The 288,358-nt window shown below is 47.1% G+C and overlaps 2 protein-coding genes across 6 annotated transcripts in view; one reads left to right on the top strand and one right to left on the bottom strand.

Annotated features, from left to right (window-relative positions):
• The first annotated feature begins 61,153 nt into the window (after positions 1 to 61,153).
• Positions 61,154 to 246,305, top strand: ELFN1 (extracellular leucine rich repeat and fibronectin type III domain containing 1). 4 transcript variants are annotated; one of them, XM_050966312.1, is made up of 4 exons: positions 61,154 to 61,470; positions 171,634 to 171,805; positions 236,160 to 236,249; positions 242,519 to 246,305. In XM_050966312.1, exon 4 carries the CDS (start codon positions 243,002 to 243,004, stop codon positions 245,390 to 245,392), a length of 2,391 nt encoding a protein of 796 aa, XP_050822269.1. In that variant the 5' UTR covers positions 61,154 to 61,470; positions 171,634 to 171,805; positions 236,160 to 236,249; positions 242,519 to 243,001; the 3' UTR covers positions 245,393 to 246,305. The 4 variants fall into 4 exon arrangements, with proteins under 4 accessions (XP_050822269.1, XP_050822266.1, XP_050822267.1 ...); XM_050966309.1 differs by lacking the exon at positions 236,160 to 236,249; XM_050966310.1 differs by lacking the exons at positions 61,154 to 61,470; positions 236,160 to 236,249 and adding an exon at positions 67,731 to 67,812.
• Positions 246,306 to 285,689: 39,384 nt separating this feature from the next.
• The window catches only part of MAD1L1 (mitotic arrest deficient 1 like 1), a 543,068-nt gene continuing 540,399 nt past the window's right edge, over positions 285,690 to 288,358 (bottom strand). For both annotated transcript variants that reach the window (XM_050966318.1, XM_050966316.1), the window contains exon 18: positions 285,690 to 287,108. In XM_050966318.1, coding sequence (XP_050822275.1) covers positions 286,950 to 287,108 — 159 coding nt within the window. In that variant the 3' untranslated portion in view covers positions 285,690 to 286,949. The remainder of the gene's footprint in view (positions 287,109 to 288,358) is intronic.

Genomic DNA, 288,358 nt, shown 5'->3' with positions numbered 1-288,358 from the left:
GGAAAGTTTACTGCAGGGAAAACGGTGGGATTTTAATCTGGCTACCTCTAGTCACTGGAGTCTGGTCTCTTAATAACTCTTATTACAGGGCCCAGCTCGTTTTCTTTTTTCCCCTTTGTCAGATAAGATTCAATATTTTCTGGATGTGACTCTGCTGCCTGAGGTTTCTCAACCTGTGCTGTGGGCTACTATGAAATCTTCCCTCCAAGGCAGAATGGTGAGAGGAAATATATCAGGGAAGCTGTAACTCATGCAGAAATTGCAATTAAAGATCTGGAGCAGAAGCTGCTGTTACAAAAGGCTCAGAGGTGTTTATAGACTCCAGGCAGAAAGGCAAAAGCACAGACCTTTTAGCAACTGAGAAGGCTCGATGGAGTTCTAGACATTAAAGATCTGGAATGTGTGAATGAGGGCCACAGGGCTGAGCTGCTCTCAGGGTTCAGGGGAGGAGATGCAGTGTAGTTTCTGAGCTGGAAATGGCTGAATAGAATGTACAGCGGATTGGAGGCTCATCAGTGGGGAATCTGTTAAACTTCAAAGATCGCTGTATTCTTCTGAACCCATGAGGCTGTGGAATATTTAATGATTTTCTGGAAGGGTTGAATCTGAATGAAGGAAATGAGGAGGGAAATACTCGACTCTCCTACTACTGTGAATGAGCTTAAAGAGGCTGCTAGGTCCCTGTCATCATGAAAAGCTCCTTGTTTTGATGGGGGCCTTAATGGGTTTTTCAAAAGACTCTTTGAATGCCTCCCCCTGCTCTACTGGAAAAGGTTATTTTTGAAACTGGAACTTTGCCTCTCTTTCTGTTCAATACTTTATTCAAAAATAATCTCAATTACATCTTCCCAATGTTCAGAGCAGCTCTGGTTACACTGGAAACAGGAGCCAGCACTGCCCACACAGACATTAGGCGAAGAGTTACTCCTTTTGGAGAGCCTTATGACTGAGGACTGGTCTACACTACGGGGGGAAATTGATCTAAGATATGCAACTTCAGCTACGTGAATAACGTAGCTGAAGTCGAAGTATCTTAGATCGAATTACCTACCGTCCTCACGGCGCGGGATCGATATCCGCGGCTCCCCATGTCGACTCCGCTACCGCCGTTCGGGTTAGTGGAGTTCTGGGATCGATAGGAGCTCGTTCGGGGATCAATATATCGCATCTAGATGAGACGCGATATATCAATCTCCAGAAATCGATTGCTACCCGCCAATACGGGTAGCAGCCCATTTGCACGAGGGGACCATTTCTATCAGATCTGTACCCAATTTCACAGTAGCCAGGGTGTCAATGATTTGATGCTGCAATGATCTACCTAATATTCTGGAAAACTAAAATGAGTGCGAGCTGCAAACTTCGCCTGAAGATCTGGATCTGACCTTCCCAGAGTTTGGAAATGTTCAGGTCCAGAATGTGTGTTTGGCCCTGTAGCAAGGCGGTGGGATACCCCACAACCCCGCGGAGGGACGAGCCTCCCCTAGCACCAACGTTGGCGGAGCCAGCGGGTCCTGCGCCCGCCCCCCAGAGGGCAGGGCACAGTACAGAAAGCAGAAAAGCCCAGCTGCAGAGCTCACTTGAAGGCCAGCCGCCAGAGAGACCAGATGCCTCTGGCCTAGCTCTGGGTTGGGACATGCCGGCATGTCTGGCCAGCTACCCCGAGGAGCAGTCCAGCCTACCCCTCGCCCATTACCCAGAGGAACCAATGGTGCTGGAAACCTCTGAGGACACCGCCCTAACCCAGGTACCCTACGAGGGGGAGTCTGAAAGTAGCCTGGGGGCAGTCGACCCTGGTCTGGCCGCAGCTCAGCCAGAACCCATGTCCGTGTGTTGCGGCCAGGATCCCTCCTGACATCAGCGAGTCTCCTGCCGCTGCTAGGGCCCCGGGCTGGGACGCAGTGGAATGGGTGGGCGGGCCTGCATCCCCTCTGCCGCCCCACTCACAAGTGTCAGTCTCCCTCTCGCACCAGATGCTCAGAAGCCTGAGCCCCAGACTGTCTGTTTGCTGCCCTGCCCAGACCCAGGGCTGGGGCCCATAGCGAACTATTGCTTGGCGGTGGGATCCCCCACAGCCCTGCAGAGGGACGAGCCTCAGCCGAGCCCCTCTACAGGCCCCCATCTCTACTAGGATAAACATCCAGTCTCTTCTGTATACCTTTCCTTGACTGCCTCTCCTGGAATAGCTTGATGGCCTCAGTGCTGAAGATACCACATAGCAAGGTGACAAAGTTTGTAAGCAGTCCTCACTCTTGCCAAGAAGGGGGGATCCTCCAACCAGGCCTGGTCCTGCTCCCATTGAGAGATCTGCACCTACTTCAATGAGTGTAATGTGAGGTCCACCATGTGGCGTAAGCTAAGGCTTGGTGTACACTACCAACTTATGTCAGTATAGCTATGTTGCTCGGGGTGTGGATTTTCCACGCCTCTGTGTGATGTAGTTGCACTGACGTAATCCCTAGAGTAGACAGCACTACATCCATGGGAGGCCTTCTCCCATTGCCGTAGCTCCTGCCTCTAGGAGAGATGGAGTACCTATGCCAGTGGGAGAAGCTCTCCCGTTGGCGTAGGTAGCATCTTCACTAAGCCCTACAGCAGTGCAACTGCACCAGTGCAGCACTGTACATGTAGACAAGCCCAAGAACATTGCTCTTTGCTATCCAAAACAGAGACCAAACATCATAACCCAACAAAACATACAAACCATTGGGTTGATTTTAAAGAATCATCAAAGCTGCAATACAGTGACTAATATAGCTAACAAAGGCAAAAGAGGGTTTCCAGAGCCCTTTCCTCCTTAAGCTAGTGCAATGCACCTCATCCTACAATATCACTTGGCCCACAGTACAAGGAAGATACAAAGTCATGGTCTTATGCCTGAAAAGTCAATGCTGTGGACCATTTTGTTTAACTCCTAAAATTGTCTGACTTCTGCAATTGCTAAACTCTTATCTGTCCCCCTGCCAAATTCTCTCTAAAGAGGTTTATCCAGCTTTTCTGGCATGGCTTAGCATTGTCCAGCCAGAAACGAGCCTTTATTTTGCTAACATAATTAATAGCAATAAGCTGTCCATGGTGCATGGTGATAATGGTATTGATGTTCTAATGCCCTGCAGATAGTCTGGATTTAGTGCAAGTTGCATGCTAAGTATGGTGTTACTTATCTAGTCTGCTCCCTTCCAGAATGATTTCTCTTAGAATCCCACATCCTGTTCTGGAATCACACCTCCTGCTGGTCGTATTAACCCAGGTATTCTACACTTTAAAAACATGTTCTATATTTTTGGCAAGAGAAAGTTCCTTTGTGTAACAGCAGCTGTGACTGTTCTACTATCACCACTGCTGTTTAATGTAGCAGGATTAGTTTCTCTAATGCCAAAGCTGGAGATTGGGCTCTTGTAAATATTCCTCCTCCTAGCAAATTTCTTCATCTTTATCCATGTTTAAGCTGATTGGCATATGAACTACCACATCACCCAGCTGACATATCAAAATAACAGACTCTTTGTTAGCCTTCTCCGGTGATTTGGATCAAATAAACACAAGAGTTAAGGAAACTTAAAATCCATTATTTAAAAAAAAAAAATCCTGTAGCACACATTTGATAATATTAGCATGAATATTTATGGTAGGTAATAATTGTCTGAGTATTTACGGCACTTGGTAATGCCCGGGGTTGAGGAATATGCAGGAATATGTTCTCTACCAGGAGAACAGAGCCACAGGATCTAAGAGCAGGGCCGGCTCCAGGCACCAGCAGAGCACGCTGGTGCTTGGAGCAGCAGATTCCAAGGGGCGGCATTCCGCCCAATCTTCTTTTTTTTTTTTTTTTTTTTTTTGCGCTTCGCCGCTTCCACCGCCCCTGCAGGATTTTTTCTTTTGGTTTGCTGCTCCTGCCGCCCCCAGAGGAGGGGAGCTGCTGGGAGCGGTGCCAGGTCTGCAGCAAGCCCGGCACGGCAGCTCATGTCCCTCCCTGCCTGCCCCCCGGAGCAGCGTGGAGCCCTCCCAGCAGGCGCACAGGAGGGGCCGCATGGCGAGCACCTCGCTTAAGGAAGCTCTGGCCGCCCTCTTCTCTCTCTCCCCCTCTCCCCTGCTAGCTGGAGTGTGCACTCTGCTGCCCGGGGTCTGCAGGGCTGGGAGTCCCCCTGCACCCGCGCTCCCGTCGCCCCGCAGGTATTTTCTTTTCTTTTTGGTTTTTTGTTTTTTCTTTCCTTTGCCGCTCCGGCTGGCTGGGCGGTTTATTTCACACACCCATCCCTTCGTTGCTCCGACCGGCTGGCAGGTTTCCTGGAATTCCTGGCCCCCCCCCCGCCCCTTTGCTGCTCCAGCCGGCAGGTAGGTTGGTTCCCCCCCCACCCCCGGTTTGCTGTTCCCCAACCGCGCAGGTTTGTTTTTTTGTTTTTTTTTTTCGCTTGGGGCAGCAAAAAAGCTTGAGCCAGCCCTGTCTAAGAGAATACAGGATTTATCATGTCTGCACCTGGAGGCATTAAAACATCATGTGCTCCTGACCTCAGATGCTCCATGCTATCTGACAGTTCTATAAATAAGCCCCGGAAGGCTTTTCTCTGGCATTCACAGTTATGGTATCTTAGCACCTCAATGTACAAACTGTCAATGTGGTGGTGCCAGGAATTAAACCCATAGCTCCTGAGAATGGTGCCTTAAACAGAGAGAGATCCATCCTCTCATCTATGTAAGCTGATCTGAAAGAAAGAATGCAAGTACAAAATGGACAACCAGTCACAGCTGATAGCAATGCTGAAAAAGCTGTGGATGTAATTACTTAGAGTATTCAATGCAATGATGTGGGTAAAATGGCAAATGCAGTCATGGGATATACTACTAGCGATATTGCATGTAAGACCCAGGAGATAACTTTCCCCTTTACACAGCATTGGATAGATCATTGCTGAACTGCATACAGTTTGGGGCCCTGTATGACAGACAGAATAGTGCAAAAACAGAGACAATAAAGAGCTACTAGAAGAGATATTCAAGAGAATTTAAATATATGCAGCCTGGGAACATGGAGATGGGGGATGAGAGGGAGTCGGAGGAGAGGGATACAATCCTGATATATATAAAGGAATGCTACAGAGAGGAGATGGAGAAATTGTTCTCCTTAATTAGTAACTGATAAGGCTAGAGATAAGGACCTAAACTGGAAGAGGGAAAAATTCAATTTAAGTAACAGAAAAGCCCTTTATTTAATGGTAAGATCAACCAGGGATTGGAGCCAGCTTTAGAAATAAGCAGTGGAATCAAAATCACTGGAAAAGCGTCACTTCCAGCTTGTTCAGCACGTAGTGGAGATGGTCAAAAGATGATACTGATCAGTGACTGACGGTGCTTCTGCGTTTTCATACAATGCTGCCAAAGCACTTTACAAGCGATGCAGAGGGTTTAACTTCTTCAGCACTGCTCTGCAGTTCTCTCTCTGGTGGAAGTGGCAGCTGTTTAGCAGTGGCCCCAATGCTATACAGCCTTCAGGAAGTAAAATGAAGGTGAATATCTCATCAAAGTGAATTATTAAAAAGACTTGGTAGGAGAGGTGATATCTTTTATTGGACCAACTTCTGCTGATAAAAGAGACAAGCTTTCCAGCTGTAGGCTTGGTCGACACTGAATACTTCAGTAGAACTGCTTCACTAAGGGATGTGAAAAATCCACTAGCAGGAGCGGTGTAGTTATACCAATCTTACCTCCCCCCACCCCCCGCCATGTAGATCACTCTTATGTCAGCAGGACAGCTTCTCCCACCGACATAGCTGCCGCCTCTCTCGGAGGTGGAGTTATTAAACTGATGGGAGAGCTGCGCAGGTATGCAGAGCAGCACAGGTAAATGCAAGGTAGAACAGATTGTTTAGCATAAGTAGTTAACATATTGTACAGGACCATTCAAGGTGAAATGGCCAATTAACACCTCTGCAGTCACAGGAGAAAAAGGGGGAGTCAGTGGGTTACAGACTGTTGTAATAAACCATAAATCCAGCGCCTTTTTATTAGGACTCTGATTTTTAGTGTCTAGTAAAGGTATAAATTTAAGCTTCTGGGCTTGTCTTTGGAAGGGTTCCTTTGAGGTAGAGGACTGAGGGTATGTTTCTGCTGCGATAAAACACCTGTCTGGCCTGAGACAGTGGACTTGGGCTCACAGGGCTCGAGCTGTGGGGCTATAAAATTGCAGTGTAGACACTTTGGTTGGAGCCTGGGCTTTGCGATTCCCACCCCACACCCCAAGAAGTCTCAAAGCCCGGGCTCCAGACCCCCATACGAAAGTCTACACTGAAATATTATAGCCTCGCAGCCCAAGCCCCGCAGGCCCCAATCAGCTGACTGGTGCCAGCTGCCGGTGTTTTATTGCAGCATAGACATGCCCTGAGAGATCAGATATAAAGTGGTCATGAGTGAAAAGTGTTCACTTGCGGGTGAGATGATGTCTTTATCTTTTATCATTTGTGTGTGTGTGTGTGTGTGCGCTCATTCAAGAGCATAGTGATTGTCTGGTTGAGTGTCCAACAGTTGTTGTTGGAGTGTTTAGTGTACTGGATGTGGTACACCATATGTCGTAATAAGCATTGTAGGAACCATTGATTTTGAGAGGTATGTTGCAGGGGAGAGAGTGTATTGATCATCGTAGCAGTGGAGATATGTCTGCAGGTTTTGTATTTGTTGTTATGGCAGAATCTGATACCATTTTAAGTAGGTGGATCCTGATCTGTGGGGAGCTAGCTTTTGATGATGAGCTTGGCAAGGTTGTGGAGGTTATTTGAAAGCCAGAAGAGGGGAGTTGGGAAAGATTTTTTTCAGAATGTGGTCCCCATTGAGTATGGGTTGCTATTGTTTAATGATACACCATATGGGTTCCTGTGTGGGGTGGCAGGTGACAGCTAGGGGTGTCCTGTATTGAAGCAGGTTCTCTCGGGGTATTTGGGTGGCCTGTTCCATTATGTGATCTACTTTAGTGGTGTAGTGTCCTTGTTTGGCTCATTTGTCTAGAAATTCTTCCTTAAGATGGTCATGAAGCGATCAGCCTGTTGTGGCACCATCCTAATACCCATGGCTCCTCCCATGGTTTTGACAAAGTGTTGAATGTAAAATTCTTGTGGATGCGGATGAAGTGAATGTGTGGCCATTGGTTTGGGGTGAATCTCTGAGCGTTGTCCATTGTCTCAAAGATATCTGAGGCAGGCAGGGATGCCATCATCATGAGGGATATTCATATGCAGCGAGGTGGCAAGGATTGTGTTCTGAGAGAGGTTGTTAATATTGTGGAGTTTCTGGAGAAGTTGGTTGTGTCCTGGAGGAAGCTGCCCCTTTGTGCAGTGTGCAGTTTGAGGATGGTTTCTAGGAGTCCTAATATTCGTTCAGTAAGAGTGCCAGGGCCACAGATGATGAGTCTGCTTGGGTTCCCTTGTTTGTGTATCTCTAGAAGCCTATCAGAGGTCTCTGGGGTTTGTGAGGATAAGGTTAGAGTTTCTCTTGGAGTTGTTTGAGGTAGGATTTAATGATATTCTTGGGTTAACTGTGATGTGGGGTCTTCTCTGAGTTCTTTATAATAGGTGGTATCAGAGTTGTTGGTTGGCCTCATTACTGTAATCACCATGGAGAACAATGATGACATCCTTTTTGTCTGCTACATTCTTAATAAAAGAATGTCAGAAAGCAGAATATTTGGAATTTGGCTAGGAAGCTGGGCTTCACATCCCTAATTCTTTGGAAAAAATTACCCTAGGATCTGCAGTGACCACAAATGGTCAAGACCTTAGTCTTATGTCTTACCCAAAAGCTAGCATGGCCAACAGCACAGTGACAATTGACGATTAAGTGCAGGACATTGTTACTCCCTGAATCTTCAATAATGCAATAACATGTCTGGTAGAGTGACTTAAATATGCTCCAAGACACCACGGTATCCTGGAGGGAAATACTCTTCCACTGAAGAGTTGTAATATGGAGCACTAATATACAGAATAACTTGGAGCACACTTCATGCTCTTAAGGGGTCCTTCTGTTTTTGTAATTGCTTGTCAGAGCTAGAGATCAGAACAACAAAAATGATTAGAGGCTTGGAAAGGCTTCTGCACAAAATCAGACTGCAAAAAGTGGGAAATGGAGGCATAGGCAGGACTTGCCTAAAGTCACACAGCCAGTTAAGTTTTGTCTACACTGCAGCTGGGACCGTGCTTCCTAGCAGGGCTAGGCTGACATGTGCTAGCTCTGCTCCAGCTAGCACATTTAAAATAACAGCGTGGCCATGGTAGGAGCTTGGGCTAGCTACCCAAACCTGCCTTGGTTCCTGTGTGGGTGGCTAACCTGAGCCACTGCCCATGCTGCTGTGGCCAGGCATGGTATTCTGAGCATGCTAGCTAGAGCATAGCTAGTGGATGTCTGTCTGCTTATGCTGGGAGGCACCCTCCCAGCTGCAGTATAGACATGCCCTACATGGTTGAGTTGGGGCTAGAACCAAAGATCCTAAATCCTAATTCAGTGCTCTGCCCAGTAGAACACACTGTTTTGGAATACCCCCTCCACCCATCCACCCCCAACACGAAAACTCCATAGGCCACCAAGCCTCGTAGAGAATATTTCCCAAAAAACTTTGCAGTGCAGCAGTCTGTCTTCTGCTCCTTGCCAAAGAAGTGATCTGGCACCGTGGCACCACATTGGCAGAGTCTCCAACCTTCCACTCACCAGTGCCAGTCCAAATGGATGGTTTCAGAGTAGCGGCCGTGTTAGTCTGTATCCGCAAAAAGAACAGGAGTCCTTGTGGCACCTTAGAGACTAACAAATGTATTTGAGCATAAGCCCCACTTCATCGGATGCATAGAATGCCAGATACAAGAAGTCCCCAGTTCAGTGTCTGGGCAAGGGACTGGAAAGGAGAGGGTTCTCCCTTTCGTAGGCCAGTTAATAGACTAGGGTGGAGGTCATCCCAGAAGACTTCCAGCACTTGGATAGACTGAAATCCTGGAGAGAGAGGGTAGAGAACATTACTCTAATGTCCTGCCTCACTTCAGCTTGGGTTTTCCCACACTTCTCCCTTCAAAGTACTATGGCCTTTGAAGGCTCCAAGGTGCTAAAATATTGAAGACCTGCTAAAACACAGCGAGAACAAGCATCATTTAACTCTACAGGGCTTCTTTTGTGGAGACACATCTCTGAGCACTTCATATTAATGTAACAAAAAAAAATTCAACAACAAACCTATTAATCAATCAGCAGAAACACCATGAAACGTATGGTGTAAAAGTCACCATATCAACAAACTCTGATTTTCCCAGGTGAGCTGAAGAAACTAAAGCAGATTCTAGAGCTGATACAATTGCTAACCCGTGGACTTCATCCGCCTGTGTAATGGCAGAATGCACTTTCTCCACGCAATCATAATTGGATCCCTGGCACCTGAAGCAATCCTGTCTCTGAAGAATGAGTGTGAACAAGGGCATCAGGGGGTAATTGGCTCAGTGAAATATGAAGGTGTGTGACTGCTCAAAGCCTTGTGAACTAAAATAGAAACCTTTACAATCAGCCCCATGGGGAATGTAGGCTGACAGCAAGTACACAGATCGACTGATATGGCAGTTGACCTTATTTTTGGACTAAGTGTGTGACAGTGTTTACAGGGTAGTTGTTGATTTAACAGCCAGTTCCCTAAATTGACTGTTCTGACAAGGTCACCCACCCAGTTTAAGTCCTTTACACCCTTCCCGGGGCAGGGGAGGGGCATTTTGATCCTGTACAATTCAGACCACTGGCTCAATTTCATTATCGTCTCAGCCTCACGTACCAACTGCATGAGTCCAGTCGCTGGTCCAGCAGAGAGGAGAGAGAGCTGCTGGTCAGATGCTGTCCCGTAGGGGATAGCTGAGCAGTCCAGAAGCTGATACCTAATGAACTTTATTCTTTAGCACCTGACCTTGAGGGCCTTTGATGATGGTGGTAACTCACAAAGGGGAGAGCAATAGAAAACTCCCTTTTAAAGCTACATTCCACAATTTGCATTGAAATAAGAGCCTCTCAGTCCTTGTGTTCTTGGCTCTCGCTGGTTTTCCTGTCAATCTTGCAAAGCCAGAACTCCCTTGGCCTTCACTGGGAGCCTGAGGTGCACAAGGAAGGCAAGAATCAACTTGATTTCCTGTCCCCTCTTTCATAAACTACAGGATTGATCTTAAGTGCTCCAGCTTACAAGAGTGTCAGGGCAGGATTTGGGAGCATTGCTGTAGAATACTATAGTAACAGAGGATACTGGAGTAGCTTTTCTAAAGACCTCTCTTGCTTTTCCTTCTTCCAGTGTAGTGAAGAAGTATAGTCCGCCTGGAAAGCTTCCTCCTAACCAAGCAGTCTTCACCCCTGGTTGGGGCCAGCTTCTGTCCCAAGCTCCCGAGACAAGCACGAATACCCCCTACTCCAGTTGCATCATTGTATTTGTCACATGTCCGTGACTTGTTTAGGGGTCTCAGTTTTTCCTGTTGCCAGCAAGCCTACATGAACCAAGCCTCATTTGCAACAGGGGCCCTGAGGGAGAGCAGGGACATCCAAGCATGTAAATCCTTCAGTTCCACAGAGAAAGTTCTGCCTGACCCAGCAATTAGTGGCAGGGGAGAGCAGGAGCATCCGCTCATGAGTGTCTCTAATATCCATCGCGTATGTGTGTGTGTGTATGTGGCGGGGGGGGGGGGGAGGGGCCCATATACCTTAAAGGGAACCGACCAACTGCTGATTCATCATTTTATGTTAATTGTTTTTACTGTCACTTCTACTTAGGACATGATGTATCCACTGATTTTTTGGATTTGTCAGATACTAAATAACATGTCTTCAATTTCATCTGATACTGACTGTGCAGCAGGGTAATAAGATGTGCCATGCCATCTGTTGGAAATAACTGATTCCTGATTCCGGTAGTGTTTTCAAAGCAAAGGGCAGATCCTTGTCTCAGTTTCACTGCGATTTACACAGATGTGTGCAGCAGCTGTGTAGCAGATCCGAGTGGTGTAAATGAGATCAGTATCCAGCCCACACTCATTCCAAGTGTCCCTGGAGTGCTGCTAGGGTGTGGGGTGGGTCAACTTCCTCTGCTTTAATGCACCTGATGCCGTGGAAGAAGGGAGCAGCCTGGCTCCGCAAAGGCCGCACAATCTGGCTGGAGCCTGTGGCTGGGGTAGGTAGGCTGTTGAGATGTTAAAGGGCCAGATCATTTCTGCACTGGAGCAGAGTTCTGTGTGAAGTCTCAGGGAGTGTATCCATGCAGGTGGCTTTGCATCTTCTCTGTGCTGAAGCCGCCAGGGCTAGATCAGCCCCAGTGAGGCCTACCCAGACTTGCAGCCTTACAGGCTGTGGCATAGGAACACCTTGGTCGTATCCCACACTATCATCCAGTGGGGGCTGTTGCCATGGGCGTCCCAGAAAGGAATGAAATTCCACTGGAGTCTCTCTATCTACTTCACAGCAGCAGCCCAGGGTAAAGTGACCACTGTGCAATGCTGAACTCAGCCCTGTGCACCCAGCCCTCTACCCAATGCATGCTCAGAGCTCCCACAGCATTCGAAGTGGCCTCAGGAATGGGCCCCCGAGGCTTGCTTCTCACCAGCTTCAGAAACAAAGGCAATTTGTTTCACAGATACGCTGCCACTATTCCAGCAGGGACAGCCTGTTTCCCAGCTACTGGAACAAACCCACCTGCCCAGGACCCTTCTCTCTGTCCTGGTGCTGTAGGCTGGGGCCACCTAGAACTTCCCAGCAGCAGGGATGGATCCCAGATCCTCCAGCCTATCAGCACAGATCCCTACCACCTCCACTGAAGGAGAATCTCCACTAGCATTTAGTAGCATGAGAGCTGTGACACACAGTTCTGCAGCCAGTCCACCAAAGGAAAAGGAGTGTCCATCCTATCCCCAACTCTTTACAAAGCATTTATACCAGCAAAGTGACTACAGCATAAATCATGCCAACTCTCAGGAATCTGTTTATACCATCAGAGCTGGTAGAATCAGTAGGCCAAATTTTGCCCTCCTTTACCCCTGGTGTAACTCCACTAAGAGCAGCATTTGGCTCTTGTGGGGATAGGGAGTTCTCCGGAAGTCCCTTCAGGTGTTACCGACCATAGGAATGGGCAGCCCACTGGAGGGCATCAGAGAGACTTCTCTCCTTTCCCTTTAGCTGTTGCGTTTGCTGCAGGCTGAACAGGGACCTGGTGAAGCATCTCCAGGGCGAGATGAGATTAAAGAACAGGGGCAGGAAAGTGTCTGACTTCCACTTACTGACTAACGTAAAAGGAGTACAGCGGGCTCCTGGGTCTGTAATGTTCAGCGTTTCATGTGGCCCTAGCTCTGCAGGCTAGCAACCAGGTTTCTCTTCCTCCTGACTGTCTTTCCTTCAGTGGTAGTTGCTGACAAGGGAGCACTCAAGGGAGAGGAGAAGCAGAACCTGGTGGGGAATCTGAAAGGCAGAGCTGAAGACACTGCTGGGGTAAAACTGCCTTAATTTTTCCAGAGCCAGCCCACTAACCTTCTCTGCTGTGGGTTGGGTTAGTTCTTTCTCCTTCCTCATTGGCTGGTTGTGAGGCAAGGAAAAAGCTCCTCAGAGCAGGGGAGCAACTAAAATCATCTTGAGCCTTGGTGGGTCCCTATTGCGTCAGCTTTACCCAGTGGTACTTCACTGCCTTTGGCGGTGTTACCCCGTGTTTACCCCAGTGTGAGAGGAGAATCAGCCCTGATGTCTCCAAAGCATCCTCCCTGGGCCTGCAAGCAGCAAATCCCCGGCAGCTGGGATGTGCTTGCTGGTATGTTGTTGGCTCTCTATTGAGAGGTTGGATGTGGCTGGAAGTTCAGATACCCTCCAGGTCTCGGCCTAGCTTGCCCTGCTCTGTCTCAGTATCCGAGAGTTCCCTCCTGTGGTGATAAACATGGCTTCCACGCGTGCCGAAGGTTCTGGGCACAACGGTGAGCGAAGGCTGGAGCAGCAACCTGGCCCATGAGGCTGCTGGTTTCTGTCACTTTATGCCACCAACTTAACTTCAGTGAGTGTGAAGAGTGTGACTCCTGCTTGTGCAGGTGTGTAACAGTGCATGCCCTCGGGGGGCAGAGCCTCAGGGGCTGATCCTGCTCCCATTGAAGTCAATGGGAGTTTGGCTGTTTATTTCACTAGGAGCCTGAGCAGGCCTTAAAGAGAGATTACCTCAAGGATTCAAGATACTGGGAGAGTCCTTGGCTATTGGCACATGATCTGGGCTAATCCTAACCAGCTGATAGATTTAGGGTGACCAGACAGTAAGTTTAAAAAATCGGGACGGGGGTGGGGATTAATAGGTGCCTATATAAAAAAAACCTCCCAAAATCAGGGCTGTCCCTATAAAACCAGGACATATGGTCACCCTAGATGGATTACTTCCTAAATATGAAACAAGGCCAGGACTTTCCCTACAAATGCCTGTACACCAGCAATTAGTCTCACCCACTTTAGCACCAGGAAACAGGAACCCTGCTGTAGATCCCCCTGGGATATTCATAAAGCATTCACCGGAGAAATGAGCTAACTGGATGACATTGTTGCTACAAACAAATACAGCTGAGAGTCTATTTCCAGCATCCAAAAAAATGTAACTTTTCAATGTTCGGCGGGGGAAAGCTTTAACTGTATCTCACAGGGCCATCAGTGGGTTCGTCTTCCCTCAGACCGTTCACCTTCTTTTTTGCAATTTATCTTATGGGGGCAGAGGGAGTTTGTTTTATGGAATGACGTTTTTGCTTCTTTACGAGCTGCCTGCTCTTCCCCGACCCCAGCATCTGCAGCTGAATCCTAGTCCTATCTGGATGGCATCTCAGCTGTTTCTGTGGCCACAAAAAGGGGTGCTGTTACTGTACATATAGAATTGTCGCAGGACCCACCAGAAAGAGGGAGCCTTTCTAACACACACAGTGCTGCTGAAAGAGTAAAGAGCACTAAAGGTGGGAAGGGAAGATTCTTATTGGTCTGCTGTCCACTACAATGAAAGGAATGTTGGGGGGATTTCTTTGCACTCTGATGATTCCTCAGTGTAGACCCCTTTCTCACCATCCTGCTTTGCAGGCCCTGTCCCAAGACTTTCCCAGGTGGTTATGAAGGTTCAGCTTTCTTAGAAAGAAGGCTGCCAAATACCTCCCCAGCCCTGGGGGAATTCATGTTTAGCTCCACAGGTTATGTTTTTCATGATGGGTTGGGACTTCATCTGGGAAGATCTTCCACGATAAACAGAAAGGACAGGGCTGATTGAGTTGTGTGAGACGGAGAAAGGGGTAGATTGGCAGAAACTCATTAACAGTGTAGCATAGGACAGAACGGAACAGGCCAGAGGAAATTCCAGCAGGCACCTTGCTGAGAAGACCATGAATAAACCTGCACTGCTTTCATCTCTTTCATCTTATGTGCTTGGGTGTAAATTACGCTATTTTTGTTCTATCTCTGTCATTATTTTCCATTATTCCAGCACAGCAGGAAAGCAAGGGAGGAAAGGGCTGGGACTGAACTCTTAATGTAAAAAAGAAATAATCACCATCTGGCAGGCCTGGATTTGAGCGAGCTGTGGCTCCCACCTAGAGGCCAGGGGTCTCCCTCTGCACACATTCCAAACCCATGTCATTTTGCAACACTAAAACATAACTGCTTTGGAAAGAGCTTGTTCAGCGCCAGCCTTGTTCTCCAGCCCTTCCAGCCGGAAGCTGTGGGGTGGGGGAGGAATGGGGTAAACATCAGAGAGCAAAATTTCCCAGTGCTGGTAATAACCTTTTGCACATGTCTTTCCCTTCTGCTCATTTCAACCTGGCTAGCAATCTTTGCATTCATATGATACACGTGTTCCACTCAACGGCAATCACTTTAGGCAGGTGATATTGGATAATTCACTCGGTGGCTGCAGAGAGTTGTCATTTAATTAACGAGGAAGCAGCCAAAATTTCTGCATGATAAAAGAGAAGAGCCTAAGGGAGACTGTGATAATAAAAAGATGACTACAACTAAGTTGTTATTCAGGCTTTCGCTATTCACACAAATGGCCAGGCAGACACGGAGCTCACTGGCACAAGCGCTATCAGGTTCGAGGAAAGCAGGGATAGGCAACACAATTCTCCTCTGATTCTGCCCAAACGTTGGGGACTAACTTTAGGGGAACATGGAGGAAACCCCTATACCGTTTGCCTCTCAATATTATTACCTGCATGAGAAATTCTCTGCCTTTTTAACTTTTTCTCCTGCAATTTTATTAGTTTCAATTTATTTATGGCCCAAGTAGAAATGCAACATTTTCTATTATATGTGTAGGGCCAAATTCAGACTTGGTCTAAGTGGCTGCAGCTCTGTTTATTCCAATTAAGTGGTGCCTGCCTACAGCAAGGCAGAATTTGGCCCACCAGGCCTCCTTCTGCAGCTAACCACTTGCCAACGATAATATTTCTTTTCATTTGGAGCAAGTATCTTAAGTGCCTCCTGCTTCCGACTTGGATTTTTTCTACAGCTAAAATGAAATTAACAGGCTCATTACTGCAGCAGGAGAAGTGGGAGGCAGTGAAGCATCTTGGTCCTAGCCATGTTGGGAAATTGACCATGTTTCTAAACTGCTTTTCTGTAACTAGTTCCCCAGTGTAATAATACAAATACCGTCAAACTGAGCATCTTGAAGCACTTCACAAACACAAATGAATGAAGCCTTGAAACTTCCGTGTGAGGTCAATATCATTATCCTAGTTTTACAGATGGGGAAACTGAGGCACATGGAGGGAAATGACTGTGATAGAGGCAGTGCTTAATTTGTAATGAAAAAGGCACTGTGGCTCAAGCAATTTTTTTACATTGATAACTGGTGCAGCAAGCCCAGCGGTGCTGGGGCTATGAACTGCCAAGCTTAGAGGTTGCAGAGCTCAGTCCTGGCAAATCCTGGCAGAAATTAAGCACTGGATGGAGATGGGAGTGGAACCCTAATCTCCAGACCATCCCATAAAGCAATAAACTGTAGTGTAGAAGGGAAGGGAATAGTAAGTATGTAGATCTATGTAAGCTCTATGGCCTGAAGTGCTAGAAGGTAAGAAATGCTCTGCTCCCATCTATTGGTGAACAGGAGGAAGAGTGGTTACAGAGACAGCTTCATTTGCATAAGCTTTCTACCCAGAATTCCTCCATCACTATGGGAACCACTGTAACTGAACACAAACTCAGAAGTGGTTGGATAGTGAGACTAAACTAAAACAGAGGAAAAGGGCTCCTATCTTATGAAAAGAATGTATCTCGAGTGCCAAGGAATCTGCTCAAGAGTGCTACATACCACTGACTGTCCCCCGAGGATCCTGTGCTCATAGGTGTGGACTCTGTGGAGGCTCCATGGGAAAAATTGGTGGGTGCTCTACACATACTGGCAGCTCCCTGCCCCAACACACCTCTGCCTCCTCCCCTGAGCATGCCATCCCGCTTCTCCTCCCAGTGTTTGCTGCTGCAAAACAACTTTTGCGGCATAACAAGCTGTGGGAGGGAGGGGAGAGGAGCGGGAATGCGGTGTGCTCAGGGGAGGAGGTGGGGCCAGTGCAAGGATTTGGGGAAGGAGTCCAATAGGGGCAGGGAGGGGGTGGAGTTGGAGTGGGGACTTTGGGGGCAGGGCAGGAGTGGTGTTGGAGCGGGGCCCAGGGACGCTAGCCCTCACTAGCACCAGGAAAAGTTGACACCTATGCCTGTGCTGTTATGAATGAAATTTAGTGAAGAAGGAAGGGACATGTTAAAGGGTATTCAGCTGTTGGATGTTCTAACTAGTAAGATTGAGGATCAAGTTAATGGACTACTGCCAAAGTTACTTGGGTGTATGTGTTTTATTTATCATTCATATAGACCTATTGTTGCTGTGTTTTCCCAAGTCAATGGTGTGTCCCCTTTTCCTGGTTTCATACAGACATAGTGCTTGCACGAAAACATTAGTGATTAGCTCCAAGAACTCATAGAGGATGGGGGAAGTCCTACAGGACAGGAGAAGGGCAAGCATATACCTATCTTTAAAAAGGGGGGAATTATAGACAAGTCAGCCTAACTTTGACATCTGGAAAGATACCAGAACAAATGATAAAACAATCAATTTGTAATCACCTAGAAGAAGATAGGGCGATAAATAATAGCCAACATGGATTTATCAAGAACAAATCATGGCAAACCAACCGAAATTCCTTCTTTGAGAGAATTACTGGCCTAGTGGTTGGAGGGAAGCAGTAGGTTTGATCTATCTTTATCTTAGTAACACTTTTGACATAGTCCCATATGACATTCTCATAAGCAAACTAGGGAAAAGCAGTTTAAGTGAAATTACTGTAAAGTGAGTACACAGCTAGTTGAAAAACAGTGCTCCAAGAGTAGATGTCAATGCTTTCAAACTGGGAAGACATATCTAGTGGGTTCCCACAGAGGCCTGTCCTAGTTCTAGTACTAGTCAATATTTTCATTAATGACTTGGATAATGAAGTGGAGAGTAAGCTTATAAAATTTGCAGATGACACCATGCTGGGAGGGATTGCAGGAAGGGCTGGTGCAACCACTAGGTGAACTAGGCGGTCACCTAGGGCGCCAAGTGGTTGGGGGCGCCAAAAAGTGGTGCCCTGGCTCGGCAGGGAGGAGCCACTTTTTAGAGGCACCAGAGAGCCAGAGCGTCCTGCTTGCGGCAGCAGCGAGCCTCAGCCATGGAGGAGCCAGCGTGGCACAGGGAAGGCAGCAGCCCTGCAAAGGCAGCAGCACCGCTAGCGGGGAGCAACTACGTCCCCTGCCCCTCCTGCCCAAGCTGCAGCCTGGTGCCCCCCTGGGGGGGGGTCCTGCAGGCTGCAGCAGATGCATGTGGATGGTGGCCCCCGTGCGCCCCCCAGCTCCCCTTTCGCTGCACTCAGGCTCTGCAGCTCCTGGGCATGTGAGCCACCGCCTGGGTGCAGGGTCCTGAGCCTGCTCCGGGAGGGGCAGTGACGGCTCACTCTCCCAAGAGCTGCAGAGGCCGAGCACAGCGAGGGAGGAACTGGGGGCTGCACGGGGCCGGAGGGGCAGGGGGCGCGGCTGCTCCCAGCTAGCAGCACCACCACCTATCCAGGGCTGCTGCCCCCCTGCGCCGCACTGGCTCCACCATGTCTGGGGCTTGCTGCCCCTGCAAGCCGATGCTCTGGCTCTCTGGTGCCTCTGGAAGGCAGCTCCTCGCTGCTGAGCTGCTGCAGCAGCCCAAGCCCGGCAAAGCCAGTGAGTGGACTCGGGCCGGGGGCCACAGGACTGGGGTGAGGAGGGCTCACAGTGGGGCTGTGCACCCTCCAGGGGAGTTCAGGGGGCCAGGAGGGGAGAACGTGGTCTGAGGAGCAGCCCTGGGCACGGCTGGCCACTGGGGTCTATAAAGGCTTGTTGGGATTTGCCCCTCAATGAACCGATGTGCAAGGGGGCGAGGGTATGTGTGGGTGCAACAAGGTGGAAGTTTCACCTAGAGCGCAAAATATCCTTGCACCGGCCCTGATCGCAGGCACTTTGGAGGACAGGATTAAAATTCACAATGACCTTGATAATTGGAGCATTGGCCTGAAATCAAGAAGATGAAATTCAATAAAGACAAGTGCAAAGTACTTCTCTTGGAAGGAAAAATCAAATGCGCAACTACAAAATGGCTAGTAACTGGCTAGGCAGTACTACTGCTGAAAAAGATCTTTGGAGGGAGGGGTTATTGTGGATCACAAAGTGAAGATGAGCCAACAGTGTAATGCAGTTTCAAAAAAGGCTAATATTTTGGGGGTGTAATAACTGGAGAGTCACATGTAAGACATGGGAGGTAATTGTCCTGCTCTACTCAGCCTTGGTGAGGCCTTAGCTGCAGTACTGTGTTCAGTTTTGGACACCACACTGATAAAAGATGTGATCATGATCAAACTGGAGAGAGTCCAAAGGAGAGCAACAAAAGGACCTTTAGCTGTTTGAACCCAGTGCTGACAACACCTGAGAGCAGGGTTACATTTACATTGGTATATATAAATCCTAAATGACGTTAATTACAAAATTCCATCTGAACAATGAGAAGGGGATGGGGGACCATGGATAGAAAGGTTAAATGAGCTGTTTGAATTAAAAATACTAGGACCAATCCCTTTTCAGAGCCCGTCCATTGAAGGAAGACAGTGGAGTTACACCAGCCATGAATGTGGCCCTGTAATAACCTTAGTCCCAGATTTGGACCTTAGCGTCCAAAATATGGGGGTTAGCATGAAAACCTCCAAGCTTAGTTACCAGCTTGGACCTGGTACCTGCTGCCACCACCCAAAAAATTCGAGTGTTTTGGGGCACTCTGGTCCCCCTGAAAAACCTTCCCTGGGGACCCCAAGACCCAAATCCCTTGAGTCTCACAACAAAGGGAAATAATCCTTTTTCCCTTCCCCCCTCCAGGTGCTCCTGGAGAGATACACAGACACAAGCTCTGTGAATCCAAACAGAGTGAATCTCCCTCTCTGTTCCCAATCCTGGAAACAAAAAGTACTTTCCTCTTCACCCAGAGGGAATGCAAAATCAGGCTAGCCACTTCAACACACACAGATCTCCCCTGATTTCTTCCTCCCACCAATTCCCTGGTGAGTACAGACTCAATTTCCCTGAAGTAAAGAAAAACTCCAACAGGTCTTAAAAGAAAGCTTTATATAAAAAGAAAGAAAAATAAGTACAAATGTTCTCTCTGTATTAGATGATACAACACAGGGTCAATTGCTTAAAAGAATATTGAATAAACAGCCTTATTCAAAAAGAATACAAATCAAAGCACTCCAGCACTTATATTCATGCAAATACCAAAGAAAAGAAACCATATAACTTACTATCTGATCTCTTTGTCCTTACACTTGGAAACAGAAGACTAGAAAGTAGAACTACTTCTCCAAAGCTCAGAGAAAGCAGGCAGCCAGAAAACAAAGACCTTAGACACTCAATTCCCTCCACCCAAAGTTGAAAAAATCCGGTTTCCTGATTGGTCCTCTGGTCAGGTGCTTCAGGTGAAAGAGACATTAACCCTTAGCTATCTGTTTATGACACGCCCCCCAAATTGCAGACAGTGGGGAAGCTCACTGGCGGCGATTTCCTTCTAGAACTTGAAAATAAACAGATTAATACAACACATACACCTTTACATATACTCCTAAGTATATAACTAACAGACTTCTACATTTTAAGAACACTTTTTAACTACTGAATTCTGGGAAACTCTCACGGGAGAGTGCATCAGCAACTTTATTAGAAGCTCCTGTGATGTGTTGAATTTCAAAATCAAAATCTTGGAGAGCTAAACTCCAACGAAGAAGTTTCTTGTTGTTCCCCTTGGCAGTATGAAGCCACTTTAGTGCAGCATGGTCAGTTTGTAGTTGGAACCGCCGTCCCCAAACATATGGGCGTAGCTTTTCCAGGGCGTACACAATGGCATAGCATTCCTTTTCACTGACTGACCAGTGACTTTCCCTCTCAGACAGTTTCTTGCTGAGAAACACGACAGGATGGAAGTTGTGATCTGTTGCTTCCTGCATGAGCACTGCTCCTATACCACGCTCAGATGCATCTGTGGTTACTAGGAATGGCTTGTCAAAATCCGGGGCCCTGAGCACAGGGTCAGACATGAGCGTTGCCTTAAGTTGGGTAAAGGCCTTTTGACACTCATCAGTCCACTTAACTGCATTTGGCTGGGTCTTTTTGGTCAGGTCGGTCAGTGGGGCAGCGATTTGGCTGTAGTGTGGTACAAATCGCCTGTAGTATCCGGCCAAGCCTAAGAAGGATTGGACCTGCTTCTTGGACCGTGGGACAGGCCACTTTTGGATAGCATCTACCTTGGCCTGTAGGGGGTTTATGGTTCCTCGACCCACCTGGTGCCCCAGGTAAGTCACTCTGTTTTGGCCTATTTGACACTTTTTGGCCTTAACAGTTAGTCCTGCCTGCCTGATGTGCTCAAAGACCTTTTCCAGGTGTAGTAGGTGTTCGGGCCAGGAGTCTGAAAAAATGGCCACATCATCGAGGTAGGCAACTGCAAATTCTCCCAGTCCAGCTAGTAGACCATCTACCAGCCTCTGGAAGGTGGCGGGTGCATTTCGAAGGCCGAAAGGAAGGACATTGAACTCATACACCCCCGCATGGGTGACGAATGCTGACCTCTCCTTGGCAGGTTCATCTAGCGGTACTTGCCAGTACCCCTTGGTTAAGTCTATTGTAGAGATGAACTGGGCACGTCCCAACTTTTCCAATAGCTCATCGGTACGTGGCATTGGATAGTTGTCCGGACGAGTTACAGCATTTAGCTTACGGTAGTCCACGCAAAAGCGTATTTCCCCATCTGGTTTGGGTACCAGAACCACTGGAGATGCCCATGCACTGGTAGATGGGCGGATTATACCCATCTGTAGCATGTTCTGGATCTCCCGTTCTATAGCAGCTTGGGCATGAGGAGACACTCGGTAAGGTGGGGTTCTGATTGGGTGAGCATTACCTGTATCAATGGAGTGGTATGCCCGTTCAGTCCGTCCTGGGGTGGCTGAGAACAATGGGGCGAAGCTAGTGCACAGCTCCTTGATTTGTTGCCGCTGCAGACGTTCCAGGGTGGTTGAGAGGTTCACCTCTTCCACGCCACCGTCTTTTTTCCCGTCGTAGTAGACACCGTCAGGCCACTCAGCATCATCTCCCTGGACTGTAAACTGACAAACCTGTAAGTCTCTGGAATAGAAAGGCTTGAGAGAATTAACATGGTACACTTTAGGCTTTAGTGAGGAATTGGGAAATGCTATGAGGTAGTTTACAGCTCCCAGGCGCTCTTGGACCGTGAAGGGCCCTTCCCATTATGCTTCCATCTTATGGGCCTGTTGCGCCTTCAAGACCATAACCTGGTCTCCTACCTTGAAGGACCGATCTCTGGCATGTCTGTCATACCAGGCCTTTTGCTCTTCTTGAGCATCCTGTAGGTTCTCTTTAGCAAGGGCTAAAGAGTGTCGGAGGGTGTTTTGTAGGTTGCTTACAAAGTCCAGCATGTTAGTTCCTGGAGAAGGCGTAAACCCCTCCCATTGCTGCTTCACCAACTGTAATGGCCCCTTAACCTCGTGACCATACACAAGTTCAAATGGTGAAAACCCTAAACTGGGATGTGGTACAGCCCTGTAGGCAAACAGCAACTGCTGCAACACTAGGTCCCAATTATTGGAGAATTCGTTGATGAATTTTCGTATCATGGCCCCCAAAGTTCCATTGAACCTTTCCACCAGGCCATTGGTTTGATGGTGGTATGGGGTGGCAACCAAGTGATTCACCCCATGAGTTTCCCACAGTTTTTCCATGGTCCCTGCCAGGAAATTAGACCCTGAATCTGTAAGGATGTCGCAGGGCCAACCTACCCTGGCAAAGATGTCTGTTAGGGCCAGGCACACAGTGTTAGCCCTGGTGTTGCCTAGAGCGACTGCTTCTGGCCATCGGGTAGCAAAGTCCACTAAAGTCAGTACGTACTGCTTTCCTCTGGGCGTCTTTTTTGGGAAAGGGCCCAGAATATCCACAGCTACTCGCTGAAATGGGACCTCAATTATGGGGAGTGGCTGGAGAGGGGCCTTGACCTGGTCTTGAGGCTTTCCCACTCTTTGGCATACCTCACAAGACCGGACATACTTGGCAACGTCCTTGCCCATCCCCTCCCAGTGGAAGGACTTCCCCAACCGGTCCTTGGTTCTGTTCACCCCAGCATGGCCACTGGGATGATCATGGGCTAAGCTTAAGAGCTTCCCCCGGTACTTAGTTGGAACCACCAACTGTTTTTGCGGCTGCCATTCTTCCCGGTGTCCACCAGAAAGAATTTCCTTGTACAAAAGTCCTTGGTCTATAACAAACCGGGATCGATTAGAAGAGCTGAGAGGCGGTGGGGTGCTCCGTGCCGCCGCCCAAGCTTTTTGAAGGCTGTCATCCGCTTCCTGCTCAGTCTGGAACTGTTCCCTTGAGGCTGGGGTCACCAGTTCTTCCTCAGACTGTGGACTTGGGCTTGGTCCCTCTGGAAGCGATGTAGGTGATGGGGTTGTTTTCGTTGCTGGTGAACCGCTCTCTGCTGGTGCACCTGAGGGTATTTCAGGCTCTGGCTGAGCCTTTTGGGTATGGCTGTCTGTTGCTTCTGCCAGTTGTGGCTCGCTGGCGCCCACTGGCGTTGAGTTTGAAGAGGGGGTTTTACTTGCTGGTGCTGGTTGCTGTTCCAGTTCCGGGCCTGGGACTGGAGATGCTGTGGCTGTTTCAGTGGTAGGCATGGAATCCGGGTCCACTACCTCTGTCTGGGTCTCTGGTAACACAGACGGGGCCTCTGTGGACGGTTCAGGAACAGGAATGGGTCTGGAAGCTTGCCTGGTTTGGCTACGTGTAACCATTCCCACTCTCTTGGCCCGCCTCACCTGGTTGGCCAAGTCTTCCCCCAGTAGCATGGGGATAGGATAATTGTCATAGACTGCAAAAGTCCACATTCCTGACCAGCCTTTGTACTGGACAGGCAGTTGAGCTGTAGGCAAGTCTACAGCTTGTGACATGAAGGGGTAAATTGTAACTTTGGCCTTTGGCTTGATGAATTTGGGGTCAACGAAGGATTGGTGGATAGCTGACACTTGTGCCCCCGTGTCTCTCCACGCAGTAACCTTCTTTCCGCCCACTCTCAAATTTTCCCTTCGCTCCAAGGGTATTTGAGAGGCATCCGGGCCTGGGGATCTTTGGTGTGATGGTGGTGTAATGAATTGCACTCGCATGGTGTTCTTGGGACAGTTGGCCTTGATATGTCCCAGTTCATTACACTTAAAGCATCTTCCATCTGATGGGTCACTGGGCCGAGGTGAGTTACTGGAGACTGGTGAGGTTGAAGGGTAGGGTATCTGTGGCTTTACTTGGGTGGTATGTGGGGTCTTTGGCTGTCCTCGGTTGTAGGGTTTATGGTCTGTGTGCCCCCTGGGGTAATCGTTCCCCTTGACAGTAGCTTTCTTGCTTTCTGCCAGTTCCATCCATTTGGCTCCAATCTCCCCCGCCTCAGCGATATTCTTGGGGTTTCCATCTTGTATGTACCGTGTGATGTCTTCAGGAACACCATCCAAGAACTGCTCCATTTGTATGAGGAGGTTCAGTTCTTCCAAGGTTTGAATGTTGTTTCCTGTTAGCCAGGCCTCATAGTTTTTTGCAATGTAGTAGGCGTGTTTGGGAAATGACACCTCTGGTTTCCACTTTTGGGTTCTGAAGCGCCGACGGGCATGATCTGGGGTTATCCCCATCCTGTATCTGGCCTTGGTTAGAAAAAGTTTATAGTCATTCATTTGGTGCTTAGGCATTTCAGCTGCCACCTCTGCTAAAGGTCCACTGAGCTGTGACCTCAATTCTACCATGTACTGGTCTTCGGGAATGCTGTACCCAAGACAGGCTCTTTCAAAATTTTCCAAGAAGGCCTCGGTGTCATCACCTGCCTTGTAGGTGGGAAATTTCCTGTGCTGTGGAGCAATATTTGGCGCCGGGTTGTTAGGGTTGGCTGGCACATGCAGCCCAGCTTTTACCAACTCCAGTTCATGTTTTCTCTGTTTTTCCTTCTCTTCATTCTCTTTTTGTTGTTTTTCCATTTCTTTTTGGTGTTTTTCCATTTCTTTTTGGTGTTTTTCCATTTCTCGGTGGTGGGCCAACTCTTCTTCTGCTTGTTTCCTTCGGTAGGCTATCTCTTCTTCTTCTAGTTTTCTTTTGTGTGCTGCCTCTTGGGCTGCCTGTTCTCTTTGGAAGGCTGCCAGTTTCATGCTTTCTTCCTTTTCTTTCATCTCCATCTGTCGCCTGTGTTCAGCTTCTTTGATTTGTTTTTCGGCGTCAATTTTTGCCTTAGAAGTCATGGTTCCTGTTTTCTTGTGTTGGGGTGCCCTCCGGTGCTTATCTTCTGAACTGCAGGTTCTGTTGCCTCCTGAAGTCTGCCTAGCAACAGTGCTTTTTTCCTTTTCTCTCTCTAGCTAATGTTCAATGAAAGGAAACCAGAAAAACCACTTTATTTGCATGCATATAAGTGCCGGTACTTGCCCCCTAATGGGAGGGCTATTGCATGACAAAAGACCCTTAAGTGTACACACAATTCTTTGCTGTAAGATCTTGTTCCAAAAGTGGCACAAAGGGTAAAACTGCCTCCTGCCTCCTTTTGAGACAATAGGCTGTTGCTAAGGGAGATGCACAGTCTCTGTTCCATGCATTTCAGGGGAAAAAAATGACATTAAACAGTAGATTCAGCCCATGGAGAGGAACCAGGATATTCCCCCAGCTTTTAACCAATCAGGAGGCAGTATATCCTAATGGAATGACAGGAGTGAAGCCTTCTATTGTGCCTTTCCAGCATCCCTTCAGCCTGTAGGTCTTTTCCCCTCCCTTTCTGCAGCCAGATGGAAAGTACTCCTTTCCCCAGAAATCCATAGGGAGGTCCCATGGAAAGTAGGAGAGGTGGATCCACTTTCTAAGGAACAGAGGGGTCTGGTCTCCCTCCACCCTCTGTGACTGTGGGTGGTTCTCTCCAGTCTCCTTGTCTCCTTCTAGCCAGAGTAGACAGGTCCACATTAGTTTGGCTTGAGCTAGCACACTAAAAATAGCAGTGTGGACGTTGTGGCTTGGGCAGCCACTCAGGCTTTCAAGCCCATCTGACCCCTAGGGTCTGAGCTTGGGTGCCTAGCCTGAGTTTCCACTAGAGGGCCAATGTGCATGCTGCTATTTTTAGCGTGCTAGCTTGAGCAGCGCTAGCGTGAGTCTGTCTACCCGGGTTGGAAGGCTTGCTTCCTGCTGCAGCATAGACAAGAGGCCAAGAAGCAGAGCTGATTTAATGGTTGAGCTGGAGAGAGGGTGCCCCGTTCCCATGGTCCTTGTAATAATAATACAAAATAGTATCACTGAAGTGTCCCCTTAGCCATTAAATGTTGTTTTGAGGTCCCAGCATCCTGAGAGTCCCAGAGTTTTCTAATTTGGCTGTCTCAGCGAGAAATAAGAACCAAATTTCAGAGCAAAAGCAGATGAAAATCCAGGGGAAATTGCTGGCTTTCCGCCGTGCTGACTCTGAGCTGTTTGATATTCTCTTTTTTTAAAGTTTGCTTGTTTTAAGGCAACATTAATTGGAAAGAAGTTGGAGTGTCAAATAGAAACCACTCCCTGAATAACCTTGCTAATGAGCATGTTATTAAAGCAGGTTTAGGAGCTTCCTAGAGGGCTCTAGCTGGGTAGGATTACATTAAAAAAAAACACAAGAAAACTAGAGGGAAATTCTTTGTTAGTCTGCGGTGATGAATTTAGAAAAGTCCAATGAAAAATGGCTTTGAAAGGTTTAAGCATGCAGCTTTTGAGCTGGAACTGACTCCTTCCATCCCTAAGAACGCTCCCCTGTGGGTAAGAACATTTTAATGAAGTAGAAGGAGGAGGGTCCATTGCTGAGCTGCGGCTTCTAACCTAGCGAACCCGCTCTCTCAAGTTGGGAACCCCTCAGCATTCCTCCTTAATCAGCAGGGAGGTGATGACCATTCCACCACCTTCACCAAAACTGAAGGGCCCTCCAGCAATGCAGCTTATGTGGGACAAAATGACACCAGTGCAGGCCCTTAGAGTGTGTGAGGACACAACAGCGCAGGCCTCTGAGCAACACAGTGTGTGCCTCCCTAAAATCACTTGTGGCTAGTAATTAATAACACAGGGCCAGATCCTGAGATGTTTCTCCACTTTTACAATTGTCTTAACTCGGGAAAAAATTGCATTGGCTTCAGTAAGAATTTTGCTAGAGTAAGGACTGCAGGATTAGGCCCACAGTTAGGGCTTGATCTTTTAAGGGACTGAATACCCTCAGCTCCCACTGATCTCTACTACAGAACCGTTCCCTTCATCGATCAGTGACTAGGCCCATTCAAAATCAAGGTGCAGCAGGGTGGAAGCAAGAAGTGACACGGTTGTGGCTGTGTCCTATAAGGCAAATGTAGCTGGTCCAAGACAGGCAACCTTCCTGCACTCATGACGTGGATGTTAGACAGGAGTGGCTAATGGGAAACAATTTGGACAGGTTATTACAGGGGTTGGTGTCAGATGCCCAGATTGTTTCTGATTTCTGCAGCTTTCGAAGCAGGTCATGCTCTCTTTTTAAGCAGCTGAAGGTAGGTACATGTTAGGTGACTCGGTGAATAATATGATAGTGAAAGTGACTCTCGGTTCTATTCTTCAGGGTAATGACCCCACATGGATTTAGGGAATAAGAGTTGTTCTCATAATATCTGTGCATTTGGACAAAGTATTTTAGCAGAGCTTACGTACATGTAACAGTGGCTTGCAGAGCCACTCAAGGCTTTATGACTTGCCTCTGCTTGTAGTCCATAGAGGCCATAAATTGCTCAGGCAGGATCATTCCAGACACAACAGGAACAGGACAGACTATGGAGGCAGGCAGGGGGACTGGGTTACTAAATCCAGCAGCCAGCAAGAGTGCTTGTTTGCTCGAGGCCACTCATTGCTTGCATCATTTTGGGGCATGTTTTCAGATTGATCTGTGTTGCCTGGGCTGTTTCTGATCGTTTTAGATCATTGGAACTTGCAGACACAAGTTTCTTTTCTGGAACAAATGATTTCATCCTCTTTACAGTAGATGGTCAGGAAAGCAAACTTTGCAAAGCCCTGCCTAACAGATTAATGTAGAACATGCAGGCAGCCAAACTGTGATTTAGTGCTGAACTAAGATGGAGAAAACAACAGTTTTTTTTTTCCTTTCTGGGATATTTTGGCAGGGGGTGGGGTGTTTGAGGCTCAAATTTGGATTCTCCTTGCTCCCCATACTCTGAGCTGCCACTAGCAATCAGGCAGAGTGACAGCTCTGCAAAACTCTCCAAGTTAACAAGTTCAAGCGCTGATGATTAACGAGATTCACAAAGTTGATTGGGAAAAAATAGGGATATAAATAAATATTCCTGGAGATATTCCACCCCCTGTAGTCATGAACTTTGAATAATTGGAGGGAATTATGCTGAGTACTAATCAAAAGTTTTTTTTTAATTTGTGAATTACGGCTGGGTTTCATCAGTGTCAGGCTCTAATCATCTCAAGACATCTTAATTGACCCTTGGGAGTTGTTTATCTGATGCTGAAAGTTTTAGATGGGGGGTCACGTAGTCACACAAAGAAATGCAAAAGAAGAAGCAATGACAGAAGTAACATCTCACATGGCTTGAATGTCACTTTACTTGGGGAAGAGTTCGATTATGGGCCACTTAGGCAAGTGCATTGACCATCTTACTGCTTTGCCTCTCAACAGCAACTCACGGACAATGGGGCTGGTTATTACTGCTCCATTCAGTCCTGCATCTGCTTTGTGGTCTGGATCTTTCTTTTCTTTTCTTACTGCCACCCCTCACTAGTATCTGAGCACCTTCCATGTAAAATCAAGAGTAATAATGACTTATGGCCCTCTGACATTTCTCCCTTTCCAGGGTAAAACTCTGCATGGGGCAGGCTTTGGGGTTTTGGTAGGCTTGGTGGATAGAAGGGGGTGACGGTGTTTGCCATTCTGATGACAGACAGGCTTTTTGAAAGGGGAAGGTTTTGCAGCATTTCTTAAGGCTGGTCAGCCTCTGATCCTTATCTTGAGAGCCCTGATCCATCTAGGGCTGCCTCTGTCCCACCTCTTGAGGGCGGGGCAATCAGCAGGGATGGTGAAGCTCTTGGAACTGAGGGCATATCCCCCAGGTGCCAGCAGTAGGACATGACCAGATGTGGGCATTCATGTCACGGGAGGGTGGGAGGCCACACTTGCCCATTCAGTGCATGATGCACAACGCTCTTCTGTATGCAGGTCTTCCCTCGATGAAAATGGCTGCTTAGAGTGAGATTTGAGGGATCGGGTTCAGAAAAATCCATCCTGTAATTCCATGGGAAGAAACCTCTGCTTGACCAAGTAGCTCAGACGTGTTGGACACAGCACCAAAGGAATGGAGACATGTCACTAACATCGGCCATGCATACGTGCGGCTATACTAGATTCATAGATTTTTAAGGCAGAAGGGGACCACTGTCATCATCTAGTTTGACCTCCCCTGCCCAACACAAGCCAGAGAACTTCCTACATTCAGCCCAAGAGCTTTGTTGGCACTCGAGCATATCTCTTAGAAAGACATCCACTTCACACGGACAGACCTCCGTTGAGGAAGACTCTACCACATCCATTGTTGAGCTCTTCTGGTAGCTCTGCAGGTATTGCCTAGCACTCCGCTGCCACGTGCAGGGCATTTTTCACTAGCTAGTGCAGACAAACCCAAAGCAGCCCATTTAAATAGGCAGAAAAAACCCATGGTCCACAACTGCCCCCAAACCTTAACATGCTTAAACAAAATGCAACGCCCAACATTGCTTGTTTTCAGCTGACTCCACAAGCCGTTGAGCTGATAAACCTTCTTTTGTGAGCCAGCCACTAGAGGGAGACAAAAGTGCCCCTGGTTTCCTGTGTGTTACACAAAGGACTTTGCACATGTTCACTCTCCCTGCCTAGCAACCTTGCCCATGCTGCGTGACATACAGCCCATAGGATGAGATGAGCTTTAGTTTCGATTTGCGGTATGGCCATGTTTGGGTTGCTGTGGAAACACTGCATTTGAACTTCTTCCCTGCTGTCATAACATTGCATTACAAAGAACAAGATAGTGTTGTCTGTTTTGCTTTTTATTCAGCAAAAACAATGTGAAGGGCACAGCTGTATCCCAAATAACTGCGTTTGCTAAATATACACAAACATGCAAGACCTAGCTACACACGTATTGCTGCTCTGACTGGTTTCTCACAGCTTCTAAAACACAGAAGCTGGTGAGCACCACTAGAGGGCTCACAAAGTATTTAAAAGGGGATCTAGGCTCCTGTCCTCACCTGCTTAATTACATGCTTCCTACAGGTAGTTACAGTCTTTTAAGTCCTTCAGTGAAATATAGCACTGGTGGGTATTTTACAGAATAATGCTCTTGTTTGGCCCCAGTTTTACATGCCTCCTGTCTTGGGCTTTCTCGAGCAGCTTGGCTGAGAGTTTATGCCTGAAGCGGGTTGTTTAGCAAGGATCCCTTCAAAATTCTGCAGCAGGTCAGGCTAGATAGTGCAGAGAGAACAGTAAATTAAATACCTGGGAAGCGGAGTCAAGACCTGTGGATGGATGACTCCAGTTAATGTTTGCTGGCTCCATCCTCTGCTTGCAATAACACCTGCACCATTGGGGTATCTGGTGGGAGCCTTAGTGATTCCGTTTTTAGAGGCAACATTTGTCCCTGGTTTACACAGTTTTTGTACAGGTATAACTATGCCAGTTGGAGGGGTGATATTTTACAGAAACAATTAGACCAGTAATGTGCCTGCAATTATACCAGTATAGAGATGCTTTAGACCTGGTATAGTTTATTCCTCTTCCTCTATGAAAATAACTATCATGGTATAAGCCTCTTTGTACAGCTATAACTGCATAACGTCCATATTAGGGAGGTTGTAGTCCAGTACAACTTTTGTATATAGACAAGGGCCTGAGATGTGAGCACGGCTTTTGAAGAAAGGAAAGCCCATTTCTCACTTCTAACAGCTCGTTGGGAATGGTAAGTGTTTCTGGAGATGCGCAGAAGCCCTTAGAGAAAGCCAGTGGCTGCATTTCCAAGGTAGCACAATAAATAACTCCCTAATACATCTTTAAAATTCTTCATGTCGAAGAAATAGAATGTATTGCACGACCGCCTTGTCCGAGCCATGAGATGGCTGCCGCTTACCCCTGCTTAGCTGCAGTTGATCATATTGCAACGTGCTAGTGTGTTGGTGCATTAAAGGGTTAAAAACAACCGTGAATGCAGTTGTCTGAGGATGAAGCCCCTGCAGATGAGCTGCTTAATGGAGTGCTTATTGGGAAGCTGGCAGGTATAAATAGGAAGCACAGAGGTTGTGTGTGTGAAGGGGCGGGGGGGTTGTTGATGAAGGAGCCATGCAAATGATGAGCTATGTGAAAAGAGAGACAAGATTAAGTTCTCTGTGCTGCAGTGTTTTTTATGCAGTGCAGTGGCAGAGAAAATGCAGTCTCATTGGAAACAAATGAGCCCAAATGAAATGCATGGTCTGGTCTCTTTTTGCCTCAGTTGCCATAAAACACAATAGATTGATCTTCCTTCTCCTCATCTCCTGCACCCGTGTAAGTAATTCAGGACAGGGGTCTGTGCAAGGCTGAGCACAGTGGGGCTCTGGGCCTGGCTGGGATCTAGGGTGCTACCACAGTACAAATATAAAGCAATAAATAGCGAGGCTGGTAATGTCTCCAAAGGGAAAGTCTGGCTGTCTTGCACCTTTTAAGAGCGCAGGCCTGGAAGGTAGTTGAACAGAGATATTGGTTGACACCAATCTCCATGTTTTTGCATCAATAGATATCAGGTGACCACGCTCTCCCTCTCACCCACACTCTACTGTGTGGCGCGTGGTCTGGGGCAGGAAATGAACTGACTTGTCCTACGTAGCTGCAAGAGTTCTCACTGATCTCCTCATGGGTCACAGCTGGAGAACTACCCAGAGGCTGCAATCCAGTCACAGTTCAGGATGGGCTTTTGAGGCTCAGCTGCTGCTGTGCCCCCGCCTCCCGCCATTGCCTCCAGAGGGGCACATGTTCTAACAGGCCTGAAAGAACGGCTTGGAGTTGGTCTGTGGGCAGGGAGCATGTGTGATTATTTCTGCAGCCTTATTTCCCAAGCCCTTAGAACTGACACTGGGGAACTGAGAAGCAGAGGGAGTTCTGGGCTGGGGAGAGGCTGCCATTCAAACCCTGGGCATGCTCCTTCTCTCAGCAAGTAGGCTGCCGCTGCCTAACATCAAGGAAACCACAGCTCAATTTGCTTCTCTGCATTGTCCAGCATTTTGTAATACTTGTCAGACGGAATGAAGCTGTGAACTTGTGTGCAGTAATCCCCTTCCCTACTTCCCCTGCCTGGAGCTGAGCCTGCAGAATCCAGCTACATCTATTCCTTTGTTTCTCCTACTCTTTAAGCCTTTTTTATTTATTTGAATTCTCTTTTTGCTCTCTCTGCACAAGGAAACAGCCCTGCCGTCTGCTCGCTGTTTCCCTTTCTGGGCATGTCACCCTGAGACAGTCCAACAAAACGAACTCCCGGTTCCCTAGAAGACAATCTCTTCCTTGGCTCTAATTGCTCTCTCTTTGCATAAACCTGACCGTCAAACTTCTGCAGGAATGTCTATAATTAACAGCTGTCAGTCCCCTTGGAGAACCAGCGGATTGACTCCCTCCTTAGCCCGCCAAGGGAGACTGAGGTCGCTCACACTGCGGAGCAGCCAGGGAGATGGTGCGGGAGGGATCAGTTCCACTGGGGATTCAGAGCACGGGGAAGGGATAATTGAAGCAGGCCTACATCAAAGGCTGGCCTTGCAGCAAAGAGCTCGCTAGGACTCTGACTGAGCTCCTTCTCTCACCTAAGTGAGTCTGCTTGTCTTGCCTGACTCACAGCAGATCAGGGAGGGTGGATTTCGTGGAGGAGGCGGGAGACTAGTGTGAGTAGGAAGACGACAGTTTCCACTCCCTGTGCAGTGAGGCTTTCCATTGAACTCAGATGTGGCTAGGGCAGACAGCCAGTGTAGAGCCTTGCCTCTGTCACTCTTCAGCCATGTTCCTCTCAGCCTTTGGCTCTGTGTACATTGGACTCCGCATCATTCTTCAGTGTTGGACGGAACTTCACACTCTGATGAAACTCGGTCCAGTGAAAACCCTTCCAGACATGGTTTTGGTGGCCAGGGGAGGAAGCCCTGTTTCTACGACCACGTTCAAGTCTAGCAACTAACCTAGGTCTGAACTTCTTGTTTGTAAAGTTTTCAGACTATGCTGGCCAGCCAAACCCTGGAGCACATTCTGCCCTCAGCCACACAGGGAGTCTGGGGCATTGTGCTGTGCATCTGAAGGCAAGATTTCATCCCAGCGTTCAATTCCCTTTTGTGATCACAGTGGTCACACTTCACTTCTTTGCTTCTCAAAAATGGCACAAAGCCTAGTGAGTCCTGCCCGTTTCTCCTTGCGCCTGCTAAAGGAGCTGGCTCCCTCATGTCTGAGGAGACAAATTCTTCTCAGTCTCAGGGCCCAGGCAGTTCTCAGTGACAATGACGGAATGGCCTATTTTGCCATACTTGACTGATCATTTTTCACCTCATCTTCAACATCTCCCATTTTCATTTTGATTCCAGGATAATATGTATCAGTTTATGATATGATATTCAAAAAAACAAAACCAAGCATGAAGCCTGGATGTTATTGACTTGAGGCACATATTTTTATATAGTTATTTGATCATTTTCTTTATTTTAATTTCCATATCCCTGTCTCCTTTTCCCCCTTATTGCATTTCTACCTCTTTTGGGAGGGGGAGGGCAGGGAGGCAGCTTTTAAAATAAGTGTAAACTTTCCTGGTAATGTTTTTTAATAAAAAACATCATTTATGATTATTTTTCTTTGCTACTAAATGTCATCCTACTTGTCTGATTTATTATTAACCTAGTTTAGTGCCTTCTCTGAGCTGGGAGTGGAATATGAGACGGACTGTGCTAACTCCAGCTGAAATTGTGTTTGTGCTTTCTGAGGTGAGGTCCGGACTTACAGACACCCTGCCATGGGGACTGTCGCAAAGTCAAGGGGGGGTTGGTGTGTGTGTAAGGACCCAGCTCCTTGCTCCCATCATGCTCACAGAATATCAGACTAGAGATGGAAAATATATCTTGAGAAAGCTAGTGCATCTGGCCAGAAGTGGATTGTCCCTGACTCTGTATATACTTGTGCTCTTGATAGCTCGATTCTACAGCTATGTCTCACTAACCCATCCTGGCCATTGGTCTTGAGAGACCTTTTCAGGCTACCTTGCACCTTTGGGGATCCCTCCTTCCTGTGTCTACCCAGAGCACCCACACGCCCTCAGCCGTTACCTGTCTGTTACCCTCCTCTCAGGTAACAGTGCCAGCTCCTAACCTCAGAGACCTGTTGGTGAAGCTCTGACATCTCTTTCCTCCCAGTAGACTGGGGAGCCAGGAGGTGGAGTCAAAGTGCAGAGGTCCAAGCAGAGAGAGAGAGATGGAATCCAATCTCCTCCTGCTGCCAACCAGGACTGAGGATGGACAGATTGTGCTTTGGATAGTGGTGGAATCTGTGTGTGTTCATGTGCACACATGCTATAGCAAGGGTCAGCAACCTTGCTGAAGTGGTGTGCTGAGTCTTCATTTATTCACTCTAATTTAAGGTTTCACGTGCTAGTAATATATTTTAATGTTTTTAGAAGGTCTCTTTCTATAAGTCTATAATATATAACTAAACTATTGTTGTATGTAAAGTAAATAAAGTTTTGAAAATGTTTAAGAAGCTTCATTTAAAATTAAATTAAAGTGCAGAGCCCCCCAGACTGGTGGCCAGGGCCTCCCAGACTGGTGGTCAGGACCCGGGCAGTGTGAGTGCCACTGAAAATCAGCTCGCATGCCGTCTTTGGCACGCATGCCATAGGTTGCCTACCCCTGTGCTATAGGGTTGTTGCACAAATGGGCCCCTCTGTGACCACTTACGTTGTACACGCATAAGGCTTCCAGGGCTTCGAAACATCTGGACCAGTCACTCCTCTCTCCCATCCTCAGCAATCACCTTTGTGATAGTGTCACTGAGTGAGCCAACGGGTGATGTCTTCCTGTGCTCTGGGATTTCCTATTATACAATAGCGGAGGGTCTTGTAGGTCAGGATCGAGATGCTTTGGCAGAGTTGCATGAGGACCCCAGGACAGGAACAGCAGGGCTGATGCAGGCTGGGGTGCATTGGCAGTGCAGCATGAGGACTCCAGGACAGGAACAGCAGGGCTGATGCAGGCTGGGGTGCATTGGCAGAGCTGCATGAGGACCCCAGGACAGGAACAGCAGGACTGATGCAGGCTGGGGTGCATTGGCAGCGCTGCATGAGGACTCCAGGACAGGAACAGCAGGGCTGATGCAGGCTGGGGTGCATTGGCAGAGCTGCATGACGACTCCAGGACAGGAACAGCAGGGCTGATGCAGGCTGGGGTGCATTGGCAGAGCTGCATGAGGACCCCAGGACAGGAACAGCAGGACTGATGCAGGCTGGGGTGCATTGGCAGCGCTGCATGAGGACTCCAGGACAGGAACAGCAGGGCTGATGCAGGCTGGGGTGCATTGGCAGAGCTGCATGAGGACTCCAGGACAGGAACAGCAGGGCTGATGCAGGCTGGGGTGCATTGGCAGAGCTGCATGGCAGAAGTTTGCAGTGCACCTGCCCACATTTGACCTGGCTGTGTTAGTCCCTCACCTTTACAAGCATGAACACACATTCTGAGGTGATCAGAAAAGCTACAGATGAGCAACTCGGTACCCACTTAGGGACCTTACACCTTCTAGATTCCACTCATCTGATGGCTCCATCCATCTTCCATTTGAAGAGGTATATAACATCTAAGATAGTGATACCTGACCCTGCATCTCTTACTCCCAAAAGCAGCCACAGTGAAGCCAGTAGGGCTACCTATCTGATGCAGGATCAGGCACTCACCCTTCACCCATGCACTTACGTCATTCGTATTAAAAGTCCAGACAGAAACGTCTAATATGATGCCCTAGCTGCTGTGTGTAGTATCATCATTTTATGGAAAAGCCTTTTCAGCAAAATGCATAAAAATAACTAATGGCATTAATATAAACACCTATCTCCACTGCTGTTTAAAGCTGTCACAGGGTTTAGAAAATAGTGGCACTGCATCCCAAATGCATAGTAATTATGTGGCAAGTCTCTTTATCACAGTGTGTCAATCAAGGGGTGAGGTAGCTGCAAATAAAATCGCTTGGCTACCCAATGAAATTCCTAGCGTGGAGCTCCGAGATCCCGCCTCTGTGCAACATTTCTTAAGGTCCGTGTGAGTTCGCAGTTGATTGGATCACAAAGTAGCCACAGAGAGAAGAATTGCAGGTTTATTTTAAGGATGGAAATAGCTCTGTAAAGTTCTGACAAGTTTTTCTTTTCTTTTCTTTCTCAACATTCAAATAATAGCTCTTTCTCATCCCCTCTGTATATGCAGGACTAGGCTTTGTCAAAAGTAATTTGAAAGGGTGAGTTAAGAGGCAGGGAAAGAGGAATTAATCACTCCTCGTGGCCAAATCCACGTATATCACATCCACGCAAGTCATAATACATCATCAGATTTCAGTCCATGGCTGCCCAGTGTTAGGCACAGAAATACATCCTTGATCTTCCCTGCCCTGACTGTCTGGTGCGTTCAAGCTGGAATTCATGCAGTCTTTTGTTTTCTCACTCTGACCTCCCCATCAAATCTGTTTCCATATTTGCATACAATCTTCTATCTAAGCACTCTACCCCTGCAAGCTGATTTCAATGCGTCGCTGGTGGGTTTATCAGACTGCCTTTGCCTACCCTGTTTTGAGTCAGTTGCAGTGTGAGATCTGCTGCTGTAACTAGATCTGTACAAACTTTTCAGTATATCAGTTTTGTAAACTCACTCTCCAGTGTCTTCAGTCTCCATTGTGTCCCATGTCCCCCTCCCCATGTAACACCCACCCCTCATGGCCCCCATCCCGCAGCACATAAGAAGGTGCATCACTTTACTCATGCAAATAGTCACCACTGACTTCAATAAGATTCTGTGTGTGAGGAAAGTCATACACATGGCTAAGGGGATGGCTTCACTGCCGAGTTTTAGCTCGGGTATTTGGCGCCCAAGTCTGAGCACCCAGGTTAGCCTAGCAATGCAGTAGTTGAGTTGATGTGTCCTCCCTGGTGCTGCCCTCCCCCCAGAGTGTGTCACTAGGATTCTTTGTGCTGCTGTAAGATGAGCAACTCTATGATTCTTTCCTAGTGAATTGTGGGAGAATATGTCCTTCTAGGCACACAGAGGGAATTGTGGGAAGGCAATGGAGGACTCCAAGCCTCAGGTTGTTTAACCGTAGTCCTCGCACAAAGCGGGCAGGTTCCCATCCTGAATGAAAGGAGCACCCGAGCTGTAGCCTCTGCCCCCAGCCAGGCCAGCTAGCCTGGGTTTATTCCATAGGTGCTGAAAAAAATAGCGGGTGCTTAGCACCGACCAGCAGCGAAAATGCCCTTCCTCCCTCCCAGCCCTCCTGCCCACTGCAATCAGCTGTTCTGCAGCATGTAGGAGATGCTGTGGGGAGGGGGAGAGCGGGGACAGAGTGCGCTTGGGGAAGGGGTTGGAACGGGGTGGGTAAGAAGCGGAGCAGGGTGGGGTCTGAGGGAAGGGGTGGAGTGGGGGCGGGGCCTGGGGCAGAGTGGGAGTCAAGCACTCCCCCCCCAAGGTAAAGAGAAACTCGGCACCTATGGTTTATTCCACCAGTAAACTCAGGTGAGAAGGTTTTGTGTGTGGATTGGAGGGGGCTAAGGGTAACGGGAATAAGACCCAGGTCAGAGCCCAAGTTAACTCTGCAGTGAAGACATAGCCTAAACTGTTTGCAGGACAGGGATCCATGTCCCTTGGGTAGGCTCTCGATTGAAATGGAGACATCCTTCTTTCCAGCTGATTTCTATCATGTCCCCCTGGGTGCGTGTAATCTGGGTGCTGCAGGGTGTGGGGATCATTATAACACAAGCAAGCCTTCCAATCTTCAGCTGCCCTGTGCTTTCTGATAGGGCTTCATTCCTTTCTCTAGTGCAGAGGTGGGCAAACTACGGCCCACGGGCCATATCCAGCCCAGGGACCATCCTGCCCAGCTCTTGAGCTCCTGGCCAGGGAGGCTAGCCCTGGCCCCTCCCCTGCTGTCCCTCCTTCCCAGCAACCTCAGCTCGCCACAACACCAGCACTCTGGGCAGCAGGGCTGCAAGCTTCTGCTGAGGAGCGTGGTGGCGTGGCTGGCTCCGGTTGGGCGGCGCTGCTGCCAGACATGCTGCTCTGAGCAGCATGGTAAGGGAGTGGGGGGGTTGGATAAGGGGCAGGGGGTTCTGGGGGTCAGTCAGGAAGCAGGGGGAGGTTGGATAGGCTAGAGGTTCTGGGGGGGCAGTCAGGTGACTGGGAACGGGGGGGTTGGATAGGCATGGGAGTCCCAGGGGGCCTGTCGGGGTTGGGGGTATGGATAGGAGTTGGTGCAGTCAGGGAACAGGGAGCAGGGGAGGTTAGATAGGGAGACGTGTCTCGGGGTGGGGGGTCCCGGGAGGGGGTGGTCAGGGGACAAGGAGCAGGTGAGGTTGGATGGGTCAGGAGTTCTAAGGGGGGCAGTTGGGGGGCAGGAAGTGGGAGGGGTGGATAGGGGACAGGGCACAGCCTTCCCCAACTGGCCCTCCTTACAGTTTTGCAACCCTGATGTGGCCCTCAGGCCAAAAAGTTTGCCTGCCTCTGTTCTAGTGAATATAACTCCCTCCTCCACTCACTCTGTCTCCCTGCCAGTCTCCAAATCCCCTGGCCACTGCGCCATCAATTACTCCATGAGAAGGCTGATCAATCTCGGGTCTAAACGCGATAATGAGACCCTGCTTTTCATCACAGGAAACAAAGAGACCTTTACTCTGATTAATCTTCTCTTTTTGAGCCAGGAGCAGGAGAATGGCTACAAACACCTGAGCCTCACAGACTCAATTTCAGCAAGAATCACAGAAATTTCTGCAGCTGGCTAAGGGGACCTTTCGTTTCATCTTATGCTGCTACAGCTGCTATCTACACTACAGTTTTGGCAGGGGAAAAGATCCCCTGGGAGATACGCATCACATTCATTCTTCAATAGCCTGGCTCCAGCCCTGGCCTACTCAATACACTGACTCTCCTCTTGTGGCAGAGTATAGGCAAGGTGAAATGAGTTTCGGGCCTCTCAGCAACCTTCCTGCCCTTTATTCACCAAATACCTCTTTCCCCCTCCCCCCTCTCTTCCCTTCCTTCCCATCTGTCTCCTCCCTGTTATCTCTTGACTTAGCTTTCCCCACACACTGGGACACTGGCAGGGAAGAAGGGTTTTTGAATGGAGATTATGGAAAACCTCAGAGCTTTGTTCCGTGAGCAACTTTCTGCAAGATTCCAGTTGTGGTGCCAGACTAATGCATTTCCTGGAGCTACAAGTTCAAATCCTACCAGAGTCAACGCATCTTGTCCTCCTTCCAAGGTAGATACACTGAGCTCAGTCTACAGTGTGTGAGTCTTTTAGGTACAACCATAAAAATATTCCCAATGTCATACTTTGTGGGGCCATGTCAGATCCTAGGGTACTTCCTGCAGAAACCTGTTTCTCTCATCAAACTTCCCCTTCCCCCAGGATAACAAAGTGTGGGGTTTGCTGGTTTCTTGCCCCCAACCCCTATCCAGGTGCCCTCAAGGAAGCTGCATTTCAGTGGTTCTGTCCGGAAGTGGTTGTAAGTCATTTTTGGAATCCTTTGGTTTGAAAGATGCTGTATAAACAGATACCTTTAATAAGGGAGTCTAGTGATGTTAACAAAAAGGCTCACCTGCTCTTCCCAAGGACAGGAGAATTTCCTGTGGCAAGCAGAGCTATCTCTCCAGCTCTTCTGTTACAATTTAAAAGTGGTACCTTGGCGATTTAGGTTAATCCCAGATATATTTCACCCCCCCTTCCGTCATGGATATATCCAGGTACTAACACAGGCCCTGTTTCCTGTTTAAGGGTGGCACTGTGGCTGGTTAGGGTCATCTGGGCTGTGTTCAAGTCCAATGTAAAGCATTTTGTGATTTTCTTTGTATTAAAGGGATTGAGTTTTAATGCATTCTCCAGGGATACCTGGGTACATATCACCTTGTCAAGGACTTTTCCCTGCAGACTTGTGGGTGTGGTGGCAGCTTGTCTCATTTCATCTTATCACACTCTTGTAGCGTGACTTTCCTCTGCGGGCATGACATCATTCCCAGGGTGAAATAGGCAGAGGTCTGGATTTACAATTCCTAATTCAGGCCCATAATAAATACTGGGAATGTCATGTCCCCAGCCAAATGTCACACTACTGGATGGACATGGTGAGCTGCTGCCATGCCCAGAGATCAGCAATGAAAGGCCTGTAGTGGAATGAAGCGATCCTGGATATCATCTGTCAGACCAGAGGTATTGCTAAGGTGCCTTTCTTTGTGATAGCTCAGCCTCTGTCCTGTTTCTGCTAGATCAGAGATTCTGCTTCCTATAATGAGGGAGCCTGCATCATGGTAACTTTTGAGCACTTGTCAAGACTGCTGGCTACACCTGTAGCTCAGTGCTCCGTTCTCTCATTCTAGGGATCTTGTAGGTAACAATTAGCTTACAGAATTGCTTCTCGCCCGGCTGAGTCCTGGGTGCCTACCTACACCAGCTCAGTTTAGCTCCTGGGTCAGAGTCCAGGTGTGGCATCTTGTATTTTATGCAATGCCTCCCAAACAGACTCTGTTTTCATAACATCCTCCCTAATAAGCAAATGCCAGCTACAGCCAAAAGGAGGTTGACACTCACCACAGCCCTGCAGATATCAACTAGCAGTGAATCACATATCACAACTTCCTCCTACCTCCTCCACATACCAAGTGGCTCTGAAGGACACTTCAGGGACCAGCCCACCTACCACCTCCAAGCAGGAAGTACTCGTCATGGTAATTGCTGCTGGACAATATAATTCAAACATTTGATAGTAAATACTTTGTGGAAGAAGTTGTCTGAGTCACCAGCGCCTTAATCAGAATGGAAACAGTCCAGCTTTCCCAGTGACTGTGCTGTTTCTTAAACAGCAGTCCCAAGGTCAGGCTCACCAGCTGACATTTTCCTACTGTCTCGTTCCTGTGTTAACTGGACACTGTCCAGGCACTTGCTAGCGCCCTCCAGGCAGGACTCTGGTTTTGGCATTGATGTTGTCATGGGCGACGGCATGAAATCATTCTGCTCATGTGGCAATGTCTGCCTCGCTAAGCCCACGCCGGAGGAGCAGGTCTCCCGACTGGGTAGGAGATGGGAGTTCTGGTTGCGATGGAAGACTTAGTTTGGAGTGTCACTAAAGGGTGAGCTTTCAAAGGTTCCGTCTTTTGGTTTCATGGGCACCTCATGACTCTACAAAATTGGGCTGGGAATCTCATGAGTGGGAAATCTCAGGAGGTTTCAGATAACTGGGTTTTTGAAGTTCCTTGCTGGAAAGACTGAGCAGGTTCCTCGCTGGAAAGATGATGAGAAAGGCTTCCAGCTGGAGGGCTGGAAACTAGAAATGAATGAAACTGGTTCAGCCCCTGAAAGAATGAGGCATGGTTTGAATCAAGGCTCCCACTTAGCACAGCTCTACCTCTGGACCAGTTAGCAAGGAGTCCTGAGAGTAGGAGTTCAATGGAGAGAAGTGCTTTTCTGTTTGAAATCCCACTATCGTTAGCTCCATCTGCCTAATGTTCTCCAGAAAGTGAAAGTAGACGGAGCCTGCTTTCTTACTACCTACATTGGAAAGGTGCCTATGAGGCTTTGACAGGGCTCCTGGCCAGAGGCAGAGTGCCAGTGCTCACCAGTGTCAGTGTGCTAGAGGCTAGTGCCTGTAATGCACACAAGGGCCTCAAATGCATTAAACTCCTCTCTTTTTTTTACTCTTTACTGATTACCTCTAATGACGCAGTGTAACTCAATCCTGACCTGAAGCAGCACCTGTTGCTCTAGTCCAGGGGTCGGCAACCTTTCAGAAGTGGTGTGCCAAGTCTTCATTTATTCACTCTGATTTAAGGTTTCTCGTGCCAGTAATACATTTTAACGTTTTTAGAAGGTCTCTTTCTAGAAGTCTATAATATATAACTAAATTATTGTTGTATTAAAGTAAATAAGGTTTTTAAAATGTTTAAGAAGCTTATTTAAAATTAAATTAAAATGCAGAGCCCCCCTGGACTGGTGGCCAGGACCTGGGCAGTGTGAGTGCCACTGAAAATCAGTTTGCATGCCGCCTTTGGCACGTGTGCCATAGGTTGCCTACCCCTGCTCTAGTCCAAGCAGTTCTGCCAGGGTCTCTCAGTCCTGGCCTGCAACACCCTGTGCTAGTCTGCTGCTGGCCCCGCCCCCTCCATGGCTTTATCAAGGTACTGTAATCCTGTTTACAGCTGCCTTTGCTATTTCAGTACTCTGTGTGTGTGTGTGTGTGTGTGCGCGCGCGTGCGTGCATATAACAGAAATCCCCAGTCATGCAAAACTGGGCCAAATTACCTTCGTGGTTTTTCTGCTGTAACAATTATCTGCTAAGAATGAAGCCAAACTCATCTCACTTGTGTGTGGGGATGGAAGGAAGGGGATAAGCAATATTCTGAATACGAATGGTGGCAGTTAGCAGAGATGAGAGACTGGAGCCTTTAGGGACACACGTAGCACAAGCCTCATTTCTGTAGTGTCTTGGTGCCTAGTCCAGAGAGGGAGCACTAGAAATGCCTACAACAGACAGGCTGTACCTATATCCAAGGCTGTTCTCGGTAGCTGAGGTGCCAGAGCATTAGCCCAGTCTTCTGCCCTTAGCTCTGAGGTAAAGAAGGTGCATTGGTTTAAAAGGCCCATGCAGAGCCCAGAATCTTTCCTTCCCACAGTTCATTTCCTTCGGGTTTGAAAAATGAAAGGGATCTATGTTTCCATTGGAAAATGTGAACCTGCTTCTGCTCCTCTGAAGAGGCAAAGAGAGGCAGATGCCTCCTACCTGTCCATCCTGGAGTGACTCAGTGAGGAGAGGGAAACTTCCAGCTCTGTGGGCCTCATTCTCTGTACACTGACACCAAAGCCACAGCAGTGACTTCAAAGGAGTTACTCCCATGTAAACAGGTTGCGAAAGTGAAATCTGGCCCTGAGTCCGTCATCTGGAGGTGCTCCTTGTAACTCGGTGGGTGTCTCTCCTTTGTCTGGCTTGTATCTTTTCTCTCTCATGCCTTCCCTTTGTGTCTCCTGTCTTCCTCCTCCCTCCATCCTCCCCTTTCCACATAACTGATTAAATTGACCTGAACATTCATACTGTAAACCTCAATTAACATCAGTATTTTGGTAGATGACCCCCTCTCACTGTGATCCCCCATCCTCTGTAGGTCATTAAACTACCTTCTGACGGGGTAATTTCCTCCTTTGCTTTGTGATCCAATGGGATATGCCACCTCTAACATCTGCAGCAGCTCCATGGATGAATACCTAATGAAGACTAGAAGCTGGTCCTGTGCTAGAGAACAAACACTGTGGACAGATGGTCGATCATTACCCATTTTTATTAATTACTGCCACTACAGTCTTTGATTTGGTCCATATGGGAGGCTCTCCTCATCCAAGCAGCAGTTTCAGATATTCAGTGGGGGAGAAATCCTTCTCTTAATTAAGATGAATGTCCTGTTCCTTCTAGTCTGCTTTGAGGCCTAAAGATTGTTTTCTTTAAATTAACTTTTCGGAAGAAAAAGTGGAAAAAAATGTTTTATCCAGCTGTCGTCCAAGTAGACAGCCTTTCTACTCCATCTTTCCATTTAATTGTAACTTCCGGAAGACCTGCCCAAATAAATCTTCAGGATTGATGTTTTAGTTTCTGCTTTAAATGACAGTTGGTTGGGCAGGAAGCTATCCCTTGAGGGGAATGCTAGGCCATCGGGACTTATTGGGACAAATTGGATTTCAATGGAACCGTGACAGTTTGTGCCAGCTAGGGATCTTCCCCCTTGTTTTTCCAAAAACAGGACCAAACCCCGGGTCCAAACGTCTCTGACTCTGAGGCCATGTGGATTCTGAGCTAACCTTTGAGTCCATCTCTATCGCACATGCACGCGCACTTCCGATGCTGAGACCAGGAGAGCGTGGAGAAGCCAGACAGAGGATTTGAGAGCACTCCCTCCTAGCGTGGAACAAATAAAATGTAAGTACTTTGCCACGTTTGTGGTAGAGCTGAACCATTTTCATTCACCATCTCCCAACATTCCAGTTACCGCATGTAGTTCAGTGCAAGTGCAAAAGCAGGGCATGACGGTCTCCCACGTGGTTCAGACCAGTTATGAGTCATTACATTTCCCTTTGATTTTTGTTGGAGGGACACTTTTTCTCCCTCAGCATCATTTCCCTGCTCATCTCCATCTCACACAAGCCAGGAAATGTATTTTCGATGTATTAATTAAAATGTCTTTGCAGCAGAACATCTGCACTGAGAGCGATAGATCACTGAGGTGTGTGTGTGTTGTGGGCTTCCAGATAACTCATTGCTTTCCATAATTTATTCTTGCCAACACAGCAATAATTTTCATAGCCTGTGATCCTCAAGTATGTGATTATAAATCAGAGGTCTGACTCCATGTGACCTAAATGCTGGATTATAGAAAGATAATTCATTTAGCAACGCAGGAAATCTGAATCTCGCTCACCTCTATTCGAGTGGGTTAGGAGGTCTGACATCAGGAGTTTTGTTTTGTTAAATCCCATTTAGTGTGAGCAATGGGTCTTTTCAGGTATCTGTGACTGGCATGCACTTAGTGGATAGATACTTTCTGCCAGTGATCATATTCAATTCTCTTATTGTATGGCTTGTAGCTGGCTAGTTTGAAAAATAAATAGGACATGAAATACAGAATTTCCAGTCAATAAAAGGAAACCTCAGAGGCTTTTTATATCTTGCTTCTGTCATACTTTGTTGGTGTTGTAGCTGCAGACCATTTGACAGCTGATCATAAACCTTTTGTTTCTTCCTCTGAGAGAATTAAATTAAGAACATTTAATTTGATTCCAAAGAGATTTCCCTATGTGATCAGCGAAGTAGATCCTTTATTGGCAGCTACGCCAAAATTGGAGGTCTCTCAGCCTATGGATTAAAATTGATTCTGTTGCCTTTCCCCTTCCTCTTTTCCTCACCATGAGCCAATTACATACTCTCCATTTGGCAGTAGTGACTCATGGGGCCTGATTATGTACATTAATGTACCTCAATTGCCTTCCGTGGAATTACTCCTGACTTGACATTGCTGAGAGTGGAGAATCACGCCCATAGTTCTGTAGGAGAATTGCCATGCTACTGAAGGTTGTTCGACTAGCATCCCTGGAAACTGAGGTCTTCAGTTTATCACCAGAGCAGGTACACAAGCGTTCCCCATAATGCCCTGCTAACTTGTCTCAAACCTTACCCAGAGGGACTACCTCCTCTAAAGGTGAGAGTAACTGCCTCTATGGGGCATTCAGTCATTGGCTTCTCTACTAGATAATAAAATTGGGATCCATAACCTGATAGGATTTCTTTTGTGAGATCTGACACCACTGTGCCCCAAATGGAAATATGCGGTATTCTTTGCTGGGTGTGTTTGAAATGTGTACCACTTCCTCCTTCAGGCAGAGGGGATACTCCCTTAAAGGCATTGGGTCTGAGTGAGATAATGAGATGGAACATGCCCTTCTGGCCATGTGACCTGGTTGCCTTTCTGGCGCCCCTTTGTGGCCCCTCAGGGCATGACTCACCCAGCTGTGGGTCTCTACCAGTAGCTCGCTGTCTCTGTGAGATCTGAGGTAGTAGTGCTTTTGCCTTCCATCCAAGGCACAGTTCGGTCCTACCCCTTCCAGGTAACAGAATCATCAGATGAAGCCTCGGTGGGATCCTGCCTTTCTATCCAGGGCTTGTCTCCAAACAGACCATGAATTCCTCAGGATCTGGTCATTCCTTCTAGCAGGAGTTCATCCTGCCGGCAAGCTAGCTCAGCCTCTGGGCTGCAATCAAGCTTCCCTCCCACCAAGAGAAGCCGAGCTCTCCTCTCCTCCCTGGTCAGGCCTGGGCTAGTTCTCCTCCTTTTAACTCCCCTCTCCATGCCTGACCTTTGCTGCAGGTTAGTGGGGCAGGACCAACTGGGTCCGTGTCCTCTCATTAACCATCTCATTACCAGTGTGGGACCTATCTGCCCACCATAGGCAGTCTCTGGTATGAACCACTTGTCCTTTTCTTCCAGACTGCAAGTGTTCCAGGTATTTCTCTGGTGTCTTGCTCCCTAGTTAGGACACTGGTGTGTCTTCAAGGTGGTTGCTCCTGGTGATTTGATGAAGTAAATAAGTTGTGGCACAGAGAAACGGGTGTGTATTCCCAGGAGGCTAAAAACTATGACAGCAGACCCAGCTTTGTCTAGGTTAGATCTACTGAGAGAGCACAGACTGTGAATTAACAAGAGTCTGTTTTTGGCTTGAAGATCAATTTTACTGGTTTGGCTGGAGGAACCTCATCCACCAATTATCATTCTGGCTCCAGTTGTTTATGGCCACTGAGGTTTAAAAGATAAATTTGGCTGTGTGGGGATCCTTCCTTAACCCACATCTCACAAAGTTTACCAAATGCTCACAGTCCTATAAATACCTTGGACAGATAGATTAGGCAATACAAATCAGTGCTTCTCAAGGTCCCATGGTATTGTCACTTCTGCCTATACTGCACTTGGCCTGCTGATGGAACTCCCAATTATGTCAATAGGAATATCTCATGCAGATCCGGGGTAGAAAACAACCATTTTATAGCATGATAGTTCTATTGCCCTGCCGATGATTCTTGCCCCATTATCCCTCTGGAAGTGGAAGACCATAGGTAAAATGGGTTTAGCCATCTTCATCAACAATCCTGAGTCTTAGTTACCAAGAGTAATGGTTTCTGAGTGATTTCTCTCTTCCCTTTCTTCTCTTCCCATAGCTTTCCCTGCATGCCTGTCCTCATTTGGGCAGGTAAATCAAGTTTTGGACTTGAGGATACAGAATTCCTCCAATTTCCCCATGATCTGAGCAATATTCTGCAAGGGTCTGATTGCAGTTGTAGATGAAGGCTTCTCCAATGCTAATAGTGACTCCACTTCTAATGACTGATTTACCAGTCTAAGCAGAGAAACTGCTGTTTTTGTTTGTTTGCTTTGTTGCTATTGCTGGTTTGCTTTGGTTATATAGTATGAACTCAGCAGATGTAGTCAATTTTCTCTACAACACTGAATTAGTCTGTGGCAACTCTTTTTTTTATTGGAATTAGCTGGATGTGTTTGCTCTTGACAGGGGCACGTTGCACTGCATTGTTCTGCAAAGTTTTGAACGCCGCGGTGTCAATGAAAAGAAAATGACCAAAGCGATGCACTCAGAGGCCTAGTGCTTTGTTTTTGTGTCGGTGTTACTCCCAGGAGTCTTATTTAAAAGCTGCAGTCAGATTGGTTTAAGTACAATTGAAAAGATTAATGTTCCGGAGGTTTCCACTCCAAGGTGCTTGGGGGAAAAAATGGCCTGTCTTGTGGATAAAGGTCAATCCAGATTTCCTACTAACCCTTCTGGGTGTACTAATGATTAGACTGTTTCTCTAGTCAATGTTAAAATAAGAGCTGGGCCTAAACCGAATCCCCTAATGTGAAGTTTGGGGTGCTGGAAGTCTGGACTCCTGTCTGAATTTCTGGCGTGGGCCCATCTCCAGTTATGATCTGTACTCTACTCATGTTGTTTACTGCTGTTGCAGTCTCCTGCTTTGCAGACTCAAAAGGCCTGATTTTTTCCAAACATCAGAGCATCATAAATTGAAGGCTGTGGGCAAAAGTCTGCTTGCAATTGAATGCCCAATTTGTGTGCAGATTTCCAGCAGTGTGTGCACAAATGGACATTCGATGTCCAGTTGGCCATTTGCAAACACAAATATCCAAGTTGCATGCACAATTGTGCTAATCAGTCATGAAAATTGAGTGTGTCATTGCATGTGCATTTTTCCATGTGGATCTTAGCTTTCAGATGCTTTGAAAATCAAATCTAAAGACCCCACTGGGGCTTATCTTCTGGGAGTTGGCATCTTTGGCGTGTTTTATTAGCTGTATAGTTACATGGACTTAGTTGGCATTGTGCTACTTTATTTTGTATGGAGACAAACCCAGAGACAGTTTAATTCACAAACACTCACTCAAAGGTGTCCTTTCATTTACTGCTTTTATAATCAGCAATCTATAAATGCTCAGTGCACCCAAGGGGATTGCTAGGTCTGAAGAGTTTGCATATCTAGTGGAATAACTCTTCCTATTGCCAATGTGCATCAGCTGGCTTGTTTTTTTCCCCTATCTCAAAGAAATACCATTTTAGCTGAGGGGCTTTTCTTTGTCCTTTCACTCTCCCCGCAGCTGTTGACAAGCAGTTCATGTACTTATTGAACTGAGTATAATCATAATTCTTGGGGAGGTGTTGCTTTGAACCCAGAGTTGGGAAGCAGCTCCTTAATTCTAAACCCAGCTCTTACACGATTCCCTCTGCGGCTTTGTGCAAGTCATTTAACCATTCCATGCCTCCATTTTTCCCTTTTGTGAATGGGGCTAATAATGCATACAGGAGTACTGATTTACAGATTGCTGAGGATTCATCAGTTAGTGTTTAGAAAGGTGAAAACTACTATATAGGTGCAAAGTAATTCTGTTCTTATTATACATTGTGTTTATATAGCCCCTTTCTTCCAAGGATCTCTAAGCATTTTACTAACATGAATTCATGCAGGTACATATCATTATTCTAGCATACTATATATGACTAAAGTGAGCCTATGGTCATACAATGAGGGGAACCAAGCATGGAACCCAGGAGTCCTGAGTTAAGAATGTAGCAGTTCTAGTAACTCAGCATCCTTGAAATAGTTACCTGTGGCGGGGTGGGCTAGGTCCAGAGGCCCTCTCCTGGAGGCCTCATGGCCCTGCAACACCCTGTCCCAGAATAGAGCAGTGAGGAGTCCTCCAGACAGCCTAGAGTGGCTGTAGAGGAGCGGCCAATCAGAGGGGCTGCTGGAGCAGCCAATCCGGGGCCAGAAACGCCTTATATAAGACAAGCAGCAGAGAAATGAAGACTGGGTGACTGGAAGAAAGAGCAACAGTACCATGGACCGGTCACTGCAGACAGGATTTAAGCCCAGGGAAGGCTGCTGAAGACCTGGTGCCTGGTGGGCAGGAAGAGCAGCAGAGGGAGCCGATGACCTAGCAGATCTTGTCCAGCTTCTGCATGGTTGTGCCAACAGCATCAGCTCAGGTCTGTGGCAGGTTTGTAGATCTGGGCTGATGGTGTCCATGTAGCTGCTCTGATTTGGGATGGACTCAGTGGGAATGGGTTGAGAGAGAATAGTTCACAGACTTACTGGTAAAGGGTTGGATACTTTTTAGCCAAAAAAAAACCCCAAATGTATTTTAAAAAAATACTAAATCACCTATGTCTGGTATTTATTTTCTTGAAAAGTCTTGACCCTACCTGAAGATAATGAAAGTTCTAGGGACTGAGAAAGGAAGGCTCCTAGGATAGATGCTGATAAGGCTTTTGGTGGGCTTGCTTAGTCAGGTGATAAAGAAGGCAGCTTTATTGCCCATCTTCCAATCTATGTAGCAGCATTAATGTTGCCCTCTTCCACATGGGAAGGGGAAGGGCATAGCAGAAGCAAGATGATGATGTTTCAGAATATAGGAGCCAAATGCCAATCTCATTGCAAACCTCTGCAATCATGGGGTTAAAAGGGACTGCAAAGGTCATCTAGTGTAACCCCTTGCCAAGATGCAGGGTTTGTTGTGTCTAAACCATCCAAGACAGATGGTTATCCAGCCTCTTGTTGAAAACCACCAGTGAGGGGGCTTTCACAACCTCCTTATCATGTATTGCCCAGCAGCCTGCAATGACCTCTGGACTGGCCCACCACTACTGCCATCTGGATCCAACCTAACACAGCCCAGCTCCTGCCTTGGTCCGTTCCAACACCTGCCATAACCCCCACTCCACCCCAGCCTATCACACTGCTATGCCTGCCATCCACAGTTCCTTGCACACAGTTCTCCCCCCAACCTGCAGGGGGCCAGTATCTCTGCTGTTCCTCTCCCTTAGGTGCCCCTGCCAGTGTTTTAAGGCTTTACGATGGTAACAAGTCTCTCGCTGTATGCCTTTGACAGTGTTTGCCAATTGCCAATGTCAAAAGCTCCTCTGCTATACAAGAAACGTTAACACGTTAACCAATTCCATTCTTTCCTTTAATTCAGCTGTTAAAATGCATCTTCAGCACTGGGTGGTATTTCTGAGCTTTATAGAGTCTTCCGTTAGCATGCATAGGGTGAAATGATTCTGTCTAACCTTGCCAACAGGCATTCCATTCCGTAACAGTGATTATACTGACGCTGCCACAGGTTGGAATTCAAGGTTGTGTAGAGCTTCCTAAAGAAGTGCTGGGTAACTGTGAGCCAGGGGAGAGAAAGGAAACCCCTAAACATTTCCGTTAGATGACGCTGGGTACTGCCTCCTACTGGGACCTCCCTTATGTGTTAATGCTCATTTTGTCACACCTCTCAAGCATCCACACTTTTACCCTCATCTCACTCCAGTTTCCCAGGACTACGCAATCCATCCAGCTGCAGGTTTGCGATGGTGATAGGGTCTGCCATGCTGTTTTCTGCATCAGTCAGGAAAGCCAGGAGGAGCGGGAGGAACTGAAACCTGCATATGGGGAAGGTAATTTTCAAACTCAGGTTCCTGAACTAAGGTAACATTTGAATGTCCAGTATGTTCAAATGAGTATCTAGGCATAAGCAAGATGGGTTTTCCACCAAGCTGTCCATTTTAGCATGGGTATGCAGGATTGGGCTGTTCTGTGAAGGCGCCCAAGTTTGAAAGTTGGGCCGACAGTATTATCCCCACCTGCCACGCTTCTATAAATGATTTCTTGAGGATATGTTCAATTTTGGACTGCACACATTAGCTAGAACAATTACCTTCACAGGTAGCACATGCATTCAGGTCATTCAAGTCCAGGGAGGAGATAAAAGTGGTCTTGTCAGAAACTATTGATGCAGATTTGGCGCCAGTTAGCATTGCTTGGGCCTTATGAATAGAACTGCTCAGAAAATGTGGGGAGGGAAGGAGACAGATAATTATTTAGCTTATTCTCTCTCTCACTATGAAGCTTTTAGTAAAATAGATATTCTCCAAACAATCGTCTCTGGAAAACGCCAGCCATCCTGGTACACTGAGCATGCATACTTCCTTGTAGGACTGCCTGAATTCTATTCTACCAACCAGGTTAACATGACAGGCAACAAATACTCAAGAGGTTAGGATCCATCCCTCACTGTCAGACCGACACTTGTCCTCCAGCCGTATCCTTGGAGGTGACATTTAAGGCTGACATTGACTCTTCACAAATAATCTTTCCATTTCACATTAAACTTTTATGAAAATACTCAGAGAAGCGAAGACAAGGTGGTGAAACTGCAGAGAAGAGCTTGAATTTGCATTGCAGAATGTCCCAAAGGAGCCAGTTGCTAGCATCAGATAGTCTCGATCTATCATAGGCACTACAGAATAGACTATCATGTACTGTATGCAAACTGTCTTCCTTGTAACAAGCAGCAGTGAGCGGATATTCTTACCTAGTATATGATAGTATAATTGTGTGGGTGGGAGGAGGGACAGTGCATGTTTCAGGGGTATCTGAGGGATGTGGCAGTGTTGGGTATAGCTCTGCAAGCAGGGATGTGTGGGAGACCATACGGAGGTTGTGTCACTGGAGAAAGGAGTAGTCAATGTTTGTCTCAGTTCGAGGCTGCTTGGGGAACAAGACTTTAGTGGCAGGCAGGTGTTGGTGGGAAATGTGACGCTATGTTGGAGGTCAGCTCCGTGTAGACGTAAGATGGAACAGGGTACCAGGTGTAGGTGTGGGTTTATTTAGAACTGGGTATAGGAAGAAATGAAAGTCTATGTGAGATTGAGCATGCGGAACTAGGGATTGGGAAGTGTGTATGTGGCAGGGGATCAGCACATACCTTAGGCCCTGTCTCCAATTGATTGCATTTATCCTTAAGCTGTGACCATTATCTAAAGGATCCTGAAGCAAGATTGGTTTTTCGCCTGGTTTTGTAGCCATGACTGCCATGGGCAGGCAGCTATTAGGACTAATAAGAAACTTGGTTACAGTGTTCACTCAAGGCCTGAGTTCTAATCCCAGCTGAGCTACTGACTCGTTGTTTGGCCTCGGGCAAGTCATGGGACCTCCTTGTGCTTTAGCCAACTCCACTGAAAAATTGGGTAAAATGCAGGAAATTGACTGCAAACCAGATGCTGCGTCTGAGCCAAACGTTCTGGATAAATGGATGGCAAAGCCAACTTTCCTGGGAAGTTATAAGGTAATTCCTCCTAATTAAAAAACAAATCATTATTACTGTACCATGCCCAAGCCAACTCCATGAAGAGAGCCTTATCTCACAGCATGACTCCAGCTTCCACTGCATAATTTCTGTGCAATCTCTTTCTACACAATATTGCACTGCATTAGTAAGGGGGTGTGTGTGTCTGTGTGTGTAACTGCTCAGTATCTTTCTATGCAATACTTCACTGTCTTACTGGCTATTATTCCAACTGCACAAAGGCCCATTGAAATTCATGGTGTAAGTCACCTATTTGTTTTCTTTGAGCTTTGCAGGATTGTTCTGTGCAGCTTTATGCATATCATTTTTACTATACAAAGTGAGGGTAATGGCTTTACCTGCTTTCTTTTAAAGCCCTGAGAGCCTCGTCAGCTGAGTTTTGATTATTTGTTCCAAGGTTTGGGAAGTGGTGAATCTGAGCTCCTAAGAAATTTATGATTTGATGCTGTGTAAATAAAAAATCACTTGCCACGTGCATTTCCATAAGAAAAAATGTGGTTCTTGTCTGGCAGGCTTCCAGCCAGGTTTCTGCTTGCTACAGTGGGTGACAACTGAGATAGCAAAAGGACTTTATTATGGAAGACAGTCTGGGTTTTATGGTGAAAGCACAGGACAGGGGATTCCATCTGTGACACTGGCTTGTTGCACGACATCTTGGTCTAAATTTTCAAAAGTGTCCACTACATTTGGGAGCCTCAATGTTTGTGTCCCCACTGTGAGACCCCTAGAGTCTAATTTGAACCCCACCTGAAGGCAAGTTATAGGTACTCAGCAGCATGTCCTCAACACCTCAAACAGGTCCGAGGTGTCTCAGACCAGGCACCCAAAATCAGTGGCCACTTTTGAAAATTTAGGCCTTAATTTTGCCATGCCTCAGTTTCTCCAGCTGTCAAATGGGGAGCTGATATTGTTCCTGTTTCCCAGTTGGCTGATTTGCAGTCCATAACAAACCAGCCTGGTAACTTGAGAACATTGCATCCAAATAGACAATTTGAAACTTGTGCCATGATGATTAGCTACAGAACACATTTTGAATTGTATATTTGCTTGTAACATTCATAGTTTGAGAGGTCTTGCGAACCAAAATTATTCACTGAAGGAATTTGTGAATAATTCTGAGCAACAAATACATTCGAGAACTTTTCATTCTCTTCACAGACAACTTTCAAACAGGAAAAAAAGCAAACTTCATTGATTACATTATTCACTGTGAATTGTTCACTCAGCTACTTGTTTGATGGTCCTCAAGTGGAAGGTGCTATACCATCTCTGTAATATTAACATGTTGTTTAGGCCCATAATGTAATGCATTATGTGACTCTTGTGTGCCCTGGACTCAATCTTTTAAAATTCATCATTCTGTAACTCAAACTTTAGAAAAACCCAAAACTTGAAACTTTGGTTCTGGTAGTAAATGATCAGTTCTATGCCATTGTAGAGTGGTAGTGGGTTTATCAGCTAACCAACTCCCATCCTCGGGCATCATAAAATGTCCCCTGAAACCAATGGAAGCCATAGCATTGAAATCAATGGGTATGGGATAAATCACCCCTAGAACCATGCTGACATTGAAGGTGACATAATGGACAATTCTGTTGCCAAAATCTGAAGTAAAGCAACAGTGCCACATTGGCTTGGGCTAGGTAAGAATACGGGTATGGCAGGGAGATGGCAATCAACACCTTCCAAGCTGAACAAACGCAAATCGAGCCTGTGACATTTCATTTCCACACTTCAAAGAGTGCGTTGCAAACAATGGAAGAGAGGGCGATGGACTAGCTCAGGGCACTGGTAAGAGTCTTAAACCTCTAGAGCCTGGGTTGGTAGATACCGACAGTTTTCACCGTCATCTGGTTGCTCAGTGCCCTAGGTGCAAAAAGTTTAGTGGTCTCAATCCAGTTTCTAGTGAAGCCAGTGTCCATACAACTGGAGACTGACTGTAGTGCTTCAGAGTAGACACCACCTCACTCACCAGGAACAGTTCTTCCATCTCTGTAGTATCCCAAGAGGCAGAATTTAGGTCAATGGAAGAATTCTTCTTTCAACCTAGCACTGATTAGATTGGAGGGTAAGTCAGCATAGATCCGTCTCTGGGTTGTGGCTTTTTCACACCTCTGAGAGATGTAGCTATGCCAGTGTAAGCTTCCCGTGTAGACCAGCCCTAAACCACTACTCCAATTGGTGCCAACTGCCACTCTTGCTGGCAGTCTCAGGATGTGTCTACACCACACAGCACAGCTGTAGCACTGCAGCTGCACCACTGTAGCATAGACACATTACAGTGACAAAAGGGGTTCTTCTGTGATGAACTGAATCCACCTCTCTGAGATGTGGTAACTATATTGAAAGAAGAAGTCTTCCGGTGACCTAGTGCTGTTCACACTGGGTCTTAGGTTGGCTTAACTATGTTTCTCAGGGGGGTGGATTTTTTTGCACCCCTTAGTGACACAGCTAGGTCGACGTAAGCTTGAGGTGTAGACCAGGCCTCTGCTATCAGACCAAGAGAATGGGCCTAGGGCTGGTCTACACTGAAAATTTATATCAGCAGAGCTACATCTCTCATGGGATGTGAAAAAGCCACACCTGCTGAGAGACACAGCAATGCCAGCCTAACCCCTGGTATAGACAGTGCAAGGTTGATGGATGAATTCTTCCATTGACCTAACTACTGCCTCTCAGGAAGGTGGATGAACTACAGGGTGGGAAACCCACTCCAATGGCTGTAATGAGTGTCTACAATGCTGCAGCTGTTCCACTGTACAGTTTTAAGTGTAGCTATCTCCGTAGAGACTGAATCATCCTCTAACCAGCCTTCCAGGTCATGGTTGGGCACAATGGCAGGGCAGTGTGCTAAAGCATGCCCTGTCTTTGCGCATGGTGTGCTTAAACAGAGATGCGCAGTTGCCACACCTGGCCTCTTTCACTGGCTCCAAACTGACTTTTAAAAAAGTTTTTGAAGACACAATGGACAATAAAATCAAAACCAATTAAAATCTATACAAACGCATCCAGGCTGTCAAGTTTCCAGCAGATGTGATTTGCCCCGGGTGCAATATTAGCATGCTGAAAAATTGGAGTAATGATGTGTGGAAATATTTATCCTCACAAAGACTGAGCATCTTAAAATAGTTTTCTGAAATATAGTTTTTTTGTGAAGACATGGTAACTCTTTCCCCCAACAGAAAGAGCTTGGCTCTGTAAGGCTCTAGTCCACTCAGAAGATTAAAAGCCTGTAAAATGTCATCTTTTGTTTTCCAATTAAGCTGATGATTTTAAGATAGAGCCTAAAACACTCTCTCTCTCTCACACACAGCATCTAACATTGGAAAAAACTCATCTTTCTGATGTTGCATAGCTCTCCTCCTCCTCCTTGAAGATTGCACTTTGACCCTTTCATTCTGTAACAGCACCTCCTGCTGGCAGAGCAGAATTGGCTTCAGAACATGGGCTCCTTCACTCTTTCCACTGACAGAAAAGTGTTTCTATTCCCAGTTTTTCTTAGAAGAAAGTGACTGGTGGAGATTCGAGATGCAAGGCTAGATCTTCAGCTGGTGTAAATAGACACTGCTCCATCAACATCCATCATTGGAGTGCTGTCAATTTACAAGAGCTGAGGATCCAGCCCACTGCATTTTTATTTGCTCTAGAGCTGGTGTCTACTATTATGTCACAAGCAGTGTTTTCCATTTTTTAGTTAAAGCACATTGTCATTTTTTTTTATTATTTGTACACACACACAATCAGTAGTTTTGTGCATTAGCCTCTTGAAACTAAAATCTGCGGCAAGGCCAATTTGACTTTCCTCTGCTGGGACCATATAATGGTTTGCTATTGTAATGCGACTCACCAGTGCTGCCTTTTGACATTTATTATTTTAAATTACTTGAAGCATTTGCTTCTGAGGGGAAACTCTTCTGTAATGGAGTGTGAGGTTCACCCAATTTGAAGGTACACAGCTATTCTGCTGATTTACAGTGGTAGCCAGACTGGGTTAGTTCCAGTTTGAGAGCATAAGAGTGAACGCTGCAGACAAAAGTATAAGGAATACAAATATCCCCTTTTTAGTTTTGTCTGGGTCAACTTTTAACCATTTTAATTTTTCTTTGAGCACAGAGGTTTTTATTATTATGGTAGCACCTTGATCCCAACCAATCTGGATCGGGGGCTGGGAAGGGCCGGTGCTAGGTGCAGCATAAACACAGGGTAATAGACAGTCTCTGCTCTGAAGAGCTTACTGTCTAAACAGACAAGACAAGCAAAGGATGGGAAAAGAAACAGAAGCACAGAGAGGTGCCTGAGGTCACACTACAGATCAATGTCATTATTCTACCCAATTTATTATCCAAAACCCACTTTGCACAGTTAAATGGGCCACTGACTAGCCACTGGTCCATCATGTACATTCTTTGCCAATTACTTTATCCAGTCTCACGTGGACCAGTTGATGTGCAGAGGCCTGCATGAGAGCTGTGACAAATAGCTCTCTCATTGCTACTCCACCTCCACATAATCAGGTGAAACAGCAAATGTTTTATTAATCACCTTCTATTGGTTATTGCTTGCTAAATTGGGTTAGGACTTTTTAGAACCTGCTGTGTCAACAGTGTGTCTATTCTGCTGTTAAGGGGAAACTGTCAATCTAGTTTTTTCTGATCCCTGATATCTTCATTGTAACATCATTCCTCCCCTCCGCGAGTGTAACTAGATCAGTCATCTGAACCAGACTATATCTTATTTTACTTCTTCCTGTCTTTAATAATATTATCAATGTCTGATTTAGATCTTACTAAATATAGGGCTAAAGGCTGTACAGTAGTCAGTTCCTGTTGGATGAATGCATTTGGAGCAGCTTATTTAGAAGTGTCTATTTCTTTTTCTTTCTTCAGTTATCTTGATTTGTAACAACGTTCTACCAACAGGCCCTGTTCTGTGCACCTGCCAGCCTAGCAATGCTTACAGATGATGTCCCTGTAAAATGTTTTCATTTATCTAGGGGAACAGCGGGTGGGTTTTTCAAAAATGCCCATAGGGGATGAAGCATTGAAAGCCCATGGGAGCTAAGTACAAACCTGACCTTTTGAAAATTCCACCCCTAACAAACTGATCATGTCCAGGGATAAATAAGGTGAGTGATAAACACTGACTTTGCTGAAACTCCCCAGCCCACCTACCTCTTCAAATGGCTGGGAGAAAAGATGGGCCTTTTGCAGCCTGTTGAGCTCCAGCATGGCACTAGAGTAATACCTCTGCTTTATGGTCACCTCCTAGTGGCAGCGTCCCATGGGGTTTCACAGATCTCCCATTTTGAGGGCCTGATCCTGCCTGCCCTTACTCACCTGAGTAGTCCCATAAGCAGCACTGGTGTATTATTCCACCCACTAATGCTGCTGGAAGGGAAGCTGCTGTACCAAACTAGGCTTTGATTAGCTGGCACTATATCATATTGTGGTGAGGGGGGACAAAAGAGGAAGATGCCAAAGAAAAAGTGCTCAGCGGGGGAGGGTGCATGGTACAATGAAAACATTACTACATCATTCACATTATACCATATCCACAGGTGGGATCTGCATAAAAGGAGGCCTGGATCCACAGACCTCTCTGTTTAAGAGCAGGTAAAGCTAGAGAGGCACAGGAAAGTGCACTGAGCAGCAGACTGGCCAGCTAAAACCGCACAGGTATCTGTGCACCTCCTTAGAACATAGAGCTCAGAATGCAGAGATCCATCTACCCTTTTCTGTTCCCCCTTCCCCATGCAGCCTAAAACCAGCCTTCTGCCCCCCCCCCGTGCACACGCACAAACCTGGAACGCCTCGAAGACTGAGTCGTGAACGTGACTCAGAAAGGTGGTTTGGTGAACAGGGGCTTGTGCAGCCGTCTTTTGATGGCCAGGCCAGGTGGAATCCCAATGGCAGCCATTCTTAAGGGGTTTCACTCTACTTCATTTAACTTCCCCCCTGTCCCTGACCAAGGCATTTATCAAATGCCTCAGAGATCTGTGCATCCAAGCAACAGGCCAAAATTAGCTCAGCTGCTTATGTTGCCTGGAAGAAAGGTTATGGGCAAGTTACTTAGGGGCTGGATCTGTTGCCCATTGGGTTGATTGGGGGTTTTCTATTGACTTAATTGGGAAAAAGGAAGAACAATGAACTCCTTTGGGCCTTGGTTTCTTCCCTCTGTAAAATGAGGCTAACAGATTAAAGGTGGGGCCCACCCCATCTGTAAAGTACTTTCAGGCCTCCGGCTGAACAGCATGATCCCATGGGTATGAGCTAAGGTCTACTCTTGCCTCTACCATTGACAGGCCATGAGACCATAGGCAAATCATTTAATCTCTGTCTCCCTCCCCCATTCTGGCAAAAAGGGGATAATTATAGCTGCCCAGCTCTGTGAAATGCTTGGTGCTGAAAAGGGGCATATCAAGGCAGGTCTGTACAATGCTCAGTCCAAAAGGCCCCTGACCCTGCAGGTGCTGCTGCAGTACAAACTGCAATGATTAATTCTATTCCTCTAGTAGTTTCAGTAATGAGAATTAGAGAGAAGAAACACCGAAGCCCAAAGATCTCAAATAGCAATACAAGGAGCAGGCTTCCAATAGGGCCAGAAGGTCAAGCCGGGGCCCTGGAGCAGAGAAGCCCTTTCAAGTAGAATAGGACAGGGTGCATCTTCCTGGGCCAGTGGTTCTCAACCTGTGGGCCACTTGTGGCCCAATCAGCACAGAACTGCAGCCCATGTGACATCTTCAGGGTCAGACAGGTAGTATTGGATGCAGCCCACATAACACATTGTGAGCCAGGTAGGTGACCCATAGTGGTAAATAGGTTGAGAACCGCTGGCTGGACAGACTCAGCCTTGCCCTAGTCCATCACCCCCCTCCGGTTTCCATACAATTTCCTTCCCTTTGTTTGGATGCTGCCTTCAGAAGCCTGTGTTTTGAACTTGACTAAGTAGCAAGCCAGGTTGTCAGCTGGAGACCCCCCACCGTCTCACTTGTTCCCAGGCTGTCTCCCAGCTTTATTACATTTTTGCCTCATTTCTTGGCTGTATTTTTATTATTATTATTGAGCCGAAAGAAATGACGAGCCCAGCTCTCCACTATCTTGCCTATCTTTTTGCACCCCCCCTCCCTTTCCAGAGCTAATGCTGCAACATGCCTGACTCAAAGGCTTGTGTGGCAAATGCGTTGCGCGTGTTTTGATGTGTGTGGAGGCCTCTCTGCGCTAGATACAAGTTCTCCAGCTCATTAATTTCCGGAAATGAAAGGAGTAATGGAGAGGAAAGCTGCTCTTTCGCTCCTAGGCAAGCCACGAGCCCCTTTCCCTGAGGGATGCATTTTCTCTCAGCTAAAGGTGTATCTATTGATTTGGTTCTCGCTACTAGTAAGTCTCAATGCACGTGTCTGATCCGCGGCGGTGGGGTGAATTGTTCTTGGGATCTTGGCTGATCCCGGTTTGATTTCGGCCATTGGCTATGAAAGAGGCGCTTGGGCACTTCACCACACCGAGAAGGGGCCCGCTCGCTTTGCAGCGGAGGGGGGGGGGGACAGAAAGAAGGGCGGGCTGGGAGAGGCCAATAGCTTCATCAGCAGAGATCTGCCCCCAGCCGGAAAAGCTGCTCTCCGCCCCCAATACCTGTTGAAGCGCGTGGGACAGAAGCAGGCAGCATTTCCAGCAGGCAGTGAAGTGGGGGGGAGGGGAGATTCCTCCCAGGGGAGGGAGGGGAGTTGCTCCAGCAGGTGCTGCAGCCAGAGCTGCTGGGGATTTCCCCTCCTGGGGTGAGACGGGCCTGGTGGGACTTTGGGTTTAACAAGAAACTCCCTCCTCACCTGGGGGCGGGGGAATATGTGTTCCCCCCGTCCCACCTCAGGAGTTATTAGAGACACGGGGGCTGGGGATCAATCACCCTGTTACTGCTCCACCTCTTGGCCCGTCCCCGGGCCTCCCAGCTGTTCCCTTTCCCAGGTGGACCATCGCGAGTCCACCCAGCGCGGGGACAAGTCACCCTCCACCCCCGGGCTCGCTGTGGGCTGCGCGGATCCCGCCGGGCTTTGCAGCGGGCTGGGCAACATCCCTGCAGTGTCATTTGCTCCTCCGCGTGCGGCGAAACTTCCGCCCCCGCGCTGGTGACTGGCGACACCCGCCCGCCCGGACTGGATTGTGCAGGCAGCTCGCTTCCCAGGAGAGCTCTGCGGGATGGCGCTGGGGCTCCGGAAAGGGCTGGAGGGGCCGAGACACTACTACAGCCCAAGGCTCTGGCTCTGCGCCCGAAGACTCCCCTAGCCAAGGTTGCCCCTTCCTAACACCCAGCCCACCCTTTGCCGGGCCAGATCCGCCCCCGGCGACTCCCCTGCTGCGTTAGGCTGGTGATCCCTTCCCTCTCGCCCCGGCTAATCCCCTTCTCTCCAGGACAATTAACGAGCAGCTGCTTCAGCTTGGCATCTCTTCCAGACTGCGCCTGCCGGAGGAGTGGGGTGGATCGCTAATTACCCCGGAACCGGCCGGCTCCCGGGTCCCAGCCAGGCTCGGAACGGAAAGGAAACAGCAGCCCGAAAAAGTTACCGTGAAAGTTTGCAGGGAGCCCAGAGCCTGTGCTGCGGCTTGAGCACCGCGTCTGTGCCTCTCCCAAGCCCGGCCCGGCCCCAGGTTAATCTCCCTCCCTCCTAAAGTGGGGTTTTTACTACGGCCAGCTGCAAGGTAAGGCCTCGTAAGGAACCCAAGCCCAGTCTGCGAGCCAGCAGAGGCGGAGAAGTTTGGTGCAGGGGTGGGAGCCTCCGGCTACGGACTGGGGGAGGAGGCTTTCCCCGTGGGGAGCTCTCCCCCCCCCTTCTCATTTACAGACCGCCTCGGCCAAACAATCTGATTAGAAGCTTTGATGCTTCAACTTCACCTAACGCTCCATTGGATCAGCCCGAGCCTTGTGCTGAAGTTACACACCCCCTGCCCCCCCTCCTCCCCCGCCCCGCTCCCAGCCCCTCCCCCCACTCGGACTCCTACATTAAACCTTTGATCACGCTCGGCAAGAATGTGCTACTACCTAAGCGCGGGGCATCGCGGCTGCTGGATGGCCCCTCTCCAGCCCTAGACCGCCTTGGAATAGATTGAAATACCCCCCTCCCCCCATAGCGGAGCCCAGCGCTTTCCACCGAGGCTCGCCTGGCATGAATCCGGTTGCATTTCCTGGATCTTGGAGGTTCCTTGCTTGACGCAGTGAGGAGCTGCAGCCCGCTCTGTTCTCAGGCCGAGTCCAACCCTGGGATTTGTCTGTTTGAAATTTGCCGTCTGGAGGGGGAGCTGAAGGCGCAGGGGGTGTGGATCGGCCGGAGAACGTGTCCCCCGGGGCAGAGATCAAGGACCATCCGGTCCGGCCGAGGGACCCCTCCCCGCATGTCACAAGCAGGTAGGTGAGCCGGGCGGGGTGGGATTGCGAGGGAGAGGAGCACGGCCAGCAGCCGACGCCGAGTCCCTGGCTTCCCTTCCCGTCCCTCCCCTGCCGCAGTACCGGGGCAGCGGGCGCGAGCTCGCTCCCCTTCCCCCGGCGGCTCCGGGGTGGGCTGGCTAAAAGGGCCGCTCCGTACGGTGCGCCGGGACACGCCAGCCCCGGTACCCGCCTACCCAACTCCGCGCTCCCTTTGCAGCTCGACCCCTTCGCCGGCCAGCGCCGCCTCCTTCCCCCTTCCCCGTCCCATCCCGCGGCAGATGTTGCCGGAGATAAGCCCTGTCTCCCAGGGCTCTCCCAGGCGAGCACTACGCCTGCCGAGCCGCCCCTGCGCCCTGGGAGAGGCGCCCAGCCGCCGGACAGGTCCCCTCCCGAGCTCGCCCCCTTTGCCGGCAGGGACGCTGCGAACGCCCGGTGCAGCCCGCGGGTGGGCGCACCGGCCCGCCCAACTTTCCGAAGCCCGGCCCGGCTGGCGGGGCGAGCTGCGCGCTGAACTCGACTCGCCCTCCGCTCGCTCCCCGCCTGGAGCCCCCGGGGCTCTGCGGCGTCCCTGGCGGCTACCTGGGTCCTGGCTCCGGAGCGAGCGGGTAGGTTTCAGCACTGGCGGCCGGCGGACAGCTCCCAGCGCCCCTACCCCCGCGCGTCTCCCCCGCGGAACCCCGGCGCCCTGGCAAAAGCCAGGAGCCCAAGCCGGGGCAGAGGGGATCCCCCCACCCAGCAGCGACAGGGCTCCCCAGTTCCGGAGGCTGTGGAGTATAAAGAACTGGGACGCCGCTGCCTGCAGCCCTCCTCTTCCTCCCCCACCCCTAGCTCAGAGGCTGGCCCCGCTCCGCTTCGCTCCTAGCCGGAGTTAGGTTTCTCCCTAGCCTCAGTGAAGCAAATGGTTCCGCCTGCCTCTCCCTGCACTTTAGTCAGCCTTGAAGTAGCTCCCTGAGGCCTCGCCCCTGGGAAGGTTAATGCAACTGTTGCCTTCAGCGAGGTCTGGTGATCCGGCGCTAAGTGGGATCCGGCGCTAAGTGGGATCCGGCGCCCAGTGCTGGGTGGGGAGGCGGAAGCTCGCAAGGCTTCGCGGGGCTCACTGTCCGCCGGCAGAGGAGGGAAGAGTTTTGCAACCCCCACTAAAGTGTGCATGTGTGTGTACGCGCGTGAGTGTGTGCGCCTGTGTGGGGTGGGTGGATAATAGCGATATGCCCAAATGTTTCTTAACAGCCGATTGAAATCTTCCTGACAGGTTAACTTGTGCTCAGAGAAAGCTGTATACTGATCGCTTTGGAACTTGTCGAAAATGACTAATGGCCTGACGGTTACTATTCCTGAGAGACTGCAACTCAGCGATTGTTAGTCCTGCAAATCAGGGGGGGCTTTGCTTGGGTTTTAAAATTCGGCTTTCTCGGCGTGTGTGTGTGTGTATCAATAGATTTCTTGAAATCACACGTTGCTAATTTGCTTCTGAGTTGGCGGCTCTCCGCTCCAACTCCCCACGTCCTCTTTAACATGAATTCTATTTTTGCAGCCAAAAACGTGCCACACATATAGTTTTAATTAAATGAACAAGCAGGAGGTGGGGGGGAACCTCTCTCGCAAATGTGGGCTTGGATTTTAATCTCCTCTTATCCCCGGTCCAACAATATGTGACTCTAATTGAAATGAGGACTGCAGAGAGTTAGAACCTTGTTAAATGAAAAACGGTACTATTGAACCTAAATCCTCCTCTCTCCTTGGCATCTCGTCCTCTCCCCCCGAAGAGTCCCCTGGAATGGCTAAGTTTTAAAATAATAATAAAAGCCAGGCTGGACAGATGGACAGTCAATCTCTTTGATTGGTCTCCAGTGGGGTTTTCTCCTCTATTAGACTTTTCAGGTTGTACAGGAGATTTCGTTGCTATCCGATGAATGCATTGCAGTTTTAATTATAATGACAGATGTTGCTGCAAAGTCCCATCTCCGTAACAGAATTAATGATAAACACAGAGGGCCGAGTAGCTTGCCAATCAGAGAGCCCATTGTTAAGCCGCAACCAGAGTTGCCAAGTAATGTTCATGATGCATTTTAACGAAGCCAGGCCAGTCCCCCCTTAGCCCAGTGCCCAGAACCCACCTCAGCTTGAACCGGATCTTTAAACCAGGCCTGGACACACACACAAACACCCCGCTTAGGCTGGGCTCGGGGAAACTATTGGCCAGGCGCTGCACACGGATGGACCCTTGAAATCTCTTCCAGTCCATTTAAAATCTCTGTCGCTGTACAGCTCGATAGCCCCAGAGTTGCTGTACTTGATGCACTAAACGAGTCATGCCGGTCCTGCTCTTTATTTATTATTTAAAGCTTGGGTTTCCCTGGTGTGCGGCGAAGGCCGCTTGTCCCTGGTCGGCCTGGCTGTGCTTGGGGGGGAGGAAGAGAGCGCTGTGCTGTTACTGTTACTCTCCTTCACACTCCGTTTCATTGGAATAACAAACCCCCCATGAGTCCTCACTTCGGAGCTGCCTTCGATTGAATAACGCCCTCCATCCTCGGCAAAAACAGACCCGCTCGGCTCGCGGGTTGCTGTTTTCCTCTCCCCGGAAATGTCAGCTTCCCCGCGAGGAGCAGGGAAGCGACTTCTGTGCAGGGATGCAAACCCAGCCCTTTCACGTAGTAATGCTCTTCCCAGCCCGCATCCAATTCCTTCCAGCCCTGGACGGGCCTGCATCCCCCCGCTGCTCCAGCTCCGGGGGCTGAGCCATTTCGCAGCGGGTGGTGCAGATAACGTTCTGTCTGGCCGCTCCGTGCCCCCCTTCCCCGGAAGGAATCGCTGGGAGAGCAGCATTTGCTGCTGTCCAACGTCCTTGGCTGGCTGCGCGCGTGGCTTACCCCTTCCCTGGCTTCTCAGGGCCTCCCTCGCCTTCTCCTTCCAGCCGGATCATCAGCCGGCCTCGCATTCGCCAAACTTTGCATTGCTCCATTTGCAGGGGCAGCGCTCCGGACGCGTAACTTGCCCGGTTTGACTAAATAACCGGACTGCTCCTGTCTGCAGCGCTCACAGCTGCCCTGGGTCCGGCCAGGGGGTTCATTTGGGCCGAAGGGTTTGTTATGTGCGCCCTGTTGAACTGCTGGGGACAAGTGCCAGGGACTCGGGAGTAGGAATCTTGGGGACTCGGGGTTAATGACAAAGAACGATGAACTTCTCCCGTTCCGAAACGCAGCGCGCTGCGCGCTGAGCCTCTCCGGCTCTGCTCAGTCTCCGAGCTGTCCGGGAAGCTGCTACCACTGACCTTCCAAACTACACCACTGCTCCTTATCGCCTACGGTTAGCCCGGGCTTTCTCCCTCGGCCTACAACACCCCCAAATCCACCCGCGAGAGACTCTTTCTCTTCCTAAATCATTGCTCCGTGGCAGGGCGCTTTGGATTTGTCTTGTCAAAGATGATCCAGTCTGTTCTTTCTCTTGTAATGTGGGGACTTTCAAATTGCCAGAGGTTTCCCTCTATTTCTCAGCGCCTTGGGCCCCCTCTCACAAATCAGCCTGACCCAAAGTTTTTAGCCTGTCAGTCGCCCAGCTTCCTAAAGACCTGAGCCCAAGGTCTGGCACCTGGTGATGTCACAGACCACACAGGCTTTTCTGTTGTGGTGATGTCACTCTGCTCTTGTAGACACTTTCCTAGGAGAGCCAGACAGCATCCAGAGTTGGATCCCCATCTCCTCCCATCGTCCATCTCTCTCCAGCTCAGCTTGGTATTTTGCTCCTGATTAAACTCTGTATCAATTACTCGCCCTCATTCGAGCTCTGAGCTGATCATTGCTGCATTAGCCACGCCGGCTCAATCTAGCTAGCTATCGCTTTTCCTAATGCATAGTTTGGAGTAGGCTGAGAACACCCGGCCCAGCGGTTCAGCCCTGTTACTCTCAGCTGGAGGGCTTTCCGTCTCTTGATTTCCGCTCGTAAAAAGGTGCTTTTTGTCAGGTTTTCAATTTCTGCTAGCAACAGGCTTGCCCAGTGGGGGGACGGTACAAACAGCAACTCAGAGGACAGTGACCTTTCAGCTCACTCTTCATTAGAGTACACTTTACTTGCCCTTTCTGTAATTACGGTCCTCAAGATTGAGCAGCAGACACCTTCCCTCTCTGCACCGGGACCAACCTCCTTCCCTTAGTTTGATGCGTGTCGTCGCCAGTTTGCACCGTATTAAACATTCACAGGTTTGCCGTGGTGAATAAAGAGATCATTAATATAAATTGATTCCGGGGTTGCAAAGGGGGTGCCGCCGTATGTATAAATGACAGCTATTGAGGGAGAGTAGAGTGAGCAGGCGGTGCCTGGCGAGGTGCGTTTCGAATGATTTCAGAATGTTCCCAGATTAATGGGTTGTCGCTCTGAAGTCTCCGCCAGCGCCAAAACACAGACGCTGTGAAGGGGGTGAGGGGGAGGGGGGTAATCAAGACGCCTTGAAGGGATTGCAGGCGGCAGGCTTGTTTTAGAGGTTCCGCAGCTCACCTTACATTTACTGTATAAATAATTAGGCAGCATTTTTCTCTCGCTCCCCCAATCTTAGGAGGAAGCTGCATGGCCAGGACCGAACCGGGGTGGGTAGCGGATGCTGCTGTGCGTGCTGATCCGGGCCTGGCTGGGTCTGCGGGGAAAGCGGAGTTCATCTGCACCCCTCTGCCCTCAGCCACACCCAGAGGCTTTCAGTCCAATGCTCGGGGCGCGGCGCTGGGAGAAAGGCCTGTCTCAGGAAGCGAGGGGAACGAAAATTAGGCGAAGGGGCCTGCCGCGTTGGCTTGTCTTGACATCTTTATAGCCACATCTAGTGGATTTCCAAAGGCAGGGACTGCAGCCAAGCAACGTCTCATAAAGCAGGTGACAAGGCACGGGCCACAAATCCCTGCGTTTCTTGAGCATCCGACAGCACACAAGGCTGTCCAGACTCCGCAGGGAAAGGTCAAAGGCCGGGAATCAGGGAGCCACGTGGAAACGGACAGGGGTACCCGCCAGACAGACACTTCCCAGCTTTGTACTGGCTGCATATCCCTGTCCCCCCCTCCCCCTCCCCCTCCCCCAGCTCTGTTGAACCTGGAAATGATCTTACTTGGACCCTTTACGCTCTGACCGGCCGCTCAAAGCTCTGCACGAAACTCTGGTGGCGGTCACTGAGCGCTGTGTAAGGAGGGGACCAGGGTAAGAGCTGCTCTGCCTTTGCGCCCGGCACCGCTGTGCCTGTGCAGATCTGGGGTAGGATGCCTAGTGATTGTTGCACACACACACACACACCGGTTTCAGTGCATTTCTTCTGGGGGCTCTTCTTCCTCCGGCTCGCCCTCTCTCCCCCATGCATAAGGCTTTATCTCCATTCGCGGTCTCTGGGATTGAGTCAGCTCCTTTGTATGCCGCTTGAATTGGCCAGCTGCTTTGCGGAGAGAGGCTGAGATCGTGCTGGGAGTACAGAGAAAGAGGAAAAAATCAAAGCCTGGGCTGAAAACGGGACAGGAAGCATGAGCTCGGGGAGGAAAACAAAGAGTAAAGAGCGAGGGAAGGGGAGCTCTCTGGGGAGCTGGCTGGCGAGCCCAGATGGCTCCCGGCGCAGGGAGAGGGGCTGCAAAGGAGGGTCTCCCTCCCTAGCCCAGGGGCAGACGGACAGACCCACTGGCCCTGGAAAGGCGAGTGCCGGTGACCCACAGGAGCAGGCCCCTCTCCCTGGCCAGCGCTAGGGGCTCCCGGGGGTGGGGGTCGGGACCAGCTGTATTTACAGCCCCCGAGGTGTGCTCATCAGGCGGGTGGTTGGGAACCGCTGGGGGAAGGCAGAGGCAAGTCCGGGTTAGGGCGACCACGCTGATGGGCGCGGTATGAAGAAAGGAGAGAGATGGACAGTGAAGGATGAGACCAGGACAGGGGCTGATCAGCTGGGGAGAGAATCTGCCCCAGATCTGGTCCTTGTGCTGCAGAGACACCCCCCACCCTTCTCAGGTCTAGCGGGACAGGTCACCGCCAACTAATACCCCCCGCAGGGTAACCTCCATACCCAGCATCCCGGTCTGTGCTTCCCTCCCCTCCCCCATTTCCTCTCTGAGGGGATCGGAGGGGGCCTTGCTCCCTGGCCGGCGTGTCCCCCCCTCTCCGGCGCGGGGCTGTGAGCGCACTCTTCATTCTAATGAGAAAGTCGCTCCGAATGGGCGAGGCCTCATTCGCTCTGCCTCCGGGAGGCAGGGACCGGCGGAGGGCCCGATGGGAACGCGATGAATGAACGAATCTCCATAAAGAGCCCTGAGCGGGAGTTAGAGAGCGGAGGAGGCAGAGCTGGCAGCAAACCTGGGCTGGCGGGGAGCGCAGGTAAGGAGACGGCTCCAGGGCGGGTAACTCCTGCTGCCAGCGCAGGTCCGCTCCGGTTCCACCCCGGGGCAGCTCCTCGCACACACCCAGGGGAAGGGAGGCGAAAGCGCCAGGTGCGCGGGTGTCCCCAGGGCTGGGTGTGGCTTGACAGCTGTTGGTGGATATTGGCCAGACCTTCTAAAGCCCCGAGCTCGCCGCAGGTTTGCATTGCTCCCAACAGGGGCTGCTGGGCTCTGTGCAAAGCCAGGCCCCATAGACGCTTGTGGGGGAGAGGGGTTCCCCCTTCAAAATGTGGAATTGCAAAAACTTTCCAGGAAGTTTCTCCACTGGCTCGCTCCCTTCTCCCTGCCGCCTTCCGTCCCCTCGTGGCCTTTCCGGGGGGCTATGTTTAAGCTAGAAAGACAAAGCCGGAGGGGAGGCGAAGTGGACTAGCAGGGAGGCTCGTGGCTTTAACTCTCCAAGGGCGGAACAATCTCTTTCTACCCGTCCGGCATGGAAGTGGCTTTGCAGGGGGTGAGCTCCAGGGTGCACGGGGTGCGTGTGTGTCTAGAGCCACAGTTATTTGAGTGCTGTGTGCCGGGCACGGACGGAGCCTGTCTCAGCGGCACTCGGGCACTGCCGGCAGGGCAGGAATTCTCCCCTTGCCTGGCAGGGCAAAGCACCGGGGGAGGGAGAGACACCCAGCCAGGGAGCAGGGCTCCCTGTGGGGAAGGAAGCGCAGGGCTGTCCTCACTCACACAGGTAGTTCCCACAGGGGTGCAAGTCCCCGGACATGCTTGGGAGCGGGTGCTGCTTTCGCCAGAGGCGGTCAGATCTGGGGGCTCTCTTCCTTTCTTCCGACACGTGAGCGGGGCCCCACGGTGGATTCTCAGTAACAATCCGGGTGGGGGCTTACGGGGGCCAGGCTTCCCAGCGCTGTATTCGCGCGTTTGCTGATATTTGCACCCTTGGCGACACAAAGCCGAAGGGACAAGTCGCTGGAGCTTTCACACGAAGCCATAAACAGGCAGCTCCTTCCCTTCTGAAGGGGAAACCACTTGTACTGATCTTAAAGGCGAAATCTCATTACCATGCGAGATCGAAGAAAACGGCCCCGAAGGCTCCCCAAAGGCATTGATCTGCGCATGTAACTCGCTGCATCTTCATTACACTCCAGGGCGCAGATTTGTGGGTCCCTGGGCTCGCAGCGCAAAGGCTGGGAGAGCTGGAGGAAAGGCGCTTCTTCCTCGCCTGGCTGCAGGCCGGCGTTTGGGAGCAGGGCCCCGGGCTGTCTCCTCTCCGACGTCGCCAGGGCGCTAATCTGTAGGGCTAGGGGCCTGGGGTCGCTGGGCGGCCCGGAAGCTGTTCGGCCAGACACCTGCTGGGTTCCGGACCCTGCAGGGATTTACCGAGCCGGCCGCTTCCTGCACAGCGCAGATTGGTGGCGTAGGGGAAGGGGGGGGGGCGGGAATCCCACGGCCAGGCCCCAGATGCCAGGCGGAGCTGGCTAGCGGGATGGAAATGGCAGCTCTCCCTAACCCCCGGCGGATGATACCTTCTTGGGGAGGCCTGTGCTCGGCCTTGGGGAGACAGCAGTGCCCCCCTGGCCCGCAGCTCCGGGCCCCGGCTTTGCAAGTTCTCCCCGACGGCTCCTTCCAGCTCGCCCCTGCCACCTGCAGAGTGGGGACGCGGCCCTGTGCAGCCGCGTCCCCCCAAGGTTACGGCAGGACAAGGCGCGTGTAGGGGGACAGCTACGGAGCAGTGTGGTTTTGCCTAGTCTATAGCACCGCGCAGGGACTGGGCAGAGCTGGCCCGGGGCCGGCGTCTGGGGAGCCCCTTGTTGTACCTGGGGAGAAGACATGGAGCCGGGGAAGGTTGTAACACTGCCCGGCCCCGAGAGGCAAACGCGCTGTCTGCAGCCAGTGCAGGACCCGACACTTGCTCCACACGCTGGCCGGCAGCGCTTCCTCAGGGGCCGGCTTTCCCCGCCTCCCCCGGGCCTCTCTGTTTCTCTCTCCTCTGCAGCCAGTGGTGCTCACAGCAGTGTTTGGTTTGCACTTCCTGGCTTCTGTAGCCACAGACACTCTCTGTGCCTCAGACACACAGTACTCACCGACTGTCTCACGCTCAGACACACGGTGACCTGACACACACACACCTGGACTCTTTCTCACACCATGACACTGACACACACACCGTGACACTGACACACACACCTGGACTCTCATACACACACCGTGACACTGAGATGCATACCTGGACTCTCTCTCTCACACACACACTGTGACACTGACATGCACACCTGGACACTCTCACTCACTAACACACACACACACACACAGACTGTGACACGGACACGCACACCTGAACTCTCTCTCTCTCACACACACACACACACACACTGTGACACGGGGACACACACCTGGACACTCTCTCTCTCTCTCACACACACACACACACTGTGACACTGATACACACACCTGGACTCTCTCTCACACATACACCTGGACTCTCTCACACCCACCCACTGTGACACTGATACGCACACCTGGATTCTCTCTCTCTCTCTCACACACACACATTGTGACACTGACACACACACCTGGACTCTCTTTCTCACACCCACCATGACATTGACACACACACCTGGACTCTTTCTCACCCACACACTGTGCCACTGACACAAACTGATTCTCTCACAATCCAACACAATGTGACATTGGTATACACACCCAGACTCTCAAACTCCAGCACACCTTGACACTGACACACCCATACTGTGACACTAACCCCCCCCACTCTCTCACACTCCAAAACAACATGACACTGGCACACACAACCCGACTGTCTCACACTCAAACACCCTGTGACACTGAAATACACACTCCTTCCCCTTTGTGCAACATGGAACCTTTTAAAGTAACATGAACACACACTAAGGGGATATGCGTGAGAAGGGGTCACCTTCCCAATCCCTCCGAGGCCCTGGGGTGAACTCAGTCCTGGGCACTCTGGCTGCTATTTCTCCAGCCAAAGCCCTAGGCTGAGGCTGTGGCAATCAACCTGCACCAGCTCAGTGAGCACAACTGCTTGCTGATGAGAAGCTTCCTGCCCTTCCCTCAATGAGGTGCCCTGAGAAGGGATTGCTAGTGCTCTTCTGATTGGCTTCATTCTCCACTGGAGCAGTCACTGAATTAGGACTTGATTTTTTTCCACCTTCGAGTCCCAGCCAGATTAGATTATGGATTTGGCCGATTTCATGCAACTGTGGGAGGGAGGAGTCCGAGAAAGAGAGAACAGTATCCCCTGGAGAGGAGAGAAATCATATCTAGATAAGAGCTTGTTCTCCATGTCTGCTTAACGCAATCCTGTTTGATCATCAGGCAGCACAAGATCTAAGGCCTCACCAGGAAGGATAAACTAGGAAAGGTCAGATTTCGCGCTCATCTGATGTGTGAGGAGTATTATTCTGAATGTTGGGGATTATTTATTTGTTCCCTAGTCCAAGCAGAAACAAGCAAACAAACAAAAGCCTTTTGGTCACAGCTCCAAAGATTTGTATAATCTAAATCTGGATGTGATGCTGCAGTGTGGGGCGGCTAACAAAGCAGCATCAATAAAGTCTTGTCTGTCCCTGGGCTGCAGGGTTCGGTGGCCAGCAATCCGTGCAGCTGCATCAGTGCAAACTCCTGGGGGGGGGTCTCTTTTAAAAGTCTCTTTTAAAATCTCTCTGTTCCACCAGCACTAGCCTTTGCTGGCCACCTGCTACTGAACTGAGGCTAATCCCAAGGACGGACAAGGCCTGGGATTTTGTGGTTACCTAGCAAAGGCTAGTCAGTGCACAACAGGCTGGAACAAAGAGACTTAAAATATTAAATATAATAGAAATGTCTTAGCAGAGCCTTTTTTGGTAGGTATCCTGGCACTGAAATGAGAGGATAATGGTCTGATGTGTCGGCTCAGGAAAGCTGCTCCATGTGGAGTGAAGGGAAGGAAATCCCATTGATTGGGCCTGTGTGAAAAGCAGACAAATAGGATGACCTGAGTAGCATCCTTGATGGAATATAGGGAATGACTGGACTATGCAGTCAGAGAGAAACTCAGAGAAGTGGGGAGAGACAGGGGTAGGTAGGGCTTTGAGGTCAAGGACAAGGAGGTTGAATTTTCAATGGAGAAGGAGAAGCCAGTGTAGGGATTCAAAGGTGTGTGTATGTCACATGGACTGAGGGGCCAGGTACATCATCCTGGTGACTGCATATTGTATAGACTGGAAAGGGGAAGGAGAGGAAATTCCTGTGATCAAGGCAGGAAATGAGAGTTTTAGCTATCTGAATAGAAAGAAGAGGTTTTGATGGCAGAAGCGGCAGGACTTGGGCACCACGCCATGGGAGGAGTGAACTAGAGTGAGGCATCTGAGCTGGCCTCAGGGTTAAGAACCTGAGTGACAGGGATAGCAGAGGTGTGATCAACAATGACAGAGCACGAAGTGGGGGGTCGGAAGGGGAAAAACTGGGAGTTCAGGGTTTGTCTACATCAAATATGAGCTGATGGTGAAACTCCCAGAAGGAGATGTAAATGGCAGAATGAAAGAGAGAGGTAGGCCTGGGAGTCATCCACTTTGGGATGGTCAATAGATATGTGGGTGAACAGAGAGCTCACCCAGGGAAAGGGTAGTGAAGGGGAAGAGAAACCTAAGAGCGGAGTTTGGCAGGATTGCCACTGAAAGCAGCAGCAGGAGAAGGAGGATGACCCACCAAAAAGACAGTGAAGGGGGATGGAGGAAAGGTAGGAGAGAGACAGAGGAGCAGAGCTATGGGAAACTAAGGCAGGGCAAGAGGTCGAGCATGACCAACAGTGTTAACAACAGCTAGGAATCAAGGAGAATGATGGTGCACTGACCCTGAGACTTAGCCAGGAAGAGAGCATTACACATCTTGGTGGGAGCAATTTCAGAGGAATGGAGGGGGTGGAGTAGAGGGGAAAGATGGGCGCTCATTTGGTGAGTGTGGAAGTGAATGTGTGTACAGCACCTAGCACAATGGGGTCCCGCTCCATGACTGGGGCTCCATGCTACTGTAACACAAATAAATGGGAAGAAAGGAAGTGAATGATAGCTGGAGAGGTAGGTGAGGGACCAAGGGTTGGCTTTTTGAGGTTGGAGAAGCTGGAATACGCATGGTATGGGGTGGGGAAGAAGCCGGAAGGGGGAGGTTAAATGGGGCAAGAAGGTCAGGAGAAAACAGGGGCAGGTGAAGGAGCTGGAGGTAGAGTATCCATGTCAATCTGCATATAAAAAAATCTACCAAATCAGCTGGAGGTTCTCAATCTGCCATTTCAGTGTAGCCTGGCTAAGACAGAACCTTCTGTAATACCCTTCTGGCATGATCCCCACCATGGGAGTTAAATGTAAACATTCTACAGCAGCCTGAAAAAATATTCTGAAACCCGTTTGTGGAAATAAAATCATGGCGAGCTGCATTTGTCAGAATAGCTCCTCGCTTCGACAAGGCTGAATGGTATCTCTAGCTTTGGATAGCCTCAGGGAAGAACTGAAGACAGAGGTGTAAAAGAGATGGACAATCTGCAATACTGGTGACCAAGGGAGGAGAAGTCACCTTGGCACAGACCAGAATGACTCTCTGAAGAATATGTATTTGATAGGCCCAGATCTTGCAGCCTTTACACATGTGAATAGTCCCTGGTGCACATCATGAATAGTTTTACTGAAGGCAATCGGACTAACATCGTGATGAGGGCTGTAGGACTTATAACTAATGCTTCAGAGAACACAATACACACACGTAACATTTTAAATACACTATAGATTTGTCCAGTGTTCATACTAACACTTAATGAGCAAAGCCTCAGCAAGTATAAATCAACGTAGCTCTATTGAATTCAATGCAATTATGCCAATTTACAAATGCTGAGGATCAGGTACTACGACCCAATACATTTGAAAAATAGTTACATAGTTTGCATTAAAATGTAGGAGTTGGACAAGTGTAATCTTTTGTAGCTACGTCATTTTAAAAATCAATGGTAATAAGTATATGGAAACGTATGTGATGTACTGTTTCGGCTTCTATCCGCTTTTAGGTTTATTAGAGTAAATGCATAGATTTCTTGTGCCAGACTCATCCTTCATCCAATTAAATTGAGTTAAACCTCAGGCATATTTGGCACCTTGTTTCTCTCTATACCTTTGAAAATGGGCAGGTGGATATAATAACATTTTACACTTGGTGGCATCGTTCATGGCAAAGGTTCCCAATATCCTTTTACAAACTATGTTCATAAATTGGTATAGTATATGTGTGTACTCGTGTACATTGGATGCATTGGCATTGTCTATGTATTTTGTCATACACTTTGCGTGTGTGTGTGCATATATAAATAATACATTTTGCTTCTGCCACATTACTTTGTAAGTGGAAGAAGTTTTAAACAATTTTAATTGGGACTCTCTTCCTCCAGAGCATGGTGTATTTTAGTTGCCATGAGCCCAACTCCGAAGTACTCGGAGACAGGTGATACGGGTGAAGCCCCTCCTTAAATAGCTTGAAGTAGTTTTTATAGGCCTAAAAATGTCACAGATGCAAAGACTGCTATCTCTGGACCTTCCAAGGGTAGAAGAAACTGTTGTGAGGACCATTGGGTACCTAGGAATCACCCATTACTGTCCTAGAAATAAGAACCTTAAGCCACTGGTGAGTCCCAAGACACTGGTCCTTGAACTGCTCTGTTTCAGACTTGGATATTATCTGTTCCGGGCCCAGCGCCAGAGTTCTGGGGAGTGATTCACATTTTTTGCAGGCAGGGGGTGGAGAATGGAAATACATTCGTGGTAGCATGATTTAATATTTTAAAAATGAAGCATCTGAAGCTGTTCAGACGTCTGGATTCTTAGAATAAGTCTCGTGGAGCTGGGTTCGTTGGCCTAGTGTTGCAAGGCAGTCAAAGGCGCATACTAAATTAATTTATTACACAGCTCGGTAATGTATCACATGGAAGTGATGTCTACATATGGGGCGTGTGTAATTGTGGAGAGAGGATATAGATATAGAGGATAAATAAAAAAAACAGTGGTGAGTGACAAGGACATAAATAATTCCTTGGGATTCTGGTGACTTTAAAATAAATTGTGAGTCATAAACTGTGAAAGAGATGTGATGTCAAAGGAAAACCCTATAATGTATTTATATCCATGGTCAGGATTTGCTGGTTTTTTTTAAAAAATGCATTAATTTAATTACACATTTTAAATTAATGTTTGCTCAAATTAGAGCAACACCATCATCTTACTTTTACTGCCTTTTTATATTTATTTTGCTTGGTTTGTGGATTTTGTTTCCAGTTTTTCTCCTTGCTTAGTGAGACTCGTAATATACAGCTGTGATGTGCAAAACATGAACTGCCATTTCTTTGATAATATCTGAATGATGTGCTGTGAATATTTCTATGCTAGCAGGCTATACAGCATGAAGCAAAGCCCATCATTAGAGAGACAGCCCAGTCTTCCAAGATTCTGAATGTCTCCTGCTTAGTGGCCTTAACTCCTACAGAGCTCAATGAGAGACGAGGGTGCTCTGCAGCTCCCAGGAGCCACTCAGCACCTTGCAGGATTGGGCTCTGAGAGCATGAGGCACAGAGAGATGAACCCCTGTGGGCCAGATTCTCAGCTAGAGGGAGTTTCACGTTCTATTTTTTTCTCTAGTATACCATACCCCTTTGTTATTGATGAAGACTGCTTAAAAGTTATAAGCTTGGGCCAAATTTTTGGCTGCAGCCGCCAGTTCTGTGCTTGCAACAATGCACACTTTACATGTGCAAGACAAGAGGGATATTTGTGACTTACAGGTGCAGATTTGGAGACCAATTGAAAATCAGCCTAGTCGTAGCTCCACTAAAAAGCAAAGCCCTGTGCAACGTCATTAACTCTGGCTCTTCTGACATCGACGTTCACCTACCCGCAAAGGTCTCTCAAAGCAGTTTGCTTCGCTTTCAGTTTATCAAACCCTTTCATTCCTACTTCATCCAGAAATATCTCGCTCACTTGCTCACTCTTTCTCTCCATAACTGTCACCTGAAGCTTTTTGAGTCCTGAAAAAAGAGTGGGAGAAAAGAACAGTGCATTGTGCATGCATAATACACTGTATCTCATTTCTGTTGTGAGTTATCCCTCCTCTCCTCCCAAGTGGAGATAAATATCACAAGTATCTACATCACTCAGGAATTATCCCTTACCCACTTGTTCCTGAAGAAAAAATGTCCTCCAGAGACATGCTATTATATTTTTGCTCTATATAAGCCTCCTCTGAGGAAAAATAGCTTGAGATAGCTATATATCTGGCATACATGCAACGTAGCCATATAAATGTTCACTCTGCACGTACATAATTCAGTTGTAAGAAGATTGCGCCTCTCTTCCTGATCATCTTTTGTATTATCCCCCATCTTCTCCCTTTCACATCCTTCCTCTGGTTTTCTTCCCCTATTATCTTCCTCCAGTTGGGTGTCAGGAAAGAAAAGCCCATCTCTAAAGAACATCACAGCCTGCTGCTGGTAGAAACGAGCAGCAGCAGTGACTCAGTTGACTTTAGTGGTGAGTGAATTTCAAATCATTAAACTCCAGAGACAGTTTTCAAATATGGCAAGATGAAATTCAAATCTATAATAAGTATAGTGAAGAGCAGGAACTGACCAGCACTGAGCTGAGGATCCCTCTTGGGGCCCACACTAGACACAAATGTTGTGGTGACCGTCTCTCGTGAAGATACGTGTCTCTATGTGATGTAGTTCTGGCAACTTTTCTGTATGTGTGAGGAAACAGAGAGGCCTCCAGTGAAGTTAGAAGCCAGGTGTGATTTACCGAGCCCTTGACTAGAATAATGACTTCCAAATTTATAAAGCCTTCTACCTGAAGATCTGAAACCACTTTAACTAATCAACTTATTAATTAATGTAAAGAAAACCTTACAACACCCTTGTGAGGTAGACAATTGTTGTTATCCTCATTTTACAGATGGAAATAACCTCTATGTGTCTAAGCTAAGGCCAACAATTTCAAGCTAAATGCCCAAATTAAGAAGCTTGACTGGGGCTCGATTGTTTCTTTCTTTTTTTCTTAAAGTATGCTGATTTCAGGAGTTGTGGCTACTCAGTGTGTCCAAAAGTCTGCCCAAAGTCTCTCAAGTTGGGCATCCCAACATTTAGGTACCCCAAAATAGCAGAGAACTTTGAAGATTTATATCTAAGGGACTTGACCAAGGTCTTACAGCAAGTCAGTGGCACGGCCAAGTCTAGAACCAAGGTCTCTAGACTCCCAGTCCTGTGCTTTAATCAGCAATCCATTTCCCTGCCAGCTAACATAAACAGTTGAAATTCCATGTCATATAATATTAGTGTCATAGTCTTTATTCACCCATCTTTACCATTAAAAAAAGTTTCCACAACAGAATCTGGCTCCTAGCCCTGTGTTCCTCAAAGCACTAGAAACTTTCTTGATTGTGTACATTTTATGCATGAACTGGCATCTGATTGGCTGACCTCACAGAGCAAGTCTCTCCTGTATGCTAATCAGAATATGGCTTTTCAAGAATGCTACATTGAGCAAATGTCACTCTACAGCACTAAAAATCAATCAAACCGAATGACAGCAGCTGTAATCATCAATCATGTGGGCTCCTCAAAATAAAGTCACTGCAATGGAATATTGTCACAGGATAAACGTCTTGGCTTCACCTCAGCGCTGGTTCCTGTTAAATGCTGCCGGTTAGCCAAGATGTTTAGCAGGCAACTGTAACCCTGTGACCCATGTTGTAGTCCATTAACATTATTATGTATTGTGACAGACCCAGACCAGTGGGGTACAGGAGTCTGACAGAGGGCAAATATACTGGTCACTGGATGAGTAGTTTTCTGTTCCCTGAGTGACCTGAGCAGGGGCTGCGCTAGAGTAATCAGGAACCTGCTAGAACCAATTAAGGCAGACAGGCTGATTAGAACACCTGCACCCAATCAAGGCAGGCTAATCAGGGCACCTGGGTTTAAAAAGGAGCTCACTCCAGTCAGGCGAGGAGGAGCCAGAGGAGAGGAAGTGTGTGTGAGGACCTGGGAGCAAGAGCTACCAGAAGCTGAGAGTGAGAGGCTGTGCTGCTGGAGGACTAAGGAGTACAAGCATTATCAGACACCAGGAGGAAGGTCCTGTGGTGAGGATAAAGAAGGTGTTTGGAGGAGGCCATGGGGAAGTAGCCCAGGGAGTTGTAGCTGTCATGCAGCTGTTACAGGAGGCACTATAGACAGCTGCAATCCACAGGGCCCTGGGCTGGAACCTGGAGTAGAGGGCAGACCCAGGTTCCCCCTAAACCTCCCAACTCCTGATGAGATGCAGAAGTTGACCCAGACTGTGGGGAAGATCACTGAGGTGAGCAAATTTGCCAATAAGCACAGGACCCACCAAGGTAGAGGAGGAACTTTGTCACAGTATCTAGTCTATCTCCCAGTGGGGCAGCCAGTGCAGTCAGTTTATCAACATTCCGACCTTTTCTATTTCTGTGTGTGCCCATGGCCACATCGCTGGGATCTCTTTAGTGTTCACTCACCTGACACCCAGGCAGATGAGTTTGTTGGCTGCTCTGGTGAGGAAAAGCAAGTGTGTCACCAGCATAGTGACCCTCCGAGGCGAACCCTAAATCAGCTCCTAAGCAAATATGGTTACTCTTCCTGGAGCACAAAGGAAGCCATCCCCACAATCTGCTAATATGTCTAACCTGGGTAAGGCTGAGCATCACAAGAAGGACTTTGATACGAAATAGAGCAACTTTGTTGGTACTGCTGGCATTATTGAACAGAAACTCTGGGTTAGAAGAGTGCCTATTACAGCGTCACCTTAAACCCAAATGACACTTAAAAAAAAAAAGGCACTTAATCCATATCCCCTCTGCCTCCAAAGTCCAGGCAAGATGTCCCTTATGGAATCATACCCCGCTGTGGCACGGAAAGCAGGTAGGGTGACTGGATGTCCTGATTTTACAGGGACAGTCCTGATTTTTGGTGTTTTTCCTTATACAGGCACCTATTACCCCCCACCTCCTGTTCCGATTTTTCACACTTGCTATCTGGTCATCCTAACAGCAGGTAGTGCATCCGTCAGAGGTTAAAGGAACAGAGTTGCTCATGTTGCTGTCACTGAACAGATTAACTCCTGCAAAAAGGGAGAGAAAAAGGAACTGAGATAATGCTGCTTTGAGCTTCATCTTCTCTCAGGGAAGCTGTGCGGAACAGCAAATCCCACGTCCAGCACACAGGGGAAGAGGAGAGGAGATGCCTCTCAGCTCCTCGATGGTAGCGCTACAGGTTCTGTTTAAAACCAATAAATAAAATATAACCTCTTGCCTTTTATGCAACTCCAACCCTTGTACTTTTAACGTTGCCTGAATTCATCTGCTAAGGCCATAGAGTTATACAGCTGTCAACGCTCCCCAGCCCTCATCTTGGGGAAGGGTTGCACACTGTGGTAAGGGAACCAACAGAATGAAATACAGACAGGGTCAGCATTAAAGTTCATCTGATACTACAGAAAGCAACCATCTCTGTCCTCAACTCAATCCATCCCTGCTGGTTATGTGTCCGGCATTCATACAGGAGTGCAGGCAAACCAGATCCTTAGCTGGTGTAAATGGGTGCTGCTCCAAGGACTTTAATGGTTGCTTGAGAGTCCGTGCTGGCCAGGATCTGAAAGATGTGGCCTGCTAGTTACAGCTTTGATACTTGCAGCATGTCCAATGGGAATGTGGCTGCATTATACCAACAAACAGTTTAACATCTTCCTGAATGGACACGGGCCGGACCATGGCCTGTAGCCTGTGTATCTAGGAGTTACTTTGGACCGTACCTTGACTCACTTGGAACCCCTCACTGAAACTACCAAGACCTCACTGAAAATAAAGATAAAAAAAACCAGCCTGATCAGCAAACTAGCTGGTTCTACCTGAGCCAACGCACAGGCCCCAAGAAATTCTGAGCTTGTCTTTTGCTGTACTGCTCCCCAGCATGCCTCAGCTCTTTCTACACAGGACGAGTAGAGGCTCGGCTGAATGAAACCATGGATATAATAACAGGTCTGATTGATCAACCTGACCAGGCTGCCAGTTCTGTCCAACATCTCTTCTCCTGATGCCAAGTCCCCATGTACAATGTGCTGCATCTAGCCCTGTTTTAAAGATCTATTGAATCCACCAAGCCACCATCTTAGCTCAAGGCAATTCCTCCAAGGAACCTCGCTATCACCACTAGCCAGTCTCCATCTCGTGACAGATCCAACAGCCCAGCCCCTTGGCTTTGATCTTCTGTCCCATCTTTGGGTAAAGCTCAATCACTTCGGATGTGGAGTGATCCAATGACTATAAGTGGGGCTTTTGTGTCTCCCCACCTTTGCCACTGTGGTCAGTTAGAAGATCCGGGATGGTCTAGACAGTATTTGGTCCTGCCATGAGGGCAGGGGACTGGACTCGATGACCTCTCGAGGTCTCTTCCAGTCCTAGAATCTATAAGACGTAGTCACATATGGCGGACTGCGCCCATCAGTGAGTGCTGCCTGGTTTCCTCATGGACTCCCTCAGCTGTTGGATGGTTCAGACACTAAGCCCAGGTCTACAGCGAATAGCGTAGCTGAAGTTGGGGTATCTTAGGTCGACTTACCTGGCCGTGAGGACAGCGGTGAGTCAATCACTGCTGCTCCCCTGTCGACTCCGCTTCCGCCTCTCGAGAGCTGGAGTTCTGGAGTCCATGGGGAGTGCGATCGGGGATCGATTTTTTTATCGCGTCTAAATCGACCCCCGATAGCTCGATCGCTACCTGCCGATCCGGGGGTAGTGAAGACCTGCCCTTAGACTAACACTTTATTTGACTGCATACATGTAATCACTATATAATATGAAGTGGAGTCGCACCCAGTTATGCCAGATGAATATCGGATCCTGAAACTTGCTGTCCTGGCCCCAGACAGATGATAGAGATGAGGGTTCCAAAGGCTAATACCCTCTGTCACCTGATCATATATTTCACTGGCTACTTTTATACATAGAATCAAAGAATAGCAGGGTTGAAGGAGATCATCTAGTCCAACCCCCTGCTCAAAGCAGGACGAACACCAACTAAATCATCCTAACTAGGGCTTTGTCAAGCCTGACCTTAAAAACCTCTAAGGAATGAGATTCCACCACCTCCCTAAGTAACCCATTCCAGTGCTTCACCACCCTCCTAGTGAAAAAGTTTTTCCTAATATCCAACCTAAACCTCCCCCACTGCAATCACAGCCTAAACCATGATTGCCATGTAATCAGATGCCCATAGAGGGGTTTCTCCCTTCTGTACTCCTTGCCCCTGGATCTGCCGGTTTTCACCCTTCTTCCTGCTGAAGTGGGGTGGAAAATTTAGGGTGCCTGACCTGGTTCCTATTTACTATTCCCTTGTTTTAACATTTTTCATGAGCCACAGAGATTAGTGTTCTGAAGTCTGGAGAGTGGGAAATAAAAAGATACATCAATAAATCATAACATTTCATCAGCTTTCCTAATTCACCAAGTAACCCAAATCAGAACACAGAGTTCGCATAAGTGATTCACATTAAAAGAAATCAGAGTGGGCTGGAATTCTTAAAACTTCTAAGCAAACCAGTCATAAGCAAAACCGATGACACCACAGAGACCAAACACTGGAGGTGTTTTTAACATTACTTGCTATTAGGATCGGTTTGCTAAACCTAAATTTTGCTAATAGTTTTCTGGGGAATGTCACTTCCACTAAACTCTCATCTCTCTGTTTAGTTGCAAAATCATTTGTAACTTGTTTCCTCCCTACTGATTTTAAGAAAAAACGTGGAGATTTTATTTTCCTGTGAAGATTTACTGGTTGTGTCCCATTGTGTTTTGATTTCCCCCCCCAACCATGAACTTAATAACAGGAACAGCTATAAAAATACTAAAATGTTTACATACCCCTTAGCTGCTTTGAGAACACACCCTCTGGTGCACTGTAAATCTAATTTGCTAGGGTGAGCAGAGTAATACACTTTTCATTTTAATTAGTTCAGGATGAGTTGGAACCAAGCACACTCGTGGCCTTGTTCTTCCCTTCCCCACCATTCAATGTTGTGGCTTCTATTTTCTGAAGGGGAAATTCCTGTGTATTGTTGTAAAGCCTGATCATACGCCACAGAATAATATGAAGACAGATATTCAAATACAGCCCAAAGCTGCATGTGGAATAGCCCCTCTTCTGCTGGCCAGCCCACTCATTAAGTAGTGCACAAATGGCCTGCCAGAGGGAAGAGTTTAGAAGTAGCCTTTAAGTTCTGTCGTCCCTTCTCTGAGAGTCTCAGTGGTTCACAATAGTGAATTGAGCCTCACCGCCCCCTGTGATGTAGGTACAGCTGTTCCCGTTTTACGGACAGGAAACTGAGAGGAGCAGTGACTTGGCCAGTGTTACGCAGTGAACCAGTAACAGAGCTGGGGCTAGAACCCAGATCTTGTGACTCCCACTTCTGCACTTTAACCACCAAAGATGCTTCCTTTCTTTGTTTCTGATTCTGCAGAACACTGCATTTGCTTCAATGGGATTTAAGTACGGGCTAAACTGAGGCCAATATGGATATGTCTACACAGCCCACGTGGGGGCAAACCTCCCAGCTCAGGTTGATAGAGTTAGGCTTGCAGAGCTCACCCTAGTGCTAAAAATAGCTGTGTAGACGGTGCTTTGAAGTTGTGGCTCTGGTTCTGAAGCCTAGGGAGGGAGGGAGGCTTCAGTGCCCAAGCACCAGATCAAGCCACACCGTCGGAGCGCTGTCTACCCAGCTATTTTTAGACCACTCCCAGGAGCCTGTCTATGTGGCTTGGTACTGTGAGCCGCGTAGAGAGACTCTATTTGTGCACATACTAACATGGACGCTGTTAGAGTGGCTCTTCAGCTTTATGATTCTGTAGACCAGTGAGCAAGAGATCTTCCCTTCCCCACCCAATACTCCGCTTTCTCCGTCCGCCTTGGTCATCCCTGGATATAACATCAGAACCTCTGCAGTGCTATGCAGAATAACAGAAATTAGAGCTGGATGGATCCTCTTGCTCCTCTGATTAATCCTTTTGCCAATTTATGGTTTTTTCCTACAACACATTCTCCAGTGCTTTGCTCAAGTCACTTCTCGCTGACACAAGTGATCTATACGTGCTCATTGCCTTACTGTACTCCTTTAATCTGATCTGCATTTTGAAGAAGGTTTAGAAAATGAAACCATGAAGTAAGAAGTCCAGTCAAGAATCCCCTAGGTTTTCTAAGGCACAAGGTTAGCAATGGTAAAGAGCTTCCTTTCTGCTGACATAAGGAGAATTATGCTGCATAAACCACAAATTGGCATTATTCAGAAATAGTGGATTTTCTGCATTCAAAACTCTAAGTTGTATACAGCTGGGCGTTGTGCCCATAAATGCATCACTGAAACCATAGCAATAAAAGTACTTACAAGTCAGTAACATTTCTGGGGGATTGTTTGCTATTGTGGGATTCAGCCAGGGCTGCTTAACAGAAAATAATCTCAGATCAGGGTATGTGTAATGAACTCAGTGTAGCCTTCATTGGAACATCTAGGTCTAAGCATCATGGTGAAGATAGGAGGTGGGTAATTCTCTGGCGCCCTTCCCATTAGATACAGGGTGTTGGACCAAATGATCTGGGTGATTCCTTCCAGCCTTGTACTCCATGATTCTAGTATGAGTCCACCTCCTCTCCCCCTTATATCAGTTAATAACATTTAGCAAAGGAAAATGGACACTCATGCAGCACCTCACATCCTAAAGCACTCTACAGACTGGCACTTTCTCCTGCACTTGCTCTTATAACATGTCACTAACCAGTAAAATGCAGCTACTTTCTTGTGGGGTGGAATGTAGGAGCTGTATAACATTGTTCAGTGACAATACCAGTGGATCAGGGCATGTGGTGAAGAATATTTTACTGTTTGAAACTGCGGGGTAATTGTTAGGCGTAGAGTTCCCTACACTGAAATTTGGTCAGGATGCCTTTGCTAAAATTGTCATGGGCTCTTAAATGACTACCCGTGGTATTACACCCCTTCCACGTGATGGCACCTTCAATCACACCGTGCCCCCACACACCATGACTGGGTATTGGTTCAATACTGACACAGAGGCGAGAGCTATTTCATTATTTTGCAGCATCTGGGTTTTCTCCGAGGTCTTCCATCCGCTTACTGACTGGGCCATGCTGCTTAGGCTATGCCATCTCATCAGAGCCCATAGTCGTGAGACTGTAGGATGGAAGAGTAATAAAATAAAAAAGGAAGGAAGATAAAGTAAAATGAAGTCAGATTTATGCGTGACTATGACTCAGTTAAATGAGAATGGATAGTTGTGTATAAACCATTTAAATATTTCATCCTTGGAGAAGCCCAGAATGAAGATCGTAATATGCATGCATATGTGATGAGCAAATGGCAGAGTTCTGTGGATATGGTGCACTAGCAAAAGTAACTTTTTGTTTTAATCCAATCCACTGTATTCATAGTGAAGAACAAAAGCCGGGTGACCCACTGAATGACTGGTTCTTTGGCCAGGACATGTCTATCTCGTCTTCAGATCCCTCCACTGGTTTCTTCTCTTCTTTCACATCATCCGGTTCCAGCGCCTCATCTCTTGTTCAAGGCCCTGCGCTACTCTTTTGCTTATAGGTATGTCTAGACTGCAAACAAAAGTGTGTTCTAACTGGGCTTAGCTAACCCATATTTGCTACCTGGAGTTAAAATAGCAGTGAATACAGAGCAACTGGGCTTTTGATTTGGGTTAGAAGCTTGAGTTTGACCCCAGTTGCCCTATAAGCTTGAATTCCTGCTGCTAACCCGAGTTAAGAACATAGCTTTTTTTCAGTGTAGTCATACTCAGACCCTAGATCTCTGCCTTTGTATCTCCCACCTCCCATTCTTGCCCTGCCCCGTTCCCTCTCTTTGTGTTCTCCTCCCATGCTGCAATTTGTGCCAAGAGCTCCCTCCTATTGCTGGCCTGCAAGGCCCTCTGCATTCAGATTCCTCCTCCTTAAAATTCAGGTCTTCTACCAAGCCCATCAATGCCTGCCCGCCTCAGTAAACAGGCTCTGATGGACCTAATAGACAAAGCAACTGGCCGCGCTCTAAGAGGTCACCCTCCCTCCTGTCATTTTGTGTCTGAAATGATTTGTCTGACTAACTAGCGTACACTCCCCAGCGACACTGACTGAGATGCTGAGTGCCCTCAGCTCCCACAGAGTTCAGTGGGAGATGAGGGTGCTTGGCATCACTCAAAACACGATGCTCAACATCTTGCATCGTTGATTTCAATGGGAGTTGCAGGTTCTCATGAGGAGCTTAGTCCCTTAAACGATGAGGCCCTTTGTGCCCAATCCCGAGAGGTGCTGAGCACTCTGAAGTCAGTGGGGGTTGATGTTGCCCTCCACCTGGTTGGAGGTGTTTCGAACGTCACAGGATTTGGTCCTTCAGTGTGGGCAGGGACTGTGTCATCCGCCATCATCTGTACAGCATTGAGCATTCTGCTGGCATTTAATTACGATGATTCTTTTTATTTGTTTCTGGGGAGCTGTTGGTGATGCAGGCTGATGAGATGCAAATTTTATGGCAGAGAAAGCTTTTATATTAAGCAAACTCCTGGATTCAAAAGTGTACCAACAAAGTACAATCAATGGTCCAAATTCTTTCTGCCACACCAGCGCAACCCCACTGAGATTAATAAGGTCACTCTGGTATAAATGGGGGAGAATTTGGCCTAGTGTGTGTATATCTATATATTTAGATGATAAAATCTACCTTCATAAAACACACTTGTAAGTCTAAAACAAAATGGATATAGAAACTGCACAGATTCCTTCTTGCTCCTAAAATACTTAGTTTTACTGGTTTTCTATAGCCAGGATTAAATAGATGTTTCCCATTTCTGCTGTGGAAAATGCACTCTGATATCACTAAAATGGGATTCTGTAATCTTCAGCAGCTAAAGTGGTTAGTTAGGGTCTAAGGGTATTTTTTTATCCTAATTCTGTCCATTCTTACTGAAGTGTAGGGTTCCTAGCAATGAGTGATTCAGGGCTTATCACCGACTGTACTGCACTTTAGTGGGAAGTGCTGTGAATACCGGACCTATACTTACATGAGAATAGAAATGCATGAATTTTTCCAGATCAATAGGAGCTGAAGATTTTTGTTAAAGGGGTCTCCAGCTGCAAATACTGAGATACAGCTCTTACTAAGAGCTATAAGAAGTCAGAAACCCATGTGCAAAATTTAAATATGGATTTCATGCTTCAGAAACCTGCCTGTATACAATGATACATTCCATGTGCAGTCCTGCCCTTAGATACCCAACAGATGTCTAAGGCTTTCTGGCATACCTACGTGATGGGGATATTTAAATTGTTCTCTTGAGTAAATTAACTTACCCCCAAAATCTACCACAGGGGAAGAAGCTGCATAAGTCAGTATCTGCAGCATAGATAAGCTAGACGTGCTCTGCCAATCATCAGAAAGGAGAAGGGAAGCGAAGATAAAGAAGGAAGTTCACTCAAGGAACACGCTATTCTTGTGTGCTATGATTTCAAATCAAGGGGGGGGAGTTTATGATCCTTAGTAGGTATAAATCAGGGTCAGTGAGTGAAATTGATTTACATAAACTGAAGATTTGGCTTCAAACATTTAGTCTCATAACTGAATGCACAGCTTGACACTAAATTTGGTTTGATTAAATATATGTTTTATCTATAGGTCTAATGACTTTTCCCAGACAGGCAGATATAGCCCTGGTTAAGTCCAGTGTGTGGACAGTCACCAGCCTGCTATATTGGACCCAGCCATTGGATCCCATGTGCTTCCAAGCCAGCCGAGTCTGGGCAGAGTCCAGACTCTGTCTCTAGCCCGGCCTCTGAGGCACGCTCCTGGCATGCAGATTCTCTGTCTGGCCTTCTTGCCTGGGATATGATTCTCTGCAGTCGAACTACCTTAAGCCCCAAGACTAGTGCTGTCCTAAGTCTCCCCAGTAGCTTAGGCATACTCTTCCCCAGGGCTCCACCCTAGTGGGCCTTCTGCTTTATAGTTAAACTCTCTGGGGACATGTGTCAGGTAAAGTATTGAACACGGACTTTGCAAAGGAACTACTTAAACCCACGCACTTAACTCCCCTGCACAGTTTACAAGTTATCTCCTCTCTGAGTCTTCACCACTCCTGAGAGTCCTTGGGTTTGGTCAGTATCTTTAGGGGATGGAGTGCCAAAGCCCCTCCTGCCCCCACTCCTTTGGAATGGCTCTCCTGGCTTACAGCATGTCTCTTTTTAAAGCAGCTCTGGCACTTTGTCAGCTGGAGAAAAATTGCACCAGCTCTTCCAGGCATGTGCTCAGGCATAGAAGGATTCCAAGTCTCCCCCCGACCCCCACCAGCTACTCTCCAAGCAGGTTTATGTGAAAAGCTAGTCTACACAAAGGCCCTACTAGCAGAAACCTCCTTGTTGAAGCAGGTGAGAGCCATTCAAGGCTGAGGAGCCTTTGAGTGCTTTGTCACACCTTTCCAGACTTAGCTCCTCACTGCATGCCGGGTTCCTGCTACCAAACGGATGATCTGATTTAGAATGACTGTTACAAGTATAAATAGTGTTCATAAAACCACATGGAATCCATAACTGCACACACACATCCCCCAGACGGTCACAGCCATATACTATATACATGAGAGGAAAGATGGTCCAGCCTATGGAACTCTGAGACCGTGGTTCCCTGATCTGCCACAGACTTTATGTGACCTTCAGCTTCTCTGTGCCTCTGTTCCTCATCTGTACAATGGGGATCACAACACTTCCCTCCCTCACAAGGGTGTTGTGAGGATAAATGCTTTAAAGATTGTCAGGCAGGAAGATACTATGGCAACAGAGGCGCTATATATATACTTAAAATAAATTGGCTCTATGCCAGGGCAGACCGATAAAGTTAGGGAATACCCTCCAAATTAGTGCTGGTAGTGGGTACACACTGAAGGAAATATAAAGGTACTAAATAAGACTGACCTATTGTTTATTGCCTTTAAGGTTTCTTTGTTATAAGGAGCCAGATAGCTGCATAGCTTGCTTAATAATAACACTTAGCACCTTTATAGCATGTTACAGATACAAACTCATTTAAAGTGTGATTCTGTTCTGATGAGGGACTGTCTAAAAATGGTACCTCCTTATGCACAAAAAGCAGATCCGTTGAGTAGTGTCTAAATTGCTGAGTCTGGTAACAAAATTAAGTTCTTGGTACTTTTTACAGCTGTTAACCTCACACGGTAAATGCCACTTTGGGAGGGAGAATTGAATGCTTCTCGCTCACACACCATCACCAGAAATTTTAGCTATGTTCCAACCGGAGGTCAAGTCCTATCCTTGCTTACACTTGAATGACCCTACGGAAAGCTCTGGGGGACACCCAGCTGGAATCAAGGACAGGGATTTGGCTGGCAGACTAGTCATTGCTCACTCAAAAGAAGCCAGCGTGACTGGCAGAGCCCAGATTCAATTTGCAAGGGTGATGGTTAGGAAGAACCCTCTCTTGACTTATAAACAGAGTATGTTTGAGCTGGAGGTCATTGTCCAGCACTCAACGCACAGTTACACCAGGCCATATTTATTTCAAATTTTAATCTTCTCGGTACCCTTAAGGGAACAGAGAAACTGAGTGGCTTGGCCACGAGCTAGGCTGAGAGCTCAAGGGTTCCTGGTTCTTATTCTGCTCACTAGATCATCACACTGCCTTGCTCTTATTAACCATACACCCACACAGGTACACATATGTATTCATCTCATTCCCGTATACACACCTTCAATACAGTGGGTTGTGGCCAGTGCCCCATTGTTAAATATACACTGGAGCATCAGTGGAATGAGGTCAGGGCACGTAGTCTAAAACTCCAAACTCTGAATGGAGCCAGAGCTGTAATCCAGCAGCACCTGCCTCCCTCATGGCTGGTGGACCAGCATCCACTAGAAGAACATATTGGTTCAATCCTATTCCCTCAGCCTCTCCCTCCCTCACTCATGTGCTAATGGGGGAGAGAGAGTCCAATACAATATGTATGTATGTCATTTTTCACACTATTTGACTATTTGTACACAATGTAGCTCCATACTCCAGTTTGCAGGATCTGGTCCCAGTGCTCTTCACTGTTACTGGTCAATAGTGCCCATACAGACAGCAACGTTCTATCCCTGTTCCTCTGTGCCTCATTTGACTCCTGCTGGGTCCCAACACAACTCTCACCTTACCTCTCAGGTCAAGCAATAACCCCCTGCCTGGTTCTGAGGGCAGCATCAGTCAATTATTGCCATGGGATTAAAACACTTGGGGTGAAATCTTGGCCCCACTGAAGTCAACAGCAAAGCGACCATTGACTTCAGTAGAGTGTTTCACTCTTAGGGTACGTCTACACTACGGGATAATTCCGATTTTACATAAACCGGTTTTATAAAACAGATTGTATAAAGTCGAGTGCACGCGGCCACACTAAGCACATTAATTCGGCGGTGTGCGTCCATGGTCCAAGGCTAGCGTCGATTTCCGGAGTGTTGCACTGTGGGTAGCTATTCTGTAGCTATCCCATCGTTCCCGCAGTCTCCCCCACCCCTTAGAATTCTGGGTTGAGAGCCCAGTGGCTGATGGGGCAAAAATCATTGTTGCGGGTGGTTCTGGGTAAATGTCATCAGTCATTCCTTCCTCCGGGAAAGCAACGGCAGACAATCATTTCATCCCCTTTTTCCCTGGATTGCCCTGGCAACGCCATAGCACGGCAACCATGGAGCCCGTTCAGCTTTTTTTTTTACAGTCACTGTATGTGTACTGGATGCCGCGGACAGAGGCGATACTCCAGCGCTACACAGCAGAATTCATTTGCTTTTGCATGATAGCAGAGATGGTTACCAGTCGTTCTGTACCATCTGCTGCCAGTGTAATTTGGCAATGAGATGACGGTTATCTGTCCTTCTGTGCTGTCTGCTGCTATCATGGGTGCCCCTGGCTGAGATCGGCTGGGAGCGCAAAGGCAAAACTGGGAATGACTCCCTGAGTCAATCCCTCCTTTATGGTTTCTAAAAATAGAGTCAGTCCTGCTTAGAATATGGGGCAAGTGTACTAGAGAACCAACGTATCAGAGAGCACAGCTGCTCTGTGTCAGATCCTGCAGAAATGATGAGCTACATGCCATTCACGGGGGGTGCCCCTGCAACAACCCCACCCATTGCTTCCCTCCTTCCCCAACCTTCCTGGGCTACCGTGGCAGTGTCCCCCCCATTTGTGTCATGAAGTTATAAAGAATGCAGGAATAACAAACAGTGACTTCTTAGTGAGATAAAATGAGGGGGAGGCAGCCTCCCAGTGCTATGACAGTCCAGGCAGGACATTAAGCGGTGCGGAGGAGAGGAGCCCAGCATCCCGCTGCTATGATAGTCCAGGCAGTACAGAATCTTTTCTTTACACAGGAAAGGGAGGGCGGCTGATGGAGCTCAGCCCCCAGTTGCTATGATGAGGACGGTTACTAGCCATTCTGTCCCATCTAGTGGGAATGACCAGGAATCATTCCTATTTTTACCCAGGCGCCCCTGAGGCCAGCCAGGGGTATTCAGCAGTTATCAAGCATGGGCTGATGGTGACGATGGATAGCAGTCATATTGTACCGTCTACCACCAGGGAGGGGAGAAGAGCGGATACTGCTCTTCGCTGCTGCAGTATAGCGTCTACCACCAGCATTCAGTAGACATAGGGTGACATTGAAAAAAGTCAAGAAACGGTTTCTTTCCCTTTTCTTTCACGTGGTGGGGGGAGGGAGTAAACTGACGCGCTATACCCTGAACCACGCTGGACAATGTGTTTAAACCTACAGGCATTGGGAGCTCAGCCAAGAATGCAAATACTTTTCAGAGACTGCTGGGGACTGTGGGATAGCTGGAGTCCTCAGTACCCCCTCCCTCCCTCCCTCCATGAGCGTCCATTTGAGTCTCTGGCTTCCCGTTACGCTTGTCACGCAGCACTGTGTAGCCTGTAGATTTTTTTTTCAAATGCTCTGGCATTTCGTCTTCTGTAACGGAGCTCTGATAGAACAGATTTGTTTCCCCATACAGTGATAAGATCCAGTATCTCCCATACAGTCCATGCTGGAGCTCTTTTTGGATTTGGGACTGCATTGCCACCCATGCTGATCAGAGCTCCATGCTGGGCAAACAGGAAATGAAAATCAAAATTTCGTGGGGCTTTTCCTGTTTACCTGGCCACTGCATCCGAGCTGAGATTGCTGTCCAGAGCGGTCACAGTGGTGCACTGTGGGATACCGCCCAGAGGCCAATACCATCGATTTGCAGCCACACTAACCCTAATCCGATATGGTAATACCGATTTTAGCGCTACTCCTCTCATCGGGGAGGAGTACAGAAACCGATTTAAAGAGCCCTTTATATCGATATAAAGGGCCTCGTAGTGTGGATGGGTACAGCATTATATCGGTTTAACGCTGCTAAAATCGGTTTAAACGCATAGTGTAGACCAGGCCTTAGATCGCATAATCAATCTCACTTAGTTTGTAAGCTCCCTGAGCTATGCATCTTTTCTTCCTACATGCTTGTAAAGCACCATTTATGCCTCTTTTGCTTTATAAATAATGATATGGTTTCCTTCAACCAGTAAACAGCATCACTGCCGAAAGGAGTCTATAACTTACTGGTATTCCCAGCCTAGCGCTGTGTAATATCATACCCTTTGTGCATACTGTGAGCATCCAGGATCACTGGAATGCTCTACCTCATAGTGGGTTCTGTGGCCAGTATTAGCATTACAAAACATGCTTTATTGACTGTACATATCATCCTCAAAATTCTCTACCCCGCATCTCGGAAATTGCCATAGAATTCAGATGCCCTGCATGTAGCTAATGATTAATAGTAAAACAATACTCCACTCCAGCATTACTTAGAGAAACCATCTATTGCACTGTACTATGAATAGCAGCATTGATTGAAGCGATATTTAATCCCAGTGAAGCACATGATACATGGTCTAGGATTTCTAGTCTATTCATCATATAATGTGCACCACTGGGATTAACTATCTCTTCTGTAAAGTTGTCTAGATCAGTGTTTTTTTTGTTTTGCAAATGATCCTGATAAAGATGCTGAATGTGATTATCAATGGTTCTTCAAAAATGACCATTATGCCACCAGTTATGGACCTCCCATGTACACAACTGTACCATAGTTGGAAGACATTGGTGGGTAAGAACATGTGTATCATAATACAGCTGTTCTTGCTACAAAAAAGTGGTTGAAAAGGATGTGACCTACCATCAATTGCATTAACTGAGTACAACAACCGTAGGTCCAATATGACGGACTGAAAAATGCTGGCTGTTTGTCCTGGAGGGAAGAGAAAGGAGGCGGCGTGCAGGATTTGAAAATGTAGAAAAAATGTTTTGAGAGCCCTGGCTATGATAAGAAGACAGTCAAAGGCTCCAATTCAGGTCAGTACATAAGCATGTGAGTCATGTGATAATCACAGGCCTAATTTTAAGCATGTGAGCCAAGTACTTTGCAGAATCCAGCCCTATATGATGTATATTAGACAATATGTGAGTCTCAGTCCTGAGCTGTGCTTAAGCTCACTCTTGCTCTAAATGCATACTTGTGCCATATACCACATTTATATTTCCCCTGATCTTTGGCCTTACTGGAGACCAAAATAAACTTCAGCATAGCTTAGAGCAGCCTAACGACTGCTCCAGGTTGTACTGGTTAGAGCAGTTCTCTAGGAACCTCTCCACTGGCTGAGGATTGTGCAGAGCACTGTGCACTCTGGCCTTGTCCCTCTCACTCATGACCACATCCTCCAGGCGCCTTGTGCTGAGTTATACTCAGCTGGCTGCCCAAGGCAGCGTTAAGTGCCCATTGCACTACAGAATGGCTCAGAATGACTGAACATCTGGCCTGTGATATTTGATACACTCAGGAAGATGTACAATGCAATGGATTAAACCAATTTGCCTTTGAAATGGCCATTGTACAGTGTTTTTGCATTTACAAAATTTTGGTTATACTTAGTGTCTAGGTGAATAATCATTTGGCAAGGAGTTTTCTAAAATTTTAGGGAAAATATGCCATCATAGTACCCGGCCTATAATGACCCATGGGTAACCACTCTCATTTCTTTGGACTTCTGCTGCAATACACCCAGGGAATATAAGGAATGGAGAGGTAGCCAATTAGATTGTAAGATCTTTGGGGCAGGGACCGTCTTTTTTGATCAGTGTTTGTGCAGTACGTAGCCCACTGGAATCCCAGTCCATGACTGGCACTACCACAACACAGGGAAGTAACAGCAATGAAAAGACTTGTTTCCCTGTGATCCCATTGGTGATTCATAGTAAAGTACGGAGACACTGAAAGCCTTCTGAGAGGCAAATCTGTTCTTACCTGTTTACATGCTCAGCAGTCTCTCACCAGGGGAAATATACATCCAGCAGAGAACACAAGCCGGCATGCATGTAAATCAAGAGGGGGCAGGAATGGTCTTCACTTGTCCTCCAGAGTTGCCTTAGCCTCTGTGCTCATATTTTATGGAGCTGTCCAAAGTGGTGAAACGCCAATACTTTCCGTATATGCCATAAAATTATGAAGTACTAAGGGAGACAACATCTCCTGCCTATCTACACCAGAGGAGCCTATTTATTTTCACCCTCTGTTCATTTGTTTTGCCCTACTGCGGCAGGTACATTTTTTTTTACAGTAGCTGCAATTTTTACAAAGAGCATTGTTTTTTGAGAATTTGGCACTTACGATGAAAGGAAGAGGAAAAGATACACCTGGTTTGTGTGTCTGATAATATCCTCTAAAGAGCTAACCCTGTGATTTCCATGGATTCCATTTGCTCTCCTTGGAAATCATTTAAAAAACAAAGATATGTTTAAAAATCAGAAAGGATCCAAAGGGAGTGAGATGCCCAAATACCGCTGAAATTCAGTGGGAGTTGGGAACCCAGCTAACTAGTTATGGTATTAATATGGTCCCATTACTGCAGTATCTGAGTGCCTCCCCGTCTTTAATGTATTTCTCCTCACAGCACCCCTATGAGGTAGGGAAATGCTATAATCTCCATTGTACAGATGGAGAATTGAGGCACAGAGAAATTAAGTGACTTGTCCAAGGACACACAGGGAGTCTGCTGCCAAGCGAAGAATTGGACCTGAGTCCTAGGCTAAACTCCTAACCCCTAGTCATCTTCTTGCTCCTAACACCCTTAAGCTCCTCTGCACAGCCTAGCTTTGTATAGCAGTTGGTTTAAAAACAAGATTCTGGGCTTCAGTTTATTCCAGAGTTAGCAGCTTTCCTGATGTTGAGGCCGGAGACTATGGGGAATGAGGTGGTGCCTGTCACACGAGCTCATCTTAGACTCAGGAGATGACGATAACGTCCCTTAAATTAGCAATGAAGTCTCTGATTGGACTTGCAGTTTAGAAGGCTTGATAATTTCAATGTTCTAAGGAAACCTGTTCCTCGGATTGATACATATCTTCATTGGCGATACCATAAACGGAGTGTTTGCCCTGTGATGTGGCCAGCAGAGGGTGACTGAGATGGATTTCCTGTCCCCTCCCTCAAGTTTTAAAAGAACCTGGGTGGCAGGCAAGTCATTCTATGTGAGAGCTCCAGGACTTTGGGACTTGCTCCCCCACTTGGTCTAAAATAGCCCAGATTCGATGACCTGCGAGGCATGCTGCAAAATCTGTTCCATACGGTTTATGGAGAGGCCTAAGGCGATGCTTCCCGTAATGATGAAGGGATGGAAAAGAAGTTCTGTAGGTGTGAAATGGTTTTTTTAATGCTAGTGATATTTTATTGGATCAATAATGAGGTGTCAGGGTGCCTAGAGCTAAATAAATCCCCTTTCCTCCCTTTTGTGACAGCATTCTCAGGGGAATCGCCACTCCTGGACTCTTGCAATAACATGATAATTTATCATTCCATTATCATTACAAGTTCCCCAGACATTCCCAACTCTACCACTGACCTGCTGAGTGAACCTGGGCAAATTACTTTCCCTGACTTTGTTTCCCCTCCCACTCTGTTAGATAGCAAGTTTTTTGGGACTAAGCCTGTCGCTTGCTGTGTGTGTACAGTGCCTAGCACAGTGGGGGCTGTGATCTCATCAGACTAATTAGCAATAATGATCGCACCTCTGAAAGGTCTGTGAGACCCCAGCAGCAAACTACCTGCGGGGGAAGATACAAAAGTGACAAGTAGTACCCACTGTGCAGTGACTGTCGTTTCTCTCTATCTGTACCATTTGACTGGCATTTGACCACCTCAATGCTTGTGTTCTCATACAGCAGTTTGTGGTGAGAAATGCTTCCTAGTTGCAGTTGATTATGGCGCGTAGTAACCTTGAACCTGTTGCCCAGAGCAGTGGCTATGCAGGCAGAAAAAGGCTGCACTCTACAATAAGCACAGCAGAAATGACTGGAGTGATTTGCTTGGATCGTCCATGCTCTTCTGCTTGCGGATGACTGTTTCAGAGTTAGTTGTTGCCTGGCCTTGGAGGAGCTGAAATACTTTGAGAACAGTTAATCCCAGGAGATTTCCATCTGCAAACAAACAAACAAGGACCAGAAATCTGGGTCTCCTGGAACCAAAAAGCACAGGGGCTGGTTCAGAACTAGGGCTTCAAAATCTCTTTTGCCTTCTCCTCACCAAAAAAAAAAAAAAAAAAATTCAGAAAGCATCAAGGAGACTAGGTTTTGTCCCACTTCTATTTATCCCAATTTATTGTGGCACTAAAGTGATGCAGAGTCAAAGCACAGAATAGGATAACCAACAGCCTTATCAGGAGACGAAGATGCACTTCCTCTTTGTAGAGATGTGAATGAATGAGAGTATTGGCAGGGAACTGAGGTTTTCCTAGCTTTTGTTTTAAATGTGGCCCAACAGAATCTCCATGATCAAAAGTCTTCCCAGAAGGGATCTTTCACTTCTAAGTACTTCTCTAATAGCAGACACTTCACGATAGTCATCTCTACATGTCCACACCTGGGAGAATGATACTGTCTCAGCCCTGTCACACCTGTTGTCTCAGCCCAGAGTAGCAGAAACAAGCACTACTTAGGTTGTCATTGTATTAGCACTTTGTGGCATTGCAGCCATGAGGTCTGTCACCATATATATGGATTTTAGTAAAGCATTTGAGATTGTGTCTCATGAAATCTTGCATGAAAAATCAATTCAGATTGGCTTGTGTAGAAGCACTGCTGTGCGGATTGAAAACTGGCTAAATGACCCTAAACAAAGAGCAATGATGACTAGCAATGTACTGAATTGTGGGGAAGTGTCTGGAGTGGGGGCCAAGACAGGCTCAGTGTTACGTAGCTCTGATTGAACATCTTCAGTAGGGATGAGAGGAAATAAACAGGACATTGAATGGCATTTGCAGATGCTGCAACACTGGGGCGAGTTGCAAATACCCATTTGGACAGAGAAACAATGCAAAGGAATTTTGAGTGATTAGAAACAACAGAAAATAACCAAGTGAGAGACAGCTACAAAAAATGAAGGTAGCGAATCTGTGGGGAAATAATCTGCAACACGTTTACTTAGGCTAAATCTACTCTGCACTGTTAGCCTGAGTGACTGGCGCCTGGGTTAGCTTAGCCTGGGTGTGAGCAGCCACCTTGCAGCACCCTACCTGTGTCACTGTGTCCTTACTGTTCCTGAACTCACTCATGTATGTACTGGGGGCATATTCCATGATTGTTTGTGCTGAGATGCTCTGGGATTCTTTCCTAGTCAGCTGTGTCCTTTGCCGGAGAACTTGTCTGTCATTCAGGGGGAGTTGCAGGAAGGTATTAGAGGCAGGGCTGGCGCTTCCATTAGGTGACCCTAGGCAGTCGCCTAGGGCGCCAGGATTCGGGGGGCGGCATTTTGTGCACTCCCATGGGAGCTTCCGATTCCGCTCCAGTCGTGCCGCCAGAGAAGGACCTTCTGCCGACGTGCCGCGGAAAGCAGCAGCAGGCAATTGAGCAGCTCAATGACTGCCGCTGTCGCCTGCGGCATTTCGGCAGTGGGTCCTTCTTCAGCGGCGCGATGGGAGCAGAACCGGAAGCTCCCGCGCGCCCCATGGGGAGCGCACAAAATGCCACCCCCCGAATTCTGCCTAGGGCACCAGAAACTCTGACTCCACTCCTAATTAGAGGACTATCAGCACTTGAGTGATTTAGCTGCATCCTCACTGCAAAGTGGGTGGGTTCCAGCCTGAGTTAAAATGGAGCCTGGGTTCTAGTACCCACCCACCGACGCACACCTCCCGCAGCCTTGTAAGCTAGCCTGGGTTTATAGCCCCTGCAAACGTAGGTCAGGGGGTTTTCTGTGTGCATGGTAGAGGGGTTGAGGCTAAAACCTGGATAAGAGCCCAAGTTAACTGTGCAGTGCAGACATACCCGTAATGACAGGGAGATACATAGGAAGCAACAGTTCTGGGAAAGGCATCTTGGTGATAGTCGATAGCATATTAGAGCTAGGGAGACCAGATGTCCCGTTTTTATAGGGACAGTCCTGTTTTTTGGGACTTTTTCTTATATAGGCGCCTATTACCCCTCACCCTCTGTCCCATTTTTTCACAGTTGCTAGCTGGTCACCCTAATTCGACTTGAGTTTGCAGGTTGACTTGGAAGCAGAAAAGGCCCAAATAACTTGGGACTGCATAATGAGAGGGCATCGTTTCATGGAGCAGGGAGGTAATAGAGAAAAGCTATCAGATCTGGGGTAAAATCCTGGTCTCATTGCAGTCAATGGGAGTTTTGCCCCGATGCACATAGGATTTCACCCCAATGCCTACCTGGTGGGCCAGATTTGTCCTTGTAAATCCACTGATTTCAGTGGAGTTACTTGACGGATGAATTTGGCGCATTGCATTCAATTCTGGCACCACATAGACAGAGCTGGAGATCAAAGAGCTGGAGAAAGGATCAGGAGGTGGCTGAGTATGATTTACGAGGGAAGACTAAAAATACTAACTGGCTATAGTTTGGCCGATGTAGAGGGATGTGACAACAGTCTAGAAATGTTTGAAGGCTGTAAATGCCAGTGATTGAAAGGACTCACTCAGTGTGATATATGGCGGTGGGGAACAATAACAGAGTGGGATGGGATGGGGTGGGATTCAGAAAGGACACATGAAGGCAGAATAGAATTCCCGATAGTGAGCTTTGTTGTTTGTGTAACAGGAAGAGAGTGGAAGCCCCAGAGCTTCAGTCCTGCACTGGCAACAAGAGGGACTGGTTATTTTCCATGCTGAATAGATATTTTCTATCTATTTCTCCCTTTTTCTGGTTTCTGTTTGAACTCCCAGATCTCAGGATTGCTTTAAAATCACCGCGGTTTGGGATTTGCAAGCCCTGAACACTGTAAATATACAACCATGTCTAGGATCACCGGCAATGCCATGGTGCCAGCTTGCTGCTGACAGCATCCAGACATGCTCATACCATGCAGAGGTGGTGATGGTCAGGCCATTTGCCACCATGACCCTGTGCATGCCCAGGTCTGACCACCATGATATCAGCATTAGGACTGGCGTTGTACAGTGAATTCCTGCCACTCCATGTTACCTACGCATGAGGCGGAGGGGAAGGGGCTGGATGAGGCATACCCCAAAGATTAGCCCTGCAGTGTTTTTTACCGAGAGGAGGTATGTGGGTGTGTTTAGTTAATGGTGACTCTCAGTCTGAGTTTTTTCCCAGATATAATGAAAACCACCATGTTCTAAGAATGCAGAGATACTGACATTTGAAGAGCAGCTGCCAATGGGTTCTATTCCTTTTTTCCCTTTTACTAAACTTAACTGTCAGGGCTTAAGGGTTTAGCCATTTCAAATCTCATTGAGCTGAAACTTAGCATATAATTTCCTTGCCGACCATTGTTCTAAACACACAGTTCTGCTGGGTTCAGAGAGAGCAGCACAATAGGGCATATTTCACCCCGGTTCAGATTTCTCTCGCTGAGCACTGGGCCTAAAGAATTGGCACTCAGATGCCAGGTCAGGTCTTGGGGTGTTTGGGAAGAAAATGTGTGTGCAAGCAAACGCAGTGCTTCCTGCTTTGCAATGACGCTGCATCATTAGGTGGTGTCGGTTTTACTCTGTATTTATGGAGTTTGGTCTATTTTGCATCATTAGTAGAAGTGCTTGAGGATTGAAGTTCTGGAACCGCCTTCCAAGGGGAGCAGTGGAGGCAAAAGACATATCTGGCTTCAAGACTAAGCTTGATAAGTTTATGGAGGGGATGGTATGATGGGATAACCTAATTTTGGCAATTAATTGATCTTTGACTATTAGCGGTAAATATGCCCAATGGCCTGTGATAGGATGTTAGATCGGATAGATCTGAGTTACTACAGAGAATTCTTTCCTGGGTGTCTGGCTGGTGAGTCTTGCCAACATGCTCAGGGTTTAGCTGATTGCCATATTTGGGGCCGGGAAGGAATTTTCCTCCGGGGCAGATTGGTAGAGGCCCTGGGGGTTTTTCGCCTTTCTCTGCAGCGCGGGGCATGGGTCACTTGCTGGAGGATTCTCTGCACCTTGAAGAGGTGCACTTTAAACCATGATTTGAGGACTTCAGTGGCTCAGACACAGGTTTGATACAGGAGTGGGTTGGTGACATTCTGTGGCCTGCGTTGTGCAGGAGGTCAGACTAGACGATCATAATAGTCCCTTCTGACCTTAAAGTCTATGAGTCTATGGTGTTTGGGATGGGATGGATGGGGACTGGGGAGTTCTGAGGTCAGTTCCTGGCACCTGACGCTGACTCCCTGGCTGAGCTCGGACTAGTCACAGATTTTCATCTGCAAAATGGGGATATGAGCTCTTCCTTTGTCTCTCTTGAGTCTACCTAGATTATAAAATGTTCAGGGCAGGAACCCTCTCTCACTTTGGGTATTGGCCAGTGCCTATCACAATAGACCCCCCAATCTCAACTGGTGCTACTGGAATACCTCTGATGCAATGTTGTTGTAGCCATGTTGGCCCCAGCATATTAGATAGACAAGGTGGGGGAGGTAATATCTTTTATTGGATCAACTTCTGTTGATGAGAAAGGCAAGATATTACCTCACCCACCTTCTCTTTCTACTACTCCTAATAAGTGTTGTTGTTTTAATCTTGCAAAATCCCATTCAAGTGAATGGACATGCTCTGTACTAAATTAAATGTGCTTTTGCTGACACTCGGTCATATTGCACTGATGATACCAATGGCCTAAATTTTCAAAAGTGGCTAGTGATTTTGGGAGCCTCAATTGTTAGGGTGTCCATCTTGAAACACTCTAAAAGGGTTGATTTGCAAGGGGCTGGGGCTGAGCAGTTTCTGAAAATCAGGCTCCTTTTAGATGTCTCAGATTGGACATCCAAAACCACTAATCACTGTTGAAAATGTAGGCCATTGCATAAACCCAGTAAGATAGCTGCTGACCAATACACGTGATAAATAATTAAAATGGGACATACATACAGAGCTGGTCCCTTTCTTCGATGAGGCTGAAGACAGAGAAACATTTTTATTACCTCCCTGCCCTGCCTATCTACTGCTATTCGTATATTAAGAAGTTGGAACAGGGGATCTTCTCTAAGAATGGAACATGGCCATGGCCATGAACTGCAGAGTTTGGTTTCAGAATTGAGCACATCCAAAGTTCTGAGGTGCTCATATCTAGGATTTTGTGTCAGGCCTTTTTTTAAAAACACTGCAAGACCAAGGCCTAATGAGCAGCATTAGGGATAGATTATTATTTTCTGTATTAATCATATATTTATTACAATAGTGCCTTAAGACCAACCAAGAATGGGGGCCCCTTATAGACACTGTACAAAACACAGAGTAGTAGACAGTCCCTTCCCTGAGTGGCTTAACCTCAACCTGCCCCTGTCCTCTGAGATCCCATAAATAAAGGGTCACTCCATTCATAACTGTAAATATCTTGGCTTTGAGTGGGGACCATTTTATGGTTTGTTCATTAGTACAAAAAGTACCAAATCTCTCCCACTTAATCTACTTGGTATATGCAGTCTAAATTCTGACCATGGGTACTTGCATGCAACTCATGCTGGGCTGAATGAGAACTGTGCACAGATATCAGAGGGCGAACTCAGAGGCTCTACAAATACTGCCAAACCCTATTGATCAAAGCTATGACTATTGTCTCTATTAATCCCAGAGTAGCAGACTCTCCATATCCTCGATAGCATTTTGTTTAGATTTCTATGAGTCTCTTCTGTGTAAGTGCCTATCACGCGGGCAATGATGCATGAGTTTTGAAATGTGGGGTTATGTTTTGTAATGGACAAAAAAAAATCCATAAAAAAGGGGATATTGGAGTGTCTGAATATATCTTTCAGATCTTGAAAAGAGTGAACCAGATTCTGTTCCCAGCTGCAGTGGTATTCATTTGGAGCAGCTCCATGGACTTCAGTACAATTACTCTGAATTTACACTGGTGTAATTGAGAGCAGAATTTGGCCTGGTAATTTCAGTTATGAAATTCCTAACTGGGTGGATGAAGGCACTCAAAGGTCTCCGAGCCACAGATCAAGGCAAATAGCACGTCATAATATGTTAAACAAACAATGATAATACAAACCGCAGGAAAATAGAGAGAGGAGGAAGGAAAAATACATTCCCTGCCTGGGAAACTGTTGGATATTTAGAACCTGAGAAGACATAGCTTAGAGGGGAGGGGATTTCCTAGGCTCAGCTCCCCATTACCCCTACAAATAAATTGCTGCTTGATGGTCTGCTTGCCATGAGTTTATCGTATTTTGCGTGGTGCTTTCGTGAATGATTTCTAGCTGGTGAAATACTCACTCAGAGGCAGGAAAATGAGAGTTAAAATGGAAATCATAGATGTTAGACATGGGGAAAATACCTTGTCACCGTATTAAGAGAACTGCACAGTAAGAAATATTTGTTGCATTCTCATATTTTAGGATGATTAGAAACATATATATGAGATAGGTAATTTCTTTCCTGTAAGCCTTTCAGTCAATAATAGTTATGAATGAGAGAGTACGTTCCTGATTTATAGGGGTACATTGAATGCAAGAATCAGTTAAAGTCATGTTACTGGAAAGCCACTGACTCTGCTCCGGCTGTTTATTCGCTGTTTGGGTAATAAGTTAAGACAATGAGGAAGCGTGCTGTGCTATTTGGCAGTGAAATGAATCCCTAAGGAGATCAGTACAATATTGTTTACTGGCGGGGAGCCTCATGTGCTGAAGGGTCAGGGTTTTGCAATTCTGTAGAGAATCAGGTAAACAGAAAGTCCTTGTTTTAACACTGGCTTCATTGCAAGAAAATATGACGAGGATCATTAGTGCAAGGGCCATCATTATCCTCCAGTCAGATTAGTTTTCTCTATCTTTTGAGGCAGAAAGTCTGGCGAAAATAATGGCAGGTTCCTGTTAAATCAGATACAGTCAAATAATAGTGATACCAGCAAGACCGAGATTTGCAAGATTTAGTTCTGAAGGGAAGAGAAATTATAGTTCTGAGCCTGCTTGCAGCTACGCCAGCCGTATGGTTAGGTGGCTTGCTATGCAGATAAACAGGCCAGAATAAAAGGGCTGTGCAGGAAGAGATGGCAAGAAAAATAGGAACTAATCAGCAGAGGCAGCCACTGTAATAATGCACTAAACATGGAAAATTGCATTATATTAGCTCCTCTTTCTCAGTGTATATGTGAGACACAAAATCATCAGTCGACAATTCACGGTAGCAATGCAACACTGCAGACTTTCACGGCTTCGTTTTCGCCAGGGAAAGAGTTCACGATGCTAAAGGGAAAAAGGCATCTTCTTGCCCTTTGGAGTGGTCAAAGCAGGACCTGATAAATGAGCATATCCCACTGAGTTCTACAATGTGACGTGAGGAATAGGTCAGTCTGCCTGCCTATCTTGGATGCTTCTACAGCTCCAATCATCCTAGTGCTGAGGTGTTAATGTGTCCTGTGACTTCATTTTAGGGGGGAAGAAAAAATGGGTGCATTGCAGTTTTTTTTTAATAGCATGCAAATTTGTTTGGAAATTGGGTACGGCCCTCTGACTCCCAGCAAACTGCCAGTGCAGCCCGGGTGTTGCAAGATTCAGGAATCCTGCTGACATTTGTATGGGATTAGATTAGTTGCCTCTAATAAAGACAATAATACCAGAAGGGAAAAGAGCCAAATTTATACAAATGTAGAAGAAAATTTAAAAAGAAAGAAAGCAAAATCAGAATAAAAAACATCCAAAAGTCAATATTAAAAATCCTATTTCTCTCCACTGTTTCGATCAGCTCCTCCAACCATGATCAGTACATAAATCTGTCCGCAGCTACAGGATGTTGGAAAGTTACTGAGAGACTGCTGCATACTCACAAGCACTGGGTGTGAAAGGAAGGATGCGGCTTCAGGTACAAACTGTTATGTGTTGTCCAATTCTACGTTCCTCGTCTCCGAGAAACAAAGCCTGTTAGTTGCAACAACAACAAAAAGAGGCTGTTCATAGCAGCATGAACAAACGCTGAAGAGAATCTCTAAAACTGGCTCATACAACATGTAAGCAAACGTGGTCACTCTTCATGGGGATGACAATGGGCCCTTGAAAATACCTAGGAAGCACTTTGACCAGTACTGCTCCAATGAGAACAGAGCTGATCTTTCTTCTGTATATTGATAAATGCAAAGTAATGCATATTGGAAAACATAATCCCAACTATACAATACAATATGATGGGGTCTAAATTAGCTGTTACCACTCAAGAAAGAGATCTTGGAGTGATTGTGGATAGTTCTCTGAAAACATCTGCTCAATGTGCAGCGACAGTCAAAAAAGCAAACAGAATGGTAGGAAAGGGATAGACAAGAAGACAGACAATATCATAATGCCTCTATATAAATCCATGGTACACCCACACCTTGAATACTGTGTGCAGATCTGGACACCCCATCTCAAAAAAGATATATTGGCATTGGAAAAGGTACAGAAAAGGGCAACTAAAATGATTAGGGGTATGGAACAGCATCTGTATGAGGAGAGATTAAAAAGACTGGGTCTTTGCAGCTTGGAAAAGAGAGAACTAAAGGGGGATATGATAGAGGTCTATAAAATCTTGACTGGAGTAGAGAAAATGAATAAGGGAAGTGATATTTATTCCTTCACAGAACACAAGAACTAGGGGTCACCCAATGATATTAACAGGCAGCAGGTTTAAAGCAAACAAATGGAAGTACTTTTTCACACAACGCACAGTCAACCTGTGGAACTCTTGGCCTTCACAACATCTCCTGGAAAAAAAGTAAACAGGGTTCAAAAAAGAACTAGATAAGTTCATGGGGGATAGATCCATCAATGGCTGTTTGCCAGGATTGGCAGGGATGCAACACCATGCTTTGAGTGTCCCTATTCTCTGTTTGCCAGAAGCTGGGAGTGGATGACAGGGGGTGAGTCATTTGATTGCCTGTTCAGTTCATTCCCTCTGAAGCACCTGGCATTGGCCATTGTTGGAAGACAGGATACTGGGCTAGATGGACCATTGGTCTGACCCAATATGGCCATTCTTATGTATCTGTCATTTCTGAATGACAATATAAACTAATGGCAACATTTTCATAAGCGTTCAATATTGGCCTAATCTGCCCCAGTTGAATTTATGGTAGAACTCCCATTGATGACAATAGAGGCAGAATTGCATAGAGTGTAGACCAGGAGGGACCATTGTGCTTGTCTAGGAGGAGCTGAGGTAGAGCAAGGCTGACCATTTCTGAAAATTCCATTCTAGACCAATGCCTGATACTACTTTACCTTTACTCCCTGCCGCATCATTATCATTGCACATTCCCTGCCATTACCACCTTCCTGAGGTCAAATGGAACATCCCATCTAAAATTGCTGCCCCTCTGACCTAGAAACCACTTACAGTTTCTGGTAAAGGTTAAACGGACAGAGCTATGCATGCCGCTCTCACTGAACTACATTTTCAAACACAGGTGCCTAAAGCTGGCATTTTCAAAAGGGACTTAAATGAGTTAGATGCCTTAAAACTCACACGGACTCTCCAGGACCTTTAAAATCACAGCTTAGATTCACATAGAGGCACCTAAATAAAAGCATCCCATTTCTTCGGAAGAGCTGAGCATTCAGCTTGAACTGGGAGCTGCAGTGACCTTTCAGAACCATTTGGCTTTCCTGTAGGTACCCAAATATGGATTTTGGGTCCAGCTTTAAGGTTCTATCTTTGAATGTTTTTGGCCACTAACTCCTGCAAGAAACCCCCACAATGATATTTGGATGATGCCTATGATCTGCCTCATCTCTCGGAGATAGGTAACATAAGGCAAACTGGCACCTCAGCAAATATCACAAGCTGGGAATGGTGTCTCCTCAGCCTTATAATACAGTCATACCGGTTTGCTTAAAACAAACAAACGTATTTCTGTACTGACCAGGACTCTGTCTCGTGAACTCTTTACTTTCCCTTCCCTAATCAGCTAGGTGGGCCCCAGACTGAACTAACAGCTTCAAGCTGCTTTATTCCCTGAAGATGGTCAGAACTGCTAATTGAAATGTCAAAGAGATTCAGGTTTCTCTTAGACAAATTTTACCTGGTTTTGTGTGTGTGTTTGTTTTTTTATCTCTCAGACAAATGGTTTGTAGGTAATGTGTAATGCTTTAGTTTGTTTCCTTTATGCTTCCCTGTCGGTCTGTCTGTGGGAACACTCATACGGTGGAACTCCCATATCTGAAAGTAATTTTCACTGAGCAGTATCACTCTAAACTGGAGATCACTATCACTGACAGGAATTGTGATCTGGTCATTGAAATGCATTGAAACACTCCTGGACTTTCTATAAACAGAGTTCCCTATATCTGCATCTACTCTAAGTGGATTCCACTGGTTGGCCCCATTTTCAAACCTGAGCTGCTTAGTAGGACATGTAAATCCCACATATAGAAACCCAAATTAACACCTAGATAAGTAAAGTGTTCTTCCCTGAGTGCTGAATTTCAGCATCCAGTTGTGGGATTTGAACATCTTATTAAGATATCCTTGTTTGAAAATTGGTGGAGGAGGCTACGAGTGTCCGTAACGTATAATACATGGCTCTGAACCAAATTTATAGATTAATTTGGGGAAACATTGGGGGTTTGAAATCCATCTGTGGATTTTGCTGCTTGAAATCAACTCCAACACAGCCCCATAGATACACACAGGTGCATGAAGAATTCATGATGGTGAGCAGCGAAACAGGCTCTTTGTTTTAGTGAGTGGGGCAGTTGGCAGAACTTGAAAGGAAATGGGTTAAGCTGAAAGGGGGCTAAGCTTTGCCATGACACTCATAGACTTTAAAGCCAGGAGGGACCATTGCGATCTTCTAGTCTGACCTCCTGCACATTGCAGGCCACAGAACCTCTCTGACCCACTCCTGTAATAGACCCCTCACCCTGGCCTACATTACTAAAGTCCTCTAATCGTGATTTAAAGACAGAGAATCCGCCATTTACTCTACTTTAAACCTGCAAGGGACCCCTGCCCAAGGTTGCAGAGGAAGGCAATAAACCCCCAGGGTCTGCCAATCTGACCCAGGGGGAAATTCCTTCCCAATCCCAAATATGGTGAGTAGTTGGACCCTGAGCAGGTGGGCAGGACCCACCAACCAGAAACCTAGAAAAGAATTCTCTGTGGTAACTCAGAGCGCTCCTCATCTAGTGTCCCATCTCTGGCTGTTGGGGATTTTTGCTACTGGCAGCTGCTAATGGGCCACAAATCACAGGCAGTGCCATCATCCCCTCCCCTCCGTACGTTTATCAAGCTCAGCCTTTACGCCAGTTAGGTTTTTTTGCCCCCACTGCTCCTCTTGAAAGGCAGCTCCAGAACTTCACCCCTCTGATGGTTAGAAACCTTCCTGTAATTTCAAGCCCAAACAGTTTATAGCCATTTGTTCTTGTGTCAACATTAGCACTTAGCTTAAATAACTCCTCTCTTTCCCTGGTATTTATCCCTCTAATGTATTTACAGAGAGCAATTATATCTCCCCTCAGCCTTCATTTGGTTAGGCTAAACAAGCCAGGCTCTTTGAGTCTCCTCTCATTAAGCAGGTTTTCCATTCCTCAGATGCACCTCTTCCGGTTCGAATTCATCTTTCTTAAACCTGGGAGACCAGAATTGCACACAGTATTCCAGATGAGGTCTCACCAGTGCCTTGTATAATGGTGCTGGAAATACTTCTCCTGAGGTATTTGTTTAGGTGCTGGGCCTTGCATAAATTAACTTTAATCTCCATCTCATCCTGAATGCTGCTTCTTTCCTTGTTTTCTTTTGATTTATATGACTATAGAGCAGGGGTTCCCAAACTTGGTTCGCTGCTTGTTCAGGGTAAGCCCCTGGCGGACTCTGCTTGGCTTTTGGCAGTTCTTACTATATCCCTCCACTTTCTGATCTCCAAGAGGTAGCTCTCCTTACTGATCCCTCCCCTCTTCCATTCCTTGTAGACTTTCTGCTTTCTCTTAATCACCCGTTTGAGATGCTTGCTCATCCAGCTTGGTCTGCAACCCTTCCCCACACATTTTTTCCCTTGCTTGGGGTGATGGCTTCAGCTAGCTTCTGCAACTTTGACTTATAGTCATTCTAAGCCTCCTCCACATTCAGATCCTTGAGTTCTTCAGACCAGTTCACTTCCCTAGGTAAGTCCGATCATTTTTTAAAGTCTGCCCTTTTGAAATCAAGGACCCTAGGTGCAGACCACTTTTTGTTTACTCCTTACCCTGGCCTGTCGCCTTCCAGTTGCCTCTCGGTTTACATGTGTGGCTCATCCTACCATGTTTCGTTTTAGTGTGATTTGGAAGGAGAGCATGTTGGCTGTGTACAGAGGAGATTTTTTTTTCTTTGGGGAGGGGGCTTTCCCCCAGCGACTACATAAAGTAATCTCCTCACTGGTAATAAAGTTCTGAAATACATTATTTATTAATGTCTTCAATATGCAGGGGGGTGACTGTCTATGTGGATGTTTCTTTACAGTTTATGGATATGTATGTGCATAATTTCTGAGAGCATGAGAAGGGGGAATTAGAGCTGGAATAATGAGCAATACTTTCATTGTTCCCCACAAGAGAGGGGCATGTTTACTGCCTCTGGGTTTGATCTGCTCTTCAGATCTCTCCCACTGTTCCCCTCTGTAATAGCCACAGGACAGTGATGGTCCATCACCAGGTATTTCATCCATGACGTGTTCTCCTCACAGCACTTTTACCCCTTATACTTTAAGGGTACGTCCACACTGCCACAGCGAGTCTCAGAGCCCGGGTCAACTGACTCGGGCTCACACTAGAGGGTAAAAATAGCTGTGTGAACATTCCTGCTTGGGCTGGAGCCCAGGCTGTGAAACCTGGTGAGGTGGGCAGGTCCCAGAGCCTGGGCTCCTGCCTGAGCCTGAACACGTACACTGCTATTTTTAGCCCTATAGCACAAGACCCATGAGCCCAAGTCAGTTGACCCAGGGTCTGAGACTCTCTGTTGCAGGGTGGTTTCTTTCAGCATAGATGGACCTTAGACAGCCAGAGCTGGTTTTAGTTTTCTCCATCCAAACCTCTTATGAGCAGTAGCAGAGCACACACAACCTCTTTAATTAAATGTGGCATGATGAAATGCCAGTGACAAAAAGCAGCAAGACAGTTTGTATGCCACCAGATGTTGTGATGTCAGGGTCTGGCCACCCTTAATCGCCACCGCCACCAGATTTCACCTTCCATTGGTTACCATTCTTGCTGTCTGTGTACACACAGGGGCACATTTTCAGCCCCGGCACACCTGGTTTGGCGCACTTTGCTTCATGTGTGCACCAGCTAGAATACACAAGTGTAGGTGTGCATCAGACACGCACACGGAAACCTCTTGTTTGCATACACAAATTAGATGCAATCAGTTGCCGATCCAAAAGTGGAATTACTAAAATGGAGACCAGGACTGAGCGTTCCAATGCCCTTTAATGTTCCAATTTATAATCCTCTCCTTAATTATCCAGTGAAAAGCTCAATAAAACAAATCATTATAATTTCATACTTATATTCCCTGACTTTTTCAGTTTACTTAAGAATGCAAGAGCCTTTAAAGAGCTCTTTCTCACTCGGGATCACTTTCAAATGGATCATGCTTATAAAATGGATTTATGCTCCTATCTTGTGTTTTTATCACAATTTTCCTTGCCAGTTTTGCTAATTACCCAAGATGTTTTGTTTAAACAAGTGCTGTCTCCCTTGCCCTCCATCTTCTCCTAGATAATCCAGCTGTGAAGTCATAAGGCTGAGTTTGTGACATTCCCATAGCAACTGACTGTGATGTCACAAACAGGGGATTACAACTTTGCCAGAGGATCAAAGCAAAGACAAGGGGGCTGGGAGGATGAAACTCTTTTTTATTCTCAAGCAGATATATTGAAATAAGGAGTGAGAAAGGGAGAGAACTGAGAATTCTGAAAGTTTCTGGGAAAATAAATTGCTCTTTTAATGTTCCTCTTTCACATAAATTAGACCAATAAATGGCTCTATGTGAGGCCCAGGAAAAAGATCTTATATTCCATTCAAACCAGCTGTTAATTTCATCAGGTGGCGGAATCCGTCTAGATCTCTTGTCACCTGAGAGCTACTGGGAGTTTTTCATGAATACAGGTGACAAGGTCTCCTGGATTCCAGTGTATCAGGAATGCAGGATCAAACTCATAGACCCCTTTGTCTGAGCATCTCCAAGCACTTTTTAAAAACAATATAATTACACCTCCTAATACCCCTGGATAAGCAGGCTTGGCAGAATTTTATTTTTTGTTTTTTATAATTTAATATCGATTTATTTTTAAGCATTTTTAATGTTTTTAGTAGTTTTCACTGTTGTGCAAAATCCGGGGGTTTAAGCAGTTTTTATTTTTATCCATTTAAATTGTCACCATTGCAGGAAATCATAGGAGTGGTCAGACAATAGTGAGTGTCCTGCAGTATTCCTTTAATTACAGCAGACCTTGAGATTCAAAAAGTTAAAGCCTTATACCTGTTGAAACACAAATTGTCAACATCACATGTCAAACTACGCCAAGTAAATATCCTTAAATCACACAGTAGTAAGTCCTCAAGCAACATGTTTCTTACTTTGCCTATCTTCAAATTTCAATGATTATTGATGGACATTTTTGTGCGTGTGTGGTGAAATCAGCATTTACGGACATTTGACAATACAAATCTAATCCTTCCAAGGCTCTGGATAAGCAGTGTGGTCTCTGCTTTACAGAGGAGGTAAATTGAGGCACGGGATGGGAAAATGACTTTCCTGAGGTTTATCTATCTTTGGTATTTTCAGGTCTCCAGTCACTGCATTATCCAGGCATGTCACATAGATTTAAGATAAGCATAGCAAAGAATGAACTGGAAGAGTGGCAGTGAATGGGAGTTAAGCCCCCTATTGCTATTGAAAAGCTCCCCTTGCTTCTTACCCGTAGTGATCTCAGGATGGTATGTCTATACTGCCATAAAACACCCACGGCTGGCCCATGTCAGCTGACTGAGGGTCATGGGGATTGGGCTGCGGAGCTATCAAGCAGCAGTGTAGATGCTGGGGCTTGGGGTGGAGCCTGGATAGCTACACTCCAATTTCATAGCCCTGCAGCCTGACTTTGTGAGCCCTAGTCAGCTGACATGGGCCAGGCACGGGTGTTTTACTGCAGTGGTGACGTACTCATAGTGACACGTCAGCCTGCTGTAGAGAAGCAGCATGGTCCTGGGGTAGGGCACTGGACTGGCACTCAGGAGATCTGGGTTCCGCTCTGCCCCTGACCTGCTGTGTGACCCAAGGGAAGTCACCTACCTCCTCTGTTCCTCATCCTTCCTTGTTTAAGTTGCCTATTTAGATTGTAAATTCTTTAGGGCAGGGACTGTCTCTTTCTATGTATTTGTACAGTACCTAGCACAGCGGGCTCCTGATATTGCTTGGGAGTGCTGTAGTATTAATAATAAACATAAGAATCTAGGAGTTACAATCTCCATTCCCCTGATCTAACCACTTATTCACATAGTCCCATCTCCTAATGTGAACAAATATATTCATTCCTTGCTTTCTTTAGTGTTTGTCTTATATTATAGTATTAAAAATAATGTAATGTCATATACACATTCCCAGCTGACATGAAAATAACTTTAGGACAATACCTCATTTCACACTTCAGGACAAATCAGGAGAGAAAGAATGAATCTAGCAACTAAGAAACACAAATTAAGTGAGACATCTAAAATGACAGCCCCCAAACTTACATAAAAATCAGTTATTTGGCTTCCCCGTGTAACTTCTTTAGCAGGCAATAGAGAATCAAGCAGACAGCAGAATCAATCCTTTTATTTTATTTTTTCTAAGTTAGGAATAAAAACAATATTTCAAAGCCAGCAGCGTCTCACTCAAGCAGTAATGGGGAAAAATAGACACCGCAGCAGAACTTATTGTCCTGTCTCACAGCTTCTCAGATCATAACTTCTAAGCTGGATTCAACAGAAATAAATGTTCGTTAGTTCCAATGGTGGCTTTTGGAAACACAGCTAATGGAACAAAACTAAAAAAATTGTTACAACATTTTGACAAGCGCTTAAATATTTAATGCTATGCACAGTGAAACCCAATGGCTGGGAGTTCATAGAACGCTTGCAGGAAGCTGTGCCCTTTGTTAGGAAGAAATAGAGTCCCCTTGTGTACATAGGGTGAAAATTAAGCAAATGATATTTGAGCTACTCGTTAGTAAACAAGCACTCCAGGCATTGTGAGTTAAAAGGACTGAGAACTGAAAGTGCATCCCTTCAGCCCACTGCTGTAGTTAAACAGCAGAGCTAGCGCTTTCTGTTGATTCATGTGTCTCTCGCTGTGTCTGTACGGCCACTGGTTTGAAATAGAGGGAGCAATCACCCACATTCTGTTGCATATTGGATACTGTAGAAGAAAAGAACCTGTGAGAGCATTCCAGTTCTTAGGAGGAGACACTTGGGTGGGTGCCGTACACTAGCTGATGAGAGGGCTGAGGAAAATTCATAACACTGTACACCACAGAGACAGAGGAGATGAAGGGACTACAGTGATTAAATAGGATCTGCTGAAATCCTTCCAAAGCAGGCTTAAGAATTAAGAGCCAACAATGTCATATTGAGGGTCATTCTCCATAGGATTCCTCAGGCCCACTGTCCAGAGTTTTGTGCCAATGCTGCTTGGTCATCCCATTTTAGACCCCTCTGGGGAGGAAGAATTGTGACACCAGCAGAGGCCAGTCTGGCTTTGTGCAATGGATCTTTCACTCTTCCCCTGCTAAGGCAAATCTCAGACCTCAGAAACAGAATCCCAGAAAAGGTCATTGGCCTGAGGGGAGGGGATGAACTGTCGGTGTATGTTTCACATTTGCTTTGAATTCAGGCATTGTTGGAAATGCAATGACAGGGAGAAGGTGGTGAATAAAGGAGTCAATAAATGCAGCTGCTTCCATTTAAGTCCCATTCATACCAGAAGGTGGGTGTTTCTGTAGCCCTGCCAGTAAGAACAGACTATCAGCAACAGTGATGAAGAAGTGTATATCAATAACATCATGTGACTTGGAAGGTGTACAGTGTCTATTCGGAGAGACAAGTCATCCAGATCCTACTATTATCTCTTTGCTTTGCCGGAGCACTTAGAGGCCCCAGCCCCATTGTGCTAGCCATTGTACACTTAGATAACAAAGTGGTGATCCTTTCCCCAGTGATGGAGTGTCCACCCCAAACAAGGCCTGAAGGGATAAATTAGTCCACTTAACCTATAGGCTACACCCAGAGGACAGCCAGTGAGTGTTATGGTCTAATTGGCTGATGAAGTACAGCTGTGGGAGGAGCTGGGCCAGGTTTATAAAGCCAGGAAGCTGGCAACAGAAGGGGGCTGCAGGGAAGTAGTCTGCAGTTATTCCCTGGAAGATGTATATGAGGCTACAGAGTTTATAATCTGTAGTTAGAGGATGGAGTCTGAGCTGGTACAACCAGAGAGTAGGAGGAACCAGAAGGAGTCCAGAAAGGAGCAACAGGGTCTGAGTAAAAACAGCCCTCCGTTGCCAAGTATAATGTGCCTGGACTAGAACCAGGAGAAATGGACGGGCCTGGGTTCCCCTACCAACCGCCGGGGAAGTGGTACCATTAGGGCAGTGCCAGAGAAGACTGCCTGAGACTATTCGTGTGGAAGGACTTTGATACACCCGGAGGAGGAAACCGCATAGTGACCGGGCCAGAGGGCAGAGTCATGAAGAGGAGGCTGCAGTTCCTGGAATGGGGGGCGAGGGGGCATAAAGAGAGGGAAAGATGGAGTGCCACTGCCAGAAGGGGCATCAGCTGAGAGAGGGCTAATCCCCACTCCCCAGAGCCACCAAGAGGCTGCTCTGTCCAGGGGTGAGTACAGCTTTCTGATACAGCCCTGAAAAGCGTACAATATAAGACTAGCTATAACAAGAGATGAGAGGGAACACGGCACTGATAAGACAGTTGTGATCAGCAGGATAAGCAGTGGTTACAGCAAACCAGCCACTTACCATCAGTGGGTTGTTTGGAGGTATCAAGGCAGAGCTGAGGAGAGATTTGAGAGGAGGACAGCATTGTGGCTCTGCAAATATTTGATGGGGAACAACTCCCATGCATACATGTGTTGTAATGATTTTGTTTGTTTCAATATGTGTCTTGTTGTCTCTTTCTCCATGTGAATGAATGGTCTCCAAATCAGTCCTTTACCTGTTTGACTCTTAGTGCTCAGCTCTGACCCAACTCTGCTCCCACTGCTATGCTATTTCATCTCTGCTCCAGCTGTAAACTCCTCTGGGCAAGGACTGTGTCTTCACATAAGTGTGCACAGTGCCTAGTTCAATCCTGAATGTAGCTTATGGGAGCTACTGCAAAAGAATAATATTTATGTATCATGTCTGCATTGCAAACAGCCATGCACACGTATGGTATTGCAGTAACAAATAATTCCTGCATTTGAAAAGAGTGCTGGGAGAGGACATGTCGCAAGCATCAGGAGGGATGTACCTGGAGGATAGACAGATGCCATGTATGAAGTCCGCAACTGTTGCAGACTGTCTGCCATCACTTAGTCCCTTTGATCCTTCCAGTAACCAAGCCAACCAGCTCGAGAAGCAAGCTTGATTCCTTTCATGCCCGCGGCAGAGAGACAAAAGCCAGCAGAAAATGATCTTTTCCCTCATGCCTATTACAGACCAAGGGCTTCGTCTTTCAAGACAGACAAACTCCTGAGCATGTGAGGTCTCATTGCAAATGACGTGCTTCTCTCTCTGATCTGAGTCTCTCTGTGGAATTTTTCTCACTGCAGCCAGGAAGCAGTGGTCACAGCGGGGAGACTTTCACAGATCATTAGAGCTGAGTGTCTGACTTCACAAAGCCATCAACCCCAATCAAAGCAATTTAAAAGGGAAAGTTTCCTTTAATCATCAGCAGGCACTCACATTTGTTAGCGTTGCCAAATCTGTGGAGAATCACACACATAGACCCCTACGCACATAGGGAAAGGAAGCTTAATTAGAGCTTGGTAATGAAATGAAATAGCTCCTTAGCCCTTCCATTATTTATTTGTAGGTCCAGCAGCGGGGTCAGCAGGGTCATCACCGTTAGCTCCGTGCTTCATTACCACTATCATGTCTCAGCCTACAGGGGGATGTGAAGAAGGAGGCCTTTGGTTTACCGTCTCTTCAGGTGAAAGTGAGTGGATGCGGGATCCTACCTTACTGGACAGAGCCCACAGAAGGTTAAGAAGCTCCTCTTTCACAACCCTGAGTCTCAGAGTAGAAGATGATGTATACAAAGTTTATAAACTGACTAATCACTGGAGCTCATCTTTGGCTAATGCCTCTGGAGCACTAAGTGGAAACATTCTTCTGAGCAGAGGCAGCCAATCACTATGACCTGATTACTGGAGAAGGTGTCAGAGAATCCTAGTTACTACATAAGACCTCTACTCCACCAATCCTCCCAGAGCTAGCAAGTCACCTGAAATCTGTGAGATGTGCTTTGCCTTTCCCTCCCTCAGCTAGCTGCCATATGCTCAAACATATGTGAAAACAAGCTCCTGTGTTCACAGTACCTACTCATACATACAATCACCGAGTACTGACTCATTCACACAGAGCCAGGCCCGTGTGCGCATGCACACACAGACTGAGTGTATCCACATCCAACTGCCTCTGAAAACATTAGGTACATGTACAAAATGCACCCGCATCCATAACTGACAATACACACATAGCTACAATACATATAATGCATAGTCACTACCATATATGTACACAGTAATGATATGCATATAAAACATATGAACATGCGATATATTCAAATACAGACATGAAAAACACTCATACGGTTGCCAACATGCACCTGCATGCCAGGCCACGAAACATGTCTTTCTGCACACACAACAGCCAAAATGCACATGTGTGGGCACACACACAAATACATACTTAATATGTATTTGCCATGTACTTGCATACAAGAAACAAGAGCTGGTTAAAAGATGACATTTTTAAAAGCATGTATTAATTTATTCATGCAAGCGAGTGAGTGAGACGCTTCTAAATTTCCCCTTAAATTTTTTGGATTTTCAGTGTGGGCAGAAATGTTTAGTTTTTCAAAATCCACCAACAGAATTTTTTTACCAAAAAAACCTGAAAATGTTTAGAAAAATTCCAGGTTTTGTTTTGTCCCTGAAAAGCCATGTTTTGGTCTTTTCAACAAAAAAATGTTGATCAGCTCTGCTAGAAACCTATACACATGGATGGACACACACACGCACACGCACACACACACGCATGTGTGCCTGTGTATTACATACACACATGCTTGTACATATATATGCAGTTACCAGGGCCAGCTCCAGCTTTTTTGCCGCCCCAAGCAGTGAAGAAAAAAAGAAAAAAAAAACCCAATTGAGCTGCCGCTGAAGTTCTGCCGAGGAAGAAACGGAGTGAAGGACCCGCTGCCCAATTTCTGCCGGAGGCTAAAGTAGAGTGCTTGAGCTGCTACCAAATACCTGAACACGCTTCCCCTTTCTATAGGCCACCCCAGGCACCTGCTTTCTTCGCTGGTGCCTGCAGCCGGCCTGGCAGTTACAAAACCTACACACAACTGTCAAAAAAGCTTACGTTACCAATGACAGGAAAGTTGCAATGAAGTTCTGCTATTAACACGCAACAGCCCAGGGAATGCAGAGTTGAGGTGAAAGAGCCAGATTGCCATTCTGACCTTAGCTCAGGCCATTTAAGGGTGGAATGACACATGGGTGTAAATCAAGATGGGAGCGCATCCTACTGAATTTTCAGTTTGATCTCCGGTTTTTAGGGTCGGTCTTTCTTTCTCTTTTTCCCAGTCATGGTTGTCTAAGGAAACTACATAAAGGAAAGGGAGAAAAAACAGAGGAAACAAGCAAGTTGCAAGGAACTAGAGAGTTTCCTTTCGGAGCTGCCTTCATCGATTGGGTAAACATGAAATTATGGTCCTTGACTGGAACTGATCCTCTAGAGCCATGTTATTCGGCTGGAGAGAGGTGTTTATCTCTGCTTTTCAATGTAGATTATTTTTATGATGGATAGTAATAGCTTCTTTGGCGGTGTTAGGGTTTGTTATGTCAGGATTTATTTAGGCACAAAGTAATTGGACCACATTGCAGGCGTATAACTGGCACCATTTCAGTCTGCTAAAGTGAAATACAAGAGGCCATTTCACTTTTAGTTTTCCCTGTTGCTGATTCTGAGGCAGCGTCTCTCCAACAGGCCAAGCCTACCAAGATGGTGTCTCTTCGCTGTCTCAGGGCTGGATCTTCCAAACAGGTTTTCACAGGTTCCCTCGCGGATGTTGCAGTAGGTTTAGAAGCAGGAGGCTCCTCAGGGTGTGTTTGTGCTACCAACACCACAGTGACACAGCTGCAGCTGTGCCGCTGTAGTGCAAAGACTTACTACAGCAAGGGAAGGGGGGTTTCCCATCACTGTAATAAATCCATTCCCTCTTCTGTCAACTTAGTAGTGTCTACAGGGGGGCTTAGGTTGGCTTAACGATGTCTCTCAGGGTCTCAGATCCTAGCAAGCTCCCCTTTCTGGCCACCTGCCAGGACTGCTCTGAATGGAATCCCAGCCTCTGTGCTTGAGACCCTGGGGAGTTTCAGGCTCCTGGAGTGTGGCCAGAGTCCAGCCACTCCCCCAGTCTCGGGGTCCCTAGATACACTATCAGGGCACAGGCCGTGTATTTGTAGTCTCACCCACATGAAGTGTCAGAACCCACCTCCAGCCACTTAGCCCCTCTGGGCACAGTGCTGACCCTTCACACACCCCGGTCTTAAATACCTCCCTCTCCCAGAACTCCACCCCTAAGGAGGGAAGTTTCTGGTTGACAGTGTAACCCCCTTAGGGGCACACAGCAGTTGTGAAGCTGTCCAAACACACCCATGTTGCCAGGCTAGCACCTTTATGCTCCTCTGTATTTAATCACATAAAGCACAGGAGAGCACAGATCACAGAAAACAATCAAACATGCTAAATGCAAAGCCTGTCACTAGCTCACCCTTCCTTTGGGAGATCCTCTGTGTTCCATCAGGCAAGCAGAATCCTCCAACCTTGCCAAACCTGTCCCTGCAGCAGCTTCCCGCCTCTTTTCTGGTCCAAAATGGCTCCCCCCTGCAGTTACTTCCTCCCTTTATAGACTGCTGCTGGGGTCACTGGCTTCTTTTGTCTCCTCCCTCCCCCCCGATGATGTTCCATTACCTTACCTCCAACCCCCCTCTCCCTTCAGACCAGAGGAGGAAGTGTTTTCTCCCAGCTAGAGCAAAACCATTGTCCAAAGGTGTTTAATTTTGAATAGACCATCACTGAGTACTGATGGCTCACCATTTTGTCTGGCCTGGCAGAGACATGACGCAACCCTGTTAACTAAAAATGGGTCCACATAGATATAGACTTTCCACAACACAGTAATTTCATGATACAAGTTCATAAAACCATCTACAGAAGCCATACAGATAAGACCACCTCCCGCAAGTCATCAAACCCAGGAAGGCATATAAAGGACTATATTGGTCAAGGATCTATCTATAAGAAGCAAGAGACCCTCACAAATGGGTGTTGGGGAGGACTCAGGGGGATTGATCACAGCTTTGAAGGAGGAACCCAAATGCCCAGAAGATCTTTGAGGAAGCAAGAGAGTTTACAGCACCAGGAGATGCACATGAGCAATATGCTGTGTCAGCACTGAGGTATCATGTTGAGCTGGATTTATTGGTTCAGATGAAGAATAACCAGTTGGCCACTGTCTTTGGTGCTGAATGAATTGCTGGAGCCAAATAAGAATCGGGAAATATTAACATCCAGGTATGCATCTTGCGTCAAGAGCTGCACCTTTTGTCACATCAAGTCATTTTGTATTAGGAAAACGCTTAGTGGCATCTGTAACTCCTACAAGCCTTCAGAGATGCAGAAACTTTGGAACTGCTCCCCTGTGTCCTCAGATACAGGGATTTCTGGAACCAGTCCTCACAGTCAAATATTTTTTCCCCCTTTTAGACACCACAGACAGACAAAATGAAAAGCTGATTTTAAACCAGTCAGTGTTGAAGCAGGTGGTTGGTGCCAAGTAGGATTGAGTTGATAGGTCGGATGGCAGCAGGGGTGCATTAATCAGTGCCATGAAAAATTCTCCAGAAGTTAGGATTGGTATAAGCCAAATCTTCCTGGACTTGAGGAGGCAAGTGAGAAGATGGCTCAGATCCTTTGGCTGAAAGGTTTGCATATGCCAAATAATAATAACGGTAACTCTCCCATACACAGAGGGAAGGCTCATCTGTGAAGGACATTTTGGAACATATTTCTCAGCCAGCCTCCAAATTTGCATGCTCACTTTTGCGCACACAGCTGATTATTCCTTCAAAAGTGATAGATACAACGTATGCCACCTTGGATTTCACGAAAGCTCCTGGGTGCATGGCGCAGAGAGAGGCGCAGGCACTTTTGTGGATGAAGTCAGGTGAGGTGCTGGTGAGCACCCTTAACTCCCATTGGCTTCTGGGAGAGGTTGAGAGTGATCAGCACCTCAGAGGATCAGATGTGAAGTGAAAAACACAAAAACCAGACTTAGCTCCAGAGAAGAGACTTCTTTTAGCCTAGTGGAACCAGTCCCACGTGAAAGAACTGGACAATTGCATTGGGGGGGAGGAGTGTGCAATGTGTAATGTTGTTGTTGTTGTTATAATTTGCATTGCTGTAACACCTAGAAGCCCCCGTCACAAACCAGGAACCCACTGTGCTAGGTTCTGTACCAGTCCAGAACAGAAAGATGGAATGACGACGGCCGTAACGTCATGCTGTGATTGCTTTGTACTGTTCCGGTGATGCAAAAAGATTGCACACCCTGCTGGGCTGGCCAATTAAAGCAAGAGCAATGCCACTTGGCATTAGTTGACACCTGCGGCATGTTGCTGGAGTGGCACGAAGCAGTGGGAGCCTGTGATGGAACCAGGCCCTTTGTGTGTATCTGTGAGGGAGTGATGTTACCATCAAGTGACTGGGCTTACTGAGAAGACCAGGGGCCTTCCGTTAGAGAGAGCTAATAGAGTTCTCCTTTAGTGGGTGGGAGTAGACGCTGTGGCCTTGGAGTGGACCAGCCTTCTAGTTCCAGCTCCCCAAGTATGTGTGACCTGGCTTCAGAGCCAGCAGCTCCCAGCTAGACTCAGCTACTATCAGCGGCTCCAATCAGTGTGATTCCAAGAGCAGGGATTCTCCGGGGGCAATGGCAGGAAGAAGAACGCAGCGTGCAGCAGCTGCACATTCCATTAATTTAATGAGGGTGGTTGTTTTTTTCTTTCTTTCTTTCTTTTTTTACAAGGCAGATGGTAAAATAGCTATTTTCCATTGCCTAATAAATACCAACAGAAAGGCAGAAAATGTGCAATCTCGCCGAGCCTTTTCTGAAGCCTCCCCCCATTTACACATTCCCCATTCTCTGCTGGGAGCTTTGGGTGGGGAGGCGGGGCGGGATGCCTAAGACATGTCTGAGACTGAGGAGAGGCCCTGGACAGTGATGCCGCAGCCTCCCGTGATTGGCTAGAGCCTCCACCTCCCGCTGGGAGAGCTGCACTCTGGCAGCCCCTCGCAGATCCAATTCTCACTTCATCTGATTGCGGTAATAACAACTTGCATAGATTTCCTGCCTCAACCTGAAATCTTCCAGCTCTGCAATGCAAATAATATAATGTGTGATGAGGAGGACGATGACGAGGATAATAATAATAATGATGATGCCTTTATTCAATGAATGAGTGAATCAAGCAAGCAAAAATAAATGGCATTCAGGGCCTGAAAAGCAATGGGAAGAGAAATCAGGAGGACATGCTGGAGGAAGGGGGCCTTGGGGGAGGGTAATCTTTAGCAATGGGATCTGCTAGGGAGAAGCAAAATGTCCACCTGTTCTCCAAGGAGCTCCCCATCCTCACAGGTTTATTACAGCCATGCACACACATTTTCCTTTCCCTTTGCTGCGCTCCACTGGCTGGGCTGCCCCTCTGTGTGTCTGGAGAGCTGGCAGGGCCCGTTGTCTGCCTGCCTTCATTTTGCCCTCCTGTTGTACCACCTGTTGTGTGCTCTTTGGACACGTGTCCGAGAGTGCTGGGATTTAGGGCTATCCAGAGATGGGTTGATAGCCACCTTTCATCTCCTGTCTGTGCATTCATCCATAAATCTCCAGAAATCAAACTTACTCTTCTCTGTGATGCGATTGGCAACCATCGGGTGGTCTTTCAATCTTTCTATCCCCTTCTTTTCCCCCAATTGCTTTCCTTGTCTACATATCCTGCCCTCTCTCTTTTACTCCTCTGCATCTCTCTATCTCTCTCTCTCCTTTCCACCTCCTCCGTTCTCTTCCTCCTCTTCTCCCCTCTCCTCAATTTCTAGATGCGGGTCATTTTGGTCTTGCACTCCCAGTTGCTGCTGCTGCCGCGAGTAGTAGTTTCTCTGAAATCCCGGCTCACAATAGCTGGCTAATATAGTAATTCCACTGGAGTCCTTTTAAAGACCTAAAGCCTTGGCAGGCAGGAACACTCTCCTTTTAACTTGGTTTCCTCTTTATCAGGGATTCATTTCAGACAGGATTTCCTCGTGCACAGCTCTGCCACTCTCTGTTGGCAGAAAAAGGATTAATTCCTTAAACAGGTGAATACATTTTACAGCTCTGATGAGCAGGATGTATTTCCCACTTCCTGCAGGTACTTGGGGGATTTAATCATGTAACACGGTGCTCCTTTTTGTCAAGTGTGTCTTTGAAAGCGTTGCATTGTTCTCCTGTATCTGCACAGAGATCTCCCAATGCCTTATTTTTTACCCAGCAGGTTATTCCCATGAAACTTCTGCAGTTTCTAAGGGATTTCCCCACTCTAGAGGCATGTTGTGCCTGGATTTGAGCTGAAGTTCTGGTTTCTCAGTCAGCACTGGGCTGGAGTCTGATCTATTAAATCTTTTCCCCGCAATACCATAGGTGCTGTGCTCTGAAGAAAATGCACTCCCAGCCCTGCACAAAGGTGTGGGGAAACCGTGCAAGGGTAATCCTTGCACATCTGTGAATGCAAGGACTGCTCCAAGTTGCTGCCTACAGCGGTGCAAGCCTCCATAGAGCGGGGAGGATCAGAGCCTTCCTCTGCACTGGCTAACAGAACTGATCCTGGGTGGTGGGGAGTGTACACTCCACCCTTTCCAGGGAAGGTGTGGTTGCCCCACCCTCACCACCTAGCTCCCTGCGGGATTGTGCCTGCTTATAGCACAGTACTAACACAACCCATGGAGCTGCCAGGTCAAGGGGCAGGCACACTGGGGGGCAGGATGGGGGCTGCATGCATTGCCCCTGCCTGGGCTGTATCTGGTCTGGGGATAAGCAGACCTCTCCTCTGCACCTGCTCTGGCATCTTTCATTAGCATTACATACACTACGAAAAAGAGAGGTGCTCTTGGCCTTGTCTGACAGTGACTGGTTGGACTTGTATTGTATTTAGCCCGAAACAGTGATAGACCTTCCCGGCATCCTCTCTGCTAGGTGACACCAATGCCTCTACAGCCTCTCTGCCACCCTACTGCAGGTGCAGAGGACGGCTGTGACCATATGGATGTTGGAGTAGATCCTGGCTCCCTTGTGGAGGTGTGTAAGCATTCAGGGAGCCCTACGCAAGGGCAGCTGAAAGCCCATTGCTCCCACTCTTTTAGCGCAATGCTGGGGTGCTAGAGCCAATAGCCATACAACAGGGGGGAAGGTGGGCATATGGCTCTGCCCCCTTTCTACACCAGCTGAGCATTGGCTGTCACTCTGGAGGAGAGCAGGCTGGACCATTTTGAAGGGTGCTGCAGTTTCTGCCCCTGCATATGTTCCCCTGGTGCCTTCAGAGGCATTAGAATGTCTGCAGCTGCTGGTGATAAGGTTCTGCTCAAGTGGTCTTCAAAGCCCCATTGTGGTCCTTATTTCTCTGCGGGATCATCAGATTCATGCTTAGCAGGCAATATTAGCTGTAGGGTGCTGGTTCTTTGCTATGGGGCAAAGGGTGGAGCAGCCTTGGTAATATAGTTTCCTTGCTTTTGCACTGAGTGCAACGGCAGTGGGCAGGCCAGGTGGCATATCTGGCAGTGCATTCTTTTTTGCTTTGAGTGCCATGGCAAAGGATGGCATTAATGGGGTAGGCTTGGCTTGCAGCCCTTTTGGCTGGGCAGATCAGATCTGGACTAGAATTTCTTTGCTAGATCGCCGGTTTCAGAAACAATAAGAACAGTTTTGATGGAGTAAAGAATCTCAAAGCACTTCACAAACATTTAACTGAGTTGCCCAGCTCTTTTGTCTAACGGGGATAGTGCTATTTCCATTGGACAGCGCAGAAAACTCTGGGACAAAGAAGCAACATGGCTTGCCCAAAGTCATTATTGGGACTAGACTCCAGGTTTCCTGACACTCAGTTCTGTGCTTTACGCACTTATTGGTTATTCCAGGAGTGCCTAGAGGCCCCAGCTAAGATCGAGGCTCTTTGTGCTGCACACACATAGTCAGATACAGTCCCTGCCCCCAAGAGCTCGTATTTCTAAGGACACAATCCACAGCCCTATGAAGTCAATGGAAAGACTCACACTGAGTTTGCAGGAGGGGCAAACGTTCTGGGCAGAACCTTGGCCCAAAGAAGGCTGTGTCTTGCTCCAGTCTGCTGGCGGGTGGGCAAGGGTCTGTTTTGGTGCATGGTTTAGCAGAAATTTTGCAAGTGTTGGGCCAGATCCATTGGGGTTAATGGGGCTATGTCTATTTACTGTAGCTAAGGATCTGGCCCACAGATCCATATAATACATTGGAGCTTTGTAATTCCACTAACAAATCACACCAACTTGTATTTGGGAACTACTGCAGGTGTGGAGACAACAAATTTTTATTCAGGGGGGAAGCTAGAGTTAAAAATTAATAGAATAACAGCTGTTGAACATACCTTTAAGGAGTAGCTTTGTGCCATGGTTACATTTGCCCACTTTTAATAAAGTGAAATAAATGAGCTATTCCAAACTTGGTGCTTACATTATTTACTAATGCAATTTCTTAATTTTGGAGCGGTGTGGTGTCTAAATCTTCCCCAAGTCTCCAACTGTCTCTAAGCCCATATACTGTGTGCCATAAGTCTCCTCTGACTGCCCACTGAGCTGGTGGCTGGGACACTGGACTCTAATTTAATCCTCTATATGCTCCATTTCAGTGTTGGCAGCTCCAGAAGTGAGCACACCCGTACTGCCAAAATAAAAGCTTTTACCCTCAGTCACACCCCAGAACAAACCAATGAGGCCCAAACTTTGGGCATGTGTTGGTTGAGCAGGAAGCCTTAGTGGGAATTCCATCTGGTTACAGCTGATAGGCCTGCTGCTCTTTTGCAAAACTCAGCTATCTTACTATGTGGGATGCAGTGCAAGGAGCTTTCCTGAGGGTACTGATCCTTCAGGAGAAACTAATAGACATCAGTTGGCGGACTCTAATGGAGTCTACTGGAATATCCACTGGAGAACTAGCTTTCGCTCCCCACTGGAAGGGGAATCTTAAGGCTGCCTATGGATATGGTGGCATATTTTCTCTGTCTTTGTTGTGCCAAACAGATTGGCACTTTCAGGAAGATGGACCCAAGTGATATGAGACGTGTATGTGTGGAACACAGATACTTGTGTGTTTAATATTATTAGCCACATGAGCAGTATAACATCTGGTTTTCAATTTGCAAGTCAAGGTGCTGATCTTCATTCATAAATCCCCACATTGTCAGCTCCTGGCTGATCACCTCTCTCCCTCCATACCACTGAGTTCAGCATGGACACGTCTGTTAACAAGCCTGGGTATTTTACTGTGGGGGACTGAACACTCAATGTATTCTTCACGGAATTCACTTCCCCTTTTGGTCTAGCAAAACAAAAACAATTGTACGAGGCTAGAGGGCTCAGTGCAAGTCACATCTGTTTGCTCTGACTCTTGAGGTCAAATTACGGCTGTCATTCAAGGGAGACCATTTGGGCTGACAAGTTCTACTGTATTGTTGTATATATTGCACATGACTCCAGAGCATCTCTAATGGGCGCACTGCGATAAATATAGTCACAGCCAGGTCAGTGTCTGGGTCCTGGATAGCCTCCGTTCCTGACCATGTGCTTCCTTTAGCTCACTAGTGTGATAATAAGGGCTATCATGTTTTGGTTAATTAGGTTCTTGTTCACTTTCACAAGCTCTGCAAGACTGAGTGTTTGTAACACAGCAAACGCCAATTAGTTCTGGAAGCAGCACACACAGGCTTGAGCTTGCAGTTATTTCACTCCCCAAGGCAACATCAAGGAAACAAGGCTTGAAAATGGGTTGTTTTCATGGTCTGATGCAGAGTGCACAGCCTTTGCTGTGTCTAGGTATGCAGGACATATCTCCTTCTAAGAAGGCTGGCACTCTTTACATTGAGAGGGTCCTTCCTTTGTTGATGTTGGTTCAAGAGATCTGAGCTTGAAAAATTGACTTAGCCTTTAAACTGACTCCTTCTTCTCCAATATTCACCTTTGCTCCCAAATCAGCCTCTATCCCAGGTCAGGGAAGCAGGATGGATGCTCGGTCTGCTCCTGGGCCACAAGGCGGCATCACAGTCCAAGGAGGACTGCTACCAGCAGCAGGTTGTCTGGGAAGGGTGAGCATTTGTGGATACCCAAAGAAGGGGAGAGTCATAGGTGGATGGAGCCCTGCACACCATGTTTTGTATAAGATCCCAGGAAAGCATCTGAGATACACAACTGGCAGCATTGTACAGAGTGGGATTGTCGGGGACACTGTTTATGTGCCTGGTAATAGTGATCCAATAGGAAATGCTCTTGTTACTCATCAGTCACTGATATCCATCCAACAAAGTCTTCTGGTCTTAGCCCATGGGCAGATTTGGGTAGAGGAGGATTTCAGCACCGGGACACTTGCAGGTAGCGCTCTTTGGTCAGTGGCAAAAACTAAATGCAGATCCTTCAGTCAGAGATGCTCTTGGCCAGGGGTAGTCAATTGTTTTTTGTCAAGGTCCAGATTTCTTGATCAAGGTAGTCAAGGTCCAGACTCCAGAGGAAAAATGTTCACACTGCAATAACAATAATGATAGAATCACAGGATTGGAAAGACCTTGGGAGGTCATCTACTCCAGTTTCTTGAACTCATGGCAGGACTAAGTATTAAGTAGACTATTCCTGACAGGTGTTTGTCTAACCTACTCTTAAAAATCTCCAATGATGGAGTTTCCACCACCTCCCTAGGCAATTTATTCCAGTGATTAACCACCCTGATAGGAAGTTTTTCCTAATGTCCAACTTAAGCCTCCTGTGTTGCAATTTAAGCCCACTGCTTCTTGTCCTATCTTCAGAGGTTAAGAAAAACATTTTTTCTCTCCCTTCCTTGTAACAGCCTTTTACATACTTGAAAACAGTTATCATGTCCCCCCTGTCTTCTCTTCTCCAGACTAAACAAACCCAATTTTTTCAATCTTCCCTCATAGGTTATCTTTTCTAGACCTTTAATCATTTTTGTTGCTCATCCCTGGACTCTCTTCAATTTGTCCACATCTTTCCTGAAATGTGGCGCCCAGAAGTGGACACAATACTCCTTTTGAGGCCTAATTAGAGTAGAGCAGAAGAATTATTTCTCATGTCTGGCTAACAACACTCCTGCAAATACATCCCAGAATGAAGTTTGGTGTTTTTGCAACAGCGTTACCCTGTTGACTCATATTTAGTTTGTGATCCACTATGACCCCCAGATCCCTTTCCGCATACTCCTTCCTAAGCAGTCATTTCCCATTTTGTATGTGTGAAACTGATTGTTCCTTCCTAACTGGAGTACTTTGCATTTGTCCTTATTGAATTTCATCCAATTTACTTCAGACCATTTCTCCAGTTTGTCCAGATCGTTTTGAATTTTAATCCTATCCTCCAAAGCACTTGCAATCCCTCCCAGCTTGGTATCATCTGCAAACTTTATGGCATAGAGAGTACACTTATAATCTAAATCATTGATGAAGATATTGAACAGAACTGGACCAAGAATTGATCCCTGCAGGACCCCACTCGTTATACCCTTCCAGCATGACTGTGAACCACTCTCTGGGAACGGTTTTCCAACCAGTTTTGCACCCACCTTACAGTAGCTCCATCCAGGTTGCATTTGCCTAGTTTGTTTATGAGAAGGTCATGCGAGACAATATCAAAAGCTTTACTAAAGTCAAGATATACCACGTCTACCACTCTCCCTCCCCCGCCCCCATCCACAAGGCTTGTTACCCTGTCAAAGAAAGCTGTCAGGTTGGTTTGACATGATTTGTTCTTGACACATGCATGCCGACTGTTATTTATCACTTTCTTATCTTCTAGATGTTTGCAAATTGATTGCTTAATTATTTGCTTCACTATCTTTCCGGGTCCAGAAGTTAAGCTGACTGATCTTTAATTTCCTGGGTTGTCCTTATTTCCCTTTTTATAGATGGACACTATATTTGCCCTTTTCCAGTCTTCTGGAATCTCTCCCGTCTTCCATGACTTTTCAAAGGTAATTGCTAATGGCTCAGATATCTCCTCAGTCAGCACCTTGAGTATTCTAGGATGCATTTCATCAGGTCCTGGTGACTTGAAAACATCTAATTTGTCCAAGTAATTTTTAACTTGTTCTGTCCCTATTTTAGCCTCTTCTGATCTTACCTCATTTTCACTGGTATTTACTATGTTAGATATCCAATCACCACCAACTTTCTTGGTAAAAACCGAAACAAAAAGTCATTAAGCACCTCTGCCATTTCCACATTTTCTGTTATTGTTTTCCCCCCTTCATTGAGTAACGGTCCTACCCTGTGCTTGGTCTTCCTCTTGCTTCTAATTTATTTGGAGAACGTTCTCTTGTTAGCCTTTATGTCTTTAGCTAGTTTGATCTTGTTTTGTGCCTTGGCCTTTCTAATTTTGTCCCTACATACTTGTGTTATTGTTTATATTAATTCTTTGTAATTTGACCTAGTTTCCACTTTTTATAGGACTCATTTTTTATTTTTAGATCTTTGAAGATCTCCTGGTAACGCCATATAATGAAATTAATAAGTAAATAAAAAGATTTCATGGTCCGTTCAAAAGTTTCTGACAGTCCGGATTTGGCCCAGGGTCCAATATTGACCACTCTTGCTCTTAGCTATCCCTGTAACAAAGATCCCCTCCCTCACGCCCCTTCTCCAGTCATGTTATGTCAACTGCTTCTCCTGTTCACATTTTTCTCTCTTCAATGAGTTTGATTCAGTAATTTTCTGATAAGCAAGAGTTTGTCGCTGAGTCCTAAGAAATAACGACAATGCCAACTTCTCATGCCAGGGTAAAAATAGCCCTAATCATTTAAGAAATTAGTTAATTATCCTCATTCACTTAAGAGCACAAAGCACCATAGGAAGACTTTGCCACAGAGTGTTTTAGACGATAGTTCCCGTTCTTACATTCTCTTAGTTTTCTCAGTCTTTTGCTTTTCCCCATCTGTATCCCTTGTTCTCTAATATAGATACTAGACCCAGTCTTGCAATCCTTACTCCTGGAGGGCCTGATCCTGCTTCCATCAAATTTAATGGCAAAACTCCCATTGGTTTCAGTAGTGCAAGACTTGGTAGTCAAAACTCACTGAAGTCACATGGTCAATGATACTCGTCACCAGCTTAGCACTTTTTTTTCTTCCCAAATGTCTGCAGAACAACTGGTGCAGCCTATGGAGACCTGTTCACTGCAATACAACTGCGCATTATTTGGGGCACGTGGTAGGGAATGCAAGTCATGTGGTACTGTTTCTCATCCCTGATTGGAAGACTGAAACGTTTTTATCTAGGGAAAAAATGAATAGTGAACAGAGCACAAGAGTGGAAAAGCAAATGCCACCCTCCCACTAGTCCTAGTGATCAAAGGATTCATTCATAGCAGCTAGAAGCTGTAAAACATTTAGCCCTATCCACCATCAATTTGACACATGCCAGGTGATTATGTAAATATGCATGAATAACAAATGATATGGTCCCATTGATAAAAGTTAGCTGAACTCAGCACTTTAAATACGAAATAGAAACAAATCAGTTTTTTTTAGTATTCGACCAGTTCTAATAAGAATTTCACCAAGTAAGGCCTGCAGGATTGCTCCTTCTGTCGGGATGATCTCAGAGGAGTATTGATATGGTAGCCACCCTGACCTAGGTGTCTTCTGAGCCTCTTCACTCTTGTATTCTGCCTCCCATATTAGCCCTCTCCGCAACTCCATGTGGGCTGCTGGTCCATGGAGCACACAGCTCCCTGTGGAGTTAGTTCTGTCATTAGAACATGAATTGGGCAGTTAGCTGTGAAGAAAAAGAAATACAGCCAAAATGTCATCTCTACTTCACACTGCCATCTCCAGACTAAGCTCTGAGAAGTCTGTGTCTGCCCTTGAATTGTGTTCTTCCATCTCATCCGTGCAATGCCCTATGGAATCCATTGCATCAAACATGTCTTATTCTGAACTGTGGCCCTTCCTATTGTCATGAGGCATTCAACTGACAGGGACTCCTCCTTCCACCGAATGCCCTTTCCAGAGACTCTGTTTCAGTGTGAAACCACAGCAGAGTCTCGGAAGCAGGACAAAGTGTGTTTTTTTGCCTATAGTACTAACAGTCCTTCATCAACTGGCTATTCCAGCTCAGTGCCTTTCATCTCATCACTCACAAAACTGCCTCTTCCCGGCTAAAGCAGGTGTTCAGCCAGTTAGAACTTATTAAGATTTAAAAGGAGAAAAGATAGACATGGATTTACGAGGGGAATTATGAAAGAAATATTATTAGGGTTTGTGCTTGGGGATTATGAAAGTGTAGAGGGTCAGGTCAGATTAGCCTCTCCATCCCAAATGAGTTTCATCTTCTTCCTCTGTCGTCCCCTTTCTATGCATGTTTTAGTGTCTTGACATGTTCCAGGCAACGTGCACTCACTCCTGACAGTGGATTTTCCAGTCCTGTTTAGAAGAGAGTGCAGCATTTGCACACGCTGAAACACTCACACCTAAAGATGCACATGCTCACACTTTAACACAAAGGCGGGCAAACAGCCTCATTCAGAAGTATACATTTGTGCTCACGCACAAATAAGTGTGCACATCCATTTGCACACTCACATACCTTCAGCAAACACATGCATAGGCCCACGTACGCGCAGCTCTCAGTACTGATGTGTTAGGTCCCAACACAAAAGGAGAACATTTGTATTCTCCAGCACACCTGCACTTCACTCAATCTGCCAATCCTACATCTCCACAGGCAACCCTTCCCCTATCCAGATGCAATAACGTTGTGTATCTGTCAGGATTAATCCCACCACAAGCTAGAATGGCTCCGTGAAAAGAGATTAACATAGAATTCATTTCAAGCTGGGAAACTCTTGGTTGAACAGGAAGGAAAATATGTTGGAATTTGTGAAAGGGTGGCAGCCACGTACATGTGAAAATAGACACACTTTCTATTCACACGTTTCTTTACATGCATGAAGGAGAGACACATTGCACATGTAGCTGAAAAAGAGACCTCGATTAGTTTGGAGTTGCACGGAGGTCACTGATCTGGCTTGGGAGATGTTATCTGTTCAGATCCCACATTGCCCGTAAGCTCTGCAGAAACAGATCTTTGTGTCTGTCAGCGTAGGATCACAGCAGTGTTTCATTACCGGTGTGTTTTCCTGCCTTCCTGAGCTAGCCACCAAGCAGCCTCCCCCTCTGTCAGTGACTGGCTGTGTGTGCATGGGCGGGTGCTGAATGGCCCATTCTATCAAAGGGTGTTTGGGTGTTTTCTAGAGGCGGCGCTTGTGCGGCTGATCCTGTCTCGGTGAAATTTAGGAGCTTGCTTCTTCTATCAACCCTTAATTGGGAGAAGAAAAAGTTCTCTTTGATTTAAAGACACTGGGCAAAAGTCTGTACTCCAGTGTAAATCCAGAGTAACTTTTCATTGACTTTGGTAACCGTAACCAAGAGCAACATTTGGCCCAGCGGAACAGACCAATGTCACCGCGTTCGGCAAACAGCCCCATTTCTAATGCTCTTCCCAGTGCTAGATTTGAGCTGTCGTAACTCAAGTGCACACTGTCAGGTCATCTGCTCTCCAGCCATCAGAAGTACGTGGACTCAGCCCGTCAGACCTTGGCCTAATTCTAACACTGCCTTTCTTTCCTTCGGTCTGTTCTCCTCTCTCTGTCTCCCCTTCTCTGTCACTGTGCCGCTCTCTCTTCTCCGTGTTGTCCTCCCCGCTTGGCGGGCAGGCGGGGCGGGACAGTACAGTGCTGTTAAACTCAGAACTCGCTGGAGAGACAACCCAGCTGGATATGCTTCCAAGCCAGATTGAGTCTCTGCTACTCCCCTGCTAAGTCTGCAGAGCCGTCGCTGCGTTAGGGACCCTTTGACATCAGTTTGTCCCCCCCGGCCCTCAGCTGCCTGAGCACAAAGCCCTCTGTCACAGTAACATGCTCATCTAGTTGAAGAACCACTGGCGATGGGGTCATCTGTTCTATTACCCTCTTCCCCTTTGAATCATTTTGTTGAGGTCAGTGTTCAAGAGTCAAATATTTGATTCATTATTCATAGGGGGCGTTGAATGAAATCCGATTTCCTGAAATATTTCTCAGGATATCATCTCTTCTTAAATGGCTCATCGTCTGTGGAAGCGACGGCTCCCAAGCACCTGGGAATAAACCTTTTGTTGTAAGAGTGTCATTGTTGCTATTTGAGGCCTCAGGAATTCCTCAAATCTGCCTTCCCTACATCCCGTCCCTAAAACACGGCTATATTAGCCTGACCCCCAGACAGCTATGTTCAGCTTGACCCTCCCACCCCCAAAAGGACTGGCTTTACTATGAACTGCAGAAGACCAACATGCTTGAAGCCAAAGTCTTGTGACTGTGTACACAGTACGCACACACACTTGTCAGGCCTGCAGCCTTAGCACTTTGGTTACTCTGTTCACTTGGTGCCTTGGGCGTGACTCTGACCTCATGCTTTTTCACCCGGGGGTAACCTCATTAACTTCAGGGGAGTCCTCCCCAGTTTACCCTGGTGTTCCTGAGAGCAGAGTTTGGCCCAGTGCCTTTACACTCCCACCAGTCGCTGCATCTGCTGCGGCAGGGGTCACTCCCAAAGAACATGAAATTAGATTAAAAACAATCAATTTAAAAATAAATTTTGCCTTCAGGGTTTTGCACCTTGAAGGTGCACTCAGGTCATGTCATGCTTTCAAGCTTTCCTCCATGTCTATGAGTGCTAAAAACAAACATAAGTTTCTAAAGAAACACTGAGATTCTCAGTCACATGACTCCAGGAGCTGGGGCTTTTGAGAAGAACACCAACTATCACAAGATTCATGACTGAATTGCAAGATCCGTCTATGCTGATTAATGTATAACCTTCGTGGCTATGGGGGAAAGGTAGATAAAGGCTCTAAAACCAGAAAACGCATATAAAGAACCCAACCTTTGTGTATTTTTACCATCTCCTGATTTTTAAAGCAATCTCACCATTTTTGGATGCTTGGTTAGCCATACTGCCACCCAATCCTCCTCCTGTTGAGGTCATTGGCACTCTCGCCGTTCTGTCTAGGCACCCTCTTCAATCACAGCACATGCACTCTGTGTTTATCTTAACTTTCCTTGATTGGCACTAGCTTGTAGCTTGCCACTACTGCATTCACCAGGACTCCCTTCACTCCATTTTATTGCACTCATTCTGCAAAGTGCAACATGCCAGGTCCAGGCCACCCAGTTAAAATGACTTTCAGCTGCCCTTTGTTTTTCTTGATGAGATCCTCCAGATTTAAGTAGCTAAATCAGCTCTATTGCAGAGGAGTGGTTCCAAAACCACCACTCTCAAAACGAAAGTCAAAGAGTCTGATTCTCTCAAAATAAAGAGTAATGCACAGGAGTACTGGCAGCAAACTTCATTTTCTGGCCCCAGTCGGCTGCCCTGGTTCAGAGTTACGAAAGGTAACACGTATGGCAACATGACATGGGTCAGTGTCCACTGACTGCAGTGGCTACTCTGTTTTAATTCACCACTGCTTTTCACAGTGCCGCTCTGAGTGTTTGGCATATCATTCCTGCTTTGCATTCACTTCCCACAGGTGTAAAGGATGGTGCAAGGCTGTGAAAGACCAGGCCATTGTGCGGTTAGCCAGGAAAAGGCCTTCACCCCAAAGGTAGCTTATTTTTAGAGCTGGACTAATTTTTTTCATCTAACAGGTATTTTCCTTTGAACTATCTGAAGATTTTTGCTGGAAGTTATTTTTTGGGTGTGTGGGGGGGGAGATCATTCAGTATTTTTCATCAAAATGAAACATTTTGTTTTGATTAGCTTTGAATCTAAATGAATTTTTTCATTTCCTCCTTTTTTCTACCACCCGCCCCCCATTTTTCTATTGGAAGGGAAAGAAAGGGGGTGGAGATAAGGAATCATCACCCCTTCCCCCAAAACCTGATAACTTTTCATTTCCATTAGAATTCAAACTGAAGTGAAACCAAAAACATTCATTTCACTGAAAAATCAATTCAGTAAAGATTTGAATGAAGCAAACATTGTTTAATTTCCTGTGAAAATTGCCAAAAGCAAAAATGACTATTTTTGACCACTTCTACTCATTTTCAAGTGGGATAGCCACCCCCTCCCCATAATAAAAAGGTGTAACCTGAAAGAGATCTCAACCACAGAAAATTTCAGAGCCTCTCTGAGTTGTTCTGCTCTGTGCTCTGGAAACAAACGGGTGCGGGGTCATATGGAACTGGAATTTGAGTTAGTGTTGCTTTCCCTCCTAATGCACTGGATGCATGTGGATCATTTTAGGCTCCAGATTTGCAATTTCTTATTTCCGAAGGGCACAAATGCTCACCCCTGCGGTTTATAAAACCACTCATCCTGGCTGGGGCTTTGAGTGACAGTTTGAAAGTCGGTGAGATTCTCCTGGGCTCTCCTATTAATCCACAACTATTTTTATTGCTTTGCCTGTTTTTTATTGCTTTCCACACTTGCACTGATTTTAGTTTTCCATGCATCGTATCCCTGTCTGCTTTCCTACACATATGTCTCTTGTTGGAATTTCTTCACCCTGCCTCCAGCGCTTAAATGGCTGAGCAGTGTTTGGGTGTTTCCAGCAAGTAGCCGCTGAGCTTGAGAAACATATTAACTGCCTGACCTGGTTCCAGCCAGGTATGAAAAGATTCACTGGCTCTGGCTCAATTCCACCTTTTTAAACCCTGTGAGGAGAGGCAGAAGGTTCTTCACCCCTCCTCTAGTTCACTTAATTCATGTCCATCGATTTACAAAATAAATAAATACAAAGAGGGTGTCAGTGGATAGAGGATAGAAGAGAGAGCCTGTCAGGAGGAGAGCTCTGCCGATTAAAAAGCATTCACAGGGCATTCTGTACTAGGAACTAGAGAAAACCCCTTCAGTTAGCCATCTGCCTGTGGACTTGAGCAGGAAGGTGGATGACAGCTGAGAGGGCTTTGCACAATTCCAGGGGATATGGAGATTGGAAAATAACTGGCAGCAAAGGGACTCACAGGCTCTGGTTCCAGGCAGCATCATCAGATAGACAGAAAAGAATGTGTCTGGCTGAAAAAAGAAATCCACCAGGCTACTTTGGCAGCCTGAGTGTGATGTTCCAGAAAGGCAAGGGGCTTTGCTGCGGGGATGGTAGGAACCTTAAGCCCATCCTTTCACCTTCCCTTTGTCTCCTGGTATTAATCTCCCTTCCATCTCATTGTGGACCAGATCCTGAAGTCCTTAATCAGGATTCACTCAATGGAAGTTTGCCTGAGCAAGATCTTGTGGTCCTGTAATGGTTAACAAGGAGCTATCCTGCTCACCTGACAACTGGGAACCAAAGCTGCTTTGGGCCAAGACTTTTTTTAACTGCCCAGTCCCAAGAGGCAACTCTTCAGAAGCTACCAGGGGGAGTCACTTTTCTTCTCCGGAGAGATTCAGTCATGTCCCCTTCATGTGAATTCACAGAATATCATGGGACATAGTATAAAGCCAGAGAATAGAGATGTGAGAGTAAGGGTTACAATGAGTACTTACAAATCTGGCAAAACATGCCATGAAAGCAGATTCCTCACAGCCTGGACAAATGCAAATATTACAATAATCTCTTTCTCTCATCGTGCTTCTTAGACTGGGGTTCATGGACCACAAGACATCCCTTCCTGGTGACCCTCAGGATGACATATTTTGGGGCCTAAGTAATGAGGATTGAGATGTTTTGAGGAGTGGGGGGGGGGGGGTTCTGAGGGTCTTTCTCTTAAGAAGGGATCCCAAAATGATGGTGTTTCTCTTACCTATAGTCTTCAGATGCTGAGCTACACTGTAATGTCCCACTGAGTTCTTCAGCAATGGTGCAAAACACCACAGCTTGCAATAGAGGTACTGCTGTGTTGTGGACCTGGGCTGTAGAATATTTTTTGTGCAAGGGGTGTTCCAGTGCCTTATGGCCAAAGTCTGCTCTGACCGACTTCAGTGGAGCGGCACAGTGGATAGCCAGTGCACAATCTGGCACCAGGTGTTTAAGAAAGCATTAGAACTGATGTTCAGAACTTACCATGAGTAAGGATAGAATGAATGGAAAGGCAAGTCTGTGTTTGCACGTGTGTGTGTGCGCATGCGCATGGAGTACAGGTGAATACACAACTGGATGAGTCGGCTGTGAGTATGTGTGAGTGTGTGGCAGATCCCACGCTGATTCCAGCAAGAATCGCCCTCTCCCGGGCACACTTTTCCAGTATGCTTTGCCCACCACAAAGGTTCTACATAATGGGAATTGCTAAACGTTTTCTATTCTTGGTGCAATTTTTAGCAAACCCACCAGGGAAAGTTTTCTGTAACCAGTGTAACCGGGGTGAGCTCACAACAGACCCTGAGCCTCTGGAGCATGAGAAGGGAGGGAAATGACATTCACCCCAGGAGCTCCTGGTAGAAGGAGGCATGTCAAAGAGCCTCCCACGTATTCTGAGTTTGCTATTTGATTTCCATAGGTAAATTGAATAAACAGCGAGGAATGTAATGGCTTATTAAATCACCTCTGAACCTGCACAGCCACGCACTCCCCATTCCCCCGACTTCCCATCTGACTCCGCACTCTCTCATGTCACTCACTATACAGGAAGGGCTATTTTTTTTTTTAATCTCATCACCATTTTGTGAAACAAGCACAGGACCTGAGGAGAGCCGAAACAGCTGTTTTGCTTCATCAGGCTTGCTAGCGTCAGCTCTTTCTTCTTCCACACACACGCACACATGCTCTTCACCTAACTTAGACAATTATTTAACAAAATATGCAAATAGTATAATTACTGTTATTTGTTTAGTTGATATAAGCGTTTGAAATGCAAATGTCAAGTTGGGGGGGGGCTTGTGTATTTCTTGGTGGTTTTGTTGGGGGTTTTTTCCGTACTGTTTGCAATTTGATGAGTTCCTTCTTTTCCAAGGGGAAAAAAAAGATAATGTGATTTCTTTGCAAGTACAGCAAGAGATGCTGGGGAGGGATTACTCACAGTAACTTCTCTTACTTAGCCGACCTGAGTGGGAGGAAGGATTCATTACAGCGCAGCAGAAAAACAGAAGAAATGTCTTTCACTTGACTGCTTTATGTCTGTAGAGGGAATCTCCTTCACAGCCATTCTCAGGACTTCCCCTCATTAGGAGTCATGGGGTCAGGCAGAGTGGAGCTGACAGTGCCAGGCCCCATGTAATGGTTCACAGGGACCTGTCACTTACAGCTCCAATGTGCAGGGGGAAAGGCAGGGAGTTTTAAAGCAAGCACTAGTTCGCTGGAAGGTGACTGTTTCTGTGCTGGAGGGTTGAGACTCAGAATCACGTTACTGGCATGCTGATCTGTGGGCTTTGCAGGGTGTGTGAGTCCTTACAGCAGTGCTCGGGTGTAGTAGTGGTTATATGCCAGGGATCCTCCATCCATGCCCGTGACCAGCATTTTGGAACAACCAATTCAACGACCTAATCTATCGATCACCATCACCATAGTTCAGTCCCTGCCCCAGGAAATCCTTTGCAGGTTTTCTCCTGAGCCCAGTGCTCACTGGGACCGGACTTGGGGAGTTTAGTCAGTCTTTTGGGCTTTCTTTTACCCTAGAGATTTTTGCCTAAAATTTCCCAGGTTAGCTGCCAGTGGCTCCGCCTCCCCACTGGCAGCAGTGCTGGGAGTGCTGCTCTAAACAGGGCTCACACAACTGCCAGCACTTTTACCTCTGTGTCATGTAAACCGACTCTGAGCAGGATTAGGGGACACAGAGGTTAAAAAGGCAGTGCCCTTGGAGCAGCATGTGCACCAGGCCCTCCCCGCCCCTCCCAGTAAGGCGTTTTTACACACAAGGCTAGTGTAGACTATATAGTTGCTAGAGGTCGTCGTTATGTCCCTGACTTTGGAAGGACATCAGTGCCTTGATTTCAGGAGCTCCCAGTAACTGCATTCCCAATACTAATCTGCTGGATTCATAAACTGGAGGCATGCCATCCGGGACCTGGCGCTATTGTGCAGGTCTGATTGGCCTCAACGGATTACCCTGCAGTTATAGTCAAAGTGAAGACTGTGTCATTATTCAGGCTTCCATCCAGCTATGTCCCACCCTGTGTCTCCTGAGCAAATTCTCTCCTCTCAATGCGTTTTCTAGGGTTGGGATCTCATGCTTTAAAGACAGTATCAGGGATTATCACCAACAGGAGTGTGAGCCTGGGGACCAGGCAGAAAGAAGCAAACACAACTAACTGCTTCGTGTCCTGCAGTCCCAGCAGAATGCATTCACCTCCCACTCAGCAGAGACCCTGTGAAACACAGGGAGAAACACACAGCAAATTCTGTTACTATGGGCAGCAAGTCCCAACCCTAAGCAACATAATTATACCAGTACAAAAACCATGTGATGGGAAAACCTCATTGCCTTAGGCAAATATTATGAGATGGGGCTTCTCGTATTGGATGGCTCAGTTTTCAGGTACCCAATATGAGACTCTTTGGATCTGATCTCCAGAAGTGCTGAGTACCCAGAACTCCAGTGTACACGACCTGTCATATAGAAAGGCAAGGTCTCCAAAACTGGTAGCAACAGTCTCCCTGAGCTGACAATCAGGTGTGCATTTTGCATCTGAGAGTTGGTGCTGTGACCCTTGTGCAGTGACACATGGTTGTTTACTGAGTGGTTGTGAGATACAATTTGTGGTACACTGAGGAGATGATTGGTTGTTGGCGTACCAGGAAAGACGCAAGCTCCTGACACGTGGGAATTGGTGACTGTTGTGCATCTGGCACTCATGAGCTTGTGAATCGCAGTGCGTTGGGAGGCTGTTCAGACAGTGAGCATTAGTCGGTAGTCATGCACTGAAACCCAGTCCTCATCCCACTACAGAGACTACAGAGTCAGTGCCTCGCTCTAGGTTCAGGTGTTGAATCTGAACAGTTATAACCACTAGCATTGCCACTGGCTCCTGATACACATGGTCTGGAAGACCAGGCCCTAGGTTGGAACTCGAGGCTTGCTCTTATCTTAATTGCAAAGACAGCAATCCAGTGACCTTTGGCAGATTTCATACCCCAGCAGACTCATGTAACTGGGGCCAGCGATGACTTGTCAAGGCCACAGGCCCTCTTTGTCTCTCCATCTCTTTCCATCTGGTTCATTTAATCTCTCCCCCCCTTCTCCTTTTCTTGCTCTCTCTGGTTCTCCCTTCTCCCTTCTCTCGCTCATGCTTTCAGTACGGCTGAGCCTCAGTCTATGCCCTCTGTCTTACTTGCTCTCCCAGTTCAGCTGCTTTCCAGTCAGAGGAATGATTTCAGGATTCATCTGGCTTTGAGGGATATAGCTGTGTTTGTTTCATTATTGTCTCCACTTCATGTCCATTATCCAAGCCAATCTATTTCTACCTGTGACCAGGAGACCGGAGCCTGCTAGGAAATTCCATCTCCAGGAGAAATCATAAATAATGCATTGTTGCAGTCAATATGCACAAGAAAACATTGACTTTCTACCCCCATCTGGTGAGGGCTGAAGCTACATTAGTATTCTACCTATCTGTATTTAAATTCCCTCATAAGCGACAGGTTCAGTGCTATTAACATATTTCAATTTGAACCATTCTTATTTTAATTAGGTTTAAGTAATTAGTACTAATTCATCACCATTTTTCCTCTCTACATATTTTTAGTTGTTTACATCCCTTGCTAAGTAACAATTTGCAGTGATTATGTGCCACTCGTTCTTTCTATTTACATACTCACTCACCTAAAGGGGCTTTTTCCTCTGTGTAAATTTCAGCAGATCCTCTGAATTCCCTCTTAAGTTGTTTTCTGTGTTGTCAGTGATGTGGAAAGCAGGACATGGAAAAGAGAAATGATCCTGCTGTCTGCCTGCCTCTTAAGCCTCTGGTGGTGCCATTGTGCTTAAGCACATGACAGGAAAGCTGACTGCTGCTGTGGAGTAGGGTGTGTCTCTGTCAGTGTACCAGTAAAAGGAGTTTGGCGAGCATATCCTTCTTCCCATATCCTCCCACTGTGCTGCTTCTGATGGTACGGTACAGGGAGGACAAGATTTTCCAAAGTGACTAGTAATTTTGGATGCATTATGTATTTTGATGCACCCAACTTAAGACACTTCAAGAGGGCCTGATTTTTGGGAGGTATTGAGCATCCACTCTCTGGAAGTCAGCTCCCTTGAAAGTCTTTCAAGTTGGGCTCCCAAAAATGGGCTCCCAAAATCACTAGTCATTTTTAAAAATCTCTACTTTCCAAGAGTGCCTGGTACATTAATAAATCTGTCAGTTTCCCCCAGTGTCTTCTTCTGTGGATAATCCCTTGTTTCATCCTCTTCTCTTACTAATCCCTCTTCTCTTTACATATCGAAGATTCTCAGAATTCCAGAGCAGACTGTCTCATGGTATCTGGCTGTTTAACAGGTTTGAAGCCCACTTCTCTGTTTCAAAGCTAAATGTTTTGAATGTAACTTTTTCACTGATGTCTTATCAATACATCCCATTCTTGCACTCTTAGCAGATATCATTAGCTGCCTGAATATGTACATTTGCTTTATTCAGAAATGCTCTGTCTTTTCCTAACTGCTCCCCTTGAAGACAAGATAAAAGTCCCATTGACTTCAAAGATAACAGAGTCAGGGCAACACGGAGTGCTTTAGAAAATCCCATCCCCAGCTACTGTCATTTTAAGTTTAACACATCTGCACAGCAGCTGTGAGATGGAGCTAAAAACAAAGAAGAGGTAAAGTGGGAAAAAAGATCAAACAATGTGAATTGAACCCAGGGAGTATAAATGCTCGATGACCCATCTTAATAGCTGGGATTCAGTGTGGGTGCAGTTCCCCTCTTATGTGGCGGGCAGGGGCAACGCCCCCTACATCACCTTAGCACTGCTGAGGGAATGCAGGAAAGGATGTTCTGGCGAAGCAGCTGCATAGCACAGAAAGAGTCTCCATGCAGGATGGTCCCACATGGGCCTGCAGGAAAGGCCACGCTGGGAAAGGAGGGGCCACATGTCTGTGTTTACTCAGATCCAGTGACCCTAATACTCCAGCTACCCATAGACTTGAATTGCAACTGTCTCCCCATGCTCCACCCACATAAGCCTGAATACATGGGCCTGACGTATAGGGAGGGACTTTCACCCTATGCAGCTTTTAATATCCTTACCTGTGCACAAAAGAATGCTGACAGAAAGGCACCCAAGGAATCTCTACAAGTGCACATGGGCAGACTTTTTGACTGAGCCCAATTTCATCTTAAACTGTCCATTCATCCACATCTCCCTTCATCACTGCCACAGGGTGTGAGGATATTTTGTCATGTAACCTAAGAAAGGAGACCATCGAGTTTTAACGTTCTGCAGTTTGGTCTGAAATTAAGTCCAGGGGTCCATTTCCACAACTTGCTGCATGGTGTTTCATAAATCGCGGCAGGAAGGCAAAGCCTTCCATGTCCTTCCCGTGGATCCGAGTCAGCAGAGCTCTTACACACACACACACGCACACACACACACAAAGGCTATAGAACCATTGACTTCACTGGGGTATAAGAACATGATTAAATTTACACATGTGCTTAGTGGTTTACTGAATAGGACGTGTACTTAAATTTAAGAAAGTGCTTAACAGGTTTTCTGAATCAGGGCACGTTCCCTTGACAGGAACAACATCTCTATAAAACTTTGTGTTTTAGCATTTGCTATTTCAGTATCGCTTATTCCTTAGATTGTTTCCAGTGGAGAGAAGTGAATACTTTTCATTCCAGTAATATTTTTTTGTAATCGTTACTATTTTCTGACAATACATCTGTATTTTAGGACAGAAACAAATTACATGTTCTAAGCTCCCTTCTCCATTGCTGTTTCTCCAGCGCTACTTATGAGTCAGTAACATCAAGGCCCATAATCTGAAAGAATATAATAGAAGCTATATTAAGGCTTATTCTGTATTGCTATCAAATTACATGCAATAGCACTGCTGCTGGCGCATGTTATTGTCTCACTCCATTCTTCCTCTTCCATTTGGAAGTCAATTGCTTTTCCCCAATTTATCTTGATGGCTTATTCTGTTAATTCTGCTCAAACTGGCTATGCATTTATAAATTCTACCTATGGGTCCTTTCCACTGAGAACTCTGGAGTAAAATTGTCTCCAAATCAGCTAGATTTTGAGATATTTCCATTTTATTAAATTTTTTCTGTTATACAGCGAGAGAGAGGTCCAAAAGGGAGTTGTAAAGAGCCTTCTCATTTGTTTATTTTTTAATTTTATTTTTAAAATATTTTTCTGATACCTACAAACATCTTGACAATGGTCAGGCTGTTGGTGTGCTGAGACCACTGCCTATCACACTGACCAATATTGTCTCATTGTTTTCTTGTACTTGCCCATCTGTCTTTATTCTTCTGTTGTCATTTGTTTTATACTTGGATTGTAAGATGTTTGTTCTGTGTTTGGACAGCACCTAGCACATTGGGCTTCTGGTCCATGACTGTGGCTCCCAGACACTATCACCATACAAATAAGAATTAATATAGTATACTTTTCTCAGCTAGGCTACTTTCCCAATTGTTGAGGCCTTCTGGGGCAAAAACTAGAGGCTCTGTAACTGTGGTAACTGGTCTTACCTTGTGTATTATTTCAGTTTCATTTTGTGTGAGAGTTCAAGTGCCTAACTCTCCATCGCCCTGCACTTTGTGAAGTCATTTGCCCCAGTACAAAGTGGGTATAACACACTACCATTCGGTTCTGGTGGCATTTTATACCCACTCTACACTGCTGTAATTGACTCCACACTGGGCAACAGGGAATGAGGTGTCAGATCTCTAGTGTTCCCAGAGATAAAGGATGCTTCTCAAGACTAGATTCCTTACGCTTGGTCATGGTAAAGCCTGGGGAGATTTGGAGATTCTCCTTTTGGATTAATGTGAATCCTTTTTCATCTTTATGCCAGTCAGCTATTGTTCTTAAATTTGAGGCTCAATACTAATATTTAAATTTGGGAAGCCTAATACTGTACCAGCCTGCTCCACAGGCGGCCATATACATTCTTATTGATTCAAAGACGTTGTATTTTAAAGGCCTGTAAAATTCTACTTGAAGTTTTTTCTAACTTATTGAAGAAGATCTTAGGTATTCTCATAGTTAGTATCTAACACTAGTAGAAAAGAGACAGAAGCCAGTTCTGACAAATGACACATCATCCACTTAGCCAAGTAACATACATTTGATTCTGGGATATATCCAGTTCATCCCAAATTTTTTGTGAGGGAGGCTTATGGAATTAATCTGTTGAATGAGTTAAATATATCAGTAAAAGTTATATTTTGTAGATGTGCAAGAGAACAGATGCACCTTTATATATCTGGTTTAAAATACAGGTCTCTGTAGTATTCTCATTTGCTCTGATTTTCTTTGCAAGTAGCACCATTGCAAAGGCAAATAGAAGTGTCCTCTTGGGAAGTGTTTATTTGATGAGGGAACCATCTCCCAACACATTAGGTCTTTGGATAAAGTATACGGTATTTATTTAGTTTCTAAATTTGAGACCAAATCCAAATAATTTGAGAGCTCATTAGGAAAGCCACTCAACCCAGTCAAAGGCTTTCTGTGTATCTGTAGATACTGATAAGTTGCTGTTTCTTTATCCAGGATGAGTGGATGTAAACCATTATGCATTATAAATTCTCTGAAGGCTGTCTTCCAGAACTATAACCAGCCTTTATGTGTCAATTGTTTGTTTATGGTATCCAATTTCTTTGTCAATATTTTGTCCTAAATTTTAATGTCTATGTTTAGAAGACATTAGAACCAATAGAACCAATATTTGTTTGTTGGTTTTCCTTCTTTGTGTATCAGAGAAATGGTAGCATGCTTCTAAGTTTCCAGGAGTCTGCCCTTTTTGGTATTTCTTTACAAACCCTATTCAATAAGGAGATCTGTTTCTGGGAAACATTTTCTTAAAACTTAGCACTAGAACTGTTCAGGAACCAGAGTTTCCATTTTGCAGGAAATTCTATTATTTCAAATTTTGTTTTTTTTGTGAATTGGAATGAAAACAAAGTATTTCATCATTTCCCATGAAATAAGAATTTTTTTAAATACAATTATTTGGGCTCAATCAAAATGTTTGATTTTGGTTATGACATTTACTTTTTTAAAATATATTCTATAAAGAAAAAATGGAAACAAAAATATTCTGTTCCAAAGTTATCAGAGGAATGTTTTGACTGCATCAAAACACTATTTTTTTCTATTTTTTTTTCCAAAATGGAATTTCATTAAAATTAATTTGTTCTCACAGGAAGTTTTGGTTTTGACAACCCAGTATTTTCTGACCAGAAAAACATTCTTTCTGAAAATTTTTTGACCAGCTTTACTTATCAGTGAAGCCATCTGGTCCCAGGTGTTTGCCTAGTTTTAAGCTATTTGTAGCCCTTTCAATTTTAGTTTGGAATAGCATTTTCTCAGACCTAATTGCATCTTCTTTTCTAAATAATGTATCTCTTCGGAAGAATTTACATGTTGTGATATATATAAATTAGCATAGAAATCTTCAAAAAATTGATTTCACAGTTCTCAGGTTTATTTATTTATTTATTTTGCCATATCCGTTTGAATTTAATTTGACAGATAACTTTCCTGGGTGCATCCCTCTTAGAAGGTAAGCCAACCCCTTTTATCTTAGCACCCTTTTCATAGAAAAATCTTTTGACTAGTTTTATTTGCAGCTTTGCCATTTTACTCAGCAATATATTAAGATCTCCTTTTACACTTATTAGTGTTCTGTGTTGCTTTTGTTTTCCTGTGCCTTTATGCAGAGCTTCCAGTCTTTTTATTTCTTTCTCAAGGAAGGCAATCCTCTACAATTGTTTTCTGAACTCCTAGAAATCTCCCTGTAATTACAGCCTTCAGTGCTTTCTATACGGTAGCATCACTAGTAACCCAGAATCATTTTATTTCATATATTCCAGAACATCTTTATAAATCTGTGACAGTAGCTTTGTGTTCTGTATTAGGGCACCATTTAATATCTAGTGCATTCTTTGCTTTTCCTCCTTTATATTGTGTTCAATAGCCTACATGGGATTGTCTGAGAAAAATAATATTGTCTTTGTAAGTTTTATAAACTTTTATATGAATGTTTTCAATCGACATACTTAATCTCTGTTAAGGAAGATTAATATTGGATATTGAATGAAATTGTGGAGTCTTTCTCCAGAATTTAATTCTGTCCATATATCCACCAGCTGCATTTGAGAGCTTCCTTTTGACTAGTACTCATCATATTTTAAAATAAGAACAGTCCTACACTCTTATATACTGCTTTTCATCAGTAGATTTCAAAGAGCTTTACCAAGTAGGTCAGTATCATCCCCAGTTTACAGAGGTACACAGAGGTAAAGGTACTTGTCCACGGTCACACAGCAAGTCAGTGGCCGAACCAAGAATAGAACTCAGCTTTTTGGTGTCCCAGTCCAGTGTTCTATCCACTAAACAACACTGCCTCTGTTAATTAAATCTATTAGACTTCCAAGAGACTATTTAATAAGTATTATTGGTCTCACATATATATAAATAGTATGACTCGCTAACATGAGAATTGGGTGCCTGCTATTAACGAGTATCAGGCCAAGCTGATAGAAAGAATGAATATCTGTTCCCAGATAAGTGCTTGTCAGTGGAGACAGCATTATATAGAAGCACTATCTATCTATCCATCCTGAAATCATGCTACTGGGATGGAATAGTTGGGTTCTTGCTAAAGATAGAATATCCCTGGTGGTGAACAAATGGATCTGGCTAGTTTCCCAGCTGTAAAATAATTTTATTTTTTAAGAGTGGGTTTAGGTATTTTTTTGTTTTTAGAAAGTAGGTAGGATTAAATAATACTTTATATATACATATATACACACACACACACACACACATAGACTCAAAACAACTATGTTAATAGAACACTACTAAGGTTGCAAAGTCAAGCACTCAGTATGTGATCATGTAATTAAAGACTGTATCATAATATATGCAGACAATGTTGCCTGTGCCACTTTAATTCAGGCATTTCCTAACTTTCAATTTTAACATTTTTTTTGCCTAATTTATGTGTCTTGATTGGCATTCATATGGTCCATCAGCTGAGTTGGACTCTTTAGATCCACCACACAGACCTCTGCCGCTTGAGCTAATGTAGTCAATGATAGCAACAGTAGGTTATCATCCTCTCTGTGGACCAGTACTAGGGGAGGATGAGAAACATAATTTGTAAGCGGGTTTCATAGCTATTTGTTGACAGCAGAGAAATGGTGAGACCCAGGAATCTCCAGTGCCATTTGAGGTTGTGGCGGGAAGTGTAGGCACAGACTTTTCTGCTCATTCCCCCAAGCCTGACCCCTTCCTTCCCACCCCTCTAACCTGTACCTTTCTCTTCTCCACTCCTGGCTTTATGTCCCAGTTTCATTCTCCTGGCTTACATAGTCCCAGTCTCCACTCCTCAGGCTTCTCATCAAGGTCTCAGTCTCCAAGTCTAGCCAGTCCCACAGTTGCCTTGGAATTGATAGGGATGTTACCCCAGAATTTGATCAAGCAACCATATCTGTGCATTCAGCCACATGAATTAATAAAATAGAATTCCACACAGTTCAGGGTTAATTTCGACAAACAGGGCTTCTGGCAGCAAGGTCAAATACTAGCTGCAGGCTTGCAGTTTCTGCTAATTAGAATGGGAGAAAGGGAGAAAAGAGTCAACAAATTGAGACTGAAAGAAAATAAGTGGATAGAGACCTTGATTTGGGGTGCCTTTGATATAGAAGCTTATTATGACTAAGATTATTAGGAATGTTTTGTAGATAAGTAATTTATTGAAGTTAGGAGAGGTGATGACACAGTAAGGGTCACTATGAGCTGTGTGTTTTGTAAAAAATATTTATAAAAAGACTAGATGCTAGAGTGTACTTTGGCACTGTTCTCTGAAGCTATCCTGAGAGATTTTTTCCTGACACCATACTCCCCAGTAGGGAGGTGACCGGCCATTGCCAGGGCTGTCCAGAGGATTCAAGGAGCCTGGGGTCTTCAGCAGAGGGGAGCCTTCTGCTCCGGGTCGTTGGGTCACTTTGGCGGTGGGTCCCGGAGCGAGTGAAGGACCCACTGCCGAACTGCCACTGAAGACCCATAGTGGAAGAAGCCCTCACCACCGAATTGCCACCGAAGACCCAGAGTGGAAGAAGCTCTCGCCATCGAATTGCCACTGAAGACCAGGAGCAGAAGTAGCTCCAGGTCTTCGGCAGCAGGTCCTTCACTCCCTCCCAATGTGTTCGGTAGCACTGAAGGACCCGCCGAAAACTCTCATGGGGACTTCTGCGGGGCTTGGGGCCTGGGGCAAATTGCCCAATTTTCTCCCCCCTGTGGGCAGCCCTGGCCATCACTGACCTGCTGCTAATTACTCAATACCATCTCAGATTCTAGGTATATATTTGGGATATTCTAAGCCTATTGCTTATGTCTGAGTGTGCTTAAATCTAATAAATCGTAGTTTTTAGATAAGAGCACGCTTACTGGTATCAATCTTTTATCAGCTGGAATCTCTGTGTTCCCATTGATTTATTCCTGACACAGACAGAGTGAAACAATTAAGTAACCACTGCTTTGGGTTCCGAAAACCCTGGGTAACATCAGTTCCCCACTCCTGGTTCCTCTTCCAATTGGTCTTTCTCTTCTCCCTTGCCTATTGGTTTCTAGTTTCCATCCTCAGTTTCCTCATCCAATCTCAGTCATGCCCACCTTCCCCCCCCCACTTCCTTGTCCCAGTTCTCCCCCTGCCTTCAGCTCCTCATCTGATTTCAGTGTGTTCCCTCCAGCCAAATGGCTCCCACTCACTCCGTTTCTCTCACCAGCTCCCAGTCCAAACCTCTTCCTGCACCCCCAGTTCCCATTGCCAGTTTCTTTTCCCAGCCAGTCCTAGTTTTTCTTCCTCCTCCTCCAGTCCCACCAGCCTTCTTGTCCACATCTTTTCCTTTCTCTCCCCCTGGCCTGGCTTAACTTCTTCCTCCATGCTGCGTAGATGACAGCTGACACAGGCTCCCTGCTCTTGGTTCCAGTGCCCAGCCCCACCCCAGTCTGGAGCAGCTGAAAACAGCCATTGCAGGGAAAACTCAGCTTCACCCCTGTAGCTCTGGGCTGGAGCATTTTCAGTTGCCCTGTGGGGATGGTCAGCACTAGGAGCTCTAACAGGCTGGAGCGTGCTCCGTAGGGATGGAATCTATCGAGGTTTTAGCTGTTAAACTCTCTGAGAATTCTCTCCTGAATGTGGGTGAATGATGATTTTTCAAGGCTTATAAATTGGCCAAATTTGGGCAGATTTTCATGAGAACAGCAAAAAGACACTTCCCTAACACAAAGATCACTCCCCTGGCAAATTTCAAGCCTATTCCAAAGCATAGGGGCTTTAGAGCAGTTTAAAGAAAGGGTCACGAGAATTTTTTAACATGGGCAAAACACCATTTTTGTTCTTCGCCTTGTTCTCAGAAATGATTGAACTGTTTTGATTGAAATCCAAACGGTTAAAATGTGTCAGTTATCAGTAACTGAAAGAGGATCTTGTAATGAGTTGTAAGGCAATCTTAATTATAGGCAATGCTACTGGCCCAGCCTACCAGCTACATTGCTCATTCTTAAACAATACGAATATTAGCCAACTAGCCACTTCCTTTCACTCGCTACTAGGGATATTATAATAGTAACTTGAAACAGTAACTTGGAACAGCACCCAACATTTTCATACCAGTAGCTCTATTTCAGATGTTCGTTACTGATCCAATGCAAATTTTGTATAGATGATAAAGAAAGGGGAACAAATTTGTCTTCCCCATGCATTAACATATCTCAATATACAAGAAGAGTAGAATTATAAATTCGCAGCACATTCTCATCCAACAGCTTTGCGGTGACACTACTATCTTTTCTTTTAAAAAAATCCCTACTTGACCTGGACTATACAGAGAATATATGACCCAGATTTTAGGGTGAGATTTTCAGAAGCGTTCAGCATTGGCCTTCCTCTGCTCCTATTAAAACTGAATTCAATGGGATGAATGAATGAAGCTAATATTAAGCATTTTTGAAAATCCCATCCGTAGAGTTCACCTCTGTTCCCGTCCTCTGGGTTCTCTCTGTAGTGGAGATCTACTGGATCTACCATGGATGATTTAGATTCATCTTTATTTTCCAGAAGATCCAGGAAACCACAGCAGCTTCTGAAGAATTTCAAAAGTTCCCTAAATAGAGTTTTATTCCACTCTATCTAGGTTCTTACATTGTGCTCAACACCTTAGCATCTGAGCATCTTCCAGGAGCGTATTAAGGAATGTGATTACACAACTGTCACATATTTGTTCTCTTATCCCCTCCCAAGCAGGAGAAGCATGTACAGTGGTGTGGCTTGTTTAGGTAGGGTTTTAGGTTTTGGTTTGGTTTGGTTTTGGGGAGGGAAGGGATTGCTTGTTTTAAATGTACATGTTGCTTTGTATTTATAGCAAGGACAAAGAAATGAGGTTTGCACTTGAGGTAGAAGGTGTTGAGATTTGGGATGGTCCTTAGCTACTGGGGGAGTTCATCCCAGTATCCTATACCAGCCCCTGGGAAGGTTCTGTCTCCTGCACAGACAACTTTGCCCTTATTGTGGATAGTTCCATTGCGCCAGAGAAGCAGAGTTGTAAGAGTCTTGTAGGAGAACATAAAGCAAAGGAAGATCCTTTGTCTTTCAGTTCTCATCTTACAGGAATAAACTTCATCCTTAGTCTCTAAATGGGACCACAGACAGCAGGGAAGAATATGATTCTGCCCCCACCTACTCCCACCCCTCTTGTAAATTAGCGTCCGCTACTGTGGTTAATTTGAAAACCTGCCTCTTTATCTTGGAATTTCAGACATTTTGTTACCTCCTCTCTTGGTGGGTTGTCATCGGGTGGTTTTAGCAAAAGGCTATGGTGTGCTCTTTCTCATTCAAATACAAGCTCAGAGGCCTCTATGGCAAAGATTTCCTTTAAATAGCTATTTATCAAAGGTCATCTATGTCCTCTTCCTTCCCCTCTTAGGCAGACCTACTAGCCTCAGATTCGATCTTCTCACCCTTTTTTCCTAGTGCCCAGGTTTTCCTGCACCTTTACAATTTCGGGTTGATTTGAGCTGGACTGTCTTTGTCCTTGTGCCCCTAATGTGGCAAAGCCTTTCTTGGAAGTTCTCCGCACCATTTGAAATATCATTTGCTCTTCTGTGCACAGAAGTAGGCTGTCCTCTAACCAGGCTTATACCTTTTTGCGTGTCTTTTGGGATTTTCAGCATTGCAGCTTAGGCTTTCCCATGAAGTCCTTACCATTATAGGCCTGAGCATATTGCCATGAGCAGGCTACAAGGGGGGCAATTCTTCCTGGCAGCAGACTCCGTAGCAACTTTGCGCTTCCAGCTCTGCTCCCTGGGCTCTGAGAGGTTACCATGTTCTTGATCTAGCAGTGGTACTAGAAATGCAAAGTGTCCTGGTGGCAAACGTTTGACCCCCACCAATGACAGTTGCAAAACTCCCATTGGCTTCAATAGGGCCAAGATTTCACCCCACGTCCTGGTAAGCAGAACTGCCTAGTTATCTTCCGGACACCATCCTGGATCATGTGACCCATGCAGTATGACTTCTTCTCTATTTATGCCTGTCTTATTTTGATGTATTAAAGGTGCCAGTCCCAATCTCTAGGCCGGATTAGTGAATAGACCAGACCATGAGCCAAATCCAGCCCACCAGATGCGTTTGAATGGACTATCATTTTTGTTATTAATTTTTTAAATTATTTTCTCTGGGTCTGAACCTTGACTGTACCTTGACCAAGAAATTTGGACCTCACCAAAAAGTAATTGACTACATCTGCTCTAGGTTATGTGTGAATAATAATACCTAGCTTGTTCCAGCCATAGATCTCAAAGCACTTTATAAAGGAGGGCAGTATCATTATCCCCATTTTACAGATGGGGAAACTGAGGTGGGAAGTAGCTTGCCCAAGGTCATGTAGCAAAGCAATGGCAGAGGCAGGACTTGAACTCATATCTTCTGAGTGGTAGTCCAGTGCCCCTGGCCCACACTACCTCCCCTGTGGGGTGTCAAAGTGCCCTGAGCCAGTGGTTCTCAACCTTTCCAGATTACTGTACCCCTTTCAGGACTCTGATTTGTCTTGCACATCCTAAGTTTTACCTCACTTAAAAAACTACTTGCTTAAAAAATCAGACCTAACAATACAAAAGTGTCACAGCCACACTAATAGTATTACTGAAAAATTGCTTAATTTCTTATTTTAACAACATAATTATAAAATAAATTGATTTGAATATAACTATTGTACTTATATTTCAGAGTAATAGTTGAGCCTGTTTATCACTTGTGAGCCTTGTCTGAACTCTGATCCCCAGGCAGTGGGGCTGAAACCAAAGTCCTGCCAGCCAGGGCTGAAGCATGTAACTTAGCTTCACGGCACCTCCCTAGCATGAGGCACTGGGCAATTGCCCTGCTTGTCTCCCTCAATGCCAGCCCTGTACTTGCAACCCCTCCTAAGCCAGCCCTGGGAACCCACCTGCGGCTGCAACCCTCAGGTTGAAAAACAATCTAGATGAGTTGAGTACCCTTGGAAGACCTCTGTGTACCCCCAGGGGAACTCATACCCCTGGCTGAGAAACACTTTCACTTGTTCCCCTTTTTATACTACTCTTGGAAGGCAGTACTGCCAACTTGTGTGATGTTTAACACAAGTGTTGCATTAACTGGTGTTTTCCTAAGGCTCTGGAGTCATGTGACTATGTGAGCATCTCAGCTTTCACTTAAAAAAAAAAGTAAGTCTCTAGCCCTCATTGCTGCAGAGAAAAGCATAAAAGCATGGTCCCTAATGGCTCAAAAGCTAGACGACAAATAAAAAGAACCCAACATTTATCATTTTTTAGATCTCATGATTAGGATGGGCCTGACCCAGGATTTTTGAATCCTTGGGGTTGACAATACTGGAAAGGGTCATACTTAGTAAGAGGCTTGGCCCTGACCACACCACCTGAATGAATGGCCACACCCACTTTCCCTAGAGCACACTTGAAAAACAGGCAAGACCCGTGCACTGCATTATTTCTTCCCTTTCTCCCCCAGGATTATGAAGTGGCAACTATCTTGATATAATTTACTCTCTTTTGGAGAGGATTAGATGCAGTTTTGTGTCGAATGAGAACGCTGTGGATCAGATGAGACAATCAGGTGCCAGGAGTTCCCGGCTCTCAGTCAGATGCTCAGACCACAACTGTGAATGTGTGTGAGAGAGGAGAGGGGAGATAAAGAATTTCTGTATCTCTGCCTCTGGTCTGACAGACATTTTAAATTCTATTCTGTCTCCCTTGTGCCAGTTCATTGTAAAGCATTGGAGAACCTGGCCAAAGTTCTCTAACATGCTGGGGTGAATTGTAAACAGTTCTGACATTGTACAGCCGTTTCCTAGAATGCTCTTGAAAGATGATGAGTTTTCACTAGCGATAAAGGTAAAAGTTCTGAAAGTGACATAGGAAGCAAAGTCCTATTTTCAAAATGACTTCGGCACTTAGGAGTCTGTCGCTTTTGAAATGAGACTTAGGCTTTAAGGGCCAGATTTTCAAAGATATTTAGATACCCAGAGGTGCAGATAGATGGCTAGTGGGATTTTCAGAAGCATGTAAGTGCCTAAGTCCCATGGGCCTAGGCACTTCTGAAAATCCTGCTAGGCACCTATCTGTATATTTGGGTGCCCACATACCTTTAAAAATCCAGCCCTGAGGTGCTTTTGAAAATATTACTATCAGTGAATAACTTCTAGCATAGGTAGTTAAATAAATAGATTGATTTAGCTTCTTTCTAATTTGGGAATTGTCCACGAACAGTTTATGATGGTCTCAAAAATATATTTTTATTGGCAATTATTTGCTGACCAATTTTCGCTGTTAAATCTTGCTATGCAGCTTGTTGTGTGGCACTGATATTCAAAATCTGAGCTGTGTTGGTTAGTTTTGAGTGGAAGGTTTCTGTTCTCTGAATGGGTGAGCTCAGTCCATAGGCTCATCAAGTGCAAATACTCACGTTTGCAATTCATATGTCATGGTCTGAAATTATTCGCCTCAAATTTGCTCTTTACTCTAGCAAATGGGTTCACTGGCAGGAATGTTCAATTATTTGTTGAAAGCCAACACAACAGTGTTAGCCACGGGCGAGTGTGTTCCAGGTGCCCCTCTGCGTCCAGTCTGCAGAAATCTGAGTCTATTATAGCCTCAACTTTGACTCTTTAGTTCAAATTGTAGCAGTTTGTGCTTTTAGCTTTGGAAGTCCCCCTTTCAATCACTGGTATGTCAGCATGGCAGCCACTACGTGTACCCACCCTGCTGGAATTCAAGCAAATATTCAAGAAAAGGTTGAGAATACACACACACACACACACACACACACACACACACACACACACACACACACACACACACACAGCAGAAGAATTGTACACACCCATCATCATCTCACATGCACACTCAGTCACTCTCCCCCACCCCAACAGGAACCATGCCGTACCAGACAAACTCCTCCTGGTAGGATCCAGGCGAAGATGTTTGCTTAACACAGCAGCTCTTTGAAAAGGCAAATAAATGGACAGCGAAGCTACACAGACATGTCACTGTGCAGTGATTTCCGTTTTGCATTTGAGTTTAGTGCCAGCGGACCCTGACTCCACGACTGAGATCAGAAGGGAAGGGAGAAAGCAATTGTTCATTGTTACAGTTTCAAGTCAGGCATGTGATGGAAATCAGTATTGGAAAATATACAATCCTATAAAGACAGAGGCTGGCTCAAAACATCTGCCACTCCCCAGTCAAGTTGTAATTAAGGCTTCAGCCCTGCAATTTGTGCCTATACAACACACCATTGATGGGGATCTGCATAGGCTCATGGGTCAAGGGGTCTAAGCACCAAGCATTGGTCCTACTGAAATCAATCGAAAACTCCCCTTGACTTCAACAGGATCAAGATTTGGTCCTAAATATCCTTCAGGATGCTGGGCCAGATTCTGTTCTTAGTCCCACTGTTGGTGCCGCGGTAGATTTAGCTGGAATCACTCCAGCTCTGTAGCAGTGTACCCGACAGCAGAGCCGTAGTCGAGCAGGTTGGCAGAACAGCCATTTAAGAAGTGTCAGAAATAAACAAATAACAACCTAGCACAGCCTTGCAAGGAAAAGAATCACCTCGGTAAGAAAATCAAAACCGCTTCGATGTTTTCAAAGAGAGAGCTCGTATGTAATGGAACCTTGCTTATGTCAAGGTGGAAAAAGCTAAAACCCATTGATCTTTCAGCCATGTGGAATATTCTCCTCTGACTCACAATTGCACTTTGATAGATGCCGAATAACAGAAACGGCAATGGCTTTGGCTCATTCGGCCTGACATAAGCAAGGCTCAATTAAATCTGAGCTTTCTGTTTTCCAAGCATGTCTGGAGGTTGCTTTTTTTTCTTTTTTTTTGGTAGTGATTTCTTCCCTCAGAAAGTGAGCTGGTTACCTTGGGCCAAGTTAATGCCTGGTGTCAGTCAGCAGGGCTGAATTTGTCTCTTTGGGTGATTGGTTGTTTCTGGAGTCATCTGGTTACACTCCAGAAGAGGTTAGGTGATGGTAGTAGATTTGAAGCAATGGCTCGGGCATTGGCGGTGGGGAGGGGAGAAGATGGGGAAGGGGACATTCCACTGATTTAGGGACAGGGCTGAGTTTCACAATCTGCTGTTCATATGTCAAGCTCAGGATCATTCAAGGCAGTTAAGAACAAGAAATCTCAATTTTTGACTTAATCTAAAGCTGTCCAGCTGTGCCTTATAAGTACCAATCTATTACTTTGCAACTTGGTAATTCCAGTGCTCTCAAGATATAATGATAGCTAATCTAACTGCATGGGGTAGTGGAGCTGCTCAGCATTACACAAACATTAGACAGATACTTCAGGCCTGAAACTGCTGGAGGAGGCATGTATAATAGAAACCTCATCACAGGAGCCCAGGGTAGCCTTGTATTCACAGGGTGGTTTCTGCCAAGAGCTTGAGGTGAATATCTACCTGTGTATCTCTTGTCTTTAGTGCCCACCATCTGAGAATCTAAATGCTGGTTTTGCCCTTTGACTCCTGAATGATGATGCTTAGTTTTAATTTTCTAATTTCTCAGGCCCCAGTCTTAACCCCTGGAGCACAAACCATTCCTGACCAAGAGGGGGTACATCACAGGGCTCTTATCACCTGCAAGCCAGTAACTACATCTCTGTGGTGTATGTAATGATCAGGGCCCACTGCATGGGCATAATTAAAATTCCTGCTGTGCTTTTAAATGGTTTGGCGTCAGGCTCGTGGCTCACTGTGTGTGCAATAGCCAGCCAGCATGTGAGCAATTCCTGCATTCTTGGGAGGAGGCCTCGGGTAGCAGCTGAGAGAGGCGGGCGTCCAGGAAGGAACTAGGGGCTCAGTTCTTCTCCCAGTAAGGCTAAAAAGAGAGAGAGATGGTGGCAGCATACTGCGCCTTTGGGTCACGTATAGTTCATACACATTGAGAGGCAATTGATGATTGAAGTGGCTCCTCCTGCTGCTGAACGGAAGTGGTCCAGCATGAGGCTGGAACCTCCATCCATTTGCATTGTCCCAGCCCCTCCAGAAGATAAACAAGGTAGAAAAGAAGACAGGATGAGCCCTTCTCAGAACTGAAGTCTGGGCTCATTCCAGACCAGTCTGCTAACAGCATTCAGGGCAGCCATAAGGACCCACTAAGAGGTTTTGAAAAATTGGGTGTGTGCCCTTTTTGGCTTCTTGAAAGAGGAGAGTGTGTGTCCGTTAGGGTGACCAGACAACAAGTGTGAAAAATCGAGATGGAGGTGTGGGGTAATAAATGTCTATACAAGACAAAGCCCCTATAAAGTCAGGACAACTGGTCACCCATCTGGTGCGCACATTTTGGAATGGTGGGAATGGGATGGAGGATTGGGGAGTTAGGTTCTTGTCTGCAGGTTTTTCACCTCAGAAATGTCAAGGATGGTCTTCCCTGGTCTTTGTGGATGTCTCAGAGATGAGTATTGGGAGCTCTCAGATCTCACTGAAAGGTTTGGGAGTGTTCAGTCTTTCCCAAAGACATCATTTCCGTTGTTAATTAGGCATTGAAGAGAAATAGGTTTTAACAAAAACAAGCAACAGATTGTTTTCAGCAGCCTCTCAGCAGCTGAGCTCTCCCTCCACTCTCATGATGTTATCATTTCACTAATTATCCAGCTTCCATCGCCCTTCTTCACACTAGGGTTTTCCTTAAATTCTCCCACCATTGCACTGTCACCACACTGCTCCATGTTGAAAGCGCTAGCATGCACGAGCCACTGGCTTTGCAGCTACCAAGTCATCTCCTAGTGGTGGAGCTGCACTGCTGGTGATGCAGCGGTGGGAGACAGTATCAAAAATGCTAGTAGCAAAACAGCCAGAGAGTTTTCCAAGGCAGAGAAGAGCTGAATTTCTAGTCTAAGGGTATGGCTGCACTTGCAGCTGTACAGCGCTCCCGCGGAAGCGCTCCCGCGGCAGCACTTTGAAGTGCGAATGTGGTCGTGGCGCCAGCGCTGGGAGAGAGAGCTCTCCCAGCACTGCAGGTACTCTGCCTTCCCGTGCGGATTAGCTTACAGCACTGGGGCACTGTTTACACTGGCACTTTACAGCGCTGTAACTTGCTGCACTCAGGGAGGTGTTTTTTCACCCCCCTGAGCAAGAAAGGTGCAGCGCTGTAATGCGTCAGTGTAGCCAAGGCCTAAGAAACAAGCAGGGAAAAAACCTTGTAAAGAAGAAGGAAAAAGAAACCTTTTGGGCCTTCTTTATGCATCACACAGGCAGGAATGAAAAAGGACACACCATTTTTTTTCCTTTTCAAATCACCTTGAAAGAGCAAGAGCAATTTGGTTGGCTTTCTCTCCCTCAGCCTTCTCCCACTAACATACTAAGGGCAACAGCTCCCATTCTCTCCAGGCTGAAACTGGAGAGTCACAAAATTAGTCTGGTTCTCTCAGTATCACAGAGTATTATTCATCTATAGACTTTTAAAAAATAATTGAATCCAGGTAGAGTTTGTTAAGTTTCAAGTTCACTTGGTCTGATGAATTGCTTTGTGTGTGTGTGTGAGAGAGAGAGAAAGCTCTTTCTGCCTCTCTCTGTGTTTGTATCAGTCTGTGTTTGTTTTCCACAGCTGCAAATCACTAGGAGCCCGAAGAGTCTTCCATAAAATCCTGCTAGGAGTCAGTCGTCTGCACCAGTGTTTCCCTTCACAAATACATCGCTAATGCCAGGGGAACGCTGATAGCTTGGTGGCTCATTTACAAACAATAAGGTATTATTAAATGAAAAGAACATTCTTTACCACTGTAAAGATAGAGAGAGGAATGGAAAGGATCCTGTCTCTTTGCTGCCGGCTCCCTTAGTCTAATGTCTGTCCCTTCGATCTCCTATTGCCTTGGTGCTTCTCTCACCCTCTGGCTTTCTTATCTCTGCTTCACGCCTTGTGTCTTGTTCTGTCCTACGACCTGTTGTTCTGGTCTCTGGCAGCAGTCAGGCAGGAAGTTCTCGCTGCCCCGGGTACAGCATTGCGCAAGGGCCAGGTGCATTATATGAGGGGTGGGAGTTCACCTTCCTCTGAACAATCTGGCATACACCACTGCCCAAGACAGGACACCGTTGGTTGAATCTGGCATTGCTGTATTCCTGGGCAGTGGGGCAGATCCCTGACGCTGGTGCAGTGAGAGGTAAACCACACTTCCCTGGGCCAGCCTGGTGCCTCGTGTCCCAGTGAGGGCAGGTGGAGTTACCACAGCGGCCTTGCAACTAGGAAGTTGAGGGAGATGGTTGGGAGATGTTCAGGAGATCTCCACGCCGGAATATAACCTGGAGAGGGAAGTAAACAAAGTGAGAGGGGATACCCTTGCAGACCAAAGAATTGATCCAAGGAGGAATAGTGGAGTAGAAACCAGATTAACGGGTGATGCTGGTGGTAGAAGGTCTGTGCACGACGGGGGAAAGAATGTCACTGATGCCAAACGCCAAAAATTAAAATGTCTGTACACTAATGCGAAGAGCCTAGGTAACAAGATGGAGGAACTGGAGCTACTGGTGCAGGAAGTGAAACCGGATATTATAGGGATAACAGAAACCTGGTGGAATAGTACTCATGACTGGAGTACAGGTATTGAAGGCTATGTGCTGTTTAGAAAAGACAGGAAGAAAGGCAAAGGTGGTGGAGTAGCCTTGTACATCAATGATGAGATTAACTGTAGCGAAATAAGAAGCGATGGAATGGATAAGACAGAGTCTGTCTGGGCAAAAATCACACTGGGTGAAAAAGCAACTAGAGCCTCCCCTGAGATAGTGCTTGAGGTGTGCTATAGACCACCGGGATCTGATTTGGATATAGATAGAGACCTCTTTAATGTCTTTAATGAAGTAAACACAAAGGGGAAATGTGTGATTATGGGAGACTTCAACTTCCCGGATATAGACTGGAGGACGAGTGCTTGCAAGAATAATAGGGGTCAGATTTTTCTGGATGTGATAGCGGATGGATTTCTTCATCAAGTAGTTGAAGTACCTACGAGAGGGGATGCCATTTTAGATTTGGTTTTGGTGAGCAGTGAGGACCTCGTAGAAGAAATGGTGGTAGGGGACAGCCTTGGTTCGAGTGATCATGAGCTGATTCAGTTCAAACTAGATGGAAGGATAAACAAATGTAGATCTGGGATTAGGGTTTTCGACTTCTCGAGGGCTAATTTTAAAGAGTTAAGGAAATTAGTTAGGGAAGTGGATTGGACGGAGGAACTTGTGGATTTAAAGGCGGAGGAGTGTCTGGAATTACTTTAAGTCGCAGCTGCGGAAATTGTCGGAAGCCTGCATCCCAAGAAAGGGGAAAAAAACCATGGGCAGGAGTTGTAGGCCAAGCTGGATGAGCAAGCAACTCAGAGAGGGGATTAGGAAAAAGCAGAAAGCTTACAGGGAGTGGAAGAAAGGCGGGATTAGCAAGGGAAGCTACCTTGTTGAGGTCAGAACATGTAGGGATAAAGTGAGGAAGGCTAAAAGCCGCATTGAACTGGACCTTGCAAAGGAAATCAAAACCAATAGTAAAAGGTTCTACAGCCACATAAATAAGAAGAAAACAAAGAAAGAAGAAGTGGGGCCGCTATACACTGAGGATGGAATGGAGGTTAAGGATAACCTAGGCATGGCCCAATATCTAAATAAGTACTTTGCCTCAGTTTTTAATAAGACTAGTGAGGAACCTTGCGATGATGGAGGGATGATAAACGGGAATGTGGATATGGAGGTGGATATTACCGCAACTGAGGTAGAGGCCAAACTTGAACAGCTTAATGGGACAAAATCGGAGGGCCCGGACAATCTCCATCCGAGGATATTAAAGGAACTGGCGCGTGAAATTGCGAGCCCGTTAGCGAGAATTTTTAAGCAATCGATAAACTCGGGGGTTGTGCCGTACGACTGGAGAATTGCTAACGTAGTTCCTATTTTTAAGAAAGGGAATAAAAGTGATCTGGGTAATTATAGGCCTGTTAGCTTGACGTTTGTAGTATGTAAGGTCTTGGAAAAAATTTTCAGGGAGAAAGTAGTTAAGGACATAGAGGTCAATGGTAATTGGGACGAATTGCAACATGGATTTACTAAAGGTAGATCATGCCAAACCAATCTGATCTCCTTCTTTGAGAAGGTGACGGATTACTTAGATAAAGGAAATGCGGTAGATCTAATTTACCTCGATTTCAGTAAGGCGTTTGACACGGTTCCACATGGGGAACTGTTAGTTAAATTGGAAAAGATGGGGATGAATATGAAAGTTGTAAGGTGGATAAGGAACTGGTTAAAGGGGAGACTCCAGCGGGTCGTATTGAAGGGTGAACTGTCAAGCTGGAAGGAGGTCACTAGTGGAGGCCCTCAAGGATCGGTTTTGGGACCAATCTTATTTAACCTTTTTATTACTGACCTTGGCACAAAGAGCGGGAGTGTGCTAATAAAGTTTGCGGATGACACAAAGCTGGGGGGTATTGCTAACACGAAGAAGGACAGGGATACTATTCAGGAAGATCTGGATCACCTTGTAAACTGGAGTAATAGTAATAGGATGAAATACAATAGTGAAAAGTGCAAGGTCATGCACTTAAGGATTAATAATAAGAATTTTAGATATACGTTGGGGACGTATCAGTTGGAAGCGACAGAGGAGGAGAAGGACCTTGGGGTATTGGTTGATAGCAGGATGACTATGAGCCGCCAGTGTGATACGGCTGTTAAAAAAGCAAATGCGATTTTAGGATGCATCAGGCGAGGTATTTCCAGCAAGGATAAGGAGGTGTTAGTACCGTTATATAAGGCGCTGATGAGACCCCATCTGGAATATTGTGTGCAGTTCTGGTGTCCCATGTTCAAGAAGGATGAATTCAAACTGGAACAGGTCCAGAGACGGGCTACTAGGATGATCCGAGGAATGGAAAACCTGCCTTATGAAAGGAGACTCAAAGAGCTTGGCTTGTTTAGCCTGGCCAAAAGAAGGCTGCGGGGGGATATGCTTGCTCTATATAAATATATCAGGGGGGTTAACATTAGGGAGGGAGAGGAATTATTTAAGTTTAGTACTAATGTAGGCACGAGGACGAATGGGTACAAACTGGATATTAGGAAGTTTAGACTTGAAATTAGACGAAGGTTTCTAACCATTAGGGGAGTGAAGTTCTGGAACAGCCTTCCAAGGGAAGTAGTGGGGGCAAAAGACTTATCTGGCTTTAAGACTAAGCTTGATAAGTATATGGAGGGGATGTTATGATAGGATAGTTTAATTTGGGCAATTGATCTTGGATTATCACCAGATAAGTCTGCTCAATGGTCTGCGGGGAGATGTTGGATGGGATGGGAACTGAGTTACTGCAGAGAATTCCTTCTTGGGTGCTGGCTGGTGAGTCTTGCCCACATGCTCAGGGTTTAGCTGATCGCCATATTTGGGGTCGGGAAGGAATTTTCCTCCAGGGCGGATTGGCAGGGGCCCTGGAGGTTTTTCGCCTTCCCCTGCAGCGTGGGGCATGAGTCGCTTGCTGGTGGATTCTCTGCAGCTTGAGGTCTTCAAACCAATTTTGAGGATTTCAATAACTCAGTCCTGGGTAAGGGGTTGTTATAAAAGTGGATGGGTAGGGTTCTGTGGCCTGCCTTGTGCAGGAGGTCAGACTAGATGATCATATTGGTCCCTTCTGACCTATGAGTCTATGAGGTCCTGTGTGGAGCGAACTTGGACCTAGACGATCCCATAGAACTATGAAGAGTTTAAGGCGAGAAGGAGCCATGCCCACCCAGACCTCCAGCATCACGCCAGCAAGAGCCCCTCTCCTCATGACTCTTGGGAAGAAGGCATGGCTTGTCCTGTTAAAATGCCTGTCATTTTAGTTTAAGCCGTTGTTATGATGCCAAGCCCCTTGTTTCACTGCCCGTTTTTGCCATGTCAGTGGCAGAGTTAAGCAAATCATGGAGTGGGGGAGGAGGTGGGCAATGATCTGTGGATGTTCATTCAGATATGAAAATGAATTTAATTTCAGTCACATTCATGGCCTCCTCATATTTGCCTTCCATGTGTGGTCCGGCTGCCAAGCTTTACTAGCACTGCTATGCCGGAAAAAAAAACATGACGCTCAGATGCTGACCTGCTCGCCAAAAGCAAATTTCGAAATGGCCATTTGATTGCTGGATTTGAAATTCACAGTGCTGTGCCGGTCTATTTCATAAATCATCCAACGGGGGAACAGAAACTGTGCCCCCTGGGTGATGTAACTAATCAACAGGGCGTGAATTTCAAATGAAGAATATTTCCAATGAAATGCTAGAGCAGGGGTATGAAAACTTTTTGGCCGAAGGGCCACATCGGGGTTGCAAAACTGTATGGAGGGCCAGGAAGGGAACCCGGCTGTGCCTCCCCAAACAGCCTGGACCCCGCCCCCATCTGACCCCTCTCACTTCCTGCCCCCTGACTGCCCCCCTCATAACCTACCAGCCATCCAACCCCCGCTGCTCCTTGTCCCCAACTGCCCCCTCTTGGAACCCCCTACGCCTAACCATCCCCTGGGACCCTACCCCCAATCCAACCCCCCTGCTCTCTGTCCCCTGACTGCCCTGACCCCTTGTCATAAACAGATAGCTAAGGGTTAATGTGTCTTTTACCTGGAAAAAAAGTAACCTGAAGCACCTGACCAGAGGACCGATCAGGAAACCAGACTTTTTCAAATCTGGGTGGAGGGAACTTTGTGTGTGAGTCCTTTGTTCTTGGGGTCTTCTGCCTGACTCTCTCTCGGCTATGAGGGGATTTCTATTTCCTGCTTTCTAATCTTCTGTTTCCAAGTTGTAAGTACAGAGATCATAAAAACAATAGGGGTTATTGTTTTTTCTTTTGTATTTACATGTCTATAGTTGCTGGAGTGCTTTGAATTGTATTCTTTTTGAATAAGGCAGTTTATTCAATATTCTTTTAAGCAAATGACCCTGTATTTGTCACCTTAATACAGAGAGACCATTTTTATGTACTTTTTCTTTCTTTTGATATAAAGCTTTCTTTTTAAGACCTGTTGGAGTTTTTATTTAGTGGGGGACTCCAGGGAATTGAGTCTGTGCTCACCAGGGAATTGGTGGGAGGAAGAAGTCAGGGGGAAATCTGTGTGTGTTAGATTTACTAGCCTGACTTTGCATTCCCTCTGGGTGAAGAGGGAAGTGCTTGTGTTTCCAGGACTGGGAACGGGGAGGGTGGAGTCCCTCTGTTTAGATTCACGGAGCTTGCTTCTGTGTCTCTCTCCAGGAATACCTGGAGGGGGGAAGGGAAAAGGTTTATTTCCCTTTGTTGTGAGACTCAAGGGATTTGGGTCTTGGGGTCCCCAGGGAAGGTTTTTGGGGGGACCAGAGTGCCCCAAAACACTCTAATTTTTTGGGTGGTGGCAGCTTTACCAGGTCCAAGCTGGTAACTAAGCTTGGAGGTTTTCATGCTAACCCCCATATTTTGGACGCTAAGGTCCAAATCTGGGACTAGGTTTATGACACCCCTCTCTAAACTTCCACCTCCTGACAGGCCCCCGGGACTCCCACAGCTATCCAGCCTCCTCCATTCCCTGTCCCCTGACTGCCTCCCCCTGAACCTCCACCCCATCAAACCGCCCCCTGTCCCCTGACTACCCCCAGAACCTCCTTCCCCTCATCCAAGCTCCCTGCCCCCTTATCATGCCACTCAGAGCATCATGTCTGGCAGCAGCACCACCCAGACGGAGCCAGACATGCTGCCGCGCTGCCCGACAGGAGCTCTCAGCCCCGCCACCCAGAGCACTGGGGAGGGGAGGCAGCAGGGGAGGGGCCGGGGCTAGCCTCCCCGGGCGAGAGCTCAAGAGCCCGGCAGGATGGTCCCACGGGCCAGATGTGGCCCGTGGGCCGTAGTTTGCCCACCTCTGTGCTACAGTGATATTTGCACAGGGGGGAAATTGCAAATTAGTTCTAATAACAAATAAATATGAGGACTTTGAAGTCTATGTGTGAACATCCCATGGATTGAAAAAGAGGGGAACACTGACAGAGATATTCACTGTGAATTGTTCATTCAGCTCCAGTTGCTAAGATCTAACCATTGTTAAAAAGACTATGCAAAGTCTTTGTAAAGTGCAGTTAAGTTCCATATAGTGACCATACCAATGACTTTGTGCTCAGCAGATCTGCTCCCTGGGTGTATTCTGCTTAGGTTAGTACCAGTAATAAATTGTACTACCTTGAACTCCTATCGTCTCTGTTGCGCCCATCCCGCTGTGGCAGAGTGAGCTGGAAATAAATCCTATTCTGGCTTGCACGTCTCCAACAGAATTATTTACTAAGTTCTACTTGCAGAATCTAGATGTTGAGGTATATAGAGGTAAGCAGTTCTATTGCGCTTAATTACACCTAGATTAGGTCTCTCTTGAGTCAAGGTTACTGATGATGAAGCATGAGGTGGAAAATACCCAGCATGACATTCAGATCCTGGTGGAATTTGCAAGGCCTGCAAATCTTTGTCCCTCTCTCCTAAGCAAACATGGTATGGAATCCCTGTGAGGTAATTCATGTGGAATTCCTCCGTGTCATTTTTAAGGGCTGTTTCCAAAATGAAGCCACTCTTCAAAGTTTCTCTCGTTCAGCTTTTTTTCCACATAAGGTGTATTTGTCTCCCAGATACTAGATTCATTATTCCAGAGTTGTTCTCATCTCGTCTATGATTTTCCTCACTGACATTTGCTACACTTCAAACACTGATCCTGCATTCAAATACCTGCCTCGCCTCGCCAATACTGGTTCCACTGTTAAATAGCAGTCACTGCTTTTGAGTTATTGTCCTCCTATTTCCAGTTTCGATATTAGACTTCATAACTGACCTCCAAGTATCTGTTGCCTTCCTGATACCTCTCAATCTTGTCTTTCTGACTGATTATCCAACTGTGTTCTCCATTGTTCTGATGACTTGCAGTTTGCCTGGTATATGTCGCTGGCCTGCTCCTGCTCTGTAATGTTAGCTCTTGGTCTTTCACAAGTCTCTTGTGTCTTCCAGCCTCTGTCCCATGTCGCTGATCTCTGTCTCAGGGCCATCCATCTCACAGATGCCTTTCTTTTGTCTTTTCTCCTTCGGGAGGAGGGGAGGTATGTTATCTCTCTAGAGCCCTGTCCACAATGGGATCAGGAATGTGCTAGTTAAAACCATGTTTAAAACACAGTTGTTTCTAATGGAGTTCTAGCCCAATTGCTCTGACAAGTATGGATGTGGATTTTATGGCTGTATACAATAAAATCATACTGCAGACGATCTGGTCAATGGCATGGTTTGGCAGGCAGAATTTACAGAAAAAATCACCATCCAGACAGGTCAGAGGAACTGTGCCAGAACTCTGTGAGCAACAACTGTATTTAAACATGCTTGTAACTAGCATGCTTCTGACACCACTGGATATAGCCTAGTACTTGTCCCAGATCTGTCTGTGTCTCGCTGCCTGTCTCAGGTTGTCCATCTCTCTGATATTTGTTCTATGTCTGCTGATCTCTCTGTTGATCTGCCCCAGGTCTATCTGTTGCTCTGATGTTTAATTCACTGCCCTGTTTTCCTAAATCCTGCACATAATGTGTTTTTCTTTCTGAAATATTTCCTGTTTTTAGGTCTGTCCCAGGTCTCCTTTTAGCTCCAAAGGTCTCTTTCGATTTCTTCCTCCTCTAAGGGCTGGTGTGCTTTCCTGTTAATTTACCAGGTCCAACAGCTGATCTTTTTGCTAATTGATGTCCCCTTTGTCCTATGTTGTTCCATGTGGGATGTCGTTGCCATTGTGTCTGATCCACTGTTTGATAGCTCTGATCTCTCTACGATGACTGAGCCATTGCTTTCCTTGGCCCTCTGTAATAACCTTAGTCCCAGATTTGGACCTTAGCGTCCAAGATATGGGGGTTAGCATGAAAACCTCCAAGCTTAGTTACCAGCTTGGACCTGGTACCTGCTGCCACCACCCAAAAAATTAGAGTGTTTTGGGGCACTCTGGTCCCCCTGAAAAACCTTCCCTGGGGACCCCAAGACCCAAATCCCTTGAGTCTCACAACAAAGGGAAATAATCCTTTTTCCCTTCCCCCCTCCAGGTGCTCCTGGAGAGATACACAGACACAAGCTCTGTGAACCCAAACAGAGTGAATCTCCCTCTCTGTTCCCAATCCTGGAAACAAAAAGTACTTTCCTATTCCCCCCAGAGGGAATGCAAAAATCAGGCTAGCAATCCAACACACAGATCTCCCCGATTCCTTCCTCCCACCAATTCCCTGGTGAGTACAGACTCAATTTCCCTGAAGTAAAGAAAAACTCCAACAGGTCTTAAAAGAAAGCTTTATATAAAAAGAAAGAAAAATAAGTACAAATGTTCTCTCTGTATTAAGATGATACAACACAGGGTCAATTGCTTAAAAGAATATTGAATAAACAGCCTTATTTAAAAAGAATACAAATCAAAGCACTCCAGCACTTATATTCATGCAAATACCAAAGAAAAGAAACCATAGAACTTACTATCTGATCTCTTTGTCCTTACACTTAGAAACAGAAGACTAGAAAGTAGAACTACTTCTCCAAAGCTCAGAGAAAGCAGGCAGGCAGAAAACAAAGACAAAAGACTCAGACACACACTTCCCTCCACCCAGAGTTGAAAAAATCCGGTTTTCTGATTGGTCCTCTGGTCAGGTGCTTCAGGTGAACGAGACATTAACCCTTAGCTATCTGTTTATGACACGCCCCCCAAATTGCAGACAGTGGGGAAGCTCACTGGCGGCGATTTCCTTCTAGAACTTGAAAATAAACAGATTAATACAACACATAGGCCTTTACATATACTCCTAAGTATATAACTAACAGACTTCTACATTTTAAGAACACTTTTTAACTACTGAATTCTGGGAAACTCTCACGGGAGAGTGCATCAGCTACTTTGTTAGAAGCTCCTGTGATGTGTTGAATTTCAAAATTAAAATCTTGGAGAGCTAAACTCCAACGAAGAAGTTTTTTGTTGTTCCCCTTGGCAGTATGAAGCCACTTTAGTGCAGCATGGTCAGTTTGTAGTTGGAACCGCCGTCCCCAAACATATGGGCGTAGCTTTTGCAGGGCGTACACAATGGCATAGCATTCCTTTTTACTGACTGACCAGTGACTTTCCCTCTCAGACAGTTTCTTGCTGAGAAACACGACAGGATGGAAGTTGTGATCTGTTGCTTCCTGCATGAGCACCGCTCCTATACCACGCTCAGATGCATCTGTGGTTACTAGGAATGGCTTGTCAAAATCCGGGGCCCTGAGCACGGGGTCAGACATGAGCATGGCCTTAAGCTGGGTAAAGGCCTTTTGACACTCATTAGTCCACTTAACGGCATTTGGCTGGGTCTTTTTGGTCAGGTCGGTCAATGGGGCAGCGATTTGGCTGTAGTGTGGTACAAATCGCCTGTAGTATCCGGCCAAGCCTAAGAAGGATTGGACCTGCTTCTTGGACCGTGGGACAGGCCACTTTTGGATAGCATCCACCTTGGCCTGTAGGGGGTTAATGGTTCCTCGACCCACCTGGTGCCCCAGGTAAGTCACTCTGTTTTGGCCTATTTGACACTTTTTGGCCTTAACAGTTAGTCCTGCCTGCCTGATGCGCTCAAAGACCTTTTTCAGGTGTAGTAGGTGTTCGGGCCAGGAGTCTGAAAAAATGGCCACATTATCGAGGTAGGCAACTGCAAATTCTCCCAGTCCAGCTAGTAGACCATGTACCAGCCTTTGGAAGGTGGCGGGTGCATTTCGAAGGCCGAAAGGAAGGACATTGAATTTATACACCCCCGCATGGGTGACGAATGCTGACCTATCCTTGGCAGGTTTATTTAGCGGTACTTGCCAGTACCCCTTGGTTAAGTCTATTGTAGAGATGAACTGGGCACGTCCCAACTTTTCCAATAGCTCATCGGTGCGTGGCATTGGATAGTTGTCCGGACGAGTTACCGCATTTAGCTTACGGTAGTCCACGCAAAAGCGTATTTCCCCATCTGGTTTGGGTACCAGAACCACTGGAGATGCCCATGCACTGGTAGATGGGCGGATTATACCCATCTGTAGCATGTTCTGGATCTCCCGTTCTATAGCAGCTTGGGCATGAGGAGACACTCGGTAGGGTGGGGTTCTGATTGGGTGAGCATTACCTGTATCAATGGAGTGGTATGCCCGTTCAGTCCGTCCTGGGGTGGCTGAGAACAATGGGGCGAAGCTAGTGCACAGCTCCTTGATTTGCTGCCGCTGCAGACGTTCCAGGGTGGTTGAGAGGTTCACCTCTTCCACGCCACCGTCTTTTTTCCCGTCGTAGTAGACACCGTCAGGCCACTCAGCATCCTCTCCCTGGACTGTAAACTGACAAACCTGTAAGTCTCTGGAATAGAAAGGCTTGAGAGAATTAACATGGTACACTTTAGGCTTTAGTGAGGAATTGGGAAATGCTATGAGGTAGTTTACAACTCCCAGGCGCTCTTGGACCGTGAATGGCCCTTCCCATGATGCTTCCATTTTATGGGCCTGTTGCGCCTTCAAGACCATAACCTGGTCTCCTACCTTGAAGGAACGTTCTCTGGCATGTCTGTCATACCAGGCCTTTTGCTCTTCTTGAGCATCCTTTAGGTTCTCTCTAGCAAGGGCTAAAGAGTGTCGGAGGGTGCTTTGTAGGTTGCTTACAAAGTCCAGAATGTTAGTTCCTGGAGAAGGCGTAAACCCCTCCCATTGCTGCTTCACCAACTGTAATGGCCCCTTAACCTCGTGACCATACACAAGTTCAAATGGTGAAAACCCTAAACTGGGATGTGGTACAGCCCTGTAGGCAAACAGCAACTGCTGCAACACTAGGTCCCAATTATTGGAGAATTGGTTGATGAATTTTCGTATCATGGCCCCCAAAGTTCCATTGAACCTTTCCACCAGGCCATTGGTTTGATGGTGGTATGGGGTGGCAACCAAGTGATTCACCCCATGAGTTTCCCACAGTTTTTCCATGGTCCCTGCCAGGAAATTAGACCCTGAATCTGTAAGGATGTCGGAGGGCCAACCTACCCTGGCAAAGATGTCTGTTAAGGCCAGGCACACAGTGTTAGCCCTGGTGTTGCCTAGAGCGACTGCTTCTGGCCATCGGGTAGCAAAGTCCACTAAAGTCAGTACGTACTGCTTTCCTCTGGGCGTCTTTTTTGGGAAAGGGCCCAGAATATCCACAGCTACTCGCTGAAATGGGACCTCAATTATGGGGAGTGGCTGGAGAGGGGCCTTGACCTGGTCTTGAGGCTTACCCACTCTTTGGCATACCTCACAAGACCGGACATACTTGGCAACGTCCTTGCCCATCCCCTCCCAGTGGAAGGACTTCCCCAACCGGTCCTTGGTTCGGTTCACCCCAGCATGGCCACTGGGATGATCATGGGCTAAGCTTAAGAGCTTCCCCCGGTACTTAGTTGGAACCACCAACTGTTTTTGCGGCTGCCATTCTTCCCGGTGTCCACCAGAAAGAATTTCCTTGTATAAAAGTCCTTAGTCTATAACAAACCGGGATCGATTAGAAGAGCTGAGAGGCGGTGGGGTGCTCCGTGCCGCCGCCCAAGCTTTATGAAGGCTGTCATCCGCTTCCTGCTCAGTCTGGAACTGTTCCCTTGAGTCTGGGGTCACCAGTTCTTCCTCAGACTGTGGACTTGGGCTTGGTCCCTCTGGAAGCGATGTAGGTGATGGGGTTGTTACCGTTGCTGGTGAACCGCTCTCCGCTGGTGCACCTGAGGGTATTTCAGGCTCTGGCTGAGCCTTTTGGGTATGGCTGTCTGTTGCTTCTGCCAGTTTTGGCTCGCTGGCGCCCTCTGGCGTTGAGTTTGAAGATGGGGTTGCACTTGCTGGTGCTGGTTGCTGTTCCAGTTCCGGGCCTGGGACTGGAGGTGCTGTGGCTGTTTCAGTGGTTGGCATGGAATCCGGGTCCACTACCTCTGTCTGGGTCTCTGGTAACACAGACGGGGCCTCTGTGGACGGTTCAGGAACAGGAATGGGTCTGGAAGCTTGCCTGGTTTGGCTACATGTAACCATTCCCACTCTCTTGGCCCGCCTCACCTGGTTGGCCAAGTCTTCCCCCAGTAGCATGGGGATAGGATAATTGTCATAGACTGCAAAAGTCCACATTCCTGACCAGCCTTTGTACTGGACAGGCAGTTGAGCTGTAGGCAAGTCTACAGCTTGTGACATGAAGGGGTAAATTGTAACTTTGGCCTTTGGGTTGATGAATTTGGGGTCAACGAAGGATTGGTGGATAGCTGACACTTGTGCCCCCGTGTCTCTCCACGCAGTAACCTTTTTTCCGCCCACTCTCAAATTTTCCCTTTGCTCCAAGGGTATTTGAGAGGCATCCGGGCCTGGGGATCTTTGGGGTGATGGTGGTGTAATGAATTGCACTCGCATGGTGTTCTTGGGACAGTTGGCCTTGATATGTCCCAGTTCATTACACTTAAAGCATCTTCCATCTGATGGGTCACTGGGCCGAGGTGAGTTACTGGAGACTGGTGAGGTTGAAGGGTAGGGTATCTGTGGCTTTACTTGGGTGGTATGTGGGGTCTTTGGCTGTCCTCGGTTGTAGGGTTTATGGTCTGTGTGCCCCCTGGGGTAATCGTTCCCCTTGACAGTAGCTTTCTTGCTTTCTGCCAGTTCCATCCATTTGGCTCCAATCTCCCCCGCCTCAGCGATATTCTTGGGGTTTCCATCTTGTATGTACCGTGTGATGTCTTCAGGAACACCATCCAAGAACTGCTCCATTTGTATGAGGAGGTTCAGTTCTTCCAAGGTTTGAATGTTGTTTCCTGTTAGCCAGGCCTCATAGTTTTTTGCAATGTAGTAGGCGTGTTTGGGAAATGACACCTCTGGTTTCCACTTTTGGGTTCTGAAGCACCGACGGGCATGATCTGGGGTTATCCCCATCCTGTATTTGGCCTTGGTTTGAAAAAGTTTATAGTCATTCATTTGCTGCTTAGGCATTTCAGCTGCCACCTCTGCTAAAGGTCCACTGAGGTGTGGCCTTAATTCTACCATGTACTGGTCTTCGGGGATGCTGTACCCAAGACAGGCTCTTTCAAAGTTTTCCAAGAAGGCCTCGGTGTCATCACCTGCCTTGTAGGTGGGAAATTTCCTGTGCTGTGGAGCAATATTTGGCGCCGGGTTGTTAGGGTTGGCTGGCACAGGCAGCCCAGCTTTTGCCATCTCCAGTTCATGTTTTTTCTGTTTTTCCTTCTCTTCATTCTCTTTTTGTTGTTTTTTCCATTTCTTTTTGTTGTTTTTCCATTTCTTTTTGGTGTTTTTCCATGTCTCGGCGGTGGGCCGCCTCCTCTTCTTCTTGCTTCCTTCTGTGGGCCAACTCATCTTCTGCTTGTTTCCTTCGGTAGCCATCTCTTCTTCTTTTAGTTTTCTTTTGTGTGCTGCCTCTTTGGCTGCCTCTTTGGCTGCCTCTTTGGCTGCCTGTTCTCTTTGGTAGGCTGCCTCTTTGGCTGCCTGTTCTCTTTCTTTCATCTCCATCTCTTTTTGTTTTATTTCCAGTTGTCGCCTGTGTTCAGCTTCTTTGATTTGTTCTTCGGCCTCAATTTTTGCCTTAGAAGTCATGGTTCCTGTTTTCTTGTGTTGGGGTGCCCTCCGGTGTTTATCTTCTGAACTGCAGGTTCTCTGTTGCCTCCTGAAGTCTGCCTAGCAACAGTGCCTTTAGCTAATTTTCCTTTTCTCTCTCTAGCTAATGTTCAATGAAGGGAAACCAGAAAAACCACTTTATTTGCATGCCTATAAGTGCTGGTACTTGCCTCCTAATGGGAGGGCTATTGCATGACAAAAGACCCTTAACATGCAAGCCACAAACTGCGAGAGAGAGCAGAAAAAAAATTCTCTCTGGTTCCCTTTTAAAACCAACTGCTTCTCTCTGCTAAAAAGCCCTTAGCAGAGAAAAGAAAAATATAATATTTCTACTGGCTTCTGGATTCTGTCTATCTCCCACCAGCTGCCACTCATGTAATAACCTTAGTCCCAGATTTGGACCTTAGCGTCCAAGATATGGGGGTTAGCATGAAAACCTCCAAGCTTAGTTACCAGCTTGGACCTGGTACCTGCTGCCACCACCCAAAAAATTAGAGTGTTTTGGGGCACTCTGGTCCCCCTGAAAAACCTTCCCTGGGGACCCCAAGACCCAAATCCCTTGAGTCTCACAACAAAGGGAAATAATCCTTTTTCCCTTCCCCCCTCCAGGTGCTCCTGGAGAGATACACAGACACAAGCTCTGTGAACCCAAACAGAGTGAATCTCCCTCTCTGTTCCCAATCCTGGAAACAAAAAGTACTTTCCTATTCCCCCCAGAGGGAATGCAAAAATCAGGCTAGCAATCCAACACACAGATCTCCCCGATTCCTTCCTCCCACCAATTCCCTGGTGAGTACAGACTCAATTTCCCTGAAGTAAAGAAAAACTCCAACAGGTCTTAAAAGAAAGCTTTATATAAAAAGAAAGAAAAATAAGTACAAATGTTCTCTCTGTATTAAGTTGATACAACACAGGGTCAATTGCTTAAAAGAATATTGAATAAACAGCCTTATTTAAAAAGAATACAAATCAAAGCACTCCAGCACTTATATTCATGCAAATACCAAAGAAAAGAAACCATAGAACTTACTATCTGATCTCTTTGTCCTTACACTTAGAAACAGAAGACTAGAAAGTAGAACTACTTCTCCAAAGCTCAGAGAAAGCAGGCAGGCAGAAAACAAAGACAAAAGACTCAGACACACACTTCCCTCCACCCAGAGTTGAAAAAATCCGGTTTTCTGATTGGTCCTCTGGTCAGGTGCTTCAGGTGAACGAGACATTAACCCTTAGCTATCTGTTTATGACACCCTCCTGTATGTCCCTGATGTATCTCCCTGTCATATTTTTTTTTCTTGCAGTTCAAATATTGGGCTTGGTGACCCATCCTCAAGGATCCCTAACGTCGAGTCCCCTGTGCCTGTCAGCAAATGCACATGATGATTAGGCAACATTCATGACATCAGCGGGGAAAAATCCTCTGAGCCGCAGCTTTCTGACGTCAGGAACCAGCAGTGAGACACAGGCACAAAGGTAAGAGGAGACTTTTTCAATCACACCAAAGGAGAAATGAACAGGCAGATGTGGGACAGCTGGGGAAGAAGGAGAAGCAGTGTATGGGGATCATGCAGATGTAACAAACCAGAAAGGTCAAATCCATTCTTGGTAGAGGTAAGGTACATGGAAATAGAGCCTGAGGGTTATTTGACAGCTTTAGATTCCAAAGGAGAAACCTTGGGCCAGTTTGTATCCTGGCACAGATGCAGGCAGCAACCAGATATGTTTCTCTCCCACTCCTTTCTGAAAACCCTGAGAGCCTGGGATTGTTCCCAGAAGGCCTCTTCTATGTGTGCAGTCTAACTATGGACAATGCTCACATCCACAGGGAAGCAATGAAACGGTGAGCTGATTAGCTGTGTACTCTGCTTGGGCCTGCTAGGAGTGGAAAGTGTCATGGTGACAATAACACCGTAACCCATGTACTTGGCTACATTGGCTGAAAACTGGGTAGCATCTACTGGGCCAGGCCAGTGTGGAATCTCAAGGAGAATTAAACAAAGCACTTTCAAAAACATGCTGTGTGCTACCCTCTAACCAACCCTCATAATCACTGCATCTATCTCTGCTCACCAAGGGAACCACATCCACAGAGTATCAGAGATGGCCCACACCTCAATCCATACACCCCACAAGTTTGGCGGTGTTCTATAGTCAAACTCTGAGCCAATCCTCAATTGAAGGCCAGGTACAGTGGCCACTTTTACGAAGTCAGTCATCCCCATAGTTAACAAAAGAGTGGGGAGATCTCAAAATTATTGTCTCTGATGAGTTTAGGGAAACCCTGCAGACTCCCCTGCCTTAATATGAGATGCAGCTAGTTGAAATAGCAGTCGAGAAACGCATTTGGCAAATTTTGCCTTTGTTATTTGCACTTAAAGGAACTCACAAGTGAAGAAGCAGCAGCATATGCATTATACATGAAGGTGACCAGTCTGTAAGCTTCCAAGCTGGTCATTCCAGTTGGTTAATGGGTAGCTGCACATGGCCTACAATACATACGTTAGTTCGTTGTCAAGTACGTGTATTCACTGAGTATGAATCGGCTAGAAAAAGGACAGATCAAAGTGAATTCTTGAAATGTTCATTCATTTTCCTCCTCTCTGTCTCGCTTTTTCTCTCACACACACACAGTATTCAACCAGCTCTGCCGTGCAGTAACGGTGAATACATCCTGACTCGTGAATTATGACCCTTCTATCTAAAATGTGGCTTTTGAGGAGAAGGTTGGGTGCGCTTTTTTAAAGATTGAATTTACATTCTTTCATTGAATTTAGGGATTACGGAACAAACAATTTTTCCAGAACTGAAGTGCAGTACGTGCCTTCACCCCAACTTGCACAAACCTGTGGTTTTTCACAAAGCAGAAAGAGAACATTAGGTTCACATCACCTCTATAATTTACTTTTCTAAGATTAGTCTTTGCCATGTGTTGGCTGCTGAAATGTCTGGCTGCGAGGAGCTCTAGGAATTTTTGTGTTTCTTGTCTCCACCTCACAACCATTTTAAAGGTTTTCATCCATCCATTGAGAGAGATAACTAACTGTTGTATAAAGGCACACAGTGAAGTACTCTTTTTTTTGGCAGCGTGTAATTTTTTTTTGCACTGTTATTTAAAATATGCTTTTTAAGAGGACAAAAGGGAACAATTTAATGGAAACAAATTTGTATAGGAAAATGCACAGCTGGATAAAAAGATTTTTTGGCGAATTTGAGCAAGGATGGAATTAAAAAGTGAGCTTAAACATTACTCAAGTGGGTTGTTGAGACTGAAGAGAATAACGACTTCAGGAGTCAGTTTGCTTAGAGCCTCCATTTCCAGTAGAGTCAGGTTTATGGCAACTACCTTATTTTACCAAACTCCACTTTTTTATTCCTTTAAGTAAGTTGAGCACTGGTGAAAGGTGTTGCATCATCAGCCCTGGAGACAGGTCTGGTTTACACCTAAAACGTAGGCCACCTTAGGTATATTGCTCAGGGCAATGCACATCCCTCAGAGACGTTGTTAAGCTGACTAAGCCCCAGTATAGACACCACTAGGTTGATGGAAGAATTCTTCCATCGACCTAGCTACCGCCTCTCGAGAGAGTGGATTTACTACAGGGATAAAGAAAGCCGTAGCCATAGCAAGTGTCTAGATTAGCACTAAAACAGCATAGCTGCAGCACAACAGCTGTGCCACTGTGGTGTAGACAAACCCTGAGAGATGGTTATAGAGTCAGCAGTCCTAGGGACAGACAAACAGAAGTCCTGGAAACACACAGACAGAGGTAGAGGCCGGATGGAACTAAGAGGTAACAGTCAGGGAGGGTAGGCAGGAAAAGATAGGAAAATTCCTAATCCAAGGGCAAAATTTTCAAAAGCACCTAAGTCCCATTTTCAAAAGTGACTTAGCCACTTAGGGTATGTCTACTCTACCTGCCATATTGGCGGGCAGTGATCGATCCAGTGGGGATCAATTTATCGCTTAGACGTGATAAATCGACTCCCGAGCGTTCTCCCATTGACTCCTGTACTGCAGCGCCATGAGATGCTCAGGCAGAGTCGACTGGGAAGCAGCAGCAGTCAACTCACCTGTGAGTAGGTCTAAGTATGTCGACTTCAGCTATGTTATTCACGTAGCTGAAGTTGCGTAACTTAGATCAATTCCTCCCCCACCACATACACACAGTGTAGACCAGGGCTTAGGCTCTGTTTAAGTGAAAGGTCAGTGGGACCTCAGCACTTAAATCCCATTAGGTGCTTTTGAAAATTTACCCCCGGTCACAAACACATGGCTACTGGCTAGGCACGACAGACAGACAGCAATCTGTGTATTGATGGAGACAGACCCAGACCCAGGCAGTGAATTACAAACATCAGTGCTAAGACAGCAGGCCTGGGATAGGAAGGACAAAAGACAGTTTTGTTATCTCAGTTTATAAGCTTTGCATCTTGAAGACATTTATATCAAAGACTCCCGCAGGGCTTTCTCAATTGACTGTTATAAAGTCTAATGTTGTGTTATCAAGGATGTAAAATGGAACTTGCAGCAAGAGCAGGATAAGGGCTTTATTCCTGCCACAAAATAGGAGAAAACGAGCGATTTGAGAATTATTAAGCTGAACAGGTTGGGATGGGTCTCTTTAGACACAACAAGAGATGGATTTTGCTTACTGCAGACTGGATAATTATGATGAACGGCCTTCCTCTCCCTCTGTCTGTTCCACCTCCCTTCTGCCCCAGCCTAGCAGAGCTGGCCAAATGTTGTCAACCTAATGTCTGGGAACATACCTTCCAATGAAAGCCACGCATTGGCTTTGGCAGAATGTGTAGTCTCTCTTACCACTTCCCGCAAACATTTGTGCAAGCAACTTTGTATTCACAGGCTCTTTGCAGCAGGAAGGGAAAGTGCCATGAATAATTGCACAGATAAGTATTTACACAAGTATTAGCAGAGCCACCCTGAGAGCAGTCAGTGTCTTGGGAGTCATCCCATCAGAAAACAGCAAGAATAGCACGTGACTATTGCACAGCACAAGCAGGTGAATTTTGGATAGCACGTACAGAAGGCTGAGGAATAACCCCTAGGCTGAGATGTTTGCTTAAACTGTTTGCCAGATGATTTCACGCAATGAACAGATTAGTAAAAGTTGAAGCCTTCTTGTGGGGAATTTGCTACATTCATCAATTAAATTGTTTGCTATGAACAGCTTTGCCCTATCTAGCTCCAGGATTTCAGCCTGGTAATTTTGCTGGCATAGGGGACTGCGCCACAGCCACGAAATCTCACTGCCAATCTCTTCTTCCCCCGCTCTTTCCAGGCCATCAGCTGTGAAAACCCTGCCAGTAGCCCAGACTGTGGCCCTTCCAGTGCAAGCCGTTCATTTAAACTGAAGGATCTCTCAATGACTCCATCTGCTAAGTGACGTTAGTAGAGGGAAGGTTATAGCACCAGTTAGTGCTGAGCCCTCAGAATATAACCTCTTTATCTAATGGGCTGGAAGGAAGGAGGCATGTGATTGGCTGCTGGAGATTCTGAACCATGTAGGTGTCCTGGAGAGCAGTCAGAGGAATAAAAAGGCCTGGCTAAAAATCGTTGTCCTCTGGCAGCAGCTTGGTAGCCTGTAGTGGGAAATGAGATGATGGGCTCAGTCCAGATGTCGCTAGGTCAAAAACATCGCAGGTTTCACGGGGGAGACCAGCATTTCCCAAATTGGGAGTCCTGACCCAAAAGGGAGTTTCAGGGGGGTCACAAGGTTATTTTAGGAGAGTCATGGTAATGCCACCCTTACTTCTGCGCTGACTTCAGAACCGAGCAGCCGGAGAGCAGCAGCTGTTAGCCAGGCGCCCAGCTCTGAAGGCAGCACCCCACCAGCAGCTACGCAGAAGTAAGGGCGGAAATACCATACCTGCCATCCTTACTTCTGTGCAGCTGCTGGTGACAGCTCTGTCTTCAAAGCTGGGCTCTTGGCCAGTAGCCACTGCTCTCCAGCTGCTCAGCTCTGAAGGCAGCGGTGCCGCCAGCAGCAGTGCAGAGGTAAGGGTAGCAGTATCTCAACCCCCCCCCATAATAACCTTGCAACCCCCCACCCAACTCCTTTTTGGGTCAGGAGCCCTATAATTACAACCCCATGAAATTTCAGATTTAAATAGCTGAAATCATGAAATTTATAGTTTTTTAAATCCCATGACCATGAAATTGACCGAAATGGACCAAGAATTTGGTAGGACCCTAGTCATAAGGGTCCCGCCTGGCCTAAAATTCTATGAAGTGACAAATACTAAATTAGTATTATTTAAGTCATGTATGCCCTATGTATATATAGGCCTAATTGTGTCCCATGCACTTCTGTAGTATGAAATTAGGCCACTACTGTATGCATCAGGAAATCTTCCAGCTGCAAAGATCTGTTAGAGTGTGGGATTAATCTCTGACCAAAACGTGGAAACTCTACCATTAGAGACATTTAAAACCAGCCTGGACAAAGATGTGCTGAAGGGGACAATCCTGCATTGCCAGGGGTGGGGAAGGGAGATGAACTCAGTTTTCTCCTCTATCAGTTGAATGAGTGTGTGATCTGACATCCATATGTAAAATATTAGGGCAAATATCTGCCACTGGGGCATCATAGGTAGAGAACAGCAGAAACTGGACTTGCTGCTCCACAGCCACCCTCACTGAGAGTTAGGGTTTCAGATTCTGATGCACACGCCTCATATTCTGCAGTCAGAATTTCTTTGCTGTCCGGATCAGACTCTTGTTCCCGCACATCTCGCAGGCAGGCAGTACCTGATGCCAAATAGGAACATGAAATCTCCCATGATGCATGTAGCCAAATATGCCAATAGTGTATATGGAAGAGAGGGATAATTCCTTCCTGATACTCACAAGGAATCAGCTTACAGCCTGAAGCGCTGATTGTTTTTATATTAGCCTGCCTAACAGTAACTACATATAGCTCCTAAAATTACCCAGATCTTTTCAAAATGCAGCCACGCTATTGAACTCGCTGACCTCCCATGGGAGCAAATTCTACAGCTGCCTTTATTATTATGACCTGGCCCCTAGAAGCCCCTGCATAGACACACAGGTAAACACAGTCCCTTCCCCTAAGAGGATGTTTACCTCCCTGCACCAGTAAAAGAGGAGGAGATGTGTGAAATCTTAAATGTCTGCAATGGGAAGCTTCTCAGTGCAGTAACCCAGTCCCTCCTGACATTCTGGTCCTGTGAATCAAACCTGGACAAGAAGGGTGTGACTGTCATACCAGAGCCAACCACTCCAGCAGATTCACCGGCAGAGAGCCTGAGCCTGGCTGCGAAAGTGCCTCTGAAACAAAAGGCAAAGAGTCAATGCTGACAAGTAAGATTCAGACAGAATGGTTTGGCTGATCAGATTAAACTGCTGCTCCCACCTGGAGAAGGAGCAGCACATGGTCTCACACGGAGACCCACAACGAGACGGAGAATTTGTGCCCCAGAAGGGCACCATCCATAGCTCACCTCTTCCCCACAGCCTGAATCTTCCTCTGAGCTTTTCTGAGTTATTTGTTAAACCAGCCTGTTTGGAAATTAGCCATCAAAGCACCTTTCTCTCCCACTCCCATCCTCTGTGCCTCCCAGCCATTGACATTAACATCGGAATGCCTGCATTGGATTTGAATGGATTTTAATAGCCCCATGCAGGCCTATATTAATAAACCAGTGTGAAAGGCAGCACGCAGCAGCTGAAAATGAGCTTTCTGGAAATGTGACTATAAAACATGTACATTGGCCTGCCTGTCAGATAGACAGAAAGATACATATGGCGATAGAGAAATAATCTATCTCATCTGTCATCTCTCCCATCACGCTCACACTTGAGTATCTACCTTAGTCTAACATCTAGACCAGGGTAGTAAATAGACGGACTGCCAAATCCAGACTGCCAGATGCTTTTGAAAAGACCCTGAAATCTTTTTATTTACTTGTTTTCATCATTATTATTATTTATTTATTTTCTCTGGAGACTGGACCTTGACTATACTTTCACCAAGAGATTTGGACGTTGACAAAAAATAATTGACTACCCTTGATCTTGACTGTGGATACAGAGCCAGATTCACTTATGGCAGCTTCTGCCAGCATAGACCCTGGCATAGGGCTCTTGGGGGCAGAAAGTTTACTGGAGAAAGGTTATGGTTGCACAAATCTGCAACTGTCCTTCCACCAGAGGGCCTATTAGGGGCCAGCAAGGCCTGCTAAGTGAGTGGGGCCAGCCAGGAGTGGGGGCATGATTGCTTTGGCTAATGTCTGTTGCAGCCTCCACCATCTGGGCTATTGTGGAGCCCCCATAAGATGCAGAAACCCAGAGGGTAGGTGGAGCTGGGAAACACAGCTGCCCTCTGCTAGTGGGAGCCTCTCCCCTACAGTGCAGCTCTCAGGTTGGCGTCAGGAAGTGGAAGCAGCAAGAGCAGCTCTGGCCTGGTGCCTGAGAAGCAGGATTGAGCTAGCAGTATTTTTATATTTGATGATTAATATAAAACGAAGGCCTTGGTTTAATACAACCCCATATGTCAGATGTTCAAATTAGATAGTGTAACCCAGCTGAGATGCAGGGACAGTGTATAAAATATAACAGGAAGATTAAAAGATGTCCCCAGGCAGAAGAATATATTTATTTATTTACAGCCTGATGCAGTACCTGACAATCGTGTAGTGCCAGAACTGACGATGCTGAAACCTCTTCTGAGACTGTCCAGAGATATAAGAACTAAACGTGCCCCTGGCCTAGACGTGATCCTATTAGCTTTCCTAGGGGAGTTGCCTACACTCATTGATTGGGATGAATATAGGCTGCAGGATCAGCCTCTGCTTTACCACCTTGCTGATACCCTACATTCTATCTTGCCTGCTTGGACTGGAGGGAATGAGGCGCCCTGTTCGAAGGGCTTGCAGAGAGCACTCGTATCTTGGCTTCTTCAACTGCAGGCTTGTCATATGCTCTCCTGAGTCTCCTCTTCCTCTTCTGAGAGCAAAGTGCCACAGATTTTTAAAAGAGATGCCTCTTCTAAAGACTTCCATGGTTGAGCAGTTAAGGCTGCTCTAAATCGTGCTGGGGACTGAACTAGCCCCAGGCCAGGCCCAGGTCCTGTGCGCTGCAAACATGCTATAAAGTCACTTGTCCTGCACCAAGTGCAACTTCACTTGACCAGAAATTATATGTCCTTGGTGGGGCCAGTTTAAAAATGGATGTGTTGCCTGGGAGCAAGGCTATGGTGGTTTCTAGTTGGTATTGAATTCTATATATGTAACCAATCATGGCATATAACATGCAGCTGTAAGCAGTGGTTTGGGGTGCCCAATATGAGACACCTTAACTTTTTGAAAATTGGACCCTTTTAGGGTGCCTCACATTGGGTAGCCAAAATCACTAGTCACTTTTGAAAATTTTGGCCCAAATGGGCCTCCTTTTTTTTTTTTTTTTTAAAGAAGAAATTGGCGCTAACTACCAAGTAATATTAAAGAGGCACATTTGCCCTAAGTAAATACAAAATAGTTTGATGTGTGGAAAGCATTTTCCGTTAAGCTCGTTAGCTAGCAGTTTGAGATTATGATTATAATGACAATGATTATTATTGCTAGTTTGCCTTTAAATGGTGCTATTTTTACTCCACAGTTCTCTCTTTGAGGGAAGTAAATAAGCCTTATTAAAGAAGTTAGACTTCCTCTACAATTCCTCCCTCTCTTTTCATGTCTTCCTGTCTCATCCCTTCTATATTTCCACCAGTCGTCTTTCTTCCCTCCCACCTTACAGCCATTAGAGTAATTTTTCAAAGGGGGATTTTGATACCTAGAAGTTTTAAAACTCCCTCCCATCATCTCAGCAGAATGAGGCCTGGGCAGTGCTTGGATGGGAGCATGCCAAGAGAAAATCAGATGCCACTGGAAGTGTTGTGTATGGAAGTGCAGTCTTTCCTCTGAGTCTGGACTGAACTGAGGCTCTAGCACTGGGTTGAGGTGCATGGTGCTGCAGGAAGATGCTGCCTGTTGGAGGATATATAAAAATCTAGCAGCCCCTTATCACTTGTAGCCATTAACGCAACCGTAGCAATAGTAACCTCAGTTTTTGCCGCATCACAACTTGAGTAATTAGTAAATTGCTTCTTGTTTATTGATATTCCCCTCCCATTTTAATAGGACACAGTATTCTATGTATGGTGTGGCTGTTCACTGGTAAACAGCTGCTGTGTTCCACCTAGAGGTGGCTGCATGTCTGTGGTGAGTGGAGTGATCTCGACACATGCACAGTGAGGACCGTTAAAACATTTAGGCTGACTTTGAGGTTGAGATTTTTCAGAGCCACCATGGAGAGTCACATACCCAGTCCTGATTAACTTTAATGGCAAATCCCAGAGGCAGCTTTGAAATGCTCAGCTTTAATGGCTGAAAGTAAAATGCCACCTACCCCCTATTTTGAAATGTATGTCTGTCAGCCAGGGATGGTGTCTTTTATTTATCTGTAAAGTGCCTGGCACTTACGACTCTGTAGAAATAACAGAGAAGGTGAAAGTGATGGGCTTGCCATAGCATTACATGGTATTCCCTTTACTGAGTCTAAGAATACTTGTAATACAGTGGTAATGATAATTAACTCGGTGTATGTGTTAGTAAAATAAACTGCTCGGAGATGGCAGGGATTATATAAAGGTGAGATATTATTATTCTTTTTGCCTTTGGTTGTGTCCCCTCCCTGACAGGAAATGACCTCATGCTAATGGCTGAATAGAACAAATTGGAATGGGTGGGACCAGCAGGCCTGGAGAGGGAGAAATTGGAATTGGATGGAGCAGACTTGTCCTCCATCATCTAGCTCACGGCAAAGTCCAACATGTTGCTCCATTAAATTAATATTCAATAGCATTCCTCCCCACCCAGCACAACATATGCGCTGTGTATGAAATGCATTAATTCAATACCGCTAGAGGCAGGTCACTGCCTGTGGATCAGCAAATGATGAGGGAAGCCCCCCAAACCCACTCCCTCCAAGGTCTAAGGACACTGTTGCATGGATGTACGGGGGAGATCGAATGGAGGGGGCGTTTTGTACATTGACTGCTTTGAGTCTTGACCACTGGATGTTAAACAAGTCCCTGCAGTTCTTGGTGCCACTGCCTGGCTCTCTCCTGCTGTACATGCAGTGAGACAGTTGGGAAACACTTGGAGGCACAGTATCCGACCCTGAACTGAAGGGGTAGACAGAGTTGGGGGAGGGTGAAAAAGCAGCTAAGTTCTTCCAGTGCCATCTTACATGTTAGCCAGCCTCCATGGAGGTTTCAGACTGTACAGAATGCCAGCTCCGCAGGGTGCTCCACCATGCTACCAATGTGTTGCCTCCTTCCAAATGAGATGTTGAGGGATAGGTCCTGGGGGAACTCCCATGCAGTCTAGATAACTAGTCAATACAATGGTGTAAAGTCTAGAATCTGTCCTTTATTGAGAGTGTTTGCTGCCCTCCTGGATGGCAAAGAGAAAGGAGAGGGGCATGCTCAGAGAGAGGAGTTGGAGCCATAGCAGCAGGTCAGATGCTTCTGCCTCATTAATCCTCCATTGTCAGTAATGGTTGTTGTATTGTATCCGTCAAGGTGTTCCTGTATCACCCGTGTATCTTTGGAAGCCAAGCTGGCAGCAATCTCAGGGCAGGGGAAAGTCAGTCCTGGAGAAAATAGCCGAGGCAGTAACGAGAGAGGGGAACCTGTCAGGAAAGGGGAAGTGTGATGGAGGTGCACCGGGCTGACACTTTCCCAGTGAATCTTCTTTGCTTTCCACAGCACTGTGTCATGGTGTCAGATTCAATACGGCCAACCCCTTTGGATACACCTGGGCCATTTCACATCATTTAGATGCAACATCCTCCAAATGTCTTTTTTTTTTTTTTTGGTGTGTCAGCCAAATGAAGAGTGAGTTATGCAGTCCGACATGTGTGCAGAATTGTCACAGCTCTCAGTGCAGGCAGAAAATCCCACTCTTGGCCACCCACCAGCTTTCTGCTGAGCACTACGGTTTACACCTGTCTGATCTGAAGCCGATGGTGGCCATTGCGGTGCTTAGGCAGCTAATCAATTGTTTAAGCGATGCAGGCGCACAGACACAAAGATAATGGACTCTTTGTGTGTTGCTTGTATGTCTACTGTACCCTAGAAAGAAGGCATTGGTTATCTTCCCCACCCCTGAAATTCAGTGGAAAGCACTGTTCTTTGTCTGTCTGATAACCAGTCTCCTCTGACTATTAAAATAGGTTTGAGCTGGGCATTTTATAGCGTCTCTCATACTTCAGTCTACCAACAATCTTCACATAGTAATGATTTCAGACAGGTGGTGGTGCAGAGATTGGATAGACATATGCAGCAGCCATTATGTGCTTGGTAATACTGTACATATAACCGTGGATCTCAGGAACAGCCCTTCCTGACTGGTACCAGGCCACAGAACCCAGCCAATGATTCCCACATCTGGCCTGTAACTTTCAGCTTTGCTAGAGCAGGTCATTTAGAAAAACCTCCTGTCTTGATTCTGTTCGGTCTCCATGCCTGGTCCTAGGAGAATGCCAACAAGGGGGCCATGTGGGATGGTATGTTTTCTGAGGCGTTTACTTAACTGCTTGGATCTGAAGTGAGACAACTAATTATTTCACATTAGCCAATAAACAGCCATCAGATGACAATGCAGTGTTGTTGTAGCCGTGTTGGTCCCAGGATATTAGAGAGACCAACTGCAGGAGGTGATATCTGTTATTGGACCCACTTCTGTTGGTGAGAGAGAGAAGCTTTTGAGGTTACACAGCGCTTTTCTTCGGGTCTGGGGAACATACAGTGTCACCGCTCAATACCAAGTAGAACAGATTGTCTAGAGTAAGTAGTTAACACATATTTCAAGGGACCATTCAAGATGAAGTGGCCCGTTAACACTCTTCCGGTCATAGGGGGAAAGGAAGCGGGAGGGGGAAGGCAGCTGTGGGGAGTTGTTAGTGAGTTATAGTTATAATAAGCCATAAATCCCGTGTCTCGAGACACTGCTCCTGCAAATAAAGATGGGTGCAGTTTGGTGGGATTTAAGAAGCCTAAATCCTCTCACACTGACTCCTGATGAAGGAAGACTTGTAAAGGACCATTTGAGGTGGAAGTCCATTCTGTGCCATGCCATGGCTATGTTATAGCCATGTGATTCTTTTGCTACTGCTGCAGTGTGGTGGGCACAAATAACTGTAGATACATTTTATAACACTTGGGGTGTCAGTGTGGCTGATTTGCTGGTGCAATCCAGATGCATTCAGTTGGATACCTAAGTGCCATAAAATGCATCTGCAGTTATTTGCAGGTGCAAAGATGCAGGAGCGTAATTGCAGATTGCTCCAGAAGATTGGTCCCTAAATGACCTATAGCGCACCAGCAAAATTGTGAGAGTAAAATCTGAGGTCTAGTTAAGGTCAGGCTGGCAATGAGGCCCTGTATCTCATTAACAATCTAGTTCATGATCAAATATAATCGCAGGGCAGGTCTTCACTACCCGGATCGGCCTACCCGGATCGGCGGGTAGTGATCAATCCATCGGCCAGGTAAGTCGACCTAAGATACACCAACTTCAGCTACGCTATTCGCGTAGCTGAAGTTGCATATGTTAGGTCGACCCCCTCATAAGTATAGACCAGGGCTAAGAGCAATGAATCCAGAATCCAAGGTACAGTGACCTTTAACTGTAAGAATGGGATTGAGAACGGAAAATATCAGGATCTAGCCTTTTAGGAAAGGGTATTTGGAAAGCGAGCTTAGAGGGTTTAGCACTGTAGAGTCAAATGGGAAATCTCTCTCATGTTTACTCAGCCCTTAGACTGGTAAAATTCCTGTTGACGTTGCTTGAGTAAGGATGTCATGGTGTGACCCTTAGAACTAGGTGTCTAGAGCTAAGCAGCTGGGATTCAGAACTCCAAGACCCAGCTGCTGCCCGCAGGACCAAAGCAGTACAATGAAGCAAGCGAAAGCTTTTCTGCTGAAATTGCACTTCATGTTGATCTGTCTCTTCAATTCAAGACACTTGTTTTGAAAAAAAGAGTCAAAGGTCAAATTCAAGGGGTTTTTTTCATTCCAGTTCAAAGAAAATAGCAGCCTGGAGTTTAGTTAGCAGTGAGTTCTCTGACAAGTCTTCAGGGCAGCCCTTCGCACCATTACCAAGGAAGACAGGTTTGGAGAGCAGAAAAGGAGGGCGAGTTCTGCTTGAAGTGTTTTGTAGCTCACCTCAGGTGCCTGCCACCCCTTTACAGCTATTTGGAGACATCCTGAGTAAAATATTAGTGATCCTGGGGGGCAGATGAGCGTTGCTCAGGTTCTTATTCTTAATACAACAACCACAGCTCTCCTTTCAACTCTGAATTCTCTTCAACTGATCTTCTGTGTTTGGGATCCATTGGGACCCAATATTGAGTGGTTTGTGCTTGAAAGAACAGCACTGTAATAATGAAGTTGTTTTCTTACCCTTTGTATTTTCTTCTGCTAACTGCACATCCCATCTTCACTTCTCCTGCCTGTCCCTAGCAGCCACCAAGCCCCAAATAGGTAAAAATGGCTCTTTGTGCTGCTGGGCAGGAGTGAGAAAGGAGCCAAAGAGATCAGAACAATCCGTATGAGATCATGCAATCCTGTGTGTGTGAGAGAGAAAGAGAGAGATCCACAGCGGGCCTGGGTGGAGAGAACAATGAGTGAAGCCAATTTAATTTCCACAGCCATCTTCCATCTCGAGGATCTCCCAATTTTTCCTGGGATTTCAAATAACATCTAGGATTGAAAGGCAAAATTTCCAGCCTCCTCCTTTTCTATTAGTATTTAACTCTAGATGCTCAGTGGAGGAAGACTTGGGGTCAATTAAAAAAACAAAACAAAATACCTCTCAAAAGTCCATGCACATTTCTGTGCACTCTTTTTTTAAACTGTGGGCCTTAGTCATTTGATCCCAAGTCACTGGTTGTCAGTTCCACCAGCTGAGTGCCGTGCCCATGACCATTAGTCATTACTCACAAGATGAGGAGTCTTCTCAAAGACAAAGGGCCTGAAGCAGCAGCTGTCACTCAGTGTAAATCAGGAATAACTGGACTGAAGTCAAAGGAGTTACACTGGTATAAATGAGGTCAAAGTCCATGTTTTTAAACTTCTGGCCTGGGGTTTGGCCTAGCACCAGTTAATGCTGTATCTCGGAGGACGCTCTAGGAATAGATTCAGATAGCAGGGAACATTAAGGCCATGTCTACACTACCACATACGTCAGCAATACTTATGTCGCTCAGGGAGTTGAAAAAAAACCTAAGTTACACTGGCATAAGTGGTGGTGTGCACAGCGCGACGTTGGCAGGAGAGTTTCTACCACTGCTCATTGGGTGTGGTTTAATTATGCCCATGGGAGAAACATCACAGCAAACCAACCACCTTCTGGTACTTTCGTAAGTCATAGTCCATGAACGTAAAGAGAGAACTGGGATCTCAGTGGTAACAGTGAGTAGAACGAGGGGTAAGGTTGGCTCAAAGAAGATGCAAAACCAGACTGCGTGGCTTAGCTAGACTAGCACAGTGAGGCAGGGTGGCTAGGCACTGTAGTGACACTCAGATCCTGACTTGACTTCACAAGTGGCTCCACCACATGGCGTTCCATCTTTTCCTATATGAAGAGTCAGCATCAGCTCTGTGCCTCTACGGGTACGTCTGCGCTTCATATTAAGGCCAGGGCTGTGGGGCCCAGGCTTGTGGACTCGGTGTTTCCAAGCCCATGCGTGAGCATCCACACTGCATTGTAACCCTGGATTGCTGGACCCAGGTCTCACCAGTGTGCTAATGCATCCATGCTGCACTATGCAGACCTTCTGACTCAGGCTCTGACTCCAGTCCCAAGATACTAAGACCCAGGCCCCGAGTGCTTGCCGACTTGAGTCAGGCTGATTTATTGTGGACAGAAGGGGGCCTTGAGCTCAATCCGGAGCCAGAGCCTGCACTTAATGTGTAGTGTAGACACATCTTAAGGCTCTTCAGAACTGGACCCCTGACATTATCTCTTCCTTAAACTCCTCCAAGAGCTGTCCCCTCAAAAGGCATTCTTGCCTCTCCTCCCTTGCCTCACTCCCATCTTTGTGGCTTCTTCCATATCCCTGGAGCCACAAAATCAGTGTCCATGTACGTTCTTCCTTTCCCATGTGTTGTCTTCTACGTATGTCCTTCCTCATGGCTTTGTAATGCCTGGTTTTCTTCTATCACCCTGCCCTTCCCTCCCGCTCTCTCTCTCTTTCTCTCTCTCAGGACTCAAGTCTATAGTTAGTAAGTTTATCTTTTCCCATCCTTTCCTTTCTCTGACCACCCCCTCCTGCATCTCACAACTTTACACCCGCCTTGTGCTGCTGTTCCTTCCGTGGCCTGATGTCTCCTCCTCTGCCTTCACCACACCCTTAACAAGTTCTCATCTTCTTCACTGGCTCTACCACTTGACGGGAATAGTCATTCTTTGCCCTCACCATTGCCACAGCCTCAGCAAATCCTCTTGCAGGACAAAGATGTGCTCGTGGTATCATCAGTTTCCCTGTCCTGAGCAAACCATGGCCACATCATTCCTGAAAGGCCTGTGGGATTGGTGGCAATAACTGCCAGGAAACTTTTTATTTACCGTGACCTTTATGACATTACTGTAAATGCATTTTGGAGCCTGAGATGTATAAAAATAAACTGCAGGGAAATCAAGACAGCTAATTAGCAAAAGGTTACTGCTGGGCTCCCTAACTGTCAGCCCTTTTGAAGTTCTCCTTCACACAGCCTGATGTGCGTGCGATTCTCATGCTCACTTTAATAACTGTCTTGGTTACCACAGTGGCGTCATAGCTAGATGTGACTCAGCATTTGTAAGCCCTGTGAAAGGCAGCTCGCCGTGGATACAAATGTCCTATAACCTCTCACTTACCAGCATTAGAAGAGATTTAATCTTACAAACTGGTGCTCAGCATTCACCTTCGGTTTGTTCACACAACAATCTGGAGTATTTGGTTATTCCCTTGAACAGACACTGCCATGTCTCACCGGGTGGAAACTAGGCAATACTGTCTCCTTCTCAACAGGGACTATGAGCTAGGGGGAGACAAACTGAGGCCAGAGAGCTTCAGTCACGCCTTTCACATGGATCCAAGCCTTCCTCTTTGAAATGGGCCTGCCAGCAGCCTCTAATGTCACCTGTTCTGTTTTTCCACAATTATACAAGATATTCCAAACCTTCCTTTGGATCCCCTGCCTTCTTGCCTACTGTTCTAGCCACCACTGGCAAAGCTACACTTCAGACTTTCTCTCTACATGCCAATGGCTGAGGTTTATAATTGCATATCCCATAATCAGGAAAGGAATAGTCATCGAGGGCCTGATCCGGAGAGGTGATGAGCCCTGGGAGTTTGCCTGAGTGAGGACCTCTGGATTTACCTCTCTGACTTTAGTGTGAGTTGCAGGTGCTCGGCACCTTTCGGGAACTCTGTGAGCAGATTTCATTAGTCACAGTCACTGGACACTTTTCCCCCTCTAACTTGCTTCACTCTGTGGATTGATGGCAAACAGTTTGCTGGGAGCATAGGATACACAACATTCCAAATGCCAGCAGCATTGTTTGTTTGTGATTGGTCAGACAAATCACATGGTATCATTTCTGTTCCCTGCCTGAATGAGCCCGCGGGCACTCCCAATGCAAATGCACACACTTGCAAATTTAAAGTTGGGTGTCCACGAACACTGGTGCTAGTGAAACTCCATCCCTCAGAAAGTGAGCCCACCACGGTAGGGACACAGTGGCAGAAGCCACTCCCGCCGCCCCCTGACCCCCCCAGCTTTATGCCTTGTCCTCCCTGTCTACATCTAGAGTGGGGTAAACTTAGCTTTCTGGAAGACCCATCAGTTGTTGCCACGAGATTAAGGAGCAGGCTTTCTACACAGTTCCATTGCTTTTGTGCCACCCAGTAGGTGAGAAACTGGCTGCAGTAAGCCAGCAGAAAATCCTCCTGTCAGAGGGGAACTCTCTAGCAGTGCAGATGTGGCAGTTCAAAACCCTGGAAGGGGCATGAGGGAGCAGCTTGGCCTACTATCCTCCACAGGTGCAGTGCATTAAATCCCCGACATCTGTGAGCCAAGTCGAAACTGCTAGGAAGCAGCTCAGGCTCTCAGGAGAGTGTGAGAATCAGGGAGTTGGAACCAGCTCCCGCTCCCACCCTGCCCGAAGTAGAGCGGAGGCGCAGGAGAGAATCCAGGCCAAGTCTCTAGTTAAGGGTGAAGGTTAGACTCAACAGGACCTTCTTAGGGTCTATCTGAGCAGTCCAGCATTGTGTGTAAACAAGGGAAGAGAAGCCTGAGAACTGGGCAGGGGTAGTTCCTCTTTCAGAGCCTGTGGCTTCAGTCCTTGGAAAGGAAATCCCAGACACTGCTCAGCTTCTCCAAGCTACTCCGGCTGACCCTGATTAGCAAGTCTGTTCACAGTCTATTTCCCATTGTCACAGATAAACATTCTTTTAAATATCCATTAGGGTTGCCAACCCTCCAGGATTATCCTGGTGTTTCCAGGAATTAAAGATTAATCTTTAATTAAAGAATTAAGGAATACGTCCAACCAAAATTGGCAACCCTATATCACATATGAATTTCTCTGGGCTGCGTGTCTAACATCCTCTGTCAGATGGAGAAAGGACTTCTCTGGGGGTGGAGAGGAGAACAGCCTCCTAAGAGCCAGAAATAGCACCAGCCACAGTGATTACTCCAGTGTGGCCCAGGGGAGACTAGCCCAGCTAAAAGTGTGTTTAAAATTACAAACTGTCATTTTAAATTGTAACAGGTTTTCTGGTCCCGCTTGCAGGCTAGGGAGCTCTGTAGAGAAGAATGTGATCTAGGCACTGGTAGAGCAGTTCGTCTGCAGAGAGCCAGCGTAGCATGAAGTGGGTGAATTGGGCTTCTTTGGGGAGCAGCCTGTTTTGTCTCTCTCTGTTTTGGAGTGCTTGTGTGTTGTTGTTCTGAATTCTAAGAAATAAAGGAGGATTACTTTGCATCCTTCCAGCAAGAATATTTTATGTTTTTATATAACTTGTTTGTGTATATGCCGTGAACGTAACAGAGAGAGGGACTGATTACTAGTCCTGCATTGCCATACAGAGTGTGGTTGGATAATGAATAAAGGTAGAGTGGGCTAGCTTAGGGGGCACTGTGCCCTGGCAGGGGACTTTCGTGGGTGACTGAGGGGGGTGGAGTTTTGTACGTCTTAGGGAACATTGATTGTAACCGGACATTGGGGAACAACCAAGTAACCCCATGACTTTGTGTTTATATCTCTTCTCCATTCATCCCCATCCTCTATCTCTCCACACCTAGCGTAGTGCTCACTTCTTGTGCCATGGCTACCGCTGGAATGTGAGATCATCGGGGCAGGGACTATAGCTGCCTCTCTGTTAGGAAAGAACTCTGGACAATTAGGACATGAGTGCAGTAGAAATAGCAATGATAAAAATCTCTCCCTCTCCCCAGACTCTTTCACTTCCCGCTCAGTTCTTCCTCTTCCCCTTGCCTCTCTCTCTGTTTTCTCTTCCCCTTTTCCATTGCTCAATCCCCCCTCTCCTCCTCTTCCCTTTCCCGATTTTTATGTTTCTATGCCCACCCTGCAAGTTTCTTCTCTCTTTCCCCCTGCCCTTTGCTCCCTTTTTCCACTTTCTCTCTTTGCTTCTTCTCTTCTCCCTCCTCCTATCTCAGCTTTCTCCACGTCCCTCTGCTGTTTCAGCGTCACGTGTGCTGCTGGCATTGCCTCCTCTGGAATGTCAATTTACCTTCTCATTTCCTTATAGAACTTACACCACATTCATGTGACTTAATTAAACAAAACACAGTAAAACCAGGGAAACCAGAAAGAGACACAGGCAAGTAGCAATTTTCCGCTCTCCGAAGGCTCTATCTGTCTCTCGCTCTGAGTGCAGTCCTGGCACAGCCAGCTCACAGTGCTCTGGTTTGCTCTTATGAACCTTCTGCATCTCTTGACTGAATTTAACTCATTCCACCGGGACCCTGGTACAATAGCTCCCTTTCCTGCCAGCTTTACTGCCTGAACCTGTGGCTGGTCCATCTAGTGAGGGCAAACCTCAAATAGTTCTGTGGTTTCAGTCAGACAAGCCCTAAGATGTTTGGATGCTCCTATAAGCATCCCATTTCTCTCTCTCCGTTTTTTCCTTCTCCATATATGGTACCATCCTGAGTCTTTCCTTCTTCTGATTCACAGCTCTCTCCTTTCAGCCCCCAAGAGGTCTCCCCCACCCTCAGATTCCTTTTCCAGACATCCAACTGGTTTCCATAGCCCCTCAACTGTCTCTTCCTAATTTCAAGCAGGCATCCACCTTGACTCCCTCGCCCCTACCCCAACCAACTCCTGCCTTTGTTGTCATCCTGTCAAGGGCTTCCAGGTTTCCCACTCCCTGCTCGGATCAGGGCAGATGCTCTGTTCCAGACTTTGCATTTCCCAGACCCTTCCCCCATGGCCAGAGACATGCCAGAATGCATAGTGTCCCCACACCTCACAACCCCAGCGCTTACAAGATTTGCAGACAGAAGCTGATTGAGTTCAGTCTGAAACACGAGGTTGAGTTAAGAGGGCCTAGAGGGACATGTGTATGGAGCAGGCACTGCTGCAGTAAGGAGATATATAGTATACCAGGCCACTCCAGCCACTCCAGATAAATAGCCAAGCACTGTGCAGGCCCTGTGGAAAGAACAAGAACAATTCATTGGTCACAGTCACTCTGTAGAACATGACGAGGACTTTTTACTTGACCTGCTCAGCCCCAGGCCCTTGAGCTAGAGTATGTTTGCACCTTCCCTTTCCCCGCACTCCCAACTCCAGTGTGGGTCCCAGAACCATCTACTCCCACCTGCACAACACCCAAAATGGCAGCTTGCCCTTGTGAGTGTTGTTCCCTCATCTTCGCCTGTGTGGCTGGCCTCTCTGAGGGACTCTGTACTAACCCAGCCTCTCCCTCGTTAGCTTGCCCCCTCCTCCTCATCTGTCGTTCTCTTCCTCGCTGTTGTCCTTTTTCCCATATCCCCAGCTCCATTTGTACCACTAACTCCTTTCACTTCCATTCTCGCTCCTTTTCCTCCCCTGTGTCAGTCTCCTCTTTCTTCCCTCATGGGTGTGGGTGTCTCTCTCTGACACTGTTTCACTTCACTCCTCTCTGACTGGCTCTGTAAATGTACTCTGTGAATCCATCCCTGCCCTCCAGCGAGCCGCTCAGCTGTACATCTGACAGTTAAAGTGGGTCAGTGAGTATGCAGGGAGGCAGCCCAGGGAATAGAGACAGGAAGCAAATGCAAGAGATGGCGACTGGCACGTTACAGCGTGAGCTGAGGAGAGGGAAAAGAGAAGGAGAGTGAGATGAGGATGTTCTGAAAGTTAAGATTTCAAGGTTTTTTTTAAAAAAAAAACAACTCTACTAACTACGATTAATGAAATCCTGGCACTCAGGGCCCTCTTAGCTGCCATGGAGAGAACTGACCCTCGGCATAACATCAGCCCTAGGTACAAAGCATTCCAAGGGCTATTGAAAGGTGGGGCTGTGTCATGTTAATGGAGGTTAGTGTCACTGGGAAATCCCTATATCAAGAAAATCTGCTGGAGAGGGCAATGCCTGGTGTTAATGCTCAGGCTCCTGGTCTCATACTGCAAGCTGGCTGTCTCCAGGCCAGGTTGCTATCCAGCCACGTTGAGAAGGGGTGTCTCCATACACCTTATCCTCAGGTGTCCTACTGTGGCAGTGGGTCAACTTCATGCTTCTAACCCTAGTCCACTCTGATTCCTAAGGGAGAGGAGTGCAGGACTAGTCCTGCGTTGCCATACAGAGGGTGGTTCGATAATGAAAAAGGGAAGGGTGGGCTAGCTAAGGGGGCACCACGCCCTGGCAAGGGAATGGGGGGTGGAAGGCTGTCTCTGAATTGAATTTCTAGCCCTAGACCACCACGCCCTTTCTTTTATCCCCAGTGCTGCTTCCTTGGTATTTGGAAGAGAGATTTATGTACCGAGGCTGCAGCATAATGGCTGGGTGATTTTCATGGTTCTGAGGATGTTCTGCTCGTTCTCTTTAGAGTCCCTTCAGAGTGTTCCTCTTCTGAAGCTGAGCTGCAGACTTGGCAGATGTGACATAACGCCAGGGAAGGGGTGGCTAGGGCATTGGTGACTGTGGTTTTGGATACAGTTCCTGCTCTTTGAACATAAGAACATCTTTGGATGTTTTGGGTGGGCAGCTGGGGTATTGAACATTTCTATGACATGGCTGTAGAAGGCCAGGTTCTTCTCTCGGTTACACCAGTTTAAATCCAGAGTCATTCCACTGAGTGTCTTTGCAGATTTACACTGGGTGTAGCTGAGACCGAGATTCAGCCCTGATACTTGAATCCATTAAGTTGTAAATATCTGATTTTGAGCCAAGTGGAATTCTAGGGTTTGTCTGGGCTGATGTCCCTTGCTGCGAGATTGTGGAAAGCTAGCTGAGAACATGGTCCTGGCCCCTCCTCCTCGTTCCTGGGCTCAGCTGCTAAATCATGTTTCTAATATTACTTTTGCATGCAGGCAATTGCTGCACTATCCATTGGGAAGTCTGGTAACTGCAAATGGGAGGACATGATTGTGACAAGGAGAAGGTGGGTGATGCAGAAGGTAGAGAAGGTAGTCTACATGATAGTGAATGAGAGAGGACCAGGGCTGGCCCACAACATTTTGGCACCTGAGGCGGGGAGCTCAAATTATGCCCCCATACCCTCTGGCTTGGGCCAAAACTTTGAAAGGTCTCAATTCTGCCTTCTTCCTATTCTACTCCTCTCATGGTACTGTTCTGCTACCTACCCCAATAAAGGAGAACTAACAACTTAAAATGCCTTGTTCGAAAATTTTAAGTAACATTTAACTTTCAAATGCCTGAACAGCAAATGTAACTTTTCTTGTCTGCATTGTAAACACTGGCATTTTTATCTGTTTGAATAATCAAAGGGGTGCTTTCCGTGCCTTCTTGGTTGCAAAGATTTGAACTGCTTCCTGCTGAAAGTCCACAGTCTGAGCCAGCTCATGCGCTATTGAGATGGTTGCAAGGCCAACCAGCCTCTCCTGTGTCATTGTGGAGCGTAGATGTGTTTTTATTAACCTCAGCTTGGAGAAGCTGTGTTCTCCACTGGCAACTGTTACAGGAAGTGTTAGAAGTATGCACAGAGCAACAAAAGCATTTGGAAAGAGAGTGGTCATCTTATTTCTGCACATATATTCCAGAACAGCCTTTGGAGTTGATCCTGCTGAATTGTATCTTGAAAGGGCTTTCAGTTCATCACCTAAATCACTCACATCAATATCGCGCATGTCATCGTGTGTCAACACTGTCTCTGGGGCCCTGCATTGTTGGTGTAGGTCTTCTTCAGGTATAGTGAGGAGGTTTGGAATATCATAAAGCATCCCAAATATACTGCTGTGTTCCTTGAGCTTCATGAAATGTTCTTCAGCCGACCGTATTGCACAATCTAGCACCTGGTTAAAGAATTCAACTTTGAATTGTTGTTTGGGGTCTCTTATGGGATCATCCTGTGCCTCATAATTAAAATGTCGTCTTCTCCAGTGACTCTTGTATTCTTGAATGGGTGGGAATATAGCTTCAGTGTGAAGTTCTTCTGCTAACTTCTGTCGGCACTCTTCAGAACGTTTTGAAATCCCTCATCTGACCGGTAAGACTGTAGGTATGACTTCGCTTTGTCCAGTTGTTCCATTGCTCCAGATATCAAGGTCAACATCTTGGAGTCTCTTGCTTACAACATTTATTTCAAACAGTATCTCATGCCACAACACTAAGCCACATAAAAATTTGAAGTTATGTATGTTTCTGGTTATTCCATTTCCCTCTGCCCTGCTCTCCCACGAACGGTTCCTGTCATAGCATTATCCTCCATAATGGCAACTATGGCATCATCTGTCTTCCCAATTTTGGTGTTTGATAGGCTTTATCACCTCCGCTCGACTTTCCCATCGTGTGGCACTCAGTGGTTTCAGTGTCAGAGAGGATGGTCCCAGATGTTACTTCAAAATTTGTCATCGATGAGTTGATGCAGAGAAAAATACATAGATGCTTTGAATTACATTAAAAATTAGCAGCCTCACTAGAAGCTGATGCTGCAGCACTGACCACCAAGTTCAACGAATGAGAACTGCATAGGACAAAAAAAGCTCGAGTGTTTAACTCTCAGATCCATGTCTGCACTCCTCTGTTCTTTCCTCTCATGTTGCCACCATTATCATAGCCCTGACCTCTCATGTCAGCCATCGCAATTCCCGTATCTTCCAGCTTTTTAAGAAGCACATTTGTCATACCAGCTCCTGTAACATCAATGTCAATAAATTCTAGAAAATGCTCTCTGACAGTCACGATTGCAGAGACATTTTCACTAGGTTCTGTTGTTCTTACAAAACACACCATTAAAGTCATTTGTTCTGTATGGTTGATGTCAAGTGTGCAGTCCAGAATAACAGAGTGATATCTTGCTGACTTCAGATCTGCCATAATCTTCTGTTTGACTTTTGTTGCCAGTAACTGTATGATCTCATTTTGAATTGTTTTTCCAAGGTAATGGTGTGTGTACATTTCTTGAGTGGTGACTCTTCTTGGATGCTCCTGTAGTACAGCATCAAACTCAGCCATCAGCTCCACAATTCTAAGGACGTTTCCATTGTTGGGCACACTCAGCTGATTTGAAGTGCCATGCAGTGCTATGTTTTGGGTGGCAAGCATTTTTACAATGGCAATGAGCCTTTTCAGAACATTTTGTCAGTAAATAGACTCCGATGCAATCTTCTCTTGATGCTGATCATCTATGGTGGCCTTTAACCTTAGTCTCACCTCAAGCTCTTTCCACCTATGGAATGCTCTCTGGTGATTTGCTGCCTTCTCATGGCATGCCAGATTTTTCCAGTCCTTTGTTCCAGTAGAACCCAATGTGGCTAGAATATTAGAATGGAAGAGTTTGCAATGAAAACAGTATGCAGCATTCTGAGCTTCTGAGTACATAAGCCATGGCCTCTCCACTTTGTCACCATTGGGAATTTCACATCAGTAATGTGTTCAATGGAAACATCTATTTTCATTGTCTTTGGGGAACATGAAGTTTTTCACATGCTGTGGTCCATGCAGTGCAAGGAAGTCCCTCAGGCTACTGCTCAAGTAGGTCCACAGTCCTGGATCATCTAGACTTGAGGAACTAAACTCAGCAGCAGCTGTTTCTTGCACCTCCACCACACTCTTCTCTGATCTATGCTTTTTTTCAGGAATGTGCATGGTTATATCTATTTGAGATGGAGATATGGATGCTGCAGTAGCTGCCAGGTCACCTGCACTCTGACTAACTGGAAGATCAGGCATCTCCTCACCACTCACATCCTCACTGGGGACAGAAGGCTCACCATGAATGTTTGTGTCTATATATCTCAGGAGAGCTCCTTCCTGCTTAGATAGAAAAGCTTCCTTTGCTTTCTTTCTTTCTCTGAATGCTGACCCAGAGGGGCGTTTTCTTCTTTCACTCATGACTGCTGTTCTATGCCAGCTACAGTGGTTCTCAACACTCGGTTGAAGGGGACAAATAAGCAGGCTGGTAGCAGGGCCTGAGCAAGGGAAGATATCAGCATCTTAAGGGCCTAACTGGCTCCTACTATTTCAGAAGACTGCCTGTTCTCCTCAAGTGGATCCAGGGAAGCAGCAGGAAACAGGAAGCTCCCTGAGAAGCTGGTGTTAATCAGTCCAGGTTCTTGGGGGTGCTGGAGAGGTACCTAAGAGGCTTCTCCTCCTCTCTCTCCCTGTAGCACCTGCTGCTTTCTGTTATTCCCTCTCACCTTTTCTCCTGCCTGCCTGTTATGTCTCTTGTGCCTTCCTTCCTCCAGCACAGCACTCCATCATCTCTGTGCACCTAGAGCAGAAAGAATACATATGCACCAGCAGCAGACACAATTTTCTACACTCTAGGTCCTAGTGGTGCCCCCCCCCCACCCCCACCCCAAACACACACACACACACACACACAGTCTGGCACCTGAGGCGGCCGCCTTAGTTCGCCTCATGGTAAGGCCAGCCCTGGAGAGGACCTTGTCTGCATGAATGGGAGGGGAGATAATTCAGGACACACTGTTGCTGTTCAGATGTGGTCTGTGCTATCAAAAGGCTTGAGAAACCAGCCTACTTTATTTCTAGGGTATATAGAACCATAATGCTTGGGCACTGATGTCGGCCTCCAATTTCTAATGGAAGATGAATTAAGGGTGCAATCGAAAAACTTTGGTAGTAGTAATCCTTATATGGCTGATATCCAGCATCTGCATGGTGGGACAATTGAACTTTCTTTCACCCTTATCGGTGCTCCTGTTCTCTGTTTCTAGTAACAGCAATTTAGGAGAAGGTAGCCTGGATATCTCCTTTCTAACGGCAAGTATTTACAGAGAAAGAAAACCAACTTACAGTCTGCAGAAGTTACAGGTGCTACTCAGCAGATGTACTATAAGGAATGTCTGTCTGTTCCAGCCACAGATATGGAATGCTTGTGTTTCAGTAGGAGCATTTTGAGCATCTCTCATCAGAGCCCAATCATACAAGGACTAAAGTGACTAGGGATGTGGGGTGCTTCAGTGTTTAGATACCCAACCCACACCCCTTTGAAAACTGGTCTCTTAAATTGGGCACCCCTCCAAAAAATGAGGCACATAAAATTACTAGTCACTTTTGAAAATCTTGGGCCAGAATTAGGTTACAGCAAATGTTGTAGTGGATCAGTCCATTGACCTATCAATGGTCAGTACCCAAAGCTGAAAACATCCCACAATGCAGTTGGAGAGGGGGCTATTCCTTCCTGCAACCAGCCCACTCCCTGAAGCATGAGGTTTGATTTCCCTGCCATTAGTGACAGTGGGAGATGTTAATACCATTCCAACACTTCTCCAGCCCTTAAGAAAAAAAGCCTGACATGTAGTTTGGCCCTCAGTGCCCCTCTGTAGCAGTGAAATCAGCCAGTTGATGCTGTGCTGTGTAAATAAGCATTTTCTCTTTAAATGCACCATCTGCCAGTTTCATGGGGTGACACCTTGTTCTTCCCCGCTGGGTCAGAATACAATTCTTTAGAAATGCAATGATCACTGCAGTGTCTTCCCAATACCACAACCACCCTAGTCACACTGGGTTCTGCAGCCTCTACCTCCCCCAATAACCCCTTGTTAAACAAAACTTGGCTTTGGGGCCTACATGTCCCTTTAGTCATCAGATACAGCAACCTAGAACAGAAAACAGGAACATTGCACCCGGCTCCTCGACAGGATCTGTGCATAAAGCGCCGGGTCTTGTAGAGCTGCCATGTGTTGATTTGTAGAGCAAGTGTCCAGATCCTGATGACGTTGAATTCTAGTGTGCACTGAGCAATCCCCTGTGTTGTTAGAAACATAACCACAACTTTTTGGCTAGTGCATGAAAACCAGGCTTTGTAAACCGCACTGAGCAGTAAGCTAAGATATCAGGTATCTGAGTGCGAATAACGTTGTGCCTCCGTTTTCCAATTGCAGGCACAATGATGAGATGGGGTTTGGACGACTCCGGTTATGCCTAATGTCAGACTATTTATTTGCTGCATACCCTGTTCAATAAGGGGAGACAGTCTATAGAGTATCCCACGTGCACCCAACTAGCATCCTCCTGAGGATGAGGTTTAGATTCTCTTGCCTCTTACCCAGAATGCTCCCACTGCTGAGGACCTGGAAAAAGGTCAATAGGATGGGCCAACTTTCACTCTCATGAATTGACCCACCAGCTCAACAGCAACTGCCCTGATAAAGGAAGGCTAGAAGTTCCTCGTGAAGCAGAGACTGAGCGATCCGATTCCTTCTCTTTGGGGGCACATTTGATCCAGATGAGGTCCTTTATATCTGGATCCTTGATTTCACAGCTCTAGTTCTTCAGACCATGTGTACTTCATAGCACGGGAATAAATTTTAGCTGACAGCAGTTCTGAAGAATTTCCCATGCATGTAGCCAATGCACCTGAAGCTGTTTCCAGATGTCTCTCCATATTAATACCCCCTTAGCAATTTTCTGAGGACCAGCCGCCATCTCCAGCACTAAGAACGGGCCCTTCTTTCTTTGATTTATGGATATTAATCCATGCCAGCAGGCAAGTGGTATGGCAGGTCTATACAATATAGGCATTATTAAATTGGTTTCCTTTCTTTCCCTTCCCCTCTTCTAAAGCTCCTCCTTTGTTACTGCTCCATAACAACTACCAGCATGGAATATTCAGCACTCAGTGCTAGATAAGTCTTCTCTGGTGTGACTTTCCTCCCAGCAGTGCCATGCTAAGACTCCAGCAGTGCCCAGCCAGTGTCAGGCAAAACTGCAAAGACACATCTCCACTCAGACCAGGAACCCAGTGCTAACAATGGTGTGGACACTGGTATGGACAGAGGTGCAGAATATTTTCAGCACCACAGTGTGAAAACCTGCTTTTGATGCAGGCTTAGAGCAGGAGCTTCCTTACAGCAGTTCCTGAAACAGCACCCGGGTGGGAATCCAGCATCAGGAGCTGCTTCTGCTGTAATTTGGATTCAGGCTCCAGCCCTGTGACTCATGGACTAAAACTCCTAGACTCAGAGTTTGACAAAACAACATTAGCTCCACCAGCTTCAGCATCCAATCTGCTTGAGTCATTTGCTTGCCCTTGTTTGGTTCCAGGGTGCTGTGCTGTGCCTGTAGGATGGTCCAGGGATCAGGGCACTGGCCCTGGATGTGGAAGAACCAAATTCAGTTCCCTGATTTTCCCTGGACTTCCTGTGTGACACTGAGTAAGTTACTTAGCCCCTTGTGCCTCAGTTCCCCATCTGTAAAATGGGAATAATAGCGCTCCTCTACCTCACAGCAGCTCTATGCTGAGAAATACTTTTATGAGTGTGAAGCACATTGAGACCTACCGATGAAAAGTGCTATATAGGAAATGATCATTTTATTAAGGACATGACAGATGAGATGGAGCAGCCAGCCGGCGGACTCCAGGCTCCTTGGAAGAGTGCCGTACAATGTCCTGGCAATAGAGGAAATTAGAAGCGATGCCTTGGGGCCCTGTAATTTATCAGCTTTACTTGGAAGTTTCAAAATGTTACTTATTTTTTTTTTCTATTTTTGACACTTGTGTGAAAAATCAATCTGCCTGGTGCCCGCCTGGCAGATCCCAGCACTCCCAAAGGAGCCCAGTGACAGATGCCTGCAGATTCCTGGGGGCAGTCAAGCCCAGGCATTCACTCTCCTCCCTGCCAGACAATACCAGCCTGAGTGAATTCAAGGCAAGGTTGGAGGAGAAATCTTGGGGGGGTGACACATGGCCAGGCAGCAGGGGCGGCTCTAGGTATTTTGCCGCCCCAAGCACAGCAGGCAGGCTGCCTTTGGTGGCTTGCCTGCAGGAGGTCCCCGGTCCCGCAGATTCAGCGGCATGCCTGCGGGAGGTCCACTGAAGCCGCGGGACCAGCAGACCCTCCGCAGGCATGCCGCTGAAGGCAACCTGCCTGCCGCTCTCGCAGCGACCGGCAGAGCGCCCCCCGTGGCTTGCCACCCCAGGCACGTGCTTGGCGTGCTGGGGCCTGGAGCCATCTCTGCCAGACAGTCCCTTTCCTCTGGTCGCTGGGATGGCTCTGCCATGCACCCTCTGGCTTTGCTGTGTCTATGCAGCTTCCTGACCGGAAGCCAAGTTGCTGTTTGTTTTCAGGGTATTTCCACAATCCTGGTGTGACAAACATGGCATGTGCTGTTAGGCCATGAGAGTGACTCGCACTCTCCTAGGGGCCTGGCTCTCCTTTACTCCACTCCTGTGCACAGATGAAAGGAAGAGGAGTTAATATGGCCTGAAGCCACCTTTGCACTCTGTGTGTTCTGAGCTTCGCCAGGCCCTGCCCTGGCCTCTGAGGCTGCTCTGACTTACACTCTGCTTCCCAGAGTCCCCATCAGGCCCTGGGAAGCAGATACCAGTTATAGTGACCACAACCCTAATCCCATATGCCGGGGGCTGGGGAGCAGACTGGAGCAGGGCCCTTACTCCAATTCTACACCAGCCACAGAAGCCTTGTGCACGGTGATATTCTCAGAGAGCCATTTCTGCCCACTGTAAGGCCCTTTTACAATGCCAGAGTGGCATCAAAGTGTAACTAAGAATCAGAGCCTTATACACCCAGCCAGCCTTCATGCTGAGTTCTTCCCAGGGCAAACTGTGTTCCCCATTATCTGCCATTGCCTTGGTGGCTTCTACCTGCGATGACACAATGGCAGAGGAGGCAGTTTGGAAGGCTGCGGGGCTCAGCCATCTCATGCCTCATTCTGCTGCACTGGCTCTTGGGGATGGAGGCAGGTGGGAGTAGGAGGCCTGGGGATTGCTTGCTAATATTTGCTAGTGTGTGGTCATTTAGGCTGTGGGAACAAAGCAGGGAAGGGAGGGATTGCCCACAAATGACATGAAAAGTCTAGTGTTCAGTGTATCTTTGCTCCTGGCCACCAGCCCCCTCCTTGTTCCTGGTGAGCGTGAACCCAGCCTGACCGACAGATCCTCACACCATCTGGGCAGGTCTAGACAAGGGGAAATGGCTGTTTTATTGAAGACATTCTAACTAGCATTACCATTGACATGGCTTTGCACCTTGTGTACACAGGTAAGTCACGTTTAAATATGTATCGCATGATCAGTGCTAGACACCTGCCTCCAGGCAAGTTTAGGTCCTGGAGCACAGTGCAAACTCCATGCCCACAGAATTGCAAAATACACAGTGCACCTGGTCTCCGCTGGCCCAAGGCACCTGTCCATTCAGCAGCCTACACTGCTTTCCTTGTGCTTTACCTTCTCGCTGCAGCACTAGTCATTCTTTTACAAAGCTCTCTCATGTCCCCTCCTATTCATTGCCTCTCTAAACAGCCTTGGTCTTCAATCCCTCTGCACATAGAAGTCTTTCCAGGCCTTTGGTCATTTGTAGTGCCTGTGTCTGGACTGCTCTGTATCTGCTGTGCCTTGTATATGTAGCTAGTCAGTCTGATTTCCTATATAACACAGGACAAAGATTTTCATCCAGTTGCATCAATAGCAAGGCCAAGGCATTGCATATATTTTAATTACATAACTGTGAAGAATCAAATTTCTCTGAACTGCGCCATTCAAGTTCTCGGAGTCTGCTGTCTGAAGGGGCAGCTGCCATTATGTGAGCATGTTACAGAGGAGACACCCACACACACTGCCCTCTCTCACATAAACTTTACTTTTGTTCTTTCTTGAGTTGTTTTCTTCTCCCTTTATCCAAAGGAAAAACGTTATTCAGCGTGGCATTGTATGGCTACTTCCTGGGTCACTCAGCCAGCCTGGCCCCCATCCCCACACCATTCCCTGGTGGAGCTGACCCAGCCCAACCGCCAGTTTGGCACCACTCCCACTATCCATGCACCCAAGTCACCAGCTCCGCACGGCTCCCAGAATCTGCATAACTGCTCCAGTCAGGGTGTAGCTATGCCCTAATCTGGGGTCACAATAGGAGGAGCGGGGGAAGTGCAGCTAAAAGCAGAGGGGTGTCCCCCTTCCCTTCCCAGCTGGGGTAAGCAGGGCCCCTGCATTAATCTTCCTCCGCTGTGCAGTGAGTGCTACCCTGCTGTTAGCATCTGCTTTAACCGCTGGCCCCACAACTTTCCCGGTGCTTCCACCCACACGTGTCAGCCTCACACAGCTCCCCATTATGAAAGTGCCTAGAAGCAGCAAGATGCTGGCAGCTTGAGGAGTCCAGGAACAGCTGGAAAAATATTTGGGTTTCTTTAGGTAAAAAAATGTCTCTAGCCCAGTAGCAATATGGTGCTTTTGTTCGCCAGGCTTTTAGTGGTGATTGTTGTTGTTTTTCAACCTAAAACCAGAAGGCCTATTTATAATGTATTACATATGGATTAAGGGATTTTTTTTCCCCCCTGTAACCAAACATTTAAGATCTGTGCTGAATTCCACTGTTGACAATCTGGGGAAGCAGAGGCAAAAACCTGTCACCCTACTCCACCTACAAAGAACCAAGCAGCCCGAAGGGTTTAACCCTGCAGCTTCCAACATGAATGGCACCTGAGTGCTCTGATGGGGACAGGAAGTCCTTTGGCATGGTCAGGAGGAAGTCTTTGGACTATTCACAGTGGAACACTCTAGGGTGTAGGCAGAAATGGTTGAGGGGTGAGTTTGGGAGCTCTCCGGGGCGTAGGTCGGAGCAGTCCAGCAGTGTATGTGAGGAGTGTGCCAGGGTATGGGTGGGAATTGTCTAGGGGCATAGACGCAAAATACTTGGAAATGTTTTAGGGTTCTCTTACCTGCTGCATTCCCTCATTTTCCAACTTTCCACCCTGCCCCTTCTCATTTCTCTATAGGTTTGGTCTTGCATGGGGTAAGATAAGCTCTCCTGGCCAGCACTGACATATGCTGCATGCCCAGCACTCTCAGCCCTGTGCACACAGAAGGGTGGCAATCAGAGAAAGAATCAAACTTCATCACTGGGCTACTGGGTTGGCAACCGCTCCAGCCGGGTGCTGTAATGTGCAGCGGTTAAATGGTAATATGGACCATTCTGGTGTGTTGGCATAGCATCATCAGCACATTAACGTGGGATGCCCTATGTGCTGACACGGGCATTTGCATGGAACACTGGTTTATGGGCATGGAAAATTGCAGCAGGATGGCACGGAATGCTTGGGCACAATGGTATATAACTCTCGTTAGTGGCAAGGAACGTTCTCACTTGCAGGAGTGAAAATGTTCAGTGTCGTGACATAGACAGAGTCACAGCATGCTCTGGGCACTGGAGGGGAACGTGCTGATGGGGGTGGCATGGAATGCCCTGGTTTGCTGGTGCTGAATACTCCGGTACACTGGCATGGAACACTTTGCTGCTCTGGGTGCATTGATGCCTTGGAAAACGATCACAGTCTGAGTGCCCAGCCAACAGCCCTTCATCTGAAATAGGCACCAATCTGTGACCCAACTGAGGTAATGTGTCCAACAAGTAACACGGGATCCCATTTAGTTGTGTATCCTCCTGTACCACACACCCACCCCAAATTGAATTCCCAGCATGCCTGCCCTTTGAAGATGCTTTTTGTGCCAGACCTTGCTGGGAACTTTAGTACCGTCGGCGTGGCTGCAGTGAGGTCACTGGAGGTCCCTGGGGCGGTTGGCCATGGTGGGAGCTGCCACGCAGCATGTGCCTTTTGTTACAGTAGTTATTGTATCTTATCTCACAGTGTTCGTCTCCCCGACCCCCCTGCTCCCCCGTTTAGTCATTTTCTTAATTAAATATAGATTATGGCACTGGGAATAAGGGATTATTAATTATTCATAAACTACTTAGATTTGAAAGGATATGCAGAGCAGGGCTTAGCTTGTGTCTGGTTCTGCACCATTGGCATGTCAAACTGCCAGGGCAAGCCTCTCTGGCCCGTTGAGGCCTTCCCTTAATCATCCCACCCACCCTGCTCTCTTCTCCGTGGGTTTCTACAGCAGGAAGCGGGCTCTACCCCATGCTGCCCCTTTCGTGCTGAGTCTCATCAGCTCATCCTTTTATATAGACTCATAGACTCATAGACTTTAAGGTCAGAAGGGACCATTATGATCATCTAGTCTGACCTCCTGCACAATGCAGGCCACAGAATCTCACCCACCTACTTCAATAACAAACCCCTAACTTATGTCTGAGTTACTGAAGTCCTCAAATTGTGGTTTGAAGACTTCAAGCTGCAGAGAATCCTCCAGCAAGTGACCCGTGCCCCATGCTGCAGAGGAAGGCGAAAAACCTCCAGGGCCTCTGCCAATCTGCCCTGGAGGAAAATTCCTTCCCGACCCCAAATATGGCGATCAGCTAAACCCTGAGCATGTGGGCAAGACTCACCAGCCAGCACCCAGGAAAGAATTCTCTGTAGTAACTCAGATCCCAGCCCGAATAGCCACCCAGGCCATGACACGATGTCTTTGCAGAGCCTCTTTCCCACAGAGCCTGAGAGTTTTTCTCCCTGCTGCCTTTCATCCTCCGCCGGTGTGAGAGCAGCGCCAGCAGATCTGGCTCCCCTGCCCCAGGTGGAAGAGTAGAAACTTGATAGGCATTTGCTCAGCAACAGGTGCCGTTGCGAAGTTTGCGAGGTAGAGCTTCCCCACACCTGGGTAATTGTTCCCTGAACCTGAGCTCAGCCAGGGGATGTTGTTGTCGAGCTGTCAGGAGAAGAAGGGGGTAGAAAGGAAGGCATGGGGAGCAACCATATGTCTGTAATTATCCCCTGAAGCCAGCTGCCTGCTGGAGGCTAGCATGTTCCATAAACAGGCCCGAGTGGAGGTGTCAGGAGGAGAGCTCTACCCCTGAGAATGGCTGGGACAGGAGCTGCACGTCAGGCATCTTTCTCAGCTACAGGCTTTATAAATAATGGTGCTTTCTGACATCCGGGCTGTGATGTGACAGCAGTAATCAAGACTTAAAGCCCTTCCTTCCTTTCCCCTCCCCGTGTAGGCCGCATGCCCGGCTCCCCTAGCCATCCAAGTCATGGCAGATTCCAGTCAGATTTGTCATGTCCCCCAAAACAGATGAGATGGATATCTAGGGAGTTGTTGGTGTTGCTCTGTTTCAGGAACAGTCTTGAAGTGGGGATGCCCACCTCCTTACTGGGCCATGGAAGAACCACTGTTGACTTGGTTCAAACACTCCCCAGGCCAACGAGCAATGGAGCTGATTGGTTTATATGCCCTGGGGGAACCATGGAAGGAGGCTGTCATGAGATTGCCTGGGCAAGGGGCCTGTGTAGTACAGTGGAAGTGAAGGGTGGAAGGAGTAACTTGCTCCTTAGATTGGATGTCTCCAAGAAGGGTGCTTGGGGCAGTGATGGGGATAGACACGACCAAAGGCCTGGGATTGTCTGCAGAGTTGATACTACAGTATCCCACATGAGTGAGGGGTTGGGATATCAGGACAGATCTCAGGGAAAGGATCACCTGAAGTGAATGGGAAGAGTTGAATACATGAGGCCCTGGATTCCCTTCATCTGATTTGCATAGGGAAGCAATCTGAGGTAGTGGTGTGTTTGCAGATCAGTAGCTTGGTTCTTGTCAAGGGGTGAAGGCTTGAAGCTACTGAAAACCCAAGGCAGCCGGCCCTACCACTGAACCACAGCAGTTGTTAATGCTTCAATGTCACAGGGACCCATTAACATTTCCTTCATGCTCTCCAAACTTTCTTTCCATCTGATACTGTTCTTGGTGCTCAGTTGGCTGGCATGTCCACCTCCGTCAGTACTAGCCTACCAGACAGACTGTCCAGTATCTTTGCACTTCCCATTAGATAAGGGCTGCTACAAGGTGCTGGATGACAGCCCTGGGGCCTAAAGTCCTCTTGTCAACACAGATCAGTGATGGTGAAGATTCCTGTCAATGTGCCAGTCCAGACCTGGTTCAGAGGAACCACCTCTAATGCTACCAGCAGAGTCGTCTTTCCAGTCCGACTCAGAGTATGTCAACTCTGCAATCTGGAGTGGAGATTGCAGCACATGTAAATACACCCAAGCTAATTTTGGCAGCAATGGCGGTAGCACAGGCTCAGCTAGGCTGTGCCCGTGGCTTCACTAATATTGTTACTCGAGCTAGCTTTGATCTAACTGCTGCAATCTCATCTCCTGAAGGCAGTGTAGACAGGCCTTCAGTCTCACTGGCCTCTCTGCTGGGACCACCAGTAAACAGGCCATGGGAGATGATGGCATTTGTGATGCCTGGTATTCCTGTCCACTGCGTCTCAGGCTGAGACCAGTTATTTGTTTCACGCTAGCTACTGAACACCTGCTGGATGGTCATGGCCAACCCAACTTGGATTCAGGCTGGTGGACTAGAGGACAAAAGCTTCCTGTCTCCTTGCTGATGACCTGAACCAGCCTGTCCATCTGAGATTCTTGCCTTGCTTTCCTTCCAGAGGTCCCTGTGATTGCTGTTCACTGCCACATTCCAGCTGAGGCTTCGCTCCTCTGGGTCCTGGTGATTTCAGCTGTCTCACAGCGCGCCTGGAAAGCCCGTTTGGGGTCTGGAAGATGAGTGCAGCACTACTCTGGACACAATGCATATAACTGGCCTGAGTTGTCCCTACAGAATGTGACATATGAGAAAGGCTGAGGGCATGCCCATGCCAGAGCACCCCAGGGGTGCCTCCAGAAACCTGTCTGATTCTATTGTTATAACCCCGGGCACCAGGTGCAGGCAGGATCCAAGGGGCGCCTGTTGCATTTCACCTCTCAAAACTGCAAATTTAGGGCCTGATCCTGTGAGATGCTGAGCACCCCCAACCCCAGTGTAGTCGGTGAGAGCTGAGGGTGTGCAGCCCCTCAGGAAGCACAGGGAACACTTTAGGGTCAGGCTCCTCCAGCATGCTTGTAGCAAGAGGCTTTTTATGTCCTTCGCAAGCCCCTTTCCCAGATCCTCCTCCAGTGCGCTGCAAAAGCCCAGAGAATCAGCAGCTCTAGAGAGGGCGATTAGAGACAGTCAGTTTGCTCGGGGTCCCCCTGGGATCTCCCCCACAAACAAGAAGTGACTCTCATGAGGCCAGGGAACAAAGCTGTAAATCAATAAAGCTCCAGGGGCCCTGATCCATGAGGCGGCAGGGCTCCAACAGTGTGAGGGATTGGGGACAGTTTGACACTGTTGTTTTAAAAACTGCAGAATGCATCAACTATTACCTCAGTCTCATGCACACACAGTGAAGCAAAGAATTTCTAAACTCACACTCAGCCATGCTCACATGCACCACACACACACACACATAGTGAAGCAATGTATTTCTACACCTACACACATCCATGCACCACACACACACACACACACACGCAGGGTGAAGCAATGGATTTCTAAACCCATACTCAGTCATGCTCACATGCCCCACAAACACAGTGAAGCAATGTATTTCTACACACACACACACACACACACGGTGAACCACTGTATTTCTACACCTACACACAGCCATGCTCACATGCACCACACACACATATGCCCAAGTGCTGCATTCCTACATGCACTTACACATGTGCCAACACACACTGACACAATGCATTCCCAGACACCCCCCCAAAGTGATGTATTCCTACACATACCCTCACACACACACGCATGCACACTGAAGTGATGCATTCCTACAAATATGCTCTCTCTCTCTCATACACCCGGTGAAGCAGTGTATTTTTCTACCCACGCTCATCAGATGCCTGCCCAAGTGCTGCATTCCTACACACAACCACATGTGCACACCGAGGTGAAGCATTCATACAGACGCGCGCTCTCTCTGAAGGGATGGGCCCCTTCAACAATCTGTTCCTGAATTAGTCCACAGTCATCATGAAAACTGAGTTCTTTACCATCCACCTCCTGTCTATTTGGGAGACCCATTCACCACCCCTCCCCTCATTGCCCCATCCCTGGCTGCTTGGTATTTAGTCAGTTTTTGTAACTAACCAAGTACTAGCGTTCTCCACCAGCTCAATCCCTTTCAATAGTCTTTCAGCTATAATTAATGTTTGCTGTATAATTAGATTGATTTTTTTTAATGTATTCAGAGAGAGGAGGGGAATTCACAGCCTGAGCGCGAGGTTGGGGACTGCTGCTGAGATTGCAAAGTATGAGAGGGACGGGGTCCGGCGATGGGGGCGGTGTGGTGGGAGAAGAGAGAAGGCAGATAGTCCAAGTCCATCGGGACAGGGCAGAGTGCTTGGAAGCCTGGTTGAGGGTTGGTGGTGGGGTCTCTGTTACCCAGATACACTGTGTTTACAATGCATGTTCGAGGACTGGCAGCTGCAGTGGTGAGATGTGGGTGTTTACACTGAGGCACCCTTATTTACTGCCAGAAAGGGGCAGTAGGGTTTGCTTGCTGAAACACCTCAGGGGTCAGCCCATGGCTGAGAACTTGGGTTCCAGCTGCAGCCGATGAGCTGAGGCAGGCTGGTAGGTGTCACCGACCTGGGGACCGAGCAGAGCTCTAGCACGTCTCTGTACCATGGAGGTGGGGCACTGGCTAGAAACATCACTGCCTGCTGCTCTTGCTGCCAAGGTACTGCATGTCTGCCCCGCTATGTTGTTGGTTTGGTGCCGCTGCTCTTCTCAAATGCCTGCAGCTTCCCGGTTCTCCCTGGGGATGCCTCGAGTGGCAAGCTGGGTAGGGGGGCGGGATGGGTCATTACTAGAGCCAGCAGTACTGTTCTCGTTACAGCAGGTAGTAAGATTCTGATCTTATGTTAGGGCCCTGAATGGGAGGGGCTGCAGGATCAAGATACAGCGACAACAGGGCTTGCAATCTAACACAAACAGGATTCCAGGCTTATGCTACAGGCACAAGCAGTCGTGCAACACCTACAGAGCTGTAGGCAAGTTGGCTACTGACAGCAACAAACCTCTCAGCTACCCAACTGCTCATCTTGTGTATGGGCTAGACAGAGTATTATTCACTCCCTGTAGTTCTTGCTCATTCCTGCCACTGGCAATGCCATATGCAAATGTGTGAGATCGCCTCGGCTGCTGTAAGCAGTGTCATTCTGTTCCTGTGTAAGTAAATGTCAGAGGCAACCATAGGTGTAGAAGGCTCCGCGGTGTTCAGCAGAACTGCCTCTAGACAATGCAATGGAGATGAGCCCTGGCTGAAACCGACTGGCAGCAGGCAGCTTTCCTGGGGGGAGGGGATTTCAAAGGCCCTGCGGGCTGTTAGGCTCCTGACTCAGACTGCCAGTGAAAGTCAATGGCTGTTCAGCATCTGTCTCCCCCTCCATAAAGCCAACCAGGCGATGCAGAACTGGGAACTGAGACACGATCATTAGTGTTTCATCACATGGCCCAGCTGACGGGTGTTCACAGCAGCCTCTTGTCATTGATTAGAGATGTGGATGAGTGAATGTCAGCACCGCCTGGTGCCTGTACCCGTGATGAGAATTAGGGGCCTATTACTAGTAGTAGTAAATACCCAGGTTCCTCTTAGGCTGTAGTTTGGGGAAGTGAAAAATCAAGGTACTGGCTGTTTGCCATCCAAGGCTGTCTGTGATTTAGCTAATAATTTTGTCAGTTGTCCACAGCAAATGGGTTAGTCACACCTCATCTTCCACCATATAAGTTCCTGCAGACCATTCACGTACCTCTGCAGCCTTTGGTGTGGTAGTAATTTACTGCAGCGGGTGGGGATACCACAGAGACCTTGTGCAAATGCTAGAGTGATGACTCTGAGTTACGGATGGTTACCATGGAGATTTAATGTAAACGACAGAAAGGGAGTTGTATCCATGGAGCCAATGATCCCAGAGAGCTCTGGGGCAAATGCCAAAATGGTAACGTTGCTATTGGTGGTCCCACAATGAGTTGGCGTAAAGGAGAGAATGGTACCTCTCTGGCCTTGCTATTGCATGGTGCCATAAAGATTATGGGCCAGACGTTGTTCTCAGTGGCACATGCATAAATATGACAGTCAGGTCCTTAATATGTATCTAAACCTGTTTTTCTTAAGAAGCAGTATCACAAAGTAGTCTCTTGCTTGCCTCTGGGCTCTTCCGTGTTAGAATGGCTGCCTCGCATAGCTTCTTTCTTTTCCCAAGCTATATTTTGTTTTGTTGCCTGTTAATTATATGCCCGCTGAGTATCCTCCCCGCACGAATAGTTCAGAGGAGCCCACAAAGCAAGCCCAGGGCTGCCCAAACGGTGAGCGCTATGACAATCGACGATGAAAAGCAACCATGTCGTGCACAGGTGTTATTCAGCAGCCACAGATGTTAGACATTTTTCAATTAAAAAGCCCCTAAATGAAAAAAAAAATCATGAGACAAGCTGCGCATTCTGCAAAGACAAAGGAGCAATCCGTCACTAGCGAGGCGTTGGGCACGCTCTCTCTTCTGGGCATCGGAACGTTCAGCTGGTCAAACAATGCGATCGGCTAAACATCTGCGGGGACTTTGTGTTACAATGTTGTTCTGAACATTGCTTTCTGGTATTGGCACTGGGCCTTTTGCCCGTGGGTGTGTAGATGAGGAGTGTTTGCTCATGCAGTCCTAGCTCTTGGGCCCGACTCTCCTCTCTTTTATGCTTGGGTGCATGTAGCATATAGGAATTGGGTATATCTCTTTAAATAGTTTGAGAGACCTCTCATAGCACTCACTGTGTTCGCATTTTGTGTATACTCAGTTGGCAAAGTTATTTGCCCAACACCGTGCCCGGTATTTGTACTGTTCTGGTTATCTTAGGCACTTCTATAGCCACTATCACCATAGTAACGGAGCACCTTCAACATTCCTGTGCAGCAGGGAAATATTATTATCCTCATTCTAGAGATGGCAAAGTGAAGCATCTAGAGACTAAGTGACTTGCCTACTGTCACCCAGGATGTCAGAGCAGGAGTGGACCCCTGGTCTCCCACAGGCCAGGTTAGCACTGCAACCACTGAGCAATACTTCCTGCCTTCCAGCAAAATTGTGGCATAAGAGTAAAAGACAACAGCATAAATTGTGAGTAGCTTCAATAGAATTACACCATTGTAGAACTGGTGGAAGTGAGATCAGGGTGAGACTTTACCTCTTCTGTGACTTCAGGGACCACTGGGTTGAATCATCGGCCCAGGCCAGCTCAGTCTATCCTGTGTGACAGTGTAGCTTGGCAGAACAAGGACGTGCATCCGAAGGAAATCAGTGTTGGTCCTTTAAGTACTTAAACCACTTTTAACCAGCCAAGGTGTGTGGTGCCAAGATGCTGGTCCCACACTGCCAAGAACTGCTGAGTTGTATCCTTTTATAGATGCTCTTAGCCACCTCTGACACTTAAACCGCACCCTCCTCCTCCCCTCGGAAGCCCCACAGCGTGTGTCGTTTAAAACTGGACTGGAGAAAGCTCTCGTGAATATTCTGTAGGGGAAATTCTTGCATTCGCAGGGGATGGGCCAGATGGTCTAACAGGTTTTCCCAACCCTAATATGTCTGTTTTTGTGCACATATATGCTCAGGGTCATTTGTCACCAGGGCACTGCTGTGGGGAAGCTCTCCACACTGGCATTACCCTTGCCACTGTGCTATCTCATCAGTGTCTCCCCTGCCCTATGTTGCACCCATTGCCAGCAGTTATGAATAAAACAATATCCAATTATTCCTTTCTGTTCCCCCCCCTTACAATATATCATTTTTTAATTTAAAAAATGCCTGGTGGAAGGGTAACAGGCTATTAAATGTTTGGATCCGTAATTAACATCAAACCCCTGACTTAAAATCTTTATGGATTGAGCGAGCTCCATTAGCCGCTACATGAATAATATCTCCGCGCTACTCAGAGCTCCACCAGGTTAGTATCGGCTCATTTCTGTTCAGAATGTTCTAGCTGAGGGAAGGGCCACTCCTCTCCCGCACCTCTTCCCCCAGGAGCTGAGCGCAGGATCTGGACCATTTGCAAAACATTTGCAAAAATAAAACCATACCAAGCACACACAATTCTGCCCCTGGGGAGAGGATGAGAGAAAATGAAACGCATGTCAGTCATGTCACTTAATGCAGGGGTGGAAAGCACCCACATGAGAGCTGGATAAGAACCGATACAGAATAGACAATCTCCCCCAAAACAAATCGCTGCATGTAAATAAAGCAACTGCTTTTCTCAGCCAGTGGTACGAACAGCAAGAAAAAGATAACGTGCCACTGGCATTTCTCACAAGGATCAGACTAATGAAGGAGAAACTCCCGTCAGCATGGAAGAGAGGCAATTGTTACGGCCTTCTTTAAAACAGGAGGAAGACAATGAAACTTGTTTGGGAACTCAGGGCACGTTTTTGTGGCTTGAGACCCCTCCCCCACCCCAAATAAAGGACACAGAGAAAGCAATTTGTCTTCTGATCTGTGCTGGTGCCAGGCGAGGGGATGGCCTACTGCAGGTGGGAAAGGGCAGGCTGAGATATAAAACAGAGCTAGAAGAGTTGAGGGGCTGTTGTTCTCAGGTTCCAAGAACAGGTTTTGCTCATTCACATGGCACAGCATCACTGTAAAACCAGTCGCAGCTGCTCTTGGGCACATTTCAGTGTGTCAGAGGCTGTGTGACTCCATCCATCTCACTTGTCATCTGACTGGAGGGTCCCGCCTGCAATCACTCTTAAACTGCCTCTGCTTATATTCTTAGGCCAAAATTTGGAGTGCCACAATTTTTGGATGCCCAACTTCAGAGACCTTCGAGGGTCCTGATTTTCAGAGGGCAGATGCTCAGCCCTGGAGATCTGAATCCTCCCTGCGCTGTCGAACTTCATTTTGGGCACAAAGAAGGCTCCATCATCCCTGTCTATCCTGGGCCTCTCTTTGTATGTTCACTGTGGTGTTCAGTTTCATGAGTTTTCCGACTCTAAGCACTGGTCAATGAAGGAATTCTTTCATTCAGCCCTTCCGCGGTGTTGTTCCAGCTGCCTCTGGCATGCCTCATTCTGAACACGTCCCAGATATTTCCATTTTCTCTTCTGGATAGCTTGCGGCCTTGTCTACACTACAGATGCCTTTTGTCGACAAAACTCCATAGTGTAGATAAGACCTCAGAGATAAGGGGGTTGCTGCACTTTCTGACAACCTTGGCATTCGTTATAAATTCATTCAATTTAATGTCTAGTATTTTCCAGAGGCGGTTGCACTGGAAGGCAATTAGACGTCTGTCTGTACCTGTGCTGGATTCCCAGCGTGCACATCCATATGTTGAGGTGGAGATAACATTTGAGTTGAAAATTCATTGTTTGGTCTGTGATGGCCAAATAATCTTGTTTAAGTTGGTGAAGGCAACTGGCACCTTGCCAGTTTGTGACATTATTTCTTTCTGGACGTCCCCCTTGGCTTGCCCATTCTGGCCAAGGTGTGTGAATTGACTCACCTCTTATATTCCTTTGCCTGCAAACACAAAGCTAGAGTTGGGAGTCGCTGGCGTTCTCGTTAGATTTGTTTCTTCATAACTGTCTCCCATGTCTAACCGCACAGAGCACCTCTCTCATTCACACCACACCGATTCCTGTGGCAACTGCAGCAGTTGCTAATCTGTTTGTCAGTGCACTTGCAATAGGTGAAAATAGGGAGAAGCCAGTGTCGTGTGACTAGCCAGCTCTCCGCAGATCACCAGCAAGGTCTCTGTTGGCTAGAGGTGATCCATGGGACCTCTGTCTTATTGTGAAACCTGGATGAAAGTTATCATCTGCAGAGCGAGAGTGTCTAGCAAAGTCCTAGTGATGTTCTTTCTGCTCCCCTCTTTTTCCCCATTCATTATGTCATTAACCTTGCCCTAGAACAGGGTTTCTCAAACACCCAGCTCCATCTACATCGGCAGGGATTTCAGCCGGGTCAGCCAGACTCTCATCTATCCCCGTAGCACAAACCAGGTCATTCTGGAGCCTTTTCACACACCTGGCTGCATCTGAAACTTTAATTGGGGGATCCAGACTCTGAGCGCTACACAGTGAGGAGCACAAGACAGATCAATAAACAGGGTCTGATCCTGAGAGGTACTGAATTCGCCGAGGGGCCCGGTGTCATTGGGATTGAGCATGCTCAGCATCCCACATAAGGCAATCAGGAATGAGCAGCATTGGGCTTCCAAACTGGAAGATGAAATTAAAAACCCAGCCTAGACACTCATGGAGGACCAAACAGTAAGGGACTGATTAAAAACCCATGGGAATCAATGGGAAGAGTCTCAGTGTCTTCAATAGACTTTAGATCAGGTGCTAAATTCACGATGGGTAGAGGCCTCTGGAATGACAGACACTCTAGGGCAGGGCTATACCATGAACACAAACACTGATGCTGGACGTAGCAATGCCCAGAAGCTAAGATACAGTATGGCTGTGAACCAGTGCAGCAGGCAGCCCTGAAAAAGGAGCACAGAGGCAGGCTGTGCACCAAGGCCTAAGATACACTTAGTCAAAGTTCTGACCAGAAGCATCTCTATTCTGGTGTGAGGGGAACCGCACCTGTCCTGTAGCATCCTGGAGGGATAAAGGATGATATTTTAATCAGCTGAGTTTTAGTAAACCCCCCCCCCCCAGAGTTTTGCTGAGCAATGAAGCTGAAAATTAATAGCTTATGGGGTTTATTTAGAGAGGTTTTGCTCTTTTTCCCCCATCACAGATTTACTGAACTTAAAGTCAACAGAGTGTGGATTGCACAAAGCAGAAAAGACAGGGCACGCACTGGGAACGCCACCTCTCCTCTCCCCATCAATCTCTCTGTCTATCTCTCCATTTGTTCCTCTGACGGCCCCTCTCCCATCCCATTGGGAGCAGCTGCCCTGATCTGGGACAGCGTTAAGAATGCAAGGCCAGCGGTCAGTCTGATTTCAGCGTCTCGGTTTTAATCCAGGCCCAGCAGCGGTGGACACTCGCTCAGGCACAGGTTCAATCGAGCGTGTTCTGCTGAGTCAGGTCCATGTGGAACTTTGCCTTAACAGAAGACTGCAGCTCTCAGAAACAAAAGCCAAGCTTTTATGGATAAATATGAAATGAATTAGGAGGCAGGTTTTAGAATAAAGAATTGCTTTGGATTCCAGGCGTAGTATTAACTTATCTTGAGACTACGACCTCTCTTAATACCCACTAATGTAACTATGCACAATCAGCACCCCAATCCTGCCAAATGCAGGCCCAGCCAAAGCCAGGTCTGGTCAGTGGCACAACACCCCAACCTTGCCAAATCCAGGGATGATAAGTGTTGAAACAGCCTATTTCTTTAGGCTCCCTACAGACAATATCCATTAGAGCTAATCAAACATTTTCCTGTGCATTGAGTGCACCCTCATATTTAGCATTGGGCATTGCATGCATTTCTATGTGACTAGAACGATCACTGGTTATTTTTACAGTGCTTTCGTGCCATGGGTGCTGTACAGCATAAACAGAAAGACATGGCCTCTACCCAAAAGACCTTTTGTCTGAGCCATGATGCAGAAAACGGGGGTTACAAACAGGCTGGATGATGCAGAGGGAAGGTAGATGAGCAGCAGGACAGAGCAGATACTTCAGCTAGGGCAAGCGCACATTAGGGTCTTCGTTTAAAAGGGCTGTTTATGAGAATTGTTACTATTGTCTCACTTCTAGTGAGCAACAGCAAAGTAAGTGCTTTCAATGAAGACACAAATACAGGCAAGAAATGTGGTCAGCTACACATCTTGGAGGTGCCTTTCCTGGGCCTGAGCCTCCCTTACATTGTCCCAGACAGAGGGAAGTCCATTTACCAACAGCAGATGGGCATGGCCAGGGCTTAATTTATAATGAAAGAGGTGCTGGGGCTCAATCAATTAGGTGCTCGGGCTCACACAATTTTTTTTACTTTCATAACTGATGCGGCAAGCCCAGAGGTGCTGGGGCTCTGAACTGCCAGGCCCGGAGGTGCCGGGGCTATGAACTGCCAAGCCCGGAGGTGCTGGGGCTCTGAACCGCCAAGCCCAGAGGTGCTGGGGCTCTGAACCGCCAGGCCCGGAGGTGCTGGGGCTCAGCCCTGGCAAGGTCTGGCACAAATTAAGTACTGGGCATGGCCCATTCCAGCAGCCTTCTAGCATGACAAACATATATCAGGTCTCTGGAGAGAATTTGCCACAAAGCCGGCATCAGAGCCAGCTACACCATTATCAGTTTTGTGGGTAATCGCTAGATTTTCAGTAATTCACTCAGCTGGATGTTACATAGAGAGGGTTTCCATGTTGCTATTTTTCCCATAACCAAGGCTGTACTCATATTGTCTCTGATTCAGCAAAGCACTTAAACATGTGAATTGGGGCCATTTTAACATCATACATTTTCTATATTGTGAAGAACCACGGTTTGGTTAGTACTGGCTTTGGTGTCCACTCCTCTCAGAAGTGATCTTGCTCTGAGTGAAGTCAATGAGCATTTTGTCATTGAGCTCAGCAGGTTCGGGATTGGGCCTGGGGATTCTCCCCTTTTTACAGACTAGCGACTTTTCTATTTCAGAGCTCTAATTGAATTGTATATTTTGAAAATAAAAATTTCCCCTCTGGTTCTATTGGGTAGGAAGCAGCTCCAGCATCTCAGTGTACAGGAAAGGGGGAAGAGGATGAAGGAAGAAAGAAAGAGTGTCCTACTCAGAAGCCTTGTCCCTGAGGCTTCTGAGTAGGACACTTGAGTTTAGAGCAGGAAATCTAATGTTAACAAACAGTTTGAAAAGTTAAGCCACCACCCAGCACCAGAGCATCCATGATATTACTGTACATAAGAACGGCCATACTGGGTCAAACCAAAGTTCCATCTAACCCAGTATCCTGTCTTCTGACAGTGACCAATGCCAGCTGCTTCAGAGGGAATGAACAGAACAGGGCAATTTTGAGTGATCCATTCCTTGTCATCCAGTCCAAGCTTCTGGCATTTGGAGATTTAGGGATGTCCAGGGCATGGGGTTGCGTTCCTAACCATCTTGGCTGATAGCCATTGAAGGACCTGTCCTCCATGAACAGATCTAGTTCTCTTTTCATTCCAGTTTTACTTTTGGCCTTCACAACATCCTCTAGGAACTGGTTCCACAGGTTGACTGTGCACTGTGTGAAGTATTTGTGTTTGTTTCAAACCTGCTGCCTATTAACTTCATTGCGTGACCTCTAGCTTTTGTGTTATGTGCAGGGATAAAGAACATTTCCCTATTCACTTCCACCACACCATTCACGATTTTATAGACCTCTATATAACCCCATCCTTAGTTGTCTTGTCTAACCTGAATAGTCACAGTCTTTTTATTCTCTCCTCATACAGAAGCTGTTCCATACCTCAACCCCCCTAATTATATTACGGTAGAGCCTAAAAACCACAATCGGGATTGAGGCTCCACTGTGTGAGGTGCTGATCACACATGTAATATGAGCCAGTCCCTGGTCTAAAGAGCTCACAGTGTAAACAGATGAGCCAGAGAAAGGAAGTGTTGTTATAGATGGGGGAGGGAGGCACAGAGAGATTAACTGATTTGACAAGAGTCACACAGGGAGCCTGAAGCAGAGGTGGGATTGAACCCACATCCCTAGAGTCCTAGTTTAACGCCTTCACCACAAAATCTGTCCAATCTTTCCTAATAGTCTGGCAGAATCTTTACCCCAAATTAAAGTGACTTTTCAAATTGTATCTGGCCAGATCTCTTTCTCTTGCCTCCCTTCACTCAGAGCAAAGAGTGGTTGACTTCAAGCCCTTTGCGTCCAGTATCACAAGCAAACTGGCACAGGCGAATGCTTCTTTGTAGAAATAACATTCCATTGCTTCACTCGGCAAGAAAGAACCCTCTTGTATGTAATAAGTAAGAGAACGTCTAAACCATTAGCAGTAAACATGATCTATCTGTAAAATATAGTCACGTTAACAGTTATTGATCTATAACTTTTAACCAATTTCTTTTTGACAGTGTTGGATTGAGTCCTAATTTTAGCTTTTTATGTTCAGTGCTTGGCAAGCTCTATTCCATCAGTAAGGAAACAGACCCTGTGGGCCAATCTGTGCCTTCCACTCGAACTGAATGATAGAGGAGTGAAACAATATTTTTAGACAGATCAGTTCCTAACTCAGGGTAGCGGTGGCCATTATGCAAATCAAGCCATAAGAAGTTTAAAAGTCTGGAACCATCATATTTCTTTATTTCATTAACAACAGTGCAAGTGGGAGAGTTAATATGAACCTATTCCGGTGCTTATACGAACAGTCCCTCTATCATTTAACAAGACTGGTGATTTCCCCTAACGAATGCTCACAACAGCTATATTGGGGGCACCTGGGGCTTTTTATGCTGCATGGAGCGGATGGAGAAAGGGGGGTGGTGAGTGACAAATGTCTCTGAACAGATGAGTCTGCAGGAATCCCAGCATCTTCCTGAGCTGTTTTACTGACACCATCTCCCTGCATACAAAGCAGCTGCACAAACACATGTATGTATTTGTACCTGCCCTCACACTACACGCCACCCAGGACAAACATGTCAGGTACCCCCACAGGAACACACCTACCAACAAAAACCCAGAGATTTACAAACCAATATCTCCACACAACAGCACCTGCAGAGGTGTGCGTGTGTATACACACACAAACACACATACACACAAATCTTCCCCCCTACGGCATGGACATAGACCCCTAACCACACATACCAGTGCTTACACAGAGGCGCGCGCACACATACACACACACACACACACGCATACAGATAATAGAATAGAATTACATCGCTACCTCGATATAACGCCACCCAATATAATATGAATTTGGATATAACGCAGTAAAGCAGTTCTCTGGGGGTGGGGCTGCGCACTCCGGTGGATCAAAGCAAGTTCAATATAACACAGTTTCACCTATAACGCGGTAAGGTTTTTTGGCTCCCAAGGACAGCGTTATATTGAGGTAGAGGTGTATATATGCCATACTTTGCAATTCTGCAGCACTTTGCCACTGCAGCATTCAAAGTATCATACAAACATCAGCTTCACAACACTCCTGAAAGGTATCTCCATTTTACACATGGGGAAACTGAGGCACGGTGCTGTTATGTGGCAGCATAGAAGTGTAGGACTGGAAGGGACCTCAGGAGGTCATCTAGTCCAGTCACCAGCACTCAAGGCAGGACTATATAATAACTAGACCATTCCTGAGAAGTGTTTGTTTAACTTGTTCTTAAAAACCTTCAGTGATGGAGATTCCACAGCCTTGCTCGGCAATTTATTCCAGGGCTTAAACACCCTGACGGTTAGGAAGTTTTTCCTAATGTCCAACCTAAACCTCCCTTGCTGCAATTTTAGCCCATTGCTTCTTGGCCTAGCCTCAGCGGTTAAAGAGAAGGCCTCACAGCAGGTCAATGGGCGAGTCAGAAATGGAATCCAGGAGTCCTGAATGCCAACTCTGCTGAACTGAGATCTAGGACAGCGGTTCTCAACCAGGGGTCCAGGGCCCCCTGGGGAACCACAAGTCCTTTCAGGGGGCCCATGGAGCCTCGTGGCTGAAACCCAGTGTCCCGAGCCCCAGCACTGAAACCCGGAGCAGCGCAGGGCTCAAGCCAGCAGTCCCCCCTCCTGCCCCAGCCAGGGGGCACAGGGAGGGAGGGGGAGGCGCCAATCGGCAGGGCTGCCGGTGGGCATGAGGTGATGGGGGTGGTGATGGGGGGGCTGATGGGTGCTGCTGATGTATTACTGCGGCTCTTTGGCAATGTACATTGGTAAATTCTGGCTCCTTCTCAGGCTCAGGTTGGCCACCCCTGCCCTAGCGACTCCCTGCCTGCACACAGCCCCAGCTACCCTCTCCCTGCACCCTGAGCTACCCCTCTGCCCACACCCAGCCCCTAGCTACCCCCCCATACTCTGAGCTATCCTCTGCCTGCACACAGCCCCTAGTTACCCCCTCCCTGCACCCTGAGCTACCCCCTGCCTGCACACAGCCCCTAGCTACCCCCCCATACCCTGAGCTACCCCCTGCCTGAACACAGCCCGTAGCTACCCCCCCATGCACCCTGAGCTACCACCTGCCTGCACACAGCCCCCTCCCTGCACCCTGAGCTACCCCCTGCCCATACACAGCCCATAGCTACCCCTTCCTGTACCCTGAGCTACCCCTCTGCCTGCACACAGCCCCTAGTTACCCCATCCCTTTACCCTAAGCTACCCCCCTTCCTGCACACAGCCCCTAGCTACCCACTCCCTGTAACCTGAGTGGTACACAGCCTCTTGCCAGCCCCTCAACCCACAGCCACTCCCTGTGTGCACACAGCCCCAGCTACCCCCCTTCCCTGCACCCTGAGCTACTCCCTTCCCGCACCAGCCCCTAGCCACCCCTCCCTGTACCCTGAGCTATCTCCAGCCCCAGCACACAGCCCCCTCCCCCCACCCTGAGCTAGCCCCTGCCTGCACCAGCCCCTAGGTACTGCCTCCCTGTACCCTGAGCTACCCCCAGCCCCTGCACACAGCCCCAGCTATGCCTCCTCCCTGCACCCTGAGCTACTCTCTGCCCACACCCAGCCCCTAGCTACCGCCTCCCTGTACCTTGAGTGGTTTTCAAACTTTTTGAACCAAGTCCCCACTTTGAGTTATATTTTTGGTTGCATCCCCCCACAACCCAAACAGGCTGGGTGGCCTCCTGAGTGAGTTGGGGAGGAGATGATGCTTCCTCCCCGGACCCCGCTGTGCAGACCTGGTGCAAGCCCCACCAACTCTTGGCGCCTCCCCCCCAAATAGATGTAAAACGATGCCGATGGCCAAGGGTCCCCCCACCCCCACTGAGCCCAGGCATTTTTATAGCATGTGGAGGGAGGCCTCAGCAAGAAAAAGGTTGAGTCCCCCTGATCTAGGAGAAACAGTCTCTTGAAATAGGAAAGTAACCCAGCAACAACTTCTCGTGTTCGGGGGAGGATACTGACTGACACTTTACCAACACACTGACACTTCCTCCCCTAACACACACCAACATACTATGCAATACTCACAAGCAAAGAACAAACCACAGGGACACACGCATACATATGTGTATATTTACATAACCCTTTATAAGAACTATTGCAGCATTCTATGGTAACGAGCCACCAGGCTCTAGTGACTCTTATAAACAGTAATGTGCAAGAGCATTACTGAAAGATACTGTACCTTTTAGTGTACAAACTTGTAATTTGATTTTAAAATGCATAATCCCTCACAACTAAGAAAGGGATCACAAAGATGCTATCATGCATAAGCACCTAAAGATAGCATTTAAAACACAATTAACAACTCAGTTAAATAATAGCAGGAACAGAAACGTGATTAATTATTGACTCAAATACACAAAGAAATAACAATGCAATAACATATGTGAGTGCTAGAGGCTAAATGTGACAATATTGTTTAACCAGCAATGGACGCTAGCAACAGCTCCTATAGTGGGCAATATATGGCTTAGGTTAGAAGCATCTTTCCAATTTAAAGGAAAGAATTCCTTGGAATTTTTATAGCACCTCTTAAAGAAGTGTCATCATCGGGCCCATTTTACCGATGAAGTGACTGAGGACACACCTACACACTGAGTTTTCAAACCTGGTGGCAGTGAGTCTCAGAGTCCAGGTCTACAGATTTAGGCTCGTGCCATGGTGCAAAAAAACAGCTGTGCAGCCATGGGGCTCAGGGCTGTTTCCAAAGAAAGAACCCTTCTCCCTCTCACTCACTTTCCTTCTTGGGCCAGGGAGGATAGTGGAATTCAGACCCCAAACCTGAACGTCCTAGCCCGAGCCCATCAAGCCTGAGTCTGTAGCCACAGCCTCTGAGACTCGCAGCCCCGGGTTTTCAAACACAGTGTGGACATACCTTCGGGCACTGAGAAGTTTAGTGATTTGCCCAAGATCACAAAGGAAATCAGTGATCGAGCCAGGAGCGAAACCGAGATCTCTTGACTCCTAATGCCATGTTTTAGCCACAAGACCATCTTGCCTTCCACCTCAGTCAGGGAAGGCTGTTGCTACTTTCTTGAAATGGGAAATGTAGCAGTCTGCCAAAGTTCTGATTTCAGAGCTAGCCCAGGCATGCAGCCTGCCCATCCATAGCACTTTGGAGAGACCATATACAAGCTCCTCCCAGGAGCTAATGCACCCGGTACTAATGCAACTGGCAGCCGACTTGCAGGCATGGCTTTAATTTTTAGGATACTGTGTAAAATTAAGACAATCTTGCAACGCCTTGTCCCAGCCTATTAAAACCAACTCCTTTTGTCTGGGAGCAGAACAAATAGCTGAGCCAGAAATCATCCACTATTTCTTCATGTAGGAACAACTTTTGACATGTATACCCACAGGAAAAGTGCCATTAAAAGCTATAAGCACAGCCAGCCCATCCAGAACAGCACCAGGCTGGGGGGGCGGGGGGGGGCGGGAGGAGTAGCCGTACTATAAAAACATACAGGTGCTGCGTAAGAAACCGCACAGCCCAATACATGAATTCAATCCAATTCAATTCACATTGCTCAGGGATGCGGGGAGGTTTAGCCCGCTAGTGAGCAGAAAAGAGAAAAAGGGTGAGGAGTTACAGCTTCTTAAAACAAACCCTGCTAGCTGAGCAGTGGCCACGGTGAGCCAAGCTTCTCTGCCGGGGAGCAGGTGAGGTTTCCATTTGGCAGCTCTAGGCCCCCTGAGCAGGAGCAGGAGCGAGAGGGAGCGAGAGGGAGTCGTTCTTCGGAAACTGCACCAGCCGCTCTCTGTTGTTTGGCACAGTGATGTGCCCAGGAGTGGCCACAGAAATGTTCTTCCTGAACCGGCTTTAATCTCAGACCTACAGACGAACACGGGTGCATGATGACAGGAACACTGATGCCCTCTCACATGGACATATGCACATATGCAGAGTGTCACACAAACACGTATGCATACATAAATACGCAAGTATCAGAGGGTAGCCGTGTTAGTCTGGATCTGTAAAAGCAGCAAAGAATCCTGTGGCACCTTATAGACTAACAGACGTTTTGGAGCATGAGCTTTCGTGGGTGAATACCCACTTCCTCAGATGCATGTAATGGAAATATCCAGGGGCAGGTATATATATGTGTGCTAGCAAGCAAGCTAGAGATAACGAGGTCAGTTCAATCAGGGAGGATGAGGCCCTGTTCTAGCAGTTGAGGTGTGAAAACCAAGAGAGGAGAAACTGGTTCTGTAATTGGCAAGCCATTCACAGTCTTTGTTCAATCCTGAGCTGATGGTGTCTGCTATGTACATCGGCCAAACTGGACAGTCTCTACGGAAAAGGATAAATGGACACAAATCAGACATTAGGAATGGCAATATACAAAAACCTGTAGGAGAGCACTTCATCCTCCCTGGCCACACTATAGCAGACCTTAAGGTGGCCATCCTGCAGCAAAAAAACTTCAGGACCAGACTTCAAAGAGAAACTGCTGAGCTTCAGTTCATCTGCAAATTTGACACCATCAGCTCAGGATTGAACAAAGACTGTGAATGGCTTGCCAATTACAGAACCAGTTTCTCCTCTCTTGGTTTTCACACCTCAACTGCTAGAACAGGGCCTCATCCTCCCTGATTGAACTGACCTCGTTATCTCTAGCTTGCTTGCTAGCACACATATATATACCTGCCCCTGGATATTTCCATTACATGCATCTGAGGAAGTGGGTATTCACCCACGAAAGCTCATGCTCCAAAATGTCTGTTAGTCTATAAGGTGCCACAGAATAAATACGCAGGCACACATACACAACCAGCCAGCCATGAACTGTTTGGACTCTCACATACGAACCCACACACAGACGCATGCATACAAACAGTCATGAACAGAGCTGTATGTACATGTGTACGTACGTATACACACACAGAGATGGCCTCAGAGACACAAACATCATGAAGGCCTGCTCACACATATGTATCCAGGTGCACACAAAAAGAATGTAAGCACACACAAGTGTGGATTTTACAAAGTGGTGTTCATTTTTTTCTCTTTGCAATGATGAACGGACACCACACCCAGTGAGCATCAACCCCCGATTTCTCTGAGGCGATGAAAGGCCCAGCATGGTGTGCAGTCCAGGCAGCAAGGGGTGCTGCACAAAAGCGTTTCCCCTCCTGCTCAGAACTCCCACGCTCAGCGTTCACTGGAATGTTTGGGTGGTTTGCAGCTCCAATTTGCAAACGCAGACATTTATTTCCGCTTAATTAGGAAAAAACAGCACCTGGGATCCAGTTTCTAGCTCCAGCTCAAAGTCAGAGCCTGACAAGGGAGCAGGAAGTGAAAGTGTGTGATGGAGATGGGGGAAGAGTGACAGCACGACTGATGGGAAAAAGAAAGGAGTGAGAGGAGAGAGTGCAAGAGAATGAGAGAGTTAATGGCGAGCAGAAACCAAGAGGAAATGCTGTCACAGAGGAGAGGTGCATGGTAAAAGGGAGAGAGAGAAAGAAATCGAGTGGAGGACAAACAGCAAATGAAGTCAAACGGAAGGGAAAGACAATAGGAAACTGTTTGGGTGAGAGAGTTCTGAAGTGATGGGAAGCTGGTTATTCAGCAAGTCAGCTCATGAAAGTGGCGAAGGAGGAAGGAAGAGGGAAGAGATTCCGACTGAGGAAGCCAAGCCATGCAGAGATGGGCAGGGTGGGAGCCCTGTAGAGAGCAGGGTTAGGAAGAGGACATGCGTTTCTTTCCTGAGTGAAGCTTCAACTCCTGTCTAATAGGAAGGTCACTGCAACATAGATTTGATTAGCAGATAAGCATAAATCATGGCCAACTCCTCCATCTTCATGAAAAGGCCCTGGCTGGCACCATGTGCTGACTGTGTGGAGGCCAATAGGGCTGTGCTTCATTTCCTAGACAGCAGGTGCCCCTCTTGCCAAAAAACACCATCAAATTGGCCCCTGTGCTGGCAGACTCAGCAGAAAGGCCCACGACTGGGTAGACAACTCTTTCCCCTCCCACTTCCAGAGGGGCCTCTCCAGGTCTGGAGGGTGGCATAGAGCTGGGTGAATAACATTTTTTGTTTTTTTAGTTCATTGGCAATTTCAAAAAGTCAGGAAAATGAATCATTCGGGGCCAGCCCCAAAATGAGAATTTTTGAAATTTTCAGGGAATCCAAAAGTTCAAAACATTGTTTTGAGTCAAACAAAACGTCTCGCTTGAACTGAGGGCACAACCATTTCATTTCACTTTTGACCGCTTCCAAAGGTTTTTTGACTTTTAAAAATCAAACTAAAGAAAAGCTTGGAACCAAAAGTTGTTTCAAACTGAAAATAAATAAAAAAGTTTCATCTGGAAGCGTCGCGAGGCAACACTTGGATTTTTTTTTAAAACAATTTGCTGTCTGCGAAGGCAAAAGCCACACACAGTCACAAACGGGTCTGATGCTACACAACCTGCATTCTTTGCCAAAAAAGAAGGTTTGGGCCCCAAAATTTCTCCCAGCTGTAGTGTGGGGCAGCGTGAGGAGCCCTTCACTCCCACGAACCAGTCTGTAGCTAGACACAAGCTGTCCACCTCCAGCACTGTCCACGAGACACCTTCAGCACTGCAGCCCCATCCCTGTTATATTTTCAGTTGTCCCAAGATGCCCTCTGTGTCTTTGTGGTCCCTCCCCTCCTCTGAGGCCTAAGGATGGAGCCCCAAAAGGGAGCCACCCACTTCTTGGCAGTTGAGTAGGCCGACGCCTTCCACCAGCCCTGAGAATGTTCCCTGTGCGTGTCTCCAAGCAGAGTGTTGCTTTCGGTGCTGGGTTTGATAGCACCATGCCGTCTAATTCTGCGCCTGTGTGCAACCTTCCATCCCGAGGAGAAGGCTGCATTGCACTAGATGAATGTTATCCTTCCCTTTAATATCTCTCCTTTATTATTTCATGCATTGGCCCCGGGATGTTTTATCGCACTGAAGCACATAATACAAATGAAAAACAAAAGGGGAAAGTTTGAATCGTTTTTAATATATTCATCCCAGTGTAGAGGAACGATGAGCCGTCTGATTAAATCTGTATGCTGGAGTTTATTAAACTGCCATGGCCTCTTTCCTGCTCTCTCTTTTAAGCAGGGACAGTATCATTAAAATGAAGACGCTCTCCCCCGGCCCCGCTGCCAGTACCTGCTTAAGGCCAGCTCCATGCTGCCGCTGCCTTGCAGCCATTATTGAGAGGCGTTGAGAGCTTATGAATGAGCCTGCTCGGTTGTGATTTTTCCCAGCAGCTGGAGAACAGAGGTGATTGACACCAAGGTGGACATTGCTAGTATGCCCCCAGAGGGCTGGGAGGGCCAGGAAGTCACCTGCCAGCACCTGATTAGGATGCAGAGAGACAGACAACGCCAGGAGAGGGGCTCATGACAGATGAAAGGAGGCAGAGAGCAAGGAAGGAGCATGGGCCAGTGGTTGGAGCGGGGGACTAGCAATGAGCAGCCAGGGCTCTGTGCCTGATGCTGCCCATCACTCACTCTGTGATTTAACCGCTCTGTGCCTCAGTTGTCCCATCTGTAAAATGGAAGTGTTGATAGTTCTCGCTCCTCGAGTGTGTTGATTAATGCTGGGTGGGAAATAGTCTCCCCATCCTGCAAAGCTTATTGAGCTGTCAGAAAAATTCCCATTCCACATGGGGACAAAACCAGGGCCTTTTGAAGTTATTGGTGGCAAGGGCTCTAACATCGGGTGTGAGAGACCCAGGTTCAAGGTCCTACTCTGAATCAGGCAGAGCAAGGAACCATCTTGGTCTTCCACATCCCAGATGAGTGCCCAAACCACCACGCTAATGGCTATTCTGGAACGGAGGTGTCTCTCTCTCTCTCTCTCTCTCTCGCTCAGCAATTCCATCCTGGACCCGAAACACCTTCTCCAGTGACAATGTCACAAAAGTGTTGCTGTCGAAAAACCAGCATTTTCCAGTGAAAACATGTTTTGTCAGAAAATTCCTGCCCAGCTTTGGGCTATTGCTGTGTCCTAAGGAGATCAGATCAAAGTAATGTAAGTAGCACTGAGCCAATGGACAGGCCCCGGCATCTAGGATCAGATGCTGCTGTTGGTCTGAAAGCCCTGTCTTTATCTGGAATCTCTCTCCTCCCTCTCCAAGTACTGAAGTTCATACCCAGCTGTTCCTCTCTCCCAATACACAGGTTTTTCTTGACACTCACCCCATAATGCCACTCTGGCTTGCCCAGCCAGAGGGTCTCTCAAAGGCAAGGTGAGGTACTGCTGTGATTGGGCTCTTGGTCCCAGCAGACCCAGGGAGTGAGGGAAGCAGGCTCTGACGGCATATGGCAGACCAGAGATTCTGCCAGCTGACCGCTGACTCTGGTTCCTCTGCTGCCCTCTGCGAGGGGTGATTCCTGTGCGTTCTACAAGAACAGGCCCCGTGGATTGCACCAGCCAGAGTTACTCCCCACTGAGGGAGCGGCTCACAACGCAGGTTATTCATAGACATAGCAGTTCCAAAAGGCCAGTAATGCTACTCCTCCTCTTCCCCCTCTACAAGCCTTCAGAGGCAGTTAAGTCTGTCACACACAAGCGATAACAGTGTTAGGCCATCTAATCCCTCCTTTACTTGACTTTGGGTTATTTTGAGCAGGAGATTAAAGGAGATTATCTGCATCACCTGAGATGCTCCACTTTCTATCTCTGCCCCCTGTCATCAGTTCCTGAGGGCCTGGTTCACTACCTCATAGAAACCTCCTCGCTCCCTCCCTCTGCCCCCCCTTAGGCCAGCTGATATCCTAGTACAGTCGTGCACCTGACTGTCTGACACTAGCACCGGTCAGCTAGTGAAAAGACTTAGGCCAGGCTCCTTGTCATACCGGCTCCAATACACAACATGGCCCTTGGCATCTGTCCACTACCCAGCACTTCATGTCGGGCTTGATGGGAAGCCGGGCTTGTGCAATGGCTCTGAGACAGGGGATGGGAAATGAGGGAGAACCCAGCTGTCACATCTTGGCATTAATCAGAATTATCTCTCTCCAGCAACTCTCAGGAAAGAGCCAGCAGCAGCAGAGGGACTGGAGCAGAAGTTTCCATTCTTAGGGCGTTTGCCATTCATGTCCAGATCAGTCTGATGGGCCCATCCCCCATGACCTACAAGACTCAGGCTCTGTCTACACTGGCAACTGAACAACAAGGCTTTTGTCTTTCAGAGGTCCCTGAAAGACAAAAGTTTTGCTGACGACAAGCGCTGGGGTGAACACTAACGCCGCTCGTTGGGGGTGGAAGATTTTTGTCGGCAGGAGAGCCGACAAAGAGCAGCTACACTGCGCGCCTTACAGTGACACAGCCATGTCGCTAAAAGCTGCGTAATGTAGACATAGCCCCACTGACTGTCCCAGCTTTGGCAGACTGGCTAACTCAGGGGACGGAGGCCAGCACCCAGAGGCTTTTAGCACTTAGTCACCAGTTCAAATCCAGCTCAAGTTGACTGTGGTCAAAAGCTGTGACTGATGGCTATTGGACGTTCTGTGTTTGGTGCTGAGATAGTGATGAGCACCAAAACAGACAGGCAGGTATTGGACTCAATCCAGTTCTCATGCAGTTGGCATTAATTGGCACAGCCACAGTAAGGAGACAAAGGGATGTGGCCTGTGAATTCCCCTCTGACTCCAGACAAGGGTCAAGGCACTGTGGCAGGGCAGGATGGGGTGTGGCCCATCTGCTACCTTGCTGTGACCATTACTAGGGGATGTAGGCTCTGGGATGGGGCTGGGAGTGCAGGAGAGTACTCTGGGCTAGGACTGAGGGGTTTGGAGGGTGGGAGGGGGATCAGAGCTGGGGGAGGGCGTTGGGGCACGGGAGGGGGTCAGAGGTGCAGAATCTGGTCAGGCGGCTCTGTGCGCTGCCGTGTTCATAAGTGCCACCCCTGCAGCTCCCACTGGCCATGGTTCCTGGCCAATGGGAGCTGCAGGGGCAGTGCTTGGGGCGAGGGTAGCATGCGGAGCCCCCTGGCTGCCCCTACGCGTCGGAGCCGGAGAAGGGATTTGCCGCTGCTTCCAAGAGGCATGGCATATGTGGAGTGGGGCAAGCCCCTGACCCCGCTCCCCAGCAGGAGCTTGAGGGATGGATTAAAACATCTGAAGGGCCAGATGCAGCCCACGGGCCATAGTTTTCCCACCCCGAGCTACAGAAATGGTTTTCAAATGGGATAAGACCACATTCTCTGCCCAACAGGAAAAATCCTACCTGACGACACCAAACCACTGAGAGCAGAACTACTGGTTCAATGTGTTGGTAGTGAGCATTTACCCTACTCTGATGAGACTGTTCTCAGGTCACTAAAGCGCCAGTTCAGCAAAGCACTTAAGTACGTGCTTAACGTTAAGCACACCCTGAAGTCTCAATGACCTCAATGTACTTTGCTGAATCAGGGCCTAAACTAGCAGATCCAGTGACAGGGCACACAGAATTCAATTCTCCTTCCCTTTCCAAGGCGAGAAACAGATCAAGACTCAAGCATGAGCATCCATCAGGCAGCGGTAACTTTCCCCCAAAGCAAACACATGTGCGGCCTGCCCGCATAGACACGCATGGCATGCACAGACCCATGGCAAGCACACATCTTCATGGGCTGCTGTTCTTGTTTCAAACACCACTAGCCTAGAATCCATCTGCCACCCTGGAAATTAATAGCAATCATTAAACAAAAGGAGCTGGCAAACGGAAGCCCGAGGTGAAAAGCAGCTCTTTCTGCCAGAAAAAAAATTAAAACTATTTAGACATACAGCAAGTCATTTATTACTGTGGAGTCCTCCCTCCACCTGGGGTTGAAATCTCATTACGATTTGTCCAAAACAGATGTTACCCTTTTAGCAGTAGATTATTAACGATAAACTCCATTCCTCCAGAGAGAGTGGGTGTTCTGGGTTAGCTTGGTTTTTAAATCTTGGGTAACCTGCATATGAAATACTTATGAAAATGATCAGCATACTGGGCATATCCCAGTACCTTGTCCTGTAGCTTTCCACCTCCTTTGGAAGTTATTGTTACCCAGCAGGGATACAAAGAGGCATGGAGTGTGATTCTCCTCTCTATTATGCATTTTTTGTAGTACAGTAAAGGTCCTAGCCAAGACAAGCTTCGGTGTGCTAGGCACGGTACATACACACAGTAAGAGCCAGTCCGTGCCGCCCAAGAGATTACAGACTAAATAGACAGGGCAGACAATGTGTAGGAGGGGAAAACAGTACAGTGAGGTGAAGTAACTTGTGTAAGACCATGTGGCGGAGGCAGGACTAGCGCTCTAGTCAACTGAATTCCAGCCCACCGGCCCACACTGACTTCCTGTAGCAGCGCGCCCACCGCTGGTTGGGGTATCGCGAGCATTTCCTATACAACCTCATTTTTCAGAGTTTTAACTCACACCAGACCAGCGTCCCCCAGGCTGGAATCTGGCACACAAATGGCCACACTTTCAGCAGGCCACTGCTTCCAACCTGACTTTTTTGCAGGTGTGTTGGGTTTGCGCCCTCAAGATGGGGAACCTTGCATGCGGCTGCCAAGCTATGAGTACCCTTCAGCACAGCTGCGTTCACAGCTAACTAATCTGCATCAGCAAAGGTGGGCTTTCCCCCCCGCCTCCACACACAATTAAATATGTTCTACCTCAGCCACCTTGCTCTCATCCAGGATCCAGGACATTGGCAGAAGCGCTGAACTTCAACATCCAGACCAGACAAGCTAGAGATGCAAAGCTGGGTGTCGTCAGCAGACTGGAAACCTCTCACCCCCTGTCGCCTTATGACCCTGTAAGCACACGGAACAGGACGGGGCTGGCACAATCCAGTGCAACTAAGCATCTTTCCTACAAGCTAGGCATGCAATTGCACAGCAGCCCCAACCTCGGGCAAGAGCACAGGGCTACCACAAGCTCTGAGTAAGGGGCAGAGCACAGTTGTGCAGCCTTTGGAACAGGACAGAATCACACGTCAGCGGCATAAAGTCACAACTAGGCAGGTCTGCCCAGAGGATTCAGGGGGGCTGAGGCAAAGCAGGGCAGCTTGTACTGACCGGGCGGCGCTCTGAGTTGGCATTGGCGGTGGCATTTTGGTGGCTGGGGGCCCTTCAGTCGCTCCGCGTCTTTGGCAGCACGGAAGGGACCCCCTCCCGCTGCCAAAATGCTGCCGAAGACCCGGATCGACTGAAGGGCCCCCTTTCACCAAAATGCCACTGCTGCAGACTAGGATTGACTGAAGGGCCCCTCCGCCGCCGAAATGCCGCCGCCGCAGACTTGGAGCGCCGCTGGGTGAGGAAAGGGATTCTTGGCTGGGGCCTGGGGCAAATTGCCCCACTTGCGCCCCCCCCCCGGGCGGTTCTGCAACTAGAACCCTGCTCACACTTGCTCCCGCAGGGGAAGTGAGCTGAACTAGCCCTCTCCCTAGTACCATTCACTTCCCCTTCTGTGCTGGCAAGTCCCTGTATGGGGGGGTAGGTGGGGGGTAGAGTCAAGGCACCTCCCTGCCCCTGCCCGTCCACCCCCCACCACCAGTTGGCTGCTCTCCTCCATGCTGGAACCTGGGATGCAGGTAACTTATGTAGAGGAGTAAAAGTGAACCTTATATTTTGTTATTCCCTCATATGGGGACACATGGGGGCTCATGACTTACCCCATAATTTGCACCTCTGTCCTAACATACACAATCATACCTTTTGCCAAGGAGAGGGTGGGGAGACTCAGTCAGGACTTGACTAGTAAATATTTAACACAAGGGAATTCTTTTTTTCTTCTCTTCCTCTACCTAATGGTTCACTATCAATTTAGGTCAGCCCCCAAAGGCAGGTTTTTGTAAAATGCTAAATATGATGGTGGGTTGGATTAGCAAACAGAACAGGAAGATTTGAAAAGAAGACAAAAAAAAGTGTTTGTTTTTTTTTTAATTTTCCTCTGCAGCTTTAGTCCAACACAAAACAGAATAGCATTGTGCTAGCAAACAAAACCCAGACAGTGAAACTTCAGCTTATAGTAAAGTGAACTAGACTAGCACAAGCTGAATGAAACACACAAAAGACAGCAAGAGCAAGACAAGTAAACTAGCTGTCTGCAGTTCTTTCAGTTATAATAAGCTCCACGGGTATTAGTAACACAGGAAAGAAGTTTCTTAAGTATTATTTTTATCGTGACTGTATCCCTTTAAGGAATTAATTTCGTTTCCCCAGTTGTGCCTGAGTTTGGACCTTGGTATCAGATTCTGTCCAGGATTTATATATCTGTTTGTGATGCAAGATTTTTTGTTTTTGTTTTTTCTTTTAAAGTAGAACATTAAAAGGACACCATCAACTTAGAAATCAGACTTTGGTCTGACACTTTTGTTACAGGTAACCCTTGATAATACTAGAACTGAAAGAGATTAGCAGATTTAAGATATTTCAGATTGCTTCCTTTGTGTATTTGTTAACACTTCACCTATAATCAGTTTCACTGTTTCCCCTGTATAGGCACAAGGATCCACACCTATGGATCCAGTTGTGGGATTACAGCCTGTGTCAGACAGTTTCCCCATATCCTATGGATCTTTCACACAGCAAAAAAGAGGAGAGAGAATCACTTTGTAAAATACTAGGAAAATGTGATTATAAAAGTCACACACATTTGCAGGACAACTCGGGGGCAGATATAGGACTGAAATCTGCTTTAAATTAATTTTTTAAAAGTTGACTAGCTCTTAATATTTTAGCTCCATTGCCAAAATCATTTCTGACCAAAGAGACAAGGTGGGGGAGGTAATATCTTTTATTGGACCAACTTCTGTTGGTGAGTGAGACAAGCTTTTGTAGCTTACACAGAGCTTTTCTTCTGAACAAATGCAGACTTTATTGTCAGGAGTGTGAATGATTCATATGGGCCTTTTACAAAAGAATAGATTTAAAAATTCAAGCAGTAAAAACACTATTAAGTAACAGCAAAGGCTTGAGCGAAGACGACAGCACAGAGAAAAGGGACAGTTTAGCTTCTTTCACCATGAAAGAACAATAGGGCATTTGTTCCCTTGTTTACCTCTTAGCTCGCTCCATTGTACTGAGGCATTGGAGGAGCCTTAAGTAAATTGCCTTAATCTTTATCACTGTGTTATTCTGTGGGAAATATTGGGGCCGGTTCACCATTCCATTACTCCAGTTTTATGTCTGTTTAACCTCAGTAATACTTAAGAGTAATGAAGTGGCAAATCAGGCACATTATTTCTAAATACAAGACATGTCTGGTCAATTTTAGGGGAATTCTCCCCTATTGAAAGATGTTTTTCCTTTCTGTAAATGTTATATCTCCATCTCCCTGATTAGAGTTCTTGGCTTCTTCTCATCCGCTGAAAACTTTGCACCTTCCTCTAATTCTTTTCTTCTTATGGTTATGTTTGTTGCTTCTTTAAGGGCTGGCTGCTCTACCCTAAGCTCGATATGACATTTACTCTGCCCACTGTGATATTTCAGGAGGTTGGTTTAATGCACAGGTAACCAGCTGGTTTTAGAAGGTCAGTTACCCAGGAAGACATCTGAACACTGCATATTATTCTACTCAGTGATTTGCAGCTGTACTATCTAGGGCCGCAATCTTGTTAGACCTGGAAAGCTAAGCAATGTGGGGAGGAATACAGCAGCATCAATGACTGCAGATGTGAGCCGAGAAAATCGGCATTTCCATTGCCTGGAAACGCCAATATTTTGACATTTTTTCATCCTGATTTGGGATGAAAAGTTGAACTACTGATTTTTTCACGGAAGGAAAAGTTATGAAACATGCCCATGCAGAAATGTCTAGTCATTTCTAAATGGAAATATTTTGTTTTGGTGCCTCATGGGAGTTGTAGTCTAGCCAAGGAGAGAATGGGGGCATGAAGCATCTGAACTTCAACTCCCATAAGGCATTGCAGCACATTAGGCAGATGCAGTTTAATATTGCGCTGACCCAAAATGAAATATTTTGTTCAGAAACACTTCAGCAAAATCAAAAAAATTTTGCTGAAAATTTTGATTTTATGGAAACTTCTGCGGACTGTACCCTCCATTGTGGAAAGGGACACGTTTTGAGCTCCACAAACTGGCATTCACTAGGCCTGATTCTCCACCACCCTGCCCAGAGTGGAGTCATGGCCACCATTCCAAATCAGACTGGAAGCGTTTGACCTCTGCTCGGCATTCATTTCACATGTGTCAATGACAGTCCAAAATGCCAGCTCCTCTGAACTTCCCACTGGGCCATATATTGCCCTCAGTCTATATAGAGAGCACCTGCTTGTGTCCATGGCACTTCTGCATACGGACCAAGGGCAACAGAACTGGCCTGTGTCTGTTCCACCTCCCTGCTGCCTCCACCTCTCTAGCTCCTACCTCTTCTGTGCTCCTCCCCACAGTCTCACTAAAAGCCTTCTCTCATGCATCAGCCTCCCTGCATCTCTCTGCTTCATTGCCTCTTCATCTCCCTTCAAACCTCAGCTGAAAACATATCTTTCCTCCCTTGCCTCTACCTCTTAAATAATAAATAATAGCAGGGAGAGAGAGTGAAATTGACTGGGGAATGCTATTATCTGACTCTGTGAAGCATTTGGGGATCAACAAATTACTTAATTTGTAATGAAAGAGGTGCTCAAGCAATCTTTTTACTTTCATAACCGACACGGCAAGCTCAGAGGTGCCGGGGCTATGAACTGCCAAGCTTTGAGGTGCCGGGCCTCAGCCCTGGCCCAAAAGCCCTGGGGATCAAGTATAGATGGTAGGCCATGAGGTTATGCTTATAAGAAGCACATGGGATCTTTTTCAGGGGAAAAGGCAGTACGTCGTGTTTATTGAAGATACAACGATTAGCGTATGCATTCAATCACACCACAAACACACACACACACACACAGAGTCGATGTTATACACCTCTACCCTGATATAACGCCGTCCTCGGGAGCCAAAAAATCTTACTGCGTTATAGGTGAAACCGTGTTATATCGAACTTGCTTTGTTCCACTGGAGTGCACAGCCTCGCCCCCCGAAGTGCTGCTTTACTGAATTATATCCTAATTCATGTTATATCGGGGTAGAGGTGTAGTTACCAGTCCAGAGTCCGGATCAATCTAGTGGCCAGCTAGGTTGATCACGGGTAGGTAGGAACTGGGTTCTGTCAGTCATGACACAATGCTCCGGGGATGTCTTGGCAGGACAAACCCAAAGTTTCATGGCATAGCACCCCATTTATATTGTGATTTTCCTTCACTGGGACCAATGAGTTTTTTACCATCATGCTGTAATCAATTGTTGTTCGATGAGTGCTCATTTTCTTAAATTGTCCTTCTCATCCTTTCTCTTGTTCTTTCATCAAGTCTCTCAGGGAGTTACCTCATACTGGTTTTGATCACAGCTATCTTGTCCCCATTGATAGGTGCCTGTCTCATCTTTAGAGTCATCAATTTGCCCTCCTCTGACATTTCAACAGGAGCGTGTTGCAACCTCTGGCGCCCTTGCGTCTGTCTCCGGTTTCTCCCTAGAACATCTGGTTCAGTGATGGCCTTCACACTTATCTCTTAACACCCATTTCTCATTCACACACAAAACAGAATTAATTTACACAGAACATTTTGAACCGGAACATCAAGTTGAAATGCAAAAGAAAAACAATCACGGCATTCTTTTATTTATTTTAAAATGCTAACCTACAACAAAGTGGTGACCCTCAAAGGTCTGTTACTGCCTTGAAATCCATCCAGACACAGAGAAATGCTGGCTGATGCATCTCTACCAATGGCTGTTAGGCCATTCCTTTCTGCTGCTCAAAAAGAGTGGCTGGCAGGATATGGTCAAATCATAGATCAATACATTTAATACACACTACATTATTATCCTGTTGTTCTTTATCCTTCCTTCTAAATTATACAAAATACAAACATAAAATTCTACTAGTACAATGATGCAAACCCAAGCTGTGCCGTATTGAACTCTTAACAAGGAATCCAAATGCTGCCTTTGTACTGAAGAGGAACCTGGATTTGATTGGCTTGGGCACCTTTATTATTCGATGGAGTGGCAATGCTAACCGATATCACCAGGCAGGAGGAGTGTCAACTGATGCGGGGAATATGAATTAGAAGAAACCCTGCTTGGGAGCACTCTTTCTGCACCTGACATATACGGAATGGACATTAAGCCATTTAGGGGAAACTTCATCATTAATAAATGTTTTCTCTGCCATCTTAGAGCTGTCTCCTCGTATTATTTTACACATAATGAATAGCCTGGGTTCATTTTAACATTTGGTCCCTGTTAGCCAAATTTTCTCTCTCCACCTCTTTGCATGATTAAACATTTATCATTTGTAATGTATCACTGCCGCGTCGCTATTGCTCTCTTTTTAGTGCGGCTCCTTCATTTATTGATAACCTGACCTGTGCGACTGTGAAAGAGGATCTAAGAGAAGCTGACATATGGCCAGATGGAGTCAGAAGGTAGGGAGGCAAACAGAGGTATGGAAGAAAGGATACGCCAAAGAGAGAGAGGGTGCGCGCTAATCTGGCTCTTTGCCCCTAGTCAGTAAATCTAATCCACAGCTTGAAATAACTCATTCAGTAGAATAATACAATTAAGAAACAAGTGCCAAAGACTGCGTGTTATTAGATCTGTGGCCCAGATCCCTCTCCCCGCCACTCCCCTCTCAGCTGCTTTGTTTATTTCAGTGGTGGCTCTCCTTGCAGCTGCTACTCGGGTCTAATTTACTGATGCCATAAGTCAGGAGATGGAAACAAAATCAAACCACCCTGACACTTGTTTCTAGAGCCTAGGTGATGCCCCTTCAGTCTCAAGAACTCTGGTTCTGGAGCTCTAGGATATCAGAAGTGATGAGTTTGATGCTCTCCGTCCAGTCCCTACTGGACACCACAAACCACAGCAGTCCCTGGTTGTAGGAGGTGCCATTGACAGGGATGTGTAAAGGCCCAGGCACAGAATAATAAGGGTGTTGCAGATCAGAACTGAGGAGCAGCAAAGCTGTGTGTGGATCCAGGGTGTAGCAGGGCTATCACAGGTCAGGAGTGAGGTGCATCAGCAGAAGGGTGTGAGGGAAATGTACCAAGCTTGTTTCCTGGCTTTAGCATCCCATTTTCTCAAGCACTGAAATTAAACATATTCCCTCATAAATAGAAATACAGCAGTATCCATGCTTTGTTACCTGCACTGAGTAAAGTCCTCCTGAGACAAGCTTAGCAGAGCTTCAGCTGTTTTAGCTAAGGAGCTTAACAGCTGGTGTCTCCGGGTTAGACTTTTGGCTGTGGTAATGTACAGGACTTGTTCACAGAGTCCATCTGCAAGCTGGGGGACTGTATGACGTGTGCTCCATTGGCTGACCACCAGTTAGTAGACAGCCAAGGTGTCACTGACAACATACACCTGACAGAATGAAGCCATATCAAACCAAAGGGCAAGACATCTCTGGTGTAGATTAAATGAATCATGTCAAATCAGTGGGTACTGTTATCCCAACCCTAGGGAGGCAGTGTCTTTCTTCCTTTTTTTTTGTTTCTTTATGAAAATATTTTATTTTTCTGGTTGTTTTTTACAGTAGAAATGCAGGTTTTTTCTCCTCTGTTTTTCCTGGAAGACTCTATGGATGACTGCAAAAGTGGTAGAATTGTGATCTCACAAGTACCAAGAGAGTGAAAGAGGAGTCGGTCAGGGGAGGAGGGACAGATTAGTCAGGCTGGTTAAACCTGTGGAGATTTTGTTGTTTTTTTCTCAACACCAACTCAAACAGCAAGGAGCAAAGATCACAGAGTGAGATTCAACACCCCGTACCCTTTCAGTGGAGGGCAGGGAGAGCTTACTTCCCCAGGCCTCCAAGGAGACCTCCAGCAAAAGACGGCAGGTGGGATATAACAGAACTGATTACTAGTTGGTGGAAGTTGGTGGGGCCGCCTAGACTATGAGCTATTTTACGCCATTTGACGGCAGCTGAGAATCCAGCCCACTATTTCTAAAGGAAGAGCAAACGGAAGGAAACGCTTCTTGTGGGAAGAACCGCCCAGAGCAGAGCAGAAACTGAACACTTATACACCTTCTTTATCCATTGTAATAAAACAAAATGAGTAACCCTTTGCAGGTCTCCTTTAACTGCTTCCTTTGTACTGCAAGATGCTCAGTCCCTCGCCTGACACTGGATCCCACCCCAAAGACAGTGTCAGGAAGGACGCTCCCAAGTGCCAGCAAGATGAGCAATTATCTTCTTGGTGCAAAAACAACAAAGCCTGTGTCTCAGCTCCCTAGTCATGTCCCGGCAATCTAATAAAGAGGGAGATTAGCCCTTCTTTCCTCTGTTACATCTCCTTAATGCTGTCATTTTATTCATACTTTGCAAAGCAAATAAACCAGCAAATTGCTTGCTTTAATGAGCGGGAATTAAACTCTGCCGCTGATAGAATGCCTTTTTCCGTTTCTGTTGTTGGCGAGAACTCAACTGAGAGGTAGCACACAGGCAGCAAAAGCAAACAGCCAGCATGAGCATTACTGAACCTGTTCGAGTCACTTACAGTCAGCCTTCTCCACCCTGGTTAGACCTGGGAGGAGGGCAGGCTGCATGAGGAGGCACCTTGAGGTCAGCTGTGTTATCCTCGCTGTGGTTTTGTCTCCACTTTCTCCTTCCCTGGAAGCTCCTGCTACTATAGCCAAAGTACAGCTCCATGGGCCACATGCCCCAGGGCTGAGAGATAAGCCAACATGGAGATCCAGAGCTGAACCGCTCCAAGATTCAAGGGCTGGGTTCAGAGCCACTCTGGGGGATAGATCCAGGCTCAGACATCCCCAGAGTTTGAGGGTTCCACTCAGAAGCGCTGGTTTAGGCTAATGTGGGAGCTTGGAGATAGAGGAGGCAGAGACTCTGCCCACCAAAGAGAAGGAAGGAACTAGCCAGGATTCTTCATTCCCTGCCCTGATGTCCTGTGTGGTGCTGCTGTGTCATGGGCAAACAGTGGGGAGTGAAGGGATTCTCGCAGTGCATATGGTCAGATTGTGCCTTTAATGCACAGGCCTGTGGGGGGGCTGTATTGTGCTGCACCAAGGCAGCAGGAGCTCCAGGAGGTATTGGGTCTCAGGGAGGTCCCAGCACACAGGGGTGGGGATGGGGAGAGAGCACCCACCACATCACCCCTTTGGAGTGTGGCATGGCTTGGGGGGGTGCACTTCTCACACCGTTCTCGGGGTGGCTTGTTCCCCAGGGAACAAGTGAGCGATCTCTGGACATGGGAAAGCAAGGAGCTGCAGTTGTGGCTGGCAGCCATCCATAAATGGAGCAGAGAAGGCTCTTAGGCCAGCAGAAATCTAACCACATGAGTAAGCAAAAATCTAAGCCTAGTCAGCCAATTGGCTTGTAAAGCACGTTAAGAGCTTTTGGGTGAAAGGTGTCATACACAACGTAAAGAACATCAGTCATGGCTTCCAACCCCAACTTAACGTGCCTGCCCCTACTGGGAACGAGCTGTGAGCTTCTCTTCCGAGTCTGCTATGTATCGGGAGAGGATGCAAAGGGGCGGCGCAGGTCTTACAGGGTAGGAGATGGACTCAGAGAGGAAGCCCAGAGCCCACATAACATGTGAACAGAGATTACGTTCAGTGGCGTGTGTTTACAACATGAGCTCCAGATGAGAGCTCCCCATCTTCTCATCAAGGGCTCCAAGCGCTTTACTTCAGCCTCCCACCACCGTGTGAACCAGGGAAGTAGTTTCATTGTCCTCATTTTACTGAAGAAAAAATTGAGGCATGGAAAGGTTAATTGACTTGGCCAAGCCCACAAGGGATACAGTGGCATATCTGAGATTATCATCTACGTGACTCCCAGACCTGTGCTGTAGTCATTAACCTCTGGCTCCTTCCATTAGCGAAGGGAGGATGTAAGGTGTTTGAGGCTAATCACTGAAACATCCGAGGGCAGAATTCCATTTCCATTCCGTGCTGCGTCCAAGGCCTAATCTACACTAGAAGACGGTTGCTGGCATAGTTATGCTGGCAAACTCTTCCAGTGGAGATTATACCACCATGCACCAAACAAAATAAGCTTTACCAGAAAAAGCACCTTTTTTGCTAGTTTAACTGCGCCCGCTCTAGGGCTTTCGCTGGTATAGAAATGTCACAAAAACTGCCCCTAACATTACTAGATGGACAAAAGTTTCTTGGATAGACCTGGCCTACATATGGGACACGATGGTCAGTAGCTTTTGGCTTTCTCCAAAGACATTATCAACATCTCTCCAGCTGGGGGGACTTGTGGCTGGATATTCTCCTGTCACAAACAGCTGAAGTTTGAGCAGATTTTGTTATTCATGTAACGTAAAACAAACCGTTCCATTTTGGAATATTCATTGTTTGCTATTCAGTAAGGACAAAAACTGTTTCACTGCTCATTATTACTGGCCTGTTTACCAGGCTATAAAGTGTGACTGGTTAACAGGGTCTTCAGCTTTGAAAAACATTCTGTTTCATATTCTGTGAGTCTGAGATGGAAAATAAGGGCCAGATTTCAGCGGGACTGCTTTCAGCATGAGGTCCTGCTCAACGGGAGGAGGCAGAATCTGGCCCAAAATTCCCACTGTTGCCATGTTTCATACAACTCATCGACCTGCTCCACCCAGCACAGAGTCATGTAGCTACCCCAGTGCTGGGTGGGAGGTGGGAAACAGACTGGATTAGTTAGAAGTGCACGTTAATGAGTGACAGCTCCACTGCCAGACAAGTCCTAGGGAGTAATAGCAGCTTAATTTTTCAATCTGTTATTTCCTAATATCTGGGAAAGGACGGGCCCAAGCAGCATGCAGCTGCCCTGGGAAGAAGGCAACTTCTTGCTCTCCCATGCAACTAGGTTCTACCTGCACGGATCGGATTTGGGTCTGAAAGCCAGGCAACTTGCTGGTTTCTTGTCCACTTGTGAGTTATGAACCAGTTTGTTGGCTGCTTTCAAATGACCCAGTTGTCATTTCCTAACACCCAGGAGCAGAGGACCTGGCCAAGCCTAGGCTGTAGACTAGCTTTGGTGCAAGTATAATAGTGAGCATATGAAATCCGGGGAGCATGTCTGTTCCTAGGGGCAACCACCTATGTGTTCTGCAGAGCCCTTGGTGAAAGAGAGAGAGCCTCTTCTGGACCCCCTTCCCTCCCGTGTGGTTCTCTAGATATTTCACTGTGTGGAGTTTCAAGAAGTGCTTCATGGGCCGGGGGCGGGGGGTTTCCCAGACAGCAGCGTGAGTATTAGTGTTCTAGCTGGCAAATATTCACAGCAACTCCTGATCGCACTCTGAGCCCCAGGCCCACGCTACCTGAGCCCCGGGTTCCAGATTTGGTAAATTTTGCAAATGTGACAGAAGAAGATTCACAGGAGATAAATTCACAAACTACCACCCCCATTAAGGCCCAGGATACCCCACTACTTACCAGTGATGGCTTCACCAGGTCCTGGTAGATTCTGTTCTTCCTCCTACTGTTTCCTGGGATGGAAGATTTCCAGACATGGCTTTGGCCCCACCAAATCTCAAGGGCCAGCTAGGTGAGCCAGGAAGCAGCTTTCTCACCCAAAGGTCAGCAGTAAAGGGAAAGCCTCTTTCTCCTTCAAGAGCAGTAAGCTCAGAGGCAGTTAGTGCCCCATAAGGCACAACACACTAGCTAGTGAGTCCTTCAGGGGTAGAGCTGGTTTCAAAATGGGATTTTTTCCCACTGGAAATTTCAACTTTTTGTTCAAAAGCTAAAACCTAAATGTTTTTGGCCAAAATCTGTCAGAAACTGAATAAATCTCCAAATTTCCATTTTCCAATGAGACACCATTCTTCGAGGAAAGCAGAGACACTTTCTACAAACATTTTCCTTCACTCAAAAACCCAGAAAACATTTCAATGGAAAATGCTGAGGAGTCCTACTAAGAACTCTGTAGCAAACGTTAACAAGGAATTCTGAGGTTTTCCTTAGCACTGTGACGTCACTGGGATCCCCAGAGGGATCCCTGTCCACTCTCCTGAGTCTTATAGCAGAGACAGCTATAGTGGGTGAGGAAGGGTCTCTCTTTGCCCTTTGCATATGTGTTAGGCTACTAAAAAACTGGGCGAGTGACCACCTGGAATTTCCTCCACTCCTGACACTGAACATCCAAGGGAGGAAATCCTGGAGACAGCAAAAGGGGGAGGAGAGTTGGAAGTCACCCCCACAAAGACAAGTATGATGAGGAGTGGTGAGGATCAAGATAGTGGTGGGGCTCAGATGTTCCCTGGAAACAAACATATCCTGGAGTTACTACCCAAGTTCCTAGAAACAGCTTAGAATTCCAGTGCTGGGTTTTATCCTAGTTACCAAGCAGATACAGGCATAGTTAGAGAGAGGCAGAATTTGAAAGAAGCCTCAACCTGCATCCAATTAGTGGGTGAAATGCTGCCATAACTGAGGTCACAAATGCCAGGACGTAGATGGCTAACTACCAGCTTTTTGCATACAGATGTCACATCATTAGACATCTAAATTCCAGCATCTGTGCCCAAAATTAACTGCAGGCTCAATTATGTGTACCTCCCCCCGCAAAGAAATAAATAATGGAAGCCATGTTAAAAAACCCGGCGCCTAGTGCTAATGGAAAAGCAGGGCTCGGAAAGCCAGCCCCATCACTGCCCCAGAAGCTGCTGCAGTGTGACAAATGCCCTTAAACATTATTTTGTCTCGCTTTTGTGTTTTTTGATTTTGTTTGGTTTTTTTGCAGGTAAGCCCATTGACCAGACAAGGGCGCTGAGAGGGACGGACGGACGGACAGATGCACGGAGAGGCAGATGGAGAAGCCTGGTGCCAACCTGGAGATGGGCAGCAAAAAGAAAACAAGGAGAGGCACTGTAGAAAGTGAAAGAAAAGCGTGTCTCTAAACCAGAGGGAGTCCCCTTCCATGTACCTACCCAGACCCGCCTGACTTCAGTGGAAGCCCGACAAGATGCCAGAAGGGCCAATGACATAGTATTGCCCCCTATAAGCCTGTGGTGGTGGCACCCCGTGGGTGGTCACTGGGCAGCTTGGACAACGAGGTTCTCCTTTTCCTTTGGACACTTCCCACTGGATCCAAACCATGAGGAGAAGGGAGAGAAAAGCGAAGGTGCCCAAGGAACATTAACCCAACGCTTCCCTGCTTTCCAACTCAGCACCCCTCCCCGCTTCCAGCAGATAAGGGAACTCCTTCTCCGCGTTGCCCTTCCAGATGGCAGGTCGTCAGTGGGCAGTGACGTCAGCGCTGTGCGTGTGCGTGGCGGCTGTCTCTCTGCTGCACGCTGGCGGGGTGCGGGCAGACTGCTGGCTGATCGAGGGCGACAAGGGCTTCGTTTGGCTGGCTATCTGCAGCCAGAACCAGCCCCCCTATGAGTCCATCCCTCAGCAAATCAACAGCACCATTGTGGATTTGCGACTGAATGACAACAAGATCAAAAGCGTGCAGTACTCCTCACTCAGCCGCTTCGGTAACCTGACATACCTCAACTTGACGAAGAACGAAATCTCCTACATCGAGGATGGTGCCTTCTCAGGACAGTTTAACCTCCAGGTGCTGCAGCTTGGCTACAACCGCCTGAGGAACCTGACAGAGGGAATCCTCCGGGGCCTAGGAAAGCTGGAGTACCTCTACCTCCAGGCTAACCTCATTGAGGCAGTCACCCCCAATGCCTTCTGGGAGTGCCCCAACATAGTGAACATTGACCTGTCCATGAACAGGATCCAGAGACTGGACAGCAACACCTTTAGGGGCCTGAACAAACTCTCAGTCTGTGAACTCTATAATAACCCCTTCTATTGCTCCTGTGAACTCCTAGGCTTCCTGCAATGGCTGGAAGGCTTCACCAACATGACGCGCACCTATGACCGCATGCAGTGCGACTCCCCGCCAGACTACACTGGCTACTTCTTGCTAGGCCAAGGCCGGACCGGTTACCGCAATGCTCTGGGCATGCTCTCCACCCTCTGCACTGGCAGCTCCTACACCATGATACCTCGCTTTATCCCACCCAGGTACCAAGTGACCACAGCTCCGTCAGAAAGCCCATGCTCTGAGGAAGAGTGTTTCTCCGGGGACGGCACGACGCCCCAGGTCTCCCTCCACACGCCCGTGGGTGAGACGGAGATGCGTCCCAACATCCGGGTGAAGCATCTCACCCACAACTCGGCCACGCTGACAGTGCAGATCCCGTACCCATTCAGCAAGATGTACATCCTTGCGCAGTACGAGAACGGCTTCTCTTCTGTCGTCACCAAGCTGAAGAAACAGAAGGAGGACATTGAGCTGACTAACCTTGTAGCACAAAGAGACTATACCTACTGTGTGGTCTCCCTCCACCACGTCTTAAGGTACAACCACACTTGCCTCACCCTCTCCCCAAACAAAATGAGCAGAGAGGACCCAGTGCCCACTCCCTCCACTGCCACCCACTATATCATGACAATCCTGGGCTGTCTGTTCGGCATGGTCATTGTTCTGGGGGTGGTATACTATTGCCTCCGTAAGAGGCGTCAGCAGGAGGAGAAGCACAAGAAGGCAGCTGGGAGCATGAAGAAGACCATCATCGAGCTAAAGTATGGGCCAGAGATGGAAACAACCAGTATCACCCAGCTGTCCCAGGGGCAGATGCTGGGTGGGGAGACAGTGACCCGCATCCCCTACTTGCCCTCTGCTGGGGAAGTCGAGCAGTACAAGTTGATAGACAGCAGCGAGACCCCCAAGGCCACCAAGGGGAACTACATGGAAGTGCGGACAGGGGAGCAGCCTGAGAGGCGAGAGTGTGAGCTATCCATGCCGCCTGACAGCCAGAGCTCCGTGGCTGAGATCTCCACCATCACCAAGGAGGTGGACAAGGTGAACCAGATTATCAACAACTGCATTGATGCCTTGAAATCAGAGTCCACCTCCTTCCAGGGGGTGAAATCAGGGGCTATTTCCACCGCTGAGCCTCAGCTGGTACTCTTATCAGAACAGATCTCTGGCAAACATGGCTTCCTGTCCCCTGTGTACAAGGAAAGTTACAGCCACCCGCTGCAGAGACATCACAGCATGGAGGCACCTCCCAAACGCTCAAGCACTTCCTCCAGCGGCTCCATACGGAGCCCCAGATCCTTCCGCTCTGAGGGCTCCGGCCACAAGTCAGAAGCCAAGTACATTGAGAAGACATCCCCAACCACAGACACCATCCTCACTGTGACACCAGCGGCGGCCATTCTGCGAGCAGAGGCCGAGAAGATCCGACAGTACAGCGAACATCGGCACTCTTACCCGGGCTCACATCAGGGGGAGCAGCACGACAGCTTGGGCGGGCGTAAGCCCTCCATTCTGGAACCTTTGACCAGACCCCGCCCCAGAGACCTGGCCTACTCGCAGCTCTCTCCCCAGTATCACAACCTGAGCTACAGCTCCAGCCCAGAGTACACATGCAAACCATCACACAGCATCTGGGAGCGCTTCAAACTCAACCGGAAGCGACACAAAGACGAGGAGGAATATATGGCGGCCGGCCATGCCCTGCGCAAAAAGGTCCAGTTTGCCAAAGACGAGGATCTTCACGACATCCTAGACTACTGGAAAGGTGTGTCTGCCCAGCACAAGTCCTGAGTCCTCACGCAGCTCGTGACTTAACACTAACTGGACCAAAAGAAACCCACAGCAGCTATTTTTATCCAGACTGTCTTTCAAACAAACAAACCATAAATTATGAGAAACATCTATAATTAGTCTATATAATATATGAGAGAGAGAGAGATTACAAAAGATCTCATGTTTATGAGATACGCACCAAATTTGAACACAAAGGGACTTAAAAAAAACAAACCTGTGGAGTGAAAAAAAAGTTTTGTTTTGTTTGTTTTATAAAAAAAAAAAGAAAAGAAAAAATATATAAAAAGGGGTGGAGGTTGGACAGAGATTTCAGGTCTGGAGTATTCCAATGTTGCATCGCATGATTCCCTATTCCGTGATTTTGTGGATCCTTTGTGTACAGTTTGTCTTCTTCTTTCTCCTTCCCTTCCAAACAAAACAAAACAAAAACCAAAAAGAGACCAGAAGGAGAAAGTTCCTTTAGGCTTTTTGCAAATGGAGTCTTCCAGCTTAGACTTTCATCCAGTCGAAGGCTCGTTCATGTGTTTATTCACTGGGAGGTTTTACCACATGTTGCATTGTAAACCGAAGTTGTCCTACTGTACAGAGAAAATTTCTATATTTGCAATGTTTGCTGTATAACAAGAAAGAGAGAGAAAAAATAATATTACATCTACTAAATATATATATATATATATATATATTCACCTGTTTGTACCAGGTTTTAATCATGGATTTTAGACAAAGAGGTTGGATTTGATTTGGAGGGTGTTTTTGTTTGTTTGTTGGGGGGGAGGCGGGTTGATGCTGGTGTGGGAGTTTGGAGGGTGGGCGTTGGTTTTTTGTTTATTTTGTTTTTTTCCTCCGGTGAATGTCTGTGTCTCGAGTTCTGATTGATTCCAAGTGCACTACGAAAAAAGGCACATTCTAATAGAAAACCAGCGTCCCTCTCATTATTCCATTCAAGTGACTGGAGCCTACCTCCTCTGGGAGCTGGAAAGGGGACGGGAGTGGAGGGAGCTCTCTCTGCCCATTTGGTGCAACCGACTAGTCACCATTTGATTGCCAAATAAACACACCAGTCTCTCTCTCACTTTCTCTCTCTTTAGCTGGATATATTTAGAAGGCAGTGGAAACTCTGAACATCAAATGGAACCCGTCTCTGTGGGAAGGGGCAGTGGTAGCCAGAAGGTTAAGGTAGGGGTAAGTCATTGGTTCTAGAGTATAGACTGATTTTTTAAAGCCAGGAGGAACTATGACACCATCTACTCTGACCTCCTGCATACTACACAGGCCAGAAGGTCTCACCCAGTGATTCCTGCATCCAGACAATAGCTTAATGGACCCAGAGCATGTTTTAGCACTGCTAGCTACTGGCCCATCCCACAGATATGGGCCCTGTGCCCTGCTACTGGCCCTCCTGCAGCCTGTGAGTTGTGTTGGAATGATCCTGCCCTGATGGTGAAATACTCCTCCTGCATGTCTACAGCATAGGAGGAGGCAGCGGCAGGAATGACTTATCTGCTATTCCCCAGCAAGAGTGTACTGCATAGCTAGTGGATGGTAGCGATTATTGTGAATGAGTCAGCCTGCCTCACCCCCTTACTCTGTAGTGTAGTCATCTGTGCTTCTGGGGGTGGAAGTGAATGGTCTCCCCATCTCTTCCTCCAAGAGAGATTCAGTCAGGTGGCGGGTTTTCCCCCAGTATGAATGAAAAGGTGCTAAACATTCAGAGCCTGTTCCTGTGCCAAGTGAAAGCGACTTCAGGCCCTCAGACCCGTGCACCCCTTAAACTTCAGCCCTGCCTCTTACATTTTTTGCCATTCCAGCTGCATGGCGTAGCTCCCATGGGTATTGGCATCTCAGTCTTGGCTAGGGTAGCTAAATTGGACGGACATGAATGGGAAGGGAAATACATAGTACGTCCCAGCCCTGCCCACGCCCATGAGGCAGCACTGGCTGTTTGAGGGCAATAAACAGCCCTCTCGTGTCCAGACCTCTGTGCCACACAAAGGGCAGCGTCCCAGGCGAGATCGGCGAGGAGAGCACCTCTGTGGTGTCTCTGGGGCGGCAGAGGAAGAGACCTGGGCACTACTGAGTCTCTCGCATGGCTTTGGAAGGTCACTATCACACTCTGAAGAGCAGCTGACTTTGGCAGCATCAGCATTAGTGACATCAGTGGCATTAGCAAGATGATACCATGTGGTCTAGTTCAGAGCCTGGAGGCAGGACACCAGGCATCTACGCCTGGCTCAGACGCTGACCTGGGGGGAGTCACTTAGACTGTGTCTACTCTGCAGCTGGGACCGGAGCCTCCCGGGCCGGCTAGACAGACGCATGATAGCTGGGCTAAGCTAGCATGCTGAGACTAGCTACGTGAATGCTGTGGCACTGGAAGAGGCTTGGGCTAGCTACCAAGCTCAGACCCAGGCTTAGGGTGGGCTTGAGCTAGAGTGGCTCGCTTGAGCATCCGTTAGGGCTGCACCGTCCACACAGCTATTATTAGTGCACTAGCATGAGCCTCCCTGGTACACATCCAGCTGCATGGGCTGGGCAGCTCGCTCCCAGCTGCAGGGTAGACATACCCTGCAGTGTAGACGTGGCCACTCGTTTTTCACTGTCCGCCCTACGGAACCTTGGGGTCCATTTTTGAATTGCTGAGCGGGAGCCGTAGATTCATAGCAGCTCTGAGAAGTCAGGCTCTCGGTGTCTCTGGTTGAGCTCACAAATAGTGAGTCACTCCAAAGCAGCAGTCAATTTTGAAAATTTGGGCCTGAATAACAGCTCTGAGCCTCAGTTTCCCTAGCTCTAAAATGAGGCTGCACTATTCCCTACTTGGTTGGTGTGGGGCATGTTTTGAGGCTCATTCCATAAATGGGTGTAATACCCTTTGAGAAGCTCAACGGGAACAAGTTGCAGCAGGACAAACTAGTACTGAGACAATGTCCAGGTGGAAATTAAAGCACCAGTGGCCCTTTACAGGGGATAGTCTGTGTCTCAACCAGCCATTGCTCTAACATAGAACAGGTGCTGAGGGCCCAAGTGACTGTATCAGGGCTTCTCTGCACACCTGCTACAGGGCCAGTATCTAACACCTGAGTGTATCCAATAAGCCAAGACATCTCTTCAGCCCCAAGAAAACCTCCAAGAGACAAACCTCACCACGTCTAGCTTGGACCTTGGGACACTCTGACAGGCACCACTGCTGAGCCTTAAGCCCACGTGCAGGGCCGATGGAGAAGTCCCTGTTGTGAGGAAGGGGCTGAGCTGGAAGGGGAAAGAGCAGCCTCCGAGTGTAAATTCAGACCCACTATAACTTACAGGGAATGAGTTCTGCCCTTTATAGGAGAAGAGGAGTGGATAATCTCAGGATCTTTCATGGTGACAAGCATGGGGGACGGAATGCAACATGCATGATACAAAACATGGCTAGTACTCTCTCTCTCTCTCTTTCTCTCTCTCTCCCTGCTCCTCTTGTGAGTGCAAGTCCCACACCAAGCACTGGGCTCACACCTGACACTGACATTTCAGTGGAGAATAAGATTGCACTTCATGGAGGCACCGTGCTTCAAATGAGACATTAACTCAAGCTTGTCATCTCTTGGGCATCCCTGAGGTAGTAACACTGGAATTCTGTCCAATGTGCCCTCTGTCAATACAACAGCTTCTACAGATTGTGGTTGTGTTGTGAGCTCTTTCTGAGAGTACATCTACACTACAGGGCCCATAGCAACATAGTTATGGCACTGTAGCTGTGCTGGCACCACCCCATAGTGTGGACACAGCCCACACTGATGGAAGACGTTTTTTTCCATCAGTTTAGGACCACCACCTCCCCAAATGGCAGTAGTTAGGTTGACCAAAGCATTCTTCCTTTGCTCTAGCTGTGCCTACACTTGTGGTTAGGTCAGCAAAGCTACCTTGGTTGCGTGGTGGGTGGCTATTTCACACTGCTGACCGGAGTAGCTAAGTCAACCTAAATTTTAAGTGTAGACCTCGCCTAAGCCTACAATGGCCATCACATTTGCTGACACAGTCACTGCCCTGCAGCTATGCGACATAGTGATTTGAAAAAGCCTGCATATTGCATCCAAAGCAAAGCCCACTGTGTTCTATTCACAACATGTGTCTGGCTGTCATTGTTGAGTCACCTTTGAGGAGGACACTTAGCCCAACCTGGCAGGCACTAGGGCCCAGGAACAGGCTATGTCCTATTGTCTTATTTCAATATTTCAGAGTGATTTTGACACACGTTCTTGCAAAAGGTTATGTTTGTTCAGAAGTGAGCTGAGCGAGGGAGACACGGAGCAGGCTGAGAACTGCACGAGTTCATTCCCCTTGGTTATTTGTGTAGACAACAAGCCATTACCAGGGTTTCATTATAAAAGACAGACCATTTTCCCAGGAATATATTCACTCAGCATAAATAAAAGCAGGTTTCATCAGCTCCTCAAAGCCCCAGTGCATCTTATTCACCTGTCATAGAGGTGAGCCCTGGGGGTAGGGCAGGGAAAAGCACCCACTCCCTGAATCCCATCCCTGGCTCCAACCCCTTTCCCCATGGGAGTAAATATCATCACTTGCTTTAGTACTAACGACTAAGCGAGTTTGTCACCCAAGTTCCCTCCTTTTTCACATCTACTGAGGGCCTCCTGGAGAACTGGGACTGCAGAGAGATGCATCAACAAGAGAGACACTGATTGAGGGCAGGGCACCCTTGGCCTGCTTGCAGCATCTCCTGAGGTGCATGGATTTGGGGCATTCAGTCACGGGGGAGTTTATAACAGACTCAGTTGGCCCTAAGAGCTCAAGATGAGCTGTGAGTATGGGGCAAGAAAGACAGCACTGCCTAAGGGCATGTGCTGTCTTCATGCCACAACCCAAGTCAAGGAGCTGTAGCTAGCCAGGCAGTTACAAGGCAGGAAATGCTATGAAGCCAAGGCTCTGCAGCTGCCAGGGTGTAGTCAATGTCAGTCAGATGTCAGCGCCAGTGAGCACACACTGGTGCCCTATGCCATGGCACTCCAGGTATAGCAGGCCTTGGCACAGTCTGAAGGCTCCTCACAGCCCAGTCTCTAGTTCTAGCCAGTGAGTAATGGGGCTCAAGGACTCTGGGGCCAAGGAGAAAGCCCCACTTTGCACTGTCCCCAGCTCCCTACAGCACAGGTGTTACTAATGAAGGGGCCATTTCTCTCTTTTGGGCCTGAGCAAAAGCAAAGCTACACTCCCAAAACCTGGCCACAACACAGGCATTGGTGTTCCTCACCACCTGGAGCCCAGTCCTCAGCACAAAGGTCTGAGTCCCACATTCCAGTTCCTGGCCACAGTGTTAAGGTACGTGCCCTATAGTCCATTCCCTGGCCGGTAGCATGGATGCAGTCCTTATTCACATTTCCGTGGTGGACAATCTGGATGCGCCATCTCCTGGTTCTTTGCACAGATGAGATGTCGCTAGCAGAAATGCTTCCCTCAGACCTTGGCACACGTGAAGGTGCACTACCCCACCACTACAGCAGGTGAGTCTATCCATAAGCCAGTCCCCTGCCCTGCACTGCACTAGATCCTGGTCTCTGGTGCAAGCCTGCTCCATGGCCTAGTTCATTTTACTTGCTTTTCTTTCACCCCAAAGCACAAAGTTTCTCAGAGACAGACTGACCCAACAGGGGACTCCAGCTAAAAGTCCCCCTCTCCTCACTTGACCTTCCTCCTCCCCTAGGGCAATGGTGAGGTTCAGAGGGAAAGAGCAGTGCCCCGGGGTAGTAATCCCAGCTACTTCTCCTGCACGTCCAACAATACCGTCTTGGCTGGGCTTGAGAGTCCACAGCAAATGCACAAGATGAAGGACCAGGATCCTGGAACCTCTCACTGGGGCTTTTCCTGAGCAAGTTTTAATACACAAGGGAACACAGAGCCTGGAGCCTCCATGCTGCAGGGGCTGTGATGGGATAAAACCCATTGAGGTCTTGTGGCCTTGTGAGCAATCCTTCCTGTCAGTCTCCCAGAGGAATCCCACGGCCTTCTGGGACCAAGACCTGGCGCAAGAAGTACGAGGGAGTCACAGAAAGGAGAAGCAGCTTAAACCAGCCAGAAGACAAGCACCCTACACTCCAACTGTGGGAGTTGGCCACAGCCCAAAACCCACCGCCTTATTGTACCCTCAGCAGAAAGGCCAAGGGCTGGAAGGAGGCTGAATGCCCCCTCTTACTGCTAGATGACGTCCTTCCAGAGCAGGGTTGAGGCAGATTAACAGCCGATGGTCGATATGCAAAGTTTACAGGGTTGCTCCAAAACTGATATTATGTATATAGACTGAGAGAGGACATAATACGTTTTCAAGTACATAAAAGGCTGTTACAAGGAGGAAAGAGAAAAGTGGTTCTCCTTAACCTCTGAGGATAGGACAAGAAGCAACAGGCTTAAATTGCAGCAAGGACGGTTAAGGTTGGACATTAGGTAAAACTTCCTAAATGTCAGGATAGTTAAGCACTGGAATAAGTTGCCCAAAGAGGTTGTGGAATCTCCATCAATGGAGGTTTTGAAGAGCAGGTCAGACAAACACCTGTCAGGGATGGTCTAGATAATACTTGGTCCTGCCATGAGTGCAGGGGACCAGACTAGCTGACCTCTCAAGGTCCCTTCCAATCCTATGAGGACAACTAAAGGACTCTAGCATAGACAGTAACTTCCACCCTCACCAGATCCACACGATGTCTCCAGTGCTTTAATTTAAAAATAAACACATAAATAAATGAGCGGAGAAAGAAATGGCTAAGGCAGGAGAATGTCAGGAGCCAGATCTACTAAGGGGTTTGCAGCTGTAATAACCTTAGTCCCAGATTTGGACCTTAGCGTCCAAAATATGGGGGTTAGCATGAAAACCTCCAAGCTTTTTACCAGCTTGGACCTGGTACCTGCTGCCACCACCCAAAAAATTAGAGTGTTTTGGGGCACTCTGGTCCCTCTGAAAAACCTTCCCTGGGGACCCCAAGACCCAAACCCCTTGAGTCTCACAACAAAGGGAAATAATCCTTTTTCCCTTCCCCCCTCCAGGTGCTCCTGGAGAGATACACAGACACAAGCTCTGTGAATCCAAACAGAGTGAATCTCCCTCTCTGTTCCCAATCCTGGAAACAAAAAGTACTTTCCTCTTCACCCAGAGGGAATGCAAAATCAGGCTAGCCACTTCAACACACACAGATCTCCCCTGATTTCTTCCTCCCACCAATTCCCTGGTGAGTACAGACTCAATTTCCCTGCAGTAAAGAAAAACTCCAACAGGTCTTAAAAGAAAGCTTTATATAAAAAAGAAAGAAAAAATACAAATAGTCTCTCTGTATTAAGATGACACAATACAGGGCAATTTCTTAAAAGAATATTGAATAAACAGCCTTATTCAAAAAGAATACAAATCAAAGCACTCCAGCACTTATATTCATGCAAATACCAAAGAAAAGAAAACCATAGAACTTACTATCTGATCTCTTTGTCCTTACACTTAGAAACAGAAGACTAGAAAGTAGAGCTACTTCTCCAAAGCTCAGAGAAGGCAGGCAGACGGAAAACAAAGACACAGAGACACAATTCCCTCCACCCAAAGTTGAAAAAATCCGGTTTCCTGATTGGTCCTTTGGTCAGGTGCTTCAGGTGAAAGAGACATTAACCCTTAGCTATCTGTTTATGACACGCCCCCCAAATTGCAGACAGTGGGGAAGCTCACTGGCGGCGATTTCCTTCTAGAACTTGAAAATAAACAGATTAATACAACACATACACCTTTACATATACTCCTAAGTATATAACTAACAGACTTTTACATTTTAAGAACACTTTTTAACTACTGAATTCTGGGAAACTCTCACGGGAGAGTGCATCAGCAACTTTATTAGAAGCTCCTGTGATGTGTTGAATTTCAAAATTAAAATCTTGGAGAGCTAAACTCCAACGAAGAAGTTTCTTGTTGTTCCCCTTGGCAGTATGAAGCCACTTTAGTGCAGCATGGTCAGTTTGTAGTTGGAACCGCCGTCCCCAAACATATGGGCGTAGCTTTTTCAGGGCGTACACAATGGCATAGCATTCCTTTTCACTGACTGACCAGTGACTTTCCCTCTTAGACAGTTTTTTACTGAGAAACACGACAGGATGGAAGTTGTGATCTGTTGCTTCCTGCATGAGCACTGCTCCTATACCACGCTCAGATGCATCTGTGGTTACTAGGAATGGCTTGTTAAAATCCGGGGCCCTGAGCACAGGGTCCGACATGAGCGTCGCCTTAAGTTGGGTAAAGGCCTTTTGACACTCATCAGTCCACTTAACTGCATTTGGCTGGGTCTTTTTGGTCAGGTCGGTCAGTGGGGCAGCGATTTGGCTGTAGTGGGGTACAAATCGCCTGTAGTATCCGGCCAAGCCTAAGAAGGATTGGACCTGCTTCTTGGACCGTGGGACAGGCCACTTTTGGATAGCATCCACCTTGGCCTGTAGGGGGTTTATGGTTTCTCGACCCACCTGGTGCCCCAGGTAAGTCACTCTGTTTTGGCCTATTTGACACTTTTTGGCCTTAACAGTTAGTCCTGCCTGCCTGATGCGCTCAAAGACCTTTTCCAGGTGTAGTAGGTGTTCGGGCCAGGAGTCTGAAAAAATGGCCACATCATCGAGGTAGGCAACTGCAAATTCTCCCAGTCCAGCTAGTAGACCATCTACCAGCCTCTGGAAGGTGGCGGGTGCATTTCGAAGGCCGAAAGGAAGGACATTGAATTCATACACCCCCGCATGGGTGACGAATGCTGACCTCTCCTTGGCAGGTTCATCTAGCGGTACTTGCCAGTACCCCTTGGTTAAGTCTATTGTAGAGATGAACTGGGCACGTCCCAACTTCTCCAATAGCTCATCGGTACGTGGCATTGGATAGTTGTCCGGACGAGTTACAGCATTTAGCTTACGGTAGTCCACGCAAAAGCGTATTTCCCCATCTGGTTTGGGTACCAGAACCACTGGAGATGCCCATGCACTGGTAGATGAGCGGATTATACCCATCTGTAGCATGTTCTGGATCTCCCGTTCTATAGCAGCTTGGGCATGAGGAGACACTCGGTAGGGTGGGGTTCTGATTGGGTGAGCATTACCTGTATTAATGGAGTGGTATGCCCGTTCAGTCCGTCCTGGGGTGGCTGAGAACAATGGGGCGAAGCTAGTGCACAGCTCCTTGATTTGTTGCCGCTGCAGACGTTCCAGGGTGGTTGAGAGGTTCACCTCTTCCACGCCACCGTCTTTTTTCCCGTCGAAGTAGACACCGTCAGGCCACTCAGCATCATTTCCCTGGACTGTAAACTGACAAACCTGTAAGTCTCTGGAATAGAAAGGCTTGAGAGAATTAACATGGTACACTTTAGGCTTTAGTGAGGAATTGGGAAATGCTATGAGGTAGTTTACAGCTCCCAGGCGCTCTTGGACCGTGAAGGGCCCTTCCCATGATGCTTCCATCTTATGGGCCTGTTGCGCCTTCAAGACCATAACCTGGTCTCCTACCTTGAAGGACCGATCTTTGGCATGTCTGTCATACCAGGCCTTTTGCTCTTCCTGAGCATCCTTTAGATTCTCTCTAGCAAGGGCTAAAGAGTGTCGGAGGGTGCTTTGTAGGTTGCTTACAAAGTCCAGAATGTTAGTTCCTGGAGAAGGCGTAAACCCCTCCCATTGCTGCTTTGCCAACTGTAATGGCCCCTTAACCTCGTGACCATACACAAGTTCAAATGGTGAAAACCCTAAACTGGGATGTGGTACAGCCCTGTAGGCAAACAGCAACTGCTGCAACACTAGGTCCCAATTATTGGAGAATTCGTTGATGAATTTTCGTATCATGGCCCCCAAAGTTCCATTGAACCTTTCCACCAGGCCATTGGTTTGATGGTGGTACGGGGTGGCAACCAAGTGATTCACCCCATGAGTTTCCCACAGTTTTTCCATGGTCCCTGCCAGGAAATTAGACCCTGAATCTGTAAGGATGTCAGAGGGCCAACCTACCCTGGCAAAGATGTCTGTTAGGGCCAGGCACACAGTGTTAGCCCTGGTGTTGCCTAGAGCGACTGCTTCTGGCCATCGGGTAGCAAAGTCCACTAAAGTCAGTACGTACTGCTTTCCTCTGGGCGTCTTTTTTGGGAAAGGGCCCAGAATATCCACAGCTACTCGCTGAAATGGGACCTCAATTATGGGGAGTGGCTGGAGAGGGGCCTTGACCTGGTCTTGAGGCTTTCCCACTCTTTGGCATACCTCACAAGACCGGACATACTTGGCAACGTCCTTGCCCATCCCCTCCCAGTGGAAGGACTTCCCCAACCGGTCCTTGGTTCGGTTCACCCCAGCATGGCCACTGGGATGATCATGGGCTAAGCTTAAGAGCTTCCCCCGGTACTTAGTTGGAACCACCAACTGTTTTTGCGGCTGCCATTCTTCCCGGTGTCCACCAGAAAGAATTTCCTTGTATAAAAGTCCTTGGTCTATAACAAACCGGGATCGATTAGAAGAGCTGAGAGGCGGTGGGGTGCTCCGTGCCGCCGCCCAAGCTTTCTGAAGGCTGTCATCTGCTTCCTGCTCAGTCTGGAACTGTTCCCTTGAGGCTGGGGTCACCAGTTCTTCCTCAGACTGTGGACTTGGGCTTGGTCCCTCTGGAAGCGATGTAGGTGATGGGGTTGTTTCCGTTGCTGGTGAACCGCTCTCCGCTGGTGCACCTGAGGGTATTTCAGGCTCTGGCTGAGCCTTTTGGGTATGGCTGTCTTTTGCTTCTGCCAGTTCTGGCTCGCTGGCGCCCTCTGGCGTTGAGTTTGAAGATGGGGTTGCACTTGCTGGTGCTGGTTGCTGTTCCAGTTCCGGGCCTGGGACTGGAGATGCTGTGGCTGTTTCAGTGGTAGGCATGGAATCTGGGTCCACTACCTCTGTCTGGGTCTCTGGTAACACAGACGGGGCCTTTGTGGACGGTTCAGGAACAGGAATGGGTCTGGAAGCTTGCCTGGTTTGGCTACGTGTAACCATTCCCACTCTCTTGGCCCGCCTCACCTGGTTGGCCAAGTCTTCCCCCAGTAGCATGGGGATAGGATAATTGTCATAGACTGCAAAAGTCCACATTCCTGACCAGCCTTTGTACTGGACAGGCAGTTGAGCTGTAGGCAAGTCTACAGCTTGTGACATGAAGGGGTAAATTGTAACTTTGGCCTTTGGGTTGATGAATTTGGGGTCAACGAAGGATTGGTGGATAGCTGACACTTGTGCCCCCGTGTCTCTCCACGCAGTAACCTTCTTTCCGCCCACTCTCAAATTTTCCCTTCGCTCCAAGGGTATTTGAGAGGCATCCGGGCCTGGGGATCTTTGGTGTGATGGTGGTGTAATGAATTGCACTCGCATGGTGTTCTTGGGACACTTGGCCTTGATATGTCCCAGTTCATTACACTTAAAGCATCTTCCATCTGATGGGTCACTGGGCCGAGGTGAGTTACTGGAGACTGGTGAGGTTGAAGGGTAGGGTATCTGTGGCTTTACTTGGGTGGTATGTGGGGTCTTTGGCTGTCCTCGGTTGTAGGGTTTATGGTCTGTGTGCCCCCTGGGGTAATCGTTCCCCTTGACAGTAGCTTTCTTGCTTTCTGCCAGTTCCATCCATTTGGCTCCAATCTCCCCCGCCTCAGCGATATTCTTGGGGTTTCCATCTTGTATGTACCGTGTGATGTCTTCAGGAACACCATCCAAGAACTGCTCCATTTGTATGAGGAGGTTCAGTTCTTCCAAGGTTTGAATGTTGTTTTCTGTTAGCCAGGCCTCATAGTGTTTTGCAATGTAGTAGGCGTGTTTGGGAAATGACACCTCTGGTTTCCACTTTTGGGTTATGAAGCGCCGACGGGCATGATCTGGGGTTATCCCCATCCTGTATCTGGCCTTGGTTAGAAAAAGTTTATAGTCATTCATTTGGTGCTTAGGCATTTCAGCTGCCACCTCTGCTAAAGGTCCACTGAGCTGTGACCTCAATTCTACCATGTACTGGTCTTCGGGAATGCTGTACCCAAGACAGGCTCTTTCAAAATTTTTCAAGAAGGCCTCGGTGTCATCACCTGCCTTGTAGGTGGGAAATTTCCTGGGCTGTGGAGCAATATTTGGCGCCGGGTTGTTAGGGTTGGCTGGCACAGGCAACCCAGCTTTTGCCATTTCCAGTTCATGTTTTCTCTGTTTTTCCTTTCTTTGATTTGTTCTTTGGCCTCAATTTTTGCCTTAGAAGTCATGGTTCCTGTTTTCTTGGGTTGGGGTGCCCTCCGGTGTTTATCTTCTGAACTGCAGGTTCTGTTGCCTCCTGAAGTCTGCCTAGCAACAGTGCTTTTTGTCCTTTTCTGTCTCTAGCTAATGTTCAATGAAGGGAAACCAGAAAAACCACTTTATTTGCATGCCTATAAGTGCTGGTACTTGACTCCTAATGGGAGTGCTATTGTGTGACAAAAGACTGTTAATAGTCCTTAACGACTTCTGCTTAACATGCAAGCCACAAACTGCCAGAGAGAGCAGAAAAAAAAAATTTCTCTCTGGTTCCCTTTTAAAACCAAACTGTTTCTCTCTGCTAAAAAGCCCTTAGCAGAGAAAAGAAAAATATAATATTTCTACTGGCTTCTGGGTTCTGTCTATCTCCCACCAGCTGCCACTCATGTAATAACCTTAGTCCCAGATTTGGACCTTAGCGTCCAAAATATGGGGGTTAGCATGAAAACCTCCAAGCTTTTTACCAGCTTGGACCTGGTACCTGCTGCCACCACCCAAAAAATTAGAGTGTTTTGGGGCACTCTGGTCCCTCTGAAAAACCTTCCCTGGGGACCCCAAGACCCAAACCCCTTGAGTCTCACAACAAAGGGAAATAATCCTTTTTCCCTTCCCCCCTCCAGGTGCTCCTGGAGAGATACACAGACACAAGCTCTGTGAATCCAAACAGAGTGAATCTCCCTCTCTGTTCCCAATCCTGGAAACAAAAAGTACTTTCCTCTTCACCCAGAGGGAATGCAAAATCAGGCTAGCCACTTCAACACACACAGATCTCCCCTGATTTCTTCCTCCCACCAATTCCCTGGTGAGTACAGACTCAATTTCCCTGCAGTAAAGAAAAACTCCAACAGGTCTTAAAAGAAAGCTTTATATAAAAAAGAAAGAAAAAATACAAATAGTCTCTCTGTATTAAGATGACACAATACAGGGCAATTTCTTAAAAGAATATTGAATAAACAGCCTTATTCAAAAAGAATACAAATCAAAGCACTCCAGCACTTATATTCATGCAAATACCAAAGAAAAGAAAACCATAGAACTTACTATCTGATCTCTTTGTCCTTACACTTAGAAACAGAAGACTAGAAAGTAGAGCTACTTCTCCAAAGCTCAGAGAAGGCAGGCAGACGGAAAACAAAGACACAGAGACACAATTCCCTCCACCCAAAGTTGAAAAAATCCGGTTTCCTGATTGGTCCTTTGGTCAGGTGCTTCAGGTGAAAGAGACATTAACCCTTAGCTATCTGTTTATGACACAGCCCTATCGCCCATTTGCAGGTGTCAGCCACCTGGTGTGGAAGCTCTGACAGGCCCAGGAGAAAGGGAGCCTGGAGAAGGGCTTCTTCTACTATCTCCTCCAGGCTTGGGCTTCTCCTGAAGGGGACCTGGGGGGCAGTGGCCTTTGAATCAAAACAGAAACAAAGCAGGTTGGCTCCTGCTGCTAACTACAGCAGCATAAACGTCCACAGAGAGGCCCCAGATTGACAATGGCTTCTCAGTGTCTATGGAGAGAGCAGAACAATGCGGCTGTGCCTGCTCCTTGTCACTCAGCTTTGCAGTCTCGACTGTGCCACTGGAGAGAGGGAAAGAGCGAAGAAAGCCAAGAAGGGAGAAAGGGAGTGAGATGAAAGGAGCAGGGAGATGAGAGATAGAGAGAGAGGCTGGGAGAGACAAAGGGAGAGCCAGAGGAAGCGAGAGAGAACAGCTGTGCCCTGTGTGTTCGACAGGAGGCAGTCTCCTGAGAGGCTGGGGAAGGCACAGAGTAAAGCCGTCAAAAGAGAGATTTTATGAGTGAGCAGTTGTTTCCCTGAGGCTAGGAAACAGAGAAAAGGAGCAGAGGGACCCATCACTGGCTTTTCTTGAACGGCCTCATGAAATTTCCTGACCTGCGTAGGTAGGGGGAGAGACAGGGACAGAAATACTGACTCCTGGATGAATTTGAATGGCATTGACTTCAGTCATCACTAACCCTGGGAAGGGGACTCTTCTTCTGGATGTGCTGCCAGCTGCAGAGGACAGGAATAGTGAGGACAGAGGCACCCACACCGAGGGGCTCTGGTACTGGGCTGCCTGCAGGGGGCAGAGATTTCCCTGCTAAGCAAACCTATTCTGCCACCAATGGGAAGGATGTCCCTGTTCCAACAGCCCTCACTGTACCACAGCCTGCCATGTAATTACAGTCTCCAGTGTGGCTATAAAACCGAGATTCGTCCTTACCTGCTTTGGCTCGGGAGCAGGGTGTACACGCGAGGGAAATGTGAACGTATCAGTGACAACCATAATCTTGTGCAGGGGTGCAAGCCATGTTACAAATCCTCTAGCCATCCACCTGACTGAACTGGCTGGTGTGTTTAATGCAACTCCGCTCCCTACTGGATAGAATGTCAGATGTGGTCAAGAGTGAGATCACCTCCCTTTTGGAGCAAAGAGGCAGTCATATGAACCCACTTCTCTTCCTATTCACTAACTCCTGGCTCCTCTCCCCTCCTCTGCTCTCGCGTTTGTCATCACCGGGGACAACCCTCCTCAATATGGGCCTGTCTGCACCCCCCGCATTCACCACTATACTGACACCCCCCTCCAACTGGTGAGCTCATTGCATCCTGTGAAACTACAGCAACAGGGCTGATGGTAAATAACACCAGAAACTATTTAATGTATATTCAGCTGTGATCAGTGCTTTGCCCTTTCTGGGATAAGACCAGGCATTTTGTCCATGAACGACGAGAAAGTGATCCCCAGGGCACAGCCTGGGAACCTCTGCACTAAAGGCTGCAGGAGAGAAGCCCCTCATTCTTCCACAGCTCACAGCCTTTAGCCCATGTGGCAAAGGCCCATTTTTCAGAGCAGAACGTCCTCCTGAGTTCTGTCCCAGTGGAGCTGGTAAAGGGAATATCTGACAGCTGTGAGGTCTGTGACAATCGAGCCCCTTGCTGGAAGAGGGGAGAATTTGGGGGTCGGGGGCAAGGGATGAAATGTGTGTTTGAAAGAATGAGGTGAGGGAGACGAGTCAGGGTGGGAGGCCAGAAAAAAAGGAAAGAGGAAGGGAAAACTAGGCCTCGATTCTTTGGGTCTTTTCAGAGAATGGTTCGGAAAGAAGAGTGAGGAAATGCTGGAGAGAGAAAGAGAAACGAGGACAAATCTTGGTGGCGGCTAGGTCATTAGCGCAGCTGATTCCACAAAGGCTGAAACAGACAGTCCGCCCCCTCTCCCCACTCTGTCCTGCATCTTGCTATTTAACCCAGATTATTTCAAACCCAGTTCCCCTATTTCCAATTCTCCTGAGAGGTCTTTTGCTTTTATAAAACTGCTCCGTTTCCGTAAGAATAAAAGGAAGGAACATTGGAACCCGGCAGTGGCTGGAAAGCAGCGAAACCTTTCACAAGTTTTTGCTTTTGGTGGAACTTTTTAAAAATATGTATAACACAGTTTTGATTTAAGGCATCATTCCTTGAGGAAAACAAATGGAAAGGCCCCTCATTCTAACCGCTTGACATCCCATGTCAGGCAAACAGCAAAGGTTCTTGTCTGAAGGTAATTTGTGCCTTGCAGCCGACAGCTCAGGACTCACATGTTATCAGAGACAAAAGGAACTCAAACCTTACAGGTTTCAAGTTCTGTTCGAAATCTGACACCCACAATTTTCAAGTGGGATCTAAATCAGACAAAATGCATGTAAGTAGAGATACATTTAGGGCCAGCTTTTCCAAAAGGTGCATGCCCCTGTTTGGGCCCATCACACACACACACGCAAAACATTTCCATCACACAACATACATGTGCAAACCATGGGTTGTGGCTGTTAGTTGGAGTTTGGGTACCACTGTAAGTTACTAAAGTAAAATTTCCTGGCTGAAACTACAGGCTGGCCAGCAGGGGGAGTAGCAAGCAACGTACACATGGCTAGGGAGTTTGAGTTACCAGTCGGATGCTATCTTGTGAGATATCTTGTAGCCCACAAAAGCTTGTGCTCAAATAAATATGTTAGTCTCTAAGATGCCACAAGTACTCCTCATTCTTTTTGCGGATACAGACTAACACGGCTGCTACCCTGAAACGTATCTTGTGAGACTACTCCTCGATCACCACAGAGCAAACAGAGAGGACCCAAGGGTTTACCCATCGTCCCCAAGGAAACAGCGCTAGCAGCTGCCGCTCTCATTTCATTTTGTTATGGGAATTTGGTTACTCTGGAGAGGGAAGTCGGCTCTTTATTCATAGATGATACAGAACAGCAAGCAGAAGCACAAGCTTCTTTTGCCAGCCCCTTCCTGGAGAGCACCCTTGGGGGGGCAGGGGCTGGAGAGTAGTTGAGTCTCCAGGTATGGCCTTGACCTCTCAGCTGAGTCTGCCGATGGTGACAGTGGCTATGGCCATTAGGAAATGGAGGAAGGTCACTAACTCATTGGACACATGGAGAGCTGCTGCATAGGGATCAGGCAGACACCAGCAATATTTGGACTCTGCTAACTTGCATCAAATCAAGCCAGTGACCTGGGGGTCGGGACAACTCTGTAATGCCCCAGCAAGTCCCCATCTCACCCACCTCACACAGGGGGAGTGACTCTCTGGGTATTTTGATTGCACCCATTGCGATGACAGCCGACTGCCACTGCTTTCTAGTAGCTGGAGAAGGTTCTGGCTTCCCTGAGCGCTGCCTACAGCCTGCCATAGGGTGGAAATTACTCTTCAAGCTTCCCCTTCCACATCTCTGACAGGCCAGCTGATACAGTCTCAGGTGTTCCAGGTCTCAGGCCTCCCAAGCAGTTGCGCTGGGGCTAAGGACAGAGTGCAGACATGGAGGGAACACAGGTCTGTAATGTAGATCACCACAGAGCCCTCTTCCCCTCCTGACTCTGCCAAGGCCTTCGGGCAATCTGCAGCACCTCTTTCTATCCCATTGTTTGTTCCCTCTGAGTAGACGCACATGCGGTAGAGATAGGGTGGACATGTGCCTAGCAGGCTTCCTCAAAACAGGTCTGTCAATGCACCAGACTCTGAATCTGAAGCACCCTTGTTGTTCCTAGCCTGAAGTTCAGATCGCTGTGCAATGCACTTCCAGCTTGCCAGCTTAGGTGCTTATATGACCCCCAGAACCCTAGTATCTGAGCACCTCACAATCTTTAATGTACATAGCCTCACAACCTGCCTGGAAGGTAGAGAAATGTTATCTCCATTTTACAAACGGGGAATTGGGGTGCTAAGTGACTTGCCCAAGGTCACATACAAAATCTGTGGCAGAGCAGGGCTTTAAACCTGAGTCTTCTGACTCCCAGGCTAGTGTTCTGCCCATGGAACCAGCCTTCCTCTCGCTCACATCAGCCCTGACTTGCAGTCCCCTCTGATCTTTTCATCCTGAGTCTTGCAAACTCTGCTGTTCCAGCTCTGAGTCTTCTTACAGCTCTGCCAATACACCTCCGCCCTAGTCTCCTGGACCCTGCCACCCCCGCACTGCACCAGGGCTGGGTTTCCATAGACAGAGACTGCCAAGTGAGGGGCTGGCAACCAAACTCATTTCAGTGACAAACCTAGCAATGCACTGCTGCGAGAGCCCACGCTGGTACTCTCGCCTGGCTCCACATCGCGTTCACTGTGTGCACGGCAATGAATCACTGTGTGTGAATGAGAAGCAAGTTAGCACGGGCGGAGGAGGCAGAGGGAGAGAGATTTGTGGCCTAATCACACAAAGCGGACGTGGGTGGAGGGTGAGGGAGTGTAGGTCCTGGCGCAGGCTGCTGTGCTGCTGGACCAGTCCCATGAACAGGCAGATCAATGAGGGTGACTGAAGACAGTGCGCACTGCGTTAGTCTATTTTTAGTGCAGCCAGCAGAGCAGGAGTTTGGAAACCCGAGTCAGAATTTATTTACATTTCTGAGTGCTCATCAGAGCGAGGAATGACAATGTAGGGAAAACAATCCCATCACTTCTACATGCCTCTGCGGAAGGCCAGGCTGCTTCTCTGAATGCTGCCTGACACTCCAGAACCCCTGCTGGTGCTCAGGGACCAGCCACGGAGGAGGCCACACCCAGAGTGGCAGGAGGCAGCTGGGGGGGAGGGGAGGTAGGGTGGAGAGGAGGCAATGGTGATGGGAGGGGGACATCTAAATATCTGTAGTGACTCTTTAATTAGCCAGAGCCAATATGTACCAAACTCATCTTTCCTGGATCAACCTGGTAACCCCTTCGCCTCCCTGCCGCACACGCATACATACACACGGGCAAGTATAGACATTCTACCCAGTAAAGACAGGTGAAAAAGGCATAGACACAATGCAGTACAGAATCTGCTGCACGAGACGATGTATCATAATGGCGAGGCACAAATACCGCCCCGAACCCACACAACAGGGGCAGGCCCACTACCAGGGGACAGACAGTCTTGATCAGTGACTCTTTTTCTAAAGCAGATATGTGATCTATAGTAGTGGGGGGCTGGTCATTCCAGAGCGTCCCACTGCCCAGTACATACCAACTTCTTTCCAGTCAGGGTGAGAGTGGCTGGCAGAACGGACAGCCTAAGGGGTTATAGGAAATGTAGCATTAGTGGTGGATGGGGACTTCAAAGTTGACTATCTCCCCACCCCCAAATTCGCATAGGAGATACTCAACTGCTGCCATCTGACAAGCCTTCCGAGCTGTTCAACCGCGTATGTCTCAGCTCTGAGGGGAGGTCACAGCCCCTAAAAGACCATTTTCACAGGCAGACGCCAAAGTACTGTGTAAGACATTAACTGGGAGACTGGAGATGGTAGAATGCAACGTACTGGGCAGGGAACAGGCGGGATACATTTAAGTACCATTCAGTAGGTAAATGTCCAGCCTTCCATAGAATGATGTGAGCAATGCTTTGGTGTGGGAGCTTGGGAGAGCCCACACAGAGGTCTGGAAGCTGCTCCCACGGGAAATATCACGTCACTATCCATTTATCAAAAGACAGTGTGAATCACAGACCACACAGAGGAAGGGTATATATATGCCCTCTTACTGAAGGTTTAGAGCCAAGGAACAATCGCCCCTGGCCTCCCCTTTACAAAATCTATCAATCAGTGGTGTACAGCTCCCACCTGCTAGCCGAATGGGTGGTTAATGGGATTCATTCTCCACTCTTGAGATAGGAGCCAGTGCTGTCCTGTCTTTATCTCCAGCAGTTTTGGGCTCAGTGGCAGAGCTGTTGACTTACGTAGAGTGAGGCGATAAAGGGCATGGGGCACACAAGTCGTCCTTTCGGCAGCTGACGCGTCGCCCTTTTCAGAACAGAGGAAAGCAAAACAGCGTACCGTACAGACGCGAGATGCCAGCCGGTGGAGACAGCTTAACTAGGGGGGTAATTTGTGTAAGAACAAAAAGGAATCCCACGTGAAAGTACAGCATGTACCTGTGATGGGGATAGGATTGATTTTAAGCAACAAAGGCAGAAAGAGAGAGAGACAGAGTGGACACTTGACCCAGAAACAGGACCTCTTCAGCCTAACATTGCAGGTAAAAGGTATGGGCAGGATTTAAAAGAGCCAGAAATCAAGTGGGATGGCTGAACTGTCACTGGCATTGCATTTAACTTGGGTGGTATTGATGGAAAAAGTTCATGTAATTAGAGGGTTTATTTAAATTAAATACTCGGAAAAATGTTTTCATGGAAAATACTACTACTTAGCACTTACTGTGTGCTTTACAACTTCAAATCCTGGCCAGCCATTAACTAATTGCTCTTGAGCTTGTCCAAAAGATAATGAGGGTTGGTTTTGTTATTTCATAGCTTCTTAGTAAAGTATAAGGAAAATAATGGCTTTTGCTAATAAACATTTTGAAGAATAAAAATGAAGAAAGCCTGGCATGTTCTATCATACCCTCCAATACAGCAACGTCCAGACCAGGCCTAGTATCTGTCCTGACCCAGTCAACTACACAGAAGCCTATGGCAGATCTGATGCTTTAATTTTATCAGAGACCTGAGACAGGCCTGAGTTGCAAACTTCAGATACAAGTTTCAAACACACACACCGTTCAGGGTGTCTTATTCAGGGACCCAACTGTAGTCGTCACATTTCCACACAGCGGAGTTTATTCAGGAGCCGTACATAGACACAGGAGTGCCCCTTACCACTGTTTTTTAGGATACAAAGTTATACACAACGTGATGTGTGTGCACGCCTCATTGGGCGTTATCTTGTATTTGTTGCTGCCAAGGCTTCAAGGAAGAGTCACAGAAAAGGTTAGGTTCACAGCTGCTGTATACCGGGTGTAGTAAATGGAACTGCACAAATTCACCTCAGTTAAGGATGTGTGCGCCACAATTTAAAAAAAAGGGGAAAGCGAAGGGAGAAGACAGCTGGACTCTGCTGGGGTCATTTCTTCAGGACTAGAGAGGAAGGAGAAATGTTACCAATTGAGGAGGTACCGTTCAGTCAGGGTTAAGGGTGACAAGACTGTGAACACTGCTGGCAGGCTGTGTGCTGGCTGGATTCCTAGGCAGTCCAGTGAATACCAATCCAAATGTATTTACATCCCCTGTAATGGATGGAACAAGTGATTCAGCCTCTGGTGATGTGGATTGATTAAGCAGCCTTCTTCTCTCCCCTGCTTGGCAAGCACAGGAACCGGAGTTACCGGGCAGCTTTTCAAACCGCAATAAAAAACAGAGGTATTTTGTGTTTGTATTATTGAAAAAGTAAACAGCTTGCAGAGTTTGATGAGCAAGCCGTTTCATAAATGTTGCTGGGAAAATGGACTACAAAGTTTCATAGCAGTAATTTCCAGCCTGTTTTCACAGCTGCAGCGAAGCACGCGGAGATAAGAACCCAAAGGGTAGAGGAGTGTCAGTTCCTAGATTATCTGCCACTAGCTCAGGCTTGCTTAATGGAAGCGACCAATGCACAGGTGCTAATGCTGGTCCTGATGTCAATCAAAAGGTTCTAGTGAGACCAGATCGTGTGAAACCAGACGTGAATGAGAGACTAAAAAGATCTGAAAGGCAGTTACGGCAAAACATAGCTATCCTCTCCTCATTGCCTATGACATACCATTCACTCTGGTACAGTTCCTCCATCATATAGCCCAGATGAGCAGCCATTCCTTCTGAATACCTTGTATAGCTCTGCCTTCTACCCCACATTCATTCCCTCAGGTCAACAGCCATCCCACCAACTCATCTCTACTTTATTCACTGTGCACACCAACCCAAAACAACCACCTCCTGGCAATATTGCCCACCACCCAACATCCAGCTCTGACATCTCCTCTCAGCATACTACCCTGAAGAAATAGCTGAGAACCAAGAACAAATTCATTTACACCTTTAATCCAAAATGACAGCCATTGGGACAAAAGGCTTTCCAAAATGGCTCCCGTTGTGATCCCTGGAACGTAATGCTTCCTAAAATGGCAGCCGCTATTTCTTCTGTAATATTCTCTTTGCATTTTTTTAATGGTTTTAATAATAAAACACACAGATTGGAGTTTTATTTCAGAAGGGTTAGAATACAACTACATGGATGGAAAAAGTGGGCAACGTTTTGAGAGAGATATCGCAGACAAAGACCTGAGGGGAATAAGTACCAGGAGACAATGGACTCTTAGCAGCATAGGGTCTGATTTTCAGAGGAATTGAGCTCCAACAATATCAATTGAAGTCAATGGAAGCTGTGGGTGCTCAAGAGCTCTGAGATTCAGGCCTATGAATTCAGTTTTCCAGCTGAAGTCCCTGGTAATATAAAATCGAGGTCAGGGAAACTGTGTGACCTAGAGGAATGAATGTGAGAAAATCCTCAGTTCCAACATCTATCTTGCCACTGATTCATTTGCCTCAGGCAAGTCACCTCACCTCAGCAATGTGCCCTCTCTGCTTTGCCTAAAAACTTAGATTGTCACTACTACCATGATCAGTCGAACCATCCAGGGGGAGCAGGATAGAACCCAGCTCCTCCCACTCCAAAATCACAGGCCCTTGCCACTGGAGTCAGAGACTGTGTTAGCCACTAGTAGCATGGGGTCTATGATACCCAGTTGAGCAGTGCAGATTTCATCGAGTAGAGGACAGTGCCTCACATACAAATGAGCCAGTTCACAACAGGATAAAATATTTATTGGAAGAGATTCAGGATTCAATAATAATGTCAGACATTTTACTATTAACGTCGACAAATCATGTGCACTTACAAGACATATTTGAATGTATTTGGCCGTTTGTAACAACACATTCCTTCTAATATCCCTGGAGGAATGCCTCATTTCTCTAAGCAATGGCCCATTACTATGCATCCATACACACAGTCCAAATTTAGAATTAAAATATCTGCCTAGCACTGTAGCATGCCACATGGCCCAGTGCTACATAAAAAAACCCACTCTCAATCACACAAAGTGGGTAAAGGTCAGGCCCTAGTGACTTTAAAGTTGATTTTGCTGATGTGTGGGTTTAAAATCTCCAACCTTGCCCTGAAATATTTAATTGTATTAAAAGCACACGCAGAGACTATATACTGGCTACCTCCATGAATTTAGCATCATGAGCAAATCCTGCACATCTTATTCAAGGCAAATGCCAACTGATGGGAGTTGTACCTGCGTTAAGATTGCAGGGTTTGGACAGGACTTACTGTACATGGTGCGCTCTTTGTGTGTGAGTGTGTTTGTGGAAAGATGTTAAGAACTGGTACGTTAAGGAAACATGTAGGTTCCAAACACACGTTCCAGGAGCCAGGGACATTTAGGGTGAGATCCGTTAATGGCATCGTGTAAGCTTCTGCTAAAGGCTCATGCATTACCGCTTCATACACATCTGTGCACTATACAATATGCGGCTAATTTTTCTCAGCAGATTTCAGGCATAATGAAGCCCAGTGGGGGTGTATAAACAAAAAGCTACTCACTCCCTGGACCTCATGCATCATTTATACCTATCCTCTCTGTGGCACCAGATACATTTACATATGCCGACATCAATTCCAAATTCCACTTCAAAGTCATATCTGTTTAATGAAGCCAGTGCACCGTATACAGCAACTTCCACCCCCAAAATAATAAGTCGCTACCAGGAAAATGCAGCACACCGCTTGCTGCAGTGAGATGCATGCCTTATTTTCACTTATTAGTATGACCCAGTCTCTGACTCAGGGCTCTGCTCTCATCTGAGACTTGTGATTGATGCAGTCGCCGTAACTCAGGCAGATATAACATATATTACACCCTGAGAGGTGACACATTCTCACTCCGTGCAGGAGTCTCTGTGCGTGTGCGAGCAACTATATCTCTGAGTTTTCACAGAAGAGTCAAGATTGGACAGCGTTGGCAAGGTTAGCACCTGCTGATCTCATGACTGCAGGGGATTGCCAAGAAGGGTGTGTAGTTTGTGTTTGCTATCAAAAGTTGCGAGTGTCCCTGTTCTGAGGTTGGCAGGGTTGCCCTGTGGCCTTAGGCCAGGGCTGGTGTTCGATGTTAATGGACAAGGATAGGAAGAAGTGAACCTGCCACTATTTCAAACTTCCCAAACAGAAGCTAACTCCAGACTAACCCATCACATGATTTTGAAAACAAGCTGCAGCATTGCTACCATGATGATCAGACACTGAACATCTGGGAAGTGCCCTATGATACTGGGCCAAATGGTCAGAGGTGGTGGTAATTCTGGGAGCGCTCAACTCTTCAAAGATGTTGCTATGAAGGCAACTCATCAACTTGGAGGAAAACATTGAGCACAATCACAGCTTTTCTTATTAGGAGATTCATTGCAGTTCGGTCATACCTCTTCAGCCTACAGCAGCATTGCTCATACTAATGTCAGTCTTGCTGGGATCCAAAGGGTTAAACAACTCTTCCCATGCAAATTAGATTTAATTAATCCTTTTCATCAGTTGCAAATATACCTTCTGAACCCTATTAAAAACATGAATATGCAAATTCAGACCTTTTTTAATTCTAATTTTCAAGGACTTGGTGTCGGGCTTGATTATTCGATTCCAGTTAACAGCCTGTAAGCCTGCTGCAAAATTTAATTTCCATTTTAAGTTACAAAAAATGAATCTGTTGCTAATTAAGCTAATTACAGTGTTACTCTAAAGAGGAGACAAACAAGGAGAACAAGATCATTCAGTACACTGAACACTGGTTACAGTGATCGTCTAAGGCCTTGTCTACACTACACAGTTTTGTCGGCAAAGGCAGAGGTGTCTACACTACAAAGCTACTTTTGGCAGTACCACTCTGCTGCTTCGCTGACCAAATACCTCAACGAGAGGCATCAAGCTTTTTGCTACCATTCGTTATGTCAACATAACTGGCCTCCACCAGTATCCCACAATGCCTGCCGTGACTGCGCTGCTCATTGTTTGGAACTTGACTGCCCTGAAGGCATGCACCCCTCTCATTTCAAAGCTCTGGGAAGCTTTTCCATTCCTTGGCCTGGAAAGCTCACGGAGCTGCTGAGGATGCTGCTCCAGGTAGCTGAGGAGGCTGTGGGAGAACTGGAGAGAATCAGAACCATTACTGTGGAATGTTGCTATTGCAGGCAGAGCGGGGGAGAAGAGCGTGGTGTTTAGATGTTGCTTGTGATTATTAGACCTGGGAACACTGGCTGTTGGGAGTCTGAAAGGACAGGAAACAGGAAGGAGGCGGGATGAGTTGAGGAGGCAGAGTGAGAGTTACAGAGGCTGCAGCAGCAGCTTGGTAAAGAGGTTTCCACTTTAAAAATAAAGTTCTGTTGAAGTTCGTTAGTACTTTGCCTGGCAACAAAGGGGTAGAGAGACTGCTGAAGCTGCTGTCTGAACTTAAAGAGACAGCATGCCGACACACTCTCCCCCAACACACACACTGTTTCTCTCACATATACGCTCCCCGCCCCCTGTCTCACACACACTTCCCAAACACGCACATTGTTTCTGTGTCTCCCTCCCCAACACACATTCTCCCTGTCATACACTCTTCCCCCATCTCCCCCCCCCCCACACTTCAGTTGAAAAGCAGCTGGCAATCAAGTAGGATGCCCACAGAACCATGGGATTGAGATACATGCATCATGTGATGCTGTCCCTGACCCATGAGGCATTGCAAACTCTTCCCAAAGCACCCTACAGCCAATTGCACAGTGGGATAGGTACCCACAGTGCACTGCTCTCTGTGTTGTTGCAAGAGCTGCTAGGGTGGATGCGCTCTGCCGACACAAGGAGTATAGTGTGGACATGCAACAGCAGTTTAACTAAAGTGGTGTAACTTCTGTCGACAAAACTCTGTAGTGTAGACACAGCCTTAGTCCAGAGTGAACTGGAAAGTCAGGAAATTTGCACTAGTGCAGCTCCTGACACTGTGTGTGGGTTTCTGGGTATCTTGTGCAGCAGAGGTTGGGAGTTTGTGATCCTGGCACTAGTGGGATGGTGTGAGGTTTCTCCCACACACAGGAGATGTCTACACTGCAGTCAGAGGTATTGTTATACCAATAAAATAAAAACCAGCAGAATCTTTTTAAAGGGGATAAGGCAAAATGCCACGTTTATTGTGAATACAGAAAGAATCAGAGTAAGCAATCCATTAAAGCTATAACATCTCATTCACATACACACACAAGTTCTGCAAAGTTGTTATAGTTACCAGCCTAGGAGTCGCTCATGCCAAGTCACTGGTCAGGTGGCCTGGACACGAGGGTGGAGCAGGGCTTTGTCAGATGCGCATCCGATGCTCCTGGAGGTCAGTTTGCAGAATCAGACCCAAAGTCCTCAGTCTTCAGGGTCTGTTCTTACAGGGATTTAGCCTCATATGAGTTTATAGGGTTTGTTTCATCATGCTGTTTTCATGTTTGAAGTGATAATCACTGTTCTCACATTTGAGGTAACAGTCAATCATGCAGATGGCACAGCAATGATGAAATGACAGTATGTTGTTATCTTGTTCTTCGGCCCTCCCATCCTGGGGCCAAGCATGCCCTCAGGGTTACTGGGCTATCTCGTCCACTGCTTTCTTCAGCCAGACCATCTTATTTTAAAGCTGGCACCTCAACCTTTAATCTTTCATTCCTCATTCAATCACAGATACATACAATCACACTCCAACGTATTTCTTGTCAGATCTGCATTTTAATCACCTACCCATCCTTTAACGTAACCATTCTAAAATCAGTGGGATATGGCAGGTTTCAGAGTAGCAGCCGTGTTAGTCTGTATCTGCAAAAAGAACAAGAGTATTTGTGGCACCTTAGAGACTAGCAAATTTATTTGAGCATAAGCTTTCATGCGCTAAAACCCACTTCATCAGATGCATAGAATGGAACACATAGTAAGAAGATATTAGCCTCTTAGAGTTGGTAGGGCAACTTCCACCTTTTCAGAGAGAGAGAGAGAGAGAGAGAGAGAGAGAGAGAGAGAGAGAGAGAGAGTGTGTGTGTGTGTGTGTGTGTGTGTGTGTGTGTGTGTGTGTGTGTGTGTGTGTGTGTGTGTGTGTGTGTGTGTGTGTGTGTGTGTGTGTGTGTGTGTGTCTTCCTATATGTTCCATTCTATGCCTTTGATGAAGTGGGCTGTAGCCCACAAAAGCTTATGCTCAAATAAATTTGTTAGTACACAAGTACTCCTGTTTGTTTTGGGACGTGGCAGACCTCAATAAGTCTATTCATCCCATTTCTTATATCTAAAAGGAAACGAACAAGCTAAGCATGCAAGAGTGGGGCGGTTCACACATCTTATTCCAGAGTTCAGGAAAACAAAGTTGTACCAGCAAACTCTTTGTCTCTGGATGTTTTTCTGCAATTAGCTCAGACCTTGCAAACTGGCAGGCCTGTTTCAATTAGCACAAACTCGGCAGGTTGAGAGAGCAGGCCAAGAGACACATTTCTTTCTAATGGTCAGTCCAAATCCCAGGGTCTTCTGTGGAGTCACTTTCTTACATTTCCCATATCAGAAATATAGAGTTATCAATCTAGTCCAACAGAATGAGTGCTGCACTTGTCGACCTACCCAATCTAGCTCTGGTCTTGCTGGCTCAGCTAACAGCAGCAATGATGTCCGGCAGGGCCAGCTCCAGCTTTTTTGCCGCCCCAAGTGGTGAAGGGGGAAAAAAAAATAAAAAGCCGCGATCGGCAGCACTTCCGCGGCAGCTCTACCACTCCCTTCATTCTTTGGCGGCAATTTGGCGGCCAGTCGTTTCCTCCGACAGGGACTGAGGGACCTGCTGCTGAAGACCCGGACATGCAGCCCCTTTCTATTGGCCACCCCAAGCGCCCGCTTCCTGCGCTGGTGCCTGGCCCTAGCCCTGATGCCCGGGCAGAACAGGCTGTGCAGGCCCACCCAGAACTTGAGTGGCTAGGCCCAAGTTGTTGCGACTTCACTGCCATTGTCATTGGAGCTAGCCAGATCTAAGCTAGCTCGGCTATGCCTACGCTTGCTGCAATCACACCTCTGACAGTCTGCCGTGTAAATATACCCAAAGAGCCATAGTCAGCCAAGATTTCCACCAGCAGAACATCCAGGTGAAAAACACTGGAGCCTGCCACCCCAATCGTGGCTGCTACAGCAAAAGGTGTGTTACTGGCTGAGATCCAGCATCCCCCTAAATGTAGGTAGGGCTGGCTGGAGAAGGGCTGCGGCCAGGGCAGTGTAGAATGCATTGCATTTGCACAGCCTGCAGCAACTTCTGAGAGCAGGCTTTAAACCTGCCCTGCCTCGACAGAAACCCAGAAAAAAGGCAAGTGGAGGTACCAGTGCCTGCTCCCCAGGGCGGTTATTCTGCCCTGGGATTCTAGGGGATCAACCAGCTGCCAGCTTGCAAATCACACCTCCCTGTGCCAATGTGACCCAAGAGTTTAAATTGTGACACTAGTGCTGTGCTATATAGTCAGTCTATGGTGCTTAGACCCTTTGGGTCCAGGCCTGGCACTAGTACTGTGTGTGTGGTTCCTATCTAGGGTGACCATACTTCCAAAGGCAAAATGGGACTCTACATGGGGTTAGCCCGAGCCCTCCTTGACCTGTGGGGCTGGCCTGAGCTGCTCGTCCGACGGCCCCCACTGCTGGCCCGAGCACTGCCAGTTCCCGGTGCGAAGCTCGGGCTAGAGTTGCTGCTCACGCGAGCCCTGCCTGCCCCCTGCCCAAGTGCAGCCTGCCCTCCTGTGTGGGGCTGGCATCGCTGCTCCCCCCACATTCGTCCACACCCCACTTCTTTGACAAAAGTCCCATTTGCTCTTGCCAACTGGCTCATTTGTATGTGGGAAAAATGCCCACTTTTGCAAAACAAAAAAAGTCGGGACAACCAAGACAGGGCTTAAAACTCAGCCAAAACAGGAGGCATGGTCACCCCAATCCAGGGGGTCATGAGCTGTCAACCTCCACCCCAAACCCCTCTTTGCCTCCAGCAGTTATAATGGTGTTAAATATATAAAAAGTGTTTTTAATTATTACTGAGCGCGGGCACACTCAGAGACTTGCTGTGTGAAAGGAGTGACCAGTACAAAAGTTTGAGAGCCACTGGCCTAATCCTATAATACTCTGTCCTAGGGTCATTTTGCACCAACGTAAATCCATCGTCTTCAGGGGATTAACTCCTGATTCACACCAACCTAGCAGCAAGAGGCAGGACCCGGTATACCACTGTGCAGCCCCCACTGCGTTCACAGGCTGGGAGCACGAACCTGGCATTGGTGTCCTGGTGCATGGCTCTTCATTCACTCACCAACCTTACACAACCTTGCAGCTCTGCCTGAGTATAATTATATAAGAACTGCTGTTATAAACTTAATTATGGTTTGCCACAGCAATAATCCCTTAAAATCAGTCATTAGCCTGCTTGAGAACTATTCTGTATTTGGCATATTCTAATGAGTTAGTGTAGTTAACGAGTGATTTGTTAGAGCTGTAATCCTCTCAACATCACCTCAGGGTTGTTCACTAAAAAAAGGGCAGCATGCAGTGGAGCTATCTGCCGATCCAGCCTGATATCTTTCGGGGTGAACGAATCGCAGGGCCAGGCACTTGACTGAGTAATATACAAAAGATACTGTGTCAATTTCAGAAAGGCCAGAAGCCAGCCTCTGTGATATCAGGTGGCTCTTGGCATTTAAATGGAACTGTTGTTATCCAAAGGCAAACTCCTAGCCCTCCCCTCGGTATATTATTTTTTTCAATCTCACCTGGCAGCCAGCATGAGGAGGGTTTGACAAACTATAACTGCAGGTTTATTAAATCAACCCGAGAGAGACAGAGATGTTGTCTGGGGACCTTTTATCAACCCTTCTCGCTTCAACGTGTCTGTCAGGCTTTTCCTTTGGCTTGTTTCACCATCCTCATCCCGTCCCCCTCCCTCTTTTCAAGAAAGAAGAATTCCAGTAATGAAAGCCGGGTGCTGTCACTTCAGAGCATGCCAATCAAATGCAGCTGTTTGGTAACAGTGCGATCAGAGTTAGAGTGGAGCATGTATACCACAAAGGGCTGGAGCGTGACTCCTAAAACAAGCCCAGCAATGAGAGAGGTGCACACACCGGAGAGGAGAGAGAGAGACTGAGAAGCAACATTGAGGAGGAGTCGGGACGGAAGAGTCCAGAGAGAAAGAGAATCACCAAGGGGGCAGGGGGGAGAATTCATCTGCCAGAAGTTTAGATGGGAGCACTGACAGGGAGATGCCACCATTAAGTACACTCTTCCCAGACATGAGGATTCAGCTTTGCAACAGAGGAGCCCCCATGAGGCTTCTTTCCTGCTTACATTAGTGGCCGGTGCCTGACGCTTCCCCAAGAGGTTGGCATCCTCTCTTCCCAGGTCCATCCAGTGCACTTAGCTAAACGTGTAATATTTGGGGGTGGGGGTGGGGGAAGGAGGGGTGGAGAATTGCATTCTCAATCCCTGCAGGCAATCAGCTTGGTCCCTGAAGCATAGGCTATAATTGCCCTTATTATTTTAGCTTGCATAGCAGCAAATGTTGCTAATGGTCATAAAATTATCCAGTCCTTACTTAAATCCAGCTACCGTCTGTGTGTTGATGACCTCCTGATGGGCTTTGGCATCATTCCAGCCTTGGGGAGGAAAGAGGGAAGGAGGCAGAGAGAACAGACGGAGATGGGAGAATCCAACCCTCCCCCCTCCCCGAACCCAACAACAAACAAACCAAAGAAGGAATCAATTATAACGAAACATATTAAAGAGAAATCAATCAATCAGCCAGAGACTTCAAAAGGGGAGCGTGTCAAAGAGAGATGGAAGAAGTATCAGATATAATTAGTAACACTAATAACTAAGAGGGATGGAGCCTGGGTCATGAAACAGAGTGAGGTAGAGTAGCGCTGAGCAGACATGTGCGTCAGCCAGTATTATACAGTATGCGGGAAACAGGTCCAGATGGAAACTCCCCCACAACTCTCTCAGGTTTTGGGGATGGCTTGTCCTGCCTGTCATCTGAGCATGTGGCTTCTCCAAGGTTCTCCAGCTCCCACTTTCAGGAATACTCTTATGTTGCTAACTTTATGTCCCGACGCTCCCTTTGGAGCCATCTGCCACAAAGGTTCTCTAGTCTCACCAGATGGGTCAATCAGCAAGGTCAACCAGCAGGAAGCAATTTTATATCCCACTCCTCCTCCTCAGCTCCACTAGGAGCTCTGTCATGTGCCTGCACTCCATTACCATGGGGAGCGAGAGGATGGGGACAGTGTCCAGCACTACTTAATGGAATGACTCTGAGCATTTCCCATTGCCGCAGTATCTAAGTACTATATACAAAATATAGAGAAGCATTCTTTCTGTCTAGGGAAAGACCATAGTCTGCACTCTGCCCTTTGTTTTAAGCTGCATTCCTACATGGTATCATTCATCGGAGTCGTCTTTCAGGGTCTACACTGATAGGCTGCCGTGCAACATTGAGGGCAAGGTCATACAAATAAGGCAAGTCTTGTCCTGTGCCCTGGAATTTACAATACTGAATGCCTAGCCTGACGAGGAAGACGCCACCACTCTCTTCCTATCTCTCTGCAGAGGGTCAACATTCCACCACCCAGGTCACCAACAGCCCAGCTTAATGGAGGGTTTCTCCAATGATTTCCCCTCAGAGTCTCTTTCTGGAGAGAAATCTGCCTCAGTTCTTTTGGATGATAGAGTTCTTAGATCAAAACCAATTAAAGCAACTCCTTGTCCTCTTCAGACTAACTTCTGACATTCTCCAAAGTAATCGAAAATCTTCTGACAAAAATGTAAAAGAAGAACTCCCACCTCCCATAATGCAACCAACTTCAAATACGGATTTCCATCAATTTTGTAACAAACCTGAGTCACTAAGTTAAAAGTAGCATCAGCACATTTCATATTAGCCAGAGCTCTTTTTCAGAACGGATCATACATTTGTATCCTATTTTTCTAGACACTTGTGTCAATCCGATGTCATCATACACCATTCAGTCGTTCCTCTCAGCCCGAAAAAGCTTTTCCATTGGAAAGGAGGGGATTTTAATGTTTTAAAAAGGTTAGTGAGAAAGCTTTTCTGATTTTTTTAAATGTCCCTTTCCTGGTAAGAGTGGGTGCATTTTGTAGCTTTTAAATATCATGCAATTTTTAGCATTGTCGTTGAATCCACCGTCATGGCAGACAGCACAAATTGACTGACACCAAAACAGAGCACACTTTTCTTGCTCTCCTCTCAATCCACTGGGCTCTCCTGCTGGAGACTTACAGCACTTAGCTACAATTGCTTCATATCCGACATAACAGTCACTATCCTAACATGTTTCAATAGTGAAAGACTGTAACAGAACCAAACCTGCCTGCATTGCATCACCAACAGTACCATGTGTTGTTGGCTGACAAGCTCTCTAGTATTATCTTGGTGATGTCCGAAGAAAGCAATGTCCCCCGCTCCCATCTTGCTTCAACGTGTTCTCCCGTCAGCCCAAGTCAACTGTTCTCTGTGGTCCCTAAGCCCTCAGCAGGGGGTGTGAAAATGGAAAGGACTCTGGTTGCATCTCCTTTCCTTGTTTCTCTGACATGCTGGAACTAGCCATGGCTCTAAAAACCGGAGCCCTCCCTAAATTAAAGCCACCCATCAGCTGAGGATGCAGAGTCCCTCTTCCTGGAGCCATGAAGGGATTCTACAGCTGTAACGCTGCCACCTGTGCCCATGTCTGGCTGCAATATTTTGTCATCCCCTTTGCATGAGGCTAGCTCTTACAATATGCCCGGGCTCAGGCTGACAGAGCAGGAGAAATCCAGGCCACAAATTGCCTTCACCTTCAATCTCACTAGTGGAACAATGAGATGATGCTAATAAACAACTCAGCTGCAGTCTGAGAAGCTCACAGCGCTCTACAAACATTGGTTAATTAAGTCTTAAAACAACCCTGAGAAATGGGGAAGTGTTATTTCCATTTTACAGAGACCTTGACAGAAAGAAGTTAAGTGATTTGTTCAAGGCTGTTCCAGAGCCAGGAGTCAGAATCTTGATCTCCTATCTCCCAGCTCTTGGTTAACCCACATGACCTTTTCTATGAAAGCGCTAGGGTGTTGCTTCTCCTTCAGACCCTCTGCTGGACAGAGAAGAGACTGGCCAGACCATGATTCTGAGGCCTGGTCTACACTACACGTTTAAACCGATTTTAGCAGTGTTAAACTGATTTAACGCTGTACCCGTCCACACAACAAGGCCCTTTATATCGATATAAAGGGCTCTTTAAACCGGTTTCTGTACTCCTCCCTGACGAGAGGAGTAGTGCTAAAATCGGTATTACCATATCAGATTAGGGTTAGTGTGGCCGCAAATCAATGGTATTGGCCTCCGGGCGGTATCCCACAGTGCATCATTGTGACTGCTCTGGACAGTAATCTGAACTCGGATGCACTGGCCAGGTGAACAGGAAAAGCCCCGCGAACTTTTGAATTGCATTTCCTGTTTGCCCAGCATGGAGCTCTGATCAGCACAGGTGGCCATGCAGTCCCAAATCCAAAAAGAGCTCCAGCATGGATCGTACGGGAGATACTGGATCTGATCGCTGTATGGGGAGACAAATCTGTTCTATCACAGTTCCGTTACAGAAGACGAAATGCCAGAGCATTTGAAAAAAATCTCCAGGCCATGATACAGAGTCCACAGCACAGTGCTGCGTGACAAGCGTAACGGAAAGCCAAAGAATCAAATGGACGCTCATGGAGGGAGGGAGGGGGTACTGAGGACTTCAGCTATCCCAGAGTCCCCAGCAGTCTCTAAAAGTATTTGCATTCTTGGCTGAGCTCCCAATGCCTGTAGGGTCAAACACATTGTCCGGGGTGGCTCAGGGTATAGCTCGTCAATGTACCCCCTCCCCCCCCATGAAAAAAAAGGGAAAAAAATCGTTTCTTGACTTTTTTCAATGTCACCCTATGTCTACTGCATGCTGCTGGTAGATGCGATGCTGCGGCAGTGAAGAGCAGTATCCTCTCCCCACCCCTCCCCTCCCCGGTGGCAGACGGTACAATATGACTGCTATCCGTCGTCATCATCAGCCTGTGAGTGCTCCTGGCTGGCCTCAGGTGAGGCTGGCCCGGGGTGCCTGGGTAAAAATAGGAATGATTCCCGGTCATTCCCAGTAGATGATACAGAATGGCTGGTAACCATCCTCATCATAGCAACTGGGGGCTGAGCTCCATCAGCCCCCTCCCTTCCATGTGTAATGAAAAGATTCTGTGCTGCCTGGACTATCATAGCAGCAGGATGCTGGGCTCCTCTCCTCCGCACCGCTTAATGTCCTGCCTGAACTATCATAGCAGCGGGATGCTGGGCTCCTCTCCCTCACACTGCTTAATGTCCTGCCTGAACTATCATAGCAGCTGGAGGCTGCCTCCCCCTCATTTTATCTCACTAACAAGTCAGTGTTTCTTATTCCTGCATTCTTTATTACTTCATCACACAAATGAGGGGGACACTGCCACGGTAGCCCAGGAAGGTTTGGGGAGGAGGGAAGCAACAGGTGGGGTTGTTGCAGGGACACCTCCCATGAATGGCATGCAGCTCATCATTTCTGCGGGATCTGACACGGAGCGGCTGTGCTCTCTGGTTCTCTGATACACTGGTTCTCTAGTACACTTGCCCCATATTCTAGGCAGGACTGACTCTATTTTTAGATACCATAAAGGAGGGATTGACTCGGGGAGTCATTCCCATTTTTGTCTTTGCGCCCCCGGCCGACCTCAGCCAGAGGCACCCATGACAGCGGCAGATGGTACAGAACGACAGATAACCGTCATCTCATTGCCAATTTACAATGGCGCAGCAGACGGTACAGAACGACTGATAACCGTCTCTGCTGTCAAGCAAAGGCAAATGAATGCTGCTGTGTAGTGCTGCATTATCGCCTCTGTCAGCGGCATCCAGTACACATATGGTGACAGTAAAAAAAAGCTGAACAGGCTCCATGATTGCCATGCTATGGCGTCCGCCAGGGCAATCCAGGGAAAAAGGGCGCAAAATGATTGTCTGCTGTTGCTTTCCCAGTGGAAGGAATGACTGATGACATTTACCCAGAACCACCCGCGACAATGATTTTTGCTCCATCAGGTACTGGGATTTCAACCCAGAATTCCAAGGGGTGGGGGAGACTGCAGGAACTATGGGATAGCTACGGAATAGCTACCCAGAGTGCAACGCTCCAGAAATCGACGCTAGCCTCGGACCATGGATGCACACCACCAAATTAATGTGCTTAGTGTGGCCGCGTGCACTCGACTTTATACAATCTGTTTTACAAAACCGGTTTATGTAAAATCGGAATAATTCCGTAGTGTAGACGTACCCAGAAAGTGGCCTCAATGTGGGTGTTAATCCCACCTCAGCGATGCTTGGAAGCCCCGGGAATACATAGGGCCCTGCAGTCATCAGAGGCCGCTGCTCCTCCTCTGAAGCTGTTTGTCTGCCCATCTGTCTGCTGTGACAACAAACCCAGACAAAGTCAGCTCACAATGAGAGCCTCTAGCTTCAGTGGAATGGTGGGCAAAGATACCTGGGGTTAGACCTCTCTTGGTCCTAGGGGAATCAGGAAAACTACTAGGGTCTTTAGTAATGGAGGTGGGATGCAGAAAGACAGTGCCACCACTGGCCGAGGGCCCGATGGCATATGATGAGGGTGGTGGGAGTTAAGACACATTTGGGTGACTGGCAAAAGGGCTCTTTGTAGTTTGCTTGCAGAGGGGTGCACATTGAATTTGCATTTGGGAGCCTATTTGAATATTCTTATGTCCCTGTGCTCCAAGCAGTCACTCCCATCACTTGTGCTTGAGCCTAGCTCTGTCTTTAAAAATGCAGTTACAATCAGAAAAATGTGTCTGAACAAATATCATCTGGGCATCCTGTGTGGTAGGCACTATCCTTCGATGGTTTCCAGATCAAATTTGCTCAGATAAGACTGCCCTAACTGCAACAGAGTTGGAGTTCAGAGGCATGGCAGTGCTTTGCTCCTGCCCTGCTATCAAAGATTTAAGAATCCACTCATAAATATCAACAACAAAACCAAATGAAAAGCCAGCGACATGCTAGAATTCAGCAGGCACACAGGCTGGGCGTTCTCAAGGAGCTCAGCAACTAGAGCTCGTATTTCTAATGAAAGGAACTGGAGTGTTCACTGCAGGTGTGTGGTGTAGAGCGTAGTCCTACATGGAGGAGAAGCTAAAGAGACTTTGCTCCTCTCTGTCTGAATCATTGGGAGCATCTCAATGCTATGTCAACGTGCGATGAGTCTGTCTCTTTGGGAACATGCCAACTTTCCGGGTTGGATTAAACCACGTCCCTTCAGGGGTGGCATTTTGCCACCAACCATGGCCAATGTGCCATGATCCCAAGGCAAGCAAGGCTGGGCTCCTATTGCAAATCAGCTCTAAATATTGCAACAGCAGTCTTACAACAGAGCTGGTCTTTAATCTGCGTATGGAGAGGATGGAGGCAGGAAAACAAGGCTTCTCGCTACCACATACAGTGGGGGAGGTTGCATTGGAGCCTGAAAAAGATCTTTCACTGCCCTGAGCCAAAATGACAAGAAAGAACACCCCCTGGAATGAAAGCTTTTCAATGTTCTGCCTCCTCTCCCTTCCCAATATTGTATGACAAGAATAAAAGGAGAATAGGAGCTTTTTCCTCCTCTGTTGGCTTCTGAAAATAAAGCGACTGCTGCCCGGTCTTCTCCACCCCACTCTGTGGTTAGCCCTTTGCAGAATTAGCCCAACCGGAGACTCAGAGAGACTTTTAAATTCTTAGGGTGGGGAATGAGATAGGATGTAAAATTCAGGCTGTTTCAACCACTGCACAGAAAATAGTATTCTCCAACTTGATCTCTATGGCAACGAATGCAGCTGGAGACTGGCATCCACTGTGTACACTTCAGCAATGGCTGATGCATTTCACCCCACTTCTCTCAGAGACTTTTGCTGAGAGGGGCTGGGACAGGAGTAGCTGAGAACTCCCCAGGAACTCTTGCACTCTTCCTTACACTCAGAGTAGTAGGGTGAGAGGATTGGGCAAGAGTGACTGAGCTTTCCCAATGCTAGTGACCCGTCCCAAACCATCCTCACTGGTGGCCCATGCTGGGAGAGGCGGTGACTGGAGTTAGCGAGCCTCTCTCAGCCAATATTCCTCCATTGTTCCCTACATAGACTCTGTCTCCTGTTGGGAGAGGCCAAGCCTGGAACGGCTGATTTCCCCAGATCTCTCAGGACAGTAGGACAGAGAGCATTTAGGGCCTGGTCTACCCTGAAAAGTTACATGTCTCACAGGCATGAAAAATCCACACTCAGTTAAGCCAACCTAACCACCGGCATAGCCACTGCTCAGTCAATGGAAGAATTCTTCCCCTGACCTAGCTACCGGCTCTCAGGGAGGTGGCAGTGACAGGAGAACTGGTCACTCTTATAAGTATCTGTACTAAAGTTCAGCCATGCTGTTGTAGCAATGTAAGTGTAGACACAGCCTTCGTTTAGTTTGTTTTTCTCCTCTTAATTTACAAATCATGGATCCTTTCCCAGCTTCTTCCATTCTCCTGCTCGTCACCATCCATGGCCTGCTGACCCCATCCTCCTCCACCTTTCTCTCATCACCTCTCCTCTTCCTCACAATCCCTGATCTAATGCCCCCTCTCGTCCTCCAGTTTCTCCTTCAACACCTCCTCACCGTCCTATTCCCACCACCCCAATTCATCATCTTCTCGCTATCCCCTGCTCATGACCAACCCCTCCCTTACCACCCCTCAGCTTCCATCATTCTCTCACTCACCAACCCTGCCTTGCTGCCCCCAATATCGTTCTCATCTTCCCCTCCTCCTAATCATCTCCCACAGCCCTCCTCCCTACTATCCTCCAACTCCTCCTCACACCCCACTCATCACCAATCGCTCCCCTCATCAGCTTCTCTCACCCACCTGCCGTGTCCCTCAGGTTCTCCTGCCCCTCATCATTGCTCCTCTTCGCTTCTTCCACTCCTCACCCTCCTTAACTTGTCCTATCCTCCTGCTCCTCACCACCCCCACCCTGCCACACCCTATATCATCCTCACCAGCCGTGCTGCCCCACCTTTCCCTTCACCACCTCCCTCACCTCCTCCATTTCCTTTGGTCCTGATCACCGCCCTCTTTCCCAAGCCTCTCCTACCTCGATATTCTCCTGCACCACACATCCAAACAAATGTGATCTGTAAGTAGGTTTCATGAGCCAGTGATCTGAACTGGAACGTTCCAGCAGTGGTCCTTAGACTCCTTTTTTCTCCGGCATACGCATTTATCAAAGCCAACCGCCCAGTGCACAAACAAAGCAAAAACTCCCAAGCTAACAAAGAACCAGAAAAAAACACAAAGCCAGAGTCTAAGGCTGAAGTTCCACAGGTGCAACTTGCCCTCTTAAGAGAGGCATGAAGTTTGGAGCGGCTGCTTAACTAGGAGCTTCCTGCTTTTCAGGCACTTTCTGGCAGAACTTCCAGGTTCTTTTTCCCTGTCAAATATTTATACATGTATGTGGATGAAGGAGTTGGTCAGCAGAAAAGCACAGAGTCTTGCAAGCAGTTCAAGGAAGAGACACTTTAGGCAAAGCTGCCACCAAATCAGTGCTCTGAACATGAGGCCCCATTGGTGTGCATTAATAACGCATATTTTACAGTTTATAGCACATACACCCAGCTAGAATGCACCTACCCCCAGGTGGGATACATAAACTCTTGTTAAAACTCCCTCCACTCCCCTCCGACTGTACTTTTATTACTTTTATTACTATTTGAGACTGCTCTCCAAACAGGATCCAAGTTTCACTGGTGATGACTCGGACACACCTGGCACTTAGACAGAACCAGGAGCGGTTTAAAGCTACAGTACATCAGGGCCCATTCCATGCCTCTGTTTTTATTGCCTACGTGATTATTTTGCCTCCCCTTTTAGTAAGAGTAATGCAGTGAGAGAGGCAATGCCATTGTGTGATTTCACAGCAGTGGGGCTTCTTAGATGATGAGTTTAGCTTCAAGTGGCTCAGCGTGTAATAAATAATCATTGCAATTCTTAGCATCAGGATTATTCCTCCCAACTCTTTTGTGAGATAGGTATGCATTATAATCCTCACTTTACACAAGGAGGAAACTAAGTCAGGGGGGTTAAGTGATTTGTCCAAGGCTCCACATCAAATCAGTGTCAGAGCCAAGACTAGGCTGTCAGAATTCGTAATTCCCATCCCTGACACTTACCCACTAGACAACGCTTCTCTCTCATTCAGTGTAGAGCTGTCTGCAGTTGACACTCTCCGTTGAACACTCCCGCACCAGTGAGCAAACCACACAGGAACTGAGTTTCCCAAAGGTCATTGTCCGATGCAGAGCTAATTGCTACTCACTTGCAAAGCCCTGCTCCACGGGGAACCTCCAAACAGGGCACCTCTTGTGTGCCAAGGCCAGAGCTGCTGTTTGAAGAAAACGGGAGAGCTAATACATGCCATTTGCAGAGGCAGTGTATGTACAAATGAACTGCCTTCTGGCCACCAGCTCTTGTCTGCAGAGAGCAGACTCTTAGACACCAGAGTACCCCCTGGATGCCCGGCAGAAGCCCTGTTCAATAAGGGGCAGAGGCTATGATTCACTGGAGTGCTGGTTTATTAAACCTTGTTGAACACACTAGCTTCTTTGGAAACACACGGCTCAAAGCAGCAATTCATCTGAATGTCTCCCCCCCACACTGAGGGAGTCTCGGAAGAGAGATATTTCTTCTAACCCAGCCTGTTATCCATTCACCCTTGCGAGGCAAATTTCTAATGGGCAGGAGGCTCCCTTCCCTTGCCAGTATCCAGCACTGCTTCTCACATCCCCTCTGTTTCGCTAAGATAGTGGGTTTATTGTAAACTTACTAATTACTTCATTTCTCCTGCGGGGAGCCAGGAGAAAGATTTCCAGAAGCAGCTAGGCTCCACTATTATGTTGGCCGAGAAGTTGAGTGCGGTTGATGTTATGATTCATTTTCCCCATGACTGATGAAGGCGACTCTCAGTTCCATGTTGCGCATACGAAGCAGACAGCATTCCCCTGGCACAGAATGCCAGGCAATCCATCTTCAACCAGGAGAAAACGGCAAACTTTTACTATTGGTTTTCACTCAAATGGCTACGCTAACTGCCTGTAACCACTGTGCAAATGGGAGAGCTGTGATCCCTTCACAGCAGTTGCTCCTTCCATCACTTATGATAAGCTGGGTCTGGAGCAACTGTTTTCTTCCTGTGCTTGTAGCGCCAACTTTGTTTGCTATAGCTACTCCAGCGGGGAAAGACTGGGGCTAGAGTTGCTGTGACTGTCTTCAGAACTAACTTTCCTATGTGATTCCTGCTGAGAAGAGATGCAATACTGCCTTCCCACAGGGTTACGGAATAAAGTATAATGGGATGGCAAGGGGAAGCCATTGTATTGGCAGGAATCTCTGTTGTATAATGTCTTAGGCTAGTATCGTTTCTGGTACTGATGAGATGTGCCTGGAGAACCGAAGGGCTGGGTAATACGCCCTCCCTTCCTGTGGTAAAATCAACCCAAGCATCACTGATTGACCATCCATTATCAAACAGATATCAGTGAAGCCACGGAAGGTGCAAATGCTTAATAAAAGAAGCATACACCCAGATGGGGAAGTGACACTTTATTCTGAAAAACAAACTAACTAACCCCCCTCCATCATAGTACAAGATTTCAGAGCTGTCAGAAAGGTCCCTCAGCAGAGTCAGGAGAGAAAGGTGGTGGTGGTGGTGAGAGTTACACCCAGTAATACAAGAAGGTGACAACCCTGGCTATGGACACTGGGCTACAAAACAGCAATTCAAGTGAATATACCACACAGAGGCCATCCACTCCCTGCTCCTTTCCCTGTGTTCCTGAGATAAGCCAAGCAACCCCTGAGAGTCTTGCGCAAGGAAGGAAAAGCACTCAAGCGACATCTAAGCACTGGGCATACAGCACAAGAGGGAGAAAGAGAGATGGGTGCTGAGTTCTGGCAAACCAGGATCTGGAGTTATGAAGGACTAGATCTCGCAAAGTTTTATGTCTTGAAAGACTGTCAACTCGCATTGATCAGCGAGCTGTCTATGAGAGCAGGCTGTATCCAAAGGGCTCAATTATCCATCCATAACTCCAGTCCTCCACAAATGTCCTGCACTCCCAGAAGGCAACCCTAAGTCCTCATTAGTTGGTGGCAGCTTGAGCTGTCATCTCCCCTAGAGCCTGTGGTCTCTGTTTTAAAGAGCTTTCAGTTGGGAGAGGTTGAGACCCAATTCAACAGGATTGTCCTGCAAGAAGCTGGGACTTGAGCAGCTGTGAGCTCCCCAAAGCTGGCATTCTCATGCTCTTCCTGACAGCGACTCCTGTTGAGACTGGCTACATAAGAGGCTGGTAATTTAATAAAAAGGTCTCAATGTTCATAAACAGGGGGGTAGGGAGTTGGCAAAAGGGAACTCTGACCTGGAGTTACACATGCTCTCCCCTGGAAATATTACTGTGGAAATCTGCATGTGTGTGGTGGGCTGAGAGCTGTCAGAGAGATTGGTTAGTAAAATCAACATAAAAAAAGATAGGCCTTTGGGTTGGACAAATATTGCCAAGGAATAATTGGACTTTGGGCCAAAGGAATGTGACTCCAGCTCAGGAGGAAGCAGGAAATGCCTTCTTCATTCAGACTCCTTGGCTGACTCTTCAAACAGACATGAAGAGTTTGGGGAGAAAAGGAGAGAGGGGACTTCAAAAGAAATTGGAAGCAACCGAATGCAGCAGAAGAAACAAAAAGAACTTGGCATGGCTAGCTCATGGAACCCCTTTCCACTGCACTAGACTGGTCAGTGGTGAAACAATGATAGTCACACGTCCAAAGTACAAGGCTGGGATTCAGTGAGGGCTAAGCACAGGTCTGATGGCTGAAGAGTTCGAGGGTTACAGCGCTGAGGAATGCTGGTATGCTGTCCTGGTGCAGCAGGTGCAGGTCAATGAGCTCACGGATTGTGAGAGAGAATTCAGTTTCCAGAAGTTGCATCTTCCCACCAGAAGAGCTGGAGGCCTGAGGGGAGAAGGAAGAGGTGGAGGGAGGGGAAAAGGAAAAGAAATTGTTAATACATTAGGGTTTTATTTCACGCCAAATGCTGACGAATTCTAGCACTCTCGCTGTGGAGTCTCCTTCAGTGTGCATCTTATTCTAATCAAAGTAACGTTATCTACTGCAGAGCAGGTGTTCAACACATGATTTAATTGGACCATTATTAAGTTCTGCATTTCCAAAATCTCTGAACAATACCCCCCGTGTAAGCCTCAAATGAATAATGAATTATAAGGCAGTAGGAAGAATGTTTAAAATATCTTGAAAACAAACTTTAAAGGTTCTGAACAATTAATACATGCAGTCACAGCAGAAAATGCAGAACCAGGGATGCTTTAGATGAGAAATCTTTGAATAGCCTGGTCTTGGGAGGCAGGAAATATTCAAAGAGCTCTTTCTCCATTATTATTATTAACTCCATCAAAGTTCTTAAGCCCCTCCTCTCTTGGAGGATAAGGAGACATGTTTTCAATGAACATTCCCTTTAAATGAGCCAATGATCTACCTTTAACTAGCCCCCTTAGTTCAGGTATGTCTACACTGCGATAAAAGACTGACAGCATGGCTGTAGCTGGCCTAGGTCAGCTGGCTCGGGTTGAGGAGCTATACAATTGCAGTGTCTACATTCAGACTTGGGCTCAAGCCCGTGCTCCGAGACCTACCCATCAACTAGTGGCGTCTCAGAGCCTGGGCTCCAGCCTGAGCCCGAACGTTTACGCTGCAATTTCATAGCGCTGCAAGCCAAGCGCCTGGGCTCTGAGACTCAGTGCTGTGAGTTATTTATCACAGTATAGACAGCCCTGCTTCACACACCCAGGTGCTTTGCTGATGGAAGAAATTATTCCAGAGACATACATATAGAAGGGTGGAATCCCAATACACGGGGAAAATCTCCTCTCGTCATAACATAGGTTATAAAATGGATAAAGAAGCAAAATGCAAGAGGAGGCAAAGGATGCTTTGAGAGCCCCTCATGCCACAGGCAGCACAAAATCTGCTTGTTTATTAATAAACCAGCAAAACTATCACAATGGAAATTCAAATTTTTCTCCCCAGACATTTCCCTTTGGGGAACGATTACTGCTCCTCATCTACCACCTTAATGAAGCAAAGCTAGAGGCAACACAAGCACTGCCTAACAGTTCAACCTGCTTTCGTAACAGGACATTCCCTATCCACAGTCTATGCAGCAGAAGGGCAACCCTGAAGCAGCT

This window comes from Gopherus flavomarginatus, chromosome 9 (genome assembly GCF_025201925.1).
Source record: "Gopherus flavomarginatus isolate rGopFla2 chromosome 9, rGopFla2.mat.asm, whole genome shotgun sequence".
NCBI classification, from domain to species: Eukaryota; Metazoa; Chordata; order Testudines; family Testudinidae; genus Gopherus; species Gopherus flavomarginatus.
Note: the sequence above shows the minus strand (reverse complement) of the source record. Positions and strands in the feature narration are given on the sequence as shown.

What these genes read in the sequence shown, in the direction of transcription:
- ELFN1 (XM_050966309.1), top strand. Translation starts at nt 243,002, where the DNA reads ATGGCAGGTCGTCAGTGGGCAGTGACGTCAGCGCTGTGCGTGTGCGTG.